General features: G+C 44.7%; 2 protein-coding genes and 1 pseudogene across 5 annotated transcripts in view; 1 reads left to right on the top strand and 2 right to left on the bottom strand.

Moving 5' to 3' along the window:
* The window catches only part of LOC115463707 (zinc finger protein 2-like), a 255,895-nt gene extending 227,735 nt beyond the window's left edge, over positions 1-28,160 (top strand). For 2 of the 4 annotated variants that reach the window (XM_030194425.1, XM_030194424.1), the window contains exons 2-7: positions 6,779-6,905; positions 8,748-8,861; positions 9,015-9,128; positions 23,605-23,706; positions 26,181-26,288; positions 26,602-28,160. In XM_030194425.1, the coding sequence (XP_030050285.1) occupies positions 6,779-6,905; positions 8,748-8,861; positions 9,015-9,128; positions 23,605-23,706; positions 26,181-26,288; positions 26,602-28,088 (2,052 nt within the window). In that variant the 3' untranslated portion in view covers positions 28,089-28,160. The remainder of the gene's footprint in view (positions 1-6,778; positions 6,906-8,747; positions 8,862-9,014; positions 9,129-23,604; positions 23,707-26,180; positions 26,289-26,601) is intronic. The other 2 variants (XM_030194426.1, XM_030194427.1) reach the window with 2 other exon arrangements.
* A 43,461-nt stretch (positions 28,161-71,621) lies between these two features.
* On the bottom strand, positions 71,622-270,749 carry LOC115462068 (annotated as a pseudogene).
* LOC115463712 (zinc finger protein 398-like) lies at positions 76,368-125,321 on the bottom strand. The gene is made up of 8 exons (XM_030194433.1): positions 125,100-125,321; positions 120,378-120,504; positions 104,919-105,032; positions 104,652-104,765; positions 88,289-88,417; positions 87,110-87,217; positions 81,622-81,649; positions 76,368-76,427 (listed from the first exon to the last, which is right to left on the bottom strand). Exons 1-8 carry the CDS (start codon positions 125,121-125,123, stop codon positions 76,424-76,426), a joined length of 648 nt encoding a protein of 215 aa, XP_030050293.1. The 5' UTR covers positions 125,124-125,321; the 3' UTR covers positions 76,368-76,423.
* Positions 270,750-288,358: the final 17,609 nt, after the last annotated feature.

The following is a 288,358-nucleotide window of genomic DNA, read 5'->3' as shown; positions in this document are numbered from 1 at the left end:
AAAAGATTTAGGCGGATTAGTGTAGAAGGTAGACATTCATAACTGGGGTGGGCTGGCAAGGAGATTTAGTAAGGCTATAGGTTCTCTTTGTAGGCCTTGTTGAAGAGATATGTCTTCAGAGATTTACGAAAGTTGGTTATTTCGTCAATAGTTTTCAGAGCAGTAGGTAATGCATTCCACAACTGCATGCTTATGTAAGAGAAGGTTGTTGCATGTATCAGCTTGTATTTTAGTCCTTTACAGCTGGGGAAGTGTAGATTAAGAAATTTGCGAGATGATCTTTTGGCATTTCTGGGAGGCAGGTCCACGAGGTTTAGCATGTAGGTTGGGGCATCTGTGTGGATGATTTTGTGTACTATCGTGCAGATCTTGAACGCGATGCGTTCCTTAAGTGGGAGCCAGTAAAGTTTCTCTCTTAGGGGTTTTGCACTTTCATATTTAGTTTTTCCAAATATGAGTCTGGCGGCGGTATTCTGGGCTGTTTGGAGTTTTTTGATATTCTGTTCTTTGCAGCCAGCACAAAGTGCGTTGCAGTAGTCCAGGTGACTTAGTACCATTGACTGTACCAGGGTCCGGAAGATGTATCTCGGGAAGAAAGGTTTTACTCTTGAGTTTCCACATGGAGTGGAACATCTTTTTTGTCGTATTCTTCACGTGGGTATCGAGTGTGAGGTTTCGATCAATGATAACTCCAAGAATTTTCAGATTTTGTGAGACGGGAAGAGAACAGTATGGTGTGGGTGTGGTGGTGAAGTTGTTTGTGTTATGTTGTGAGGTGAGTACAAGACGTGTTTTTTCTGCGTTGAGTTTTAGCTGGAATGCATCCACCCAGGAGTGCATGATTTGGAGGCTTTGGTTGATCTCGTTGGCAATTTTGTTTAGATCATGTTTAAATGGGATATAAATCGTGACATTGTCTGCAAATATGTAAGGGTTGAGGTTTTGATTGGCTAGTAATTTGGCTAACGGTATCATCATTAGGTTAAAGAGGGTTGGTGAGAGGGGGGATCCTTGGGGGACTCCACATTCAGGTATCCATGGGTCTTCAAATCTTTGCTCAAAGCCCACCTCTTCAATGTTGCTTTTGGCACCTAACCTTTATACCTTTCAGGAAATCTAGACTGCCCCAATTTGACTGCCCCTATTTGACTGACTGTACATTTGTCCTTTAGATTGTAAGCTCCTTGAGCAGGGACTGTCCTTCTATGTTAAATTGTACAGCGCTGCGTAACCCTAGTAGCGCTTTAGAAATGTCAAGTAGTAGTAGTAGTAGTAGTCTGATGTGTCCGCGTTCGTTGTTACTTGGTATGATCTTGTGGTCAGGAATCCTCTGAACCATTTGAGAACTGGACCTCCTACTCCGAAGTATTCTAGTATATGTAATAGTATTCCATGATTGATCATATTGAAGGCACTGGACATGTCAAATTGTAGGAGGCAGTGGCGTAGCCAGACTGCTGATTTTGGGTGGGCCTGAACCCAAAGTGGGTGGGCACAAAATTTTCTCTCTACCCCCCTCCCCCAGCAAAATTTAGTCACATTTTCAGTGAGCTTTCAGAGGCCAAAACCTCCTGCCTCAGGTCAGTATAATGCTGTTATGGTATCCTCTCCTGACCTAAGGAAGGAAGTATTGGTCTCTGAAACTTTATTAACACAGGTACCATATTACTTTATCCTAAATTAAAAATAAAATTATTTTCTTTACCTTTGTTGTATGGCCATTTACTTTTTCTCATTGTGTTGCTCCCAGTCTCTAGATTCTGCTTTCCTTCATTTTCGCTGAACTCTTCTGCCAGGGTTTCCTGGCTATTTGTCATTTTTCTCTTTTTCTTTGCTTTCTTCAATATTTTTCTGCCTCTCTCTCTCTCTGTCCAGATTTAATTCATTCTTACTATCCATTCTTTAATTTCCTTCATCTACTTATGGCTTTTCATCTTTTTATCACCCTTGTTCTCCCCATGCCCCTTCCTCTTATTCTCCAGTCTTTCACTACTCTCCTTTTCCATGCAGCAGCTCTCCTCTTTCTCTCCCCATCCTTCCAGTGTCTCCCCTCTCTTTCCCCATCCTTCCAGTGGTCTCCCCTCTTTCTTTCTGCACCCTTCCATCCAGCGTCTTCCCTCTTTCTCTCCCCATCTTTCCACCCATCTACCCTCTCTCCTGATCCTTCCATCTAATGTCTCTCTCTCCCTCCTTCTAACCAGTGTCTCTCTATCTCTCTACCCTTTTCTGTTCAGTGTCCCTTCTCTCTCCACATCCTTCCAGTCTCTCCCCTTTCTCTCTGCATCCTTTCATCTATCTCCCCTCTTTCTCCCCATTCTTCCATCTTTTCCCACTTTCTCTGCCATCATCCCATCTGTTTTCCCTCTTTCTCTCCCCATCGTTCCATCTGTTTTCCCTCTTTCTCCCCATCCTTCCATCCGTTTTCCCTCTTTCTCTGCCATCCTTCCATCTGTTTTCCCTCTTTCTCTGCCATCCTTCCATCTGTTTTCCCTCTTTCTCCCCATCCTTCCATCCGTTTTCCCTCTTTCTCTGCCATCCTTCCGTTTTCCCTCTTTCTCCCCATCCTTCCATCTGTTTTCCCTCTCCCAATTCAGGCCTGCCAGCCCCAGCTCCCATTGCCGGCCACTGCTGCTTTTCCAGTTGAGCAGCAGGGCCAGCGCTACAAAAAGAAGAAGCGCTCAGCTGATTGAGCTGAGCGCCAACGCTAACGAGAAAAAATGTTTTAAAAAAAAAGCGCTGCACCAGGTCCACAGGCAGCCTTGAGGCATTGGCTGCTGGCTCTGCAGGCTCCTCCCTTCTCTTACGTCACTGCCCCTGGAGCGAAACAGGGGCAGTGATGTAGAGAGACGGGAGGAGCCTGCAGAGCCAGCAGCCAATGCCCCAAGGCTGCCTGCGGTGCCGCGCTTTTTTTTTTTTTTACATTTTTTCTCATTAGTGTTGGCACTCAGCTCAGTCAGCTGAGTGCTTCTTCTTTTTGTAGCGCCGGCCCTGCTGCTCAACAGGAAAAGCAGCAGTGGCCGGCAATGGGAGCTGGGGCTGGCGCGGGCCTGGAAGAAAAGTGGGCGGGCGTGTGTGTGCGATTGGGTGGGCGGGCCAGAGGTGAAATTGGGTTTGTCTGGGCCCTCCCAGGCCCACCCGTAGCTACGCCCCTGGAAGGAGGAGTATGTTGTTGCCAGTTGCAATTGCTTGTTTGAATGAGTTTATTGCAGACACTAGAACAGTTTTGGTGCTGTGATTCGACCGAAATCCTGATTGAGGCTCGTGCAGAATTGAGTGTTTATTTAGGTATTCAGTGAGTTGTTTCATCACTATGCCCTCCATGAGTTTGGTTATGAGCGGGATAGATGCTACTGGGCGATAATTGGTTAGGTCCATTGTGCTTTTCTTAGCATCTTTAGGTAGAGGAGTAAGTAAGATGTTTCCTTTATCCGTGGGAAAGAGACCATTTTGAAGCCTGTAGTTTAAGTGTTTCGTGAGGTCTGTTTTGAATTGTTTAGGGGCAGATCCAATTAGGCTAGTAGGGCAGGTGTCTAATTTGCATTGCGACTTGGCGTATCTTCCGAGCGATTGTGAGATGTCGTTGAACGAGAGCGTGTCAAAGTTGGTCCATGATCGATCTGCTGGGTATTCTCCAGGTATTGGGTCTAGTCATTCAAGGAGGTTTGTGTAGTCAATTATATTGGTAGGTATCATGAGTTGGAGCTTTATCATTTTTTCCTTAAGGTAGTTCGCAAGGTTGGTTGCAGATATTATTAGAAGTAAACGGTGTAGTATTTAGTAGTTTGTTTACAAGTAAGAACAGTTTGTGTGTATCCTTGTAGTTTGGTCCTATTTTGGTTTTATAATATGTTCTTTTAGTTTGTCTGATGGTGTATTTGTATGTTCTTTGTAGTTGTTTCCAGTCTTTGAGTGTGGATTCATCTTTTTTCTTGTTCCATGCTCTTTCTAATCTTCTGACTTGTGTTTTTAGTTCTTTCAGTTCTTCGTTAAACCATGGTAATGAGCTTTTTCTATGTGAGGTTTTGGTTTGAAGCGGTGCTATGTTGTCTAGTACGGTTTTGCATCTGTTGTCCCATTCTTGGAGAAATTGGGGTGAGTTTGTAGGTGTTGTCCATTTGTCGATATAGAATTGTTGCCAGAATGTTAGTGGGTCTATTTTGCCTCTCGTAGTGCCCCCGCAGGCCACTTTATTCTGCCCCGAGCCACTCCCAAAGGCCTCCTTGCCTTAATTCTTCTCCCATGGGCTGTTGATCCTTCTTCTGCCCTGATCTGCTCCCAAAGGCATCTGTGCCTTGAGCAGTACTCTCAAGAGCTTCAGCTTGTTTTCAAGAGAGCCTCTAAGGGTATTCCTCTTGCTGGGGTTCAGGGTTTCCAGCTCTTAATAAGACTGTAACCACCAGTAGCAGGATTTCCCCACTAGAGGGCTGTCTCCCATCTTATCCAGAACCATCAGAGATAGTTCAGCACGAGACAAACTCCCTTCCAGGACTTGTTTTCTCTCAGTGAATTCCCACCATGCCACCAATCTCCCTGTCCCCTGAACTCATGGGGAACAGGTTTTCCAGTTCTTTCATTCTGATCTAGCTCTCTGTTCAGTGCTTGTGCATCATTTTTTTTATTCCCTTCAGTGAATTAATCCACTCATAATAATATTTTACATAGTAACATAGTAAATGACGGCAGATAAAGATCTCAACGGTCCATCCAGTCTGCCCAACAAGATAAACTCATTTTACATGGTATGTGATACTTTATATGTATACCCGAGTTTGATTTGTCCTTGCCATTCTCAGGGCACAGACCATAGAAGTCTGCCCAGCACTGTTCTTATACTAAAAGTTCTGAAGCTAACATCGAAGCCCCTTAAAATTTACACTCCAACCCATCTATATCTATTTAGTTACGATCAGGGTGTAGACTGTAGAGGTCTGCCCAGCACTGGTTTTGCTTCCCAATTACCAGCGTTGCAACCAATCTCTGCTAAGATTCCGTAGATTCATTCCTTCTAAACAGGATTCCTTTGAGTTTATCCCATGCATATTTGAATTCCATTACTGTTTTCATCTCCACCACCTCCCGCGTATCTACCACCCTTTCTGTGAAAAAATACTTCCAGACATTACTCCTGAGTCTGCCCCCCTTCAATCTCAATTCGGTTAGGGTGGTGGACTTTGGTCCTGGGGAACTGAGGAACTGAGTTCGATTCCCGGCACAGGCAGCTCTCCTTGTGAACTCTGGGCAAGTCACTTAACCCTCCATTGCCTGCCACATAGAGCCTGCCATGAGTGGGAAAGTGCGGGGTACAAATGTAACAAAAATAAAAAATAAATAAATTCATGTCCTCCAGTTCTACCACCTTCCCGTCTCCGGAAAAGTCTTGTTTGTGGATTAATACCTTTCAAATTTTTGAACGTCTGTATCATTTCACCCCTGTTTCTCCTTTCCTCCAAGGTATACATGTTCAGGTCAGCAAGTCTTTCCTCTTACGGTTTGCAATGCAAATCCCATACCATTTTTGTAGCTTTTCTTTGCACCACTTCCAGTCTTTTTACATCTTTAACAAGATATGGCCTCCAGAACTGAACACAATACTCCAAGTGGAGCCTCACCAATTACTTGTAGAGGGGCATCAACACCTCCTTTCTTCTGCTGGTTATACCCCTCTCTATGCAGCCTAGCATCCTTCTGTTCACGGTGATCGCCTTGTCACATTGTTTCTTCATCTTCATATCCTCTGACACCAACACCCCAAGGTCTCTCTCCTGAGTTCAGCTTACTAATCTCTCCCCTTCTGTTTGGTATCTCTCTTTTGGGTTTCTGCACCCTAAGTGCATCACTCTGCACTTCTTGGCACTGCATTTTGGAAGGAAAGGTTTGCCTTTTTGCGGATGACATGAAGATAGCCAATAGAGTGGATACCCTGGAGGGAGTAGAAACAATGAGAAGGGATCTCCAACTGCTGAATATATGAACTGTCATTCTTGCCATATTTGAAGAGTAAACCTTTTTATTGAACCATTCTGTACTGGTCTAATTGGAACTTTTCGTGATGGCTTCCACTCTTCTTTGGGTTCTCGTTTTTTGTGGAAGGTTTGTTTTCCTTTTTCTTTCCATTAATATTTTGTTGGCATTTATAGTATGGATTTTTTTGGGGGGGTTCCCATAATTATTATATTGAGTAGTTCCCTCTTTTTTGTGGTGTTTATATTATTTTTGACATAAAGAACTACATGTTTATCCACTCCTAGCCTAGTTGAGATAACGTTTAATCACCTCTCTGACCTCTTGTGCAACTTTCTTTAAATTAGTTCCCTTATTTTCTAACTCCTCTTACTCTTTTACCTGTCTGTGTGTTCCATCTTTGCTTATATTGGAATGTTTTGTTATGTAATGTGTTGATGTAAGCAGTATACTATGACATACTTTGTATTGATATTTGTATATTTGTATTGCTGTAATTGTCTAGTGTTTATGTTTGATTTATTCTTGCTGTACACTGCCTTGACTGAATTTCTTCAAAAAGGCGATAAATAACTACTCTTCTGCCACTCCTTTTCAGGTCCACACGTGCTCCTCCTTCCAACGGCTGAATTAGCCAATGTGTGAGATTTCTTCTGTATCACTAAAAACTAGGAAACCTATCCAAAACAGTAGATAGTGGGAGAACAGAGCTCTCTTCCTACTATAATCTATAGGAGATCTCATCTCACGGATAGAGGTCTATTACTCAAACATGATTATGAAAAATGACTGAGGGTGTCCTGTTTTGCTGTTCCAGGCATCAATCATATTTAGGGATGTTGCTGCTTATTTCTTGGACGTGGAGTGGAACATTTTAGGAGAATGGCAGAAGGAGCTTTACAAGAAGGTCATCAAGGAGATTCATGATATCCTCATGTCACGAGGTAAATATGTGTTTTTTATCATCTACCACACAGGCACATTACGCAATCAGTGTTGGAAAAATCATAGGTACTAGATGCCAGGGGCAGACTGACAATGGTTGGGGCCCCTGGGCAGTAAAGGTCATTGAGGCCGCTGCACTGCCACCCTCACCGGTCCTCTCTTGAAGGGCCTGGTGGTCTAGTAGCTTCTGCTCTTTCTTACCTGCTATCGCTACTGTGCCCTGTGGTAGCACCGCTGTGTTTTTCAAAATGGCTTCCTAGACTGCGGAAGTCCTGGCAGCCATTTTTAAAACATGCCGGCGCTGCCATGCAGAGTAGCGGCAGCAGGCAGGAAAGAGTGGAATTCGTTCCTGCCTCCACAGAGGCCACTAGACCACCAGGCCTTTCAAGTTAGGACTGGGGAGGGCTGCAATGTGTTGCTGTGGTGGGCAACTGGGCAGAGGCTCTGGACCATCCTATATACAACAAAAGCCAGTGAAAGACACCACTGCTACACGATCTGCAAAAGGTGTTGCTTTGTGCTGTAAGATAAAATGTATACCTTAAACTAGGCTTCATATAAGACTAGCTGTCTCCTTTTTCTGTATATGGAGGGGCATTTTTGATATAACATCTAAGTCCGACTAATCCAAATAGCAAATATACCCATTTTCAAAAAAGCCAAACGTCTATCTTTTTCTCTTTTTTAACAAAAATTGTCCAAGTGAAAAACAGAGAAAATCAAGTTATTGGGATGTAGGAGAGGCCAGCATTTTTAGTAGCCTGGTCCCTCAGGCAACCAGGGAGAGCAGTGGGACACCCTAGGTGGCACGGCAGTGGACTTCATATAAATGCTCCTAGGTACAAATCTCACTGTGGCTCCCTTACCTTGTCTGCTGAGCCCTCCAAAACCCACTCCTCCCAACTGTACACACCTACAATAGCTCTTATGTGTGAAGGGGTTACCTATAACTACTACTACTACTATAAATCATTTCTATAGCGCTACCAGTCGTACGCAGCGCTTCACAATTGAACATGAAGAAAAGACAGTCTCTACTCAAAAGAGCTTACAATCTAAATCCTAAGTGGGTACAGTGGGTTTCTGGTGAGTTTTTTGAAGAGCTAATAGTTTCCACCACAAGTGGGGGGGGGGGGGGGGGAGTTATGGGCCTCGAACCACCTGTCTATACTGCACTGCACCATCCCCTAGGCTATTTCAGAGACCTGCATGCAGCCCTAATAGACCTGGCTATAACATCTGAGGTTGTTGTAGAGGCTGGCAAGTAATATTTTAATTCACATTTTGGGGGGATGGGAGGGGTCAGTGACTACTGGGGGAGTAAGGGAATTCATCCCTGATTCTCTCCAATGGTCACCTTTTTGTGCCTTATTCATTCTAAAAACAGGTCTAGAGCAAAACGTTTAGATTTTTGCCCTGGACGTTTTTGTTTAGTTCCATTATAGCTGTAAAACATCCAAGTGTTAGGCACACCCTGAACCCATCCTAAGCCCACCTTTGAAATGCCCCTGACACACCCCTTTGTGATCTGGATGCATTGCTGACGAATTGCATAGATAGGCATTTGGAAAACAGGTTTCGAAAATACCGATTTGGATGTTTTGAGAAGAAAATGGTGGTTTATGACACTTTATAGACATTTTTTTTGCTTTTGAAAATAAGCCCCAAAATAATTTGGCAGGGAAGAGCAGAGAAAGGATTTACCTCTCAGACTTCTTGCTGAGGACTTCTGTGTAAGGACATGACATGTCATCTGTGCTCTAGTCGACTGTACTGTGCAATGTGTAATCAGATGTCAGAGAAGATTATAGTTTAAATGTCATTTTCCTATTTATTAACAGGTTATTCAATTGTTAATCCTGATGTTATATTCAAGGTTAAAAAGGAAGATGAGAAATATTTCACTCAACATTTTGAGTGTGAAGGCAACAAAAACCCAAATGACCCCACAAAGAGTAAGTAAATGTTTTGGATTTATAGAGCTCTGCATTTTCAGTTCACAGGAGATGGGTCATTCACATCAAACATTCGGAGACTTAAAATACATTTCCTAATTTACTATTATCTGCTGCTTGGTAAAACCTTCTTGACATGTTTTCTAATAACAGGCCTTCCGATTGTAGCATCTGTATTCTCACTGAATGTTAAACAAGAGGATGATCTCCCCTTCTTGGATCAAGCTGAATCAGCGATGTCTGAACAGACTCACCCTTCTGTAACAAGTAAGTATAAAATTCCTACTGCACATCTTTAGTAAGGTCAGCCAGGACCATTTAAGGAAATCAGTACTGGTGGGGTAAAAGACTGTCAATCCCCCTCTCTTTCTCCTACTGTCTGTTTCCTAACTTTGAATGGATTAGGCTGCCTGTGGAGATGGAAGGCACGTGATGAAGGTGGGTGTTTGGGGGAGGACTTAGGCCTCCAAAATCCTTGATCACAGTGTGTCATGGGGGTTGAGAAATCTATATTGTTGAAAAGACTGGTGGGAATGGAAATGCTTCCTCATAGTGGCAGGGGAACAAGGCTGATGATAGTGATAAAGTTTGACTTAGCCATGGAGTTTTTATATTTCTGTTCGGTTATTGCATCTCTCCCTCCCCTCCCAGACCTCTCAAAGGCCCCCCCCCTTCCCCACCCGGTGTATATTTTGAAAAGCAAGCAAGCCTTTGGCCTAGCAGTGCTCAAAGGCTGCCTGTGGCCTGCACCGGTCCTTTCCCTGACTTGTCCCGCCCTTCTAAAAACAGGAAATTGTGTCAGAAGGGGCAGGACAGGAAATGGTGCGATTCAGGCCACAGGCAGCTTTTGAGTACAGCTGCTGTTGGTGCTGTAGTGCCAAAGACTTGCTTGCTTTTCAAAAGGTATACCGGGTCTGGGGTGGGGGAACTTGAGAGAGAGCCGTGGGAGGTCCAGGAGGGGGAGGGAAAGATGACGAACCAAGCGGGCAGGAGGGAGGGAGAAGGCAGGGGCAGCACACAATTCATAATCGTGGAAATTTTAACAGCAGTGACTTCCTAGCTGCAGTTGATCTGACTGATGATGGTAATGTTACCACCCCTCTCGGCTGGACTGTAGTGATGTGCTCCCAGATACCTGATTGTTGTAGTCGTGGCGAATATCCAGGGAACACACACTCACAGCTGAGGGAATGGAACAAATAAACTAACCTCGTCCTTTACTCTCAAAGAATAAAAGAGGAAAAGAAGCTAAAGGATTTGTTCCTGAACTGGAAGAACCGCACCTTCAGATTTGCAAATTATCTTTTTCTTTATTGAATACAAATGCAAGCAAATTTTCATTCAAATAAACTTAAATTCACAATTAGTGTGTGGCTTAATAGAACTGCAATAACAGTAAACCAACCAATTCTAGCATATAAGAAGGAGCATTGTCATATAAAATATTAAAAGTCATAATGCACAATTTATGCGAGCTTCCACCGGGAGCAAATGCAATGTTTGCAAGATGGGTGTAATTCTCTTATTTTTCTGAGCCCATAAGCTTGATTAAGCTGCCATATTCTGAATACAGTACAGTCTCGATTATCCAACCTTTACCAACCATCCAGCATATCTGACAGACCCCTCAATGATGTCACGCAGCTTCCTTTCCATTTTCTGAACCTGGGACCCTACTTTTACCACCATTATGAGCCGAGTATGCTGCTTTTACTGCCTTTGTTTCTGCATTCTTTGAGTGGTTACCATTGTTTTCCATATTATCTGACTTTTCATTTATCCAACAATTGGTTGGTCCTGTTTAGGTCAGATAATCGAGACTTTATTGTACTTTGGACTTTTTTCAATAAAAATTTAGAGCAGCCTAAATATATACTGTTAGAATAATCCAAGTGACCTAGAATAAAACTCTGCATAACAATTCTAAAAGCTATTGGATCTAAACAGCTTCTAAACCTCCTCAATTTTCTCATCATAAAAAAGTCACCAAAGCATTTATCTACTGCTCTGGTCTTAAAGTGCTTGACAAAATTACTCCCAGTATTTTCAGACTAGTCTCGTATCTAAAATCTGGATTGACTAACCTAAGCATGTTATCTGTCCCGTTCCGGGCCCTTACCTGGCGGTCCGCGGGCCGAAGCGCGAGGCTGGGGCGCCCGTGGGATGCGGGGCAGCGGGGGAAGGCTGCCACGGGGATCGCCGCGACTGCAGGCTGCTCCGAGGCCGGCGATCCAGAAGAGCAAGCGCCGGCCTCGGAGAAGGAGATCCGCCGGCCAAGATGGCGGCGCCGGCGTCGTCGTCCTCCTCGCTACAGCGGGACCAGCGAGGAGGCTCCGCCCACTTGCGCCGGATTGGCGCATCCGCGTAGGAACTCCGCCCATCGGACGGGAGGACCAATCCGGGCCTCCGCTGCCGGCCTGGGCGAAGAGGATTGTTCCAGCGGTTCCCCAGCCAGGACGAGCGGGGGATTTAAACGGGAACACGGAAGGGGTCCAGTGCTTCCGTTTTGTTGTTTGAAGCCACATTCCAAGTCTGTGTTTGTTCCTCGTGCCAGCTAGCCGTCCTGCTAGCTATTTCCAGTAAAGACTGTGTTTGTTCCTCGTGCCAGCTAGCCGTCCTGCTAGCTATTTCCAGTGATGACTGTGTTTGTTCCTCGTGCCAGCTAGCCGTCCTGCTAGCTATTTCCAGTGATGACTGTGTTTGTTCCTCGTGCCAGCTAGCCGTCCTGCTAGCTATTTCCAGTGAAGACTGTGTTTGTTCCTCGTGTCAACTAGCCGTCCTGCTAGCTATTTCCAGTGACGACTGTGTTAGTTCCTCGTGCCAGCTAGCCATCCTGCTGGCTATTGCCAATAAAGACTGTGTCCGTTCCCCGTGCTCAGCTAGCCGCCCGGCTAAGCCACGCTCACCAAGGACTCTGTACCCACATCCAGCCAGGCCAGCCGCCACCCCGCGGTTCCAGCAGTCTTGCTGGCCGCCCGCAGCTGAGGGCTCAACCCTCGGTGAACGGCGGTCGCCGCGGGTGAAGATTCGGGGTGCTCGGTGATTTCCTGGCCCTAGTGGGGCTCGGGAAGACTCGAGAGCTCACCAATACCGGAGTGACATCAGAGCCGCGACAGAAAACGGAAGCCATGAGCTCGCCGACGCAACCTGATCTACGGGACCTGGCCAAGGTTCTCCAGCAGCAACAGGAACAGCTCAATGCCCTGTCTGGGGCGCTCCAGAATGTATGTTCTCAGCTTTCCACGCTTCAGGTACAGAACCAGGCCGCTGCGGTCCAAGGGGTCGCAGCGGCTCCCCGTATGGGAGGGTTCCGCGTGGGACCTCGGTTCCCTGAACCAGCACGATACGATGGGACCCCGGGAGGTTGTCGGGGGTTCCTCAACCAGTGTAACCTGGCCTTCCGGATGCAACCGGAGGTCTTTGCTTCGGACCAAAGTAAGGTGGGCTACATTATGGGCCTTTGTGAAGGAAAAGCCCAGGACTGGGTGGCCCCCCTGAACGAACAACATGACCCCATTTTGGATGATTATAGCGAATTTCAGCGCCGGTTCCGGATGGTGTTCGACCTTCCGGGAAGACCTTCCTCCGTGGCATCGGAACTGCTCCGGATTCATCAGGGAGAAGGTACGGTGGCCGATTATGCCATCCGGTTCCGTACCTTAGCCACGGAGCTGCGTTGGAATCCGGAGTCCTTGATGGCCATTTTTATGGAGGGATTACAAGAACGAATCAAGGATGAATTGGCGGGACGGGAGATTCCCGGACAATTGGATGCCCTCATATCACTCTGTATACGGGTGGACACCCGATTCCAGGAGCGAGCCAGAGCCCGGGCGGAGCGGCAGAAGTGGGCACGAGGGACCTCCCGGACGAGCAAAGGGCCGTCCTCTCGCCAGGGGAACCGGGACACTACGGAGCCCGGGGAGGAGCCGATGGTGATGGGCCGGCAACGGTTGACTCCCGCCGAAAGACAGCAACGACAGTCAAACGGACTGTGCTTCTATTGTGGGAAGGCTGGGCATTTCCTCCGGACTTGTTCCATCCGGCCGGGAAATGCGCTCCCCAAGGCACCCTGAGGGGAGGGTTCTTGGGGCACTCCGCTCCCCTACCAGACACCCTGATCATCCTACCGGTGACCTTACGGTGGCAGGAAGCCACGGTTCAGACCCGAGCCCTGGTGGACTCGGGGTCAGGGGGCAATTTTATTGGGCTCGAACTGCTGCAGCAAATGGGCTGGCCCACGCTCCCCCGGAGGCCGATGCTGCGGATAACCTCCATCCAAGGAACTACCCTTCCCCAGCCGGTCACTGAGATTACTCCAATGTTGGGACTGCAAGTGGGGGAGAACCATCGGGAGGAAGCCGAATTCTTAGTATTGTCCCGGACCATCCACCCTGTGGTTCTGGGACTGCCATGGTTACGATACCACAACCCGGTTATCGACTGGGCCGGGGGAAGAATTCAAGCGTGGGGTAATTCCTGTCAAGAGACCTGTTGTAAGGGTCGGGCTGGCAGCTGTCCGGCCTTAAATACGTTGCCCGAGGAGGGACCGGGTGAACTGGGCTCCTTGCCTATGGATTATAGAGACTTTGCAGATGTGTTTAATCCCAAGGAGGCGGAGGTACTACCGCCGCATAGGTCTTTTGACTGTGCTATCAATTTGAAGACGGATACGGTACCCCCACGGGGCCGACTGTACAAACTGTCCCGAGGAGAGTTCAAGGCAATGCGAGAATACATCCATGAGAACCTACGGAAAGGGTTCATTCAGCCGTCTACATCCCCAGCCGGGGCAGGGTTCTTTTTCGTTACCAAGAAGGATGGGTCGCTGAGACCTTGCATTGACTATCGGGGATTAAATGCCATCACCGTGAAGGATCGGTTCCCGCTGCCGCTCATTCCCGAGCTCTTGGAAAGACTGCAAGGAGCTCAGATCTTCACGAAGTTAGATTTGCGGGGGGCCTACAATCTAGTACGAATCCGGTCCGGGGACGAATGGAAAACGGCTTTCAACACCCACGAGGGACATTTTGAATATCGGGTGATGCCGTTCGGTCTCTGCAATGCCCCTGCGGTGTTTCAACGCCTTATCAATTGTGTACTAGAGGATTTGCTAAATTCCACGGTGATTGTATATCTGGACGACATCCTAGTTTACTCTAAGGACCCCCTGGAGCATCCGGGCCATGTTCGTGCTGTACTGCACCGCCTACGTCAAGCCCATCTATTTGCTAAGCTGAGTAAGTGCGCTTTCCATCAGCGATCCTTACCCTTTTTAGGGCATATCCTGCTTCCAGGGGGGTTACAGATGGAGCCAGACAAGCTCCAAGCCATTCGAGAGTGGCCTCAACCGAAGGGCCTGAAGGCCTTACAACGATTCCTGGGCTTCGCCAATTACTATCGCCAATTTATTCCCCAGTACTCCCGGTTGACAACCCCGTTGACGGCACTCACCCACAAGAACGCGAGGGTCAGGGATTGGCCGCCAGAGGCGCAAGCGGCTTTTCATCGGGTAAAAGAGGCTTTTGAGTCCGCGTCCATTCTGTTGACCCCCGACCCTGAGAAACCTTTCATTGTAGAGGTGGACGCGTCCGCCCTAGGGGCCAGGGCGGTCATTTCTCAAATCAACCCCGAAGGCCGGCGCCAACCGTGCTCCTTCTTTTCACGTAAATTCTCCCCAGCCGAGCGGAATTATACGGTAGGGGATAGAGAACTCTTGGCTTTGAAACTAGCACTGCAGGAGTGGAGACACTTGCTGGAAGGAGCGGAACACCGGTTCACGGTCATCACTGATCATAAGAACCTCCTATACCTCCAAGAGGCTCAACGGTTGAATCCCCGACAGGCTCGGTGGTCATTATTCTTTGCCAGGTTTCATTTTCAATTAGTGTTCCGGGCGGCCTCCCAGAATACCCCGGCAGATGCGCTCTCCCGGGCCTTCGAGGTACCAGAGGAGACTAAGGAGACTCATCCGATGTTAGACCCCACTTGTCTCAGTGCGGCCACAGGGGAGGTTGCACCGATCCAGAAATTCGTGGCGGCCGCCGATCGGAAAGAGGTTCTGCAATGGGGGCACTCGTCTAGATGGGCAGGGCACTTCGGGTACCAAAAGACACTCCGATTCATCACACGACATTATCGATGGCCACAGATGAGACGAGACATCCTCCAGTTTGTTACCTCGTGCCCGGTATGTGCCCGAACCAAGCCAGTAGGAGGACCCCCCGTGGGAGACCTACAGCCACTGCCCGTGCCGACCAGTCCCTGGTCGGAGATATCCATGGACTTTATCACTGACTTACCTCGCTCCCAGGGTCATACCGTGATCTGGGTTGTGATAGATCGGTTCTCTAAAATGGCTCACTTTGTTCCATTCGCGAACCTCCCGTCGGCCGCCTCTCTAGCTCAAGCCTTCATTCACCACATTTTTCGACTACATGGACTACCCACTCGGATCATCAGTGACCGAGGACCCCAATTTACCTCCCGCTTCTGGAGAACTTTGTGCACGGCCTTGGGGGTGGAGAACCATTTCTCATCCGCCTACCATCCTCAAACCAATGGCATGGTTGAGAGGATTAATCAAACCTTGAAAGGATTCTTACGAGCTTTTGTCAACCAACGACAAGATAACTGGGTTTCTCTACTTCCCTGGGCCGAGTTCGCCTATAACCAAAGTGACCACTCGTCCTCAGGGCAGTCCCCGTTCTTCCTGGTATATGGACGACATCCTCGGCTGCCAGGGCCGTTCCCGGCTACCGCCATAACCCCGGCGGGGGACCAAGTCGTGGCCGACCTACAAAAGGTCTGGAAGATGGCTAGGGAACAATTACAGAAGACCGCGACCAAGGACAAGATCTTTGCTGACCGCCATCGGCGGCCCGCTCCCGTGCTCCAACCAGGACAGAAGGTGTGGTTAAGCACGAAACATCTGAGATTCCGAGGTTCTTCCCGAAGATTGGGACCTCGATATGCGGGACCATATGCAATCCAAGAACGAATTGGGCCAGTAACGTATCGGTTGCGGTTACCCGGCACCCTACGAGTGCATAACGCCTTCCATATCTCGTTATTGAAGCGGTTCCGGGGGTCCGGGTGGCACCCGCCCCCGGCCCAAGAAGAAGATCTCCAGGTGGCCCCGGACCCGGAGTACGAGGTAGGAGAAATTCTCGACTCAAAGTGGCGGCGGGGAAGACTGCATTATTTGTTATCATGGAAATCTTTTGGCCCCGAAGACAATTCCTGGGAACCCGTGGCTAATGTTCATGCCCCAGAATTGGTCAAAGCCTTCCACGCCCGATATCCGTCCAAACCCGGGCCCCGGGAGAAGGGGTCATCCGGGGAAGATACTGTCCCGTTCCGGGCCCTTACCTGGCGGTCCGCGGGCCGAAGCGCGAGGCTGGGGCGCCCGTGGGATGCGGGGCAGCGGGGGAAGGCTGCCACGGGGATCGCCGCGACTGCAGGCTGCTCCGAGGCCGGCGATCCAGAAGAGCAAGCGCCAGCCTCGGAGAAGGAGATCCGCTGGCCAAGATGGCGGCGCCGGCGTCGTCGTCCTCCTCGCTACAGCGGGACCAGCGAGGAGGCTCCGCCCACGTGCGCCGGATTGGCGCATCCGCGTAGCAACTCCGCCCATCGGACGGGAGAACCAATCCGGGCCCCCGCTGCCGGCCTGGGCGAAGAGGATTGGTTCCAGCGGTTCCCCAGCCAGGACGAGCGGGGGATTTAAACGGGAACACGGAAGGGGTCCAGTGCTTCCGTTTTGTTGTTTGAAGCCACATTCCAAGCCTGTGTTTGTTCCTCGTGCCAGCTAGCCGTCCTGCTAGCTATTTCCAGTAAAGACTGTGTTTGTTCCTCGTGCCAGCTAGCCGTCCTGCTAGCTATTTCCAGTGATGACTGTGTTTGTTCCTCGTGCCAGCTAGCCGTCCTGCTAGCTATTTCCAGTGAAGACTGTGTTTGTTCCTCGTGTCAACTAGCAGTCCTGCTAGCTATTTCCAGTGACGACTGTGTTAGTTCCTCGTGCCAGCTAGCCATCCTGCTGGCTATTGCCAATAAAGACTGTGTCCGTTCCCCGTGCTCAGCTAGCCGCCCGGCTAAGCCACGCTCACCAAGGACTCTGTACCCACATCCAGCCAGGCCAGCCGCCACCCCGCGGTTCCAGCAGTCCTGCTGGCCGCCCGCAGCTGAGGGCTCAACCCTCGGTGAACGGCGGTCGCCGCGGGTGAAGATTCGGGGTGCTCGGTGATTTCCTGGCCCTAGTGGGGCTCGGGAAGACTCGAGAGCTCACCAATACCGGAGTGACATCAGAGCCGCGACATTATCGTTCCAGATGTCTGTTGTTTGTCCTATCGTAAGAAACGTAGGGGCCTTTTTATGAAGGCTACTGTGTGGGTAGCGTATGCCAAAATAGACCTACCATCGGGCACTGCCAGACACCCAACAGTATTTCTGAATTTGGTGCACTCCACTCCCATGGTAGATAATAATTTTCTATTTTCTACCGTGGGGGGCATTTCCAGTAGTAATCGGCAATGCGTCCACATTGGCGGTAAGAGTTCATGCGATAAATGACCAGGTGCTAATTTGGAACTTAGCTCGTGGCCCATTATTACCATAAATACAAAGTCGTCATTTTTGTAGATGTGCTAAGAGCTGGCCGGAGCATGCAGGAAACACGCGCTACTGCTACCACCAGCCACCTTTTAGTGCACCTTTGTAAAAGGGCCCCTTAGAGGGGCATAATCGAATGGGGATGACCATCTCTAAGGGCGCCCATCTGTAAGGATGTCCCGGCGAAGGGGCGGGGAAACCCGTATTATCGAAACAAGATTTTTCCATTATCGGCCGAGGACATCCATCTCCTAATCACGCCCCAGTCCCACCTTCGCTACGGTGCCGACAAGCTCCCGTGAACTTTGGTCGTCCCCACGACGGGAAGCAGTTGAGGACGCCCAAAATTGGCTTTCGATTATGCCGATTTAGGCAACCCTGAGAGAAGGACGCCCATCTCCCGATTTGTGTCGGAAGATGGGCACCCTTCTCTTCCGAAAATAAGCCTGTTAGTCTTATTTTTATTTAATTTCAATAAAATGGGATTTAGAGGCAGATGCACTAAAGCTAAATGAGCCTTTAATGACTCTCCAACGAGGAAAATTTGATCCGTTGCATGCATCAAAGGGCTTTTACCGAGGAAGCCAGCAGCTAACGAAAACGGAATGGAGATGAGCAATTAGTGTGAAAACCCCATTGAAACGACATGCACTAACCTTTTCCGATTGCCTTTACGCAGGAAAAAGGCAGGAAAACTAACGAGAGGTCTGGACCACTCGTTAGGTCAGCTCTGTGGCAGGAAAAATCATTAAGAGAAAAAATAAACAAACTTTGAGCCAATCCCAGCGCATTAGCAGAGCTAAAAGCGCTGTGATTGGTCCAAAGGACGTCAGAAAAACAAAAATAAATAAAAATAAAAAAAGGATCGGGAGGGGGCAAGGGCGCTCATCAGGAGCGTCCTGTACGGACGGCCTTGCCCCCCCCCCCCCGCTGCTCGCCACTTTCCGCCGCTCCCCCACCCCGAAAAAGCAAAATTCGAGCAGCCCCTGCCCCCCTCCCTTCCTCACTACTCTCTCACCTCAGCTCCGCCTCCCGACATCCTCCGTCCTGTGCCCCGCCCCCTTTTGGGGTCGTCGCCGCCATTCCCCTCTTCCATCGGGCCCCCCTCCCTCTTACCGGGCCCGTGCAGCGCCTCTCTCCTCTGTCCGAAGGCGCTGCACGGGCAAGAAGAAAGCTGATGGCTGCCTTCGCCCAGCTTCGATGGCGCGTCTTTCTCCTGCTGGGCCCGCCCCTGTCTGACGTCAGTAACGCTACGGTTACTGACGTCAGACAGGGGCGGGCCCAGCAGGAGAAAGACGCGCCATCGAAGCTGGGCGAAGGCAGCCATCAGCTTTCTTCTTGCCCGTGCAGCGCCTTCGGACAGAGGAGAGAGGCGCTGCACGGGCCCGGTAAGAGGGAGGGGGGCCCGATGGAAGAGGGGAATGGCGGCGACGACCCCAAAAGGGGGCGGGGCACAGGACGGAGGATGTCGGGAGGCGGAGCTGAGGTGAGAGAGTAGTGAGGAAGGGAGGGGGGCAGGGGCTGCTCGAATTTTGCTTTTTCGGGGTGGGGGGAGCGGTGGAAAGTGGCGAGCAGCGAGGGGGGGGCAAGGCCGTCCGTACAGGACGCTCCTGATGAGCGCCCTTGCCCCCTCCCGACCCTTTTTTTTTATTTTTGTTTTGATTTGATTTGGGAGCCATGTGCTTGTGATTTGACTGTGTTTTGACTGTTTGTGGCATGCGCAGAGCAGCTAACATAACGCTTGGCTGCTCTGCGCATGATTTGGGGGCCGATTAACGATGTGTATTGTGATTCTTTGGTACATTGTACGTTTCAATACCGATCTCAGCATGTGTGACTTTTTTTTTTGGTGCATTTTTCGTTATTTTAAAATCGTTAGGGACTTTAACGATTTAGATTTTTTTTACGTTTGGTTGCTGCATCGGCCTCTTAATCCAACTTTACAGCAGTTTAATTCTTTACCAGTTTTGCCTTCTTTGAGGGGGGGCATCAACCACTGTGGTATTGAGGGAATGGCTTCCCCTAGTGGAACACTGCTCAATAGGAGCTGTTTTTTGAAGCCTAGATGTCCCGAGTACCAGATGTAAATCCTAATGTTGATATTTTTTCCTCTTCTAAAATTTGGGAATAGACATTTATTTTTTAGGCCTGCCTTAGTCCTACCACACCCCTTGCCAGATGCACATTTTTCAGTGTTAGCCATGTATATCCCAGCTTTGTAAAACTGGGATGTTGGCCTAATAAGGTGATTAGCTAATAATTTCTCTGCTAGAGTTTGTGGTTATTATTGTCTGTTTGGAGTATGATTTTGCCCTAAAGTGGTCCCAAAACAAAGAAGATTTTGCTGGCAATATAAGAGAATGGAGCACTTTGGAAATATAAAACCAATAATTGTAATATATATAGATGGATAGATATAGATCATATAGAAGGAAAGATATATTAGTGTGGCAAAGCAATAAGGAAAACTTAGTAGCAAGACATGGTAGAACAGTAAGATAACAGTATCAGTGCAACTAATAATTATTCCTGAGACATCTACCGGTTTTAACCTAAGACCACATGCCAAGAGGTTCTGAGTCTCTTGGAACATGGCAATGTTTTCTATCTCACCCTGACTATAGGAAGGATAACTGATCTCACCCTATAGGCTGCCTGGAAAAGTGCTTCGGCTTTTTCTGTGTTGCAGGTCTCTCCTTTCCCTCTCGGACTCCAAGCTGAAGTTTTGCAGCCGGCTCCTGAACAAGGCCATGTAGATAGACTGACTGCTCCACTGTGTCTTCAGTCTGTGTTGGTTGTGGAAGGCCATCAGCTCTGAAGCTGGAATGCACACGGCTCTTATCTGGAACTATCTTAGTTGAAGCTAAGATCCTACCCAGTACTGGTTCTTATTCAGTACGGCACATATTCTTAGTTCAGTTCCTTTATGAGCACGGAGGGCTTTAATTCCTCAGCATTACTCAGAGAGACTGCATATTGGGTAGTAAAATAACACTCATCACAGAAAGGTGTCTGCCTCTCAGTGTAACAGGCTAACTACCTGTGCAGCTCTTGTTCATCTCCTTCAGTAGACTCCCTTGCGTGCATGATACAGAGGACATTGTGTGACGTGTAGAACAGTTCTCTGATTGATTGAGTTGGGCAGATAAAGACTGCATGCATAAGGTGTGCACGTGGACAGTATGGCAAAGCTTTGGTCCACTAGGATCACTGAGCTAATCAGATGGTAATTGTCATAAGATGGGCATAAGAAAGCCTGTGCAGATAATATGAAGTCCTGGCCTTAGTGATGATCCTCCTTATCAGAGCTGGTACTGCTGGTGCCTTACAAGAAATGGTCAGCAAAGATTACCACATACCAGTGTCAGTGAAAATCACATTCCTGCAGCTTCACACCAGAGAGAGGAAACACAGGTGTCCCTTGGAATGTCAGTGTCCAGTGCTACAGGAAGTCTTGTAACAACCATGACAGTATTGTCCTAAAAAGATGGTTCCTGGCAGTGGTGTGCTGGTAAATGTTTAACAACAGACTCTCTCCCCGGACCACCTCTGCGCCCCCCCCCCCCCCCCGTCCACCTCTGCGTCCCTCACCCCAAATTGCAGAGCTGGTTATAGCCGGAGAGTGAGCCTGGGGGGGGGGGGGGGGCAATGCATTACTCCAGGGAAAAAAAATTAAAATGATCCCAGGTTCCAATCTAATTCATGTTTAAAGTGGGATAAAATACCATAAAGAAGTAAATAAATATAAACTTTCAATGTTGAGCACCTGATTCTCAAAGTGGACATATTCCAAACACTATAATGAAAATAAAATGATTTTTTTCTACCTTTGTTGTCTGGTGACTTTGTTTTTCTGATCATGCTGACAACGTATCCGATTCTGCTGCTATCTGTCCTCTTAACTCCGTTTCTAGGGCTTCCTTTCCATTTATTTCTTTACTTTCCGCCTTCTTCATTTCATGCCCTACATCCGTAAGTAAAAGCTGGGTCCTCCGCAGACTTGACTGTCCAGTGGATCCAGCTTCTGCCTATTTTCTTCATCCATGTCCAGCATTTCTTCTCTCTTCCTTCCCTCTCCTCCATCCATGTCCAGCAACCCTCCTCTCCCCTGCCTTCCCCTCCATCCACCCACCCATGTCTAGCAACCCTCCTCTCCCCCAGCACTCCCCTCCATCCACCCATGTCCAGCAACCCTCCTCTCCCCCCTGCCCTCCCCTCCATCCACCCACCCATGTCCCTCCTCTCCCCCTGCACTTCCCTCCATCCACCCATGTCCAGCAACCCTCCTCTTCCCCCTGCCTTCCCCTCCATCCACCCATGTCCAGCAATCCTCCTCTCCCCTCACCTCTCCATCCACCCATGTCCAGCAACCCTCCTCTCCCCTCCCCTCCATCCACCCATGCCCAGCAACCCTCCTCTCCCCCCTGCCCTCCCCTCCATCCACGTCCAGCAACCCTCCTCTCCCCCCTGCCATCCCCTCCATCCACCCATGTCCAGGAACCCTCTTCTCCCCCCTGCCCGCCCCTCTATCCACCCATGTTAACCATCTCCTAACCATCATAGAAAAGAATAACATCAACTTACATAAGAACATAAGAATAGCCATACTGGGTCAGACCAGTGGTGCATCTAGCCCAGTATCCTGTTTTCCAAACAGTGGCCAAGCCCAGTCACAAGTACCTGGCAGAAACCCAAATCGTGGCAACATTCTGTTCCATTTACTGCTCAAAACAGAATTCCACACACTTCCAGCAAATGAACACCAGGGACATGATCTGTCATTGCTCCTCAGTGCTCCAGGGCTGCAAACATCACCCATGGTGTCCACCATGAGGCTCCCCCACTGATGGAGGGGCAGGTAAGCCTGGCTTAGCACTTCTCTAGCCTCCAATTCACATCTACCCGTTCCACTTCACTCATATTTCATATCGTATCTCCCATCAGCCGTCTCTTCTTAAAGCTGAATAGCCCTAACTTCTTTAACCTTTCCTCCTAGGGAAATCATTCCATCCCCTTTTATCATTTTGGTTGCCCTTCTCTGTCCCATTTCTAATTCAGCTATATCTTTTCCTGGGTGGTGACTCCTAAGGTTGCATCATGTAGTTATAGTTTGGATTTCTCTTTCCTATGTGTGTCACTTTGCAAGTGCTCACATTAAATTTTAGATGACATACAAGATTATATTTCAGCAGTTTTGAGATCTTTACACTTATTACATTCAAGGCGTTGTGCATAGTTTATAGGGCTCTGTATGATTGGGCTACGTGTTAGTTGGTAGTACATCTGAAGTCATATCTTCCATGTACATCGTTACATTCAGCTCACCAGTCTTTCAGTTGATTTCCTCGCATTTATGCTTGCTGTATACTCATCATCAAGCATTTGCCTTCGTCAGGCTTCATTTGGGGAAATTATTTGAAATTTTGTAAAAGGGCACCTGTCGATATTCATACCAGTGTCTGGTTGAATTTAGTATTTTGCTGTCCTAAATGTATGCGGTTACTTAGCCAGTTAGTAAACTGAAAATTGCTGCTAACTGGCTATGTAAGTGCCCTGCCCCCGGTCTGCCCCTAATCTAACCAGTTAGGAAATGGCCGGTTAGCAGTGATATTTAACCTGTTAAGTGCCACTGAATGTCATGTGCCGGGTCACACAGTGGGGTTTATCCAGGCTGGAAACCCTTTTCAATATCGGGGGTTTATTTTCAGTGCCCTCCAGTGTAGGCTGAAGATCTCTCTCCTTCTCATAGAATCAATATGATTTACCAGATTTCCAGTTGGTGGTGTCAGACAGAATCTGACTTCTGATCTATAGCAACTAGATGAAGAACAGTCTGTATAAAAAATTAAAAAACAAAACTCCTGATAGCAGAGATTTCCATTATGTTTATGAAGTAGCAGTATCCACAACAGAGCTTTTTGTAGCTGTTGAGAAAAGGAGTTGTCCAGCTCAATATTAAAATAATCAGGGTATTGTTAGAATACATTTCTGATGATGATCAGTACTGCAGTACCCCTCTCTGTTTTTTAGTTCTGTAGCAGTGGAGGTGCTTATGAAAACAGCATAATTCTAAGCACTTAGAGGCCCAGTGGTAACTTTTTCTAAAGCATATTTTATTATCTTTTTCCTATAACAGGTTCCCACAATGTCAAACCTGACATTTTATTCCAATTTGGACAGGAGGGTTTGGGTTCTGAGCCTCAGGAATCTAAGGAAAGAGGAAATCTTACCACCACAGGTACATGTGAGAAACTGCATAAAACAGGTGATATAGCTTGAATTAAAGTTAGAAATGAAATGATCCAAACATATCCTACAAGAAAGACAGCTCCTCTGGACCAAGCACAGAGAGAATGAGGTGTTTTACTGCTTCTAACCTTTGTCGTGTGGATGTGTTTATTCTGTTTTCCTTATTTCTACTTTTCTCCTTCTGTTATCTGATTTGCTTTTCTTTCCTCTCGTTCGCTTATTCTCCCTCACCATTTTACCATATCTGTCTGGTCCTTGCCTACATTTTCTTTCAATTTCTATTGCCTCTCATCCTTTATCAGTGTTAGGTTCTCAGGTTCAAACATGCAGGCACGGACTCTGGATCAATCGTGAGCACTTGGGCTGCTGACGAGGAGCGGCAGCAGCAGGCAAAATCCACCAACCAACACTGGGCTAGCACACCGGCAAAGGCAAGGACTGCAGATGCAGACAAGTGAGCCGGAACACACGGACTGGAACCCACTGGACTGGAACGCACTGGACTGGAACACCAGACTGGTATGCACCGGACAGAAACCCACAGGAGTGGAACACCCTTGACTGGAACACACCGGACTGGAATACACCGGACTGGTACGCTCCGGACTGGAACTCACTGGACTGGAATGCACCAGACTGGTATGCACTGAACTGGAACACACTGGACAGGAACACACCGGACTAGAATCAAGCTTCACCTACACTTAGCTGCCGTTCCCCAGGAGTTGAGCCCCTGGGTGCATGCAGCCGGCAGGACTTGGAGGGAAACTGGTACTGGAACTAGCAGGCTGGAATACCAGGAATCAGGATTCAGAAGTGCCCACAGGCACCTAGACAAAAGCAGGGCTGCAGTGCTAACTGCACAAGGGGTTCAGAAGTGCCCGCAGGCACCTAGACAAAAGCAGGGCTGCAGTGCTAACTGCACAAGGGGTTCAGGGTTCTCAGACAGGAAGGAAAGGGAACCAACAGAACTAGGAACATATAAAGCAAGGCTTAGCAAGACAACGCAGAAGTGCAAACTGCACCAACACTAACCTGGACCTTTGGCGTTTGCAAAGGCCCCTTGAGATGAACACCACTTCCTTATCAAGGCCCTGACTGATGATGTCACATCTACAGGACATAGGCAGAAAGCATACTGAAGCACAGAGAGGCTTAACACACACAGGTGCAGTATAGTGGAGTAATTAGAGCCATGTTGGAAGCAGCCAGCACAGAGAGACAGAGCTAACTCAGGCAACACACACAGGTGCAGTATAGTGGAGTAATTAGAGCCACGCTGGAAGCAGCCAGCACACAGAGACAGAGCTGACTCAGGAAGAACAGACAGAAGCCAGCTAAGAAGCTGACCACCAGAAATAAGGTACGTTTGAGAGGGGTCACGACCACAATCGTAACAATCAGTTTTTGTAATCCTTCTTGTATCTCTCACTATTTCTGGCCTCTTTCAGGGCTGCTCCAAGATATTAAACCTTCCTCCCACCTATTTTTTATTACATTTGTACCCTGCGCTTTCCTACACAATGCAGGCTCAATGCGGCTTACATAGTAATTTGAAATACAAAGTCATATAAAAGAAATTTCAAAACATTATAAGTTGAACTTAATAGGAGTGTGATAAGTTGATCTTGATAATGTATGATTAGTATAAGAGAGGGTAGACAGGATAGGATTGTATAATTTGGGAGAAAAGGGGAAAGGAGGGATAAAATAAAGGGGAGATGGAGAAGAGAAGGATGGGATGAGTAGAGGGGGAATGGGGAGGTGAGGTAAGAAAAAACAATGATGGGGTCGTTATCTAATTCAGAACAGAATTCAGCAGCTTGTGTGTTTTGTTCTCTGTGAGCTGCACAGTGCTGCCAGTATGAAAGAGACAGGCAGGATGGTCTTACTGTAAGAGGCTGGAGAAAAGACGACTGGGATCAACAGGAAGAATGAGGAAAGATGGCCAAATTGGTGACTTCATAAAGAAAGAATGTAGGAAGGACCACAGTGATAGCAGTAGAATGTGTGAATGAGACAGAATGATTCAATATGGCATTAGTGGAATGGATGCAGGCAGGATGTGATTGAAAATGGGTTGGGGGGGGGGAGAGGTAGGAAAAAGGATTGAGGTAGGCCCCGAAAAAAAGCAGCAGGGGGAGGAAAGAAAGGTTGACCACTAGTATCCATGTTAGGAGTCAGGAAGTTTTGGAGAAGGGAGAGAGGAAGACTCACATTAAGGTTGAAGAGAGGTGGGATTCTATAATAAAGGGCATATTATGCACCACTTTTCATTAACTTAGTATTGTAGGACATGGTTCGTTTTCAAAACTTCTCAGGATCCTTAACTCCTTCCACCGGGATACTTACATTTTCAGTGATCATAAAATTCCCATCATCTCCATTTTAGCCTTGTTTTATTTTTCTTATGTATTAAGGTTTTCTATAAAACCTGAAGTTATTTTTCCATTCTTCTTACAGGAAGCCAATGTTATACTGCTGAGCCCACAATAAAGATCCTGAAAATGGAAGAGGCTCTTATCTGTGACCAGCTGGAGAGAGGAGAGGAGGATACGGATACCAGGAGTAGTGAGCCAACACTTCCTTTATAATAAAATCCTTGCTATGTGCTGTGAAGTATTTCAAAATTTTCACGTAGAGCTTTTGGTTAGTGAATGTAATCAGAGTGAAGGGAATCACTGCAGAGACTGGAGGGGAGGATGAGATGCCCAGAAGCAGAGGATGAGATCAGAATGGTCTATTTATGTCTTTTCATGTGCCATTGCTCACTTATACCTGTCTACAAACAAATGTCTTTAGACTCCTCTGAGGATATTTGCCTATATATGTCTTACTCAATAACTCTATAATTTATATACATACTTTCATTTTTATCCAACAGATGATGGATTTGGCAATAAGAGAATGAGCGTGTGTGATGGGCAGCTGAGGGAGGAATGGAAACACAAAGACCCCTTCAGAGACAGCCCAGATCCTTCAGCTGATACTGTGGGAGGTATCAGTAGTGTAAGACCATGTAGCACGATAGAAAATACCCTAAAAGGAGAGAAATCAAATGTATGTACTGAAGAAGAGAGAAATTCCACCAACTACCCAAATCTGAAACAAAATCAGAGAGTCAACAGAGAGCGATTTTGTCAAAGCACTACATGTAAGGAAATGCTCACTGGAAAGTCAAACCTGACAGAACAAAACAAATATCGAAGTCGAGACAAGCCATTCCAGTGTACGGAGTGTGAAAAATCATTTGCATATAAATCACAACTTAGAATTCATCAAAAAGTTCCCAAAGAAAGAGAACCATCAAAATATTCAGTACATGATGATAAATTCAGACACATATGTGACCTGAAAAGACATGAATTAATTGGACCAACGCTATTTCAGTGTTTAGTATGTGATAAAAACTTCACTCAAGAAAATAACCTCAGAATTCATGAAAGAATCCATACTGGAAGCAAACCATATAAATGTGAGTGTGGTAAAAGCTTCAATCAAAAATATCAGTTCAGAATTCATAAAAGAATCCACACTGGAGAAAACCTATATAAGTGTTCTGAATGTGATAAAAGCTTCAGTCAAAAAGGTAACCTCAGAATTCATGAAAGAATCCACACTGGAGAAAAACCATTTCAGTGCTCTGAGTGTGGTAAAACCTTTAATCAAAAAGGTTACCTCAGAATTCACGAAAGAATCCACACTGGAGAAAAACCATATAAATGTTCAGAGTGTGGTAAAAGCTTCAATCGAAAAGATAACCTCAGAATTCATGAAAGAAGCCACCCTGGAGAAAAACCATATAAGTGTTCTGAATGTGGTAAAAGTTTCAATCAAAAATATAAGTTCAGGATTCATAAAAGAATCCACACTGGAGAAAATCTACATAAATGTTCTGAATGTGGTAAAAGCTTCAATCAAAGAAGTATCCTTAGAACTCATGAAAGAATCCACACTGGAGAAAAACCATATAAATGTTCTGAATGTGGTAAAAGTTTCAATCAAAAAGGTATTCTCAGAACTCATGAAAGAATCCACACTGGAGAAAAACCATATAAATGTACTGAATGTGGTAAAAGCTTCAATCAAGGAAGTGTCCTCAGAACTCATGAAAGAATCCACACAGGAGAAAAACCGTATAAATGTATTGAATGTGATAAATATTTCTACTGCAAATCTAATCTAAAAAAGCATGAAAGAATGCACACTGGAGAAAAACCATATAAATGTACTGAATGTGGTAAAAGCTTCACTCAAGGAAGTGTCCTCAGAACTCATGAAAGAATCCACACAGGAGAAAAACCATATAAATCTAATCTAAAAAAGCATGAAAGAATGCACACTGGAGAAAAATGTGAACAAACATGCTAAAGTTACCCTCCTTAGGGGAAAGATTGGCAAAACTGAAAACATCTCTCCGATTCATGACTGTTTGTGACAAAACAGTGGGTTTTAAGCCTGTAAACTGTATTGATTATTTTTTGAAGTGTATTTCTCTAGTTTGGCCAGCAGATGGTGCATGTTTATGTTTAAAGCTGTTACAGACTGTTCCTTCTTTAGTTAAAACAGGTAAGAGGTAACTTGCAGTGGGGTGGCCAGCTACTTTTAAAACTACTTGTTCTGGGCTCTGATTTGCCTAGGAGCTCAATTCATCTAGGATGTACTGGTTTTTTCTCCAGTCTTAGCCAGGGAGAAAAGAGAAAAAGATCTCTTTTCTGAGGCCCTGTGAACAGTTATATTTGATAACCAGTGAGCAACTATATGTCCTGATCTCCCCAGGTCCTATTTAGGTAGTAAACAAATGTTTAGATAGTGTTATAATTGATCCATATTTCAGTTACCTGTTATTGTTTTGCTGATTGCACCTTTTTTGTTCATCGTTCTAGTTTTTCATGACAATAAACATTTTTTTAGTTCAAATATGTTTATTACATTTTCAAAAAGTATAATCAGGTAAACAACCCAACAACAAACAATCATAGACATCTACTGTAATAAAACTCACCCTCAACGTTCTGAGGACACTGACGTCAGTGAAGCCAAACCCTGACTTCCTTCAAAAAGGTTCGAAGGTTCGTGGTGGTGAAGCCACCAAAATCGCTCCGGGCCCCGCCCTCGAGGGCAGAGCAATGGCAGAAAAACGAAGGGGTTTGGCAGGGAGGGAGGCAGGGAGGGTGGGAAATCGCTCCGGGCCCTGCCCTCGCGTCAAACGTCATGACATTGGGGGCGGAGCAATGGCAGAACAGTGAAGGGGTTGGCCGAGGGGGGGGGGGTGTTGCCGACAAAAACCTTGCTAGCGCCCGTTTCATTTGCTCTGAAACGGGCCTCTTCTACTAGTGATATATAGATATTCCATACATTGCAGTGTCACTGTGAAAATCCGTGCAACTTCAGATAGATAAAAAGAATAATACAAAGGTTCACTTGAAAGAAAGTCATACAAAAGGAGAAGTCACAACGTAAATCATACATCAATGTCATATTCTTAATGTTGACAAAATTTAGTTACCGGGTCCCATGTTTTATGAAACAAATGCATAGAGTTGTTACGTTCAGCTAGGATTTTTTTATATTTGAGAATTGTTTTCACATTAGCCCACCAGAAACAAAAAGAGACTAGTTTGTGGTTTTTCCAGTTATTAATAATAGTAGAAAGTGCTACAGCCAATAATGTGTCAAATAATTTATAAATACATTTAAGAGCTATTTGTTTTAACCCTGCAGAATGAAAAATTTTAAGGTGAAATGAGAGAGGACCCCTGAAGAATAGTACACATTCTTTCCCAAACTGCTGACCAAAATGATTGGAGGTCAGGACAAGTGAAACGCATATGTTCTAGGGTATCTATACCACTATTACAGGACCAGCACAGATTTGATAAGGAAGAATCTATTTTACGTTGTTTAACTGGGGACCATAATGCTTTATGAACTAGTAGAAAAAGGGATTGTAATGTGGGGGCCGAAGCAATAGGCTTTATGGATTTAGTCCAAAATCATTTACATTATTTATCAGACATGACGTGTTCAGTGTCCATTAACCAAATATTTTGAAGAGCCACAATTTTTGAGTGGTTAGGTGGTAAAAATACAGAATAAAATTGTGAGGCTATTGTCAGGCTTTCAAAGCAGAACCTGGGTTCATGAGCCCTTGGGTCACTGCCGAGGAGTGGCAGCGGCAGGCAAAACCACCCCACACCAGAGACAAGGCAGAACTCTGGCAGGGACAGCTAGACTTCACCTGCACTTGACCACCATTCCCCAGGGGTTGAGCCCCCAGGTGCAGGTGGCCGGCAGGACTTACCGGACAGGGCAGGAACTAGAAACCAACTAGGTTGAACAGGGTAGGACCAAGGGTCAGAGGAGAAAGGAATATACATGGGCAGCAAGGCAGGAAACTGGGCTAGGACTCACAGACAGACAATACTACACTAGGCAGGAAATGGACAGGCTTAAGGGTCAGGACTGAAAGCTGCAAAGCAGCCACTAAGAAAGGAAATACAGACAGGTAAGAGACAGAACTGAAAGCTGCCAGGCAGCCACTAAACAAGAAACACAGACAACCAAGAACTAAACAGAGAAATACAAACAAGAAACAAGACTGGGAACAAGCAATACAGTACAAGATAAACTACACAAAGACTAGACTAGAATCAGGCAAGAATCTCAGACAATAAACTGGATTAGGCAGAAGTGTACAGAGCACACCAGCATACCAGGGACCTTAGGCGATGCAAAGGCAAACACAGAAGTTTCTAGGTGATTAATAAAGCCCATCAGCACCTGAGGCTCAGCTGCAGCAATCTCAAGGCAACTACAGGTGCTGTTCAGGCACAAACAAGAAAGACAAGTCTGGCAGCCTGGAAGATCCAGACTGGACTGGGCTGAAGCCTGGAACGGGTAGGGACAGCAAGACAGTCTATGGCAGCCACCGGTTCTGGTCACCAGAGGGCGAGGGGAGCACAAACTAAGAAGCAGGCAGAAAGCATACTGAAGCATAGAGAGGCTCAACACACCCAGGTGCAGTATAGTGGAGTAATTAGAGCCATGCTGGAAGCAGCCAGCACACAGAGACAGAGGCAGAGCTAACTCAGGCAATACACATAGGTGCAGTATAGTGGAGTAATTAGAGCCATGCTGGAAGCAGCCAGCATACAGAGACAGAACTAACTCAGAAAGGACAGACAGAAGCCAGCTCAGAAGCTGACCCCCAGAAATAAGGTAAGTCTGAGAGGGGTCACGACCACAGACGTGACAGCTATTCCCTTTGTTTTAGAAATAGAATCAAATATATGGAGACTATCTGAAATTTGATGTGTGGCATATTGTTTATTCAACCACTTGGTGAGTGCAGATTTTAATTATAAATATTTAAAATATTGATTGCTAGGAAGATGAAATTTATTAACTAGATCTTCGAAGGGGAGGATAGCATTCGAAGAGCATATATCTGTTAAACAATAAATACCACAAGATACCCAATCCTTCCAAATAAAAGGAGAAGAACCAATCTTTATATGAGAATGACTCCAAATTGAGGCTTGTCTAGAAAAAGATATTTATTTATTTATTGCATTTGTATCCCACCTTTTCCCACCTATTTGTAAGCTCAAAGTGGTTTACAGAGTGTGGTTATGACATAATCATTTCGTGATAACAGGTACAGTTCTTATAGTTTGAATGTTGGTAAGAAGATAAGCATAGTCGTTTCATGATAACAAGTACAATTGTTACTGTTTAAAGATTGGGTAAGGGAGGATAGACGGGAAGTGTTAGGTAAGTTAGAGGTGAGCTGTGGTGATTGTGTGATTTGTTGAAGTAGTTTGTAGGTTATGTATTTTCCTTGTAGGCTTTTTGGAAGAGATGAGTTTTCAGAAATTTGCGGAAGTTAGTTAATTTGTCAACGGCTTTCAGGTCTGTAGGTAGAGCATTCTACAGCTGCGTGCTCAAGTAGGAGAAGGTGGAGGCGTGTGTCAGTTTGTATTTCAGTCCTTTGCAGCTGGGGAAGTGCAGATTGAGATATTTGCGGGATGATCTTACAGTGTTTCTGGGAGGCAAGTCCACAAGGTTTAGCATGTAGATTGGGGCATCTGCGTGTATAATTTTGTGTACTATCGTGCAGATCTTGAACTCAACACGTTCTTTCAGTGGGAGCCAGTGGAGTTTCTCTCTTAGGGGTTTAGCACTTTCATATTTATTTTTTCCAAATATGAGTCTGGCGGCTGTATTGTGGGCTGTTTGGAGTTTTTTGATAGTTTGTTCTTTGCAGCCGGCGTATAGTGCATTACAGTAGTCCAGGTGACTTATTACCATTGACTGTACCAGGGTGCGGAAGATATGTCTCGGGAAGAAAGGTTTTACTCTTTTGAGTTTCCACATTGAGTGGAACATTCTCTTCGTTGTATTCTTCACATCGAGTGTGAGGTTTCCGTCGATAGTAACTCCAAGAATTTTTAGGTTTTGCATGACGGGAAGAGAACAGTATGGTGTGGTTATTTTGGAGTAGGTGTTTTTGTTGTGTTGTGAGGTTAGTACAAGACATTGTGTTTTCTCTGCGTTGAGTTTCAGTTTGAACGCATTAGCCCAGGAGTGCATGGTTTGGAGGCTTTGATTGATCTCGTTGGTGATTTTGTTTAGATCCTGCTTGAATGGGATGTAGATCGTGACATCATCTGCATATATATAGGGATTGAAGTTTTGATTGGCTAGGAGTTTGGCTAGTGGTATCATCATTAGGTTGAAGAGAGTTGGTGATAGGGGGATCCTTGGGGAACTCCGCATTCAAGTGTCCATGGGGATGATGTGTCTGCGTTGATTGTGACTTGGTATGATCTTGTGGTCAGGAATCCTTTGAACCATTTGAGAACTGTGCCTCCTACTCCGAAGTATTCTAGTATATGTAATAGTATTTCATGGTTGCCCATGTCAAGGGCGCTGGACATGTCGAATTGTAGGAGGAGTATGTTGTTGCCGGTTGCAATTGCTTGTTTGAAAGCGTTCATTGCCGACACTAGTACCGTTTCGGTACTGTGATTTGTCCGGAATCCTGACTGTGATTCGTGCAGAATTTAATGTTCGGTTAGGTAATCAGAGAGTTGTTTCGTCACTATGCCCTCCATGAGTTTAGTTATGAGTGGGATAGATGCTATTGGGCGATAGTTAGTTAGGTCCATTGTGCTTTTCTTCGCATCTTTTGGCAGTGGGGTGAGTAGGATGTTTCCTTTCTCCGTGGGAAAGAGGCCACTTTGAAGCCTGTAGTTTATGTGCTTCGTAAGGTCTTTTTTGAATTGTTTGGGGGCTGATTTTGTTAAGCTATTGGGGCAAACGTCCAATTTGCATTGTGACTTAGCATATTTTCCGAGCCATTTTGAGAATTCATCAGAAGATATCGTGTCAAACTTGGTCCATGATCGATCTCCTGGGCATTCCCCTAGTTTTGAGTCTAGGCATTCAAGGATGCTTGTGTACTCAGTTTTATTAGTAGGTATCATGAATTGTAGCTTTGTGATTTTTTCGTTGAAGTACTTTGCAAGATTAGTTGCAGATGGGGTGTCTGTGTTGTTAGAGGTGACCGGTGTGGTGTTTAGGAGTTTGTTTATAAGTGTGAAGAGTTTGTGTGTGTCCTTGTAATTTGGTCCTATAGTGGTTTTGTAGTATGTTCTTTTAGTTTGTCTGATAGTGTATTTGTATTTCCTTTGTAGTTTTTTCCAGCCATTGAGTGTATGTTCGTCTTTTTTCTTGATCCATGCTCATTCTAGTCTTCTGACTTGTGTTTTTAGTTCTTTCAATTCTTCATTGAACCATGGTATGGAATTTATTCTATGTGCGGTTCTGGTTTGTATTGGTGCTATGCTATCTAGTATTGTTTTGCATCTGTTGTCCCATTCTTGGAGAAATTGGGGGGAGTCTGTGGGAGTTGTCCATTCGTCTGTAAAGAATTGTTGCCAGAATGATTGCGGGTCAATTTTACCTCTCCTACTATATGTTTTTGTTGTGTCTTTTTTGTTTTCCAACGTAAGGAGAGGTTTGCTTTGTAGTGATCAGTCCATGGCGTGGCTGTCCATTTTGTATCTGGAAGTGTGAGGCTGGATTCTGATGGGAATTTGTAGGTGATAATATCTAAGGTGTGTCCTTTTTTGTGGGTGGGTTGCATGTCTGGCCAGTGGAGTTCCCATAGTTGGAGGAATTCCTTGCATTCCATTACATTACTTGAGTTGGTATCCTCCAGATGGAGATTGATGTCTCCTGCTATAAGAAGGTGCTGGGTGGAAAAGCAAATGTTCGAAATGAAGTCCATAAAGTGCATTTGTGAGTCTTGCCATTTGCCCGGGGGTCTGTAGAATAGGATTAGGTTTAGGTGATCGCGTAGTTTGGGGTGATTAATTCTGACTGAGGCTATTTCGAGGTGGGGTAGCATGGATTCTGCTGTTGTTGTAACTATGAATTGAGATTTGTAAATTATTGCTATGCCTCCCCCTCTTTTTCCTTCTCTTGTCCAATGGGTTATTTTGTAGCCTGGAGGACAGAGCTCTAGGATTATTGGATCTTTAGAGTCATGGATCTATGTCTCCGTAATAAGTAAGAAATCGAGGTGTTCATCCGTAATCCAGTCGGTTATGGTTGTGGTTTTATTTACTACCGATCTGGCATTGATGTAGCCTATTTGTATTAGTTGGTGATGCTCGTTTCGTCGGTCAGTGGGAGAGACCAAGCTCGCGGTGTCCTGGTCAGAATGTATTCCCAATCTCGCTCCCGTGGTTAATCGCTTCACTAGGGCCGCTCTGGCTCGGGATTAAGGGCCTCTCTGGTTTGGGATCAAGGGCGCTCGATTCCGGCTTGCTTTTTCACGCGTTTATTCTTCAGTCCGGTCCCCACCCTCTCGTGGTTCGCTCCAGCCGAGGGTTACTCGGTTTTCACAGTCGCCACCATTCGGTCCAAGAGGTTGGGTAGTACACGTGGGCGCTCCAGGCTGGGTCGGACGAGTCACTCCAGGCCTCGCGTTACACCCCGGGCCCCTTCCGGGCCATTCTCCTCTCAGGCAATGCGCGTCTTTGGTGTTCCTCTAGTGACAATTAGGGTGGCTGGGGACTTCAGAACGTGGCTCTCGGACGATTCGCGGTCTCGGCGGTCTCCACACGGCTCCGGGCTTTCTGGATCTCTATCACCAATCCCCGATCGTCGCTCTCCAGGGGCTACAATCCGTTTAGAGGAGGTATTCCACCTCCTCTTGAGTAATGGGGCAGCTCTGTTCACGATCCTCGATAGGTTGCTTAGATCGTGATCTCTGGCAGAACTCCCATCTCGGCGTCCGATCAGGTCGCCATCTTGGAGTCTAAAATAAAAACAGTTTTGAGAGTATCATATATAATTGGCCAGGTAGTAGTTATTGCCGGTGATGTCAATAAAGGCAATTTGTCTAAAGGAAAAGGGTGAGCCATAATTTTTTCAATAAAGATCCATGTGGGAACAGCTATGCTAAGGCAATTTAACCAAGTCATTGCTCCTCTTAACAAAAATGCTTGTTTATAAAGAAAAAAATCCGGTAATTTCAGACCACCTGAATGTCTGGGCAGTCGTAATTTAGCTAGCGAAATTCTGGTAGGCTTGCTTTCCATAAAAAGGAGGAAATAATAGTATCCAAATCTCAAAAAAAAGTTTAGGAAATTGAAAAGGTAACATAAGTACATAAGTAATGCCATACTGGGAAAAGACCAAGGGCCCATCGAGCCCAGCATCCTGTCCACGACAGCGGCCAATCCAGGCCAAGGGCACCTGGCAAGCTTCCCAAACGTACAAACATTCTATACATGTTATTCCTGGAATTTTGGATTTTTCCAAGTCCGTTTAGTAGCGGTTTATGGACTTGTCCTTTAGGAAACCGTCCAACCCCTTTTTAAACTCTGCTAAGCTAACCGCCTTCACCACTTTCTCCGGCAACGAATTCCAGAGTTTAATTACACGTTGGGTGAAGAAAAATTTTCTCCGATTTGTTTTAAATTTACTACACTGTAGTTTCATCGCATGCCCCCTAGTCCTAGTATTTTTGGAAAGCGTGAACAGAAGCTTCACATCCACCTGTTCCACTCCACTCATTATTTTATATACCTCTATCATGTCTCCCCTCAGCCGTCTCTTCTCCAAGCTGTATAGCCCTAGCCTCCTTAGTCTTTCTTCATAGGGAAGTCGTCCCATCCCCGCTATCATTTTAGTCGCCCTTCGCTGCACCTTTTCCAATTCTACTATTATCTTTCTTGAGATGCGGCGACCAGAATTGAACACAATACTCAAGGTGCGGTCGCACCATGGAGCGATACAACGGCATTATAACATCCTCACACCTGTTTTCCATACCTTTCCTAATAATACCCAGCATTCTATTCGCTTTCTTAGCCGCAGCAGCACACTGAGCAGAAGGTTTCAGTGTGTTATCGACGACGACACCCAGATCCCTTTCTTGGTCCGTAACTCCTAACGTGGAACCTTGCATGACGTAGCTATAATTCGGGTTCTTTTTTCCCACATGCATCACCTTGCACTTGCTCACATTAAACGTCATCTGCCACTTATGGGGCAATAATCTTTTTAATAGTTTCAATTCTCCCCCACAACTAAGATGTAAGGGGGACCAAGAATTACATGTGTCTCGAGTGTTTTTCAGGAGTAAATCAGTATTAATTTTAATTATATCTTCCCATGAAGTCCCAAAATAAATGCCAAGATATTTAATTTGTGTTGGACACTATCTTATAGGGAATGATATTATTTGTGATTTGTTACAATGAACATTTAAAGGCATTAATTCAGTTTTTGATCAATTAATTTTATAAATGTAACAGAAACCTTCAAAACTAATTTAAACAAAACTTGTCACTCTCATTATTCATATATGTATAATGTTTTTCTGGAATAAAATCCAATAAATTATAAAAAAATTTTTTATATATGTATTGTGCTCAGTTTTTGGTGTATTGCTGTGGACTGATAATCCAAGTTTAGCAGGAACACCACCCTTACATCATAGCACATCCTACCTCCATCCTATTACTATTATTCAATAGATGGGTAAAATTCAAAAAAATAGTAAACTTGATGTTCAAAAAGTGTATAAATAGCAGTTACTTAGCTTAAGTAGAGATGTGCTGAAAAAATCTTCTTCCTGCCAAGTTCTTGTCCACTGCAATGTTTTTTACAAAAAATCCCTCCGTGCAAAATATAAGACCATAATGGTCACAGTTCAGTGATTTCAATTCCCTACATGGGCCATGTTTCGCCAAACTAATGGCGTCTTCAGGGGAACTGATCTGAAATACAGGTTAAAGATTTTATCAAACCTAGCATTTTATCTCATATCTAAAATAGGTGCAAAACAATCTTACATAACCTAAAACTTAAAGTATATTCCTTTATAATGGAGAATCCAAAATATAACTCACTGTTCAGCAGTACCAGGGAGGAGCCCCACCCTGTCCGGTTCACTAGCCTGCTCGAGAACGCCCACACATGCGCAGTATATATATTTCTCAGGCATCAGCTGTTTTCAAACGGCGGGAAAAGAATTAAATGAGAGCTTGCCATTCTATTTCTTTATTCAGGCCACTAGGGGTCACTGTTCGCCAACGAAAAATAAATTCTTGCTCTTTTTGAAGCAACAGACGAGAGGCATCTCCACCCAGAGGTAAATCAATCTGGAAAAGTACTACAAATTTCAAATCTTTGATATCATGGTGTGCCTGTAGCCAATGATCTACAAGAGGAGCTTCATGTTTGCTGTTTCTTAAATTACTCAGATGTTCCCCAATCCTTTGTTTAATCCGTCTTGTAGTGTGTCCTATGTACCATTTAGTGCATGGGCACACTATCCCATAGACCACTTGTGACGAATTACAATCCGTAGATTTATTCAGAAAAAATGGTTTGTTCGTCCAGGGATTGGTAACTTTCATAGTTTGCCAGACATGCTGGCAATAAACACATCTGCCACAGCTTTTATGACCTTTTATCTCTTGGACAGGGACAGTCCACAATCCTGGATTAACAGATGCTAATACCTCACCTAAATTGTGATCACGCATATACTTTCCACAATGTGATTTTCCGGATTTAATTTGTGATGTGCTATCTCTCACTGTTACCAATAACCTACCCTTCAATTATGGGCTGCTCATGTCTTTGTCAGTGGGCAAACTTACAAAATCAGCAAGGGATCAAATACTTATTTCCACCACTGTATAAGGAGAGGTTCTAATACAAGAATTATTCTATATTGAAACCATCACTTCCAGGAGATTTTCTGGGTTTCAGTGAAGAAATTGCTTTCTTAATCTCAGGTAGGCAAATGTCAGCATCCAAATGTGAAAGGAGCTATGAATCCACACTTGGACATTGCAGAGATTTCAAAAAAGAGATCATTTGATCAGGAGATGCATTATGACGAGAAGAGTATATATCTTTATAAAAGTCCAAAAAATGCTTAAGAATATCTTTTTGCTTAGTCAATACAGTACCTTGTTGGTTAATAGCATGAATTATAGTCTTTTTCTTTGCTCCCTTTAAATAATTGGCAAGAATTCTGCCAATTCTATTCATTCCAGAATAATATACTGCAGATTGAGCAGAAAGTTGAATGCCAGCCTTTAAGCTTAGTATTTTGTTATAGTTGAATTTCAGTTTCTGGAGATTAGTGAGGTCTTCAGCCATACCAATTAACATATATCTGTGTTCAAGCATACAAATTTCTTTTTCAAGTTGGACTAGATCTTGTTTACGTTGTTTATGAATATACGCTGAATGAACAATCATGATTGCAGAAACTCTTCATATATCAACTCATGTAGAAGTATGAATAATAATTTGCTCCTGTTCAGAGATATATTTTTCCAGTGCAGCAGGATTGGTATATGTTTTTGTGGCATCAAGGTGAGTCACTTTCATATGAGCAGGCTTTAGTAGACCAAACGAGCACTTAAGACCCTCAGATGAGGTTGGAGACTGAGAAATTTCTTGCGAATATCTACAGTATTTTTGGTAAAGTTTGGGAGGAAATTAAGCTGGTGACCATTCCGTTTGACGATGTGCTGAGATTTAGAAGATTGCAGAATTTCCAGAACTTGAGGAAATCTCAGAATTTTCATAATAATAGGCCGCAGCATTTTCCCGCCAGAGAAGGTCCCCGATGGAACTCTATAGGCCCGTTGTATTTCAAAAGAATATTGAAATGAGAGCGTCAAAAGTTTAGGAATAAATTCTTCAAGAAATTTAATGGGGTTTTCTCCCTCTGATTGTTCTGGGAGACCAAGAGGGGCATAATCGAATGGGGCGCTCAAGGTTTTCTGAGGACGTCCTTGCAGGACGTCCCCCGCGAAGGGGCAGGGAAACTCGTATTATCGAAACAAGATGGGCGTCCATCTTTCGTTTCGATAATACGGTCGGGGACGCCCAAATCTCAACATTTAGGTCGACCTTAGAGATGGTTGTCCCCGATTTTCGGCGATAATGGAAACCGAGGACGCCCATCTCAGAAACGATCAAATCCATGCCATTTGGTTGTGGGAGGAGCCAGCATTCATAGTGCACTGATCCCCCTTACATGCCAGGACACCAACCGGACACCCTAGAGGGCACTGCAGTGGACTTCAGAAAAAGCTCCCAGGTGCATAACTCCCTTACCTTGTGTGCTGTGCCCCCCAAAACCCACTCCCCACAACTGTACACCACTACCATAGCCCTTAGGGATGAAGGGGGGGCACCTAGATGTTGGTACGCTGGGTTTGTGGCGGGTTTTGGAGGGCTCATATTTACCACCACAAGTGTAACAGGTAGGGGGGATGGGCCTGGGTCTGCCTGCCTGACGTGCACTGCAGTACCCCCTAAAACTGGTCCTGGGACCTGCATACTGCTGTCATGAAGCTGGGTATGATATTTGAGGCTGGCATAGAGGCTAGAGGAAATATTTAAATTTTTTGTTTTAGGGTGGGAGGGGGTTAGTGACCACTGGGAGAGTAAGGAGAGGTCATCCCCAATTCCCTCCGGTGGTCATCTTGTCAGTTCACTCACCTTTTTGAGGCTTGGTCATAAGAAAAAATGGACCAAGTAAAGTCGCCCAAGTGCTCGTCAGGGACGCCCTTATTTTTTCCATTATCGGTCGAGGACGCCCATGAGTTAGACACGCTCCCATCCCGCCTTCACTATGCTTCCAACACCCCCCCGTGAACTTTGGTTGTCCCCGTGACGGAAAGCAGTTGAGGACGCCCAAAATCGGCTTTCGAGTATGCCGATTTGGGCGACCCTGGTAGAAGGACGCCCATCTCCCGATTTGTGTCGAAAGATGGGCGCCCTTCTCTTTTGAAAATAAGCCTGCAAGTAAACGAATATTGTTCCGATGTTGCTGATTCCCCGCATCAACTATGAAGAGTTGAATGTCTTGCACCATTTTAGAAGTGCGCTGAAAAACAAGGGTCTGGTCTTCCATATGTCTGACTTGCTGCTCCAACTGCTCAATTCTTCCTTCAAACATTTCGAGATGAGCATTAATACGTGCCACCTCCGATTTTATACATTTTACATCAGAATAATTCTCAGAAAGCATACCAGATATGGAGATTAATTGTTCCGTGATCGATGCAAGTGAGGCAGCGTTATCAGGTTTGACTCTCAAAGTTTTGTCTGGTGATGGTGGGTCTGGCATCGATCTTTTGGAGCTAAAACCCATTGCAAATGTCGTTTCAATTTTGGAATGTTTGCTAGTAGCCATCAAATGTAAAGCCAAGAAATGGATTATGTAAGTGTTCCTTGCAAATTAAAAGGTTAAATAATGTTGTTAGTTCAGGGAGTTTAGGAGCTCCTTAATCATGCTGCCATTCTGCAGCCGCTCTCTAGTGCCCCCTTCGACAATAAACATTTTAATTTATTGCCTCTGCTTGTCTGAACTGACTAAGAATCCTGGTGGTTTGTGTGCTGGGTCTGTGAGTGCTCTCTAGGAACTGTGGGACCACTGGGAGTGTGGCCCCAGTAACTTAGAAATAATTTCACAGCTGGAGACTTGCCCAGAGGTAGTTGGGACCCAGTTGGTGGAAGGAGGGTGCTAATGTTGAGCAGAAGCTGCAGGTCCAGGTGGACTAGAAAGCACTCACAGATCCAACACACAAACCAGCAGGATTCTTAGTCCAGACAAGCAGAGGCAATAAACTAAAAATGTTTATTGTCATTAAAAATTAGAACAATGAACAGAAAAGATGCAATCAGCAAAACAAATAATGGATCTATTATACCACTATCTAAAAATTTGTTTACTATCTAAATAGTACCTGGGGAGATCAGGACATATAGTTGCTCACAGGTTATCAAATATAACTGTTCACAGGGCCTCAGCAAAGAGATCTTTCTCTTTTTTTTCCTCCCTGGCTAAGAGTGGAGAAAAAAACAGTACATCCTAGATGTATTGAGCTCCTGGGCCAATCAGATCCCAGAACAACAAGTTTTAAAAGTAGCTGACCACGTCACTGCAGGTTACCTCTAAAGAAGGAACAGTCAGTTCTCTGTAACAGCTTTAAACATAAACAAACACCACCTGCTGGCCAAATTAGAGAAATACACTTCAAAAAATAATCAAGACAGTTTACAGGCTTAAAACCCACTGTTTTGTCACACTGTGAAATAAAGGAACTTGAACAGGAAGATATGTATAAATATCTAGAAGTAGAGGAAGGAACAACTATCAGACAGGAATCGCTGAGAAGAAAAAATCAGTAAAGAATGTTATAGGAGACTATAATTAGATTGTAATGTTATAGGAGACTATAATTAGATTGTAAGCTCCTTTGAGCAGGGACTGTCCTTCTTTGTTAATTGTATAGCGCTGCACAACCCTGGTAGCGCTTTAGAAATGATAAATAGTAGTAGTAGTAATATTGAAGAGTGAATTAACATCATGGAATAAGGTACTGGTTATTTATCAACTGGCACTTCCTGCACTCTCATATCGCTTCGGTATTATACATTAGCTTCCTTGAAAAACTAGATGTAGAAATGAGAACTCCTTCATGCCCACAAGGTCATCTATAACTGTATGCCTAGCTTGTGATTCCTAGAATTAAAGAAGGAATGGGTCTCATAGAAATAGATTATATCTGTTGAGCTACTATCATAGGTCTCCAGGCTCTTCAGATCCCAATCCACAAAAGAAACTCCAGAATCCAGTTCCATTATTACTTGGACAAGCATTCCAACAAGTAGAAAGAATGGTTGAAAAACCCATTGGTACCAAAAGGGAAAGAAGCAACAATTTGCAAGGAAGAGAAAAAACTCTTTAAGGATTTGGATCAGCAGGGGCAAAGCAACAAATGACAACTGCATAAGTACAGCTGGAAGTGTAATTCTAGAAACTGTTTGTTGATCAAAAGCAGATACATGAATGGTTAAGGAGAGATGAATTGAAAACTAAGGATGAGCTATTGATAGCTGCAGCCCAGGACAGCGGATTACAGACGAGATGGCTTAGAGCAAGCACTGAAAAATCTAGTGCAACACATATCTGTAGATTATGTAAGAAAGAGCTAGAAACAGTTACTCATCTTTTGGCTGGCAGCAAAGTGCTGATGGTGGGAAATTTTTAAATAGAAAGGCACGACAAGGTGGCATATCTCATTCTTTGGAAACTCTGTAAGCATTACATTATCAATGTACCAGAAAATCATTGGGATCACAACCCTAAAAGAATTGTGGTGTTGGTCCCAAGTGATTACTCGGTAAATTTGAGAGACTCTCTGAGATCATACTCCATATGCCCCGGCTTAGGAGAGATGTTCATTCCTGTCATGATGTGTGTAAAACTAACCCATTTAGAGAAATTGCCCCCTGAGAAAAACCATATCAATGTTCTGAATGTGGTAAAAGTGTCAAAAAGGTAATCTTGGAATTCATGAAAAAATCCACACTGGGAGGAGGAAGTGACAACACAGAGCCGAATGGAGACTTCAGCCCATGGCTGCTCAACAACCTGGGATAATCTAGCTCCGTCAACCTCGAATTGCAGTTTTTAGTTGAGAATTTATGCTTCTGAGTGCTCTGTTTGGCTGTGACATTAGATAAGATGATCAAAACTAAGCCCGCAGATCTGCAGGACTTTGCATAACAGGGTGGCAGTGAGAATCAAATAACATGGTGGTGCCTGCATCACAAGTGAGTTTCAGAGCGCTGCCCAAAGTGACATCTTTACAGCAATTTGATGTGTTGTTTCACATAGCAGAAATAAAAGGCTGGCTGGTAGAAATAAAATCTGAGGTAGCAGCTACCTAAGCTGATTTAGCAGTCTTAGGCTCTGATCTACGAGCTGATATGGCAGAGCTGGGGCATCACTTGGAGGAAGTGAAGCATGGGACAGAAGAGCAAGTAGAATGGCTTTTTGAATTTAGAGTGTCAGAATTCAGTGTTACTGAAAAGCCTGGGGGAGCTCCTTGAAAGAATAGAAGATCTTGAGAATCTGAGCAGAAGGAACAACCTCCAGTTTCAAGGGCTCCCTGGGGGACCTGAATATCAAGATTGCAAGGAAGTGGTTTAAAAGCTTTTGGTACACTTGTTTTCTAAAATTGGTATAGCTCTCCCTCGGGAAAAGATTAAAATTGAGTGAGCACATAGAGCTGGGTGGAGTGCAAGGTCTATTCTTCCCAAAGCCATTTTTCTTATTACTATGATAACTCTGTGAAAGAATCCATGCTTTTGGCAGCCTGGAAGGAAGATAAGATATCCTCGGAATCTTATACAGTTAGTTAAGCCATTTATAGCCCACTAATACCATACTGAATAGTTCATAGCGGGTTACAGTAAGATAATAGGACACAATTCACCTAGGATGTCACAATTTGGCCACAAACGATCAGATCATGCTGAAAGTTAATAATTATATAAAATTATTTGTTGATCATATTAAATAATAAATTTTTAAGGTTCTTTTTAAACAGGCTATAACTAGGTAACAATCTTAAACTTGATGGTAAGAATTCCCAGAATCTAATCGCTTGATGTGCAAAAAGACCTGATAAAAGTTTCTTGGAAGTTATACCTAGGGGACTCGGAAAAGCAAATAGAAACTGCTTGTGAGTATTATAACATTGTCCTGTTCAAGAGTATTGCACCAAAGAAATAACACACATGTAACGCATGGAAACAAGTGCAAAGAAAATACAAAATATGCAATAAGACAAACCAAAAGGTCATACTACAAAACCAAAATTGGGCCAGACTACAAAGACACGCATAAGCTTTTCCAACTTGTGAACAAACTACTAGACACCATACCGGTTACCACAACCAACACAGACACCCCATCAGCAGACAACCTTGCTAAATATTTAAACGAGAAAATTATAAAGCTACGAATCACGTTACCACCTAACACCGACCATGAAAAATTCTTTGAATGCCTGGATCCAATCCCCGATGAATACCCAGCATATCGAATTTGGACAAACTTCGCTCTACTTACCGATGAAACCGTTGCCCAAGAGATCAACAGGTTCGCCAAATTCCACTGCAAACTGGACATATGTCCAACAACCTAACAAAATCCACCCCTCAACACTTCATAGCAGATCTCACGTCACACCTAAACTACATGTTACAACATGGACTATTCCCTAAGGATAAAGGAAACATACTATTCACCGCAATACCTAAAGACTCAAAGAAAAAAGCAGATAACATCACCAACCACTGCCCGGTAGCATCCATCCCTAATGGAAAGCATGGTAATCAATTCACAATACTACATGAATCACAATCAGGATTCCAATCCAACCATAGCACCGAAACAGTACTAATCACTCTCTTAACAAAATTCAAACAAGCAACTGCAACTGGCAATAATATACTCCTCCTAAAATTCGACATGTCTAGCGCGTTCGACATGGTAAACCACAAAATACTACTGAACATCCTAGAATACTTTGGGATTGGTGGAAGCTTACTTAGCTGGATCAAGGGCTTCCTAACCGCAAGAACATACCAAGTGATTTCAAACTCGAACACATCACCATGGAAACCAGAATGTGGAGTACCCCAAGGATCGCCGCTGTCACCAACCCTTTTCAACTTAATGATGACACCTCTAGCCAAATTGCTATCCAACCAAGACCTTAATCCTTACATCTACTCAGACGATGTCACAATCTACACCCCATTCAAACATGATCTAACAGAAATCACAAATGAAATCAAACACAGCCTCCAAATCATGAATTCATGGGCAGATGCATTTCAACTATAACTCAATGCAGAAAAAACACAATGTCTCATCCACTCATCACAATACAATACGAACAAACCCACCACCATAAACACCCCAGAGTACACCCTTCCTGTCTCAGACAGCCTGAAAATTCTCGGAGTTACAATTGACCGAAATCTCACACTAGAAAACCAAGCGAAAAATACAACAAAGAAAATGTTCCATTTAATGTGAAAACTCAAAAGAGTAAAACCTTTCTTCCCAAGAGAAACATTCCACAACCTGGTACAATCAATGGTACTAAGCCACCTAGATTACTGCAATGCAATCAATGCCGGATGCAAAGAACAAATCATTAAGAAACTCCAAACTGCTCAAAACACAGCAGCCAGACTCATATTTGGAAAAACGAAATACGAAAGAGCCAAACCCCTAAGAGAAAAACTACACTGGCTCCCACTTAAAGAACATATTGTGTTCAAAGTCTGCGCCCTGGTTCATAAAATTATCTACGGTGAAGCCCCGATCTACATGACAGACCTCATAGACTTACCAACCAGGAACACAAAAAGGTCAGCATGAACATTCCTGAACCTCCACTACCCTGGCTCCAAAGGACTAAAATATAAATCAACTTATGCATCCAGCTTCTCTTACATAAGCACGCAATTATGGAATGCACTACCAAAAATCATAAAAACAATGCACGACCTAACAAACTTCTGAAAATCACTAAAACCCAACCTGTACAAAAAGGCATACCACAAGGATCCATTCCAAATACCAGACAACGAAACCTATATCAGAAATAGACAAAACTTAACTCTCAATACTTAACTGCTTCACCTACTCTGTCAATAACTGAACTTTAACACAATACCACTTGATTTCTCATTCCGGAAATGAACCTTTAATACCTGACTGCTTCATTTACTCTGTCACATACAAACTTTAATGCAATACCTCTGTATTTCTCAATCCGGAAATGGCGATCGCCATTACAGCATAATGTAAGCCACATTGAGCCTGCAAATAGGTGGGCAAATGTGGGATACAAATGCAACAAATAAATAAAAATATATTATAGTACAATACCCTGGGTTATCTTCCATAAAAGACATCCCAATTTAAAAATGATCTTCCCCTCAAGCCAATGAAGCTTAATAAAATAATCCGTAACTCTATCTGATATCTTAAGTGAAAAGATTAAGCGAACAGCAATGTTCTGAATAGTCTGGATTTTTTTAGCAAATATTTTGGCAACCCCAAATAAACAATGTTGCAATAATCCAGTTTACTAAGAATCAGAGACTGTACCACCAATCGAAATAATTCTACTGGGAGATATTTACGAATAGCTCATAGCTTTCTCATAGTATAAAACGAACTTTTGATTAGTGACTTTATCTGTGATTCCATGGAAACTTTGTTGTCCAGAGTGATACCTAAAATTTTAATAGATTGATCTAAAATGAAACATTCACCATCTATTATCAGATTTGATATTGAATCTTGATTATGTTTAGTTCCCGTAAAAAGAAATTTAGTTTTATCTGTATTTAGTTTCAAATTATGAGAGTTCATCCAGTTTGTAATTATAGAAAGACAATGGGAAACATCATTATGCAAAGCCTGTAGGCTAATAGTATCTGGAAATACAATTGTAATATTATCTGCATAGATGAAACTTTTAAATCCTGCCTTTTTCAATTGATGACCCAAAGAAGACATAAGAACATTAAATAATATTGGGGAAAGTGGCGATCCTTGAGGCACACCAGAAGGAGGGGACCAACATTCAGAGATTTGATCTTTGAATTCAACCAATAAGTTCGTAAGGTTAGAAATCTTCTAAACCATGATAATACGTTATCAGATATGCCATATTTATCCAAGATCTTTAACAATACATTACTGTCTGTTAGATCAAAAGCACTGGAAAGATCCAGTTGCATAATAAGGGCACTGTTTCCTTTACTCATTGAGGGCTCCTTTTACTAAGCTGCATAGGTGCCTGCGTACACTGAACGCTCGCCAAATTGGAGTTACTGCATGGCCCTTGCGGTAATTTCAATTTTGGCGTGCGTCTGCTACGTGCGTTTGAAAAATAATTTTTATTTTCTGGCATGCGTAATAGACCTGCGTCAAGTGCGATTTGATGTGCGTAGGTCATTACCACCAGGTCTATGGCTGGTGGTAAGGTCTCAGACCCAAAATGGGCATGTGGCAATTCTGATTTTGGTGCACATCCATTTTCGGCAAAAAAAGGAGGCCTTTTTTACAGGCACGCTAAAAAATGGATTGGCAATCGCCCAAAACCTGCACCTACACTACCGCAAGGCATTTTTCAGCGCACCTTTGTAAAAGGACCCCTAAATTTCTCACATAATCTACCAATGTAATTAGAGTTTCTGTACTATGATTGGCACAAAATCCTAACTGAGATATATGTAACAAATGAAACTGATCCAGATATGTCAAGAGTTGTTTTGTTACCAGAGCCTCCATAATTTTAACAAAATAGGGAATGGATTTCTTTTTTCCTAGTACTTGGATCATAGAATTGTGGACAAAGTTTATAGAGAATTTTATTTCCTTTAAAAAGTTTCTTTTCTTTTCTTGTGATTTTCTGAACATTTCCATTTACATTTGTATTGTGAAATAGAATGTAAAAGAATAAATAAAGAATTAAAAAAAAAAAAATAGGGAATGGATACAATAGGTCTGTAGTTAGCAATATCTCCTTTAGAGGCTAAACAATTTTTTACTATAGGTGTAAGAATAATTTTATCAAAACATTTAGGGAAAAGCCCAAATTATAAATAATCCAATTTAGTAATACTTCTTTGAAAGCTCTAGTCATTAGTTTCATTAGGCATTTATCCAAATGGCAATGAGATTTTATTATTTATTTAGATTTTGCTCACACCTTTTTCACTAGTAGCTCAAGGTGAGTTACATTCAGATACTTTGGATATTTCTCTGTCCCAGGAAGGTTCACAATCTAAGTTTGTACCTGAGGCAATGGAGAGTTAAGTGACTTGCCCAAGATCACAAGGAGCAGCAATGGGATTTAAACCGGCCACCTCTGGATTGCAAGACCGGTGCTCTAATCACTAGGCCACTCCTCCACTCTTAGGCAAATCTTAGGCACAGCAGGTCCAAGTCAGACATAGAAATCTTATTAAAAGTGTTCCACATAGAGTCTACTAAATATCCTTCATTTGGATTTGTTCCTGTAAAGATTTTCCATAAGCTTTCAGTTGACTTCTGCAATAATTCAAAAATAGAAAAACCTTTGTCTGAATATAAAGGGCCAACTCAACTGGTCAATTTTTTTTATTAAGCAAGGATTTAACTTTCTTCCATTATGATATTGAAATCTGGTGATTTAGCCCCCACTACACTATGGAAGTGCAGAGAACTACGGGATGTCCTGGATTAAATTCAGGTCGAGCAGGTCTGCTACAGGTGGGCTTACCTTTTCGGAATATCTTTCACTGTGAAGGGGAAAGCTTATTAAACTATGTTGAGGAAAGCAGCCTTACAGGTTACGCTCTTACTGAGCTAGTGGGACCAAAAAGATCTCCTGACTGCTACTTCTTTTGGCACAGCAACACCACCACCTAAATGGCAAAGGGTCCCGTCCAGCAGAGGCAGGCTACGGAGTCATCAGCGCCTTGACTTCAAGGATCATCACAGACTTGTGAGCTTTTGGCAACTTATACAGGGTTTTCTTAGAGCAAATATTACCTTTTCCTTATGGGACATTGGTTTATCCTTTAAACCTACAGCAGGATGTATAGATGCCTCACAGGTGGGGGTGCAGACTTACTTGTTCAGTGAGTCACTAATAGCTTTATGCTAATCAAACTATCTTGATATTAATCTAATGTTTTGCTCATGTTTGCATGCAGTGAAATCTTATTATCCCGGGTTTGCTGGTACTTCCTTCTCTTCCTCTCCATTTGGCTAGTCAAATGGGGGATGTTGTGAGATTTGTAGGATGGGGGAAGGGGTATTATGGGGGGGATTGGACAATTAGGTACAGTATATTCCTGAGATTTGAATGAAATTTTGATCCATAAAAAAATGATAGGTGGTTAACAAAGTGTAAAACTAATGGGCTCCTCAAAAGTTAAGATTGTAACTATGAATGTTAAAAGCGTAAATACTCCTTATAAGAGACAATGTTTATGTTAAGAAGCATCTAGGATAGAGACAAATATTTGTTTAGTTCAAGAGATGCGTATTAAGAGGTATGGTGAGTGGCTCTTAAACAATCAGCCATTTCCAACCTGTAAACTTGCTTCACATCCTAATAACGGAGTGGAGGAGTAGCCTAGTGGTTAGAGCACCAGTCTTGAAATCCAGGTGGCTGGTTCAAATTCCACTGCTACTCCTTGTGATGCTGGGCAACTCACTTAACCCTCCATTATTTCAGGTACAAAACTAGATTGTGAGCCTCCAGGCACAGAGAAATACCCAGTGTACTTGAATGTAACTCATGTTGAGCTACTACTGAAAAAGATGTGAGCAAAATCCAACTAAATAAATAATTATAAAAAAATCAATGGAGTGAGAATTCTATTTTCAAGGGGATTTCAGGCTGCTATTTTGGGACAATTTTCTGACCTTCTGGGATGATTTTTGGCTCTTCATGTTGATATTCAGGGTTCTTTGTATAACATTGTTTCAGTTTATGTTCCTAATGAGCATCAAAAAGAATTTTATGCTAAGAGACAGTACGAGTGTGAACAGTGAATTCGAGACATACTTAGGACTTCTCCTGAAGAAGCAGACATGAAATGGGTCCCCATTGGGATAGTCCAGCACTAAAATCAGTCTCCTTCAGCTTCTCTCACGCTCACTCATTAGATTGGGGACAAGAGGAAAGAGTGAAGAGATTTGTGTACTCCTTCTTTTTTGTTTATTTTTTGAAGATGACCTACCTGGATATCAATGTCAACCTCACTAGCTAGCCTGTTTTGGGATGATATTTAGCATTTTGATGTATCAAAATGACAATTCAGCAATTAAAACTCAAAATAAAACAAAAGAGAAAAAGAATAAACTTTTGTTCATCGCTTTACATTCAAATGCGAAGCTAAATACGGAGGATTTTTTAGGAGAGCCAATGATCGAATAGTAACATAGTAGATGACGGCAGAAAAAGACCTGCACGGTCCATCTAGTCTGCCCAACAAGATAATTTCACGTGTGCTACTTTTTGTGTATACCTTACCTTGATTTGTATCTGCCATTGTCAGGGCACAGACCGTATAAGTCTGCCCAGCACTAGCCCCGTCTCCCAACCACCAGCCCCGTCTCCCAACCACTGGCTCTGCCTCCCAATCTCTCAATCTCCCAATCTCGGCTAATAGTCGTATGTAGCTGATTGTTAAGATTGCATTGCATGATATCAGCCATGGCATCAACTGAGGCCCCTTTTTCCTCCTTTGAAAAAGTGTAGAGCAATGTTTTTTCATACCCTACAGTCTAACTGGTTTGTTTTTTGATCACTTTTTTGTGGACATATTGAGGGGCATAATCGAACTGCGCCGGCGAAATAGATTGCCGGCGATCTATTTTGGCGGCGCCACAAACAGCTGGCTGAACCGTATTATCGAAAAAGATGGCCGGCCATCTTTTCTTTCGATAATACGGTTTGGCCCGGCCAAATGCCAGAGTTCGCCGAGTTTGAGATGGCCAGTTTTGTTTTTCTGCGATAATGGAAAAAAATGCCGGCGATTTCAAACCCGGCGAAATCCAAGGCATTTGGTCGTGGGAGGAGCCAGCATTTGTAGTGCACTGGTCCCCCTGACATGCCAGGACACCAACTGGGCACCCTAGGGGGCACTTTTAAAATTTTTTTAAAAATATACAAATACCTCCCAGGTGCATAGCTCCCTTACCTTGGGTGCTGAGCCCCCCAAATCCCCCCAAAACCCACTCCCCACAACTCTACACTATTACCATAGCCCTTATGGGTGAAGGGGGGCACCTACATGTGGGTACAGTGGGTTTTGGGGGGGTTTGGAGGGCTCAACACTTACCACCACAACTGTAATAGGTAGGGGGGAATGGGCCTGGGTCCACCTGCCCGAAGTCCACTGCAACCACCAATAACTGTTCCAGGGACCTGCATACTGCTGTCAGGGAGCTGGGTATGACATTTGAGGCTGGCATACAGACTGGCAAAAAAGGTTTTTATTTTTATTTTTTTTTTAGTGTGGGAGGGGGTTGGTGACCACTGGGGGAGTACGGGGAGGTCATCCCCCATTCCCTCTGGTGGTCATCTGGTGAGTTGGGGCACCTTTTTGAGGCTTGGTCATGAAAATAAAAGGACCAAGTAAACCTGGCGAAATACTGATTAACGCCGCTATTTTTTTCCATTATCCCCGAAAGCCAGCCATCTGGTAGCCACGCCCAAACCCGCACATGTCCCGTCTTCGCTACACCACCAACACGCCCCCTTGAACTTTCGCCGGCTCGGTGATGGGAAAGTGGCAAAGGTGTCAAAAAAGCACCTTTCGATTATACCGATTTCACCGCTTTTGAGAGATCGCCGGCTATCTCCCAATTTATGTCGGAAAATGGCCGGCGATCACTTTCGAAAATAAGCCTGTTAGTGTGAGCTACTAGCAAGTGGTCTTTTTCTTCATTATTCTGTTTGATAATGCTAGAAGTGGGGCATTAGATCATAGGTGGGGACTTTAATATCATTCTTTTCCCTCTGCTGGATAATACTACTAGAGTACAATATTATAAAGCTGACAGATTAACTCAAGTCCTTCCTGTCCAATATGGGTTTCTTAGATTGCTGGAGATTTTTGAATCCTCAGACTATCCGGTATTCCTTTATTTATTTATTTATTTATTTGTTTTAAAAATTTTAACAAGAGTACACTTGTTATTAGAAATACAGCCATAGTATATCTTAAACAGAAAAAAAATAACAATATCTCATATAACCAGCATTTTCATAAATTCAAACAAGAACAAAATTATTTTTTATGCTTTTTAACCACGTTTACATTTTGGAGAGAGAGCGATAAGAGTTTATGAAAGCATCATATTAAGTCTAAGGTAAGAAGAAACAAAATGGCGTATTATTCCAGCCTTTATCTTAACTTTACTTTACTTCAGCTGTTTCCAGTCCAGAAATGATTTTAACTGATCAGGTGAATAAAATGTATATTTTACCTCACCCAACTTAACATTACACTTACAGGGATAAGCTAAAAAAAAAAAAGTCCCTCCTATATCTATTGTCCTTGATTTCAGTGCCAGAAAAGCTTTCCTTCTTTGTTGGGTTGATTTTGTTACATCAAGAAAAATCTGTACCTTAATACCACCAAAGCAAGTCTTTAAATTTTTAAAGTAGAGTTTAATTATATTATTTAAATCTTGTTCAAATATTAAAGATACAAGCAAAGTGGATCTTTCCGTTGTTTCATCCAAGGATTGTTCCAGTAAAGCTGAGATATCATTAAAGTTGTTCCCACATTCTTGTTTTCCCCCCGCATCTCCTTTTAATGCATTTGTAACATAATATATTTTATTTGTAGGTGGAATTGCTTGAAGAGGCATTTTTAACACTTCATTTAAGTATCTTTTAAATATATCATGCGGGTTTATCCCAAAAATTTTAGGGAAGTTCAGCAAGCGTAAATTTAATCTTCTATTGAAGTGTTTAATCTGTTCAACTTTTCTTCGAATATCTATACTATCCTTCACCACAGTTTGTTTAAATTCTTGTAGACAATCTACATTCTTCTGAATATTTTGGACTTTTTCAGCAAGTTCATCTTTTATTAGGTCCACTTTTGAACTTAACTCTTTAAATTTATTATTAAAAGTAGAGACTTCACCTGATGTTTGCTGTAGAGTTGTATCCATTTTATTCAGCTTTCTCCAGATCATTTCTAGGCTTATCTCCTTCTGCATTTTCTCTGAGGCTCCTGCCTCAGTCCTCAGCATCTTTCATGGCGATTCCAAATCCTCACTAGGATCCTTACCCGAAACACTTCCGGTAGGGCAAAGTTCACCAATTGAGATCGACGCCGATGCCGGAGGTTTCAGTATTGGAGGTGGAGAGAGAGATATTTCCTCTCCCAGCAGGGCCTCTGCTTCCCCTGAGGTCCCCGCAATGGGATCCGTATCTCTTGCAGCCTGGGAAAGCGGCACTAAGAAGCGCTCGAGGCCCGTTTGGATCGGGGAGGAGGTCGAGGTAGGTGGGGGAACTAGTATCGTCGTCCCCTTGCGTTTAGTGTGGGGCATTTTGAAGAAGAAAATTCTTTTTCCAAGCGGGCTTCCAGGAGCATCTCTCAGCACGTCTTAACACGCCACCATATTGATTCGCTCTCCCATCCGGTATTCCTTTAATTCTTCATCACATGACTCATATCCAAGGATTGGCTATATATTTGCAGACCAGTCTCTTACTTCTTCCCTTCAGAAGTCAGAAATGGAGGCTATTGTCTGGTCCAATCATGCACCATTGTGGGTGACCCTTTTTCTAGGGTCTAGTGACTGATCCCTCTTGTAAACTTGGAGACTTTTAGATGATGATGAGGAAGTATTTGCTGACCCTCATAAATTAATCCCATTATATTTTGGGCATAATACCGCTCAAGACACAACTATAGACACTTTTTGGGATGGATTTAAAGCATATGTCAGGGGTCATTTAATGAAGTGGGCATCTAAACTGAAACGTTTGGAACAACAGAAAGATACCCAACTGCGGCAAGAAATAGATCACTGTGAGTAGCTGTTCTAAACTGAGCTCACAGCTCACCGGTTTAAGGGCACAACTACGTAATCTACGGGCAGATAGGGTTGGTTATGAACTGAATATCACACGTAGGACCCTCTTCAAGTAACTAGAGATCCCACACAAGTGAGGCATAGTTTCCTTCAAGTTTATCAGGCCCTCTATTTTTCAGAGGGTCACCTCGAACAGGAGCAAGTTGATACCTATTTAGAGGCGGCTGACTTGTCCAAATTAGATAGTGTGCAGGTGGCACTACTTGAGAGACAGATTCAAGTTCAGGAAATTAAAGGATGATATTGCTAGTTTGAAGTCTGGCAAGTCACTGGGACTAGATGGTTTTTCATCTAAATTCTATAGTTCAGTGGTTATCTTGCCCCTGTGTAAACGCAGATTTTTAATTCCATCCTTCGAGAACAGTAACTCCCGTCTATGATGGAAGAGGGAATTATAGTGCTACCCAAACATGGGAAAGACTCTACCTCTTGTGGATCTTATAGGACAATCTCCCTCTTAAATCAAGATGTTAAAGTCCTCACTAAAGTGCTGCTAGCAGGTTGAATGGGGTTTTTCATTACTTCCCAAGGATCAGTCCAGACAAATGGGTTGTCACCTAATGCCAGCAGATGGAGATAGTGAACTCTAATGAGTTGTGCCTCATAACTTCTGCGCTTAGTAGCCAAGCCAGTATTCTCTATCTCCAGCAGGCGGGATAGCAGCACCTGTGTGCTGTGGTGACTTCTGTGTGGCCTCCTGTCCTGTTTGCAGGTTGAGAATATCAGGTGTAAACCTAGTGGTCTAGGTCCCTTCCTGCTCCCTCATTGCCACTTTCTACCTCTTTATTTTCTCTTTTTTCTCCTGCCTCTATCTAAAAAAAGAAAAAGCATCCACTGTGGTTCTTTTTGAGAGCGCTTGTGCTGTGGGAATATTGTGGGACTTCAGTGCCTTGGAGGTCACAAGACTGGCTGTTTTCTGTAAGTATATTTATTATTCTCTATGTCTGAGCCTATTAAGTCAGAGGCAAACCGGGGGTGATGATCCTACTGTAGCTAGGCTAGTTTTGAGAGTGGAATTGCCTCTGTTGATCACAAAATCTATGGAGGCTTTAAACATTTCTTCCCCTGCTTCTTAGTCCTCTGGTCATGCTCCATCTATTCTGTCAGGTACTAAGACACCTGTATCTTTCCATATTCATAAGGCTATGCAGGAGCTTATTGCAGCTCAGTGGGAGACCCCGGATTCTAACCTCCGGGTGGCTTGTGCTATGTCCAGATTATATCCCCTGCTGCTATCTGATTTAGAGCAGTTTTCTCTGCCTAAGGTGGATGCCCTTATTACGGTGGGTACTAAACGTACCACTATCGCTGTTGAAGGTGGCACTGCATTAAAGGATATACATGACTGTAAGCTTGAGGTTTCCTTGAAGCTTGACTTTTAACTAGTTGCGTTAAATTCTCAGGCAGCGATTTCTTCTTCTTTTGTAGCCAACACTGGCCAATCCAGGTTCTTAACTACCTGGCAAGATCCCAAAACAATATAATACATTTTAAGATGCTTATCCTAGAAATACCTTCAATTTGTACAAGCCACAATGCTGAACTATCGTCAAAAAGTAATCACTTGAAAACCAATGATAGTCAGAAGTTCACATCCATGTGTTGCAATACTAACTCACATTTAGTCTGAGGGGAAAACAAGTCTCATATATTGCTCATGGGCTTTCACACAGCTTTTTATCCCTTATATTAGGGTATTTGCCCAGTGATGTCTTTTTGTAGATCAGCAACTAAGGATAGTTTTTTCCCGCATGAGAAACCTCAAAGAAATTTTGAGTCCTGCCGCATTGCCAATGGAGCACAAACCACAGGATGACAGCTTACCAGTAGGACACTTCAAATCAGGGCTTTTTTTGAGGGGGTACTTGGGGGTACTGAGTACCGGCACCTTTTCCATTGTGTGCTGAAATTGGCCCATGGTCCCCAAGTTTTAATGAAAGAGCTCAGGCTCTACACACCAATTCTGCCTTGTCATAGATTCTGTGACTGGTTGCAGGGGTCCTGGCTATTGTGGGGTGAGTCCCTCAGTGATCACCTCATCCCTGAAGGGTGGCCTGACATTTGAGTACCGGCACCTTTTTTGCTAGAAGAAACACACTGCTTCAAATGCAACAAACGTAACTGCAGTACGTGTCCAATAACCATTCAGGCAGACAATTTCAGGAACGGGGTAGATAATAAGGTATATAAATTAAAACACTACACAAATTGCCTAACTCCTAGAGTGATATATCTCATTAAATGTCCATGTAACAAACTATACATAGGCAAGACTATAAGATCAGTACATGCACGTATGGTGGAGCACTGCTCCCGCATTATGCAACTACCGATTGGAGCCCCGCTGGTACAACACTGCGTTTCTCTGTATGACTATTGACCATCTTACTCTTTCCCAATGGGGAGTTGACATTAACAGGACACTACTGCAGAAAGAATTGTTTTGGATTTACCATCTGAATACCATGGAACCCCTGGGTTTCAACACACACATGCACTGGGGATGTTACATGTGATTGGGTAGATTCTGTTGACATAACTCAGCTGATTCTAGGTTCTGGTTATTTCATTTATTATTTCCAGTTTGTTGATCTTTAAAAAAGATGCCGCCACCATTTTTCTAAATAGTTGGTGGCTCGCGTGTTGCAATGACCTGCACCTAGTAAGTTACACACTGGTTTTGGGGAGTTTTATAAGTTCACTTAGTTGTGTGGGTTCTTATTATTACTCTCTCTCTCTTTTAGGATAGCACCAGTTTGACAGACAGGACCAGATGTGACCCCTTGACAAAGCGTTCTGTGAAACAGGTGCCTGTCGGGGCCCCATTGGCGGATAAATAGCCTGGAATTATAGATAAATCTGGCTGATTTTCAGAATGCTTTAATTTCATTTGCCACCATAAGTTATATTTTGCAGAGGAGGGTTTTGAAACAAACAATGGAAATTTAAAAATTTGAAAATTTAAAAAAAAATGAAAGAATTGAAAATACGATATTTGGTAGGAGGGGGATTAGTCAATGATTACAAAAAGACATCACTGGGCAAATACCCTTATATAGGGGATATAAAACTGTGTGAAAGCCCGTGAGCAATATATGAGACTTATTTTCCCCTCAGACTAAATGTGAGTTAGTATTGCAACACATGGATGTGAACTTCTATCATTGGTTTTCAAGTATCCTAGAAATAAGCAGTGGGTTTTCCTCAAGTCCATCTTAATAATGGCTTATGGACTTTTCTTTTAGGAAGTTATCCAAACCTTTTTTAAAGCCCACTAAGCTAACTGCTTTTACTACATTCTCTGGCAACAAATTCCAGAGTTTAATTACACGTTGAGTGAAGAAATATTTTCTCTGACTCATTTTAAATTTACTACTTTGTAGCTTCATTGAATGTCCCCTAGTCCTAGTATTTTTGGAAAGAGTAAACAGACGCTTCACGTCTACCCTTTCCACTCCGCTCAGTATTTTATAGAGCTCTATCATATCTCCCCTAAACCGTCTTTTCTCCAAGCTGAAGAGCCCTAGCTGCTTTAGCCTTTCCTCATAGGGAAGTCGTCTCATCCCCTTTATCATTTTTGTCGCCCTTCTCTATACCTTTTCTAATTCTACTATATCTTTTTTGAGATGAGGTGACCAGAATTGCACACAGTATTTGAGGTGCGGTTGCACCATGGAGTGATACAAAGGCATTATAATGTCCTCATTTTTGTTTTCATTCCGTTCCTAATAATACCTAACATTCTATTTGCTTTGTGATGTGTCGGTCAACTGGCACCACAGAAAACTTTCAAAATTAATGGCAGTAGAAGCCTACCACGTTATTTAAGTACATAAGTATTGCCACACTGGAACAGTCCAAAGATCCATTAAGCCCAGCATCCTATTTCTAACAGTGGCCAATCCAGGTCACAAATACCTGGCAAGATCCTGAAAAAGTTCAATACATTTTATGCTTCTTATCTCAGAAATAAGCAGTGGATTTTCCCTAAGTCATTTTAATAATGGTCTATAGACATTTCCTTTAGGAAGCCGTCCAGACCTTTTTTAAGCCCCACTAAGCTAACCGCCTTTACCACATTCTCTGGCAACAAATTCCAGAATTTAATTACCCGTTGATTGAAGAAAAATTATCACCAATTTGTATTAAATTTACTGCTTTGTAGCTTCATCGTATGCCCCCTGGTTACCAGCTGCTCCATAAAGCAGTCTTTGAGTTTGTCAAGGAATTTTACCTCCCTAGCATGTCCTGATGTTACATTTACCCAGTCAATATTGGGGTAATGGAAATCATTACCCGAATATTGAATGGAAAGCTTTCCTTTGACCTGCATTGAGATTGATTGAATGATTAGGAAGTGACGTCAGACGCTGAGTATATAGTCACTTCGCTTGCAAAAAGAAGCCGTCCGCCATTTTTGTCCCAGGGAGATTCGGAGACAGAGGGTGATAAGATATGCTTGGATTAAAATTATTATGTATTCCCCTGAAGCAGCTATAGATTACCGAAACAGGGCTTCCCTGTCGGGATCAGATGAAATTTGGAATTTGAAGAGTTGCAAAGAGTACAATACATGAGGTTGGACCGGACTATGAGATTGAAGATATCAACATTTGAGTTAAGTACTCTTTCCAAGTTTTGATAAATGAGAGTTTTGTGTCTCCAATACAAGTGTTTGTGGTGGCATATGACTGTGCTTTTATGAAAGATTTATGAGTGGAGTTTTTTTTGTGAAGACATATGATTGCTACAGTTCCCTCATTATACCAAAGGCGTGGCCTTTAAGGACAAGGTGTATCCGAATTTTCTGAAGTCTTTTTTTTCTCCAATACTTTTTATGATTGGCCTGCCATATTCACCCCCAAACAAATTGTATGTAAGGTAGAATTTTTTCGAAGTTTGTTGGTAATGGAAATCACCCATTATTATTGTGTTGCCCAGTTTGTTTGCGTCCCTAATTTCTGATAACATTTATACATCTGTCTGTTCATCCTGGCCAGGCGGGCGGTAGTACACTCCTATCACTATCCTTTTCCCCTTTACATATGGAATTTCAATCCATAGGGATTCCAAGATATGTTTTGTTTCCTGCAGAATTTTCAATCTATTTGATTCAAGGACTTCCTTAACATACAATGCTACCCCTCCACCAATTTGATCCACCCTATCACTATGATATAATTTGTACCCCGGTGTCCCACTGGTTATCCTCCTTCCACCAGGTCTCAGAGATGCTTATTATATCTACTTTTTCATTTAGTGCAATATGTTCTAACTCTCTCATCTTATTTCTTAGGCTTCTGGCATTCGCATATAGACATTTCAAACTATGTTTGTTGTTCCTATTTACATCATGCTCAGTACTCGACAGTATTAATTTGCAATCTTTTGTCTGATTTTTATTTTTATTTAAGGACACCTATGGTCTCTTTTGCAACCTCACTATCGGGATGCCCTATCTTCCTTGTTTTAGTGATATCTTTGAAAGATACCTTATTCCAAACCATGCGCTTTTGAGTGAGTCAGCCTTCACCCAGTTCCTAGTTTGAAAGCTTCTCTATCTCCTTTTTAAATGCCAATGCCAGCAGCCTGGTCCCACCCTGGTTAAAGTGGAGCCCATCCTTTCGGAATAGGCTCCCCCTTCCCTAGAATGTTGTCTAGTTCCTAACAAATCTTAAACCCTCCTCCCTGCACCATCGTCTCATCCATGCATTGAGATTCCAGCGCTCTGTCTGTCTCTTGGGATCTGTGCATGGAATGGGTAGCACTTCAGAAAATGCTACCCTAGAGGTTCTGGATTTGAGCTTTCTACCTAAGAGCTTAAATTTGACTTCCAGAACCTCTCTCCCACATTTTCCTATGTCATTGGTACCCACATGTACCAAGACAGCCAGCTCCTCCTCAGCACTATCTAAAATCCTATCTAGGGGCGTGCCAAGATGGCGTCGTGAGCGGTCGCGTTTGAAGTGAGCTTCCTCCAAACAAATAATTCCTAGCTCTAAATGCCGCATACAAAGTGTAAAGGGACGCTCCGAGGGGTTCCCTTATCTTCCGGAGCGTCCACTCCGGTAGGACAGGGTCTTGAGCGCTTCTTCCCTGCTCTTTCTCGTGAAGCGCCCCCCCCCCCCCCCCGCTGGAAGCAGAGACATCACTTTCCCCGCCAAGCTCAACGCCTCCTCCATGCCCTGCAACAAACGCCAGCCACGTGGGGTCTACTCTGGAGTCCGGAAGGGGCAAATCGGAGAGGCCCATAAGGGAACCCGGCAGTGCTGGGACAGCTGAGATTGCAGGACGAGTAGTGGAGGTGAATCTGGACAGGATTTGGCTGAAGCTGTTAGACATAGAGAAAACCCTGGGACGCTCCTCGGAAGAGGTAAAATCTTTAAATTTACATGTGAAAGAAGTGAAGGACTCCCTGAACATGGTTAAACAAGATTTTTCTACAAGAACTGAGGCCTTGCAGAGAGAGACTAAGCAGACAGAAGATTTCTAAGTGGCTGTGATTAAAGATAATTTAAACACACAACCCACCCATAACAAAGGACATACACTAGATATCATTACCCACAAATTCTCATCAGAACCAAATCTCACACTATTAGACACAAAATGGACAGCCAGGCCATGGTCCGATCACTACAGTGTAAACCTCTCCCTCCACTGGAGAACAAAAAAGACACAACAATACCATGGTTCAATGAAGAATTGAAAGAACTAAAAACACAGGTAAGAAGACTAGAAAGAGCATGGAACAAGAAAAAAGACGAAAGCACACACAAAGACTGGAAACAACTACAAAGAAAATACAAATATAATATCAGACAAACTATAAGGATGTATTACAAAACTAAAATAGGACCAAACTACAAGGATACACACAAACTCTTCTCACTCGTAAACAATCTCCTAAATACTACTACGGCTACCTCCAACAACACAGATACCCCATCAGCAACCAATCTTGCAAGCTATTTCAAGGAAAAAATCAGAAAGCTCAGACTCATGATACCTATCTATATAACGGACTACACAAACATACTAGAATGTCTAGACCCAAAACCCGGAGAATACCCAGCAGATCGATCATGGACCAACTTTGATACGCTCTCATCAAATGAAATCTCACATTGACTCGGAAAATACGCCAAATCGCAATGCAAATTAGACATCTGCCCTAATAGTCTAATAAGAGCTGCACCCAAACAATACAAAACAGACCTCACAAACCACATAAATTACAGGCTTCAAAATGGGTTCTTTCCTACGGATAAAGGAAACATCCTACTTACCCCGCTATCGAAAGATGCTAAGAAAAGCACAATGGACCTAACCAACTATCGCCCAGTAGCATCTATCCCACTTATAACCAAACTCATGGAAGGCAAAGTGACGAAACAACTCACTGAATACCTAAACAAGCATTCAATTCTGCACGAATCTCAATCAGGATTTCGATCAAATCATAGCACCGAAACTGTTCTAGTGTCGGCAATGAACTCTTTCAAACAAGCAATTGCAACTGGCAACAACATACTCCTCCTACAATTCGACATGTCCAGTGCCTTTGGCATGGTTAATCATGAAATACTATTACATATACTAGAATACTTCAGAGTAGGAGGCACAGTTCTCAAATGGTTCAAAGGATTCCTGACCACAAGATCATACCAAGTAACAACGAATGCGGACAGATCACCCCCATGGATACCTGAATGTGGAGTCCCCCAAGGATCCCCCCTCTCACCAACCTTATTCAACCTAATGATGATACCTTTAGCCAAACCTCTAGCCAACCAAAACCTCAATCCCTACATATATGCAGATGACATCACAATCTACATCCCGGTCAAACATGATCTAAATGAAATCACCAACGAGATCAACCAAAGCCTCCAAACAATGCACACATGGGCAGATGCATTCCAACTGAAGCTCAACGCAAAAAAAAACACAATGTCTTGTACTCACCTCACAACATAACACAAAAAAATTTCTCCACCATAATCACACCATACTGTTCTCTTCCTGTCTCACAAAACTTGAAAATTCTTGGAGTCACCATTGATCGAAACCTCACTCTTGATACCCACGTGAAAAACATGACGAAAAAGATGTTCTACTCCATGTGGAAACTCAAAAGAGTAAAACCGTTCTTCCCGAGACACATCTTCCGTACCTTGGTACAGTCAATGGTAATAAGTCATCTGGACTACTGCAACGCACTGTACGCTGGCTGTAAAGAACAGACTATCAAAAAACTCCAAACTGCCCAGAACACTGCCGCTAGACTCATATTTGGAAAAACCAAATATGAAAGTGCAAAACTCTTAAGAGAGAAACTCCACTGGCTCCCACTCAAGGAACGAATTGCATTCAAGATCTGCACGATTGTACACAAAATCATTCACGCAGACGCCCCAATATACATGCTAAACCTCGTGGACCTACCTCCCAGAAACACCACAAGATCATCCCGCAAATTTCTCAACCTACGCCCCCCCAGCTGTAAAGGACTAAAATACAAGCTGGTGCATGCCACTACCTTCTCTTACATGGGCACACAGCTATGGAATGCATTACCTACAGACCTGAAAACAATCAATGAAATAACCACCTTCCGCAAATTTCTGAAGACACACTTCTTCAACAAAACCTACAATGAGAACCGATAACTTCACTAAACCACCCCACCAACCTACTCAGTTATGAAAGCCCACCTTCTATAACTACCCTAATCAATCCCTTCTTTCCTCTCTCTTCCCTACTTAATCTTTACACAATACTTACTGTATCTGATATCCTGAAATGACAATGTTACTAAAACTATGTAAGCCACATTGAGCCTGCAAATAGGTGGGAAAATGTGGGATACAAATGCAATAAAATAAAATATTAGAAGGAAGATAGAACAAATGGAGAACTTCAATAGGAGATTGAATTTACATGCATTGAATTTTCCTAGATTGATGGGTGTATCCCCAAACGACATGTTTGTAAGATTTTTGAAAGAAAATTTGAATTTTCCACAGGAAGTTGTTCCTCCATTAAATAAGATTTATTACATACCTAGTACAATGAAAAAAGCAGAAGGAGAGAAATCAAATGATTTACAAAATATCACAGCTATTTTGGAGCAATCTATGGATGATGGAATTGAAAGAGGGACATTGATGGTGTAATTTGTTTTTCAACAGGACTTGAATGCAATAATGAGACTATATTTTAAATCAACTAACTGCATTTTTGCAGGTAAAAAAATTTGGCTTTACTCCGATGTGACAAAATCAACTCAAGAAAAAAGAAGAACGTTTCTCTCTATGAGGTCAAAAGTAGTAGATATAGGGGGAACCTTCCTTCTGGCTTACCCGTGTAAATGTCTCATAAGGTTAAATCAGATAAAATATGTTTTTTATATTCCTGATCAGCTTAAATCCTTCCTAGAAGCAGAACAAAGTCAGAGTTAAAAGAAAAGTTGAGAATAACGACACCATAATTTTTGCAGAAATTAATTAATATTTTGAATTTTGTAAAACTTCACTAATTTCTGCCCTCCCTTTTCCTTTATTATGTTTTGAGGTCTAAGGAAGCCAAATTGAATTGGAGTATATGTTTGAAATAACTATTTCTGTATGAATTTTATGGCTGTGTTTAACTTGGCAGTATGTTGTATCTGTTAAAGTATATATAAACAATAATAAAAATTATTAATTACTAAAATTCTATCTAGGTGTTGTGTTGCGTGAGGTCTGCTACCTTCGCACCATTGATTTCCATACCAAGAAATTTCTCTGTACTATGGATCCATTACCTTTGTTTCGTAGTGTTAAGCAGCTGGAGACATGTCATTGTATGTTTTTTTCTTCCAGCTATAGAAATACCCACTGCAGCACAGCCATAAAGTACAGCTTGATCTTGACTGTAAAAAAGCCAGCTAAAATGGATACATTTGTAATTTGGATCACAACAGAAAAAGAAATGGAACAGAATACACCCCCAGCATATGGAGTTAATCAAAATTCTACAAAACAAACTACTGAAGAGTTGGATGGATGAAGATGAACGACCCAACACCACTATCAGTGGTGCAAAATCCAATAAAGGATGCTCATTTCAAGAAAAGTGGATGTCCAGTTTCAGTTGGCTCGTGAACTGCAAGATAAAAAGGCATTTTGCAAGACTTGCCAAGATGCAAAAGGTAGAGGTTTAATATAGTTTGCTACAAAATCTGAGTCTTCATTCATTGATGATGGATTTGACACATGGCATCATGCATTGGAAAGATTCCATAAACATGAAAAATCAGAGTGCCACTGGGACGCAACAAGCAAATTTACGAGTACACAAAATGTATTTGCCATTATGAGTAAAGCCAAGAAAAATGACATGTTGATTGCACGCCTGGTGCTGACAAAAGCCTTCACGTCACTGAGATATCTTGCTCAGCAAGGCCAGGCTATATGTGATCATACAGATGAGAGATGCAATTTTTTGAATTTGCTAAAGTTAAGGGTGAAGATGTTCCTACAGAATGACACGGGGAGAGGGACCCGCAGTAACCACGGGGATGGGGCAGGGACAGATCCCACAGGGACAGGGTGGGGATGGGGACAGAGCTCGTGAGGACAGGGACAAACTTTATTCCGATGTCACTTTCTACTTTGAAGCCTGTTAATGAACTGGACTGTAATTTATGTTTGATTGATGCAGACAATAATATTTTTATTTTTTGCAAAAACAAGCAAACATACTGGCCACAGCTAGCAAAATTTGCATGGGGGATCCTGTACATCCTGCTACCAGCACATCTTCTAAGAAGACATCTTCTATTGCAGGAGGGACTGTGCAAGACAGGAGAGCTAAACTGAATCCCGAGATTATTGATGATTTCTTATTCATCCACAGATTAAAAAATCATAACAGTACTACAAAGGCATATTTCTCCCCTCTAGGTTAAACAGAACGGGTTGTATTTTGTACCCCTGGACATTTTAACAGGGTGGATTAGGATTCCTTGGGGTATTAGAAGTCAACTATTGTTGCGGTTGGAGTAGAGGGTGGTGGTGGTGGGAGGGTTTATTATAGCTGCTCATTGTTATCATTGTTTTCTATTTGTAATTTATACACAACAGTTGCACAGCATATTGTTCTTTTTTTCATCTGTACTATAATAAAAGGCACCTTCAACGTTCTGAAGCTGACTCCATGGCTTCAAGTGAAGGGTTCGTAAGGATCGTTAGGTTCGTTGCTCTGTAACCATCTCTCTCGGCCCCGCCCTCGCGCCTCTGATAGGTCTGCCGCCCTCGACGTCATAACATTTTGACGTCCTCGACGTCACGTTTCGACGTCGAGGGCGGCGGACCTATCAGAGGTGTGAGGGCGGGGCCGACAGCGATGGTTACAGAGCGATAAACCTGACGAAAATTACGAACCCTTCACTTCAATGAAGCCACGAAGTCAGCTTCACAACGTTTTCGTGTGGCTGGCTGGAGGGGAAGGGAGGAAAAGAGAGGGGGCAACGATCCTGGAACTGGGTGGGAGGGTGGGCGGCCCCTGCAACTTGGAGGGTGGGCGGCCAGACACTGGAACTTGGAGGGGAGCCAGGGGCACCCAGAAACTGGAATGGATGGAGGAAGGGGGGTGACACTGAAACTGGGAGGGAGGGGGAGAGACCCAGAAACTGGGAGGGAGGGGGAGAGGGGGGAGAAAAGACCCTGGAACTGGGTGGGTGGGAGGCAGAGCGGAACTTGGAACTTGGAGGGGGACCGCACCCTGAAACTGGGAGAGAGGGGGCGCAGGCGGACCCTGAAACTGGGTGGGAGGGGGCACCTGGCACACACTCTCATTCTCACACACACACACACTCTTGCACACAGTCTCACTCTCTCTGTCACACACACTCACTCTCGCTCTGTCACACACACTCACTCTCGCTCTGTCACACACACTCACACATTCACTCTTTCTGTATCACACACACTCTGTAAAACACACACACTCCGAGGAAAGCCTGGCTAGCACCCATTTCATTTGTGTCAGAAATGGGCCTTTTTCCTAGTACTTTAATAAAAAGATTTAAATATAAAATCATAAGTGTTCGAGGCTTCTGCAGATGAGAACAGAGCCCATAGGGATGGGGCGGGAACGGGGACAGAACCTGTGGGGACAGAGATGGGGTCTGCGGGGACGGGACAGGGATAGAGACGGAGACAGAATCCACAGGGATGGGGCGGGGACGGAGATAAATTTTATCCCCGTGTCATTCTCTAGATGTTCCTGAAATAAACCAATGGCTACAACGAACTAACTACAAATGGTTGTGACATGATGTAACCAATGAAATGCTTATGATCATGTATCAGGATGTGTTGAGAAAAGTGCGTGTGAGTTTTTTTTAATCATGACTGATGAAAACAGCTGATGTAAGTGTGCAGCAACAATTTTCAGTTTGCATTCACTGGGTTGGTGATGGTTTAGAGGTTCATGAAGACTTCACCGGGTTTTATGAAGCAGGTAAAACAACAGCAGAAAACCTTTTCAATATTGCTAAAGATGTCTTAAAAGGTGTGGTTTGTATTTTAAAACGTGCAGGGGACAGAGAATGGTGCTAGTAATATCTCAGGAATAAGAAATGGTGTGCAAGCTAAAGTTTGGGAAATGAAGCCTCGTGCTATCTTTATTCACTGTTTGGCAGAGTCCCTCAGGGGCCCTTTTACTAAGGCCCATAGGCACCTACACGTGTACCGCGTGCCCTGGGTGGTAATTCTAATTTTTACATGCATCCGATACGCCCAGCAGAAAATAGTTTTTATTTTCTACCATGTGGTGCTAGCCAGGTGATAATCGGCAGTGTGCGTTGATGATTACCGACCTTTAACGCGTGAGAACTTACTGCTAAGTCAATGGGTGGTGGTAAGGCCTCAGGCCCAAAATGGATACGCACCAATTTTTATTTTGCTGCATGTCCATTTGTGGCAAAAAAGGCCTTTTTTTGCAGGCGCGCTGAAAAATGGACCTGCATGTGTCCCATACACATGCCTACACCAGCACAGGCCATTTTTTTCGTGCCTTAGTAAAAGTGCCCCCATTTGGTTCTTTAGGGCTGTGTAGCAAATGTATTAGACTGTAGGAATGTGCTCAATGAAATCAGGGAACAGGTTAATTTTGTGAGTGCGTCTCCTAAATGAGTACGAAAATGTAAAAATCTGAAGCATTCATCTGATGCACATAACCTGTGACCATTTGCACCCATCGGATGGACACTTTGAGCAGCTAGTTAATCATAAGTACATAAGTAATGCCATACTGGGAAAAGACCAAGGGTCCATCGAGCCCAGCATCCTGTCCTCGACAGCGGCCAATCCAGGCCAAGGGCACCTGGCAAGCTTCCCAAACGTACAAACATTCTATACATGTTATTCCTGGAATTGTGGATTTTTCCCAAGTCCATTTAGTAGCGGTTTATGGACTTGTCCTTTAGGAAACGGTCCAACCCCTTTTTAAACTCTGCTAAGCTAACCGCCTTCACCACTTTCTCCGGCAACGAATTCCAGAGTTTAATTATACGTTGGGTGAAGAAAAAGTTTCTCCGATTTGTTTTAAATTTACTACAATGTAGTTTCATCGCATGCCCCCTAGTCCTAGTATTTTTGGAAAGCGTGAACAGACGCTTCACATCCACCTGTTCCACTCCACTCATTATTTTATATACCTCTATCATGTCTCCCCTCAGCTGTCTCTTCTCCAAGCTGAATAGCCCTAGCCTCCTTAATCTTTCTTCATAGGGAAGTCGTCCCATCCCCGCTATCATTTTAGTCGCCCTTCGTTGCACCTTTTCAAATTCTACTATATCTTTCTTGAGATGCGGCGACCAGAATTGAACACAATACTCAAGGTGCAGTCGCACCATGGAGCGATACAACGGCATTATAACATCCTCACACCTGTTTTCCATACCTTTCCTAATAATACCCAACATTCTACTCACTTTCCTAGCCGCAGCAGCACACTGAGCAGAAGGTTATTGACAGTTATTGACAGTTACAGTGAGCTGCTTAAATTTTTCCACATGACAGCTGAGGAAGATCGCACTGAAGCTGGGGCCAAAGTGAATGGATTTTGTTGCAGACTACAGCCATTTTCTGTGTACTTCATGCTACACCTACTTCTGAAGTTATTCTCTCATATTGACGCAGGGGCGTAGCCACGGGTGGGCCTGGGCCCACCCACTTTGGGCTCGGACCCACCCAGCAATGGTGCAACTCAGCCAATGAAAAAGCGTGAGTTCAGCTTTCCCTCCTCCCAACCACCCACCGGCGCACCGCAGATTTTGTTCCCTCCCGGCCTGCTCCCTCCCGTCATTCCCGTCTGGCAGTGGTGTTAGCTCCATTGAACCGCGCGGTGCCGGGGCCATCCGCACGCTGCTATGAGTGCTTCCCCTGCGCTGGCCCTGCCTCTTCAGAAAGAGTATTGGAAAAGGTGAGGCTGGCCGGAAGGAAGCAGTCGTTTAGCGGCAGCGTGCAGCTCCGCTGCAGACGTCCGGCGGGGATGGAAGGGGAGGGAGGGCCTGCGGCACGCCGGCGGGTGCTTGGAGGTGGGAGAGAACAACGATGATGGAGAAAAGGTGCAGCTGCAGTATGTCAGCGGGTGGCGGGGGGGGGGGGAGAGGGGAAAAAGGTACAGCATGCTGGCAGGTGGCTTGAGGGGCCATGGAGAGAGGGAGAGACAGGAGCACTGTTGGGATGAGGGAGACAGGGTAGTGCTAGGTGGGGTGGAGGAATGGAGAGATGCTGCAAGGGGAAAGAGAGGGAGAATTGTTGGATATGGGTGGGATGGGATGAGGAGAGGAAGGGAAAGGATGCATAGGAGTGGTAAAGGACCAGAGAGAAAAAAAATGTTGAACATGGAAGTGGAAGGAAAGGAGGGAGAGATGAGAGGGGAAATGTTGAAAACGGCATTGAGGTGAGGGGAAGGAAGGATGGAGAGATGCTGTGTGTGTGTGGGGGGGGGGGGGGGGCGGGGGGATGTTAGACCAGGGGCTCAAGGCAGGGAGAGGGAGAAAGGTTGGACATGAAGGTGGAGGAGAGGAAAGATGTACAAGCAGGGGAGGGGAGAAAGAGGGAAGATGGATCCAGGGAGAGAAGATGGACAATGGATGGTAGGGAAGAGAAAGGGGAAAATGCTGAACAATGGGGGAGGAGAGAGAGATGGGAATAGGAAGACGCTGGTGGTGGGAGGTAAAAGGGATAGGGAGATATCAGGCTAGAGGGTGAGGATGGGAGAAAGAGGGAACAGATGCTGGGCTGGACGGGTGGAGGGAGGGAGACACTGGGAATGGTGGAAAGCATGAGGAAGAGGCCCAAGGAGTGGAGATGACAAGGAAGTAAATGAGAGAACAGTGATTACAGGGGTAGAAATATGGTAATGGTGTGTACATTGAAGATGGAAAGGAATGATAGGCTGGGAAGGAGAGAAATGGGGAATGGGAGAGCTAGTGGGTGAAAGGAAATGGAAATGTGATAGATATCTGAAAAGTAAAAAGAAGGAAAAGATTTAGAAAGAGGATGAAATTTGAGTGTACAGAGGCAGAAAAGAAAGTAAAGAGCTAAAATGGAAAGATCAATATTTCAGAGGCAGGTGTAGTGAGGAAATGAAATGGCAGAAGAAAAAAGACAAATGGACAGCCGCTTGAAGAATTAGCAGAAGACAGGATCAAGCGGGGAAAGAGAAATTGGAACCAACATGATGGAAAAATAAAATGTCCAGACAATAAAGGTAGAAAATCATTTTATTTTGAATGTTTTAAATGGAATATGTTAGCTTTGGGAAATGTGCATAGGGAGAGGGAATTGGGGGAGGGGCTTCTTTATTCTCTGCCCTGGTCACCAGCATGGTTAACAGCAGCCCTGAACCTTGCTGTGGCTAGTGGGGATCCCCAAGCCTTGCCAGCTGGGGATCTCTTCCGGGGCTGGCTGGAGCTGCCTTCCGCCGAGCTTGGCAGATGGGGGCAGCATCCTGGAGCCACTGACAACTAAGCATGTATGGGGTGCTGGCATCAGTGGCTCGAGTTGTTACTGCCTGCTGGGCTTGGCGGGGAGGAGTTCTGGCCATCTCTGGTGGAGGTTCCCAGTTGATGGAGATTGGGGATCCTCATCAGCTAAAGTATTTATATTTTGAGTTGGGAAGTGCTGGGGGAGAGAGAAAATTTTGTGCCCACCCACTTTGTGCTCAGGCCCACCCAAAATTGGTTGTCTGGTTATGCCACTGTATTGACGTAGCAAACACAGCATCACAAGCCAGTACTCTCTGCATCCAGTAAGCATCATCTGTTATTGAAAATTTGAAAACCACTCTTCAGTATCTAAGAAATCATTTTGATATATTCTGGTCAGAAACAAAACGAGAGGTAAACAGTGGTTGGATTCAGGAGTCAGTGAGCAACATACATGTTTCACAGTGCTTTGAAGTTTTTGATAATGCACTGACTGCTTTGAATGACAGATTTGACAAAGGAAGCTTGCAATTACTTATACAAGTTGAGAAATTTGTGATCGGGGAAGATTCAGGAGAAAGTGTTTTTCAGTTCTATGGAAGTGATATTGACAGTAACTTCACAATGCGATATGATGCAGGATATAATACGAGCTAGATAATCCCTCAGCAGCATGAAAAATATACAGGACGCTGTGATATTTTTCAAGTGTGATCCAACATTTCCCATTATGTTTCCTGAAATGTTTAAGCTTGCTCGACTAATTCTAACAATCCCAGTTACAACCTGCTCCAGTGAGCGATCTTCCTCTGCGCTACACCGTCTAAAAACATTTCCCTGGTCAAGAAGACTGAACAGCACTGCTGTACTCCAGATTCACAAAGAGTCGGATTTTGTTGACATTTAGGCAGTGAAATGGGTCTCACTGGGATTATGAGGAGCTATAAATCCAGCACAATTTTGAGGAACTGAATTCCTAGTGAACAGCCTCAGGATTGCAAGGAACTACTGTATGAAGGAACACATTCTCCCTGACAACATAAAAATACCAATTCCTTCATCGTTTGAGGATTTGTTTTCAATAACATTTTGTCTCGGATGTTGGTTAAGTCCTTGTACCTTCTTCAAAAGGAAAATCCATATAGCGTTTTGCTGTGAAATGTTGGTTGTTTACATACTATACATACTGTTGTCATCTATATTGCATATATTGTATGTACTCTATGTGTATGTTGCCAATCTAAGCAATGACCTTTTGAGGAAATAGTGTTATGATTTACTTGAGGAAAGCAGACCCAAAAAATCTTGAGTTAGATTTCTCCATTTTATGGGCTACGACTCACCTGCTTACTCTCCAGAATGCGTTGTTTTACCCAGCAATAGTCTTACTGATGTCTCTTCCTTTCCCATCTTCATTAACCATTTATTACTGTAAACTGCCTTGCCACATTGTGTAATTGTAAGGTGGTATATACAGCTAACTAAACTGAATTTAGCTTCTAGGGAAGGTGTCATAGAACGCCTAGCCACCCACCTGGGGCTACCCACTGTCACTTAGAGGGTCTATCCCCAGCACAGCTCAGGTCCACCTGCACCTGCCATTTGTGCTCTATACTAGCACCCTTCCCCCACTGACTGGGTCCCAACCGCCTCTGGGCAAGTCTCCCCCTCTCAAATTATCCCCAGTGATTTCTAGGTTAGTGGGGCCACAGTTCCTGGAAAGCACTCACAGACCCAACACACAAACCACCAGGATTCTTAGTCCAGACAAGCAGAGGCAATAAACTAAAATGGTTTATTTTCATGAAAAACATTGAACAGTGAACCATAAAAACAGATGGAACAAAAACAGCACATAATAACAGGTAACTGAACATGGATCAAATCTAAACATTTGTTCACCACCTCAATAGTGATTGGGAAGTACAGGAAATGTAGCTGCTCAGATTATAGAATATAACTGCTTACAGGATCTCAGTATAGAGGTTTTTGTCTCTCTAATTCCAACCTGAGACTAGAGAAAAAGCCAGTACATCCTAGATTAATTTTGCGCTCCTGGTCCAATCAGAGCCCAGAACAACAAGTTTTAAAAAAATAGCTGGCCACATCACTGCAGGTCTGATCTGTGTTAACTAAAGTTGGACTAGTCAGTTCTCTGTAGCAGCTTTAAATATAAAATGCAGCACCTGCTGGCCAAACTAGAATAATTAATGCAGTTTTACAGGCTTAAACTGTTTTGTCACAGATGGGGTTTTGGATTTAGCTGCCACTTTTTCTGTGGCAGTTCAATGCAAGTTACTAACAGGTATTTTCCTGTCCCCAGAGGGCTTACAATCTAAGCTTGTACCTGAGATAATGGAGGGTAAATGACTTGTCTGAAATCACAATGAGCTGTGGTGGAATTAGAACAGTGGGGTTAGAACCAGGAAGCCAGGTTCAAACCATTAAGCTACTCTTCCCCTCTTAATAATTCACCAAGCTTATTGAGGACTCATAACAGCTCCAGAAAACTTAGACACAGAAATTATTATTTTTTTTATTCCATTTCATCATCCAGTAAGTTTATATTTTTCATTTTCTGCAACTTGTACATAAAAAGTTGTGTAATATAGTAGCATAGTAACATGGAGTGGAATTTTGATTTGATGTCTAAGGGCGTTGTTTACAAAGGCACGCTAGCGTTTTTAGCATGCGCTAAAAATTAGTATGTGCTAACCATGTAGACACCTATAGGAATATTAAGGACATTAAAAGCCTGATACGGCCATGTTTCGCCTTCTCAAATGGCTGCATCAGGAGCATGAAACAGAATCCAGTGGTGTTGACAAAACGCTTCACCTACTCGTTTTAAACTACTCTCTCCTCAGAAGCAGCAATGACTGAATTGCACAAGGAAGCTAAAGTTATATGGTATCTGTTACTGATACACAGATTTAAAAATTTTTTTTGTACATATTCTTTTAAATGTATATGTTTTATTAAAATATTTTTTATGTAAGTACAGACCCCCTGACGCAGGCATTTAGCCGATAAATGGACTTTGTGCTCCCTCCAGTCTGAAGCTCCGCCTCTCGATTCCCATCTGTAAAATAACCTAGTGAAAACAACTAAATGCAGAAGAGGTCCTGTGCAGGAAGGATGATGTGTGCCATGATGAGAGGGGAGTCCAACTCCATGTGCAAAATGCCATGTCCAATGCACGTGGAAGAGCGTCCTTCACAGAGAAAAATGTCAGTGAGGAGAAAACCTAACTTCTCACCATAGGAGAGCCAATTGTTGGTTTTGCTGTGCTTGCATGAAGCTTTTTAAAGGGCACCACAGGCTGACCCCACACAATGTGGCTATGAGAGTCTGGCATCTGATCAGAAGGACCACTGAAAATAATTGTCAGGCAGTGCTGCCATGAGCACAGCATCAGCCATATGCATGCATTCCCAGGGTCACATGCTGATAGTGAGTTTGTAGGAAGGCCATCAAGCCCCCTACCCTGTCCCCATGGGCCACATTTGCAGGAAAGGCCAGAACATGTCCCCATGCCCCTCACCCCCAGCATGCAAGGCTGAAATGAGGGGCTGTATATCTCAGAGACTCCCCTAACTAAGCTCAGGCCTGCTGTTCCACACTTACTTGGATATATGCCGGTGACAGCAGCCCACAAATGCAGACCCTGTAGCTACCCTAAGTCCCACTGTGCATCACCACCTCCTTGCCAAAGTACAGAAGTCACCAAGCAGTGCTCCAAGCCAGCCACAATCCCCATGACTGTGCCCAAGGTGAGTAACAACAACATAGCAGTTCCATAACAGCCATATTTACTTATTTATTTTATTTATGCATTCTTGTATCACACTGTTATCCAAAAACAAGTTTCAGTTCAAAGTGGCTTACAATTTACAATTTGGTGAGATTGCAATCGTATTTTACAGTTAGGAAGGTGAGAGGTTATCGTTAGCTTATGTAGTTATATCCTGGAGCAATGTCTGAGTATGCAATAACCCTCAATATAGCGTGGCCAGAACCCCCATATCTCCAATAATGTGTTGCACCCGACACCAAACCATTCAGATGTCACTGGAAAGGCAGTGGAGGTGGGGGAGGGGAAGGATTCTGGCCCCAAACCCTTGTGTGGACCAAAATCAAAGCGCTCAGAATGTTGCATACAGCTACACAGCACATTGCAGCAACCATGATGGGGAAAAGAACCAGCATTCCTATGGAACTGCAGTGGGAATCAAACCTTGTTTCTCTGTATACAGAGCCCATAGCCCCAACCACTACACCACTCCTCACACATACCTGACAAGGTAGCATTCAGGAAGGACACCACAGAGACCACAGAAGGTATTCAGAGCACAAGGTACCATCCAAAGAGCAGGCCTCTTGGAGTTGTTCTGCCAGATGTTGATTGCTGGAATTGTAGAGCTTCTAGTCATCTACAAACAGCAGGCCTGATGTAAACTCTGTAGTCCACCAAATCTAACATGGAAGATAAAACAAGAAGGCATCCAGGAACAGGAGGATTGCTTGCTTCATTTTTTTCTGTTGTACCAGCCAAGGTGAAGTCTGTAGTTTTACACCGGCTGGTAATCTTGCCCCTGACACAGCCAGTATTTCAGGTGAAGCATGGCCATGTTGCGGACAGGTGACTGAATTCCTGGGAGCCTTTTGGTAACAAATAAAGACTACGTGTTTTCTACAAGGTCTGCATCCTTGTTTTATCTTCCACCTTTGCATCTTTGCCAGTTCTAGGATTAACCCAAAGAGTGAAAAAGTGTACTCCAAGGATTAAACACCATAGAAAACAACAGTAGTGTGAAAGTCTCCCTGAAATATTCATTGCTGGATCTTGAGAACAGGAATGACATACTGTTCTCACAATGTAGTTTGCTATAATTTCATGCTAGTTAATGTGCTTGATCAATTTAGCATTTCATTTTGTATATTTTAATGCAATTTATTATAACTAACCCAAGTTACACTGAGCTATCTACTTTTCTGAGACCTAGCCATCATGGATTCTGAGACCTAGCCATCATGGATTCAAGTCAGTGTGGATTCTTTCATGAGTTCTGAGGTGACCTTTTTGAATAAAGCATTTACCACATTCAGCGCATTTATATGTTTTTTCTCCAGTGTGGATTCTTTCATGAACTCTAAGGCTACCTGTATGATTAAAGCTTTTATCACATTCAGAACATTTATATAGTTTTTCTCCTGTGTGGATTCTTTCATGAACTCTAAAGCTACTTTTATGATTGAAGCTTTTTTCACATTCAGAACATTTATCTGGTTTTTCTCCAGTGTGAATTTGCTCATGAGTTCTAAGGGTACTTTTTTTTACTAAAGCTTTTATCACATTGAGAACATTTATATGGTTTTTCTCCAGTGTGGTTTCTTTCATCAATTCTGAGTTTATATTTTTCATTGAAGCTTTTATCACATTGAGAACATTGATATGGTTTATCTCCAGTGTGGATTTGCTCATGAGTTCTAAGGGTACTTTTTTTACTAAAGCTTTTATCACATTGAGAACATTTATATGGTTTTTCTCCAGTGTGAATTTGCTCATGAGTTCTAAGGGTACTTTTTTTACTAAAGCTTTTATCACACTGAGAACATTTATATGGTTTTTCTCCTGTGTGGATTCTTTCATGAACTCTAAGAATACTTGTTTGATTGAAGCTTTTATCACATTTAGAACATTTATATGGTTTTTCTCCAGTGTGGATTCTTTCATGAATTCTGAGTTTACATTTTTCATTGAAGCTTTTATCACATTGAGAACATTTATATGGTTTTTCTCCTGTGTGGATTCTTTCATGATTTCTGAGTTTACTTTTTCGATTGAAGCTTTTATCACATTGAGAACATTTATATGGCTTTTCTCCTGTGTGGATTCTTTCATGAACTCTAAGAATACTTGTTTGATTGAAGCTTTTATCACATTGAGAACATTTATATGGTTTTTCTCCAGTGTGGATTCTTTCATGATTTCTGAGTTTATATTTTTGATTGAAGCTTTTATCACATTGAGAACATTTATATGGTTTTTCTCCAGTGTGGATTCTTTCATGAATTCTGACACTACTTGTTTGATTGAAGCTTTTATCACATACTGAACATTTAAATAGCTTTGCATCCTGGAGGTTCATTTCATGCACTTGTCTCTTTCTAGTGTTGGTTAAATCATGTCTTTTCAGTTGAAATGTTGGACTGAAGCTCTCATCACGTACAGAACATTTTGATGGTTTTCGCCCTTTGTGAACTTTCTGATGAATTATATGCTGTGATTTATATGTAAAGCATCTTTCACATTCAGTACATTGGAAAGACTTGTGTCTGCGATTTTTTTTTTCTCCTGTCAGGTTTGAATTTTCAGAGAACCTTTCCTCACATGCAATGCTGTGAAATAGTGTCTCTCCATTGAGCCCCTGATCTTGTGCAAGATTTGAGAAATGGTTATAATTCCTTTCTTGTTCAGTACATGCATTGGGCCTGTCTCCATTCTGACGTTCTTCTTTCATGCTGGCTGGTGTAACTTTACTCATACCTCCCACACAATCAGCTAAAGGATCTGTGCTGTCTCTGGAGGGGTCTTCATGTTTCAGTTCCTCCATCTGCTGCCCACTGCACTCTTTCATTCTCTTACTGTTGTTCCGAAATCCATCATCTGTTGGATAAAAATGAGAGTGCGTACATAAATTATACAGCTATTGAGTAAGATATCTACTGGCAAATATCTCCATAGGAATCTTTAAAGACATCTGCTTTGCCAAGTCTCCATGGGGTTTATTTCAAAGCACTTAGACTTACAAAGTTCCATATGTTAACATGGGGCTCTTTTTCAAAAGAAAAAAAAACGTTCAAAAAGTGGCATAAATCTGCATTTGGATGATTTTCTCACAAAAATATCCAAATTGGTATTTTCAAAACAAATATTTTGACATTTTCCCATTATGTCCGTCAGAACTGCGTTCAAATCACAAGGGGGAATGTCAAGGGCGTGTTAAGGGCTGAATCTGGGCGTTCCTGACACTTGGATATTTTTCAGCTATAATGGAGCAAAACTGTCCAGGACTAAAGCTAAGACATTTTGAGCTAGACCTGTTTTTATAACGAATAAGGCATAAAAAGGTGCCCAAAATGACCACTGCTGGGAACCAGGCATGAACTCCTCTTACTCCCCCAGTGGAAACTAACCCCCCCTCCCCAAAATGTGACTAAAAACATTACTTACCATCCTCTATGCCAGCCTCAGATGTAATATCCAAGTCCATTAGAGCAGCATGCAGATCCATGAAGTAGTCTAGTGAAGGGTGCAGTGCACTGCAGAAAGGTGCACCCAGGCCCATACCTCCCCCTACCTGTTACACTTGTGGTGGAAACTGTCAGTCCTCTAAAACTCACCAGAAACCCACTGTACCCACAGTCAGGTGCCCCCTTCACCCATAAATGCTACTGTAGTGGTATACAGTTGGGGGTAGTAGGTTTTGGGGGGATCAAAAGACAAGATAAGGGAGCAACAGTGAGATGTGTACCTGGGAGCATTTATTTGAAGTCCACTGCAGTGCCCCCTAAGGTGCTCCAGTGCTCTGCTTGGATGTCTGTGTGGCCAGTCTACTAAGAATGCTGGCTCCTCCTACATCCCAATAGCTTGATTTTTTGTGCTTTTCACTTGGACTTTTTTTTTTTTTTTAAAATAGCCCAAAAAGATAAACGCTTAGAGCACAAAAACATCTAGCAAATAGCCATTTTGGGGGAATAAAATAGACGTTTTTTCAGTTTTGAAAATGGCTATATTCCCCACTTGAATTTTTTTAGGTGTCATATCGAAAACGCCCTTTCACATCACTTTGTAAGTCTAAGTGCTTTGAAAATACACTCCCATATGCCATATAAATAGGAGGCTGTGGGCAACATGACTCATGGCCGAAAGTAACCTGGCTGATATTCAGACTACAGGAGACAGCCCAGCTAATTCCCGTGGTTGGCAGTGAGACTGAATATTCAATAACAGGCCATTTCTGATGATCGGAATTGAATATCTGGTTTCTTTTTGGCCAGTGTAAACTTAACCAACCAAGCCGATATTCAGCATTGGCTGGTTAAGTTTAAACCGGCCAAAGATAGGCCTGCTATTTCAGCGGCCCGAATTGGCTGCCAAACTTAGCTGCTGATGCACTGAATATTAGAGGATAGCCAGTTATATTATGCAATATAACCAGTTAGCCGCTAAGCGCTAAGAATATTTAGTAGCCATCTCCTGCTGAATAGTCCTGGATAGCTGGTTAAGTGCTATTTAACCGGCCAGGAGGTATTCCTGGCCGGTTAAATAGCGCTGAATATTGGGGGATGGTGGCACGGTCACGGTCCTCCTCTTCTTGTCTGGGCCAGCCACCATTTCTGAAGGCTTGAGGAGGCCTCCCCAAAATGATGTCAGCAACTTAGGCTGACTGGGTTGGCAGCCACCTGGCTTTAGAGGAGGAGCTTAGTCACCAGCAAAATTCTTTTAAGTTTTATTTTTGAGCTTATTAAGAAAAAACATAACAAAGATTGTTCAATCACAATATATCACACAATCATGAATCTTCACAGACTCAATCCCACCCTTCCAACTCCCCTTTCTGGAAACAGGTGCCCCCCTCCCCCATGCAAACAAAAACCTGATTGCTTGGATTACTCAGGACTTCGAAATGGGTCCCAGCACCCCAGATGTCCACCAATGGTGACAGGTGTCCCAAGTCTTATGAAAAGAAAGCACTTGATCGGGCTGGATAGCAGCAAGTTTAATCATCTGGTAAATGTAATCCATGTTTCAAAGGACCTTGTCCACAGAAGGTGCTGGTGGTTGTTTACAAGCTGCCACTAAAATAAGTTTATTAGCTGTAAAAAGACTAGTAGCAAATTTATGTTGCTCTTTCTTCACTCCAACAAGCTTTAAATAGAGCAATACTCCGCCTGGATAGGCCACTTGAAGAATCTGTTGTAGAGTGTGCACTGTGGTAGTCCAGAAGGGCTGTATTACTCAGCAAGTCCACCAGATATGATACATGTCCCCTCGCTGACCACAAAATCTCCAACACATCCTGTGCCCATTTTACATACCTGGGTGAGATGACAGGGGGTATAATACGATCGATATAAAATTTTATAACTATTTCCCACCAAACTACTGGCAATTGAGACCTTGTCCAAATGCTTAAAAAGCAATTTCCCATTGCCTCCCCCAAATCCGCTTCCCATTTATGTAAATAATGCTATATGTAAATAGGTGAAACTGAGCAAGGCCTTATATATTCGCTTTATGCTATCCTGTGATGGGGTCTACAGAACTTTGCCCCTCTCCCTTAAGGGACTGCCTCTGCCTTAATGACTGTCGGCTTTCTCCCAGTTTCTAGTTTAAAAGCTCTTTATCTACTTTTTAAATGCTGATGCCAGCAGCCTAGTCCCACACTGGTTAAGGTAACTTAGTAACATAGTAGATGACGGCAAAAAAAGACCTGCACGGTCCATCCAGTCTGCCCAACAAGACAACTCATATGTGCTACTTTTTGTGTATACCCTACTTTGATTTGTACCTGTGCTCTTCAGGGCACAGACCGTATAAGTCTGCCCAGCACTATCCCCGCCTCCCAACCACCAGCCCCGCCTCCCAACCACCGGTTCTGGCACAGTCCGTATAAGTCTGCCCAGCACTATCCCTGCCTCCCAACCACCAGCCCTGCCTCCCACCACCGGTCCTGGCACAGACCATATAAATCTGTCAAGCACTATCCCTGCCTCCCACCACCGGCTCTGGTGTAACCAGTATAAATATTATTATTTTTTTTATTTACCAGGCCCTGGGAGCTGCAGGGAAGCTCCGGGAGGTTTTTGGGTCTGGGGGGGCGTGTCCGAGTTGGGATCGCAGTTTTGCCATGATTCGAGGTGCCCTGGAGCGATCCAGGATAAAGGAGAGGTGGTCCAGACCTGTTGAGAAAAGTGGGTTTCCTAGGGACGTAGGAAACCACGAGAAATCGGATCTGCACCGTGCGGATGCACGATGACATCATGAATGATGTCAATTACGTAGGGGTGATGCTCCGGTGGTTATTAATGGCCCTGTTTGTAAATCAGAGCAAAGGGAAACAATCAGCCACCTATGTTTTAATGAAAATATCGTGGGAAGTTTGTTATAATCCTTAGAAGGGTTAGATATAAAAATTAAGTTGGCGACTGAAATTGGAGGCTGGACATAATCGCGCATGTGCGAAGAGTGTGCATGTAATGAATTTATAATTACATTTACCCTAGGGACTCCTGGGAAGTACAGGGGGAGCTCTAGGGGCGTCTTTAGTTGCCATAGTAACTGGGAAACGGCGCGAATTAGGACGCATGCGCAGTAGTGTTAATGGAGACCTGAACCGACACTTGCAAGTTTAAAAGTACTGGAAATGCATTTTAAAATTGTTTGCACAGGTTTTAATGGTGGGAATTAGGTGCCAGATACTGATACTTGATTGCTATGAGGTTACTGTAGCTTCGTTGGCATATAAATTAGTCCGTTTTTGGAATGTTCCAGTTTGGTTATTTGAGGCTCGATATTCATGGAAAGTTTTATAGAGTAAACATTAGGGCATTGCTATGACCTATACTGTGAAGTTTGAATCCAAAACAATGGTTTTATAAATGGTTTTTATCCTAAAATGCCTAGTGGAATCTCTGTATGGAAATCTGATCTCGAATAGAGCTTTCTGATTGGCTGCACTGCTCTTGTTAGAGTTAGGGGAGAGCAACGGAAGATCCTGAAGAAAGAAGACCTGTTTCTAAGTGTGTCTGTGTGTATGAAGTCTGTGAGAGAGAAATGGATGCTAAATATTGAAAGTAATAATAAAAGACTGATTGAGAATACCTTGATTGAGGTTTGTACTGTATATTAAGCAGTTCTGATTTCTTTCCTGAAAGGGAAAACCTGCTGCTTCATAGGTTTTAGTTGGGATATAATGATATTATTTAGGGTGAAAGAGAGTTGAAACCATATTTAAGGATCTTTTATTCTGAAAGGTGCTGGAAAGAAATAAAGGTTTATGTTCCTTCAATAGGCTGAAGTGGGGATAATAGAAATTGATATGATATACTTTCTAAAGGGTATCTTCTGAACTAGCAAAAGATTTTAGAAAGAAATTATTAGAAACCAATAGTTTGGGATTTGAAGTCTGTGCTAAACAGACAAGAAAATTTTCTGATGTTAGAAGGGTAAAAGTAAAGATTTAACTGAAATAGAACCTCTTAGAGCTCAGTGAATTCAGTATGATTGTGTGTGAATGCTATGGTCAGTGATGTACTGCAAGAATTCAGCAATTGCTCTCTTCACAGTCAGGGAAAAAAAATCTAGTTAAGAAATCAGACTTAGAGATTTTATTTTATTTTGCTTATATTAGAATCCAGTTCAGGTTCCAGTGACAGGCAGGCTTATATTAAAGTACACAATGCAGGGAGGCAGACTCTCGCCTTTTATTTCTTAAAGTATAGGTTTAGGAAGAAGACAAAGTAAAGACAACCAAGAAAGAAGAATTGATCCCAAGGTCAAGAAAGCATCCAGCTAAGTACTGCATGAAAATAAGGATAACTGAGAGAGGGACACTTTGCATTGGCACTGCATATACATACTTACCTTAAGGAACTGAGAATCTGAGGAAAGAAAAATCTAAAGTAGTTAAATTATTTCTTGACTATAAGTTTAGTCTGAAATAATATTAGTTGATACTTACCTTTAAAGTAATTCCTATAAAAAATAAATAAGGAGGAAAAAAATTGTAATTGTTCAAGGGAAAAAAATATAGGAAAATTTAAGCAAGACATGTTAGCTGTTGCATAATACTTACTTGTGATTGTGAGTGATTCTGTTGATTCCTATAGAAAGGGAAAAAATATTTTAGAGTGTGATAACTGGATCCAGTAGGGACTTTAAACATTGATAACATTTTTATTATTCAAGCTTTAAACCACTTTTACTATTGGTCATAAATTACTAAGTGCAATATAATCATTAATTTGCACTAAAATAAGTATTTATTTTTACCAGAGTTTGTGGTTTTGAACTGATGTAAATCAAATTGATTCTGTTTACAGAAACCCATACTTATCTTTAATGTATTCATTCGGCAACACCTTTCTCAGGATGATGTTTTCTCTATGTTCACCATGCCTGTGAGCTGAACACAGTTTAAATCTCGGATTACAGGACTACAAACAAGAGGGAAAATTATACTGTGTGAAGGCTCCACAGACAGGCTGGTGACATATGCATTGAGACTCCAGAGTTCTGCCTGTCTCTTGGGCCCTGTGCATGGAACAAGGAGCATTTCTGAAAATGCTACCCTAGAGCTTCTGGATTTAAGCTTTCTACCTAAGAGCCTAAATTTGGCTTCCAAACCTCCCTCCCACATTTTCCTATGTCATTGGTACCCATATGTACCATGACAGCCGGCGACTCACCAGTAATATCTAAAATCCTAATGCCTGAGATCCACCACCTTCGCACCAGGCAGGCAAGTGGCCAGGTTATCCTCAAGTTGAGAAGGATGGAGGCGCCTCCAGATGTCCACTAAATCCAGTGGTGTGCTGGTAAATGTTTAACAACAGGCTCTCTCTCAGGTCCCCCTCTGCGACCCCCCCCCCTCCCCCTCTGCCCCCCTCCAAATTGCAGAGCTGGCTATAGCCGGGGAGAGATCCTGGGGGGTGGGGTGGCAATGCATTACTCCAGAAAAAAAAAAATTTTATGATCCCAGGTTCCAATCTAATTCATGTTTAATGTGCGATAAAATGCCATAAATAAGTAAATAAATACAAACTTTTAATGTTGAGCACCTGATTCTCAAAGTGAACATATTCCAAACACTATAATGAAAATAAAATGATTTTTTTTCTACCTTAGTTGTCTGCTGACTGTTTTTCTGATCATGCTGGCCCAGTATCCGATTCTGCTGCTATCTGTCCTCTTAACTCCGTTTCCAGGGCTTCCTTTCCATTTATTTCTTTCCTTTCTTCTTCATTTCTGGTCCTCAGCTTCTGCCTATTTTCTTCATCCATGTGCAGTTTTTCTCTTCCTTTTCCCTCATCTCATCTCCTTCCTCACTCTTCCCTCCCCTCCATCCATGTCCAGCATTTCTTCTCTCTCCCCTCCTCTCCTCTGCCCTCCATCCATCCATGTCCAGCGACCCTTCTCTCCCCCTGCCCTCCATCCACCCGTGTCCAGTGACCCTCCTCTCCCCTGCCCTGCCCTGCAGGCACCCATACCCAGCAACCCTCCTCTCCCCTGCCCTGCATGCACCCATACCCAGTGACCCTCCTTTCCCCTGCCCTGCCCTCCGTCCACCCACGTCCAGCAGTGACCCTCGTCTCCCCTGCCCTGCATGCACCCATACCCAGTGACCCTTCTCTCCCCTGCCCTGCATGCACCCATACCCAGTGACCCTCCTTTTCCCTGCCCTCCATCCACCCATGTCCAGCAGTGACCCTCCTCTCCCCTGCCCTGTATGCACCCATACCCAGCGACCCTTCGCTCCCCTGCCCTGCATGCACCCATCCCCAGTGACCCTCCTTTCCCCTGCCCTCCATCCACCCATGTCCAGCAGTGACCCTCCTCTCCCCTGCCCTGCATGCACCCATACCCAGTGACCCTCCTTTCCCCTGCCCTCCATCCACCCATGTCCAGCAGTGACCCTCCTCTCCACTGCCCTGCATGCACCCATACCCAGCAACCCTCTTCTCCCCTGCCCTGCATACACCCATACCCAGTGACCCTCCTTTCCCCTGCCCTCCAACCCATGTCCAGCAGTGACCCTCCTCTCCCCTGCCGTGCATGCATCCATACCCAGCGACTCTTCTCTCCCCTCCATCCACAAATGCCCAGCGACTCCCTTCTCGCCCCTGCCACCCCCTCCCGAGTTGTTCGGCGAATTCTCCTCCCTCCCTCCAGATCCGGTCCCTCACGTCACCGATCTGACTTTGAATTCTTCGGGGCAGGCAGTCTTGCCTGCCCACTGCCAGCTCTGACTCTCCCCCACTGGCGCTGCCGGTTCGCGCTTCAAAATGGCCACCGAGACTTACAAGGGCGGCCTCCAAGACTTCAGCAGAAGTCTCGCAAGGCCGCCTCTGGAAGTCTCAGCGGCCATTTTTAAAGCGCGAACTGGCAGCGCCAGCGAGGGAGAGTCAGCGCTGGCAGCGGGCAGGCAAAATTGCCTGCCCCGAATAATTCGAAGAGTCAGGTCGGTGATGTGAGGGACCGGATCCGGAGGGAGGGAGGAGAGCCGGCTCGCAAGAGCCGAGCAAAGTTAACAACCGGCTCTTGCAAGCCGGTGCGAGCCGGCTCCAGCCCACCATTAACTAAATCCCACCAGGCAAAAAAAACCCCTTAAAATATGCTCTTCCACGATGGGCATATCACAAAATAACATAGTAGATGACGGCAGAGAAAGACCTGTATGGTCCCATCCAGTCTGCCCAACAAGATAAACTCATATGTGGTACTTTATGTGTATACCTGACTGATTTGTATCTGCCATTTTCAGATCATAGACCATAGAAGTCTGCCCAGCACTAGCCCCGCCTCCCAACCACTAGACCCACCTCCCCCACCGGCTCTGCCACCCAATCTCTGCTAAGCTTCTGAGGATCCATTCCTTCTGAAAATAATCCCCATCCACCCTCACAGAGTTATCCATACTAGGTACCAGGGTTATATTAAAGACAGCTCCCATTAAGAGATCCCTCTCAGAATGATTCAGTAAAAGCACTGTAAAATCATCCCAAAAGGCCTGTGGAGACTCATTGGGTGCACATACATTCACAACTGTAAAACAACTGACCCCCAACCATAGTATAATAAAAAGGTATCTACCACTTTTGTCCCAAATAACTTTTTTAAATATCCCAGTTGTGTGAGGACAAGAGAGCCACCAGAACTCCAACTGTCTTACTACAAAGTGCATTAGAAGAAAATTATATCTTGGAATATTTTTTTGAGACACAAAGGTGCTCATGGTGTGACAGCAAGTGAATCTCCTGTATCACAGCCACATCTGCCCTCAGGCGCACCAATTGTTTAAAAAGGAGTCATCCACAAAATTCTGAATAAAAGAGCAGAATAGATCACGCTGCTGCCTGTGTTCTCTGCGCTCTCGGTTGCTTTTCTTCTCTCCCTCCCTCCCAAGGATGTTCAATTCTTCTATTTCAGCATTTGTTTACATCTGTTAGTGAAACAGTACATGCTTGTTCATTTTAAGTGTCTTAATGTAAGGATGCAGCTATACCTTTTATTGTGTGACTCATTTCAAAAGCACTTAGACTTACAAAGTTCCATAAGTTGCTATGGAAGTTTGAAAGTTTAAATGCTTTGAAAATACGCCTCACTATCTGTTACTATCTGTATGTTACCGTCCCTTCTCATTTTCTGTTACATAAGCAGTATATGCTTATGTAACAGAGTGGTGGATGCTTGGAATGCTCTCCCGCGGGAGGTGGTGGAGAGGAAAACGGTAACGGAATTCAAACATGCGTGGGATAAACAAAGAAATCCTGTTCCGAGGGAATGGATCCTCAGAAGCTTAGCTGAGATTAGGTGGCAGAGCCGGTGGTGGGAGGCGGGGCTAGTGGTTGGGAGGCGAGGATATTGCTGGACAGACTTATACGGTCTGTCCCAGAGCCGGTGGTTGGAAGGCAGAGATAAGGCTGGGCAGACTTATACGGTCTGTGCCCTGAAAATGACAGATACAAATCAAGGTAAGGTATACACAAAAAGTAGCACATACGAGTTTATCTTGTTGGGCAGACTGGATGGACCATGCAGGTCTTTTTCTGCCGACATCTACTATGTTAGGTTTTTTTTGTTATTTTGATTTTCTTATGGTGTGTACTTTATTAGACCCTTCTTATTGCATCTATTGGATAAACAGAGTATACTCCTAATCTCGTTTACCGTCTACATGAATCTTGCTGTACCTTTCTTATTGTATCTGTTAAACAGGATTCTTGCTAATTCTGATTATCTCATTGCACATATGTTACTGTATCTCCCTTACTGTACCTGTTAGATACATGCTTGTTAATGTTGTCTAGCCTTTTGTTCATATCTTACTGTATCTTCCATACTGTATCTGTTCTCCAATCAAGACATGCTTGATAAATTGTATCATCTTATTACACGTATGGTACTCTATATTCTTTATTATATTTGTTAGATGAACAGTAGATGCTTGTTAATTTCATCTTATGGCATATACAGTACGCTATGTTTCTTATTGAATGATCAATGCTTGATGTTTCATCTTTCTGTAAGTATAATACTTATCTTCCTTATTGCATTCATTAGATAAACACTATATGCATTTTAATTTTGATCATCTTAAGGCAAATATGTTACTATATTGTCCTGATTGTCGCAGCTGTGGGAACACCGGAACCAAAGAAATATCCATGAAGCGGTCTGTGTAAAAGGCAGCATTACATTCCACTTGACTCAAGGACTTTGGCCTAGGACAAGTGCCAGGATAGTATAGAAACTTCTAGCTGGAGGAGAAGGTGGGCATGAAAGTAAGCTGTCCTATAGAGATGAAAAGTTTGAAATCAAAGTGGGCATGAATTGCAGCTGCCCCGCCACACAAAAAAAAACCCAAGCCTTGTTATCAAGCTAGGTCATGTGACAACAATGCGGGTCAGAGTACATCTGGAAAAACAAAGCGGGCATGGAATAGAGCTGCCCTGCATTTAAAAGTGAAACTTTCCACATGACCTAGCTAGATAATGACAAGGCGGATCAGTATACATCTTCAGAAGGCACAACCACCCAACTGGAAAGGAATAGCAGGTGGAGAATACAGCAATGTCAGAAGGATGTGACTCGGATGCTTCCTGAATCATGAGTATCAATAGAGAATAATAAAAGCTGCGAACAAAAAGTCCCCATAACTCTTGTGTCAAGTCTGGTCATTTGCTGAATATGTACAGTTATAAGGTGACATGCTGGGTGGGTGTGCTGCCTGCCTATACTACAGAAAATAGTGTTGCATACAGAAAGAAACACAGACCATCCAGATCTCGTTCACCGGTTCTGGACATTTTATCCACAATTCCAATCTCTGCAGTGATTCCCTTCACTCATCAAAAACTCTGAACACCCAGCTGGAGACCTGGGATTCATTCAGAACCTGGTCCCTGAACCTCGCACCTGGAGCTTAAGAAAACTGAATTCTAATTACTCAGAAATAAAAATGTAACTGAAAATCACTAGTAACATTTACCATCTATGTGAAAATTTAGCAATACTCCACAGCACATAGCAAGGAATTTATTATAAAGGCATTTTTGCCTCACCACTGTTGGTATCAGTATCCTCCTCTCCTCCCTGCAGCCGGTCGCCGACAGGAACCTCTTCTATTTTCAGGATCTCTACTTTGGGCTCAGCAGTGAGACTTTTGCTGCCTGTAAGAAGGAAAAATAGCTTCAGGTTTTAAGCTTAAGCCCTAAGAAAGGCAACACATGGCTACAGGACCAGCTTAAGGCATGAGACAGATGAGGCACTGGCTCAGGGGGACAAACTTCAAGGGCACCAAAAGTCTGCCTCACTGGCTCACCTTCCACAGCAGTGAGAGGGTATCCTTTGATCTCACAAGTTGGTTCAAGGTATCACAATCCCTTGAGCTGGCCCTGCTTGGCTGAAACTGAGATGAAGGGAATTTTATGATTTCTGAAAACATAAATATCCTGGTGAACGGAGACAAGGACCCTGTGTCGCCCTGAAAATGAACCATGACATTGAACACAAACACATTCCAACACTGAGGTAATGAAAAATGCTGTATAATATGCCCTTTGCTACAGAATCCCACCTCTCTTCAATCTGGTGCTTCCAGTGTTGGTTTTCCTCTCTCCCTTCCCCATGCTACTGCTGGTGGGAGGGTTACTCAACCTTTCTCTCTCACAATATGGATTATAATGGTCATCCTCTTTTCCCCCCTTTTGCTACTTCCATTATGGGAGCCTGCCTGTCTCCACATTTGCTTCCATTGAGGGGGAAGAGTCACTTTGCTTCCCCCTCTTCTATCCCTCCCTGCCCCCATCCTGCTGACGCCATGTTGAATCATTCTGCTTTACTCTCTCCTCTTCCTGCTTTCTTCTATTCTGGTGCTCTTTCTTCTTGCTGATCCCAGTCAGGGGCCCCCTTTCCTCCAGCCTCTTCCGATAAGACTATCCTGCCTACTTATCTCCAACTGGCAGCACTGATGGACTCTAAAAGAACAAAAACTACAAGCTGCTGGAGGTAGGGAGGGAGATTTAACATCTTGGAGCAGCTCTAAGAAAGGTCAGAGAAAGTGACAGAGACAAGGAAGATTACAAAAACAGATAAAAGATGAGAGACAGTAAGTGTAGAAAGAAGATGAAGGGAATGGACAGAGAGACAGGAAAATGCTGGGGAGAGCAAGAGAAGGAAGGAATGGAAGATAGAAAATGTTTGCATTACCCTATTTCTAGCTTTAATCCAAGCTAAATCACCTGCTTCATCCAGTTCTTCACATGTGCCTGTAGTGGTCATATTTCCTCTTTCCTCAGATTCCTGAGGCTCGGTTTTCAATCTCTCTTGCTCAAATCGGATTACAATGCCAGGCTTGACATTATGGGAGCCTGTTATAGGAAAAAGATAGTACAATTATATGTTTAGAATTTACCCCAGCCTATACTGTAAGTGCTCAGAATTCCATCAAAAAGAGAAGGTGCTGATTTTTTTTTTTATTTCTACCCCGCGCTTTCCCACTCATGGCAGGCTCAATGCGGCTTAGGTACTTATTTGTACCCGGGGCAATGGAGGGTTAAGTGACTTGCCCAGAGTAATACTCTGATCATTTTAATACAGAGGTGGGAACTCCTTTTCTCAAGCGATACAAACAGTTCTGTTGTGGATACTGTTACTGCATAAACATGATGGAAATTTCTGTTATCAAGACACTTTTTTTTTTAACACAATTTGATCTACTTGCTACATATCAGAAATCAGAATCTTCCTGATGCCTCCAAGTGGAAATTTGCTAAATCATTATTCCCCCAATACTCAGCTGGTGATGGTCATCATTTTTGTAAACGCTGACTATTGCTGGTTAAATTAGCACTGAATATTCAGTGCCAGGTCATGTGTGAACTGCCATGAGAGGTCACAGCAGCCATTTTGAAGTGGAGCCACAAGGAGGAGGGGCTTGGAGTACTGCAGCCGGGGCAGGAAGGAGTAGGAGGGAGGTGAGCCGTTTCAGAGGCCAGGAGAGGGATCGGGAGGGCTTTAAAGAGTAAAAATAGCAATGCGGCTGCTGACCTGATATTCAGTATCGGCACCTGCATAGCTAAGTGGCCTAATTTAGTCCCTGCTGCACACAAGCAGTAAGGTGCCAATGGCTTATGAGGCAGCCACAAGCACAATGATTTGCACAAAAGAGAATAGATCCAAAACCAATGTTGAAAATTAAGACTTTTTTTTGTAATAAAAATACCTGACGTGGTACACATTTTGCTCATTTTGCCCATGTATGGGCTGCATCAAGGGTTACAATACTAAAATGACCAAACAAAAAAGAAATTTAAAATGCAAAGACATCCATGCTGAACATTTCCACCTAATAAATTTAAAATAAAACAAACACTTATTCTACCTTTCTTGTCTGGGCATTTTATTTTTTTGAAGCATGTTGGTCCCAGTTTCTCTTTTCTGCTTTCCTGTCTTCTGCTCTTTTTCCAGTAGGTGCTGTCCATCTGTCCTTTCTCTACTTTTCTCCTATCTTCTTCTTTTCCCTCAATACATCTATCTCTGACATATTTCGTCTCTCTATCTTTTCTGTCTGCCTACTCAGATTTCACCCTCTCACTCTTCAGTCCTCTAGCTATATTTCACTTACCTATCAACTTTCCGTCTCCTTCTTTCATCCCCCAGCTCTCCTGTCTCACTCCTTTTCTAGCCTCCTATTCCCTTCTCTTTCACCCACTCCCCAATACTATACCTCGGTACTCTCCATGGGGAAAGCAACTGCTTGTACCTGGGATCAGTAGCATAAATTCTGCCAGGTACTCGTGAGCTGAATTGGCCACTTTTGGAAGCAAGTTATTGGGTTAGATGGACCATTAGTCTGACCCAGTATGGCTATTCTTATGTTCCCCAGCTCACCCTATGGTCCAGCAACTCCGTTTTCCCTCTCTATCCCATTCCCCCTTACTCCCCCCCCCCCCCCCCCCCCAAAAAAAAAGCACAGCTTTAATGTTCAATAAGGCTGTAGCATGGAGGAGAGAGTGACAGCAGGAAACCCATGCTAGCAGCAGGATATTCAGCAACACAAATCCTGATGCTGTGTATGTGGCAAACCATGAAACTAAATGCAGTTTACCACCTACACAACCAAGGAAGGAACACAGCATCAGGGTTTGTGTAGCTGCATCTCCTGTGGGTCTAAAGTCTCTTTCTCTCTTCCCTCCATTCCAGGAGCTCTCTCTTGCCCCATTAAACCATATTTGTCTACGTGTTCTGTAATTTTATTCTTTATAATAATTTCCACTATTTTACCTGGCACCGATGTTAGGCTTACCTGCCTATAATTTCCCGGATCATCCCTAGAACCCTTTTAAAAAATCGCCGTCACATTGGCCACCCTCCAATCTTCAGGTACTATGGACAATTGTAATGACAGGTTACATATTTACTAACAGCAGAGCAGCAATTTCATGCTTGAGTTCTTTAAGTACCCTTGGAAGTATGCCATCCGGTCCAGGTGATTTACTACTCTTTAATTTGTCAATCTGGCTCAGTACATCTTCCAGATTCACTGAGATTTCTTTCAGTTCCTCCGCATCATCACCCTTGAAAACCATTTCCGGTACAGGCAGATCTCTTACATCTTCTTCCATAAAGACAGAAGGGAAAATTAGGTTCTTACCTTGATAATTTTCTTTCCTTTAGTCACAGCAGCTGAATCCATTAACTGATGGGTTGTATCCGCCTACCAGCAGGTGGAGATAGAGAACACTGAAAGCACATGTTGTTCCTGGACTCCCTCTGCCTTCAGTATATGAAATTTCCAAAGCACAGTGAATAAAAAAGGCAATATAACATAAACTTTCCTCACAGAGAACAAACGCCCCAGAACCGGGGCAATAACCAAACAAAGGAGGGACGTTTTCAACCTCCTGCAATAAAAACAGCATGTAGAAACTCTGATAGCTTGTCTTCAAGTACTCCTGATGAGGCACAATGTCTGTATGCAACATCAGTCAGGGAGGGATCATGGATTCATCTGCTGTGACTAAAGGAAAGAAAATTATCAAGGTAAGAACCTAATTTTCCCTTCCTTGTCATCAACAGCAAATGAGTCCATTAACTGATGGGCTGTACCAAAGCACTCCCTAAGTAGGGTGGGAACAGGCAACTCCATGAGCAAGCACTTGCGCTCCAAAATGTGCATCCTGCCGCACTGCCACATCCAGCCTGTAATGCCACACGAAAGAGAGCTGAGAAGCCCAGGTAGCTGCACGACAGATCTCCTGAAGAGAAAAAACACCCGTTTCAGCCCATGAAGAGGACACTGCCCTCGTAGAGTGCGCTTTGAAAGCTTCAGGCGGCGACCGCCCTGAAAGCAGATAAGCCGAAAAAATGAGTTCCTTAAGCCATCGGGCTATAGTGGCCTTAGATGCCGGAAACCCCCGTCGGGGACCTGCCAACAGAACAAATAAATGATCAGAATTCCTAAACTCATTTGACATCCGCAGATACTGCCACAGAGCCCTGCGGACATCCAAAAGGCGCAATTGCCCAAAGGAGTCCGGAAACTCCTCCTTAGAGAAGGAAGGAAGAAAGATGGGTTGGTTGAGGTGAAAAGCTGAAACCACCTTAGGCAGAAAAGAAGGCACCGTACAAACAGTTACCCCAGATTCCGAGAACTGCAGAAAAGGATCCCGACAGGAAAGAGCCTGAAGCTCAGACACTCTTCTAGCCAGGGCCGGTCTTAGGCAGAGGCGACCGAGGCGGCCGCATAGGGCCCCGCGCAGCGCGCCTCAACTCTGCCTCTCTGACCGACCCCCGCTTGGACTGCACCGCCGCATCATGATTTGATCCCACTTCTACCTCCGATCCGGTGCCCTGCCCACTCACCGCTGAGCCCGCTGTCAGCTCCCGCCTCTCCCCGGACCCGACAGACAATTGCAGGCTTGCAGCGACGCCCCGAACCCCGACAGTCAGAGTTGCAGGCAGCTATGGCTCACCCACCCAGCTTCCCTTCCCGCCCAATGTCCCACCTTCCTTCTGATGACGTATTTCCTGAGCGGGAAGGGAAAAGAGGTGAGCCTGATGCGAGTGAGTCGACTTCAAATAAAGTGATCAGCTGGAGCAAGTTTGTGCGCCTCCTGCACTGCCATTCAAAGGCAAGCCAGCCAGGTATTTATGATTATTAGCTTTTCTTCCAGCTCTGGAGCACAGCAGTCTCTTCCCCCTCCCCCCTCCAGGGCAATTAAACTGTAGATCACGATCACCGTGTGGCAGAAGAACATTGTCCACTGAAAAATGCCTGTTGAAGAATTAAAAACAAAAAGACCCCCCCCCCCCCCCCAGCATATTTACATCAACATAACTGTACATTTATTTATTCACCTTTTCAGTTAAGGCATCATTGCTGTTAAGGAATATGTTAATCCTTCTTCTCGGTCAGGTGGATTTGTGACCGCAAGCAATTAAAGTAAAAGGCGGGACTGAAAGTGTCCGGGGGGGGGGGGGGGGGGGGGGGGGGGGGGAGGGGGGGAACTGACAGGAGTTCATTAAACAAAAGAGATTCTTTGGCAGAGGTGTTTTTGATCCACAACTACTTGATTTTCACTGACTTTGCATGCACAAAGCAGGCAGGATGGCCTGCCTAAACTGTTTGATCTTTAACTCCAGGCGGCCTTTTTGAAAGACTAATTTAATAGAACCTCCTAACAATGAACTACAGATAATAGAGAAAGGGGAAGCCCTGATGACACCCCCCAGTGTGGTCAGTGCAGTGCACACAGAGCTACACAGGACATGCACTTGAAATTATGAGTGCTAAGTTAGCAGAAGTCCTTCACACTGTTCTTTTTAGCTGCACTTGGTTCACTGAAACAAAACTGGCTAGTGCTGTGTAATTACCACTGATCCTATGCCCACCAGTCATACCATAGTTATAATTTGCTGTTAGCCTATTGACATTTCTGTTTCTTCAAATGTTTTGATTTGCAATTTTTTGGTGTTGCTTTCTTTTTCCTTTTTTTCATTAGTGGACTCTTGAAAGTTAAAAAAAATTAGACTTTCAGACTGGTGGAATATACACTTTTAGAAATCTAGAATAAATGAGATGCTTAAATTTGGCTTTTTTTTTTTAACCTACAGTGTGACAAACTGCCTTGTTACTGGGCATTTTTTTTTCAGGAAGGTGCATAGGCTTGAGAAGGTATAGTTATGTTTGCACCTTTTGCTCCTAGATGCCCTTATGAGATTGGGGGACTGGGCATCCAAATGGCAGATGACATTTAATGTGAGCAAGTGCAAAGTGATGCATGTGGGAAAGAGGAACCGAAACCATAGTTATGTGATGCAAGGTTCCACACTAGGAGTCACCGCCCAGGAAAAGCATCTACTACTACTACTTACCATTTCTATAGCACTATTATATGTACGCAGCGCTGTACACTGGACATGAAGAGATAGTCCCTGCTCGACAAAGCTTACAATGTAATTAGGACAGACAAATAAGGGAATTACTAAGGTGGGAATGATAAAACATGGGTACTGAACAAGTGAGTAAGGGTTAGGAGTTAAAAACAGCAGCATCAAAAATGTGGGCTTTTAGCCTAGATTTGAAGGCGGCCAGAGATGGAGCTTGAAGTACCGGCTTAGGAAGTCTATTCCAAGCATATGGCACAGCAAAATAAAAGGAACGGAGTCTGGAGTTAGCAGTGGAGGAGAAGGGTGCAGATAAGAGAGATTTACCCAGTGAACAGAATTCCAGGTAGGAGTGTAGGGAGAGATAGGAGTGGAAAGATACTGAGGAGCTGCAGATTGAATGCACTTGTAAGTCAATAAGAAGAGTTTTAACTGTATGCAGAAATGGATAGGGAGCCAATGAAGTGACTTGAGAAGAGGGCTAATATGAGCATAGCAAGCAACACTGGAGGAATATAAGTCATGCAGCAGAATTTTGAACAGATTGAAGGGGAGAGAGATGGCTTAGTGGAAGACTTGTGAGAAGCAAGTTGCAATAGTCTACATGAGAGGTGATAAGAGTGTGGATAAGAGTTCTTGTAGTGTGCTCAGAAAAGAAAGTATGAATTTTGTTGATATTATAGAGAAAGAAACAACAGATTTTATTAGTCTGCTGAATATGTGCAGAGAAGGAGATTGTGTGTCCGCATCTCTGACCCCCTGGGGTTATGAGAATTGGAACTACTAATTGTAGTGGACTTGAACTGAATAATTTCTGGGGGGGGGGGGGGGGGTTCATGATAGCATTGTGCTTATTATTTCAATCAGTTTTTCTGTACAAGTTTAGCTTCATTTGTCTTAATGTGAAATTTCATAAAAAATTTTCTAAAAATTGAATAATCTTATCAATGGGGTGGAGCTGGGGTGGGGGCCCCACCAAATTGGTCTGCACAGGGCCCCGCACTTGCTAAGACCGGCCCTGCTTCTAGCCGATGTCACTGCCACTAAAAAAAAAACTGTCTTGAGAGTCACATCCTTCTCAGAAGCGCGTTTAAGAGGCTCAAACGGAGATTGCTGGAGCGCCTTCAACACAAGCCCCAGGTTCCCTGCCGGACAAGGCGACCGCAAAGGAGGACAAAGATGAAGCGCCCCTCTGAGAAAACGGAGAATATCCGGATGAGCAGCAAGGGACAATCCGGAGACTTTCCCCCAGAAGCAGGCCAATGCTGCCACTTGAACTTGAAGGGAATTGTAGGCCAGGCCCTTTTGCAGCCCGTCCTGCAAAAAGTCCAACAAGAGTGAGACTGTCGCCAGAGTCGGTGAGATAAACTTTGGCATACACCACGCCTCAAAAGTGCGCCAGATCCGAGCATATGTCGCAGAGGTAGACCGCGTGCGAGCCTGCAACAGCGTGGCAATAACCTTATTAGAATAGCCCTTGTCCCTCAGTTGCGCCCTCTCAAGAGCCAGGCCGTAAGACCAAAGCGGCAAGGATCTTCCATAGTCACCGGACCCTGAACTAACAGGTTCGGAACCAGAGGCAAAGGAAGAGGCGCGTCCACCAGCATCCGCCGGAGATCCGCGTACCATGGACGCCTTGGCTAATCCGGGGCGATGAGAATCACCAATCCTCGGTGCAGACGAATCCGAAGTGGAACTCGCCCTATCAAGGGCCAAGGAGGGAACACATACAAGAGGCCCGAGGGCCAAGGTTGAGCCAGAGCATCCAACCCCGCCGAGCGAGGATCTCTCCTTCTACTGAAAAAGCGAGGGACTTTGGCGTTTATGCTTGACGCCATGAGATCCAAGCCTGGAGTCCCCCATTTGGCACAAATCTGAAGAAAAACTTTGTCTGCCAGTTCCCATTCCGCGGGTCGATTTGATGTCTGCTGAGGAAATCGGCTTGCACATTGCTCTGACCGGCTATGTGAGCCGCGAACAGCAGCTCTAGGTGGCGCTCGGCCCAGTCGCAGATCTGAGACGCCTCCGCAGCCAGGGCCCTGCACTGAGTGCCGCCCTGGCGATTGATGTAGACCACTGTTGTCGTGTTGTCCGACAGAACTCGGACAGGAAGACCCTTCAGCGTCCTGAGGAAGGCCAGAAGAGCCTGAAATATCACTCTCAGTTCCAAGCGATTGATGGACCATCCCGCTTCCGTGGTGGACCATAGACCCTGAGCATAGCGTCCCTGGCAATGAGCTCCCCAGCCCGAAAGGCTGGCATCCGTTATCACCAGACACCAAAAAGGAAGAGACAGTGGCATCCCCTGCCACAGCCTGCTGTTGGAAAGCCACCAATCCATACTGCGCTGGGCCGCAGGAAGCCACCTTAGTCTGCGTTGGTATTCCTGGGAAATCGGAGACCATGCTGAAGCAGAGCAAGCTACAGCAGTCTCGTTTGAGCTCTCGCCCAGGGAACCACCTCTATGGTGGCCGTCATCGATCCCAGGAGCTGAACAAAGTCCCAAGCTCGAGGGCGAGGCATCCGCAGGAGCAGGTGGACCTGATTCTGAAGCTTGAGTCGCCTGCTGTCGGGAAGAAAAACTAACCCCGAAGCAGTGTCGAACCGGACCCCCAAATACTCGAGAGACTGAGAGGGGGTCAGGTGACTTTTGGGCATATTGACTACCCAGCCCAGAGTCTGAAGAACTGTAACAACTCTGGCTGTGGCAAGTCGACTCTCGTCTGCCGAATCCGCTCTGATGAGCCAGTCGTCGAGATAAGGGTGAACTCTGATACCCTCTTGCCTAAGAAAGGCAGCCACTACCACCATGACCTTGGAAAAAGTCCGAGGGGCAGTCGCCAGGCCGAAACGCAAGGCGCGAAACTGGAAATGTTGGCTCAATACCACAAACCGGAGAAACAGCTGATGCAGCAGCCAGATGGGAATATACAAGTACGCTTCCTTCAGGTCCAGAGACGTGAGAAACTCTCCTGGCTGTACCGCCGCAATGATGGAGTGCAGGGTTTCCATGCGGAAGTGTCGCACTCCTAAGGCCTCATTGACTGTGCATAAGTCGAGGATAGGTCTGAACCTTTCGAGGCACCACAAAATAGATGGAGTAGCGACCGCAGCTGCGTTCGGCGGGAGGAACCGGAAACACCGCTCCGAGCTTCAGCAACGTCTCGTATACTGCTGCCCGCTTGACGGCAGTGTTGCATCAGGACTCCAAAAACGCGTCTCCTACTGGGACGGCAAAATCTAGCCGGTAACCTTCTCTGATCAGGTCTAGGACCCACTGATCCGAAGTAATCATGGTCCTCTCCTCGAAAAAGAGGGAGAGACGACCCCCTACTGTGGGAACCGACGAGTGGACCGGCACCTCATCATTGTGGAGGATGCCCCTGAACTCCTGGACGTTGCCCGGATGCCGCTACGCGTTTGTCCGAACAAAAGGAGTTCCTCTGCTGGAAACGGGTGCGTTGACCAAAACCCACAGAGTGCCCCGGGAGATACCTGTGAGCTTCACGAAAACGTGGCATGGAAGAGGAGGGAAAAGAAGGACTTTTGGAAGAAGGCCTCGGCCTATCCTCAGGCAACCATTGGGACATAGAGTCCCCTAGGTCCTTAACAATCTTCTCTAAATCCTCCCCAAATAAAAGAAGGCCCCGAAAGGGTAACCTCACCAGCCTTTTAGAGGCCATGTCAGCCGCCCAATGTCGGAGCCAAAGAAGGTGGCGGGCAGCAACCGCCACAGACATCTGCTTAGCCGAAGCTCTGACCAGATCATAAAGGGCATCAGCCAAAAAAGACTGGGCAGACTCCATATGCGGGCCAACCTCAGCGAGGGAACCCGCTCCATCAGCGGGCTGCTCAACCGCCTGCTGCAACCAGGAAAGGCAGGCCCAGGCTGCATAGGAACTGCAAATAGCTGCCAGTAAGGAAAGGCCCGAGATATCAAAGGACCGCTTCAGCGCGGATTCCAGCCGCCGGTCCTGCATATCTTTCAAAGCGACCCCTCCCTCCACCGGGAGAGTAGTCTTTTTAATCACAGCCTTCACTAAAGCATCCACTTTAGGCACCCCAAAGAGGGTCAACTGACTTTCCCTCAGGGGGTAAAGGTGACACATAGCCCTGGCCACCTTCAAGGGACCCTCAGGGTTAGACCATTGAGCTGAAATAAGCTCTTGGATGGAAGCATGCACGGGAAAAGCCCGAGAAGGCTTCTTAGTGCTAGCCATCCTAGGATTAATAGAAGAGGCAGCGCCCTCATCAGGATCTTCAATAGAAAGAGCCTGTAAGGCATCAGAAATGAGAGCTGGCAGCTCGTCGTGGTGGAAAATCTGAACCGCTTTAGGGTCATCCAACTCCTGTGGCAAGCAGCCACCCTCATCTGGATCATCAGTCCGTGAGGGCCTGCCAGACCCCTCAGACTCCCCGAAACTAGACCACAGGGGAGAACAAAGTGAAGAGTCCCCCTCAGACAGCGTATTCACTCATCTACGCTTAGCGTCAGCCAAAAGCTCAGGGGAAGAAATAAAGTCTCCAGCAGACGCTGGGCTATCAAGAACCGGAGGCAACCCAGACCGACAAGAATTGTCAGGAGCCTCAGGCAGTGCTCTTTTTAACATAAAAGCCTTATGCATCAGTAGCACAAATTCAGGGGAGAAAGCTCACCCTGTACATCTGCCCCCACATTGGGGAAAGCGGAGGCAAAAGCTCCTCTAGAAACCTCGAAACGAGGTGTCCCCCTACACTGAGACCCCTCCGCAATCGCGAGGGTCGAGTCACGCGGCACCTCCAAGATGGCGGCTGCTGCCAACTCTGGCGGGCGGGAAGAATCACCGCCCGACATGCTCGTGCCAGCATTAACATCAAGGCAGCATGTGCTGCACAGCCCTGCTGCTGATCTGCATTTCCCACAGTGGGAGCAGCGCTTAACCCCTTCAGCAGCCATCAAATACAGAAAACAAAATAGTGCCTTCATGCCAAAACTTACCCTGCACAGAGCGCTGTCAGCGGGAACCTCCCCAGAGGTGCTGGGCACCACTCTCACCTTAGGAGACCGAGTCAAACGAGCTGTGGTCAAGCTGCACCAAACCAGGAGCTCAGGAGAAAGCCTCTCTCTGTGAGGAAAGTTAGAGGCAGGCAGCCACAGAGGAACTCCGGGAGGAGGGGGAATGGGGTAAGGCAGGGACAGGGAAAACCAAGTATGCCTTTAAAGTGGGCACCACCAGCCACAGCACCCCCCTGCTCTACTGGCAAAGCACAGGAGCCACCCCAGGCAGAAATCCAGGAGCTGAGAAGCGACGTCCACACCTGCTGGGAGATAGAGATATACTGAAGGCAGAGGGAGTTGGGCGCCTAGGAACAACATGTGCTTTCAGTGTTCTCTATCCCCACCTGCTGGTAGGCGGATACAATCCATCAGTTAATGGATTCATCTGCTGTTGATGACAAGGAAGCAAAGAATTCATTCAGTTTCTCCGCTATGGCATCCTCCCTGAGCGCCCCTTTTGCTCATTCATGATCTAACAGTCCCACAGATTCCATTGCAGGCTTTCTGCTTCTGATGTACCTTAAAAAATTGTTACTGTGAGTTTAGCCTCGGAGGCAAGTTACTCTTCATATTCTCATTTAGCCTTCTTTATTAATGCTTTGCATCTGACTTACCAGTGCTTATGTTGCTTTTCTTCATTTGGGTCCCTTTTTCCATTCTTCGAAGAACAACCTTTTGGCTGTAATGGCCTCTTTTACTTCACCTTTTAACCATGTTGGCTGACGTTTTCTCTTCTTTCCACCTTTGCAAATACGTGCAATGCATCTGGACTGAGCTTCCAAGATGGTATTTTTGAATAATGTCCACGCCTGATTGAGTGTCCTAACCTTTGCAGCCAATCCTTTTGGTTTCTTTTTAACCATTTTCCTCATTTTATTATAGTCTCCCTTTCGAAAATTAAATGCAGCTACAGTAGATTTCCTTTGCTGGTTCATCCCAGATAGTAGCTCAAACTTGATCATGTTATGAACACTGTTTCCCAGGGGACCCAACACTGCCACCTCTCGCATTACGCCCTGCATGCCACCAAGGACCAGATCCAAAATGGCTCCCCCTCTTGTCGGTTCCTGGACCAGCTGCTCCAAGAAGCAGTTGTTTATTACATCTAGAAATTTTATCTCCTTAGCCCTCCCTGATGTAACATTTATCCAGTCAATATCAGGGTACTTGAAATCACCCTTTATTACAGCGTCACCCAATTTGCCAGCGTTCCTAATCTCTGTAAACATTTCTTCATCCATCTGTTCGTTCTGTCCTGGCGGACGGTAGTACAGCCGTACAAGAATACTCCTTCCCTTCACACATGGAATTTCAATCCGTAATGGTTCCACGCTGCTATCTGTGTTGTGTGGAATGTTTATTTTATTTGACTCAATTCCCTCTTTAACGTATAGCACAACCCCCCTCCCCCAATTTGATCTTCTCTATCACCGCGATACAATTTGTACCCTGTTAATACAGAGTCCTATTGATTGTCCTCCTTTCACCAGGTCTCTGAGATGCCTATTATATCTACCTCGTCATTTAGTGCTATATATTCTAACTCTTCCATCTTATTTTTTAGGCTTCCAGCATTTGTATACAGGCACTTCATATTTATTTATTGCATTTGTATCCCACATTTTCCCACCTCTTTGCAGGCTCAATGTGGCTACATCATGAATAGTGGAAATGTATAAGAAATAGACATGTAGTATTACAGAAGGATCGTGGGTTACATGGTGATATTAAAACAACATAGTAGTATAACAAGCAGAAATTATAAGACAATTCTGGGTAAATGTGGAAGAGTTCACATTTGTTGGTCTTTGTGGTATACCTTGTTAAAGAGATGGGTTTTCAGTAGTTTGCGGAAGTTAGTTAGTTCATAGATCGTTTTTAAGTTACTACTACTACTTAACATTTCTAAAGTGCTACTAGGGTTACACAGCGCTGTACAGTTTAACATGGAAGGACGGTCCCTGCTCGAAGAGCTTACAATCTAAAAAGACAAATGTACAGTTAATCATATAGGTCAGACAGATTGGGGCAACCTATATGTTCGAACGGTTAGGTTCCGAATGCAGATGGGTAGGGAGGGGGCTTGGCGTAGGGATTCAGGAAGACTGTTCCAGGCATAGGGTGAAGCAAGGGAAAATGAGCGGAGCCTGGAGTTGGCAATGGTGGAGAAGGGTACTGAGAGGAGGGATTTGTCATGTGAGCGGAGGTTACGGGCAGGAACGTAGGGGGAGATGAGGGTAGAGAGGTAGGGTGGGGCAGCAGAGTGAGTGCATTTGTAAGTAAGGAGGAGAAGCTTGAATTGGATACGGTATCTGATCGGAAGCCAGTGAAGCGACTTGAGGAGAGGGGTGATATGAGTATATCGGTTCTGGCGGAATATGAGGCGTGCGGCAGAGTTCTGAATGGATTGAAGGGGGGATAGATGGCTGAGTGGGAGGCCAGTGAGGAGCAAGTTGCAGTAGTCGAGACGAGAGGTGATGAGAGCGTGGACGAGAGTTCGGGTGGTGTGCTCAGAGAGGAAAGGGCGAATTTTGTTGATGTTGAAAAGGAAGAAGCGACAGGTTTTGGCAGTCTGCTGGATATGCGCAGAGAAGGAGAGGGAGGAGTCGAAGATGACCCCGAGGTTGCGGGCAGATGAGACGGGGAGGATGAGGGTGCCATCAACTGAGATAGAGAGTTGGGGAAGTGGGCTTAGGTGGAAAGACGAGGAGCTCGGTCTTGGACATGTTCAGCTTCAGGTGGCGGTTTGACATCCAGGCAGCAATGTCGGATAGGCAGGCCGATACCTTGGCCTGGGTCTCTGCGGTGATGTCTGGTGTGGAGAGATAGAGCTGGGTGTCACGTTCCAGAATTGTGTACTTTGGTAGGAAAAGGTTGACACATGGGTTAGTTTATATTTTAGACCTTTGCAGTTGGGGTAGTGAAGATTAAGGAATGTGCGGGATGATTTTTTAGCATTCCTGGGTGGCAAGTCTATCAGGTCTGACATGTAGGCTGGGGCGTCTCCGTGAATGATTTTTTTTATTTATTTTTTGTTACATTTGTACCCCGCGCTTTCCCACTCATGGCAGGCTCAATGCGGCTTACATGGGGCAATGGAGAGTTAAGTGACTTGCCCAGAGTCACAAGGAGCTGCCTGTGTCTGAAGTGGGAATCGAACTCAGTTCCTCAGTTCCCCAGGACCAAAGTCCACCACCCCAACCACTAGGCCACTTTATGAACTAGGGAACATATTTTGAGCGTAATGCGTTCTTTCAGTGGGAGCCAGTGTAGCTTTTCTCGAAGGGGTGCAGCACTTTCGTATTTTGTTTTACCGAATATGAGTCTAGCTGCGGTGTTCTGGGCTGTCTGAAGTTTCTTGATTATTTGCTCTTTGCAGCCCGCGTAGAGTGCGTTGCAGTACTCTAGATGACTGAGTACCATTGATTGTACCAGGTTACGGAAGACAGACCTAGGGAAGAAAGGTCTTACTCTTTTTAGTTTCCACATTGAGTGGAACATCTTCCTGGTTGTGTTTTTCGCATGATTCTCAAGTGTTAGGTGTCAATCAATGGTAACTCCAAGAATTTTTAGGGTGTCCGAAATTGGAAGATTCAGTTTTGGTGTGTTAATGGTGGTGAATTTGTTCGTGTTATGTTGTGTTTTCCTTTGATCTACAAGCTGCTTAGAAGTTGAAGGGGATAATGTGCATCCTGTATCCTGCTCTCTCATTAAGCACACCTGGTTTACTTTCAGCATTGTTGAAACCTCTCTACTGTGATTCCCTAAATGTCCTGTTTCAATAGTATCCTTCAAGGATACTCCACACCAAACCATGCGCTCCTAGGCGACTGTCAGCTCCCCCCCCCCCCCTCCCATTCCAGTTTAAAAGCTGCTCTATCTCCTTTTTAAAAGTTATCGCCAGCAGCCTGGTTCCATCCCGGTTAAGGTGGAGCCCATCCTTTCGAAACAGTCTCCCCATTTCCCAGAATGTCACCCAGTTCATAACAAACCTAAATCACTCATCCCTGCACGATCATCTCAACCATGCATTGAGACTTCGGAGCTCTGCCTGCCTTTTGGGTCCTGTGCGTGGAACGAGGAGAATCTCTGAAAATGTGACCCTTGAGGATCTGGTCTTCAGCTTTCTACCTAGCAGCCTAAATTTGGCTTCCAGAACTTACATGATATGCCATAAAACTTTCCTCTTTGGAACATTTTTAGGTGTGGATATTGATCTCCCTGCGCAGTCAAATTTTGGTTACTGAATCTTTGTTTTCATTGTTCTGTATTGCTTTTTTCATTTGTTTTTCTACTGCAATGTACTATGTATTATAGTCTAGTGGTATGTTCACTTTGAGGCATATTTTCAAAGCACTTTGGGAGGCTAAGTTCCATAGGTTTCTATGGAACTTTGGGAGGCTAAGTGCTTTGAAAATATGCCTCTCTGTGTTCTGTATGATGAGATAATGTGGGATATAAATGTTATAAATAACACTAAAAATGTGTGCAATTTAATTGAACAAGCTAATTGGCATTTTACAAGCAATTATTAGCATTAACTAGAGTTGACATGTACACACATAATTTTTCATGCAGCACAAAAAAGGGGGCACAAAAATGGGAGGGTCATGGGTGTTTCAGGGATGTGGTTTTGAGTTACACATATAATTAAAGAATATGGAGGCTCCACATGAAAATTTAGGCATGGGCATTTGCACACTTTCATTGGTGTAAGTGGCGGCACCTGAAGTTATGTGCACCCTCTGGGCGTAAGCGCTATTTTATTAATCACATTTAACTTTATGAGTGGTTTACAGAATAGCACTTTTTTTGGCGCCATAGGTAGAATCCCCCCCTAGATGTCTTAAGTTGCATTTAGTTCTTATGATCTGAATTGATTGCATAAAACTGTTTGTAGATGGTATGTTTTTTATGTACATTGTGTGTACACATAAGTTATCACATGGATCCCATACATTTTATATGATGCGTGTTATATATTATTTTGTCCTTGTATGTTTTTAAACTTTATTTTTGTTTGGTCATTTTTACTATTGTAGTCTCTGATGCAGCCCATGCATGGGCAAAATGTAAAGGCCTCATTTCATACACTGGATCTGGATTTGTTCTCTTTTGCATTTGCTCTATTGCAGATCTGTGTGGACTCCTACAAACATGATGGTTTCCATAGCAGGGTTCGTTTCAACAGGGACATTTTACATGCTCATCAATCCATCATGGCAAACACAGAAGGCATCATGGGCCTTATTCTATAAAGGTTATGCTCCTAATTTAGGGCCTATTATGTTCATAGATTTAGCATACATTTAGGAGCATAAATTATGCTCATAAACTTAGGAGCATAACCTTTATAGAATAAGGCCCCATATATGTTACAGTATTTCCATTCTTCTGTTCTACAGTTAATCCCCATTGCTATTCAGACACACATCCCAGCAGTACCTGCTTTATCCTGTATGTTGGAGAAAGCCTGTTCAGTTCAGAATATAATTACAGAAAGGAATTTTTTACTCATTCTTTGCCATGTACAATCATTCCTCAGTCTCATACCTCTTTTGAAATACATCCTCCTTCCCTTTACTTCCCTCACCTTTTACTAGTCCCTGCCCAAATTTCCCTCACGGCTCCATTCAGTCTCGTTTATACCTCTTCTGGTATCTTGAGCTCCTCATACTCTTGAGCACATACTAAAACTCTGTGTCAGTTCTCATTAACTTTAATGCAGAAAAAGTAAATTAACAAAAATACTGATGAGCTGCATTGCACGGAAAATCGTACAAATCAGTCCATTAATATTAACATGTATTACTGTAAACTGCATTATGTACTGTGATTTACACTGATCCATCAGCAATACAAAACCTCAATGTAAATTGCGTCCTGTTCGTCAGTCATGTTCCCTCCATAACAGAGAAATCCCTTCACCAACAACAGTCCTTTTAACAATACAGATTTCTCAGCTCCATGACACTCTAGGTTGAAGGGTTTTGCAGGTCTGATCCCACCTCTATCAGGTTTTCCTCCATCTCCAAATCAGCCTACTCCATCCAAAGTAGGAAAACAAACAATCAGAAGAAGAGAGAGGATGATAACCTTATATCCCTCCGGTATTTAGTTACTGAATGGTCCCGGGTGACCTTAGTAAAGATGTGCAAATGGAGATTTACACTTACTTGTTACAGAAGGATGAATCTGTTCAGATGTCTCTGATTCTGGATAATTCACGAAGGGGAAATCTTCCTCTTGTTTAATACTCAGTGAGAACACAGATGTTACAATAGGAAGACCTGTGATAAGAAAACACATTTACAAGAATTCACCAAAGACCTGAAAATATTAAATTAGGAAATAGATTTTAAGTCTTCAAATATTTGAAGCCAATAACTCATTTCCTGTGATTTGAAAATACAGAACCCTTTAAATCTAAAATGTTTACTTACTCTTGTTGGGGTCATTTGGGTATTCTTTTCCCTCCCACTCAATCTGTTGAGTGAAATATTTCTCATCTTCCTTTTTAATCTTGAATATAACATCAGGACTAACAATTGAATAACCTGTCAATAAGAAGTAGGAAAATTACATTTAAATTGTATATGAAGAACCCCTGGGGAGGTTCCATCTGTTTCTTGATCTGAAGCAGTGCGTGAGTGTGTACATGAAGGTGTGTATATGCATGTATATATATCTTGGAGTGTGTATCTATGTCTGACAAAGCTTGGCGAGTAGAGGCAGCAGCGGCCTGCCACCTGATTAAGCTTGGAGGTTAGCTGATACAGCCAGGGCTCTCCTGGGTTAAGGCACTCTAGCTGCCAATCTTCTGGTTGCTACATGAAGGGGTTACATGCTGTACAATATACTGAGTAAAGTGCAGCTGACATGTCGTGCTCTTACACAGAAGCTGTAGTTCTCAGCACGAAATCTAAGAGGTGAATCCTCTCTCTGGTCTTCTGTGCCAAACTGTTTTATATGGAAAATGGAGACAAGACACAAATTGGTCTTGTATGAAGCCTCTGGTTTAAGGTTTACATTTTCCCCTGGATTCTGAAAACCCAGGAACCCAAATTTGCAACTAGTATGTAAATTTATGCACACAATTTATTGAATAGTCCCAGTTATGCACCTAACTTATTTATCAAACTGGCCTTAAATACCAGTAATAGCTGTTAAGCGGTGTGAATTGGTGCTAATTTGTAGTACTTGCGTATTTGCACTCAGGACTAGATTCTATATATGGTGCCTGAAAAATCCATGCCGCATTTCCGCCTAAGCGTATTCTATATGCCGCACCTAAATTTAGGTGTGGTAAATAGAATATACTTAGTTGCTATTCCAGCGCCTATATCTACGCACACATCCATTACAACAAGGAAAATACTGGTATGTAGATTTAGGCACAGAGGGGCGTATTCTGTAACAGTGTGTGTAAAGTTTTGGAACCCCAGAAAACACCAACTTCCCCGCCTATAGCCAGGCCCCTTTTTATTTATTTGCTACATTTGTACCCCACATTTTCCCACCTATTTGCAGGCTCAATGTGGCTTACATTATATTGCAAAAGATATAGTTATGAACAGAGTAAAAGGTTTTTGGCTCCACACGTTAGAATTTAGGTGCAGTATGTATATAATACGCTTGGATTTCAGCGTGGAACACTAAGCGCGATGTATAGAATCTGGCAGGTAGTGCCTAAATGTCGTAGCGTGCAACCACAAAGGGAGTATTGCACGTGGGGAGATCCAGGTGGGTCTTGAAGTTGCGCACGTAAGTTATAGAATACTATTACTCATGCACACAACTGACAACTTTAATAACATTTACACCAGCCTCTGACATGGCATAAGTACTCGAACCTAAAGTTAAGAGCTCACATGCGAACTTATGCTGGACAAACTTCGATCTCCATAACGCTAAAACAGTCACCCAAGCGATCAACAAAGGCGCCAAGACTCACTGTAAACTGGACACCTGCCCCAGTTACCTAATAAAATCCGCTCCTTTACGTTTCATTGCAGACCTCACATCTCACCTAAACTACATGCTTCAACATGGACACTTCCCTAAGGAAAACGGTAACATTCTACTCACCCCAATTCCAAAAGATACAAAGAAAAAAAACTAATGAAATCACCAACTACTGCCCAGTAGCATCCATCCCAATGGTAGTCAAACTGATGGAGAGCATGGTAACCAAACAGATCACCGATTACATAAACAAATTCTCAATATTACACGAATCACAATCAGGATTTCGCTACAACCACAGAACAGAAACAGTACTAATTTCTCTCCTAACCAAATTTAAACAAGAAATTGCAACCGGCAAAAGCATACTTCTCCAACAATTCGACATGTCTAGCGCGTTCGACATGGTTAACCACAAAAGACTACTAAACATTCTAGAAATGTACTTAATTGGATTAAGGATTTTCTAACCACTAGAACATGTCAAAAGAAATCAAATTCGAACATATCACCACTATGGAAAACAGACTGTGGAGTACCCCAAGGATCACCGCTATCACCCATCCTTTTCAATCTAATGATGACCCCGCTAGCTAAGTCCTTATCCACCCAAGGCCTTAACCCGTACATTTACGCCGACGTCACGATATACATCCCTTACAAACATGATCTAACAGAAATCAACAATGAAATCAAACTTAGCTTGAACATCACGAACTAATGGGCAAATGCATTTCAACTAAAAACTCAATTCAGAAAAAACACACTGTCTCATCCTCTCATCCCAATACAACACGAACAAACCCACCAACATAAGCACCCCAGACTACACCTTTCCTGTTTCAGATAGCCTGAAAATTCTCGGAGTCACAATAGACCGAAACCTCACGCTAAAAAGCCAAGTGAAATCTGTAACAAAGAAAATGTTCCACTCAATGTGGAAACTCAAACGAGTAAAACTTTTCTTCCCAAGGGAAATATTCCACAACTTGGTACAATCAATGGTACTGAGCCACCCAGACTACTGTAATGGAATCTATGCGGGATGCAAAGAAATAATCATAAAGAAACTCCAAACTGCTCAAAACACTGAAGCCAGGCTTATATTTGGCAAAACAAGATTCAAAAGCGCCAAACCCCTACGGGAAAAACTGCATTGGCTCCCAATCATTATCCTTTTTGCTACCTCATATCCATTCCTTTTTTTTTTTATTGAATTTTATACAATTTAACAGAAATATACTGTCAAATGGAATACAGCCTTCAGATTCAGATTACACATTATCACATCAAAGATATAAGAAAAGCAAAAGAAGAAAGAACTTTCTTCATTATAATCATTCAAAAGCAATACAGTGGTGGAAATAAGTATTTGATCCCTTGCTGATTTTGTAAGTTTGCCCACTGACAAAGACATGAGCAGCCCATAATTGAAGGGTAGGTTATTGGTAACAGTGAGAGATAGCACATCACAAATTAAATCCGGAAAATCACATTGTGGAAAGTATATGAATTTATTTGCATTCTGCAGAGGGAAATAAGTATTTAATCCCTCTGGCAAACAAGACCTAATACTTGGTGGCAAAACCCTTGTTGGCAAGCACAGCGGTCAGACGTCTTCTGTAGTTGATGATGAGGTTTGCACACATGTCAGGAGGAATTTTGGTCCACTCCTCTTTGCAGATCATCTCTAAATCATTAAGAGTTCTGGGCTGTCGCTTGGCAACTCGCAGCTTCAGCTCCCTCCATAAGTTTTCAATGGGATTAAGGTCTGGTGACTGGCTAGGCCACTCCATGACCCTAATGTGCTTCTTCCTGAGCCACTCCTTTGTTGCCTTGGCTGTATGTTTTGGGTCATTGTCGTGCTGGAAGACCCAGCCACGACCCATTTTTAAGGCCCTGGCGGAGGGAAGGAGGTTGTCACTCAGAATTGTACGGTACATGGCCCCATCCATTCTCCCATTGATGCGGTGAAGTAGTCCTGTGCCCTTAGCAGAGAAACACCCCCAAAACATAACATTTCCACCTCCATGCTTGACAGTGGGGACGGTGTTCTTTGGGTCATAGGCAGCATTTCTCTTCCTCCAAACACGGCGAGTTGAGTTCATGCCAAAGAGCTCAATTTTTGTCTCATCTGACCACAGCACCTTCTCCCAATCACTCTCGGCATCATCCAGGTGTTCACTGGCAAACTTCAGACGGGCCGTCACATGTGCCTTGCGGAGCAGGGGGACCTTGCGGGCACTGCAGGATTGCAATCCGTTATGTCGTAATGTGTTACCAATGGTTTTCGTGGTGACAGTGGTCCCAGCTGCCTTGAGATCATTGACAAGTTCCCCCCTTGTAGTTGTAGGCTGATTTCTAACCTTCCTCATGATCAAGGATACCCCACGAGGTGAGATTTTGCGTGGAGCCCCAGATCTTTGTCGATTGACAGTCATTTTGTACTTCTTCCATTTTCTTACTATGGCACCAACAGTTGTCTCCTTCTCGCCCAGCGTCTTACTGATGGTTTTGTAGCCCATTCCAGCCTTGTGCAGGTGTATGATCTTGTCCCTGACATCCTTAGACAGCTCCTTGCTCTTGGCCATTTTGTAGAGGTTAGAGTCTGACTGATTCACTGAGTCTGTGGACAGGTGTCTTTCATACAGGTGACCATTGCCGACAGCTGTCTGTCATGCAGGTAACGAGTTGATTTGGAGCATCTACCTGGTCTGTAGGGGCCAGATCTCTTACTGGTTGGTGGGGGATCAAATACTTATTTCCCTCTGCAGAATGCAAATAAATTCATATACTTTCCACAATGTGATTTTCCGGATTTAATTTGTGATGTGCTATCTCTCACTGTTACCAATAACCTACCCTTCAATTATGGGCTGCTCATGTCTTTGTCAGTGGGCAAACTTACAAAATCAGCAAGGGATCAAATACTTATTTCCACCACTGTATATATATGGCTTTCTAAGACCACAATCTAATGGGGGGGGGGGGGGGGGCGATATTAGAGAAGATTATAGAAGCAAAATTTATATTAATTAAAGCGTCATATTCCCCATTTTCTTTACTTTTAATTTGCTTTTGAATCTAGAAAAGATTTCAGTTGTTCAGGCAAATAAAACACATACTTCAACTGCTCCAACCTTACTACACATTTACATGGGTAGGCGAGGAAAAAGGATCCTCCTAAATCCACTGTCCTCTTTTTCAAAGACAAGAATGCTTTCCTTTTCTGTTGTGTTGCTTTCGCAACATCAGGGTAGATCCATATTTTCTCACCACTGAAACAAGAGTTCATATTTTTGAAGTAAAGTCTTAATTGAATTCAGGTCTTGTTCAAAGACCAGAGAAACAATCAGTGTGGCCCTTTCTGTTACATTATCCAATGACTGTTCCAAGATTGCAGAAATATCATTCACGTCAATGTTCTCATTTTTTTTGCTCCTGTTTCTTTTCCATGTGCTCCTTTAGGGTTATTAGGAATATAGGAAATCCTATTAATTGGGGGAATCGCTTCGTGTGGAATTTTTAAGTTCTTAGGTATTGTTTAAATAGATCCAGGAAGCTTAGGGAAAGTCAGCAGACGAAGATTTAACCTTCTATTGTAATTTTCCATTTGTTCAATTTTCCGTCTAATGTCCATGCTGTCCTTAACAACTGTTGTCTTAAATTCTTGAATTTGTGTCATTTCATTTTGCACGGATGTAACTCTCAATGACAAATCTTGTTTAACTGATTCAACTGTAGAATTTAATTCCTCAAATTTAACGTTAAGGGCCTTTACCTCTTCTGGAGATTTCTGTAAGGTGGAGTTCATTTCCAACAGTTTCAACCAAATCCTCTCAAGGTTCACCTCCGGTTTACTCGCCAAGGTCTCAGAAACTTTCTGAGCCTGAGGTCCCAGTGACTCCTGCAGCGCCCTTACTTCCCTGCTGGGGAAACCTCCCGTCACGCTTCCAGTGGCAGTTTGGTTTCCCTCAAGGTTCGCTGTCGACGCTGGACACAGAGGAATCAACGATGATAGTGGAGGGGAGAGGGATGTTTCGTCTCCCGGCAGTGGCTCCGTTTCTCCGGATGCCTCTGCATTGGGCTCCGCTCCCCTCTGTCTCTGGGGAATCTCGGGGAAAAAACATTCCAGACTGGATTGTAGCCGCAAGGAAGTCGAGGTAGGCGGGGGAACTACCCTCAACGTCCCTTTTCGTTTCAAATGGGGCATAGTTAAGAGGAAAAAAAAGAGAATTTTGATCAATCTAGCTGGAGTGTCTTACAAGTCACCCGTTTTCGGCGCCATCTTGACACGCCCCCCTGTTCCTATCCATTCCTTTTTATCTTCCTACACCTACCTCCTATATGCTCAATTCATTCTGCACCCAATCCCTCACGTTTAATTTATTTATCCATTAACCCCATTAATTTTGTGTTCATTACAAACTGTATATTCTTCTTACAAATTTGTAATTCTTTTTCTCCGAGGACAAGCAGGCTGCCTGTTCTCACGAATGAATGGGTGACTTCCAAGGCAGCTCCAAGACTGAAATCTTCCTAGAAAAAAAAGTCTGCTAGAGCCTTCGATCGCGCACAGGCGCCCGCACCGCGCATGCGCGGCCATCAGGTTCCCGCCCGTCGCGAGACAGCCCCATCAGTTTCTTCTCTTTCCGTGGTAGGGAGCGGTTGTTTTGGGCATCTCTCTCTGTGTGCCCCTGAGAAAGTGCCTTCATTCACGAGTTTTTGCGATTTTTTTCTTCATTTCTTTTTCTTATCCTGTATTCAAAAAAAAAAAAAAAGGTTCCCTTATCTCTCTCTTTACTGTTGGGCCCTCGTTAACTTTTCTTTTGCGGCCGTCGCGGCCCCTTTTGGGCTGCGCATTCGCGTTTCTCCTTTTTGGTGCCTTTTTTATTGGCACCATCACAAATTTTGACTTCGCCGCTGCTATTTTTCCGTCCATGACATCAAGGATTCCCAGCGGCTTCAAGAAGTGCGGTCGGTGCAGCCGGGCAATGTCAGGTACCGATCCCCATTCATGGTGTATCCAGTGCCTTGAGCCCGACCATCGCCCAGATGCGTGTAAGTTGTGTCTTAGCCTTAAAAAGCGGACACAAGCGTCGAGACAGGCTCAGTGGGAACGTCTGTTTGGAGCCTTGCCTGGCACTTTGGCGTCGACAGCGGTACCGAGGTTGGCGGCGTCGGCATCAGCACCGGAGAAGGCATCGACATCGGGAGAGCAGGTAATACCTGTCCGGAGACCACCGCACGCTGGGAGCAGTGAGCCGTCGAGTGCGTCTCCACCTGTCTCGAAAGCTCCTGCTGCAAAGGCCCATCGGGACCGACCACTTTCGGATCCGACCCCGAGGAGGAGTGTGGATTCCACGTCCTCCTCGTCGGTACCGAGGAGTACCGATGCCGTGCATCGAGTGAAGGCTAAGAAGTATCGGCATCGATCTCCTTGTACACACGGTACCAGGAGCTCCGGGGCGTCGAGGGACTCGGCACCTGAGAAATGTCGATGCCGGGAGGTCCGCTCACCCTCCTTTCAAGAGGTGTCAATGCGCCGGTCTTCAGACAGTCCGGTACCGCCTCCTTCTTCTGCACAGGTTCTGCCTCCGGCTCCTGCACCGACCCCACAGCCTTTCCCGGCAGACACTCTTGACTAGCGCCTCAGGGCCATTCTTCTAGGTCTCCTGGAAGGGCTGCTGCGCCAGTCTGTTCCGGTACCGGGGGTGCTTGCGCCTTCGGTACCATTGATGGAAGCGGCAGTGAGCTCTGTGCCTGTGGTGTGGTCACCGACGCCACTTGCGGCTTCGGCTGCCACCCAGGTCGACTCCCAGTCGACATCGCTGGAGGGAGCTTCATCGCCACCGGCACAGAAGTCGACTTCTCGACGTTGTCATCGAGGACATGGTTCCTCGGAGTCGAGACGGGCCCGGTTTCGGACTGCAGTTCGTGAACTCTTGTCCAACACTGAGGAGGATGCCTCGTGAGGAGAAGGGAAGGATCCAAGTTATTTCTCTTCTGAGGAGTATTGTGGTCTTCCTTCTGATCCTACTCCTTCGCCTGAAAGGAAGTATTCTCCTCCGGAGAGTCTTTCTTTCTCCTCCTTTGTGCGTGAAATGTCTGTGGCTATTCCCTTCCCGGTGGTATCTGAGGATGAGCCCAGGGCCGAGATGTTCGAGGTCCTGGACTATCCTTCACCACCTAAGGAGTCGTCTACTGTTCCTCTGCATAATGTCCTTAAGTAGACATTGCTGAAGAACTGGACGAAACCACTATCTAAACCCACCATTCCCAAAAAAGTTGAGTCCCAGTATCGAATCCATGGGGAGCCTGAGTTGATGAAGTCGCAGTTACCTCACAACTCTATGGTTGTGGATGCTGCTCTCAAGAGAGCCAAAAGTTCTAGAGATTTTGCCTCGGCGCCCCCGGGGCAGGAATCTAGAACTCTGGACTCTTTTGGGAGGAAGGACTATCAGTCCTCCATGCTCGTGTCCAAGGTTCAGTCATACCAGCTCTACACGAGCATCCACATGCGGAACAATGTAAAGCAACTGGCGGACTTGGTGGACAAGCTCCCTCCAGAGCATGCCAGGCCTTTTCAGCAGGTGGTCAGGCAGCTGAAGGCGTGTCGTAAATTCCTGTCCATGGGTGCTGATGTTGCATCCAGAGCCGCTGCACAAGGTATAGTGATGCACAGACTCTCATGGCTGCGTGCCTCTGACCTGGACAATCGAGTCCAGCAGCGGCTGGCGGATGTCCCTTGCCGGGGAGGGGAGGATAATATTTTTGGCGAGAAAGTGGAGCAAGTGGTTGAACAGCTCAACCAGCGGGAAACCGCTATGGACAATCTCTCCCACTGGGTGTCTTTAGCATCTACCTCATCAGGTAGACGTTTTTTCCGGGGAAGGCAGAATGCTCCCTATGCTTACAATAAGCATAGGTACAATCCACCTTCTCGACAGCCTTCTCAGGCTCAACCCCAGCGTGCTCGTTCTTGTCAACAGCGTGTGCCTAGACAGGCCCCCGCAGCTCCCCAGCAAAAGCAAGGGCCGGGCTTTTGACTGGCTCCAGTTAAGCATAGCCGCTGTAAAAATGTCCATGCCGGACGATCTGCCAGTCGGAGGGAGGTTAAAATTTTTTCACCAAAGGTGGCCTCTCATAACCTCCAATCAGTGGGTTCTCCAAATAGTCCGGCTAGTATACTCCCTCAATTTGATCTCCATACCTCCAAATTGCCCACCGGGAGCTCAGTCCTTCAAGCTTCCAGCACAGGCAGGTACTTGAAGAGGAACTCTCTGCCCTTCTCAACGCCAATGCAGTCGAGCCCGTTCCACCAGGACAAGAAGGGCTGGGATTCTATTCCAGGTACTTTCTTGTGCAAAAGAAAACAGGGGGATGCGTCCCATCCTAGACCTAAGGGCCCTGAACATATATCTGGTCCGAGAAAAGTTCAGGATGCTTTCCCTAGGCACCCTTCTTCCCATGATTCAGAAAAATGACTGGCTATGCTCTCTGGACTTAAAGGATGCTTATACACACATCCCGATACTACCAGCTCACAGGCAGTATCATCGATTCCATCTGGGAACACAGCATTTTCAGTATTGTGTGCTGCCCTTTGGGCTCGCATCTGCGCCCAGGGTGTTTACCAAATGCCTGGCGGTAGTTGCAGCATCGCTACGCAGACTGGGAGTGCATGTGTTCCCCTATCTCGACGATTGGCTGGTGAATAACACCTCAGAGGCAGGAGCTCTGCAGTCCATGCAGGTGACCATTCAACTCCTGGAGCTACTGGGGCTGGTCATAAATTATCCAAAGTCCCATCTTCTTCCAGTTCAGAAACTAGAATTCATAGGAGCGCTGCTGGATTCACGGACGGCTCATGCCTATCTTCTAGAGGCGAGGGCGGACAACCTTCTGTCTCTCATTTCCTTGGCCAGAGCGTCTCAGCAGGTCACAGCTCGGCAGATGTTGACATTACTAGGCCATATGGCCTCCACAGTCCATGTGACTCCCATAGCCTGTTTTCACATACGATCAGCTCAATGGTCCCTAGCTTCCCAGTAGTTTCAGGCCACGAGGGGTCTAGAGGATGCAATCCAGCTACCCATCGAATTTCGCAATTCCCTTCAATTGCGGGCAATTCGATCCAATTTGACCTTGGGACGTCCTTTCCAAATTCCTCAGCTGCAAAAGGTGCTGACCTTGGATGCATCTCTCCTGGGGTGGGGAGCCCATGTAGATGGGCTTCACACTCAAGGAGCTTGGTCCCTCCAGGAATCAGGTCTTCAGATCAACCTCCTGGAGTTGCGAGCGATCTGGAACGCTCTAAAGGTTTTCAGAGATCAGCTGTCCAATCAAATTGTTCAAATTCAGACAGACAATCAGGTTGCCATGTATTACGTCAACAAGCAGGGGGGCACCGGATCTCGCCCCGTGTCAGGAAGCCGTCCAGATGTGGCTTTGGGCTCGCCGTCACGGCATGCTTCTCCAGGCCACGTATCTGGCAGGCGTAAACAACAGTCTGGCCGACAGGTTGAGCAGGCTAATGCAACCTCACGAGTGGTCGCTCAACTCGGGCGTGGTATGCAAGATCTTCCAAGCGTGGGGCACCCCCTCGGTGGATCTTTTTGCCACTCAGACCAATCAGAAGGTCCCTCAGTTCTGTTTCAAACTTCAGGCCCACGGCAGGCTAGCATCGGATGCTTTTTTCCTTCATTGGGGGAGAGGCCTCCAGTATGTATATCCTCCCATACCTCAGGTGGGGAAGACTTTGCTGAAACTCAAGCAAGACCGTGGGACCATGATTCTGATAGCTCCTTTCTGGCCACGTCACATCTGGTTCCCTCTTCTTCTGGAGTTGTCCTCCGAAGAACCATGGAGATTGAAGTGTTTTCCAACCCTCATTACTCAGAACGAGGAAGCGCTTCTGCATCCCAACCTCCAGTCCCTGGCTCTCATGGCCTGGATGTTGAGGGCGTAGAGTTCGCCTCCTTGGGTCTTTCTGAGGGTGTCTCCCGAGTCTTGCTTGCTTCCAGGAAAGATTCCACTAATAGAAGTTACTCTTTCAAATGGAGGAGGTTTGCCGTCTGGTGTGACAGCAAGGCCCTAAATCCTCGCTCTTGTCCTACACAGACCCTGCTTGAATATCTTCTACACTTATCAGAGTCTGGTCTCAAGACCAACTACGTAAAGGTTCACCTTAGTGCAATTGGTGCTTATCATCAACGTGTAGAGGGTAAGCCTCTCTCTGGACAGCCTTTAGTTGTTCGCTTCATGAGAGGTTTGCTTTTGTCAAAGCCCCCTGTCAAACCTCCACCAGTGTCATGGGATCTCAACGTCGTTCTCACCCAGCTGATGAAGCCTCCTTTTGAGCCACTGAATTCCTGCCATCTGAAGTATTTGACCTGAAAGGTCATTTTCTTGGTGGCTGTTACTTCAGCTTGTAGGGTCAGTGAGCTTCAAGCCTTGGTAGCCCATGCTCCTTACACTAAATTTCATCACTGTCACGTCTGTGGCCGTGACCCCTCTCAGACTCACCTTATTTCCTATGGTCAGCTTCTGAGCTGGCTTCTGTCTGTTCTTTGTGAGTTAGTTCTGTCTCTGTCTTTGTGTGCTGGCTGCATTAGATTGTCTGTGTGCTGTCACCCGTTCCAGATTTCAGCCCAGTCCGGTCCAGATCTTCCAGACTGCCAGACCTGCTTGTTTTGTTTGAACCTGCACAGCACCCTTAGTGTCCTGGTGATTGCTGCAGCTGAGTCTCAGCTGCTGCTGGGCTTATTATTCATTTTGAAACCTTTCTGCTTGCCTTTGCATCGTCTAAGGTCCCTGGTATGTTGGTGCTTGTTGCACTTCTGCCTTGCCTGGTTTCTAGCCTGAGATTCTTGTCTGTTTCTTGTTAGTCTGTGTGTAGTTTAGGTTAGGTTCCTTGCTTGTTTCCTAGTCTTGTTTCTTAGTTATATTTTCTGTGTGCGGTTCTTGTCTGTCTGTGTCTTTTGTGGCTGCCTGGCAGCTTTTAGTTCTGTGTTTTGTTTGTCAGTGTTTGTTCCCTGTTTCTGTGGCTGCTTGCAGCTTTCAGTCCTGACCCTTATACCTGTCTATACCCTGCTGCCCCTGTAGGTTCCTTCCCCCTCTGACCCTCTGTCCTGGTTCTGTCTAGTGGGGTTTCCAGTCCTGCCTTGCCCAGTAAGTCCTGCCGGCCACTTGCAGTCAGGAGCTCAACTCCTGGTGAAAGGTGGCCAAGTGCAGGTGAAGTTTTAGTGTGCCTGCTCTGCTTTCCTGCTTCTTTGCCTCTGCTGCTACTCCAGTCTGGGGGTCCAGTCCTGTTCTGCCTAGTCTCCGGTGTGGGGTGGTTTTGCCTGCCACTGCCGCTCCTTGGCAGTGGCCCAAGGGCTCACAAACCCTGTTCCAGCTTTGAAAACGTGACAATCACAACAGAGTAGTCCTCCGCACTCATCCTAAGTTCTTGCCGAAGGTGGTGTCGGAGTTCCATCTGAATCAGTCAATTGTCTTGCCAACATTTTTTCCCAGTCCTCATACCCACCCTGCTGAACGTCAGTTGCATACATTGAACTGCAAGAGAGCATTGACCTTCTATGTGGAGCGGAGAAGTCCCTTCAGACAGTCCGCCCAAATGTTTGTTTCTTTCGACCCCAACAGAAGGGGAGTTGCTGTCGGGAAATGCACCATTTCAAATTGGCTAGCAGATTGCATTTCCTTCACTTACGCCCAAGCTGGGCTGACTCTTGAGGGACATGTCACGGCTCATAGTGTTAGAGCCATGGCAGCGTCAGTGGCCCACTTGAAGTCAGCCACTACAGAAGAGATTTGCAAGGCTGCAACGTGGTCTTCAGTCCACACATTCACATCTCACTACTGCCGTCAGCAGGATACCCGACGCAACAGTCGGTTTGGGTAGTCTGTGCTGCAGAATCTGTTCGGGGTTTAGAATCCAACTCCACCCCCCTAGGCCCGTTTTTGTTCTGTTCCAGGCTGCACTCTCAGTCAGTTGTTTTCTTCATAGGTCTATCCTTGTTATGTCCTCGCCGTTGCGAGGCCCAATTGACCTTTCTTTGTTGTTTTGAGTGAGCCTGGGGGCTAGGGATACCCCATTCGTGAGAACAAGCAGCCTGCTTGTTCTCACATACTCGCCCGCCTCCCCTTTGGAGTTGTCTTTCCTTCTTTGCTTTGTTATCAAACTGACGGGGCTCTTGTGCGACGGACGGGAACCTGATGGCCGCGCATGCGGGCGATCGAAGGCTCTAGCAAACTTTTGTTGCTAGGAAGATTCCGGTCTCGGGGCTGCCGTGGACGTCACCTATTCATTCGTGAGAACAATCAGCCTGCTGTCCTTGGAGAATACCTGCTACAGGTATGTATCTTCATTATATTGTTACTGTGTAAGCCGCATTGAGCCTGCCATGTGTGGGAAAGCGCGGGGTACAAATGTAATAATAATAATAATAACGTATTGTGTTCAAAATCTGCACTCTAGTTTATAAAATCATCTATGGCGAAGCCCCGGGATACATGTTAAACCTCATAGACCTACCAACCAGAAACACAAGATCAACACACTCATTCCTAAACCTTCACCACCCAAGCTGCAAAGGTCTCAAATACAAATCAATCTATGCATTCAGCTTCTCCTATATAAGCACGCAACTCTGGAATGCACTACCAATCGCTGCGAAAACAATGTTTGATCAACCAGACTTTCGGAAATCACTAAAGACTATCTTGTTCAAAAAGGCATACCCTAACGACCCGACTTAAGCACCTGTATCCTGCAACACAACGATACTAATACTCGAACTGGACTTAACATAACGCTTCCTCCTTTCTATTCCCTTATGTGTATGTCACACATGCAGGGCTGTGCCAACACAGTAAGCGGGGTAAGCACCGCAGGGGGGCGCCGACCTCTGGAGGGTGCCGCCGCGGTGCTTACCCTCGCCGCTTACCTCAGCTCCGCGGCGCCCTGGTGCCTTTAAATCTTTTACCTCCGATGGTCGCAGCAACTGAGCAGCGTCAGTGAAAGCGCTGCTGACGTCTCCAGCCTTCCTTTCGCGCTCGCTCGTTCGTTCCCTCAGTGTCCCGCCCTCGCAAGGAAATGACATCAGAAGAAGGCGGGACACTGAGGGAACGAACAAGCGAGCGCAAAGGGAAGGCTGGAGACGTCAGCAGCGCTTTCACTGACACTGCTCAGCTGCTGCAACCGTCGGAGGTAAAAGATTTAAAGCCCCCAGGGCGGCGCGGAGCTAAGGGAAGGGCAGAGAGGGACATGGATGGGAGGGCAGGGCCCAGGGAGAGGAGAAATTGCTGGAAATGGAGGGGAGGGGAGAGAGAAGAATTGCTGGATATGGATGGAGGAGGGAAGGGCAGAGAGGGACATGGATGAACATGGATGAGAGGGCAGGGCCCAGGGAGAGAAGAAATTGCTGGAAATGGAGGAGAGGGGAGCGAGGAGAATTGCTGGATATGGATGGAGGAGGGAAGGGCAGAGAGGGACAAGGATGGACATGGATGGGAGGGCAGGGCCCAGGGAGAGAGGAGAATTGCTGGAAATGGAGGGGAGGGAAGAGAGGAGAATTGCTGGATATGGATGGAGGAGGGACGGGCAGAGAGGAACAAGGTTGGACATGGATGGACATGGATGGGAGGACAGGGCCCAGGGAGAGAGGAGAAATTGCTGGACATGGAGGGGAGGGGAGAGAGGAGAATTGCTGGATATGGATGGAGGAGGAAAGGGCAGAGAGGGACAAGGATGGACATGGATGGACATGTATGGGAGGGCAGGGCCCAGGGAGAGAGGAGAAATTGCTGGACTTGGAGGGGAGGGGAGAGAGGAGAATTGTTGGAAATGGATGGAGGGGAGGGAAGACAGAGGAAGGAGATGCACATGGATGGAGGGGAAGGGAGAGAGAAGAAATGCTGGGCATGAATGGAGGGGAGGGAAGAGAGAGGAAGGAGATGAGATGAGGGAAAAGGAAGAGAGGAGAAAAACTGCACATGGATAGAGAAAATAGGCAGAAGCTGGATCCACTGGACAGTCAAGTCTGCGGAGGACCCAGCTTTTACTTATGGATATAGAGCAAGAAATGAAGAAGAAAGGAGGAAAGTAAAGAAATAAATGGAAAGGAAGCCCTGGAAACAGAGTTAAGAGGACAGATAGCAGCAGAATCAGATACTGGGCCAGCAATCATTTTCACGGTTAAAAATCATAAAAAATTATTTGTGATCAAGTATTTTGCAAGAAAGGCTTGTAAGCCTTGCCATGATTGCTATTGAGAATGATATATGTGCCCAGTTAGATATCAAAGATTTAATTACTAATTTCGTGAACATGAAAGCACGAAAAGCTAAGTGGTTGTAAATCCTCTATTTGTTCAGCAATCCCACAAAGATGCACTCCATCTTTCAGCTCCTATTTCCTTTGCATCTTGTGCCACACGGGGGGGGGGGGGGGGGGGGGGGGGGGCAACTGATAGTCTGCAGGGGGGCACCAGAGACCCTAGGAACGGCCCTGCACACATGCACTCTATTATACCATAATATCACTCTGTATTTGTCATACCGGAAAGGCGATCGCCTCACGGTACTATGTAAGCCACATTGAGCCTGCAAATAGGTGGGAAAATGTGGGATACAAATGCAACAAACAAATAAATGCTATATTCCACAACTGAAATCTGGCACACAATTGCCTTTACAGAATTGGGGTTTAGTGCACAAATTTTTGGTGTTACTTTTGGGTGCCATTTCATGAATTTAACCCTTTATTTTACAGCACAGAGCAGCATCTTCTTTCACTGGCTCCTGTTGGATATGGGTTGGCATCAGAAGCTAGGTTCTACATTTCACAAGTCCATGTGAGCTGCTACCTGTGTCTTTTCAACCACTGATTCCATAATGTACCAGTATAATAAATGATAGAGAAACATATTTACCTCGGGAAATGAGAATGCCATGAATCTCCTTGATAACCATCTTGTACAGCTCCTTCTGCCATTCTCCCAAAATGTTCCACTCCACTTCCAAGAAATAAGCAGCAACATCCTTGAATATGACTGATACCTGCAACAGAAAAGAGGGTGTCTATCCTAAGTCATATCCATTATAATAATTGTTATATGACCTCTACCAGTGAAATCAGATCTGCAGTAGATTAGTTTGAAGAGATCTCCATTACCTTAACTAACAAATAATAAGATGGCCGACGGACAGGAGATTAAGTGAGAAGCTCCCGAGCCAAAAGTGCTCCCGGGCTGAACTGGCCCTCGGAGCTGCCACTCGGCGAGCGACCTGAGCGTCCAATGACGGGAAAACGATAGGGGTGAGCCGTAGCTATATTTCAGCGGCTTTGGGCGGCCACTCCAGCGACAAAGCCGACATCTGGGCACAGCCATTGGCGATCTTACCTGACCACGTGACTACGCAGCGCGGACCGGTCGAGACGAGGTGACTTGCCGTAAGCAAGCAGCGAATCCCCCTCAATACAGAAAGCTTGACACCGCATTGCTGAGGCCGTTTAAATACACCCTAAATGAAATCACCAACGAGATCAACCAAAGCCTCCAAATCATGCACTCCTGAGCGGATGCATTCCAGCTAAAACTCAACGCAGAAAAAACACAATCAGGCATATTTTCAAAGCACTTAGCCTTCCAAAATTGCATAGAAACCTATGGAACTTTGGAAGGCTAAGTGCTTTGAAAATGAGCCCCATTTAATGTCTTGTACTCACATCACAATATAACACAAACAACTTCACCACCATAACCACACCATACTGCTGCCTTCCCATCTCACAAAATTTGAAAATTCTCGGAGTTACCATTGATCGTAACCTCACACTCGATGCCCACGTGAAGAATACGACGAAAAAGACGTTCCAATCCATGTGGAAACTCAAAAGAGTAAAACTTTTCTTCCCAAGCTACATCTTCCGTTCCCTGGTACAATCGATGGTATTGAGTCACCTGGACTACTGCAATGCACTGTACGCTGGATGCAAAGAACAGAACATCAAAAAACTCCAAACAGCCCAAAATACCGCCGCCAGACTCATATTTGGAAAAACTAAATATGAAAGTGCAAAACCCTTAAGAGAGAAACTTCACTGGCTCCCACTTAAGGAACGCATCACGTTCAAGATCTGCACGATTGTTCACAAAATCATCCACGCAGACGCCCCAACCTATATGCTAAACCTTGTAGATTTGCCTCCCAGAAATGCCAAAAGATCATCGCGTAAATTCCTGAATCTACACTTCCCCAGCTGCAAAGGACTAAAATACAAGCAGATGCATGCAACCACCTTCTCTTACATGAGTACACAACTGTGGAATGCATTACCTACTACTTTGAAAACCATTGAAGAAATAACCAACTTTCAAAAATCTCTGAAGACACACCTCTTCAACAAAGCTTACAAAGAGAACCCATAACCTTACTAAATCACCCCGCCAACTAGCCCAGCTACGACAGTCTAATCTCTTTACCTATCCACCTAATCCTTTTCTTCTCTCCCTATCTAACATTTTTACATCACTAATCATATCTATTATCCTGGAATGGCAAAACCATAACAGAACTCTGTAAGCCACATTAAGCCTGCAAATAGGTGGGAAAATGTGGGATACAAATGCAATAAATAAAAATAAATTCTGGATAGATTGTCTGGTTCCCAGTGATACAGAGGAAACATCTGCTAATTCAGCAGCTGGATGAAAGAGCAATAGAAATCTACACATGTGGACCAAAGACTTTGGTCTGTGTGGGGTGGATAAAAGAGGAGGGCAGCAGCAGTAACAGAAGAGGTGGGAGGGATAGAAGCTGGTGGATTTGCATCTATAAGCAGAAAAACAAACGGCCTTTAAAAACACAGGGAACACAATTCTTTCATATTAAAAAAAACCTTTAATAATGGAATTTGATTGGAGGAAGACCCGACCCGGGCCGTATTTCAGTGCTACCGCACCTGTGTCAGGGTCACACCAATGCCTAAAAAAACCTTCAACAGGCTAGTTTCAACTGTCTGATGTTTTCCAGAGTTTTCCCTCCAAACAACATGCAGTGAAGGACTCACGCACACTAATGGTGTGCGTCGCAATGAGATAAATTGCGACTCACACTAATGGTGTGCGTCGCAATGAGATAAATTGCGACTCACACTAATGGTGTGTGTGAGTCCTTCACTGCATGTTGTTTGGAGGGAAAACTCTGGAAAACATCAGACAGTTGAAACTAGTCTGTTGAAGGTTTTTTTAGTCATTGGTGTGACCCCTGCCGCAGGTGCGGTAGCACCGAAACATGGCCCGTGTCGGGTCTTCCTCCAATCAAATTCCCTTATTAAAGGATTTTTTATATGAAAGAATTGTGTTCCCTGTGTTTTTAAAGGCCCTTTGTGCTGTTTTTCTGCTTGGACCTTTTTTTGTACTTAGCTCCCTCTCTTTGTTACATCGGATTTGTATCTATAGACAGGAAAGTGGAGAGAGCTAGGGTCAAGCCTAGGGAGAGAAGAGAGAGTGTATATGTGCATGAAAGACATTGAGAGTCTAAGAGCTGCATTTGTATCTGTATATTGTTCATATGATTAGGCTTTAATCTATTTACAAAGGATACAGATGGCAGACAAAGGGGAGAAATTTGTCATCTTAAGGTATTTTCACAGCAAATGATTTGCCCTAATCCGCAATTAATTTGCAATTCAGTGAGAAGCAAACACACAACAGCATAAAATATACCAAATAATCTTAAGGCTTAATTGTGCATTAAGGGCTTAACACCCTTTAGTTAAAGGTCCCGAAATGAAGAGAGGCATCTCAGAGACATGATGGTAGCAGCATAGCCAACAGGACATTGATATCAGGGCAGACATTATATCATAATTATAGGCTGGATCAAATTGGAGGGGGTGGTGCCATATGTTAACAAAAAAAAGTCACACAGAATAAAAAATCAGCAAAAAACAGACTGCAACATGAAATCCTTATTGATAGAAATACCACGTGTGAAGAGTTAAGAAAATAAAGCATCTGTATCATCAGAATGAACAGAAATCAGGGAAGCTAACAAATTTAGTAACACTATAATAATGATGATTTCAATTACCAAACCAAAAGAAAAAAACTACTGATGAAACAACTCTTACACACAGGAAGTGAATCCAAACTACTGAAAAAAAAACGAGGAAAAAAGTAGAGTAATGGCCAGATTCCCTAAGAATCTATTGATTAAGCAGACAGAATATTGTAACCCATGTCTCATTTTCGAAACAGAAAAATGTCCAAAAAGCGACAGATGGATGGAGTTTTTTTGCCAAAACGTCCAAATCACTATTTTTGAAACATATTTTTAAGATGGTTTTCTATGCAGTTCATATGTAGTGCGTCCAAATCACAAGGGGGCATGTTACGGGGCGGGATTTGAGCGTTCCCAAAACTTGGACACTTCTCTGCCATAATGGAACAAAGTGAAAATGTCCAGAGCTAAAAGTTAGACATTTTGGTCTAGCCCTGTTTTAATCGCGACTAAGTCATAAAAAGGTGCCCTAAATGACCAGATGACCACTGGAGGGCTTAGGCATGAACTCCTTACTCCCCCAGTGGTCACTGACCCCCCCTCAAAATGAAAGAAACAGTACATACCAGCCTCAGATGTTATGACCAGCAAGCAAGTCCCTGGAGTAGCCTAATAGTCATCAGTTCAGTGCACTGTAGAGAAGGGGACCCAGGCCCATATCCCACTCTAACCTGTACACTTGTGCTGGAAAGTGTGAGCCCTCTAAAACCCACCAAACGCCTAATTACCTACATATGAGTGACACTTGCAGGCATTAGGGCTATTGTAGTGATGTACAGTTGGGTACAGTAGGTTTTTGGTGGGTTTTGGAGGGCTCCCCATACAATATAAGGGGGTAGCATTGACTTGTGCATCTGGGACCTTTTATGTGAAGTCCACTGCAGTGCCCCCTGGAGTGTCCCACTGCTCTGCTGGGATATCTTTGTGTCCATTCTACTGCTGGCCCCACATATATCCCAATGGCTTGTTTTTGTGCCTTGTTTTTTTTTCAAACTTGGTCCTAAAAGATAGACGTATTGAGTACAAAATTTGAAACAAAAAGTTGGACATTCTTCTGGTTTGAAAATGGTCATGTTCCCTTCAGGATTTTTGGACACTTTCCACAAAAAGTTCAAAATCTGATTTAGGCGTCATATCGAAAATGCCCCTCCACGTTTCCAATCCCCCACCCCTCACACCTTTCTTACCTCAGATGCCTGTCCACTTTCTCCCTCTGAGTCAGAGATCTATAGGTGGCCCACAGCACTTTCTCCATTCCCCATGCCCACTACATTTCAGTCACTTCCATATTATTTTTGACAGGCATTCATGCTATGCAAGTTAGTAAATTCTGCTAGAATTTTTCTGAGATAAAAATGCAAAAACCTGCTATTTTACCACAACTTAATAAACACTCCTATAAAGTGAGTTGCCCAAGGTCACATGTAGTGGGAACTGAATCCTGCTTTCCTTGATGCACTGATCACTAAGTTACTTCTCCACTCCAGGGAATAAGGAGGGAACGTTGGAACAGCAGCAAAGGAAACGTTTTCCTTTTAGTGCTGGCACCCTGTGTACAAGAAAAAAGAGAGAGAGGAATTTCTTACCTGATCAGAATCCAGGGCAGACATTTCCCTTCTGAATTATGCAACTGCTGGGATGGATTCAGGCTGGAGATTTCTCTGTTCCAGAAAAGAAGAACAAAACAACTAGAAGGAAACTGAGCTGATTTCACAGATAAAGTCCTTCCCCTCCGCTCCCCTTATCTGGGGCTGAAGATGCTGAAAACGTCTGCTGTTCCTCAGTCTTTTCTGCTTTTTTTCAGTCTATAGAAACAAGAGAAAGTAGCTGAGCATGCGCAAAGCTCCCCAGCCGAGGTCATGCTCTGGGATCCGCCTCCTAAAGGTGGATTTGTGGAGATACAGTAAAGATCGAGGCTGGCAGGGTATCCAAGTTAGGATGGAAAAGTCATGCTGCATTTGTGGACTCTAACTCTCCTATTTTTAAGAAGTCTATTTAGAATAATAAATCAGTGGTTGCAATTGGGGCAAAACAGTTCAGTAATTATGTTATTTGTTTTTGTGTATCTTGTCTCTCACAATTGTCTAACAGGGCCGCCCAGAGACACAGCCAGGCCCGGGGGCAGGACCACCAACTAGTGTTACCATATGACTCCAGATTGAGCCAGTCTGGGTTTTACTTCCATTGCTTTCATGGAAGCAAAACCCAAACTGGATCAATGTGTCCTCCTTTTTCTGGAGCCATATGGTAACCCTACCGGCAACAGGCCCACCGACTGCCCCCAACCCCCACCTAGGCCACCGTGCTGCCCCCTACCCCACTCAGGCTGCTCCCCACATTTGGGTTGCCATCCCCTCACCTTCCTCTGTTTGACTGCTCCATCTTTGGTCTGTCTTCTGCTCCTGTGTGCCAGGACCTTGATGATTGCATTAACACCAGGGGCGTAGCCAGACACCCAATTTTGGGTGGGCCTGGGCCCAAGATGGGTGGGCAGAAGAACCCCACCCCATCCCATAGGTGATTTGGTCTCTCCTCTCACCTGCATGCCATATGGTCTCTCAAATATCCCTCCTCTCCTGCACACCTTTTAAATTTCAGACTAGCCGTTAAGCCCGTTAAAACGGGCGCGTATTGGAATGTTTTTTTTTCCCAAGGCCCCCCTCCCGTTGCAGCTGCAAGGCCCCCTGCCATCCTCCTTCCCTGCCAGCTCCAAGGCCCCCTCTGTCCCTCCCTCCCAGCTCCAAGGCTCCAGTCCTCCCCCCTTCCCAGCTGCAAGGCCCCCTGCCCGCCTTCCCTCCCTCCCAGTTCCAAGGCCCTCCCCCCCAGCTCCCAAGGCCCCCTTCCCTCCCTCCCAGTTCCAAGGCCCCCTGCTCTCCCTCACAACTGTAAGGGCCCCATTCCCTCACAACTGTAAGGGGCCCCCTGCCCTCCCTCCCAGTTCCAAGGCCTCCCCCCCCCGTGCCTTCTTCCCAGCCAGCTGGAAGGCCCCCTTCAGTCCAGCCCTCCCAGCTCCAAGGCCCCCCCTCCTTCTGAGACCTCCCATGTCCCCTCCCCCTCCCCCCCAAGGTAGCCGCTACCGCCCCCCCCCACCCCGGAGTCGCCCCCGCCCCCCCCCTTCACCCGGCCCGGGCCCTCTCTTCGTTATTCAACTTACAGCAGCGCCAAAACAGCAGCAAGCAGCAGCTCCCGTTGGCCTTCCTTCACTGCCTGTGCCTCGCCCTCGTGTGACGTCACGTCGGCGAGGGCGGGGCACAGGCAGGGAAGGAAGGCCGACGGGAGCTGAAGCTGAGCTGCTTGCTGCTGTTTCGGTGCTGCTGTAAGTTGAATAACGAAGAGAGGGCCCGGGCCGGGTGAAGGGGGGGGGGGGGGGTGGCGACTCCGGGGGGGGGGGGGGCGGTAGCGGCTACCTTGGGGGGGGAGCGGTAGCGACGTCAGCGGTTCCCTCCCTCCCCTTCCACGCAGTTTCCCTCTCTGTCCCACCCCCCTCCCCCCGTCATCACATCTTGATGCGGGGGCGGGACAGAGAGGGAAGTCTCTACTGCGCATTTGCAGGTGAGTCGGTCACTTGCCATTTATAGGTTTGATTTTCAGTGAGGAGCACCAATACACACTATTCATGTAGGCCCCATGTCCTTCCCACTGATGCAGCTTCCTGTTTCCGCATAGGCGGGAATACGTCAGAGGGAAGGCTGTGGGGCCGGTATAAGCAGTATGTATCAGTCGCTGCTTCCTGTAGGCAAAGATCTGCTATTTATAAGGTATGCAGGAGGGACAGTTGTTGAGAGTTTTCAGCTTGGGAATCTCTGCCGGCCACATCATAGGTGTGCTGCTACTGGTGGGCCTGAGCTCAAAGTGGGTGGGCCTGGGCCCACCCAAGCCCACCCTTGGCTACGCCACTGATTAACACAATAACCCAGGTCACTTGGGTTATTGTGTTAATACAATCATCCGGATCCTGGCACACAGGACAGAAGCAGGCAGGCAGAAAGAAGCTTGCCGGCACCACTGCCCCTCCCTCCCTAGTCTCTCAGCAGCTCTGTTGTCTAATTATCAAGACTGCCAAGTTACCCAGTGCTAGGAGGGAGACATTTTGGCCAGTCCAGGTTTTGTACTCACATCTCAAAGCAGTGTGGGATTTGTTGTCCCTGATTCTACCCATTGACATCAGTGCTGCATGTTCCATAATGCATCAAGATTAGTTTGGAAAGAATTTAGGACTGGCTTAAAATCTCCATCCTGAAACTAGCTAACTTGGAAGCTCTGAATTATGTGAAATGGGACCAGAGCTGGGACCTGCTGTTTCTGCACCCAAGGCAGATATTCAGATTTACATGCTCTCCCTCTACCCTGCATTTTAGAATTTGAGCTCACTTTAATTGTAAGGGTAGGGAGTAATATGGAGAAGAATCACTGGTTCTCCTACGGATTTGCTAGGGCTGGATAATCAGTAAAGCTGAGGATTAATTTATTTTATTGCATTTGTATTGTGACCCCCACCTCTGGATACAATTGCTCACCCTACAGTTACCCTGGGAATACCTCAGGTGAACTTTTGTAGAACTGACAGAGGTGAGGTGCAATTATTTTCACTAACCTTGCTTACTTGTTTCTAAAACAAGAAGGGAATTAAATCTAAAGTAAATAATTTAGTTACGCAGATGTTATACTTTTAAAATTAATTAATTTATTCAACACTGTTTAATTAAACAACCAATTTTGACTATATTTGACAGTGCCTTTGTTTCTTTTCACAGATAATCAATTTTTTTCCTCAATACTTGACACAACAGTAACAGTATTCATTTGACTAAAGCACAAATTTATCATAAACATGCATGTAACCCCAAAAACGTATTCTAAGATTTCTTTAGCTTGTAGGAATGGATTCTTTGTGTGTTTTTTTCTTTCCAGGTTCTTCTTCCAGTCAGTGTGCAAGGTAAGTATAAAGTTTAAGGTTTTATTTTCCTCTCTATAATAGACTTCGTGTCTCCTTTTCAAATGTTTGTGAAGAAAGGTTAAAGGATACTTTGAACTCTTTTCCAGCTTTCTTGTATTTCTTCTATCTTCTTCTTTCTTTCATTGTTGGGTACCATGTAATGTAGCGATGACCTCTGGCCAGGAATCAAGAATTCGGGCACTTACTACACTATTCTTTAACAAACTGAAAAAACCCTAAATGCTAACTATGTGAACAGATCAAGTAATTATGCATAAAGGCTATTTTAACCTTTCCTGTCTAACTTCCCCAGTAAAATAAAGCATAATTTGTAATCCCTATATTCCCTCCCACAATTAATTTAAGGAGTATTGGAGGTAGATTCCTTCAAAACTACTGGAAACATGAAATTCTCTGGGATTTAAATAACTCTCAGCTGTTCTGCATATACACTGCCACCTAAGTTCAGTGTAATTAGTATTTTCCTTTTAAGAAACATTTATTTAAAACTTCAGTGCAGCATTTCACTTTTCAAACTCTTTCTAAAATCCATTTAGTTTAATAGAATTTTAAAGTACACTTCAACCAGCACTTTTGTGGAAAACATTAACTATTACACCTTATTAGTCGAACCAGTCTTCCTAGCTCATCAAAACATTAATATCCTGGTAGGATTTATTGTGTTATTTTGTTTATAACACCACAGCCTTTCAAGCAGCTATCAGTCACCTCTCTAAAAGCCCCTAAAATCGCGACAGGCTTTTCAAGTTAAGTAATTTAGTCTAGATCACCCTCTCCACACTCAACAACAACTTTAAAAGATCCCCAAAATCCATTCTTTAAACAGATTTTCTATTTCAGCTGTTCACAGACCCCTAACATACGTCTGTACAGCTTCTCTCTTACCTCCCAACTGCCAGCCTGAGCTGGTTATCACTCTCCTGAGAGTTCCATCAGCATGCCGAACACTCAGCGCATGCACACAGACTACTCAGTTTCACTGCACTGCTGCTCACTGTCTCTACACCAGATCTAGAAGGAGCCAGGTAATCTTTTAAAATTTAACCCAAAGGGTATCTCACATTTCCCCACCTATTTGCAAGTTCAATGTAGCTTACAAGGTTCCAGAGATATTGGAGCATATTCTGGAGTAAATGGATACAGTGAGCATAATGAAGTTGAGTAAAGCATTTGAGGTATAACCCCATACCAATTGCACACGGTTTGGATAGGGTGGTAGAAAATGTGTACTTTTGTCTATTATCATGATTAATTAAATCGTGATTAAGGTGGTATAGGTGATTAAGTTGGTTCTGTGGGGTTGGAATTCCTGAAAAGGTGGATCTTCAAATTTTTCTGGAAGTTTATGTAATTGTCTATGAATTTCAGGTCTTTTGGCAATGTGTTCCATAGCTGGGTACATATATAGGAGAAGCTGGAGGCGTATATTGATGTGTATTTCAGACCTTTTAGAATTTGGGAAGTGAAGGGTGAGGTACAATCTCGCTGCTTTAATTGTGTTTCTAATAGGTAGATCAATCAGATTGGTCACGTAGCCTGGGGCTAGGCCGTGGATTATCCTTTGTGTCAAAGTACAGATCTTGAAAGCAATACGTGCTTTAATAGGTAGCCCACCATGTTTATAAATAAGTGTAGGCACTCCACACCTCCTATTAGTGTAGGAAGAAAATGCACATTGGCCTACCCAGTCCCTCTGCAGCTTTTGGTGTTTCATGTCTGACAAATGGATTTTCTGCCAGAATAGTATATCTTCTTTGAGTATGTGACCCATAACATTAAACTGAACCATTTAAACAAAATACTACAACACATATATAAGCAGTATTATGCAACTCTATAAAAACCCACCAGGTGTCCCCCAGCCTAAACACCTAGAGCATAGCTATAAATGCTCCTAGGAACCCTACAAAATACTTCCAAACCCCATCAATCAACCTATAGTTTATTAACCCTCTCATAAAGCCCGTTCCTAGCTTCCCCTCCCTGACCATAGCCCTCCTTCCCTTCCTACTCACACCCCTCCCCCATACCTCTTTCTGTTCCCCACAACATACATTACAGCCTTGCACATCGCTAACTTACTACCCCCCAAAAAACGAAAATGCAGGGAGAGATGGATGATCCTTGAGGAGTGGCCTGTGGGGTACCTCAAGGCTCCCTGTTGTCCCCAACATTATTTAATATCTTGATGCAGACTTTAGCAGAATCTTTAAAGAATTCTGATATATTCATTCATATATTATGTGGATGACATTACTATATTGGTACCTTTTAGTGTGGGTAATGCTCAGCATGAATATAACTTTACTAGATTTTGGATTTGGTGGACTTATGGGTTTCCTCTTACAAATTAAAGTTAAAGAAAAACAAAATTTATATGGGTGGATTCCCCTGAAGTGTCTAGTGGTAACATGATTCAGGTTACTAATTAGATAGTAAAATTAGAGGGTTCTTCAGAAATTTGGGGAGTACAGGTAAATAGTGAGCTATTCTTAAGCGATGTGGAGAGGCATTTTTGATACGATGTCTAAGTCCAACTTTGGGTGTTTTGCTAAAAACATCCAAAATTCAAGTGAGGAATACAGCCATTTTCAAAACAGAAACACATCCTTTTTTTTTTTTTCTTTGAATGGCTATTTTCTAGATGTTTTTGTGCTCTGTGCATTTATCTTTTTGGTCCATTAAAAAAAAAGTCTCAAGTGAAAAACACACACAATCAAGAAATTGGGATGTAGGAGGAGCCATAATTCTTAGTAGACTGGCCACACAGACATCCAAGCACAGCAGCGGGGCTCCCTAGGGGGCACTGCAGTGGACTTCAAATAAAAGCTCCCAGGTACACATCTCACCATTGCTCCCTTATCTTGTCTGCTGAGCCCCCCCAAAAAAACCTATTACCCCCAACTGTATACCACTACAGTAGCCTTTATGGGTGAAGGGGGCACCTGACTGTGGGTGCAGTGGTTTCTGGTGAATTTTGGAGGGCTCACAGTTTCCACCACAAGTATAACAGGTAAGGAGAGGTATGGGCCTGGGTCCACTAGACTACTCCAGGAACCTGCATATTACTCTAATGGACCTGCACATTACATCTGAGGCTGACATAAAGGCAGATGTCATGTTTTTAACCACATTTTTTGGGGGTGGGAGGGGGTCAGTGACCACTGGGGAAGAGGAGGTCATCAACGATTCCCTCCCATGGTCATCTGGTCATTTAGGGAAACATTTTGTGCCTTATTCATTATAAAAACAGGTCTATCTCAAAATGTCTTAGTTTTAGTCCTGGATGGTTTTGTTTTGTTCCATTATGGCTGAAAAACATCCCAAGTGTTAGGAACGCCCAGATCCCACACTTAACACACCCCTGATATTCCTCATGTGATTTGAACACACTTCTGACAAACTTCATAGAAAAAGATCTGTTTTGAAAAAATACCAATTTAGACGTTTTTGTGAGAAAAAAGACCAAATGTAGAATTATGCCACTTTTTGGACATTTTTCTCTTTTGAAAATGAGCCCCCAGGTAAACAAAGTAGTAAAACATTCTTTTATGTTGCTTAAGAAGTTGCAAATTAATCGTAAATGTTTTGACGTGTTGGTATTTTGGTTAGTCCAGACTTTGATACTTTCCCAATTGGACTTTTGCAACTCTGTTTATAGTAGTTGCTCTAAGATGTTGACATCCAAGCAGTGCTTTTTTTGTAGAAAAAAAGGTGCCGGTACTCATTATGGGCGGGGGTCACCACATATGGCTCCACCCCTATGATAGCCACACCCCTTATACCAGCCATGGCACATATAAACATTGAAAACAGCACCACGGGCCTTTAAAATTGGAACACAGTTCTTTAATGAATGAGCCTTGACAAAAAGACCCGACACGGGCCGTGTTTCGGTGACTAGCACCTGCGTCAGGGGTCACAGTGATGACGTGGAAAACTTGGGGAATAACTCGAATATATTCCTCTACAATATATTATTCCTTACCCCACGTCTCATGTAGTAAAAGCTACAAAGCACCAAGGCACTTTCACTTTCACATTTTGATACAGAAAGTGAAAGTGCCTTGGTGCTTTGTAGCTTTTACTACATGAGACGTGGGGTAAGGAATAATATATTGTAGAGGAATATATTCGAGTTATTCCCCAAGTTTTCCACGTCATCACTGTGACCCCTGACGCAGGTGCTAGTCACCGAAACACGGCCCGTGTCGGGTCTTTTTGTCAAGGCTCATTCATTAAAGAACTGTGTTCCATTTTTAAAGGCCCGTGGTGCTGTTTTTTTTTTTTTTTTTTTTGTTTGGACTTTAGTTTGTACTTTGTTCCCTCTCTTTTGTTATATACATATAAACATTGAACATATTGAAAATATTATACTAATATAGGAAAAAAAATAACGTGATTTTTTTTCATTATAAATAATTTCTGTAAGCTGTTAACAGCTCCAGTATACCCAGTGCAAAATAAGACAGCAGATGTAAATTCTCAAATTGGACATATTCCAAACACTAAAATGAAAATAAAATGATTTTTTCTACCTTTGTTGTCTGGTGACTTTGTTTTTCTATCCATATTGGTCCCAGTCTCTGATTCTGCTGCTCTCTATCTGTTCTCTTAACTCCGTTTCCAGGGCTTCCTTTCCATTTATTTCTTTACTTTCCTCCTTTCTTCTTCATTTATTGTCATACATCCATAAGTAAAAGCTGGGTGCTCCTCCATGAATTGACTGGAGGAGGTATAACGTGGATCCAGCTTTTGCCTATTTTCTCCATCATTATATTTCTAATAAAATGTTTACAATTTCTGCATACTCTTTATCTTTTAAAAAATACTATAAATAAAAATCACAAAAAAGAAAGATTAAAACAAAAAAAACATAGATAAAACAATCCGTATCTCATACCCCTGGAGCATATTACTCATTATACACCCTTCCCAATTATTATCATGACAGAACATTTCTCCTAACGGTTCCCATAAAAACATAATCACCATTACATGATAACCTTGCTAGCACTCATTTCATTTGTGTGAGAAACGGGCCTTTTTTACTAGTATCATATAAACAGGAGGCTGTGGGCCGCAAGGCTCATGGCCAAAAGTAACATGGGGGCCTATATTCAGAGGCAGCTTGACTAACTACCGCAGTCGGCAGTGAGACTGGATATTCAATGCCAGACCGTTTACAGTGACCAGCATTGAATATCTGGTTTATTTTTGCAGGTTTAAACTTAAGTGGCAAAAGCCAATATTTAGCACTGGCTGGTTGTTTAAACAGGCTAATGATAGACCTATTTCGGTGGCCCAATCTGGCTGCCAAACTTAGCAGGTGATGCACTGAATATTAGTGGATAACCAGTTATACTGTGCAATATAACTGGTTATCCGCTGACTGAGAATATTCAGCAGCTATCTCCCGCTGAATGTTCCCGGATAGTCGGATAAGTGCTATTTAACCAGCCAGGAGCCATTTCTGGTCAGTTAAATAGCACTGAATATGGGGAGGGATGATGGCATTGTCACGGTCCTCCTCTTCTTGTCTGAGCCGGTCACCATTTCTGAAGACTTGAGGCCTCCCCAAAATGATGTCAGCGACTTGGGCTGCTGGGTTTGCGGCCAGTCGGTTTTGGGAGAGGAGCTTAGTCATCTAGAAAAAAATGTTTGTTTTTTCATTTTTGAGCCTTATTTAAAAAAAACATTAAAGATTGTGTGATATGTAATGGTTGAACAATCATGAATCTTCACAGACTCAATCTCATCCTACACCAAACCTTCCCCACCCCACTACAACCAAGTCCAGAACTCCCATTTCCAGAAACAAGTATTCATGCATCGGGACAGGTGTCCCCCTTCCCCCATTCAAACAAAAACTCAGGACCTTGAAATATGTTTAGTAGCCGTAAAAAGACTAGTAGCTAATTTATACTGCTCCTTTTTCATTCCCATGATAACAATGAGCACTAAAGAAAAATGTAGAAGTAATATTCAAAACAAAGCATACCCACATCATTACATTCCAGCCCACATAAAGGAAAAACCTTACAGAATCACCAAAGAATAGAGTAATTAGAGAAAGAATCATTCAAGAATTAGAAGACCTGAAGACATAAATCTTAATCCCAAGTACAGTACTGCAAGTTGTTTTTTTAACAAAGGCAGAATATCAGTTTTAGAAATAAAGGAATTTTAAGGTATTTTAAGACGTTTTGTCACATAATGTTGATGTAAATGATTCCTTCTCCCCATCGAGGAGATCTGCACTGCGATTTGCGTCAGATTGAACACAAATGAATTTATAAATTAAACACTGTGAATCTAGTGAGACTGAATGTGGCGAATGAATGGAGAGCTTTTTTCCTAACTTTTAAGCTAGTTGAGAAGCTCAATTCTATTGACTGAGAGATTTGTCAGTGGGGAAGGGCTTGCGATGATTGGTTATTTCTAAGTAGGATGAGAGCGATCATTTTGGAAACGTTCATTGGAAACTGTGGGATTCTGTTCTGCAGATGTAATAATGAAGGCTTTTGGTGTTTATATAGAATATTCATCCAGTGGTGTGACTATCCCCTGAAGCAGCTTTTTAAGCGAAACAGGGCTACTGTTGGGTTAAAGAAAGGGCTCCTGGAGAGACAAGTTGTGGACATTGCTACACTCCTCAGACAGATATATTGCTGAGCAATCTGAAGCTATTGCTCGTCTTGAACTGGTTTCTGAGTTCTTTGGTGGCTCTTACCTGCTTAAATATTTTGAAGAATATAAATTAAAACATAACTACAGATTTTTGACCAGGACCGAGAAGATACATGAGAATTGTGAGGCTATATCATTATTTTGGATGTTCTGATTAAGTATAGCAGATATTCCATTTTTTGTGTTATTTATCAGTAATTGAAATCACCCATTATAATACTGTTGCCCAATTTTCCAGCTTTCCTAATTTCTGTAAACACTTCTTCATCAGTCTGTTCGTTCTGCCCTGGCAGACAGTAGTACAGCCCTACTAGAATACTCCTTCTCTTCATACACACAATTTCTATCCATAAGGATTCCACACTTCTATCTGTTTCATTTAGAATGTCTATTTTGTTTGACTCAATTCCCTCTTTACCATAGAGCAACCGCACCTCAAATATGATCCACTCTATCATTGTGATATACTTTGTACCCTGTTAACACAGTGTCACATTGATTGACCTCCTTCCACCAGGTCTCTGAGATGCCTATTATATCTACCTCTTCATTTAGTGCTGTATACTCTAATGCTCCCATTTATTTTTTTAGGCTTCTAGCATTTGTATACAGACACTTCAAATTGTGTTTTTTCCTTGTATCTACAAGATGCTTAGAACTTGATGGCGATAAGGTGCACCCTTTACTCTGCTATCTGATTAAACACTCCTGGCTTTCTTTCGCCATTGTTGAAAACTCTTTATTGGAATTCCCTAAATGATCTATAGATGGGAATAACTAGTGAGCTAATTAAATTTACTGATAACACAAATTTATTTGAAGTTGTTAATTCACAAAAGGAGTGTGAAAAATTACAAGAGTACCTTACCAGACTGGGAGACTAGGCATCTAAATGGCAGATGACGTTTAACGTGAGCAACTGCAAAGTAATGCAGGCGGGAAAGAGGAACCCAAACTATACCTATGTGATGCAAGGTTCCACATTAGGAGTCACCGCACAGGAAGAGGATCTAGGTGTCATTAATGATGATATGTTGAAACCCTCTGCTCATTGTGCAGAGGCAGTTAAGAAAACAAATGGAATGTTAGGAATTATTAAGAAAGGAATGGAAAACAAAAATGACAATGTTATAATGCCTTTGTATCACTCTATGATGTGACTGCAATTCTGGTCACCACATCTCAAAAAAGATATAACGGAATTAGAAAAGGTACAGAGAAGGGCGGCAAAAATGATAAAGGGGATGGGATAACTTCCCCGTGAGGAAAGACTATAGCAGCTAGGGCTCTTCAGCTTGGAGAAGAGATGGCTGAGGGGAGATATGATAGAGATCTATAAAATAATGAGTGGAGTGGAATGGGTAGATATCTATCACTTGTTTACTCTTTCCAAAAATACTAGGACTAGGGGGCATGCAATGAAGCTATTAAGTAGTAAATTTTAAACAAACCGGCGAAAATATTTCTTCACTCTCCATGTGAACACTCCGGAATTCATTGCCAGAGAATGTGGTAAAAGCAGATAGTGGTAGGTTTAAAACGAATCGGAGAAAGTTTTTCTTTACTCAGCGCATAGTTAGACTCTGGAACTCATTGCCGGAGAAGGTAGTGACCGCAGCTGGCCTTGCTGAGTTTAAAGGGGGTCTGGATAGATTCCTGAAGGAAAAGTCCATTGATTGTTATTAAATTTTGGGTTTTTGCCAGATTCTTGGGGCCTGGATTGGCCGCTGTTGGAGACGGAGTGCTGGGCTTGATGGACCTTGGGTCTTTTCCCAGCGTGGCGGTGCTTATGTGCTTAGCAGGGTTTAAAAAAAAGGTTTACATAACTTCTAATAGAAAAGTCCTTAAGCCATTATTAAGATGGACTTTGGAAATCCACTGCTTATTTCTAGGATAAGCAGCATAAAATCTGTTTTACTGTTTTGGGATTTTGCCAGGTACTTGTGCCCTGGATTGGCCACTGTTAGAAACGGGATACTGGGCTTGATGGACCTTCGGTCTGTCCCAGTATGGCAGTGCTTTGTTCTTATTGTATTGTATGATGGTAGTTCTATATGTATAATCTATTTCTATGAGACCCATTCCCCCTCCTGCTCTAGGAATGTACAGTCTCGACATACACTTATTCTTACACACCACTACATGAGAGATGAGGAGTTTTATTGTTCATATATCCAACTTTTCAAGGTATTTAAGAGGCCAGTCCACAATTCCAAAGCTATACAATAGTACAGGGATCACAAACTGGTTGATGGCTTGTACACTATTCTTTGATGTTAGAGCACTTTTCAGTATCAATTTTAGTCTCCTATAATATTCTTTGCTGGTTTTTTTCTCTCAGTACTTTATACTGGATTCCTCGATATTCCTCAACTCCTAGATACTTGTAAGTCTCTTCCTGTTCAAGCTCCTTGATGGCACAATCATCAGAGAGATGTTTTCAGTTTTACTTAATTTGCCTCCTAGGAAAATTGCCTTAGCACATTCATCCAAGCCAAAAGCCATGCTGATGATATCTGAAAAGCTTTTCACTAAATGGAGTTGTTCTGAAAGATGTTGATTGCTGGAACTGTAGAACATCAAATCATCTACAAACAGCAGGTCTGATGTAACCTCTGCATCTTTGAGTGAGAAAACAATAAGGCAAGCAGTCCACCAAATCCAACATGGAAGATAAGACAAGGAGGCATCAAGGAACAGGAGCATTGTTGCTTCATTTTTATCTGTTGGACCAACTAAGGTGAAGTCTGCAGTTTTACACCAGCTGCTAATCTTGTTCATGATGCAGCCGGTATTTCAGGTGAAACATGAGCATGTTGGGCAGATGATTGAATACCTGGGAGCCTTTACTGAACAAATAAAGACTGTGTTTTCTACAAGGTATGACTCCTTGTTTTATCTCCAGTGTGGATTCTTTCATGAACTCTGAGGTTACTTGCATGATTGAAGTTTTTATCACATTGAGAACATTTATATGGTTTTTCTCCAGTGTGGATTCTTTCATGAACTCTGAGGTTACTTGTACGATTGAAGCTTTTATCACATTCAGAACATTTATATAGTTTTCCTGCAGTGTGGATTCTTTCATAAGGTCTGAGGGCATTTTTTTTATTAAAGCTGTTATCACATTCAGAATATGTATATGGTTTCTCTCTAGTGTGGATTCTTTCATGAATTCTGAGATTATATTTTTGATTGAAGCTTTTATCACATTGAGAACATTTATATGGTTTTTCTCCAGTGTGGATTCTTTCATGAACTCTGAGGTTACTTGTACGATTGAAGCTTTTATCACATTGAGAACATTTGAATGGTTTTTCTCCAGTGTGAATTCTTTCATGATTTCTGAGGCTACTTGTATAATAAAATCTTTTATCACATTCAGAACATTTATATAGTTTTCTTCCAGTGCGGATTCTTTCATAAGGTCTGAGGGCACTTTTTTTATTAAAGCTGTTATCACATTCAGAATATGTATATGGTTTCTCTCTAGTGTGGATTCTTTCATGAATTCTGAGGTTACAGTTTTGAGTGAAGCTTTTATCACATACTGAACATTTAAATAGCTTCGCTTCCTGGATGTTCATTTCATGCACTTGTCTCTTTCTAGTGTTGGTTAATTCACGTCTTGTCAGTTGAAATATTTGACTGAAGCTTTCATCACGTACAGAACATTTTGATGGTTTTCGCCCTTTGTGAACTTTCTGATGAATTATAAGCTGTGATTTATATGCAAAGTATTTTTCACATTCAGAACACTGGAATGACTTGTGTCTGTGATTTCTTTTTTCTCCTGTCAAGTTTGAATTCTCAGAGAACCTTTCCTCACATGCAGTACTCTGAAACAATCTCTCTCCATTGAGTCTCTGATCTTGTGTACGATTTGAGAAATGGTTGGAATTTCTCTCTTGTTCATTACATGCATTGGGTCTGTTTCCATTCTGAAGGTTTTCTTTCATGCTGGGTGGTGTAACTTTACTCATAGCTCCCACACAATCAGCTAAAGGATCTGTGCTGTCTCTGGAGGGGTCTTTAATTTTCCATTCTTCCATCTGCTGCCCACTGCACTCTCTCATTCTCTTACTGTTGTTCCCAAATCCATCATCTGTTGGATAAAAATGAGTATGTACATAAATTATACAGCTATCGAGTAAGATACATATTGGCAAATAAGTCCAGAGGAATCTTTAAAGACATCTGCTTTGCCAAGTCTCCATGGTGATCACTTCAAAGTAACCTATGGAACTTTGAAAGTCTAAGTGGTTTGAAAATACGCCCCCATATGTCATTTCCTTGTCATCTATACCAGACCAGTCCAGACTAATGGGTTGTGTCCATCTACCAGCGGAAGGAGACAGAGAAAATAGTTCCAAGTGAACCGCCCCTTAAGGGTATCGTGCAGCCTGGAATGTTTAGTATTTTCTCTGTCTCCTAGCGGATGGTGGACGGATGGTGCAGCTGCTCTGGATTGCTGGCTGCTAGCTCCTGTCCCAGATTCTTCTGGTGACAGTGGAGCCAGGGTGTGCTGGTAGCCGTGTTGGGGCTAGTTTTAGATGATTCACAGTGGTCCTGAGTTCCTCATCTGCCAGCTAGGGTGATATCCAGTGACCCTGGTTCCCTCCCCTCGCCTACCTCCCCTGGCTGTCTTTATAGCAGAGTGATGGTTGATTGTGGAATGGAGTAACTTGTCTCCCCTGTGGGGTTCTTCTCTTCTGTGGTGGTAGGTATATCTGAATTTCTGCCTCTGAGGTAAGCCTTTATTTATTCCTGTCACTAGTGAAAAAGGTTGTTTAAAAAAAAAAGGAAACTTTGTTTTTCCCTCCTTTTCTGCCTCTGAGGTAAACCTTTATTTATTCCTGTCACTAGTAAAGAAGGTTGTTTACAAAAAAAAAAAAAAAAAAGGAAACTTTGTTTTTCTTTCTTCCTCTTGCCTGTTACCTGATTTATTTTCCCGCCTTTGGCAATGTATTCTAGGGGGCTGCTTGCGAAGTTTCTTTGAATTTCGCTGGCTGGCGTCTGATTCTGCTCTTGGACCCTTCCGAGCTGGTACCAGTTGCTTTGATTCTTGTTTTGGCAGCAGTTTTTCCTTCCTTAGGGAGGTTCTGGTTCTCTCATCCCCGTGGATCCCTCCTGTCTGCTATGGTTTGTCTGCAGTGGCGGGGGTCCGAGTTGTCCTTGGTGTGCAACTGCTAGCTCATATCCCTCGGGAGCGCCAGCCATTCTTGCTAGCCTTTTGCTTGGACTCAGTTCAGTGTCTGTTTAAGGGAATGTTGCCACAGCTGTTCCTTGCTTTCCCTTGCTTTCGGGCTGGAATTTTAGCCTGGCACAGGCGGATTTTGCCTTTTCTATTTTCAGGCGCCTCTCTCCCGGCACATTTGGCACTCCTTCCTTTTTCTGTAAGGGACGCAGTTCTTTCCTGCTGAGCAGATCTATTGCTGTGCATCTGGATTATCGCCTCTTAGCTCTGCGCTTTTCTCTACTTTTGACTCTCCCTTAGCTGGTTTTTCCTCGGTTTGGTGTTAGTGACCAGCTTCCTATTTGTTCCTGGTGAGAGTTGTTTCTTGCTCACTGCCTTACGGCTGCATTTTGCTCCCTATAGTCTCAGGATTCCAGACCAGTGGTGCTTACCTCCCTCTTGGCGGGAGTTCTTTCTCTACGTTGACTGCTACTCCATCTCAGTTACCCAGGAGGGTGGTCATTGTGGCTCAGAGACCACTTGGGGATTGAGAGTGTCTCTTGGGGCATGGGGCCTTCTCTTCTTGTAGTTTTAGTCTCTCTGGGCCAGGAGAATGCAGCGCCAGGTCTGCATTTCCACTTGTGCTCCTTCCTTATTGGCCTCCTGGCAGCACCTTCTTCTCTGGCTGTTCCCTGGGGCTCCATCTGTGCATTTTGCTTGTTGAGCACAGCTCCATCGCTCCATGTTGAGCACCGCTCCATCGCTGCATTTGAGCACAGCTTAATCGCTGCATTTGAGTGCAGCTCCATCGCTGCATGTTGAGTGCAGCTCCATCGCTGCATGTTGAGCGCAGCTCCATCGCTGCATGTTGAGCGCTGCTCCACAGTTTCAGGTTGGCTTTAGCTCCATTGCTGTATGTCGAAGACAGCTCTATCATGGCATGTTGAGTGAAGTTCCTTCGCTGTATATTCTGCAACCTTTCATCTCTGCATGTTGAATGCAGCTCCATTGTCGCATGTTGAGTGTAGTTCTTTCTCTGCAGGTCTCAGTGTGGGGCGCAGTCCTGTGTTTGCGTGTAGAACACGGCTCTGTGTCTGCCTGTGGTATGCAGCTCCTTGTCTGTGTGTGGCATGCAGCTCTCTCTCTATGCGTATGGAACACAGCTCCCTGTCTGCGTGCAGTGCGCAGCTCCACCCCCTGTTGAGTGTAGCTCCGTGTGTTTAGCAGAACTCTTTTCTGCAGATTGGGCGCAGTTCCAGGGCGGTATGTTGAGCACAGCTATGTGACTGCAGGTGCTGCACAGCTTCATGTCTGCGTAGGAAGCATAGCTCCTTGCCGGTGTCTGGAGCGCAGCTCCTTGTCTGCGTTTTATACACGGTTCCATCGCTAGCACAGCTTCAATTCTGCAGGTACCTCTAACATTCAGCTCTTTCAGTGGGGCACTGCTCATCCTCTGTCTGTTACTCTCAGCTTCTTCTCTGCTTGTTCGGTGCATTTCTATCTTTCCCAGAGGTGTGCAACTCCTTCTTTGCCCGCGGTGTGTGGCTCAGTTTGTGTGCTTTGAGTGCAAATCCGTTTGTTCTCATTGAGCATGGATCCTACTTTGCCTGATGAGCTCAGCTTTGTTTCTGTCCCTTGAGTACAGTTCAGTCTCTGACTGTGGAGCGTATTTTCCTTTGCCTGTTGGGCACTGTTTCACCTTGTCGGTCAACCCCAGCTCTTTTCTGCGGGTTGGATATAATAACTTCTCGGCAGCTGTGGCTTACCGCAGTTAGATTGCTAGACAAGCCTGCCTTGTCTCCTGTTAGCTACCATTCCTGTGGCATCTTTTCTTGCCTTAGCCTTTTGATGGCTGGCGAGAAGCTACTCCATTGCTGGAGTCTGAATTCGTCTCTGTTCCTTTTGTGTCTTCTTGGCACCTTGGGATCTTTTCTCCGCAGTGTGACTCTCGACTCTTTTTCTTTTTGTCTCCTTTTGTTCTCTTGGCTCTGTTCTGTCATCCCTAAGTCCAGAGCGAGCAGGTTTAGGAGTACTCTCTTTCTACAGTTGTACCTTGGTATGCTGCTGCCCTTTTCTTCATGGTTCTCCTGGACAGACTAGCACTCCACTTAGTTGGTTCTCTGGAGTCTCTTCTTCTTCTGTGGAGTTTGATTCTCTCACTAGGCGCAGATCTGGGTGGTTCCTGGGCCTTGCTTCCTTTCTTCAATGAAGTGTGGCACACTGTTTGGGGTTGCGTACTCCTAGTACTTGTTAGGTTCGCTTCCTCCGACAATCTTGTACTCAAGGCAGACTGGCAGGTTTGGGAGTTAGCCTTTGTCCTGCCAGGGTTCAGAGAAGTGGATCCTGGTCTAGGAGAGAGAGTTCTTCTCCTTTTTGCTCAGATACGACTGTTGCCTCCCTTCCAAGGGGAGTCCTTTGGCATGAGTATCTTTGCTGCTTCTTTTGCTAATCTCAGGGTACGTAGTTTTTCTTTTGCTCAGGACGTTTGTTTTATGTCCTACAGCTTCAGTTCCTTTTCTAGTGTCTAACTCTGTTCCATTTTGGTAGCCTGGTGGTTCGGATATTCAAATCCTTCTCTGTTTTTGCTGTGTGTATAGCTTTGTTGATTTTTCAACCTTCTGCATTCTTCTTTTCTCCCCCCCCCCCCCCCCTTTGGGAAACTGCTTTGCTACATCCCATTAGTCTGGACTGGTCTGGTTCTGGTATAGATGACAAGGAAGGAAAAATTATGTTCTTACCTGATAATTTTCTTTCCTTTAATCATACCAGACCAGTCCAGATGCCCTCCCTGGCTAATGTCTGTCAAGAGTGTTGTTTCATTTAGGTATCTCTGGCTGTTCCATGACGCTTCAATACGGTGGGATGTCCTACAGCACTGCCTACTTCATCTTCTCTGTATGACTCCAGTTACTTGGGATCACGGAGTTCTTTCCCCGGATTCAGGGGTAGATCTCTATGTGCATGGGCAAGCTCGGTATGGACCATTCCCTCCCGCTTACTTTACTGTGAGGGGAGGTTGCAGTTGCCTTCGGCCAAGCAGGAACAGTGAGGTTCTGCATATTGGCTCCAAGAGTTTGCCTGTTTGTATTAACTGTGTTTTCTTCTAGACTTCAGAGCACCAATGCTTGGCTATTTGAAATACTGAACATTCCAGGCTGCACGATACCCTTAAGGGGCGGTTCACTTGGAACTATTTTCTCTGTCTCCTTCCGCTGGTAGATGGACACAACACACAACCCATTAGTCTGGACTGGTCTGGTATGATTAAAGGAAAGAAAATTATTAGGTAAGAACATAATTTTTCCACAAATAGGAGGCTGTGAGCCACATAGCTCGTAGTCAAAAGTAACATGGGTCCGATATTCAGACCACAGGAGGCAGCTCCGCTAACTCCGGCGGTAAGCAGTGAGACTGGATATTCAATCCTGGGCTATTTACAGTAGCTGGCAATTAATATCCAGTTTATTTTTGGCCAGTAAACTTAACTGGCTAAGCTGATATTCAGCACTGGTCGGTTAAGTTTAAAGATTTGGCTGCCAAACTTAGATGGTGATGTACTGAATATTAGTGGATAGCCAGTTATATTGTGAAATATAACTGAACAGTTGCTAAGTGCTGATCAAAAATATTCAGTGGCTATCTCCTGCTGAATATTTCCGGGTAGCTGGTTAAGCACTATTTAACAGGCTAGGAGTTATCCCTGGACAGTTAAACAGAAGTGAATATCGGGGGAATGATGGCATGGTCACGGTCCTCCCCTTCTTGTCTGGGTTGGCAACTGTTTCTGAAGGCTTGAGGAGGCCTCCCCAAAATGTCAGTAACTTGGGCTGACTGGGTTGGCGGCCCGCTGGTTTTGAGGGCGAAGCTTAGTCATCCGCAAAATTCTTTTTTTTTTTTTTAAAATTTTGAGCTTTATGAAGAAAAAGCATAAAGATTGTTCAACCACAATATATCACACAATCATGGATCTTCACAGACCCAATCCTACCTTACCCCCAACCAGGGGTGTGCTGGTAAATTTTTAACAACAGGCTCTTTCTCCTGATGTAGCCAGCTCTGCAGTTGGAAGGGCCAGGGGTGGCCGGGTGGGGGGGGGAGCAACACTTGCCTCTCTCTCCTCCCTCCCTTCGTGCAGGCACGCTAGGTATACCTTTGCTGGCAACCAATAAATGAACTGCCACCACTCCCAATGTCTTGCTCTGAGCAGCATGCTGTAACTTCTCACACATGCTGGAGAAGTCCCAGCCTGCTGCTCAGAGCTGGAAACAAGGAGCTGGGAGCAGCAGCAGTCTATTTACTTGGCTGGCAGGGCTCAGCTTCCCCACCAGCAAAGCAAAAGAGAATTCAGCAGGGGGCCCAAGCCCACATTTTGGGAGCCAGTTGTTAAAGTAGCCATGGAGGGCCCTACTTTAACAACCGGCTCCCAAAATTCTTAAAAACTTAACAACCGGCTCTTGCGAGCCTGTGAGAACCTGCTCCAGCACACCACAACCCTCCACACCCCACTACAGCCAAGGCCATAACTCCCCTTTCTGGAAACAGCATCGGTGCCCCCCTTCCCCCATTCAAAGACCTAATCTCCTGGATCACTCAGGACCACAAAATGGGTCCCAGCATCCCAACAGTGATAGGTGTCCCAAGTCTTATGAAAAGAAAGCACTTGACTATGCTGGATAGCAGCAAGTTTAGTCATCTGGTAAAAAATCCATTTTTCGAAGGACCTTGTCCACAGGACATGATGGTAGTTGCCAAGCAGCTGCTAAACTAAGTTTAATGGCCATAAAAAGACAAGTAGCTAATTTATGCTGCTCCAACAGGCTTGAAATAGAGCAAACAATACTCCACCTGTACTGGATAGGCCACTTGAACAATCTGCTGTAGAGTGGGCACTGTGATACTCCACAAGGGCTTTATTACTGAGCAAGTCTACCAGATATGATACATGTTCCCTCACTGACCACAATTTCTCCAAAACATCCTGGTGCCTGTTTTAAATATCCGGTTGAGACAAAACAGGGTATAGTACCATTGATATAAAATGTTATAACTATTTTTCAACAAACTACTGGCAATTGAGACCTTGACCAAACGCTTAAAAGTAATTTTCCATTGCCGAGATTCCCATTGCTGCCCATTTATGTAAATAATGCTGTATGGAAATGGGCAAAAGGAGCAAGGCCTTATATATTCATGTTATACTACCCCTAGTGCCCCTCCCCCTTAGTGCCACTCCAGAAGAGTCTCTACCAACCCCAGTTCTCCATGGGCCCTGCGGACGACTGCCAATATCAAAAATTTATGAACATCCAAGAGTCCATATTCTTCCTGTAACTCTGAAAAAGAGATAAAGTCCCCCCCTGCCAAAACTGGCCCAAGGTGCGGAGTCCCTGGCACTCCCACTTCTTACATGTTAAGTCTAGGTGTCCAGGAAAGAAGCCTAGAACGTGGCAAATCACCATCTGTACGAAATACTTCCGCCCATGGAAAAAACGGTTCTGTATTCCATACCTCATAAGAAGAGGAAAACAGAGGCCTATCGGGATTATTTTTAGTAAAGCTGCAAGATCTTTTCTTGGAAGCCAAATTACCTCCCAAAGCGGAGTATCCCCATCCAAGACTGCTCAAGGCGCACCCAGACCTTAGAAGAATAGGAAAGCCACTCTGACAAGATGCAGAATTGAGCAGCCTGGAAATACAACTTAAAGTTGGGAACTCCCATGCCCCCATGAACTTTAGGCTGATATAAAATGGACCTGCGGACCCTCGGAGGATGCATCCTCCAAATAAGTGAAAGCTCATTTATGCAATTTAGTAAAGAACGCCCCAGGAATAGGGAGGGAGAGAGGCATAAATAAATACAGTAACTTTAGCAAAAACATCTTCTGATAGCGTGGATCTGTCCGATCCAAGAGAGGTTTAACCCCTCCCAGCAAGCCATATCTGCAAATAATTCACACAATTTGAAGAGAAAATTAGGTTTGTATAATTATTTAACAGTCAAGGTGCTGTTAATACCCAAGTAACGGATCCACCTAGCAACCCACCGAAACGGAAATTGGTGCTGTAAAACGGCAGCCACTGCCCTATCTATTAATGTTAAGAATCTCAGAATTATGCATATTAATTTTAAAGACAGAGACTGTAGCACTTCTACCAGAGAATCCAAAGATTCCCCATGGTTAGTCAGTGTGAGCAAAATATCACCCACGAGTAGCAAGACCTTACGTTCCCTTGGTCCCTAAGCAACCCCTCTAATCCTCAGATGCTCCCATATCAAGTCTGCCAGCGGCTCTACAAAACCAAGGCAAAAAGTAAGGGCAAAAGGGCACAGTCTTGTCTAGTGCCCCTAAGAAGAGCAAATACAGCTGTACAAGTCCCATTGATCTTAAGGCTACCCAGCAGATTCGTACAGATAAGCTGCAACCATTGTAGATATTGTTCCCTCAGCCCCAGATGACGCAACACCTGAAACAGAAAAGTCTAATGAACACAATAAAAGGCCTTCCCTGCATCAAGAGAAAGCAAGAGCATCAGAGTATGTTCCAGCTGAGCTTGATGTATTAAGTGAAGCATTGTAAGTATGTTGTCAAAAGTCTGGCAACCCTGAATGAATCCAGGCCTGATCCTCATGCAAGAGTCTGGGGAGATATCTCTGAAGGCGATTGGCCAAGATTTTCATAAAGAGTTTGCAATAAGTGTTTAAAAGAGATATAAGCCAATAACAAGTGGCAATAATGGCTCTCTCCCTGGATTAGCTAACACCGAGATCAAGGCTAATTGCCAACAATACAGGAGCTCAGTCAGGTTCACCAGATGATTAAACACCCGAAGCAACACCGAGACAAGAATTTTACCAAACATTTGTAAAATCTATTAGAAAACCCATCACAGCCCAGGGTTTTACCCAACGCGAGGTCCTTGATGGCCCTTGAAGCTCTGTCAAAGTAACTGGAGCAGACAAGGATTACACCTCAGCCAAAGAAAATCTAGGCAACAGTGTCCTTGCAAGAGAATGTCTGACATCTGATTCCATAGGATGTATTTCAGGAGCATTGACTACTACTATTACTACTACTAATCATTTCTATATTGCTACTAGACGTACGTAGAGCTGTACACTTGAACATGAAGAGACAGTCCCTGCTCGACAGAGCTTACAATCTAATTAGGACAGACAAACAGGGCAAATAAGGGATAAGGGAATTAGTAAGGTGGGAATGAATAAACATGGGTATTGAACAAGTGAATAGGGGTTAAGCGTTAAAAGCAGAATCAAAAAGGTGAGTTTTTAGCCTAGATTTGAAGACGGCCAGAGATGGATCTTGACGGACTAAAAGGAACAGAGTCTGGAGTTAGCAGTGGAGGAGAAGGGTACAGATAAGAGAGATTTACCCAATGAATGGAATTCCCAGAGAGGAGTTTAGGGAGAGATAAGAGCAGAGAGGTACTGAGGAGCTGAAGGCACTTGTAAGTCAATAAGAGAAGTTTGAACTGTATGCAGAAACAGATAGGGAGCCAATGAAATGACTTGAAGAGAGGGCTAATATGAGCATAGCGACACTGGCAGAATATAAAAGTCATGCAGCAGAATTTTGAACAGATTGAAGGGGAGAGAGATGGCTTAGTGGGAGACTTGTGAGAAGCAAGTTGCAAAAGTGAGAGGTGATAAGAGTGTGGATAAGGATTTTGGTAGTGTGCTCAGAAAGGAAAGGATAAATTTCTGTGATATTATAGAGAAAGGAACAACAGGTTTTAGCAGTCTGTTGAATATGTGCAGAGAAAAAGAGAGAGGAATTACGAGCTGATGAGACAGGGAGGTTCAGAGTGTTACCACAGAGAATGGGGGAAGAGGAGAGGTTGGTTTAGGGGGAAAGATAAGAAGCTCAGTCTTGGTCATGTTTAGTTTGAGATGGCGGTGAGACATCCAGGCAGCAATGTCAGACAGGCAGGCTGATACTTGTGCCTGGATTCCTGCTGAAATTTCTGGTGTGGAAAGGTAGATCTGGGAGTTATCAGCATAAAGGTGATACTGAAAACCATGGGATGAGATCAGAAAAAGTATAGCTGGAGAAAAGAAGAGGTCCCAAGACAAAGCCCTGATGTACACCAACTGATAGTGGGATAGAAGTGGAGGATCCACCAGAGTATACACTAAAAGTGCGATGGGAGAGATAAGAAGAAAACCAGGAAAGAACAGAGCCCTGAAATCCAAGTGAGGACAGCTTATCAAGGAGTAGGCAGTGATCAACAGTGTCAAAAGCAGCAGATAGATCAAGAAGGATAAGGACAGAATAGAGACCTTTGGATCTGGAAAGGAACAGGTCATTGGAAACTTTAGCAAGCACTGGTTCAGTTGAATGAAGAGGGTGAAAGCCAGATTGAAGCAGATCAAAAAAAGCTTGAGATGAAATAAAATCAAGACAACGGCAGTGAACAGCACATTCAAGTAATTTGGATAAGAAAGGGAGGAGGGAGAAGGGGCAATAGTTGGAAGGGCAGTTAGGGTCCAATGAAGGCTTTTTGAGGAGTGGTGTAACTACGGCATGTTTGAAGGCATCAGGAACAGTCGCAGTGGAAAGTGAGATTGAGGATATGACAGATAGAAGTGATGACAGTAGGAGAGATAGTGGTAAGTAGATGGGTAGGAATAGGATCAGAGGAACAGGTAGTTAATTTCGAGGAGGAAAGAAAATGTGCAGATTCCTCTTCAGTGATTTCAAAAAAGGAAGAAAAGGAGGCAGGGGTTGAAAGAATGGACAGAGGGAAGAAGTGGAGGTGACTTGGTTGAGAATTCAAGAGTAATCTTATGAACCTTATCATGAAAGTACTCAGCCAGAGTTTAGGGAGAAAGTGAAAGGGGAGTTGGCGGTGAAGGCACTTTGAGGAGAGAGTTCAGTGTGGCAAAGTGATGTTGAGGGTTTGAGCCAAGAGAGTTTGTCAACTGGATGTAGTAGTCCTGTTTGGCAAATGGAAGCGCAGACTGGAAGGAGGTCAGCAAGAATTTGAAATGTATGAAGTCAGCATGAGCACGGGATTTCAGCCAAAGGTGTTCTGCAGATCGGGTGCAGGAATGTAGGTAGTGGATTTTAGAGATCAGCCAAGGCTGGAGTTTAGTACACCTTACAGAACGGGGAATGGGAGGAACAAGAATATCCAGATCAGAGGAGAGAATAGTATTACAGGAAGAGACAGCCTCACTGACAGACCTGAATAACATAGTGGTTGATAAGAGATTTGGAGGACAGAGTAGAAGAGTCAATAGCCTGAAGATTCCTAAATGTATTGGTGGAGATTGGACAGGACTGGGGGAGAGGATGTTAAAGTGTGAAAGTTATCAGATGATGGTCAGAGAGGGGAAGAGCTGGTACACAGAAACTGGAGAGTGAGCATTTGGAGAAGAAGATAAGATAAGACAGTAGCCATTCTGGTGAGTAGGGGTAGTGGAGCACAGTTCAAGACTGAAAGATGATGTTAAAGCAAGAAACTGAGAAGCACAAGAGTCAGAGGGATCATTAGCATGAATGTTAAATTCCCCAAGAACGAGAGAAGGAGATGAAGGTTCATAAGTACATCAGTACATAAGTGTTGCCAAAGGTCCATCAAGCCCAGTATCCCTATTTCCAACAATGGCCAATCCAGGTCACAAGTACCTGGCAAGATCCCAAAACAGTACAATACATTTTAAGCTGCTTATCCTAGAAATAAGCAGTGGATTTTACCAAGTCCATTTTAATAATGGCTTATGGACTTCTTTTTTAGGAAGATACCCAAGCCTTTTTTAAACCCCACTAAGCTAACTGCTTTTACCACATTCTCTGGCAATGAATTCCAGAGTTTAATTACATGTTAAGTGATGAAATATTTTCTCCAATTCATTTTAAATTTACTACTTTTGTAGCTTCATTGCATGCTCCCTAGTCCTAGTATTTTTGGAAAGAGTAAACAAGCGATTCACATCTACCCATTCCACTCCACTCATTATTATATATACCTCTATTATATGTCCCCTCAACCGTCTTTTCTCCAAGTTGAAAAGCCCTAGCCATTTCAGCTTTTCCTCAAAGGGAAGTCGTCCCATCCCCTTTATCATTTTTGTCGCCCTTATCTGTACCTTTTCTAATCTACTATATCTTTTTTGAGATGCAGTGACCAGAATTGCACAAAGTGTTCAAGGTTCAAGAAAGATGGAAAGCCAGGAGTCAAAATCAGTGAGTAAGAAAGAAAGGGACTTATCAGGGGGTTGATAAATGACTGCTACTCAGAGAGGCAGAGGAGTGAATACACGGATGGAGAGGACTTAAAAGGAAGAAAAGCAGTGAGACTGAGGTAGAAGAAGAGGTTGAAATCTACAAGAGTAGTAGCCTGACACCCAACCGGGCAAGGAGTACGAGAGAAAAGGTAACCTCCATGACACAAGGCCGCAGCTGAAGCAGAGTCTTCAGGGCAAAGCCAAGTCTCAGTTAGGGCAAGCAGATGGAGAGTATAAGAGATAAAGAGGTCGTGGATATATGACAGTTTGTTGCAGACAGAGCGGGCATTCCACAGAACATATGAGAAAAGCAGAGAAGAAGGAGAGAACAGAGGATCAGAAATTAGATTGGCGACATCACAATGTGACCTGCATGAATAGGATGAGAACTGATGTGGAAGACCAGGATTGGGATTGATATCCCCAGCGGAGAGCAGGAGAAGGAACAAAACAGTACAGAGTAGGAGAGGTATGACGACAGCGACAAAGGCGAGATGTACTCATACAGAATGGAGATGGTTGAATGAAAGGAAGGAAATGTTGAAGGTTGAGAGCTGAAAAGGAAGGGAGAAGACAAAAGAGATGGTGAAATGATGAAAGCAGAAGGTACTCCACAGCACCCAGAAGGCAGCTGGTAGAAGAATACAGCACCTGGAGCAAAGGTCCTGACTGGATCGGGGGGGGGGGGGGGGGGGGGGGGGGACCTGGGAGTCACCCAGGAGAAGGCTTTGAGGATATGCAGATAGGCTGCAAGTCCTCCTCAGCACCTGGAAGGCAGCTGGTGGAACTGCATGGCACCTGGAGTGAAAGCCCTGAGTGGATCAGGGAGGACCTGGGCGTCACCCCGGAGAAGGCTGTGAGGATGTAGATGGGTTGCAAGTAATCTACAGAGCTGGGAATAGAATCGTAAAACACTGCATGAATAGATGCATCCTCCGTATGTAATATTCTGGTCTCATCTTGTATAGTAGGAATAAAATGTCTAATCTTTTGATGTTACAGTTTAGAAGCCAATAAAACATCTGGCTCTATTCCCAGACTCAAAATGTGACTGACACACTCTTTGGAGATTTTCTGCTATTTTTGCCAAGCACAGCTCCTGGAGCTCCAGTTGCAGCTTATGTATGGAATCCTGCTAATTTGGGGCAGACCCCCGTTGCTTAGCTCGTTGTTCCAACCCAGCTAAACGAATGAGGAAGTCAGACTCCTTTTGCTTTGTAGTCTTATTAATATGAGACTGTACTGTGATGAGTTGACCCCTAAAGACAGTTTTCATACCCTCCCATAATATATCTGGGGTCACCTCACCCGTATCATTAGAACTGTAAATATTCCACTATCTTTTTCTCTACTTGCAGTACATTCTCTGGATTTCTAAGGTTGGCATCATTAAGTTGCCAATAAGTTAGTCCCAGTTTTACTGGAGCCACTTCTAAACTGATTAACAAAGGGATATGGTCAGACCAAGTATATTAAAGGCACATAGGCGTAGACTGGGGGGGGCGAGGGGGGGCAATGCCCCCCCAAACGATGAGGACGTGGACTGGCGCTACAATGAAAAAAAAAAAACAAGCAGGCACGCGCTCGTCTCCGTCCGCTTCGCTGCTTCCCTGCCCTCTTTGTCTGCATCCCGCCTTCCTCTGATGTCATTTCCTTTCGGGCGGGACGCAGACAGAGAGGGCAGGGAAGCAGCGAAGCGGACGGAGACGAGCGTGTCTATCTACCCCCTCTCTTCCTACCCTCCGGCGCAGGCAGCACCAATCTTCTCTAAGCCTTTCTTGTTCCTGGCAGCGGTAGCGACGTACACGCTGCCTTCAGCTCTGCCCCGAAGCCTTCTCTTCAAGTTCCTGTTCCCGCATAGGTGGGAACAGGAACTTGAAGAGAAGGCTTCCGGGGCAGACCGAAGGCAGCGTGTACGTCGCTACCGCTGCCAGGAACACAGAAAGGTTGAAGAAGACTGCTGCCTGCACGGACGGAGGGAGGAAGAGAGGGGGTAAACAGAGTCACGATCCTGGACCTCGCGGGGGGGGGGGGGGGGGGGGGGGCAGCAGCAGAGGGAAGATGAATGGGACTGGGAGGGTGGAGAGCAGAGGGAAGGAGTAAGAGATGGATGGGACTGGGAGGTGTGGGTGGGGAGCAGAGGGAAGGACCAGGAATTGGATTGGACTGGATTGAGAAAGGAGGTCAGAGGGAAGGAGCAGGAGATGGATGGGACTGGGAGGGGTGGTGAGCAGAGGGAAGGAGCAGGAGATGGATGGGACTGGGAGGGGTGGGAAGCAGAGGGAAGGAGCAGGAGATGGATGGGACTGGGAGGGGTGGGTGGGGAGCAGAGGGAAGGAGCAGGAGATGGATGGGACTGGGAGGGTGGGAAGCAGAGTGAAGGAGCAGGAGATGGATGGGACTGGGAGGGTGGGAAGCAGTGGGAAGGAGCAGGAGATGGATGGGACTGGGAGGGGTGGGTGGGGAGCAGAGGGAAGGACCAGGAATTGGATTGGACTGGGAAAGGAGGTGAGCAGAGGGAAGGAGCAGAAGATGGATGGGACGGAGGGATGGTGAGCAGAGGGAAGGAACAGAAGATGGATGGGACTGGGAGGGGTGGGGAGCAGAGGGAAGGAGCAAGAGATGGATGGGACTGGGAGGGTGGGGAGCAGAGGGAAGCCTACTGGAAAGAAGACACTGCATAAAACAGAAGACACTGGGATCAAAGCGAATAGAAAAACTACATGATCAGACAACAAAGGTAAATAAAAGTTTATTTTATTCATAATTTATTAATTGAAATGTGTCAGCTTTTTGAAATGTGCATCTGTGATATTTTGCCTGTAAATTTCATTTCCTTCCTCCATATTAGCATATTCATTTGCATATGTATATATGCAAATGATATGCTAATATGCTCCACCCATTTTTTTTTTGCCCCCCCAAATGAAACAGTCAAACTACGCCTATGTAAAGGCAGCTCCTGTTTAGAATTCCCCCTCAGAATGATTCAGTAAAAGCACTGTAAGATCATCTCAAAATGCCTGTGGAGACTCAATGGGTCCAGACCTTTATGTGGAGGGGGCCCAGAGCCCAAAGTGGGGGAGAGGGCACATTTTGGACTGCCCCGCCCCCCAATATGTTGTACTTGGTGATTCGATCATTAGGCATATAGATAGCTGGGTGGCTGGTGGACGTGAGGATCGCCTGGTGACTTGCCTGCCTGGTGCGAAGGTGGCGGACCTCACGCGTCACCTAGATAGGATTTTATATAGTGCTGGGGAGGAGACGGCTGTCTTGGTACATGTGGGTACTAATGACATAGGAAAATGTGGGAGAGAGGTTCTGGAAGCAAAATTTAGGCTCTTAGGTAGAAAGCTGAAATCCAGATCCTCCAGGGTAGCATTTTCTGAAATGCTACCTGTGCCACGCGCAGGGCCCAAGAGACAGGCAGAGCTCCAGAGTCTCAATGCGTGGATGAGACGATGGTGCAGGGAGGAGGGCTTTAGATTTGTTAGGAACTGGGCAACATTCTGGGGAAGGGGGAGCCTATTCCGAAAGGATGGGCTCCATCTTAACCAGAGTGGGACCAGGCTGCTGGCATCGGCGTTTAAGAAGGAGATAGAGCAGCTTTTAAACTAGAAATGGGGGGAAGGCCGACAGTCTCTCAAAAGAGCATGGTTCGGGATAAGGTATCTTTCAAAGATATCACCATAACAGGGAAGATAGAGTATCCTGATAGTGAGGTTGCAAAAGAGATTGTAGTAGATCGGGTATCCTTAAATAACAATAAAAATCAGACAAAAGATTGCCAATTAATACTGTCAAGTACTAAGCATGATGTACTTAGGAACAACAAACATAGTTTGAAATGTCTATATGCGAATGCCAGGAGCCTAAGAAATAAGATGGGGGAGTTGGAATATATTGCACTAAATGAAAAATTAGATATAATAGGCATCTCTGAGACCTGGTGGAAGGAGGATAACCAGTGGGACACTGTCATACCGGGGTACAAATTATATCGTAGTGATAGGGTGAATCGGATTGGTGGAGGGGTAGCATTGTATATTAACGAGAGCCTTGAATCAAATAGATTGAAAATTCTGCAGGAAACAAAACACTCCTTGGAATCACTGTGGATTGAAATTCCATGTGCAAAGGGGAAAAGGATAGTGATAGGAGTGTACTACCGTCCGCCTGGCCAGGACGAACAGACGGATGCGGAAATGTTAAAGGAAATCAGGGACGCAAACAAACTGGGCAACACAATAATAATGGGGGATTTCAATTACCCGCATATAGACTGGGTTAATGTAACATCTGTACACGCAAGGGACATAGGATTTCTTGATGAAATCAAGGACAGCTTCATGGAACAGCTAGTTCAGGAGCCGACAAGAGAAGGAAAAATACTAGACTTAGTCCTTAGTGGTGCTCATGATCTAGTGCAGGGGGTAACGATACGAGGGCCGCTTGATAACAGTGATCATAATATGATCGGTTTTGATATTGGCATTGAAGGAAGTGAAACTAGGAAATCAAGTACGCTAGCGTTTAACTATAGAAAAGGTGATTACGACAAAATGAGAAAAATGGTGAAAAAAAGACTGAAAGGAGCAGCTCGCAGAGTAAAAAACTTGCATCAGGCGTGGATGCTGTTTAAAAACACCATCCTGGAGGTTCAGGACAAATATATTCCACGTATTAGAAAAAAGGGAAAAAAGACTAAACGTCAGCCGGCGTGGCTAAACAGTAAGATAAAGGAAATCATTAGAGCCAAAAAACAATCCTTCAGAAAGTGGAGAAGAGAACCAACTGAAAGTAACAGGATAGATCATAAGGAATGCCAAGCCAAATGCAAAGCGGAGATAAGGAGGGCAAAAAAGGACTTTGAGAAGAAATTAGTGTTGGAAGCAAAAATACATAGTAAAAATTTTTTTAGATACATTAAAAGCAGGAAACCGGCCAAAGAGTCGGTTGGGCCGCTGGACGAAAATGGTGTTAAAGGGGCGATCAAGGAGGACAAAGCCGTAGCGGAGAAATTAAATGAATTCTTTGCTTCGGTCTTCACCGAGGAGGATTTGGGGGGGACACCGGTGCCGGAAAGAATATTTGAAGCGGGGGAGTCGGAGAAACTAAACAAATTCTCTGTAACCTTGGAGGATGTAATGGGTCAGTTCAGCAAGCTGAAGAGTAGTAAATCACCGGGACCTGATGGTATTCATCCCAGAGTATTAATAGAACTAAAAAATGAACTTGCGGAGCTACTGTTAGAAATATGCAATCTGTCCCTAAAATCGAGTGTAGTACCGGAAGACTGGAGGGTAGCCAATGTTACTCCGATTTTTAAGAAGGGTTCCAGAGGAGATCCGGGAAATTATAGACCGGTGAGTCTGACGTCGGTGCCGGGCAAGATGGTGGAGGCTATTATTAAGAATAAAATTGCAGAGCATATACAAAAACATGGACTGATGAGACAAAGTCAGCACGGATTTAGTGAAGGGAAGTCTTGCCTCACCAATCTAATGCATTTTTTTGAGGGGGTAAGCAAACATGTGGACAATGGGGAGCCGGTTGATATTGTATATCTGGATTTTCAGAAGGCGTTTGACAAAGTGCTGCACGAAAGACTCCTGAAGAAATTGCAGAGTCATGGAATCGGAGGTAGGGTATTATTATGGATTAAGAACTGGTTGAAAGATAGGAAGCAGAGAGTAGGATTGCGTGGCCAGTATTCTCAGTGGAGGAGGGTAGTTAGTGGGGTCCCGCAGGGGTCTGTGCTGGGTCCGTTGCTTTTTAATGTATTTATAAATGACCTAGAGATGGGAATAACTAGTGAGGTAATTAAATTCGCCGATGACACAAAATTATTCAGGGTCGTCAAGTCGCAGGAGGAATGTGAACGATTACAGGAGGACCTTGCGAGACTGGGAGAATGGGCGTGCAAGTGGCAGATGAAGTTCAATGTTGACAAGTGCAAAGTGATGCATGTGGGTAAGAGGAACCCGAATTATAGCTACGTCTTGCAAGGTTCCGCGTTAGGAGTTACGGATCAAGAAAGGGATCTGGGTGTCGTCGTCGATGATACGCTGAAACCTTCTGCTCAGTGTGCTGCTGCGGCTAGGAAAGCGAATAGAATGTTGGGTGTTATTAGGAAGGGTATGGAGTCCAGGTGTGCGGATGTTATAATGCCGTTGTATCGCTCCATGGTGCGACCGCACCTGGAGTATTGTGTTCAGTACTGGTCTCCGTATCTCAAAAAAGATATAGTAGAATTGGAAAAGGTACAGCGAAGGGCGACGAAAATGATAGTGGGGATGGGACGACTTTCCTATGAAGAGAGGCTGAGAAGGCTAGGGCTTTTCAGCTTGGAGAAGAGACGGTTGAGGGGAGATATGATAGAAGTGTATAAAATAATGAGTGGAATGGATCGGGTGGATGTGAAGCGACTGTTCACGCTATCCAAAAATACTAGGACTAGAGGGCATGAGTTGAAGCTACAGTGTGGTAAATTTAAAACGAATCGGAGAAAATTTTTCTTCACCCAACGTGTAATTAGACTCTGGAATTCGTTGCCGGAGAACGTGGTACGGGCGGTTAGCTTGACGGAGTTTAAAAAGGGGTTAGATAGATTCCTAAAGGACAAGTCCATAGACCGCTATTAAATGGACTTGGAAAAATTCCGCATTTTTAGGTATAACTTGTCTGGAATGTTTTTACGTTTGGGGAGCGTGCCAGGTGCCCTTGACCTGGATTGGCCACTGTCGGTGACAGGATGCTGGGCTAGATGGACCTTTGGTCTTTCCCAGTATGGCACTACTTATGTACTTATGTACGTTGGCAGGCAGGGGTCCCCAATCCCTGTCACCTGAAGCATTTCTCCAGCGTTGGTCTCCAGTGCATTGCCTGCCCTGCTCTTCCCCTCACATCGCATGCACGATTGTTTTTGAGGGCCAAAATTCAAGGGCACCAAAAGCTTGCGTCACTGGCCCACAGCAGTGAGAGGGTGTCCTTTGGTCTCAAACAAGTTGGTTCAGGGTGCCACAGCCCCTTGAGCTGGCCCTGCTTGGCTGAAACCAAGATGATGGGAATTTTATGAGTTCTGAAAACATAAATATCCCGGAGGAAGAAAATAAGGACTGACTGTCACCCTGAAAATAAACCATGAAAAATGCTGTCTAATACGGTATGCCCTTTGCTATAGAATCTCACCTCTCTTCAATCTGGTGCTTCCAGTTTTTGTCTTCCTGCCTCCCTTCCCCATGCTACTGCCGGTTTGACAGTTACTCAACCTTCATCTCTCACAATATGGATACCAACAGTCATCCTTCTTTTCCCCCTTTTGCTACTTCTATTAGGGGAGCCTGTCTGTCTCCACATTTGCTTCCATTGAGAGGGAAGAATCGCTTTGCTTCCCCCTCTTCTATCCTTCCCTGCCCCCATCCTGCTGATGCCATGTTGAATCATTCTGCTTCACTCTCTCCTCTTCCTGCTTCCTTCTATTCTGGTGCTCATTCTTCATGCTTATCCCAGCGGGGGCCGCCTTTCCTCCAGCCTATTCCAAGACTATCCTGCCTACTTATCTCCAACTGGCAGCACGGTGTGGCTCGCAAAGAACAAAAACTACAAGCTGCTGGTGGTAGGGAGGTTTAGCATTTTGGAGCAGCTCTGAGAAAGATCAGAGAAAGTGACAGATACAAGGAAGATTACATGATAAAAGATGACAGATGTTAAGATGATGAAGGGAAGGGACAGAAATGCATAGGAAAATATTGGGGAAAGAACAAGAGAAAGAGAGGGAAAGAAAGGTAAAAAAAAAAGGCAGAGATGTTAATGAAAAGCGAAAAGTAGAAATAAGGGAAATAGAGTAAACATATTATCCTTATAATAAAGGTTAGAAGCAGGGGCTGTGATTATAACACCTCATTCTAACAGTGCCTGGTCCAGAGGAGGTGTCTTTCTTGAAGAAAATGTTTGCATTAATCCAAGCTACATCACCTGCTTCATCCAGTTCCTCACATGTGCCTGTGGTGGTCAGATTTCCTCTTTCCTCAAATTCCTGAGGCTCAGTCTTGAATCTCTCTTCCTCAAATCGGATTACAATGCCAGGCTTGACATTATGGGAGCCTGTTACAGTAAAAAGATAGTATAATGAGTGGAGGAGTGGCCTAGTGGTTAGGGTGGTGGACTTTGGTCCTGGGGAACTGAGGAACTGAGTTTGATTCCCACTTCAGGCACAGGCAGCTCCTTGTGACTCTGGGCAAGTCACTTAACCCTCCATTGCCCCATGTAAGCCGCATTGAGCCTGCCATGAGTGGGAAAGCGCGGGGTACAAATGTAACAAAAATAAATAAAAATAAAATAATATGTTTAGAAAAGTTACCCCAGCCTCCACTGTAAGTGCTCAGAACTATGCGGTTTTCCTAGGATCTGCCACCATTACAGAGCCAAAGAGAGAGGGTGCTACGGTACTGACAGAAATCTAATCTAGAAATACTCTGATCATTTTAATATGGAGGCAGCAACTTCTTTCCTCAAGTGCTACAAACAGTTCTGTTGTGGATACTGTTACTGCATAATCATAGTAGATGACGGCAGAAAAAGACCTGCACGGTCCATCCAGTCTGCCCAACAAGATAACTCATATGTGCTAATTTTTGTGTATACCCTACTTTGATTTGTACCTGTGTTCTTCAGGGCACAGACCGTATAAGTCTGCTCTATCCCTGCCTCCCACCACCGGCTCTGGCACAGACAGTATAAGTCTGCCCAGCACTATCCCCGCCCCCCAACCACCAGCCCCCATAGCCTAGAATGGCTGGCAGAGCCGGTGGTTGGGAGGCGGGGCTAGTGCTGGGCAGACTTATACGGTCTGTGCCAGGGCTGGTGGGTGGGAGGCGGGGATAGTGCTGGGCAGACTTATATGGTCTGTGCCAGAGCCGGTGGTGGGAGGCGGGGCTGGTGGTTGGGAGGCGGGGATAGTGCTGGGCGGACTTACATGGTCTGTGCCCTGGAGGGGACAGGTACGGGTCAGGGTAGGGTATACACAGGGCACATGTGGGTTTGTCTTGTTGGGCAGACTGGATGGACCGTGCAGGTCTTTTTCTGTCGTCATCTACTATGTTACTATCCAGCTTATAATCGAAAGTGATCGCCGGCCATCTTCCGACACAAATTGGGAGATGGCCGCAGATTTCTTAAAAGCGGCAAAATCGATATAATCGAAAGCGGCATTTTTGACAGCATCGCCGCTTTCCCGTTGCTTTGCCGGCGAAAGTTCAAGGGGCGTGTCGGTAGATTAGCGAAGGCGGGACATGGGCGGGCATGGGCGTGGCTACCAGATGGCCGGCTTTCGCCGATAATGAAAAAAAAGAAGTGGCGTTAAGCAGTATTTCGCCGGCTTTACTTGGTCCTTTTATTTTCACGACCAAGCCTAAAAAAGGTGCCCCAACTGACCAGATGACCACTGGAGGGAATGGGGGATGACCTCCCCATACTCCCCCAGTGGTCACCAATCCCCTTCCAAACTAAAAAAATAAAACTAAAAACCTTTTTTGCCAGCCTGTATGCCAGCCTCAAATGCCGTACCCACCTCCATGACAGCAGAATGTGTTGTATCCTCCGACAGCCTTTCCCTGGTTGTGATGTGGCTCTCGGGTGAGTGTGACACCTTTTCTGTTAGCCTCCCCAAGCCTCTTATACCGGGCGCCTATGATTTTACGATGTAACAAAGTATTGCCCTTTATCAGCTGTACTGAAGTTTCTTTCGTTTTATTCACTTCTATATTCACAGAGTCTATTTTTTCATTAACTTCAGTTTTCATCATTGCAAATGCTGTGAACAAGTTTTGAACAGTACTCACAAGCGTTTCTAATTGGCCTGTGGAGTTCGTCACGGTCCGATCCAGGTGCAGGAGTTTATCCCAAATAGACTCCAGTGTTACCGCCACATTTACAGCCTTAGTGTTACCACCACATTTACGGCCTTAGCTGTTTCTGGTCCCGTCGAGAGAACCAAAGTTCTCCGAACCTCAGCCGGATCATCGACCTTGGGCCCCCGACGCAGTATACCTCCGTCCTCTTCATAAGCAGAAGTTCCACCCCGCTGGTCGAGTTCGGCTGGATGCAGCGATGGGAACAACATCGGAGGGGACAATGTTGTGTCCAGTCCCAGGGTCTCAGCTTCTCCTTGAGACAGAAACACAGCGGGAGTCTCTCCGACTTGAGGTACGGTGGAATGCCTCGTTGTGAACCTTTCTATGCTTTGCTGCGTGGGCGATGGAGTTCTGGTCGACGGAGTACCGACCTTCACGGAGCCTTTCCTTTTCATATGGGGCATAGTTTTTTGAGGAAAAAAAGGAAGAATATTCACTGGATACGCAGCAAGCTTAGACAGAATGTTCACGAGGAGCTCAGAGTGCCGCCATCTTGGTTCGCCCCCCGCCACCCCTTCCGTTTATAATTTTTATTTTATAGGTTGCAGAAGAGTGTATGTGTATGTGTCTCTCTCCCCTCCATCAGGCCCCCCCATCCCCCATTTTTCTGGGCTAAGAAGACTGCCCATTGATTGTATTGTTGCCCCCCCCCCCCCCGGGACCTGGGCTCCCCCCTGTTTTCCTGCTGCATGGGCTAGGAAGACTGTCCATCTGCCTTCTGTACCCCCCCCCCCCCCCGAGATATTTTAGCCAAAACAGCCAGTGCTGCGGAGGTGGAACCCTTCCAATTTCCATCCCCGGCCCACACACAGAGTCAGCCAGCACAGACAGAGCACAGCGCGGTCTCTTACCCCACCGCAGTCAGAGAAGAAGAGCTAAGCTCACACAGCCAAAGCCGAGGTCGAGGCTCCAAGCGCTGAACAGCTGGGCTGCAGACACCGCGGGCCATGCCTGAGAAGGACCCCTGGCCCTGGCCCTGGCCCCGCCCCCACAGTGCTGCTTGGAGAAGTGGAGATGAGAATTTCGTCAAGAAAGCTCTCTGAGTACGGGTTGTCCATGCACACAGCAGCAGCCAGTTAGTCAGCCAGCTCCTTTCCTTGTGGTAAGATCGTTTGTTTGGTGTGCGGGTGGCTCAGAAGTCAGGCTTATCGTTTCTTCAGTTATCAGCACTGCAGCAGTCTGTTCTCAGTCTCGGTGGTGTTAGTGTTAAGGCAGATGTTCAACTGGCAGGCAACGACAACGATCTGGTGCATCCTGTTGTGGCACCGCGTGCAAGTGGGAAGGCAACAGTACATGCGCATAGGCGCCTTTTTTTTGAAAAATCCATTTGGAGGAGCGACCGCTCCCCCTGCGCCCGCCCCCAGCTAAGCCACTTCATAAGGCCTTCCTGGCCTTTCAGCTGGGGATACTGGCTGTGGGCCCCAATTTAATGCTTAAGTTTCCTTGCATTAGGCACCTGGTATAAGAGGCTTGGGGAGGCTAAGCCTCCCCAGCCAATCCGCCCTTTTACTAAAACACGTTAAGCTTCTACCGACCACCGCAGTTCCAATGAATAACCCTCACAGTCACGATGTTCAAAGCTCCTTCCTTGGACACAAAACAGCTACCTCCTACAGGAAATGACTTCTTGACTGACAGACGCGGGCTCACTCGTCCCCCCCCCCCTTCCAGACCTCTGTGAGCAGTGCACAAGCGTTCCAGTATCAAGTCCTGCATCTACTGGGCTCAGGGCTTGCGTCGGTTCTGAGTGTGTTTTTGCACAAATTTGTGCATAGTGTTTTGCAGTTGAGCGATTGTGATTAGTATATGCTTTGAGCAACCACTTTATTCTTTGACATATGATACATAGCTAATATCTAAATTTAATAAAAGGTATTTATTTATTTTTCTGTGTGTTATCAGACAATTATGGATTTAAGCTCCACCCCTGGCCCCACCCCTAACCCCGCCCCCTTTAGCCTCCCCAAACAGTTGGGCCACCAACCTCCTATGCGTAAAATGGAACAATTTGAGAACTATAACCGAAGGTTAAATCTCCGACTATTGAATTTTCCTCGAACGTCTCCTCTGGAGATATTCAAACGATACCTAATTGAGAATTTAAAGTTTTCCCCAGAAACTATACCACCTTTAAATAAGATATATTATTTGCCTAATAAGAGAGATAAAGAGGATTTACAGAATTTAACACAAGCTCAAGGAGAACTGAATATTTCAGATATTTTCAAAACATCTTTAACATCAGTAACCGAGAGACAAATTTACTTGTTTCATTTATTTTTGAACAAGACCAAGAAGCTGTGAGAAGACTGGCTTTAAAAAACCTACAAACATTATTTTATGGAGGAAAAATATAGGTTTTCCCTGATGTTACTAAGCCAATGCTGGAGAGAAGAAAAGCTTTCCTAGCGTTAAGAACTGAGACAATTTCCTTAGGAGCATCATTTAATTTAAATTACCCCTGTAAATGTAATATTAAATATTTGGGAACAAAATATGTTTTCTTTTTACCAGAGCATTTAAGACAGTTTATTGATCAAAAAAAAAACGATGAGACTTGCGGGACTCACACGATCATGATCTATGGTTAGAGGAATATTAAGAATATAATGGTGGATAAAAGTGTTAGGCCTTTTCTTTATGTTTATAAATATTTCTATTTAAATCTCACCTACTGAGTTAATAATGGGATCCTCCCCCTATTATCTGTGGTCTAATACAAGATGAAAAATTATTACTTTGACCTGATTTCCTAAAATTATGCTTGTCTGATATTTCCTGTTCAAGTTGTAATGCTTGTAAAGAATATAAATTCATAAATTAAAAAAAAACAAAAAACGGAAGGGGTGGGGATGCACACACAAAGCCTTCTTTTGCAGCCCATAAAATAAAAAAGGAGGCGGGGTGGACTGGAGAGAGAAGCACACACACACTCACAGTCTTCTTTTTTCCTGCCATAAATTAAAAAAATAAAATAAAGGGGAGAGGGAGTGGGGAGGTACACAGCCTTTTTTTTTCAGCCTATTAAAAAAAAAAAGAAAGGGGAGGGTTTGGGGAGGCACACACACATAACTCTTTTTTTTCAGCTCATAAAATACATTAAAAAGGGGCACATGCTGGAAATAAAATACACTGTGTGGTTAGGGGTGGGGGCAGAGCAAGATGGCCAAGACAAGAGAGGTCATCAAGGGAAGCAAGAGTGAGATTTCAGAGGGGGGAGGGAAGCAAGGGAGACCCAGAGAGGGGGCGGCAGGGAAGCAAGGGGAGATGTCGGACAAGGAGGCTGAAGAAAACAGGAGATGGGGTGTTCCTATCTAATCCATTATACAGACTTTAGCTCACCCAATACAATAGCAAATGCTAAAGCAATAGCAAAAGTTTATTAAAAATAAATGCGTAGTCTAAAGCTGTTCTAGTTGGATAGCAGTGCCTTAAAAGATGGAGGACAAAAGATTTTGTTTTCTTATTTGATAGCTTTTTAATTTATGTTGAAAGCTTCCCTTATCTAGTCTAGATATAAATATCATGAAATAAAAATTGAACATCACTAAAACAGGTTAAAAATTATTATAGCTGGTAGAAACAGCAGTTATAATCTCTGTATTTTGTGCTCATTTTTCTACACTGTTCTATACAATACAGATGGCAAACTGTCAGTGAGAATATCCTGTTTCTTGATCTTAACTGTTCATCTTCTGGTGCTGTGATCTGCCTTTGGGAAACCTGGTGTTATAAAGGGGAAAGGGAAGGGAAATGGGACTTGATATATCACCTTTCTGAGGTTTTTGCAACTACATTCAAAGCGGTTTACATATATTCAGGTACATATTTTGTACCAGGGGCAATGGAGGGTTAAGTGACTTGCCCAGAGTCACAAGGAGATGCAGTGGGAATCAAACTCAGTTCCCCAGGATCAAAGTCCACTGCACTAACCACTAGGCTCCTCATGGAAGTAAAATTAAACTCTTCTTTTCGTTGGGGCACATGGAATCACATCTGCATCTGATGTCTGTTCTGGTGGCCCTTTACTAGGTGAAAACATTTCTGCATGAATATCAGGGGGTGAGGGAGGGGGAGTCCCTATAGCCAACCCCTCCAAATGACACAATGATTTAAAATGTAGAACAAATTAGTACTCTAACCAATGAAACCAATACTTCCTCTGTGTACATCCATATGCTACACAAGCAAGCATGTTTAATATAAGTGAGATTAAATAAAAATGCTACCAACAATAAAGAACAACAAGGATGTAGTAGCTCATAGGTTTGCTTGCTTTATTTTGAGTGTACTAGATGACGGCTGTGCAGGGAAGGAGGCAACATAGACTAACTTAATTGGTTTCAACTTTTTTGATGTCATCCTGCTTCCTGTTTTATTCAACCTTCTTGATGCTTCACACAGTATCTAATCAATATAATGAAAAAATCCCGACAGGAGAGACAAAACAATGTCCAAGTTATAGGTGGCTTGAAACAAGAGAGTATCACATGATGTATAGAGCTGAAAAGTGAGCTGTTTTACAGCGGCAAGACTCACTGAAAATATGCTTGGCTGTGTATACAGCCTATACTGAACTCACTTCAAGCAACACACATAATGGGGAAAAGGAAATGGGACTTGATATACCGCCTTTCTGTGGTATTTTGCAACTACATTCAAAGTGGTTTACATATATACAGGTACTTATTTTTGTACCTGGGGCAATGGAGGGTTAAGTGACTTGCCCACAGTCACAAGCAGCTGCAGTGGGAATCGACCCTAGTTCCCCAGGATCAAAGTCCGCTGCACTAACCACTAGGCTACCTATTTATGTTCTACCCTCCAGCTAGTAGTCTGGTGGAGATATTAGTTCCAACACATCCGATTTTTGTTGTGTTTATGACTACTTTTGAACTCACACAGTATCTGGCAGTGGAGGGAATTTTGTGTTGCTGTTATTGAGGGAAAGGATATCCATGCATTCTATCACAATTGTACCAAGGATAGTGAAAAGAAAACTAGGCAAAAGGAAAAATGGGAGGTGAGAGCAAGGCAATCAAAATACTCACAGATGGGCATAACTCTCAGTAAAGAGCATACATCCTTTGAATATTTAGCTCATAATTGGTACTTTATGCTGGGTTTTCTGCATTTATTTGAGTTCAACTTTGTTTATTCAACTTCAGTTTTTCTCTCTGTTTTTTTTTAGGAGGCATAATACAAAACTTGTAAGTTGATTTAAAGTGTCTTGTTTCAGTAAAAAGATTTCAACTTACATATATTTGCTTTGTATTTATTAACCTGTATTTCTGTGCATTCAAATTCAGTACTGTACCAGCACTGTCACTAAATTCACCTCAGCATTTTTTCTGCCTGTAGTATGAAATTCCACTTCACAGTACACAAATGCCAACATCTTGCCATGCTAATATAGGCTGCAAGTGTAAAAAAAAAAATGTCTATGTTTGTATTTGTGTTTGCACTTGGCTGCCACTTGGCAGTACAGTGTAAAAGGTCAGAGAAGTTCCTGTTTGGTTGTTTCCTTTATAGGAGAGTGAGAGCCTAGGTACATTCCCCTTGGCAGATGTGCTAATCCCAATGAGATGCAGCCACCAGTGTCCCCTAGGCTTGGGGTGCATTAGCGGTGCCTTGTTTTTTCCAAGAACATCTAGTGTACCTTCTCTGCTGTGGGATGCTATTGCCTGCCTATCTTCTGGCGCCTATTTTACAAAAGTCTGCTCCCCCAGATGTCAGAACCTAGCTATGCCTCTAGCTTTATGTCTTATCTGTGTCTCTCTTGAAAGATCAGGAAATACTCAAACTTTTGAACCCAAAAACTGTGTGTCCAAAGGAGAAATTAGATCTTACCTGCTAATTTGCTTTCCTTTAGTCCCTCCGGACCTGGTAGGTGAGCACAACCCATCAGTCCAATCCTGGTCCGGTCCGGAGGGACGCTAAGGAATATCTAATAGAAAGTTTCAGAACTGCACTGCGATCCGGCTCCAGAGCAAAGGATACCACCATAGCAGTTCTCTGTGTAATTACTTTCAATGAGGATTCCAAAAGGAATGTAAGATGAAATTATGCCCATCTTGACCTCAAGGGGCCTCACCAACAGATCTCCCCAAGACCAGTATATACTGGGCTCGTGTGATAGGGGGCAATGAATCACCAAATATCCCTAGAACCTCGATTAAATATTTCTTAACCATATCTAAGGAGCAATAAGAGGAGACCTGGGAAAATTGAGCAGTCTCAAGTTATGTCTCCTAATTTGGTTTTCTAGGTATTCCAATTGACAATGAGTAAAATTCTTATCTTTAACTGAGGCTAAACCCAAAGATTCCAGGGTTGGAACTCTTTGTAGATGGTATGTTTTTATGTACACTGTTTGTAAAGTTACACATAGATCCCATACATTTTGTGTGATGTGTTTTATATAATATTTTATCCTTGTACGTTTTTAAATTTCTTTTTTGTTTGGTCATTTTTAGTATTGTAATTCCTGATGCAGCCCATGCATGGGAGAAACATGGACCACGTCGGGTATCTATAAATATAAAAGGCAACCCCAACGTTCTATGAAGCCTCCAGCCGGAAGTGTGAAGCGCCAGAGATATCCGGTTTCCCCATGAGTGAAGGAAAACAGCACAGCACGAAATCCCTCTCTCTGTAACAGTGAAGGACTCAGAGGGGGGAGGGGAGAGAGACGCCCTCACTCTCTCGGTAATACAAACACAGCACAGCAGGAAACGTAACACTGAAGGACTGGACTCGGAGGGGGGGAGGGGGAGGGAGAGAGGGCAGAGGGCAGGGACACTCCCACATGCACACTCTGAAGAAAACCTTGCTAGCCCCCCCGTTTCATTTGCATCAGAAACGGGGCTTTTTTACTAGTTTTTAAATAAAGGCCTCATTTCATACGTTGGGTTCAGTCTGTCAGCATTCTTGTACATTGGATAATAAACATGTTTTGATCACTTTGAAGACTGTGTTTAGCTACTTCCACGCATAGTAGCAAAACATGTTCAAACTACCGTGGACATCTGCTTATTGAGATTTAAATCTGAGTCCAAAAAGATGCTCAAACTTTGTACAAACGTAATCACCTTCAAAGAGATGTCCATTATTGTAAATTTATTCTATGGAACTTCAGCCCTTCATGAAAACCAAATCCATTAAAAAGGTAATTGTATAAACTGGTGCTTAGACCTACACACCACCTGGAGTAGCCTAGTGGTTAGTGCAGTGGACTTTGATCCTGGGGAACTGTGTTCGATTTCCACTGCAGCTCCTTGTTTCTCTGGGCAAATCACTTCACTCTCCATTGCCCCAGGTACAAATAAGTACCTGTATATACTATGTAAACCGCTTTGAATGAAGTTGCAACCCTCCCCCCCCCCCCCCCCCCCCCCCCCACAGAAAGGCAGTATATCAGGTCCCATTCCAATTCCCCATTCCCATGTACATCAGAGGTGCTATTCTATAAGACATAACTGAAAGAGGGTGTATGCTTGGGAATGGCATGGGTGGGCCATGGGTATCAACAAGTAACATTCATAACTTACAGAAATACTATCAGTTACATGCATCACTTGGCGCACTCAGGCTCAGCCATTTCCCTCTGTCACTGACATGGTATAAGCAGTAGCACCTAAAATAAGGCACGTCGAGGCCAACTTATAATGTTCTATTACAGAATCTTGGCATCCAAATGCTGTTATAGAATTGGAGCTCAGCTTGCAGTATTGTGGTGCCTATAAATCGGTTCCTCATTTAAGAATTGCCCCTTCTTTTCAGTATTTAATCTGAATTTGTTATTATTCAACCCCTCTATACACTCACTGATGTCTCAAAATTTATCCTACAAACCAGGGTCAGTGTGTATCAAATTCTGGATATCATCAGCATACAAGTGACACCCAAATCCAATTTCTGTATAAACAACACTTAGAAAATCATTAAATAACAGAAGGGAAACCACTGATCCCTGAGCGAGATGACATTTCAGTGGAGATGGAGTGGGGAAAAGGACCATTAATTCAGTCTCTGACTGTCTTACACTTGCTGACAATGTCACTTCACACTGCTCATAACTGCTTTTAGCTCCTAAGAAATATAATCCTTGATAATTTGGGATTAGCGTTTGGATGCTATATAATTGTTGAATAATTGCTTACCTGCATAAAATAATAGTTGAAAAAACTATTTTGCCTGCACAGAAAAATTTGCTTAAAAAACTGAATTAAAGAACAATATGAAGTTCATTGGACAGGAAGGAAGTTTTTGACCTGTGATTGAATTGTCGCTGAAGACCATTTTTTCCTTAACCCGATACTAACAGGGTTGGTATAAGATTCTTGTGAAGTCTGAAGTCTTTTCCTCCAAGATAATATAAGGTATGGATCTGTCACGTCTGCTTTGAGTTGTACGGATATTTTATACAACATCCTTCCTCAGTCTTATGCCTCTTTTGAAACAGATCCTCCTTCCTTTGAGTTCCCTCACCTTTTACTAGTCCCTGCCCAAATATACCTCATGGCTGTATTCAGTCTTGTTTGTTTTTTTTACCTCTTCTTGTACATGGGCAGTTGATCATTTCTTATTATCGAGGATAACATTGGGACGTTCCCTTTAATAATTTCATTTTATAATCTTTTTTAAGTGGTATCTTGAGCTCCTCATACTCTTGAACACATACTAAAAGTCTGTGTAAGTTCTTATTAACTTTAATGCAGACTTAAAGTAAATTAACAAACAAACATATTAATGAGCTGCACTGCATGGAAAATCGTACAAATCAGTCTATTAATACTGCTAAGTATCCTACTGAACATATTATATGAGACTTCATGGCTTTGGGTCAGAGTGAAGCACCTAGGTGCAGGTGCACAGGCGGTGTTCTCATCTATCCTCCCTGTCGAAGGTAAAGGCCAAATGAGAGAAGCTCGCATCCTGGAGATAAATGCGTGGCTGTGTGGATGGTGCTGACGAGAGTGCTTTGGTTTCGTAGCCCATGAGTTGATTTTCCAAGAGCTACTGAGAAGTGATGGTGTCCATCTGACAAGGAAGGGATGGAGTGTCTTCAGCAACAGACTGGCTAAAGTACTAAAGAGGGCTTTAAACTAAAACTGATGGGGATGGGTAAAAAAGGCCAAAAAGCCATAAATAACCCCAAGGAAGGTAGGACATCAAATGCCCCTATAGAAGAGGGGAAAAAAAAGAGTACGATCTGGAGAGCCTTGTATACTAATGTCCGTAGTATGGGAAACAAACTTCTAGATCAGTGATGGCGAACCTATGGCACGTGTGCCAGAGAGGGCAAACAGAGCCCTCTCTGTTGGCACGCGCGCCGTCACTTCAGCCAGTTCCAGCCCCCCTCCGAATAAAAGTCATACCTGGTCGGAGTTAAGGCGATGTCGGCAGCGGCAGTGAAAAGCGCTGGCTCGACGCGCCTTCAGCCTTCCCTTCTGTCTCTTGAGCTCTGGTCCCGCCCTCATTTCCTGTTTCCGCAAGGGCAGGACCAAAGCTTGAGAGACAGAAGGGAAGGCTGAAGGCATGCCGAGCCAGTACGCTTTTCACTGTCGCTGCCGACGCCGCCTTAACTCCGACCAGGTATGACTTTTATTCGGAGGGGGGCCCTGGTGCTCGGAGGGAGGGCGGGCGACCTGGTGCTCGGGCGGCCTGGTGCTGGGTGGGAGGGAGGGAGTGATGCCTGATGCCGGGAGGGAGGGACGGATGCCTGGTGCTGGGTGGGAGGAATGCCTGATGCTGGAAGGGAGGGAGGGAGGTATGGATGCCTTGTGCTGGGTGGGATGCCTGCTGCTGGGTGGGTGGGAGGCCTGGTGCTGGGTGGGAGGCCTGGTGCTTGGTGCTGGGTGGGAGGGAGTGATGCCTGATGCTGGGAGGGAGGAATGCCTGATGCTTGGTGGGATGCCTGGTGCTGGATGGGTGGGAGGCCTGGTGCTTGGTGGTGGGAGGCCTGCCTGGTGCTGGGAGGGAGGGGAGAGGAGGGTGGCTGGACATGGGTGGATGGAGGGGAGGGCAGGGGGGAGAGGAGGGCAAGAAATGAAGAAGAAAGGAGAAAAGTAAAGAAATAAATGGAAAAGAAGCCCTGGAAATGGAGTTAAGAGAACAGAGAGAGAGCAGCAGAATCAGAGACTAGGACCAATATGGATAGAAAAACAAAATCACCAGACAACAAAGGTAGAAAAAATCATTTTATTTTCATTTTAGTGTTTGGAATATGTCCAATTTGAGAATTTACATCTGCTGTCTTATTTTGCACTGGGTATACTGGAGCTGTAACAGCTTACAGAAATGATTTATAATGAAAAAAAATCATGTTATTTTTTTCTCCTATACTAGTATAATAGTTTCAATGATGTCTGTTTATATGCGCCATGGCTGGTGTAAGGGGTGTGGCTATCATAGGGGTGGAGTCATATGTGGTGACCCCGCCCATAATGAGTACCGGCACCTGGGATAAATAATTAGATTTTGGGTTGCTGTTTGGGCACTCGGTCTCTGAAAGCTTCGCCATCACTGTTCTAGATCTAGAGGCTACAATGATGGAAGCAGACTTGGATTTAGTGGCAGTCACGGAGACGTAGTTCACAGAGAACCATGACTGGGATATTGCTATACCTGGCTATAATCTATTCAGGAAGGACAGGGTAGGAAAAAAGGGTGGAGGAGTGGCATTATATGCTAAGAATGATATTAAAGTGACAGAACTGCAGGACACGTGGGGTACGGAAGAAGCGCTGTGGGTTAAACTGGAAAGAGGGAAGGGGAAATGTATCTATATCAGAGTAATATACAGGTCACCTTCACAGTCAGAAGAAATGGACAGAGACTTAATTGAAGACATCCACAAGATAGCTAGGAAAGGGGAAGTACTACTGATAGGTGACTTCAATATGCCAGATGTTGACTTGAGTGTCCCTGCTGCGGGGTCATCTAGAAGCAAAGAGATATTGGATTCCCTATAGGAAGAATTGTTTCAGCAGTGGGTAAAGGAATCGACAAGGGATGGAGCTATTCTGGATCTGGTACTTGCGAATGAAGAGAATGTTTCTGACATCAAGGTGGGAGACCATCTGGCATCTAGTGATCATCAAATGGTGTGGTTCAATATTAAAAGAGGGGAGACAGCTCATTCGAGATCGAAGGTCCTGGATTTCAAAAGAACTATTTTTGCTGAGATGGGGGAATTTCTCAACGAACAGTTAGTAGGATGGGAACAGCTAAAGGATGTAGAACAGCAATGGACAAGACTGAAAGGAGCTATATTAAAGGCAACTAACCTTTTATGTTAGAAAATTACATAAAAGAGGAAAAGAAGGCCGCTCTGGTATTCGAACGTAGTAGCTGAAAAGATAAGGGTAAGGAGGTTAGTCTTACATTTTATAAGACGACTCAGAAAGAAGGAGATAGGCGAGAATATCTGTATAGGCGAAGAGAAGCTGGAAAAGCTGTCAGGAAAGCAAAGAGGCAAACGGAAGAAAAGATAGCTAATACAGTAAAATTGGGGGATAAGACCTTTTTCAGATATGTAAGTGACAGGAGGAAGTGCCATAATAGCATTGTGAGGCTCAAAGCTGAGGGACAGAAATATGTGGAAGATGATAAGGATATAAGTACATAAGTAATGCCATACTGGGAAAAGACCAAGGGTCCATCGAGCCCAGCATCCTGTCCACAACAGCGGCCAATCCAGGCCAAGGGCACCTGGCAAGCTTCCCAAATGTACAACATTCTATACATGTTATTCCTGGGATTTTGGATTTTTCCGTTTAGTAGCAGTTTATGGACTTGTCCTTTAGGAAACCGTCCAACCCCTTTTTAAACTCTGCTAAGCTAACCGCCTTCATCACATTTTCCGGCAATGAATTCCAGAGTTTAATTACACGTTGGGTGAAGAAAAATTTTCTCCGATTTGTTTTAAATTTACTACACTGTAGTTTAATCGCATGCCCCCTAGTCCTAGTATTTTTGGAAAGCGTGAACAGACGCTTCACATCCACCTGTTCCACTCCACTCATTATTTTATATACCTCTATCATGTCTCCCCTCAGCCGTCTCTTCTCCAAGCTGAATAGCCCTAGCCTCCTTAGTCTTTCTTCATAGGGAAGTCGTCCCATCCCCGCTATCATTTTAGTCGCCCTTCGCTGCACCTTTTCCAATTCTACTATATCTTTCTTGAGATGCGGCGACCAGAATTGAACACAATACTCAAGGTGCGGTCGCACCATGGAGCGATACAACGGCATTATAACATCCTCACACCTGTTTTCCATACCTTTCCTAATAATACCCAACATTCTATTCGCTTTCCTAGCCGCAGCAGCACACTGAGCAGAAGGTTTCAGTGTGTTATCGACGACGACACCCAGATCCCTTTCTTGGTCCGTAACTCCTAACGTGGAACCTTGCATGACGTAGCTATAATTTGGGTTCTTTTTTCCCACATGCATTACCTTGCACTTGCTGAACTGCTTAACAATTATTTCTGCTCTGTATTCATGGATGAAAGGCCAGGGGTGGGACTGCAGAAAACAAATGCTAAAGGGGGTGGATGTATGGTAGACCAAGACCCGTTTATAGAGGACTGTGTTCGTGAGGAGCTAGCTAAATTAAAAGTAGACAGAGCGACTGGGCCTGATGGGATACACCCGAGGATGCTCAAGGAACTCTGAGAGATTCTGGTGGCTCCGCTGACTGACCTCTTCAATGCTTTCTTAGAGACTGGTATGGTCCTGGAGGACTGGAGACGAATGTGGTTCCTTTGCACAAGAGTCGAAGTAAGGAGGAGGTTGGGAATTACAGACCTGTCAGTCTGACCTTGGTGGTGAGTAAGCTAATGGAAATGCTACTAAAGCGGAGTATTGCGAGATTTCTGAAACTGAATGGAATGCAGGACCCGAGGCAGGATGGCTTCACTAGTGGCAGATCGTGTCAGATGAATCTGACTGACTTCTTCGACTGGGTGACCAAACAGTTGGACATGGGAGGGGCTCTAGATGTGGTATTCTTAGATTTCAGCAAAGCCCTTGACACAGTTCTGCACAGGCGACTAATAAATAAATAGAGTAACTGATTGGGTTAAAAATTGGTTGAATGGAAGGAGACAGAGGGTAGTGGTAAATGGAACTTGCTCTGAAGAAAGGGATGTTGTCAGTGGAGTACCGCAGGGATCGGTCCTTGGGCCGGCTCTTTTTAACGTTTTTGTGAGCAATGTTGCGGAAGGGCTGTCTGGTAAGGTTTGTCTCTTTGCGGATGATACTCTGCAACAAAGTGGACACCCTGGAAGGTGTGAATGACATGAGGAAGGACCTAGCGAAGCTGGAGGAACAGACCGATATTTGGCAACTAAGATTTAATGCTAAAAAATACAGGGTCATGCACTTGGATCACAAGAATCCGAGGGAACAGTAATGTATTATTTATCTATTTATTACATTTGTACCCCGCGCTTTCCCACATACAGCAGGCTCAATGCGGCTTACATAGTAAAAAAAAAAAAAGCATTACAAAGAACATGTAAGAGGAATATTATAAACTGTGATAAGCATAGCTGCTTACATAGTAAAAAGCATTACAAAGGGCATGTAGGAAGAATATTATAAACTGTGATAAACACAGAGCAACAATGCCCAAGAATATATGAATTGGAATAGGGAAGCTATACAAGGATAGGATAGGAAAGGTAAAATGGAAGGAGATTGGGAGGGATATGGTAAAAAGGATGGAGAGGAAAAGATTGGAGATTGAGTATAAGGGAATTTGAAAATAAGGTGAGAGGTATAATTGGTGTCAGAGTCAGTGTCATCGTCAGAGCAGGAGTATTTTAGGTGGGCTGGTAGAATTAAGTTGGTCCATTAGGGTAAGCTTGCTTGAAAAAATGGGTCTTTAACATTTTCCTGAATGGTAAATAGTTGTTAATTGCTTGGATGGGTCTTGGTAGAGCATTCCAAAGTTGACTACCCAAAAAGGAGAAACTTGATGCATAGTAGGTTTTGTATTTGATACCTTTGCAATTGGGAAGGTGTAAATTGAGATATGTTCGTGATGACATTGATCTGTTTCTGATAGGAAGGTCTATCAAGTTGTTCATATAGTTAGGGGATTCTCCTGATATGATCTTATGGATCATTGTATGGACCTTGAAGTATATTCTCTCTTTGATGGGGAGCCAGTGAAGCTTCTCTCGGAGGGGTGATGTGCTTTCAAATCTTGACTTGCCAAAGATAAGTCTGGCTGCTGTGTTCTGGGCAGACTGAAGACTTTTCAGGACTTGGGTTTTACAACCTAGGAAAACAATGGTTGATCATAACATTCTTGCCAAGCTTTTGGACAAACTTGGAATTGGCGGCAATATTATCAATTGGTTAAAAGACTTCATCACCACTAGGTCTTATCAAGTTAAAGGAACCACAAATATATCATCCCCATGGTCATCAGAATGCGGGGTGCCGCAGGGATCTCCTCTTTCCCTGATACTCTTCAACCTCATGATGATCCCCTTGGCCAGGTTATTAGCCAAACATGGCCTTAATCCCTTTATATACGCTGATGATGTCACCATATTTATCCCCTTTAAAAAAATTTATCTGAAATTTCTGATAAAATCAATACTGGCATGTCCACCATAACCTCCTGGGCTAATGCCTTCAAGATGAAATTAAATAAAGAAAAAACTCAATGCCTAGTCCTTTCATCTCAATACTCCCCACTTCTCCCGGCTACTCTCAATACCCCAGATTTAACTCTCCCCATCTCCAATAGCCTAAAGACCCTTGGAGTTACGATAGATAGCCACTTATCCTTCGATAACCACACTAAGCTCACCACGAAAAAATGTTCAATATGATGTGGATTCTGAAGCGAGTAAAATCTTATCTTCCCTTGAACACTTTCCAGAACCTGGTTCAATCCACAGTCATTACCCATGTATAGGGGGTGAAGTGCTTCAGTGTACGAAGGAAGAGTGGGACTTAGGGGTGATTGTGTCTGATGACCTTAAAGCTTCCAAACAGGTAGAAAAAGTGACTGTCAAAGCCAGAAGGATGCTTGGGTGCATAAGAAGAGGGATGACCAGCAGGAAAAAGGAGGTGATAGTGCCCTTGTATAAGTCTCTGGTGAGGCCCCATTTATAGTACTGTGTGCAGTTCTGGAGACCGTACCTACGAAAAGATATAAACAGGATGGAGTCGGTCCAGAGGAAGCTACAAAATTAGTAAGCGGTCTTGAACACAAAAAAATATAGGGACAGGCTTATGAACCTTAACATGTATACACTGGAAGAGAGGAGGGAGAGAGGAGATATGATAGAGACCTTAAAATATCTCAAGGACATTAATGTACAGGAAGTGAGCCTTTTTCAACTGAAGGAAAGCTCTGGAACTAGGGGGCATACAATGAACTTAAGAGGGAAAAGACTTAAGACTTAAGAATAATCTAAGAAAGTATTATTTCACAGAAAGGGTGGTGGAAACATGGAACGGCCTCCCAGTGGAGGTTGTGGAGTCAAGGACAGAATTTAAAAAGGCATGGGATAAGCACGTGGGATCGCTTAGGAAAAGGAAGAGTTTGGGGTTACAGAGGATGGGCTGGATGGGCCATTTGGCCTTTATCTGCCGTCATGTTTCTATCTAACATGTATTACTGTAAACTGCATTATGTACTGTGATTTACACTGATCCATCAGCATTACAAAAGTCCATTCAAACTGCATCCTATTCTTACTCATGTTCTCTCCATAACAGAGAAACCTCTTCACCACCAACAGTCTTTTAACAATACAGATTTCTCACCCCCATGACATTCTAGGTTGAAGGGTTTTACAGGTCTGATCCCACCTCTATCAGGTTTTCCTCCATCTCCAGATCAGCCTACTCCATGCAAAGTAGGAAAACAAACAATCGGAAGAAGAGAGAATGATAACCTTATATCCCTCCCTCCAGTATTTAGTTACTGAAAGGTCCCGATTGACCTTAGTAAAGATGTGCAAATGGAGATTTACACTTACTTGTTACAGAAGGATGAATCTGTTCAGATGTCTCCGATTCAGGATAATTCACGAAGGGGAGATCTTCCTCTTGCTTAATACTCAGTGAGAATACAGATGTTACAACAGGAAGACCTGTAATAAGAAAACACATTTACAAGAATTCACCAAAGATCTGATCATTTATTTATTTATATTTTGCTCACACCTTTTTCAGTAGTTGCTCAAGGTGAGTTACATTCAGATACTCTGGATATTTCTCTGTCCCCAGGAGGGCTCACAATCTAAGTTTGTACCTGAGGCAATGGAGGGTTAAGTGACTTGCCCAAGATCACAAGGAGCAGCAGTGGGATTTGAACCGGCCACCTCTGGATTGCAAGACCGGTGCTCTGGCCACTCCTCCACTCCACTATTAAATTAGGAAATAGATTTTAAGTCTTCAAACATTTGAAGCCAATAACTCATTTCCTGTGATCTGAAAATGCAGAGTCCTTTATATCCAAGATGTTTACTTACTCTTGGTGGGGTCATTTGGGTTTTCTTTTCCCTCCCACTCAAAGTGTTGAGTGAAATATTTCTCATCTTCCTTTTGAATCTTGAATATAACATCAGGATTTACAATTGAATAACCTGTTAATAAGAAGTTGGAAAATGACATTTAAATTGTATATGTAGAACTCCTGAGGAAGTTCTATTTGTTTCTTGATCTGAAGAAGCAGTGCATAAGTGTGTACATGAAGGTGTGTATATTATTATTATTTGTTACACTTCTATCCCACATTTTCCCACACATTTGCAGGCTCAATGTGGCTTACATAATACCGAAAAGGCATTCGCCAAATCCGGTATAGGATAGGTACAATATGTTGTATTGGGATACGGAAGATAAGATTCAATCAAGTTGGGTTGAGGTAAAAGAGTTCATTTATATATATATATATATATATATATATCTTGGAGTGTATCTCTGTCTGACAAAGCTTGGAGAGTAGAGGCAGCAGCGGCTTGCCACCTGATTAAGCTTGGAGGTTAGCTGATACAGCCAGGGCTCTCCTAGGTTAAGGCACTGTAGCTGCCAATCTTCTGGTTGCTACATGAAGGGGTTACATACTGTACAATATACTGAGTAAAGTGCAGCTGACATGTCGTGCTCTTACACAGAAGCTGTAGTTCTCAGCATGAAACCTGAGAGATGAATCCTCTCTCTGGGCTTCTGTGCCAAACTGTTTTTTATGGAAAAGTGAGACAGACACACGCTGGTCTTGTATGAAGCCTCTGGTTTAAGGTTTACATTTTCCCTTGGATTCTGTAAACCCAAGAACCCAAATTTGCAACTAGTATGTAAATGTATGCACACAATTTATTGAATAGTCCCAGTTACACACCTAACTTACTTATCAAACTGGCCTTAAATACCAGTAATAGCTGTTAAGCGGTGTGAATTGGTGCTAATTCGTAGTACTTGGTATCTGCATTTAGGCGCTAATCTAGAAACTTAGGACAAGATTCTAAATAATAGTGCCTGAAAAATCCACACCAAATAAATCTCCGCTTAATTTCCATTCCAGCTCCTAAATCTATGTGCATCCATTTACACCAAGATAAATGTGGTGTGAATATTGTATAACAGTACACGTACATTTTTGGAATTCCCAGTTCCCTGCCCATAACCATGCCCCTTTTTGGCTTAGCGAGTTTTCCACATAGATTCTAATTACTGTCAATTAGTGCTCATAATTGCTTGATAAGTGCAGGTATCAATGTTGATTGGCTTTTTAAATTACATGTATTGTTATAGTGTAAGCTAGGATTTTGGTGCAGAACACTAGTTGTGACATATAGAATCCAGCAGTTAGCGCCTAAATGTCAAAGTGTGGAACTACAAAGGCAGTGTTACACATGGGTGTGTCTTGAAGTTGCACACGTAAGTTATAGAATACTATTACTCATGAACACAACTGTCAACTTTATGAGGAACATTTACACCAGCCTGTGACATGGCATAAGTTCTTGCACTTAAAGTTAAGTGCTCACATGCCATTATATAATTGGGTTTTAGTGCACAAATTTGTGGTGCTAATTTTGGATGCCATTTCATGAATTTTCCCCTGTATCTTACAGCACAGAGCAGCATCTTCTTTCACTGGCTCCTGTTGAATAAGGGTTGGCATCAGGTTCTACATTTCACATGTCCATGTGAGCTGCTACCTGCCTTTTCAACCACTGATTCCATAATGTGCCTGTATAATAAAAGATAGAGAAACATATTTACCTCGGGACATGAGAATGCCATGAATCTCCTTGATAACCATCTTGTACAGCTCCTTCTGCCATTCTCCCAAAATGTTCCACTCCACTTCCAAGAAATAAGCAGCAACATCCTTGAATATGACTGATACCTGGAACAGCAAAGAGGGTGTCTACCCTAAGTCAAATCCATTATAATAATTGTTGTACGACCTCTACCAGTGAAATCAGATCTGCAGTAGATTAGCTACAAGATATCTCTGTTCCTTTAACTATCTAGAATTCTGGATAGACTGTCTAGTTCCCAGTGATACAGTGGAAATCTCACATGCTGTCTAATTCAGCAGCTGGAAGGAGGAGCCATCAAAATCTGCACCTGTATACCAAAAATTTGGGCCTGTGTGGGGTGGATAAAAGAGGAGAGCAGTAGCAGCAGCAATAGAAGAGGTGGGAGGGACAGAAGCTGCTGGATATGTATCTACTGACAGAAAAGAGGAGATTGCTGGGGTCAAGCCTGGGGAGAGAAACTGACAGTCTAAGAGCTGCATGTATCTGTATATTGTTCCTATGATTAGGCTTTAATCTATTTACAAAGGATACAGATGGCAGAAAAAAGGGGAGAAATTTGTCATCTCAAGGTATTTTCACAGCAAGTGATTTGCCCTAATCTACAATTAATTTGCAATTCAATCAGAAGCAAACACAAAATAAAAGCATAAAATATAAAAATAATAATCTTAAGGCCCTTTTTATTAGTTTAGGTATCCCTACTCCATTAGCAACTTTAAATAACTAAACAACTCAGCAATAGTAAGATGCAAACAGCAGTCCAGCAGCAAGATTGGCGCTATCCAATCTTTTGCATTCAGTGCCTCATGAATCATCATCTCTCAGGTGGGTGTGGATGGCATGAGGAAGGATCTAGCAAAGCTTAAAGAATGGTCCGATAACTGGCAACCAAGGTTTGATGCTAAGAAATGCAGGGTCATGCACTTGGGTTGCAAGAATCCAGGGGAGTGGTACAATATAGCGGGAGTATATGAAAGAAGAGTGGGACTTGATTGTGTCTGATGACCTTAAGGTCTCCAAACAAGTAAAAAAAGCAACGGTCAAAGCCAGAAGGATGCTTGGCTGCATACGGAGAGGGATGACCTGCAGGGAAAAAAAAGAGGTGATAGTGCCCTTATATAAGTCTCTGGTGAGGCCCCATTTAGAGTACTGTATGCAATTCTGGAGACAGCACCTACAGAAGGATATAAACAGGATGGGGTCAGTACAGAGAGCGGCTACAAAACTGATAAATGGTTTCAGTCATAAAACATATAGGGACAGGCTTAGGAACCTCAATACGTATACGCTGGAAGAGAGGGGATATGATAGAAACGTTTAAATACCTCAGTGGCAATAATGTACAGGAGGTGAGCCTTTTTCAAATGAAGGAGAACTCTGGAATGAGTGGACATACGATAAAGTTAATAAGAAATAGGCTTAGGAAGAATCTAAGAAAATATTCTTTCACAGAAAGTGTGGTGGATGCCAGGAATGGCCTCCCGGTGGAGGTCGTGGAGCCAAGGACTGTGTCAGAATTTAAGAAAGCATGTGATAGGTATGTGGGATCCCTTAGGAAAGGAAGAGTTAGTGGTTACTGAGGATGGGCAGGCCACTTTGCCCTTATCTGCATCATGACTCTATGGCGAGAGGTCATACCTGTGCACTTCATGTAACGAGTACCTGATTCTCAGAGAATGTCTGATCTCTAGCTTTATGAGTAGCAGAATCACTGAGGCCAACAGAGAGGTCTACAGAGGAGACGAGCAGAGACATAGTAGAGAAGTCCCACCTCCAATTTGGCAGCCTCTCTGCTGCCTTGGAGGAAAGAGGTCAATTGACAGGAAAGCATCACCTTGGTAAGGCAGGAAGTGATCCTACAATCAGGACCTGCCCTTCAGAGGATGCAATATCCTCTCACACTGAGGAAGATCTCAAGTGGCCTCTGCCCAGGAAGAATGGGTTAGAAATGGCCATTTTAGTTGGAAATTCATTAAGCTTTAAGATAGCTTCGCACCTGGAGGAGACAGCTGTGTTCAAAAGTGACCCTACTGTTCTTTTACTGCTGACACAGATGTCACCACCCCAAGGATTTTAACTTTGCCCATCATGTCCCATCCTACCCTAGCCCCTTCCCCTTTAGCCACCCCACACATTTGGGTCACAGTTTTCTGGATATCCACAGTGAATACACATGAGATGTTTGCATGCATTGCCTTTGTTATATGCAAACTTCTATGCATTCATGACGGATATCTTGAAAATCAGAATGTCCAGGTATATCCTTGGGACTGAGTTCAGAAACACGTTTACATTATTGAACTGTATTTGAATCTAAGGCAGGGGCAGGACAGGTGGGAGGTGGAGATATGGCAGGGGGCATCAAAACAAAAGCTGGTCTAGGGTGCCACAACCTCTTGAGCTGGCCCTGGACGTCATTGAAAATGCACCTCCACATCTGCATGCCAACAGGCCTCCCTATCCCACTACAGAGGACCCGACACCCCTCTGGTGGTCTAACACCTCCAACACCCCCTGCCCCCCCCCCCCACAGAAGCAAGCCTGACCACCACCCAGATAGGGAGGGCTCAAGGACTGGAGATCCAGTGGACCTCCAGCCCCCCCCCCCCCCCTCTCTTTTAGGGTATGGAAGCCCTTCCCAGCGCACCCAGGATGCAGTGGCCAGGCCAGGTTGGGAGAAACATCACTGCTGAACGTTGTTTAAAAGCTAAGTAGCTAACTAGTATTAAATATTAATTGTATACAAAAATATGGGATTGTTACCTTATGAAGAAGAATTTAAATATCTTTAAATTGAATACAAAAAAAGAAGAAAAAATTGAAAAGAAAATTAAGACCATACACGGGTTGATCAATGAGGACTGGGTGGTCACCAATGTAATACTGGGGGTTGCCCCAGACGGAGAAGGTGATTAAAGAAATCTGAAGATCCCCGTTTAAGACATAATATGCAGCTACCAAGAGATGTGTCGTTTGCTGTGATTGATATCATCTATAAATATAGGAAATTGAATAGTGTTTGAGATATGTTTTAGAGACCATTTTGGAGGCAGCACTAGAAAGGAGAGTGTGGAATAATACTCCCTCCTCTGTCATTTCGAGGTGCATGGGGAAGGTTCACATTCCTGGCCGGGTCACTCGCACCAATTCAGATGCGAAGTAAAAAGCTGGAGCTGCCGTCTCAACAAAGACTTAAGGCTGTGAGGTTTAGATCCGCAGGGTTCACAGGATCCACGTTTTACCTGAACCCATCTACTGGAGTCTCCAGCCCCTTGAGTCCAGGGTGGGATGGGGGGCTCTAGCCCTGACAGGTTCAGACTTTTTCTTTGACAGCCTGTACCTGCCAAACATTTTCTGTAAGAGGTTTGTGCCTTGGGCGCATTCCCAGGCATAATCCTCCAGCAGGATGGTCAAAACTAATAGTGTACATATGAGCCCTTTTAATAAGGTGTGCCGAAAAATGACCTGTGCTAGTGTAGGCGCGTGTATTAGATGCGCGCAGGCCCATTTTTCAGCACACCTGCAAAAAAGGCCCTCTTTTGGGGAGGCTGAAAATGGACATGCGGCAAAATAAAAATCAGCGCACATCCATTTTGGGCCTGCGACCTTACCGCCACCCATTGATTTAGCTGTAAGGTCTCACACGGTAACCGACTACCGCCCGGTTAGCGCCACGGGGTAGAAAATAGAAATTATTTTCTGCCATGCATCCAGTCAAAATTAGAATTACTGCCTGGGGCAGCGGTAGCCAGGTGGCAGTTCTAATTTGACATGCACATGCGCCTAAGCGTGTTAGTAAAAGGGCCCCATAAATTTGCATGCTATTAGTTTTGACCATGAGGGCTTTAATTCCCAGCAATACAGAACAGGGAATTTGATCATCGGGACCTAGAGTACTGCTCCACTCCAAAACAAACAGGGAAAAAGGCTGAAAGAGCAGCAAAGGAAATTTTTCCTTTTAGTGCTGGCACTCTGTGTACAAGATGAAAGAGAGGAATTTCTTACTGGATCAGAAACTGGGGCAGTCATTTTCCTCTGTATTATGCAGCTGGCTGGGATGGATTCAAGCAGATTTCTCTGTTCCAGAAAAGATGGGGGGAAAAACAACAACTACAAAGAAACGGAATTTCTCAGGGTCTCGGATAAAGTTCCTTCCTCCCCTTATCTGGGGCTGGAGCTTGTACAGATATCCAGATCTGAGGATGCAGAAAACCTTTGCAGTTTCTTCAGCATTTTTCAGTCCTATACAGTCTGGATGGAAGAAGAGAAAGCAGCTGAGCATGCGCAAAGTTCCCCAGCTGAGGTCATGATATGAGAGCCACCTCCTTAAGGTGGATTTCTGATGATACAGAAGCGACCGAGGCAGGGTGTCCAAGATGGAATGGAAAAGTCATGCACCTGGTTTAGCTCTGCATTTGTGGACTGCTAACTTTCCTATTTTTAACAAGGCCGTGTAGAATAACAAATAAATGGTTGCAAACGGGGCAAAACAATTCAGTAATTATGTTATTTGCTTCTGTGTGTCTTGTCTCTGGCAATTGTCTAATTATCGGATGCAAAGCGAAGGCAGGACTTGGGCGTGCCTAACACTTGGACATCTTTGACCCATAATTGAAAAAACCAAGGATGTCCCTGATGAACACTTGGACGCTTTCACCCGGTCATGTTTTTCTTACGAACAAGGCACAAAAAGGTGCCTAAAATGACCAGATGACCACCGGAGAGAATTGGAGATGACCTCCCGTTACTCCCCCCAGTGGTCACTAACCTCCTCCCACCATCAAAAAACATCTTTCAAAATATGTTGTGCCAGCCTCAGATGTCATACTCAGGTCCATGACAGTGCATGTAGGTCCCTGGAGCAGTTTTAGTGGGTACTGCAGTGCACTTCAGACAGTCAGACCCAGGCCCATACCCCCCCCCCCCCCCGTTACATTTGTGGAGGGAACAGCGAGCTCTCCAAAATCCACCACAAACCCACTGTACCTATATAGGTGCCCTCCTTCACCCCTTAGGGCTATGGTAGTGGTATACAATTGTGGGTAGTGGGGTTGGGGGGCTCAGTACACAAGGTAAGGGAGCTATGTTCCTGGGAGCAATTTATGAGGTCCACTGCAGTGCCCCCTAGGGTGCCCGATTGGTCTCCTGGCATGTCAGGGGGTCCAGTGCACTACAGATGCTGGCTCCTCCCACACCCAAATGGCTTGCATTTGGACATTTTTGACATGGACGTCCTTGATTTCGAAAATCACTGAAAGTCAGAAACGTCCATGTCTCGGGACGTCCAAATTTAAGGATTTTTACATCCCTGATGGTATTTTCAAAACTAAAGATGGACGTCCATCTTGTTTCGAAAATACGGGTTTCCCTGCCCCTGGATTGGATCGTTTTGCAAGGGCATCCAAATTGCAACTTGGACGTCCCTTTCAAAAATGCCCCTCCGTGTCTGCTCAAGAGGACATACGGAGAGAGAGTTGTCAGCCCCCAAGACAGTAAAGCGAGGTAAACAAAACTGAGATTAACACTGGCTGTGTTTGAACATTTTTGTGACTTATCACTTTGTTTTCATGAGGAGAAATATCCTGATAAGCAGTACTGGAGTCATGGTCTGGATTAGGATAAGGAGTGACGTATTTTCTTTGTGGGTTTGCTGGCACTGTAATTCAGCAGAATTCTCGAGGAAGCCAGGAAAAGCTTTAATAAGGCTGCATCAGGACAACACGACCAAGGCAAGGAGCCAGTTACATTCTAAAGGATCACCGTGGCCATATTGGAGATTGGAAACTGTGGGATTCTGTTCTGCTCTGCAATAATGAGAACTGTTGGTGCTTATATAGAATACTAGTAAAAAAGGCCCGTTTCTGTTAGAAATGAAACGGGTGCTAGCAAGGATTTCCTTGGAGTGTATGTTTCAGAAAGAGCGTGTGTGAGAGATGGAGCGTGTGTGTCAGAGAGAGAATGTGAGAGAGAGAGAGAGAGAGACAGAGTGTATGTGTTTGTGCGAGAGAGAGAGTGTGTGAGAGACAGTGTTTGTGTTTCTATGTGACACTGTGTGTGAGTGAGAGTGTGAAAGAGAGGGACAAAGACAGTGAGTGTGTGAGTGAGAGTGTATGTGGCAGACAGAGAATGAGTGACTGCGTGTGTGGTGTGAGGAACCCCCTCCCTCTCCCCTGCCCCCTTGCAGCCAGGCATGTGCAGCGACCTTCCTCTCCCCGTGTTCCCCCTGCAGCCACCCATGTCCAGCATCCCCCTGCAGCCACCCATGCCCATCAACCCTCCTCTCCCCCTGCTGCGTCCTTCCTGTCTCTCCTGCTCCCCCTGCAGCCACCCATGTGGTCTCAGGCCCCCCCCCCTCAGCATCCCTCCTGTCCCCCTGCAGGCACGCATGTGCAGTGTCCCTCCTTTCTCCCCTGTCCCCCCTGCAGCCAGCCATGTCCAGCGACCCTTCTGTCCCCCTGCCCCCCCTGCAGCTACCCATGTCCAGCGACCCTCCTCTCCTGTGCAGGCACCCATGTCTGAGGACACTCCTCTCCTTTTTCCCTGTTCCTCCCCTGTGGCCAGCCATGTCCATTGACCCACCTGTCCCCCCTGATGACCACCAACCCTTCTGTCCCCCCTGCCCGCCCTGCAGTGTCTGTCCTGTATCCCCTGTCCCCCTTGCAGGCACCCATGTGGTGTGTGGAGCCCCATCCCTATCTCCCTGTTCCCTGCCCCCCCTGCAGTCACCCATGTGCAGCGACCCTCCCCTCCCCTCCCCCTGCTTCCTTCCAGCCACCCATGTCCAGCGAGACCCCCCTCCCCCCCAGCCGGCACAGCACCCAAAGAAAGCCCCTTGTCCCCCCTTTGCGCATCACCCGACCCCCCCCACCGTGGCACATCACCAAGCCCCTCCCCCCCTCATCAACCCCCTAGCCACCCGCAACCGCTAATACAAACTGTGTCCGGCGGCTGCTGCTTCTGCTATTCAGCAGCAGCAGCCCGTACATAAAGAAAACAAACAAAAAAAATCCTCCTAAAACGCACCTCCGTTGAGAACCATCTCACATTGGCTGAAGTCTCAGCATGCGCTCCTCCTCTCCCCTCTGACGTCTTGGCGTTTCTCCGGGGTCTTCCGGCAGGGGCACTGACGTTGAGGGGAGAGGAGGAGCAGCTGCAGAGACGTCAGCCAATGTGAGATGCTTCTCAACGGAGGTGCGTTTTAGGAGGTTGTTTTTTTGTTTGTTTTCTTTATGTACGGGCTGCTGCTGCTGAATAGAAGCAGCAGCAGCCGCCGGACAGAGTTTGTATTAGCGGTCGCGGATGGCGAGGCGGTCTGTGGGGGGGAGGAGTTTGGTAAAGCGGCGAGGAGGAAAGGGGGTAGGGGCTTTCTGATGCCCTGTTGCACGGGTTGTTGTGGCAATGCGGCGGGGAGGGGGCACTTAGAGGTGCACCGTCGAGGCTGTTTGTATGTGTTTGTGTGTGTGTGTGTGTTTGTATGTGTGTGTTTGTTTGTGTGTTTGTTTGTGTTTGTGTGTTTGTTTGTGTTTGTTTGTGTGTTTGTGTTTCTGTGTTTGTTTGTGTTTCTGTGTGTGTGTGTTTGTGTGTGTGTTTGTGTGTTTGTATGTTTGTTTGTGTTTCTGTGTGTGTGTGCTTGTGTGTGTTTGTGTGTTTGTTTGTGTGTGTGTTTCTGTGTGTGTTTGTTTGTGTGTTTGTGTGTGTGCTTGTGTGTGTGATTTTTGTGTGTGTGTTTGTGTGTGTGTGTTTGTGTGGGTGTTTGTGTGTGTGCATTTGTGTGTGTGCATTTGTGTGTGTGTGTTTGCGTATGTTTGCATGTGTGTGTTTGTTTGCGCGTGTGTTTCTGTGTGTGTGTGTGTGTTTGCGTGTGTGTGTGTTTATGTGTGTGCGTGTTTGTGTATGTGTGTTTGTGTGTATGTGTGTGTTTGTTTGTGTTTGTGTGCATTTGTGTGTGTGCGTTTGCGTGTGTGTGTTTATGTGTGTTTGTGTGTGTTTACATTTGTGTGTGTGCATTTGTTTGTGTGTGTTTATGTGTGTATGTGTTTGCGTGTGTGTTTATGTGTGTGTGTGTGTGTTTGTGTGTGTGTGTTTGCGTGTGTGTGTGTTTGTGTGTGTGTTTGCGTGTGTGTGTGTTTATGTGTGTGTGTGTTTATGTGTTTGCGTGTTTGTGTATGTGTGTTTGTGTGTATTTGTGTGTGTGTGTTTGTGTGTATGTTTATGTGTGTGTGTGTGTGTTTGCGTTTGTGTGTGTGTATGTGTTTGTGTGTGTGTGTTTGTGTGTGTTTGTGTGTGTGTGTTTATGTGTGTGTTTATGTGTGTGTGTTTATGTGTTTGTGTGTGTGTTTGCGTTTGTGTTTATGTGTGTGTGTTTATGTGTGTGTGTTTGTGTGTTTGTGGTTGTGTGTGTGCATTTGTGTGTGTGCGTTTGTGTGTGTGTGTGTTTGTGTGTGTGTGTTTATGTGTGTGTGTGTGTGTTTGTGTGTGTGCATTTGTGTGTGTGTTTATGTGTGTTTATTTGTGTTTGTGTGTTTATGTGTGTGTGTGTGTGTGTGTTTGCGTGTGTGTGTAAGTTTATGTGTGTGTGTTTGCGTGTGTGTGTGTTTATGTGTGTTTGCGTGTGTGTGTGTGTTTATGTGTGTGTGTATGTGTGTGTGTTTGTGTGTGTGTTTGCGTGTGTGTTTATGTGTGTGTATGTTTGTGTGTTTGTGTGTGTGCGTTTGTGTGTGTGTTTATGTGTGTGTATGTTTATGTGTTTGTGTGTGTGCATTTGTGTGTGTGCGTTTGTGTGTGTGTTTATGTGTGTGTGTGCATTTGTTTGTGTGTTTGTTTGTGTGTTTATGTGTGTGTGTTTGCATGTGTCTGTGTGTTCGTGTATGTGTTTGTGTGTGTGTTTATGTTTGTGTGTGTTTGTGTGTGTATGTGTTTGTGTGTGTGTGTGTTTGCGTGTGTGTGTTTGTGTGTTTTTGTGTGTGTGTTTGCGTTTGTTTGTGTGTTTGCGTGTGTGTTTGTGTGTATGTTTGCATGTGTGTTTATGTGTGTGTTTGCATGTGTTTGTGTGTTTGTGTGTGTATGTGTTTGTGTGTGTGTTTGCGTGTGTGTTTATGTGTGTATATGTTTGTGTGTGTGTGTTTCTGTTTGTGTGTGTTTGTGTATGTGTTTCTGTGTGTGTGTTTATGTGTGTGTGTTTATGTGTATGTGTTTGTGTGTGTGTGTGGGGGGGGGGGGTTTGGGGGTGGCTTTTGTGGTCGTGTGGTTGGGGAGTTTGCCAGCAGTCTGTAGCGATTCCTAGGCAGGGGGAGGAGTACGGAAACACTCCCTCTGCCTGGGTCGTTGTTTGTTGGAGGGGGTTGCCAGTTGGTAGGGCAGGGCATAGAGACATGGTGAGTTGGATGGCTTCACCACCATGAACCCATGAACTGTTTAGGGATTTTGCAGATGGCTTCAGCAGGTTGTCTTCAGAATGTTGAGGTAGCGTTTTATGTACAGATGGGGCGTGGCTGAGGGTGGGTCTGTGAGTGAGGGTGACTGGTCCTAGCCTATGAAGACTACAGGATTTTTGTGCTTCTCTGCCTTGGAGTGAGCTTCAGAACGTTCAAGGTGGGATTTATTAATATAGATTCTTCCAGAGGTGTGACTATCTCCTGATGCAGCTTTTTAAGCGAAACAGGGCCACTGCTGGGTTAAAGTGCCTCTGGAAAGACAGTTGTGAACATTGCTACAATCCAACAGATAAGTTGCTGGGCAGTTTGAAGCTATTGTTCCTGTTGAACTGGTTTCTGAATTCTTTGGTGGCTCTTATCTGCTTTAATATTTTGAAGAATATAAATGACAGCATGGAGTTTTTTTTTTTTTTTTTATCAATGAATGAAGTACACAGTTACAAGCAGCAGAATGTTGACCTGTAGCATGATATGAGTTAATATGAGTTAATTGTCAGAATTATTGATTTTGCTGGATCAAATACAATATACATACAGTATATATATATATATATATATATATGAATAAAAGATGCAGCTGCAAAGATTTTACTTTCCATCCCCCCTGGAAAACTACTGAGAACAGAAATAAGCTGGGTGGTTACCTAGAGCCATCAACACATCTACTACCCTTAACAAAAGACTATTCATAAGTACATAAGTAATGCCATACTGGTCCATCGAGCCCAGCATCTTGTCCACGACAGCGGCCAATCCAGGCCAAGGGCACCTGGCAAGCTTCCCAAATGTACAAACATTCTATACATGTTATTCCTGGGATTTGGGATTTTTCCAAGTCCGTTTAGTAGCGGTTTATGGACTTGTCCTTTAGGAAACCGTCCAACCCCTTTTAAAACTCTGCTAAGCTAACCACCTTCACCACATTTTCCGGCAATGAATTCCAGAGTTTAATTACACGTTGGGTGAAGAAATATTTTCTCCGATTTGTTTTAAATTTACTACACTGTAGTTTAATTGCATGCCCCCTAGTCCTAGTATTTTTGGAAAGCGTGAACAGACGCTTCACATCCACCTGTTCCACTCCACTCATTATTTTATATACCTCTATCATGTCTCCCCTCAGCCGTCTCTTCTCCAAGCTGAATAGCCCTAGCCTCCTTAGTCTTTCTTCATAGGGAAGTCGTCCCATCCCCGCTATCATTTTAGTCGCCCTTCGCTGCACCTTTTCCAGAAACAAACAAGTCTGATTTCCTCTTTTCCTCCCACCTGTAAGACCGAACAAAAGCTTGGCTGGGTGTGAATATCAACATAATAAAAGCTCAAAGATGGAACTGCAGACACAGAGACTGGGGGTTTGTGAAGCTCCACCTACCACAAATGCAATAAAGCCATTTGCTAGCAGAAAGCCATTTGAGTCTGCAAAGAGGGAGGAAAATGTGGGATACAAATGCAATAAATAAATTTGCCATCAGGAAGCCATTTGCCAGCAGAAGTCCAGAAAACATGTGACCATGCTCTGCAAACTACATTACCCAGAATTCAGTTGCCCCTACGTTTTTCATAGGAACATTATAAAAACCAGGAACACACGCAGTTCGGGGGACACTCTGCTCTTCTCTTCCCCACCCCCACCACTGGCTGCTGTAAGGATCTCTGGACTCCGGTTACCTGCCTCATGTTCTGCAACAAAGACTTTGTAAGTTAACTTATGATTCAGATCTGTTATCTTGTCACAAATTTCTCCTGTACAAGATTCATAAAGCTACCTCTCGCTTGTAACATTATTACATTTCCTGTATTGTAAATAAACCTTTTTAAATTTGAATATATGGCCTTTTATGTTCTGAGCGCATGTTCTTAAACCTTGCAGTGCAGGTTAATGTAATTTCACAAATATAATATTTAATTCCCCTTTATTCTTACAAATGCAAATCTTATTACCTTATAGGTAATTGGTGGAGAATAGAATATAGAATCAAAATATATATCTTTCAACACAAGTAACATTTAAGGTAACAGACCTATATGTGATCTAGTTCTGAAGTCTTTTTTCTCCACTTCTATTATTATTATCAGTGAATGTTCAAGCAGAGAAGGCATAATAGAATTATTGTTATTTATCTATAATTGAAGATGGCTCCGAATTGGAACAGTAGATTTGGTTTTCAGATAGTCAATGTTTAGAAATCTTGCCAGCCTCTTCTGTATTAGCCATGGAGGGAACTGAACTTGAGCACATGGAATGGGTTGAATTATTGAAGTTAATGAAAATTTTGGTGAAATTAGAATTGTACAATAACATATATAGTAAGTGACAGCAGATAAAGACCTGAACGGTCCATCTAGTCCGCCTAACAGTCTCATTCATCTTCTATAAAATAATGAGTGGACTGGAATGGGTAGGCGTGAATCACTTGTTTACTCTTTCCAAATATACTAGGACAAGGGGGCATGCAATGAAGCTACAAAGTAGTAAATTTAAAATGGAGAAAATATTTCTTCACTCAATGTGTAATTAAACTCTGGAATTCATTTACAGAGAATGTAGTAAAAGCAGTTAGCTTAGCAGGGTTTAAAAAAGGTTTTGGCTGGCTTCCTAAAGGAAACGTCCATAGACCATTATTAAAATGGACTTGGGGAAAATCCACTGCTTATTTCTATTATAAACAGCAGAAAATGGATTGTACTGTTTTGAGATCTTAACTGGTACTTGTAACCTGGTTTGGCCACTGTTGGAAATAGAATGCTGGGCTTGATGAACCTTCGGTCTGTCCCAGTATGGTAATACTTATGTAATACTAGATTGATTCAACAATGAACGTGTATTATATACGCGATCATGGTCTTCCTTTGTTGTTTCAGGAACTTGGACCATAGAAGGCTGCCCGGTTCTATCTTTATATTGCAACTACAGGAGTTGCCATCAAAGCCTATTCGAATCCATCTTGTCATTTGTGGGACAAAGACCATAAAAGTCTACCTGGCACTGTCCTTATGTTCTAAATTACTGGAGTTTCTGTCAAAGTTCTCTACAGCCCATCCTATGCTGGATTGCTATATGCTGGACTCAGACCTTAGAAGCCAGCACAGCACCTGCCTTAGGTGATGTGCCAAGTTGCCATCTAAACACCACGACATGCCAACACATATGCAAACCTTTAAGCTTTCTTTTTTAAACCATTAATTTTCTAATTAGAGATCCTCTGTGTTCATCCCATGCCACCTCCTCCCTCGGAAGGGCATTCCAGGCATCAACCACCCTCTCCGTAAAAAAGGATTTTCTGACATTACTCCTAAGTCTACCATCCCGCAACCTCAAATCATGTCCTCTAGTTATACCATTTCCCTTCTCTGGCAAATATTTGTTTCTATATTAATATTTAATACAGTAGCATTCCTAGGGGCGCTGACACCCGGGGCGGATCGCCGATGCGCCCTGCCCCCCGGGTGCAGCGTCCCCCCGGAACAGCGCGACCCCCCCATGCGAAATAACCCCCCGGGTGCAGCGTGACCCCCCCGGCGAAAGAACCCCCCCGGGTGCATGCCGCTGGGGGGGGGGGTGCCGCGCGCCTGTCGGCTCTTCGTTTCTATGCTCCTTCTGCCCCGGAACAGGAAGTAACCTGTTCCGGGGCAGAGGGAGCATGAAAATGAAGAGCCGACAGGCTCGCGGCACCCCCCCCCAGCGGCGTGCACCCGGGGCGGACCGCCCCCACTGCCCCCCCCCCTTGGTACGCCACTGATTTAATACCTTTCAAGTATTTAAACATCTGTATCATATCTCCCCTGTCCCTCCTCTCCTCTAGGGTATACATATTCAAATCTTCCGGTCTCTTCTCATACATCTTTTGGCGCAATCCCCATATCATTTTTGTCGTCTTCCTGTGGACTGCTTGATAGAATATTGCAAAACAGGAATAATACCTATTACTCCGAGGATGTTTATTGATGAGCCAAGTTTTGAAGATAAATGGAACAGCACTTTAAATCGTTGCTCTCATCTTATGCTTTTCGGTAAATATAAAGAGCAATTAAATAAGATACAACAATTGATAAATTTAAAAAGGAGACTAGCCAGCTCATTTTGGAAGTCATCACTGGCCATCTTCAAATCGGGAGATGGCCGGCATTGTCCTGAGCCCGGCCAAATCGGTATAATCGAAAGCCGATTTTGGCCGGGTTCAACTGCTTTCTGTTGCGGAGCTGGTGAAACATCAAGGGGGCATGTTGGTAGGGTAGTGAAGGCGGGATGGGGCGTGGTCACGAGATGGCCGGCTTTGCCCAATAATGAAAAAAAAAAGCCAGGCTTGTAGAGCATTTCACCGGCTGTACTGGTCCCTTTTTTTTCACGACCAAGCTTCAAAAAGGAGTCCCAACTCACCAAATGACCACCGGAGGGAAGTGGGGATGACCTCCCCTTACTCCCCCAGTGGTCACCAACCCCCTCCCACCCCCCCAAAAAATTTAAAAACATTTTTTCGCCAGCCTGAAATGTCAGCCAGCAGTATGCAGGTCTCTGGAGCACTTTTTAGTGCGTGCAGTGCACTTCAGACAGGTAGACCCAGGCCCATCCCCCCTACCTGTTACACTTGTGGTGGTAAATGGGAGCCCTCCAAAAAACCCCCAAACCCACTGTACCCACATGTAGGTGCCCTCTTCACCCATAAGGGCTATGGTAATGGTGTAGAGTTGTGGGGAGTGGGTTTTGGGGGGGATTTGGGGGGCTCAGCACCCAAGGTAAGGGAGCTATGCACCTGGGAGCTATTTTTTTTTTTTAATTTTTAGAAGTGCCCCCTAGGTTGGTGTCCTGGTATGTGAGGGGGACCAGTGCACTACAAATGCTGGCTCCTCCCACGACCAAATGCCTTGGATTTCGCCGGGTTTGAGATGGCCGGCATCATTTTCCATTATGGCCAAAAACCGATGCCGGCCATCTCAAACCCGGCAAAATCTGACATTTGGCCGGGCCCAACTGTATTAGCAAAGAAAAAGATGGCCAGCCATCTTTTTCGAAAATACAGTTGGCTCTGCCCACTTACGGCGCCAGCCCCGAAGATGGCCGGCCAGCTATTTCACTGGCGCCGTTCAATTATGCCGCTCTAGCTCTCAAAAATTAAACAAAATTTCCAGGGATCATAAGATTACATCAAGAGATTTGTGTATTCATGGATGAAGACCACTGTTGAAGAGTCTAAAGCAGAGGTTCCCAAACCTGGTCCTGGAGGTACCCCAGCCAGTCAGGTTTTCAGGATATTCACAATGAATATTCAAGAGAGAGATTTGCATGCACTGCCTCCAATGCAAGCAAATTTCTCTATAAAATATTAATTGTGGATATACTGAAAACCTGACTGGCTAGGGTACCTCCAGGACCAGGTTTGGGAACAACTGGTCTAAAGGACATAAAGTAGGTTTCCAATTAACCTCAAGTAGTTCTGTAAGCAGTGATGAAGCACTGGATACTTTATGAGGATCCAACACAGGAGCAGCATCCGAGGTGCAAGGGCTCGTGGAGACCCAGAGGCCAATAAAATCAAGGGAACAATGCAATAGACTCAATACTCGTCCCTGCGGGTGCAAGAATCAGTAGTGATAATCTATCTAAGGAACAGTTATCTGAGGTGGATATTGCTCTTCTGACTAAAGGTTTTATCTTTCGTGTCAATGCGTCCTCATGATGCTTTTCAATTTCGACTGGACCTAGAGAAATTTGTGCAGAAACATCCAATTACATTTATACTTTTTAGGGGAGAGACCAGATCCAAAGTGAAGGAAGCATCTTTCTGGTCCCCCCTGAGGCCTTTAGATCCGATATTACATACCTTTAAAATGTTATCTTATTTCTTTTTCCTTTAAAGCTGGGAAAATCATGCGTTAACTCAGCTCATAGCTTCAGAGCTTCTGAAGGTGGAGAAGTTTGAACCAAAAGGTACATATATAATGGCTCACTGCCGTTTAAGATCTTAAACAAGAGAGAGTACAATTTTTTTTTAAATAATTCTAGCCTCAACTGGTAACCAATGGAGATGGGTTAAGTAGGGAGTAATTCTGTCCACTTTAGACAGAGAAAATATCGATCGTAAAACAGTATTTTGAATAGTTTGCAATCTTTTCAACACTGCTTTTGGACAATCCAAATAGGTGACTGTGGTGAAACAGTAGACTTATGACTGTGATTTCGTATGTGCTTTATGACACCTATTTTCCCCTCAATGCATTTCCCTTAATTGGCCAGCAGGTAGTGCCTGTTCTATGCTTTATGGCTGCAGTTGTTTTCCTTTCAGCTTAAGCCCTGAGGGAAAGTAACCTGTAGTGCCATTGGTCAGATACATTCAACGTTAATGCCCTGGGCTCTGATTGGCCTAGAGTTCAAAATCCAGCCAGGAGGTACTGGATTTTCCCCAGTTTCAGAGTGGGAGTGCAGAGGGGAAACATCTCTACACTGAGACCCTGTTCCAGTGGCGTAGCTACAGGTGGGCCGGGGCCCACCCAACAGTAGCACATGTTTAGCAGTAGCTAGTGGGGATCCCAATCTCCACCAGCTGAAAACTTCCCCCTGATGGTAACAAAAACGCTGCTCTCCACAATACTGGCACCTGCTCATGCTGTTTTCAGCACATGCCTGCTGCAGACTGCCAAATTGGAGAGAAGCATTTTCCCACCAGCTGAGATATTTTTTTGGTGGGAGGGGGAGAACGCTTGGTGCCCACCCACGTCTTGCCTAGGCCCACCCAAAATCTGCTGTCTGACTACGCCCCTGCCCTGTTCAGAACCTGTGAGCAGTTATTTTCCTGAAACTCCCCAAGTACTACTGAGGTAGTAGCAAAGTGTTTAGTTTAATGTTGATCCTTGTTTCAGTTACCTGTTACTGTTTGCTGATTTCATATTTTCTCATCATTCACTGTTCCACTTTTCTGATAATAAACCTATTAATTTATTAGCTCTGTTGTCCTAGACTGACTAAGAATTCTGGTGGTTTGTGTTTTGGGTCTGTGGATATTCTCTAGGAACTGTGGGACCCCTGGGATTGTGGCCTCAGTGTCCTAAGGAAACACCAGGGAACTAACTTGGGAGTGGGAGACTTGCCCAGAGGCAAGCGGGACCCAGTCGGTGGGAGAAGAGTGCTAGTGTAGAGCACATGCCCATGTGCAGGTGGGCCTGAGCAGTGCTGGAAACAGACCCTTCAGGTGGCCTAGCTAGGTGCTAGGCATTTTGAGACAAGGACATTACAGTAATCAATTTTGGATAACATCAGTGCTTGAACCAAAAGTCGAAAATCATGTTTCCTGAAATATTTATGGTCTAAGTTTCCTCATTAGATGGAATGCTTTCTTAGTAAATAGATTAACCTGAGAGTGTAATTTAAGTGTGTCATTAAACATTATACCTAAAATTTTAAGTGAGGAAACAAATATATATTCAATATTTGTAATAGAGAGAGAACTATCTAACCTACTATCTCTAATTTTGCCCACTAGCATGAATTTCATTTTTTCCCTATTCAATTTTAACTGATGCTGACTCGTCCACAACTCAATCAGGTCTACACAATATTCTATTCTGGCTGTAACTCCAAGGAGCTGAAATTAAGAATGAGAACTGCTATATCATACACATACATGAAGGTATGAAAATTGGCTTTTTCCAATAATTGCCCCAGTGAATGGAGGAAAGTATTGAAAAATATAGGAGAGTTTCCATCCATTCGACAGTTCACTATTCTTACTGACCGCATAGGATATTTTAAGAAAGCCCCTGAACTAAAGCAACTGATCAAAATACCTTGTTATATTAGTCTAGTAGGCAACCTGTACATTCCAAAACCAGCCTCCCTTTCTCTCAATTCTTGCATTATCAGCGAATATGTGATTCTACTGATGATTATGTTCATCCTACAAAAATCTTGAGTACTAAATTTAATTGCAAGGGACTATCCAGGCTCTATAATGAAGAAAGCTAGGAAGTGTGCATTATGTAATCCATGTGAGTGTTTCTCAGTGTACATCAGACAGACTGTAATGACCTTTGTGCATGCATTTTGAAATATAATAAAACATTTAAAACTGTTACCCATCTTTTAGAGATTTTGAATGTGTTTTCTAGTTTTCTAGGAATGCAAACTTAAAAGACATTTTAAGTTACTCTGTTTGGTTGGGAGATAATATGAAAGACATTCAGGGCAGACATATCCAATATGGTCAATGTTCAGTATGCAAATTGATGGTGAACTCTTCAGAATTTATCCATCCTAAAACAAAACAGAGATCTGCTCTACTTGCCTGCACTACTTGTCAGTCTAAGAATACTGTGTATGTATTGCAGTGTCCTTGTTCTTTATTATACGTGAGATAGACTTCTCAGGTATTGAAGATGAGATTGATTGAGCACAGACATTCAGGCTTATTTTCGAAAGAGAAAGACGCCCATATTTCGACCCAAATCGGGAGATGGGCGCCTTTCTCCCATGGGCGCCCAAATCGGTATAATCAAAAGCGGATTTTGGGCGTCTCCAACTGCAGTCTGTCGTGGGAACAGACAAAGTTGACGGGGGCGTGTCAGAGGCGTGGTGAAGGTGGGACTGGGGCGTGTTTATAGGCCGAGGAGAGATGGACGCGCTCGGCCGATAATCGAAAAAAGAAGGGCGTCAAAAGCCAGAATTTGGGTCACTTTTTCTGGACCCTTTTTTTTCACGAACAAGTCCCCACAAAGTGCCCCAACTGCCCAGATGACCACCGGAGGGAATCGGGGATGACCTCCCCTGACTCCCCCAGTGGTCACTAACTCCCTCCCACCAAAAAAAAAGAAATTTAAAAACTTTTTTGCCAGCCTCAAATATCATACCCAGCTCCATCACAGCAGTATGCATGTCCCTGGAACAGTTGTTAGTGGGTGCAGTGGACTTCAGGCAGGTGGACCCAGGCCCATCCCCCCCTACCTGTTACACTTGTGCTGGTAAATGGGAGCACTCCAAACCGCCCCCAAAACCCACTGTACCAACATCTAGGTGCCCCCCTTCAGCCATAAGTGCTATGTTAATGGTGTAGAGTTGTGGGTAGTGGGTTTTGGGGGGGATTTGGGGGGCTCAGCACCCAAGGTAAGGGAGCTATGGACTTGGGAGGTATTTTAATTTTTTTTAAAATTGTTATAAGTGCCCCCTAGGGTGCCCGGTTGGTGTCCTGGCATGTGAGGGGGACCAGTACACTACGAATCCTGGCCCCTCCCATGACCAAATGCCTTGGATTTGTTCGTTTTTGAGCTGGACGCCTTCGGTTTCCATTATCGCTGAAAACCGATATCACCCAGCTCAAATCTGCCCAAATCCGATGCATTTGCCCGGCACAAACCGTATTATCGAAACAAAAGATGGACGCCCATCTTTTTCGAAAATACGGTCTGGCCCGCCCCTTCACGGACCCGTCTATGGAGATAGACGCCCATGGAGATGGGCGTTCGATTATGCCCCTCATAGGATATCATCTGAGAAACTAATGGAGCCATTGGAAGCACTTGGTTTGGAATTAACCCATAATTTTAAGATGCTTTGATGCCCAGTATTGGAGTAAATGATTCCTTCTCCCCGTCGAGGAGATCTCCACCGCTATTTGCGTCAGATTGAACAGAAATGGATTTATTGGAGGAAGTGACATCAGCTGAAGAGATGGCTGCTTGATCAGCGAGCTCCGCAGTCTTTAGAGCAAAAGTGAGACGTCCCCCCGCATCACATCGCGAAATAGACTCCCTACCGCAAGAGAACTTGCTTCCGAAATATGGCAGCAAAGAAAAAGCTGGTGAAATTTAAATACACGTCGGATGCACCGAGTGTTGGCAAAGGAGCCGGTCTCCGGCCTTGTGGGACCAAGATGGCGGCCGAAGAAAGTGAGTCGGACCCAGACCCCGAGGAACAGATTGAAAGTGAAGCAGAGATCAGCAAGAGAGACTTTGCCAGGTGGTTTAAGGAGCTGAAAAACGAGATGTGACGACGCGACGCAGTATTTAAACTGTGGTTGCGGAGCTACGCTAGGAAGTTAAGGAAATTGGAAACAGAATGGCGGACAATGAAGAGAAAATGGAGGCAGTAACGCTGGAAGTGAGTGAACTCCGGGGCTCCCTGAAATCCGAACAGCAAGCAAGGGCAGATATGGAATTAGCGATGGAGGACTTAGAAAACCGCACCAGAAGGTGCAATTTGAGATTTCGAGGCATTCTTGAGGAGGACCAGTATAAGGACTCAGAGAAAGTGGTGCAAGAAATCTGTGCTTTTCTGCTAAATCAGGACTCAAGCGATGGAGCAAGTCTGGGGCTAGAACCTGTTGAACTAGAAAGAGCACACAGAAGCCTGGGATCACCAAAGAATGGACTCCCTCGAGACATTGTGGCCTGTTTCCATAGGTTCCTAGTCAAAGAAAAGGTATGGAAAAGAGGAAGAGAACTAGGAGATATAACCTGGAAATCAATCAAGCTCCGGATATACCAGGACTTGGCTAGGAAAACGCTACAGCGCAGAAGGGATTTTAAGGAAGTCACTAATTACTTGCAAAAATCTGGACTGCGTTATCGATGGCTGTTTCCCTTTGGGCTACAAGTATCGGTGGGAAACAACTCTCGCCGGCTCCAGTCTCCGCAGGGAGCGTGGACAATTCTAAAGCAGATGGAATGTACTGATGTCCCGAGAATGGAAGACCCAGCGCAATATTCTCAATGCAACCCCGGGAGGAAGGAACAGACAGGCTGGCAGAGGGTCGAGGGAAAGAAGAATCGTCCTCCCTCGCGGGTTGCGAGGGACAAAATGGCGAAGGAAGATGGCACCTGAATTTGAAACAGACTGTGAACGGGTATAAGTCTCCCAATATGGGAAGTGGTTGCAACAGTTTAACTAGTTGAGGGGTTAACTATGAGATTTGAGGTAGGGGGCAATGTTTGTAATAGCTGTTATAAGAGAGGGGATGTTTGTAAGGCTGATAGATTGGATAGTCATGCTCTGAAGAGGGCGTGCTTCCTAGAGGGGATAACTGGCACAAAATGGAGGATGCCAGTGGAAAGGGGGGGTTAGGGAGGGGGAACGTAGGGAGGGTGGGGGGGATAGGGGGATAGGGGAGGGAAGGGGGAGGAAGGTTACGCATTGTGTCACAGAATGTTAATGGACTAAATAGTCCGGGTAAAAGAAGTATAATTTTCAGAGAGCTGCGCAGATTAAATTGTGATATAATAATGTTACAGGAAACACATATCAGGAAGAAGGATGAATCGTTAATTATGAATAAAGGGTTGGGGGAGGGGTTTGCATTGGCTGATTCTAGGGGGAACAAGACGGGAGGTCTAGTGATTTATGTGAAAGAGCATTTGCAGTTTGTCAAAGAGGCAGTATATAAAGATACAGAGGGACGCTGCCTAGCAATCAAAGGGAAGGTGAATAATAGTAGTATTACCCTAATAAACCTATATGAACCAAATAAGGGCCAAGGGAGGTACTTTGAAACTATCAGGGCAGAACTGATTCCCTTTGTAGGGGGGGTGGTACTGATGGGGGGAGACTTTAATCATTCGGTGGAGACCCTTGATCACTCTGACAGACGGGATGAGGGGAGAGGCTATAATGGGCGCCAACTTCTTAGGCTAATGCGTGAGTTAGACCTGGTAGACATATGGAGACTGAAACACCCAGGGCAACGGCAGTACACACATTATGCTCATGTACAGGGGACATATGCTAGAATTGATGCCATTTGGGGCAGCAGGATTGTATGGGGGGACACAAAAGATGCAGAAATTGAGAGCATACATGCCTCCGACCATGCAGCAGTATAGGTGACCCTAGCAGGGCTGGGCAGGCAAGTAGCAGGTCATATCTGGAGACTCAACGAATCTTTATTAGATGGGGAAACAGATTGTCAGGAAATCAAAAGAACTATCAAAGACTATCTGGAAATAAATGACACTGGAGAAGTATCTGAGGGGATAGTTTGGGATGCACTAAAAGCAGTAATGAGGGGGGTACTAATCAAGAAAGGGACACATAAGAAGCTGAGGGTAGAGAGGGAGCTGGAAGTTAAGAAACAATTGGCCAGATGGGAAGCACTACATCAAAGGGAGGGTGGTCTCCAGCATGTGGAAGAGCTAAAAAAATGGAGAGCGGAGTTGCAAAAAAGTCAGATGAGAACCATGGAATTTCATAGGCAATTAATGCAACAGAAGTTCTTTGAGTTTAGCAACAAAGCAGGGAAACTACTAGCTAAAGGCCCGTGGGATAGAAGAATTCGGAACACGATCACCAAAATTAAAGGTCCAAAAGATATGCTGTTTTATAAAGATGAGGAAATTAGAGATCAATTTATGCAGTTCTATAAAACCCTCTACAAAACAGAGTCAATAGCAACCATAGCAGATATTACTACTACTACTATTTAACATTTCTAGAGCGCTACAAAGTGTACGCAGCGCTGTACAAACACAGAAGAAAGACAGTCCCTGCTCAAAGAGCTTACAATCTAATAGACAAAAAGTAAAGCATTTAAATTTAAAATATAAAATTTAAGATATTAGGGGCTATATACAGAGACTAGGTCTCCAGAAAGTGACAGCTCTGCAGAGAGAGGCGATGCAGGCTGAAATTACGCTGAAAGAAGTATTAGGGGTAATCAGAGGCCTAAAGGGGGGGAAGTCTCCGGGGCTAGATGGATTCACTGCCAAATACTATAAGCTCTTTCAACAGGAGTTGGGGCCTCTTCTAGTGCGAATGGGGAATGCATGCTTTGTAGGAAAGGAGTTCCCGGTCAGTATGCAAGAAACAGGGATATCGGTGTTATTGAAACCTGGGAGAGATCCCATGTTGTGCGGGTCCTATAGACAGATATCCCTGTTAAACATAGATGTCAAGATTCTAGCCAAAGTAATGGCCGACAGGCTGAATCGAATCTTACCGTCTCTGATACATGAAGATCAATCTGGTTTCATTCGCCATCGGCAGGTAGCAGATAATATTAGACGAACCCTAAATTTGATGTGGGGGGGGCACAGAGGAGAGGGAATTCTATGACATTACTAACAGTAGACGCTGAAAAGGCGTTTGACAGAGTGGAGTGGACATATTTATGGGAGGTGATGTTGGAAATGGGACTGGGGACCCCATTTGTAGGCTGGGTGAAAAGATTGTATGAACATCCGATGGCAAGGATCAAGGTCAATGGAGGATGGTCGAGCCCCTTTAATATACACCGGGGGACCAGACAGGGGTGCCCCTTGTCTCCACTGCTGTTCGCCACTTCCATTGAACCTCTGGCCCAACGAGTAAGGATGTTGAAGGAAATAAAAGGGGTACGCATGGAGGGGACAGAGCATAAATTAGTGCTTTTCGCTGATGATTTACTGTTTTACATAGGATCACCACTAGAAACACTACCGATACTTATAGAGGAATTGAACTCATTTGGGAAGCTGTCTGGATTCAAAGTAAATTTTGATAAATCTGAACTTATGGGGATAACAGTTACGGACCAGGAAACAGAACAAATAGGCCGCAGGCACGGATTCTGCTGGACGGGCAGAAGTTTCCATTACTTAGGCATACACATACCTCGGGACCTTAACATTTTATATCAATTGAATTACACACCGCTTATTTCCGCCATTCGAAGAGATTTAAATAAATGGAACGAGGGTTGGCTCTCCTGGTGGGGCCAAATAGCGGCGGTCAAGATGAATTTACTTCCCAGGCTGTTATTTTTATTTCAAACGTTACCGATTACAGTCCCTAAAGGGGAATTGCAGAAAATTCAGGTGGAATTAGGGGGATTCAAACCATGACCTTGAACCCCTTCATTTCGGAGTGGAGGAGTGGCCTAGTGGTTAGGGTGGTGGACTTTGGTCCTGAGGAACTGAGTTTGATTCCCACTTCAGGCACAGGCAGCTCCTTGTGACTCTGGGCAAGTCACTTAACCCTCCATTGCCCCATGTAAGCCGCGTTGAGCCTGCCATGAGTGGGAAAGCGCGGGGTACAAATGTAACAAAAAAAAAAAATTCCCATTTATTTGTGCTCTGGGGTAGGCTAAAGCATAAATTAAGGGGGACGCAAAATAGATCCACTTATGCGTGGCTAACGCAGGAGCCGGGGGTTCCCAGGGGGCCAAGAGAATAAAATAATGGCCTCATGGTTTGACAAAGGTTTAATCAGATTTCGAGAGTTCACGAAAGATGGCAACCTAAAGAGTTTTGAAGAGCTTCAAAGGGAATATGATCTCCCAGAGACAGATCTTTATGCTTACCTTCAAGTAAAAAACTATATGGTAGCAGCAAAATGGCATAAGGGTAATTGGTTAGAGAGTGAACAGTTTGAAAACCTGTGGGGGACCCTAACTGGGGGAGGAAAAGGGATTTCTAAATTATATGATCACATTAGAGGAACAACCTTAGAGAAGCTATCTTACATGAAAGCCTGGGAGCAAGATTTAAAGCAGGAATTCAGCAGGGGAGAGTGGAAAAAGATGTGTATGGAGGTGAAAAAGGCATCAATATGCGTGTTGGTCAAGGAGAATGTGTATAAAGTTATGAGCCGCTGGTATTATACACCAGATAGAATAAAGCTAATGTATTCGAGTGCCTCAGATACTTGCTGGAGGTGTGAGGAAGAGAAAGGGACATATTTTCACATTTGGTGGGAGTGCTCGCTTATACAAGAGTTCTGGAAATCCGTCACTGGATTCATCACACAAGTGACAGGGATCCAATTTCCCTACGATCCTAAATGCTGTCTATTAGGTTATGGGAACAAGGGAGGGAAGGCATGGCAAACTAGATTAAAACGTATGTGTTTAGCAGCAGCTAAAACAACTATATCATTGAAATGGAAACAAAAAACAGGCCCCTCGGCACGTGACTGGAAAGACAAACTGCATTTATTAATGGAAATGGAAAAAATGACAGATAAACGTAAGGAAAAATATAAGCCTAATGCAGAGGAATGGCTACATTTGGAGGGGACCTTGCAAAGGGTAGAGGGAGAGTGAGGAATTCAGGTACTAGCATGGGTGAAGAGGAGGGGCGGGGGAGAAAGGGTGGGAGGGAGGGTAGAACGGGTTTGGGGGAGGGGGGAGGAAGAGGGAGTAGGGAGGGATGGTGGAATAAAAGGAAGGGGAAAAATGATTGTTGTCAAGGCCTGAGTGGTGTTGTCTTTGAATAATATAGGCGAATTGATCTCCATGGTTTTGTACTGTTGAAGATTCAATAAAAAGTTTTGCAAATAAAAAAAAAAGAAATGGAATGTGAATCCAGCGAGACTGAACGTGGCGATTGAGAGCTTTTTCTCTAAGCTAGTTGAGAAGCTTGATTCTATGACTGAGAGATATGTCAGTGAGGAAGGGCCTGCAATGATTGGTTATTTCAACGTAGACATTCTGAAGGATGAGCGCGATCATTTTGGAGACGGTTATTGGAAACTGTGGGATTCTGTTCTGCTCTGAAATAACAAAGGCTGTTGGTGTTTCTCCGATTTCTTTTAAATTTACTACACTGTAGTTTCATCGCATGCCCCCTAGTCCTGGTATTTTTGGAAAGCGTGAACAGATGCTTCACATCCACCTGTTCCACTCCACTCATTATTTTATATACATCTATCATGTCTCCCCTCAGCTGTCTCTTCTCCAAGCTGAAAAGTCTTTCTTCATAGGGAAGTCGTCCCATCCCCGCTATCATTTTAGTTGCCCTTCGCTGCACCTTTTCCAATTCTACTATATCTTTCTTGAGATGCGGCGACCAGAATTGAACACAATACTCAAGGTGTTTTCCATACCTTTCCTAATAATACCCAACATTCTATTCGCTTTCCTAGCTGCAGCAGCACACTGAGCAGAAGGTTTCAGTGTATTATCGACGATGACACCCAGATCCCTTTCTTGGTCCGTAACTCCTAACGTGGAACCTTGCATGACGTAGCTATAATTCGGGTTCTTTTTTCCTACATGCATCACCTTGCACTTGCTCACATTAAACGTCATCTGCCATTTAGCTGCCCAGTCTCCCAGTCTCGTAAGGTCCTTCTGTAATTTTTCCAATCCTGTCGCGAGTTAACGACTTTGAATAACTTTGTGTCATCAGCAAATTTAATTACCTCGATAGTTACTCCCATCTCTAAATCATTTATAAATATATTAAAAAGCAGAGGTCCTAGCACAGACCCCTGAGGAACCCCACTAACTACCCTTCTCCATTGTGAATACTGCCCATTTAACCCCACTCTCTGTTTCCTATCCTTCAACCAGTTTTTAATCCACAATAGGACATTTCCTCCTATCCTCCAATTTCCTCTGTAGCCTTTCATGAGGTACCTTGTCAAACGCCTTTTGAAAATCCAGATACACAATATCAACCGGCTCCCCTTTGTCCACATGTTTGTTTACTCCTTCAAAGAAAGAATTGAAGTAAATTGGTCAGGCAAGATTTCCCCACACAAAAGCCGTGCTGACATGGTCTCAGTAATCCATGTCTTTGGATGTGCTCTGTAATTTTGTTTTTGATAATAGCCTCTACCATTTTCCCCGGCACCGACATCAGACTCACTGGTCTATAATTTCCCAGATCTCCCCTGGAACCTTTTTAAAAAATCGTCGTTACATTGGGCACCCTCCAATCTTCCGGTACCATGCTCGATTTTAAGGATAAATTGCATATCACTAACAGTAGCTCTGCAGGTTCATTTTTCAGTTCTATCAGTACTCTAGGATGAATACCATCCAGTCCAGGAGATTTGCTACTCTTCAGTGTGCTGAACTGCCCCATTACGTCCTCCAGTTTTACCGTGAAGTCAGTTTCTCCGACTCGCCCGCTTGAAAGATTTAAAGAAAAAATTAAACGGCACAAGCAACTATCGACCAGTAGCATCAATTCCCCTGATAGTCAAATTAATGGAAAGCATGGTAACCAAACAACTTACCAACTACCTAACCAAATTCAATATATTACATGATTCACAGTCAAGATTTCGATCCAACCACAGCACTGAAACAGTTATAACCACTCTCATAACCAAATTTAAACAATTAATTGCAACTGGAAACAATGTGCTTCTACTAACATTTGACACGTCCAGTGCGTTCGACATGGTCAGCCACAAAATACTCTCGAATATCCTGGACTACTTTGGGATTTGAGGAAACGTACTTAGATGGTTCGAAGGTTTCCTAACAGCAAGAACCTATCAAGTGATATCAAACTCAAAAACATCAACACCATGGAAACCCGAATGTGGAGTACCACAAGGATCACCGCTTTCACCAACTCTTTTTAACTTAATGATAATACCATTAGCCAAATCGCTATCCAACCAAGGACTCAACCCGTACATCTATGCAGACGATGTCACGATATATATCCCGTTCAAACACGATCTAATAGAAATCACAAATGAAATTAAACACACCCTCCAAATAATGAATTCATGGGCGGATGCATTCCAACTAAAGCTAAATGCAGAAAAAACACAATGCCTTATTCTGTCCTCACAATATAACACAAACAAACCAAGCACCATAAATACCCCAGATTACACCCTTCCGGTCTCAGTCTGAAAATTCTGGGAGTCATAATCGACCGAAATCTAACACTCGAAGACCATGCGAAAAATACTGCAAAGAAAATGTTCTACTCAATGTGGAAACTTAAAAGGATCAAACCTTTCTTCCCAAGGGAAATATTCCATAGCCTGGTACAATCGATGGTGCTAAGTCATCTAAATTATTGCAATGCTATCTATGCCGGATGCAAAGAACAAGTCATTAAGAAGCTTCAGACAGCTCAAAACACAGCAGCCAGACTCATATTTGGGAAAGCGAAATACGAAAGCGCCAAACCCCTAAGAGAAAAGCTACACTGGCTCCCTTTAAAAGAACGAATTGCGTTCAAAGTTTGCACCATGGTCCACAAAATCGTTCACGGGGAAGCTCCGACCTATATGTCAGACCTCGTAGACTTGCCTACAAGGAATGCAAAAAGATCATCTCGAACATTCCTCAATCTCCACTACCCCAGTTGCAAAGGACTGAAATATAAATCCACATATGCATCCAGCTTCTCCAACGTATGCACACAGCTATGGAACGCATTACCGAAGGCCATAAAATCAATACATGATCTAACAATCTTCCGTAGACTACTGAAAACGAACCTGTTCAAGAAGACTTACCATAATGTTCCATCTTAAATACAAAATAAATAGACTTTTACATGAACTAGACAAAACCGAACTCTTGTCACTTGACTGTTTAACCTCACTGCTATTAAAGAAAGCTAAACAATATGCACTACCAATCTATTTCATAAATTGAAGATGACATCTCTATAGTCGACGACCTAACTTATGCTACAACTCATTTTATCACTTAGAAACCTCTATGCAATGCCGTAATGCATTCCTCTGTACCATGTATGTATGCAACTTGATGCAAAATCATTTGTATGCAATACCACAATGTATTCCTCTTTACCATGTATGTATACAACTAAATGTATTACCATTTGAAATTCTGTACCCGGAAATGGCGATCGCCGTCACAGCATAATGTAAACCACATTGAGCCTGCAAATAGGTGGGAAAATGTGGGATACAAATGCTACAAATAAATAAATAAATAAAAATACCATTTTCAACACCGGTATCCTACCCAAATCTTCCTCGGTGAAGACCGAAGCAAAGAATTCATTCAATCTCTCCACTACGTCTTTATCTTCCTTGATCGCCCCTTTTACCCCTTGGTCATCCAGCGGCCCAACCGATTCTTTTGCCGGCTTCCTGCTTTTAATATACCGAAAGAAATTTTTGCTATGTTTTTTTTGCCTCTAATGCTATCTTTTTTTCGTAATCCCTCTTGGCCTTCCTTATCTGCGCCTTGCATTTGCTTTGACACTCCTTATGCTGCTTCTTGTTATTTTCAGCCCTACTAGAATACTCCTTCCCTTCATACACACAATTTCTATCCATAAGGATTCCACACTACTATCTGTTTCACATAGAATGTTTATTTTGTTTGACTCAATTCCTTCTTTAACATATAGTGCAAATCCACCTCTAATTTGATCCACCCTATCATTGTGATATACTTTGTACCCTGTTAACACAGTGTCACATTGATTGTCCTCCTTCCACCAGGTCTCTGAGATGCCTATTATATCTACCTCTTCATTTAGTGCTGTATACTCTAATGCTCCCATTTATTTTTTAGGCTTCTAGCATTTGTATACAGACACTTCAAATTGTGTTTTTTCCTTGTATCTACAAGATGCTTAGAACTTGATGGCGATAAGGTGCACCCTTTACTCTGCTATCTGATTAAACACTACTGGCTTTCTTTCGCCATTGTTGAAAACTCTCTATTGGAATTCCATAAATGATCTACAGATGGGAGTAACTAGTGAGGTAATAAAATTTACTGATTACATAAACTTATTCGAATTTGTTAAATCGCAAAAGGATTGTGAAAAATTGCAAAAGGACCTTACAAGACTGGGAGACTAGGCATCCAAATGGCAGACGACATTTAAAGTAAGCAAGTGAAAAGTAATGCAGGCAGGAAAGAGGAACTCAAACTATACCAAATGTGATGCAAGATTCCACATTAGGAGTCACCACACGGGAAGAGGATCTAGGTGTCATCATTGATGATACATTGAAATCCTCTGCTCAGTGTGCAGCATTGGATAAGGAAATAAATAGGAATTATTAGGAAAGGAATGGAAAACAAAAAAGAGAATTTTATAAAGCCTCTGATTCACTCCATGGTCCGACTGCACCTGGAATACTGTGTGCAATTCTGGAGACCACATCTCAAAAAAGATATAACAGAATTAGAAAAAGTAAAAAGAAGGGCAACAAAAATGATAAAGGGAACGGGATGACTTCACCATGAGGAAAGGCTAAAGCAACTAGGGCTCTTCAGTTTGGAGAACAGATGGCTGAGAGATATGATAGAGGTCTATAAAATACTGAGTAGAGTGGAATGGGTAGATGTGAATCTCTTGTTTACTCTTTCCAAAAATACTTGGACTAGGGGGCACGTAATGAAGCTACTAGGTAGTAAATTTAAAACAAAAAGGAGAAAATATTTCTTCAATCAACACACAATTACACTCCAGAATTCGTTGTCAGAGAATGTGGTAAAAGCAGTTATCTTAGCAGGGTTTAAAAAAGGGTTGGATAATTTTCTAAAAGAAAAGTCCATAAGCCATTATTAAGGGACTTGGGAAATCCACTACTTATTTCTAGAATACGCAGCATAAAATCTGCCTTACTGTTTTGGTATCTTGCCAGTTACTTGTGTCCTGGATTGGCCACTGTTAGAAACAGGATACTGGGCTTGATGGACCTTTGGTCTGTCCCAGTACGGTGGTGCTTATGTTCTTATTGAATTATATGATGGTAGTTCTATATGTATAATCTATTTCTACGAGATCCATTCCCCCTCCTGCTCTAGGAATGTACAGTCTCAGCATGCACTAATTCTTACACACAACCTCATGAGAGCTAAGGAGTTTTACTATTCATACATCCATCTTTTCAAGGTATTTAAGAGGCCAGTCCACAATTCCAAAGCTATACAAAAGTATAGGGATCACAAACTGGTTGATGGCTTGTACATTATTCTTTGATGTTAGAGCACTTTTCAGTATCAATTTTAATCTCCTATAATATTCTTTGCTGGTCTTTTCTCTCAGTAATTTATACTGGATTCTTCGATATTCCTCGACTCCTGGATATTTGTAAGTCTCTTCCTGTTCAAGCTCCTTGACAGCACAATCATCAGAGAGATGTTTTCAGTTTTACTTAATTTTCCTCCTAGGAAAATTGCCTTAGCACATTCATCCAAGCCAAAAGCCATGCTGATGATATCTGAAAAGCTTTTCACTAAATGGAGTTGTTCTGACAGATGTTGATTATTGGAACTGTAGAACATCAAATCATCTACAAACAGCAGGTCTGATGTAACCTCTGCATCTTTGAGTGAGAAAACAATAGGGCAAGCAGTCCACAAATCCAAAGTGGAAGATAAAACGAGGCACCCAGAAACAGGATGCTTGCTTCATTTTTATCTGTTGAACCAGCCAAGGTGAAGTCCGTAGTTTTACATCAGCTGCTAATCTTGTCCCTGACACAGCTGGTATTTCAGGTGAAACATGGGCATGTCGGGCACAGATGATTTATTACCTGGGAGGCTTTAGTTAACAAATAAAGACTGTGTGCTTTCTACAAGGTCTCCCTCCTTATTTTATCTCCAGTGTGAATTCTTTCATGAACTCTGAGGTTACTTGCACGATTGAAGCTTTTATCACATTCAGAACATTTATATGGTTTTTCTCCAGTGTGGATTCTTTCATGAACTCTGAGGTTACTTGCACGATTGAAGCTTTTATCACATTCAGAACATTTATATGGTTTTTCTCCAGTGTGGATTCTTTCATGATTTCTGAGGCTACTTGTATAATAGAACCTTTTATCACATTCAAAACATTTATATAGTTTTCCTCCATTGTGAATTCTGTCATAAGTTCTGATGGCACTTTGATTATTAAAGCTGTTATCACGTTCAGAATATGTATATGGTTTCTCTCCAGTGTGGATTGTTTCATGAATTCTGAGATTACTTTTTTGATTGAAGCTTTTATCACATACTGAATATTTAAACAGCTTCGCTTCTTGGAGGTTCATTTCATGCTCTTGTCTCTTTCTTGTGTTGGTTAATTCATGTCTTTTCAGTTGAAATGTTTGACTGAAGCTTTCATCATGTGCAGAACATTTTGGTGGTTTTTTCCCTTTGTGAACTTCATGATGAATTATAAGCTGTGATTTATATGTAAAACATTTTTCATATTCAGTACACTGGAATGACTTGTGTCTGTGAACCTTTTTTTCTCCTGTCAGGTTTAAATTCTCAGACAACCTTTCCTCACATGCAATGCCCTGAAACAGTCTCTCTCCATCGAGTCTCTGAACTTGTGCAAGATTTGAGAAATGATTGGAATTTCTCTCTTGTTCATTACATGCGTTGGGTCTGTCTCCTTTCTGAAGTTTTTCTTTCATGCTGGGTGGAGTAACTTTACTCATACCTCCCACACAATCAGCTAAAGGGTCTGTGCTGTCTCTGGAGGGGTCTTTATGTTTCAATTCCTCCATCTGCTGCCCATTGCACTCTCTCATTCTCTTACTGTTGCTCCCAAATCCATCATCTGTTGGATAAAAATGAGAGTATGTACGTAAATTATACAGCCATTGAGTAAGATATATATTGGTAAATATGCTCACAGGATTCTTTATGATTCAACATTTTTTATTGATGACAATTCAAAGGAAACACATTCCACAATCTAATTATACAGGAGCTCAAATATGAAAATGTACTCAGTAAGATCCAATTACTACAGTCCGTCATCAAACGTTTAACATTTTATCCCCACCCCACCCCTCTATTTTATGTTCAATGTTTATGTTTATATTTTTATATTGATGATGCATCCCATAAAACGACTACCACTTCTAATATGCCATACACCAATACTTGGAACAACCCCATCCATATGCAAGTCATCAAAAGTTGGATCATCAAATGTTTCCAAGCATTGACCCCCCCTCCTTCCCCCCTCACAACTATGCATGAACAGTTTTTAACAGCGTTTAACAATATTTATTATTGCGTGACTGTTATCTTAGGCCTCCTATCCCATGTAACTCCCTCCTCAGACAAAACAACTCCCTGAACAATCTCATGGTCCTCTGAGGCCTCCCTATCCCTCGATTATTCCCCTTTATTCCATATTATTCCTTTCCCGCTTTTGCTATCCCCCCAAGAAAAGAAATAATAAAAAAAGGAGGGGGTAAACAAGTAAGAGGGGAGGTCCACCAGCCAACTTTCCGAATCATGATCCCTGCCTAATTCCCCCCTTTAACTGCCGCGGAGCATCCCCACCCTGCCCCTTCAACCGGAGTTCAGCAACAAACTCCTAGCCCTATGCGAGAGGGATTCAACATACATGCCCCACACCGCTTAGAAATTGCTTTAACCTTTTCGGTTTATGTCTAGCATATTGACACTCCTCACAGGAATCTTTAAAGAATCTGCTTCATCAAGTCTCCATGGGGCTCACTTTCAAAGCACTTAGAGGGGCATAATCGAATGCGAACGCCCATCTCCATGGGCGTCTATGTCCGAGAACGGGTACGTGAAGGGGTGGGACAGACCGTATTTTCGAAAAAAATGGCCGCCCATCTTTTTTTTCCGATAATACGGTTTGTGCCCGGCAAATGCATCGGAGTTGTGCGGATTTGAGCTGGGCGATTTCGTTTTTCAGCGATAATGGAAACCGAAGGCGTCCAGCGCAAAAACGAACAAATCCAAAGCATTTGGTTGTGAGAGGGGCCAGGATTCGTAGTGCACTGGTCTCCCTCACATGCCAGGACACCAACCGGGCACCCTAGGGGGCACTTGTAACAATTAAAAAAAAAAAGTCAAATACCTCCCAAGTCCATAGCTCCCTTCCTTTGGGTGCTGAGCCCCTCCAATCCCCCCCAAAACCCACTGCCCACAACTCTACACCATTACCATAGCCCTTATGGCTGAAGGGGGGCACCTACATGTGGGTACAGTGGGTTTTGGGGGCGGTTTGGAGGGCTCCCATTTACCACCACAAGTGTAATAGGTAGGGGGAGGATGGGCCTGGGTCCACCTGCCTGAAGTCCACTGCACCCACTAACAACTGCTCCAAGGACCTGCATACTGCTGTGATGGAGCTGGGTACGGCATTTGAGGGTGGCATACAGGCTGGAAAACAAAGTTGTTAAAGTTGTTTTTCTTTTGGTGGGAGGGGGTTAGTGACCACTGGTGGAGTCAGGGGTGGTCATCCCCGATTCCCTCCGGTGGTCATCTGGCATTTAGGACACTTTTTTGGGACTTGTTCATGAAAAAAAAGGGTTCAAAAAAAGTGACCTAAATTCGCGCTAAAAACGCCTTTCTTTTTTCGATTATCAGCCGAAGGCGCCCATCTCTCCTCAGCCGATAAACACACCCCAGTCCCACCTTCACCACGCCTCCCATACGCCCCCGTCAACTTTGTTCATTCCCGTGACGGAGTGCAGTTGAAGACGCCCAAAATCGGCTTTCAATTATACCGATTTGGGCGCCTTTGCGAGATGGGCGCCTATCTCCCGATTTGGGTCGAAATCTGGAGGCCCATCACTTTCGAAAATAAGGCTGTTAGTAACCTATGGAACTTTGTAAGTCTAAGTGCTTTGAAAATACGCCCCCATATGTCATATAAATAGGAGACTGTGGGCCGCATGACTTGTGGCCGAAAGTAACAAAGGGGCTGATATTCAGACCATAGGAGGCAGCTCAGCTAATTACCGCAGTCAGCAGTGAGACTAGATATTCAATCCTGGGCCATTTCCATTGACTGGCATTGAATATCCGGTTTATTTTTGGCTAGTTTAAACTAACTGGCTAAGCTGATATTCAACACTGGTCGGCGGCCCAAAGATAGGCCTGCTATTTCGGCAGTAGGATTTGGCTGCCAAACTTAGCTGCTGATGCACTGAATATTAGCGGAGAGCCAATCACATTGTGCAATATAACTGGTTACCCACTAAGTGCTGACAGAGAAGATTCAGTGGCTATCTCCTGCTGAATATTTCCGGATAGCCGGTTAAGCGCTATTTAACCGGCCAGGAGCCATTTCTGGCCAGTTAAATATCACTGCATATCAGAGGAATGATGGCATGGTGACGGTCCTCCCCTTCTTGTCTGGGCTGGCTGCCATTTCTGAAGGCTTGAGGAGATCTCCTCAAAATGATGTCAGCGACTTGGGCTGACTGGGTTGGTGGCCAGTTGGTTTGGGGGGAGAAGCTTAGCTGTCCGTAAAATTCTTTTTTTTTTTTTTTTTTAATTTTGAGCTTTATTAAGAAAAAGAATAACAAAGATTGTTCAACCACAATATATCACACAATTATGAATCTTCACTGACCCAATCCCACCCTACCCCCAACCATTCCCATCCCACTACAGCCAAGTCCAGAACTCCCATTCTGGAAACAGTATTGGTGCCCTCTGTCCCCCATTCAAAGAAAAACCTGATCTCCTGGATCACTCAGGACCTTGAAATGGGTCCCAGCACTCCAGATGTCCACCAATGGTGATAGGTGTCCCAAGTCATATGAAAAGAAAGCATCTGACCATGCTGGATAGCAGCAAGTTTAGTCATCTGGTAAACGTAATCCATTTTTCAAAGGACCTTGTCCACAGAAGGTGCCAGTGGTTGTTTACAAGCGGCTGCTAAAACAAATTTACTAGCCATAAAAAGAATAGTAGCTAATTTATGCTGCTCCTTTTTCATTCCAACAGACTTGAAATAGAGCAAACAATACTCCGCCTGGACTGAAATAAAGGCCACTTGAAGATTTTGTTGTAGAGTGTGCATTATGGTACTCTAGAAGGGCTGTATTACTGAGCAAATCCACCAAATATGATACATATCCCCTCGCTGACCACAATTTCTCCAAAACATCCTGATGCCCGTTTTAAATATCCGGTCAAGACGAAAGGGGGTATAGTACCATCAATACAAAATTGTATAATTATTTTCCACCAAACTACTGGCAATTGAGACCTTGACCAAATGCTTAAAAGCAATTTCCCATTGCTGAGGTTCCCATTGCTTCCCCAAATCCACTTCCTATTTATGAAAACAATGCTGTATGGAAATGGGCGAAAGGAGCAAGGCCTTATATATTTGTGTTTTACTACCCCTAGCGTGTTCCCTCTCTTACTGCCTGCTCCAGAAGAGTCTCTACCAACTCCAGTTCTCCATGGGCCCTGTGGACAATAAAATCACACAACTGCCAATATTGAAAATTTATGAACATCAAAGAGCCCATATTCTTCCTGTAATTCTGAAAACAAGATAAAGCCCCCCCTCCCAAAACTGGCCCAAGATGCGGAGTCCCTGGCGCTCCCACTTCTTACATGTTAAGTCTAGGTGTCCAGGAAAGAAGCCTGGAACATGGCAAATCACCATCTATAAGAAATACTTATGCTTGAGGAAAAAACGGTCCCCTATTCCACAACACGTACAAAGCGGAAAACAGAGGCCTATCGGGATTGTTTTCAGTAAAGCTGCAAGATCTTTTCTTGGAAGCCAAATTACCTCCCAAAGCGGAGTATCCCCATCCAAGACTGCTCAAGGCTCACCCAGACCTTAGAAGAATAGGAAAGCCACTCTGACAAGATGCAGAGTTGAGCAGCCTGGAAATACAACTTAAAGTTAGGAATTCCCATGCCCCCATGAACTTTAGGCTGATATAAAATGGATCTGTGGACCCTCGGAATACGTGAAAGCTCATTTAAGCAGTTTAGTAAAGAATGCCCCAGGTGTAGGGAGGGGGAAAGGCATGAATAAGTACAGTAACTTTGGCAAAAGCATCTTCTGATAGCGTGGATCCGCCCAATCCATGAGAGGTTTAACCCCTCCCAGCAATCCATACTGCAAATAATTCACACAATTTGAAGGGAAAATTAGCTTTGTATAATTATTTAATGGTCGAGGTGATGTTAGCAACCCACTGAAACGGAACAGCAGCCACTACCGCATCTACTAATGTCAAAAATCTCAGATTTCAAAGATTCCCCTGGGCTAGTCAGTGTGAGCAAAATTTCATCCATGAATAGTAAAACCGTATGTTCTCCTGGTCCCTGAGCAGCTACACTGGCTACCAGTACTGTGCAAGGCTAAATTTTAAACTCTGTATTTGATTTTCAAGGCCCTCAGACAAAATGGGCCAAGAGTACTTAAAAAATAAGTTAACCCTTTATACACCTTTAAGAGCTCTAAGGTCCTCTGAAGGATCATCACTATCTGTACCTTCGTCAAAAGAAATTGTACGATGTGATACCTGCCAGCGAGCCTTCTCAGGAGTAGTCCCCACGCTCTGGAATTTACTCCCAGAGGGGCTAAGTATAACTTGAAACTATCTCTATTTCAGGAAGCAGGTGAAAGCCTGGCTCTGCTCCCAAGCCTTTAATACGTAGAGTGACTGACTATACACCCATTCTGCACCTGGACTAGCTTGCTACACATACTGTAACTTAGCTCAGTTCCTTATCTCTTGCCAAACTATACAAAGAACGTGCCTTGATTTTAGCTAACCATCAAATTATCCCAACTGACTCTGTACTACTCATCTTGTTCCCATCATATATCTGCTCTTGGTCCCTCAGCTATATGGTAAGTCGTATTTTAGAAACTATTTGGCATCATATCTGTTAGTTGAATGTTCTAATGCATGCTTATTAGGTGTATCATTAGTATTATGCTTAACATCCTATATAATAATTTGCACCTCCAACATTCTACGTCTGGATGCCTGGATTCGTAACATCCATTCCCACTCATTGCCCCGCCCTCGCATTAAAACGTATTGACATCAGAGGGCGGAACAATGAGGGGGAAGGGAACACTGGAGGCAAGATGATGTCAGGAGGAGAGAATTGCGGACATCGAGGGGAGGAAGGGAAGGGGAGGGCAGGGCAGAGGAGAATTGATGGACATGGATGGGATGGGAGAACAGTCATAGGCGCCCCATATAAAAGGCTGTGACCTTCCCCTGGCTGCTGCCCCCCCAAACGCGCAGCCAGGCAGCTCTCAGACGGTCCCTCCGCTCCTTCCCGCCCTCAGCTCCCGACTGACAGCCCTCCTCTCCGTTCCTCCTCCCCATGTGCGTGTTTAACCCTTTTAGTTTCAGGTGCAGCGACAGCAGTGAAGAAGACAACACAGCGGGCTCGCCTCTGGCTTCTCCCTTCCCTCACACAGTGTCCCGCCTTCTGCAATGATGCATTTCCTGTTTCTGTGAGGGCGGGACACTGTGTGAGGGAAGGAAGAAGCTGTGTTGTCTTCTTCACTGCCATCGTTGCGCCTGAAAGTAAAAGGGTTAAACGTGCGGGGGGGGGGGGGGGGGGAAGGAACGGAGAGGAGGGCTATCAGGGAGCTGAGGGAGGGCGGGGAGAATCGCTGGACATGGATGGGAGGGCAGGGGGAGAGAAGAGATGACTGGAATTGGAGAGGAGGTCATGGGGAGAAGAGATCGCTGGACAGGAGAGGAGGGGAGAGCAGGGAGAGAGAAGAGATCAATGGACAGGAGGGGAGGGCAGGGGAGACAGGAGAATTGCTTGACATGCATGGATGGAGGGGGCAAGGGAGAGAGCAAATTTGCTGGATATGGGTGGATGGAGGAGAGGGCAGGGGAGAATGGAGATTTCCTGGACATGGATGGAGGGGAAGGGAGGGCAGGGGAGAGAGGAGAATTGCTGAACATGGATGGATGAATGGAGGGGGCAGGGGAGAGAGGAAATTTGCTGGATATGGGTGGATGGAGAGGGCAGGGGAAAATGGAGAGTTGCTAGACATGGATGGATGGAGGGGAGGGAAGTCAGGAAGGAGATGCACATGGATGGAGGGGAGGGAAGAGAGGAGAGGAGAAATGCTGGACATGGATGGAGTCTTTTAAAAAAATACCATAAAAATCACAAAAAAAGAAAGATTAAAACAAAAAAAAACATAGATAAAACAATCCGTATCTCATACCCCTGGAGCATATTACTCATTATACACCCTTCCCAATTACTTATCTTGACAGAACATTTCTCCTAACGGTTCCCTTAAAAAACATAATCGCCATTACAAGATAACTTTGCTAGCGCCCGTTTCATTTGTGTGAGAAACGGGCCTTTTTTACTAGTTGTATTATATCTCTGGTATTTGAATTCCAGTGCTGTAAAATGTGTATATTTTTGATACTGTTTCACGGTAGTTCCATTATTAGTTTTCAATTTACTATTTTCAAGTTTATCTCATTTATTGTATTTATGTTTATTCTTGGTTATTTGACTATTATTATGCTGTTAACAAAATTGTAAGTTTTATAATAAACTGTGCCTGCTGTACACTGCCTTGAGTGAATCTCTTCATAAAGACGGTTAATAAATCCTCCCCCCCCCCCCCCCCAAAAAAAAATAATCCTCAGATGTTCCGGTATCAAGTCTGCCAGCGATTCTATGACCAAGGCAAAAAGTAAGGGCGATAGGGCACAACCCTGTCTAGTTCCCCAAAGAGCAAATACAGTTGTACAAGTCCCATTGATCTTAAGGCTACCCAGCAGATTCGTATAGATAAGCTGCAACCATTGTAGATATTGTCCCCTCAGCCCCAGATAATGCAACACCTGAAACAGAAAAGTCCAATGAACATGGTAACAGGTCTTCTCTGCATCGAGAGAAAGCAAGAGCATCAGAGTATGGACCAGCTGAGCTTGATGTAAAAGTGAAGCATTCCACGAATGTCGTCAAAAGTCTGGCAACCTTGAATGAATCCAGCCTGATCCTCATACAGGAGCCTGGGGAGATATCTCTGAAGGCGACTGGCCAAGATTTTCATAAAGAGTTTGCAATAAGTGTTTAAAAGAGATATAAGCCAATAACAAGTGCTCAATAATGGCTCTCTCTCTGGATTAGCTAACACTGAAATCAAGGCTAATTGTCAACAATACAGGAGCTCAGACAGGTTCACCAGATGATTAAACACCCGAAGCAACACCTAGACAAGAATTTTACCAAACATTTGTAAAATCTATTAGAAAACCCATCACAACCCGGGTCTTAACCAAAGTGAGGTCCTTGATGGCCCCTGAAGCTCTGCCAAAGTAACTGGAGCAGACAAGGATTACACCTCAGCCAAAGAAAATCTAGGCAGCGGTGTCCTAGCAAGATAATGTCTGATATCTGATTCTGTAGGATGTATGTCATGCGTATAGATTACTACTACTACTACTAATGATTTCTATAGCACTACTAGACGTACACAGCACTGTACACTTGAACATGAAGAGACAATCCCTGCTTGAGAGAGCTTACAATCTAATTAGGACAAACAGGACAAATAAGAGATAAGGGGATTAATAGGATGAGAATGAAAAAAAAACATGGGTACTGAACAAGTGAACAGGGGTTAGGAGTTAAAGCAGCATCAAAAAGGTGGGATTTTAGCCTAGATTTGAAGTCAGCCAGAGATGGAGCTTGACATACCGGCTCAGGAAGTCTATTCTAAGCATATGGTACAGCAAGATAAAAGGAATGGAGTCTGGAGTTAGCAGTGGAGGAGAAGGGTACAGGTAAGAGAGATTTACCCAATGAACGGAGTTCCTGAAGAGCAATGTAGGGAGAGAGAAGAGTGGAGAGGTACTGAGGTGCGGCAGAGTGAATGCACTTGTAAGTCAATAAGACAAGTTTGAACTGTATGTGGAAATGGATAGGGAGCCAATGAAGTGACTTGAGGAGAGGGCTAATATGAGCATAGTAACACTGGCGGAATATAATTCATGCAGCAGAATTTTGAACAGATTGAAGAAAGAGATGGCTTAATGTGAGACCTGTGAGAAAGAAGTTGCAATAGGCTAAGCAAGAGGTGATAAGAGTGTGGGCAGTGGTGTAGCAAGGGCAGGGCGGTGGGGGCGGTCCGCCCTGGGTGTCAGCGGGTGGGGGGTGCTCCGTCGTCTCCTGCCACCACTTTTCCTGTTTTAAAAAAAATCCATGCAGCGATGCAGGCAGCGCTTCGCGTTTGCCCTGTGTGTGCTGTAAAAGCTGAAAATCGCCTCGCTGGCGTCGGGCCTTCCCTCATGATGTCCCGTCCTCTTCTGAGGTAACTTCCTATTTCCTCGAGGGCGGGACATCGTGAGGGAAGGCCCGACGCCAGCGAGGCGATTTTCAGCTTTTACAGCACACACAGGGCAGACGCGAAGCGCTGCCTGCATCGCTGCATGGATTTTTTTAAAAACAGGCAGGGTGGTGGCAGGAGAAGAGGGCCCTGTCAGCCTGGACGGAGGGGAGACGGGGAGCCCAGAGGGGAGAAGGGGATTGGGGAGGGGGAGCGGGGCATGGGTGGGGGAGGGGAGAAGGGTCTGAAGCTGGAACTGGGGTCTGACAAGGGGGCATGAGGGAAAATGGGTCCATGCCTGGGGCAGGTGGGAGAATGTGTCTGGGGCTGAAAAGGGGGGATGCAAGGCATGTGGTGGATGAAGGGGGCTTAAAAGGAGGGTAGTTGGGATAAGGGGGCTAGTACTGGAACTGGGGGCTGAAAAGGGGCAGGGGCTGGAACTGTGGGGACTGGGGGCTTTAAAGGGGACAGGGAGAATTGGCTGGGGCTGAAGCTCGGGACTGGTGAGAGAAAAGGGCTGGGGTTGAAACTAGGGGCTGAAAAGGGGACAGTGAGAAGTGGCTGGGGGCTGAAGCTTGGGTCTGATGGGAGAAAAGGGCTGGGGACTGGTGGGATAGTGGGGCTGAAAAGGGGGGCATGTGGGAGATGTGGGCTGGGGCTGGAACTAGGGACAGGTGGAATAAGGGGGCTGAAAAGAGGGGGCAGAGAGAGAGGGGACAGACCCTGGATGGAAGGGGGAGTGTGAGGGAGGGCAGACCCTGAATGGATGGGAGAGGGAGGGCAGACGGATTGAAGGGGCAGAGAGAAAGGGTAGATGGTGGGTGGAAGGGGGAGAGAGAAAGAGGGCAGACTGGGGCAAATGGTGGATGGAAGGGGCAGAGATAGAGGGCAGATGTGGATGGAAGGGAGAGAGGGCAGACAGTGGATGGAAGGGGCAGAGAGAGAGGGCAGACAGTGGATGGCAGAGAGAGAGCGAAGACAGATGCTGGATGGAAGGAAGACAGTGAAAAGAAGATGAGGAAAGCAGAAACCAGAGACAACAAACTGTAAATAAAATATATATTTTTATTTTTTTGCTTTAGGATATAGTATTGTAGCTGTGTTAATAAATGTTTATAAATAGAACATGTAAATAAGGTAATCTTTTTATTGGACTAATTTTAATACATTTTGACTTAACTTTCAGAGAACAAAACCCCCTTCCTCAGGTCAGGATAGGATACTGTAACAGCACTATACTATACCCGAGGAAGGAGATTTTGGCCTCTGGAAGCTAAATGTATTAGTCCAATAAAATGGTATTATTTTATTTTCTGTATTTCTTTTATTTCTATTTGTTAATTTGTAAAGTGGTGATTGGTATTTGTTAGTTTTTTCAAATTTATATCTGCTGTCTTTATATTTTGCACAGTACTAGGGGACATTTTCTGTTTCTGTGGTGTTGCATTGTATGCAGAGTCTGGCATCGGGGGTTCAGTTTAATTTTTGTCTAAATAGAAAGTTTGTGATTACTTATTCTATAGTGGATTAGGGTGTATCTGTGTTTGTGAAAAAGACGTGGCTTTCGGTTGGCATTGACTGTGCAGGATCGACGATCTGTACTAATCTGTCTGTTTTCGTTTTACAATAGGTGAATTGATGTTCTAGTGTTCACTGTAGTGTTTAAGATGCTTTCCTTTTCCTTGTGTGACTCGTACAAATTACTGCTTATGGTATGGTAGAATTGCTCTATAGGACCTGAGTGTTTTGTATTCTCGGTATGCCTAGTACTGGATTTGGGGGGGGGGGGGGGGGTGTAAAAAATGACCGGCCCCGGGTGTCAACTACCCTAGCTACGCCACTGAGTGTGGGTAAGGGTTTTGGTGGGCTCAGAAAGGAAAGGACAAATTTTGGTGATATTATAGAGAATGAAACGATAGGTTTTAGCAGTCTGTTGAATATGTGGAGAGAAAGAGAGACAGGAGTCAAAGATGACCCCAAGGTTACAAGGTGATGAGACAGGAAGAATGGGGGAAGAGGAGAGGATAGTTTAGGGGGAAAGATAAGAAGCTCAGTCTTGGTCATGTTTAGTTTCAGATGGCAATAAGACATCCAGGCAGCAATGTCAGACAGGCAGGTTGATACTTGGGCATGGATTTCTGCAGAAATTTCTGGTGTAGAGAGGCAGATCTGGGAGTCATCAGCGTAAAGGCGATACTGAAAACCACAGGATGAGATCAGAGTACCAAGGAAAGAAGTATAGATGGAGAAAAGAAAAGGTCCGACAACAGAGCCCTCAGTACACCAACTGATAGTGGGATAGAAGTGGAGGAGGATCCACCATAGTAACATGGAGGGGCATAATCGAACGGGGCTGGCCATCTATAAGGGTGGCCATCTCTAATGACAGCTTCGTAAAGCGGCATACCCGACCGTATTATTGAAACAAGATGGCCGGCCATCTTTCGTTTCGATAATACGGTCGGGGCCGTCCAAATCTCAACATTTGGGCCGGCCTTAGAGATCACCGGTGTTAGAGATCGCCGCCATTGGTTTTCGTCGATAATGGAAACTAATGGCGGCCATCTCAAACCTGTCCAAGCCATTTGGTCATGAGAGGAGCCAGCATTTGTAGTGCACTGGTCCCCCTGACATGCCAGGACACCAACCGGGCACCCTAGGAGGCACTGCAGTGGACTTCACAAATTGATCCCAGGTGCATAGCTCCCTTACCTTGGGTGCTGAGCCCCCTAAACCCCGACTCCCCACAACTGTACACCACTACCATAGCCCTTAGGGATGAAGGGGGGCACCTAGATGTGGGTACAGTGGGTTTCGGGTGGGTTTTGGAGGGCTCACAATTACCACCACAAGTGTAACAGGTAGGGGGGGATGGGCCTGGGTCCACCTGCCTGAAGTGCACTGCAGTACCCATTAAAACTGTAACAGGTAGGGGGGGATGGGCCTCAGTCCTCCGGTGGTCATCTGGTCAGTTCGGGCACCTTTTCAAGGCTTGATCATGAACAAAAAAGGACCAAGTAAAGTTGGCCAAATGCTCGTCAGAGCCGGCCTTCTTTTTTCCATTATCGGCCAAGGCCAGCCATCTCTTAACCACGCCCCCGTCCCGCCTTCAGTACACTGCCGACATGCCACCTTGAACTTTGGCCGGCCCTGTGATGGAAAGCAGTTGATGCCAGCCAAAATCGGCTTTCGATTATACCGATTTGGCCGGGCTTAGGAGAAGGCCGGCCACCTCCCGATTTGTGTCGGAAGATGGCCGCCCTTCTCTTTTGAAAATAAGCAGGATAGTAACATAGTAGATGACGGCAGAGAAAGACCTGTATGGTCCATCCAGTCTGCCAAACAAGATAAACTCATATGTGCTACTTTATGTGTATACCTGACCTTGATTTGCATCTGCCATTTTCAGGGCACAGACCGTAAAAGTCTGCCCAGCACTATCCCCGCCTCCCAACCACTAGCCCCACCTCCCACCACCGGCTCTGCCACCCAATCTCCGCTAAGCTTCTGAGGATCCATTCCTTCTGAACAGGATTCCTTTATGTTTATCCCATGCATTTTTGAATTCCGTTACCGTTTTCATCTCCACCACCTCCCGCGGGAGGGCATTAAAAGTATCTACCACTCTCTCCATGAAAAATTACTTCCTGACATTTTTCTTGAGTCTGCCCCCCTTCAATCTCATTTCATGTCCTCTAGTTCTACCGCCTTCCCATCTACGGAAAAGGTTCGTTTGCGGATTAATACCTTTCAAATATTTGAACGTCTGTATCATATCACCCCTGTTCAGGTCAGCAAGTCTCTCCTCAAACGTCTTGTAACGCAAATCCCATACCATTTTTGTAGCTTTTCTTTGCACCGCTTCAATTCTTTTTACATCCTTTGCAAGATATGGCCTCCAAAACTGAACACAATACTCCAGGTGGGGCCTCACCAACGACTTATACAGGGGCATCAACACCTCCTTTCTTCTGCTGGTCACACCTCTCTATACAGCCTAGCAACCTTCTAGCTCCGGCCACCGCCTTGTCACACTGTTTTGTCGCATTCAGATCCTCAGATACTATCACCCCAAGATCCCTCTCCCCGTCTGTACATATCAAACTCTCACTGCCTATCACATACATCTCCCGTGGATTTCTACTCCCTAAGTGCATCACTTTGCATTTCTTCGCACTGAATTTTAATTGCCAAACCATTCTTCTAGCTCCTGCAGGTCCTTTTTCATGTTTTCCACTCCCTCCTGGGTGTCCACTCTGTTACAAATCTTAGTATCATCCACGAAAAGGCAAACTTTACCTTCTAACCCTTCAGCAATGTCACTCACAAATATATTGAACATCCCCAGTCCACTTTGTCAAAAGCCTTTTCGGTATCGAAGCTGATTAACATTGCTGACATGCCATCCATCTGCACCTTTTCTAACGCTACCAGTATCCTCCTCATGTTCTTTGCTATCTTCCTCCCCCTAACAAATCCCACTTGAGATTTCTCTATCAAAGAGGGAAGATATCTGGTTAATCGATTTGCCAATATCTTAGCTAAGAATTTTGTTTCTGAATTCAATAATGATATAGGGCGATACGCAGTGGCATAGCCAAGGGTGGGCCTGGGTGGGCCTAGGCCCACCCAGTAGCAGCACCCTATGATGTGGCTGGCAGGGATTCCCAAGCCCCACCAGCTGAAAACTCCCAACAACTGTCTCTCCTGCATACCTTGTAAATAGCAGACCTTTGCCTGCAGCAAGCAGCGGCTGATACATACTGCTCGCACCGGCCCCACAGCCTTCCCTCAGACATATTCCCACCTATAAGGAAATAGGAAGTTGCATCAGTGGGAAGGCTGTGGGGCCAACATGATCAGTGTATATTAGTTGCTGCTTGCTGCCGGTGAAAATCTGCTATTTAAAAGGTATGCGGGAGAGGGGGGATGTTTGAGAGACCATATGGCAGGCAGGTGAGAGAGGGAGAGTCCAAATCACCTGTGGGACAGGGCGAGGTTCTTTTGCCCACCCATCTTGGGCCCAGGCCCACCCAAAATTGGATGTCTGGCTACGCTCCTGGCGATACGATTCTGGGTGCTGTGCCGTTTTACCCGGTTTCAACAGGACCAATATATGGGCTTGGTTTAAATGGGTCGGCATACATCCACGCTGGATGATGAGATTGAAAACCTCAGCCAACACCGGACTGACTTCGGCCTGCAACAACTTATAAAACTCATTACTCAGGCCGTCAGGTCCCAGAGTCTTTCCCAGGGGGCTCTGTTTAAGCACCCAAGTCACCTCATCTACAGTGATATTTGCATTCAGCACCCGTACTTCATCAGCTGACAACTTAGGGAAATTTACACTTGAAAGGTATGCCTCACTAGGTGTTGTGATCCCCACTTGTGGTGTATATAATTTTTCGAAAATTGTTTTTAAAATTTGGGAGATTCCACGATCATTGTGTATTAATGCCCCTTGTTTATCTGCTAAGGTAAGTACTTTGTGGGAACCTATCCTCCTATTTATTAACCTTGCCAAAAACCTCCCTCCCTTATTGGCAAACTTATATAATTGATACTTATAGTGTGCTAAGGATGTCTAGACTTTTTGATGTAACAACTCATTAAGAGCCTGTTGCGACTCTAGTAGCTGGATCCGAATGCTCTGCAAATGCTCACGGCTGTATTGCCGCCTCAGAAGCGTCACTCACTTCTCCAGCCGAAGTATTTCCTTGTGCCTCGCCTTTCTTTTAAAACTGGCATACACTATGATTTCTCCTCTGAGTACAGCTTTTGCAGTCTCCCAAAAAAGCACCGGATCCGCCCTATGAGTCTCATTATGGCCCCTATATTCCTTCCAACTATTTATTAGGTGAGGCAAAAATTGGCCATCTCGATACAGCCAGACTGGGAAGCGCCACGAATAATCTCCCCTAGGTCCCCCCTCCAGACTCAACCTCACCGCCACCCAGGCATGGTCTGATACCACTAAAGGGCCTATTCTAGTATGTTCCACCTGAGTAAGCAGTTCTCTAGTTAGTAATACAGTGGGGGAAATAAGTATTTGATCCCTTGCTGATTTTGTAAGTTTGCCCACTGACAAAGACATGAGCAGCCCATAATTGAAGGGTAGGTTATTGGTAACAGTGAGAGATAGCACATCACAAATTAAATCCGGAAAATCACATTGTGGAAAGTATATGAATTTATTTGCATTCTGCAGAGGGAAATAAGTATTTGATCCCCCACCAACCAGTAAGAGATCTGGCCCCTACAGACCAGGTAGATGCTCCAAATCAACTCGTTACCTGCATGACAGACAGCTGTCGGCAATGGTCACCTGTATGAAAGACACCTGTCCACAGACTCAGTGAATCAGTCAGACTCTAACCTCTACAAAATGGCCAAGAGCAAGGAGCTGTCTAAGGATGTCAGGGACAAGATCATACACCTGCACAAGGCTGGAATGGGCTACAAAACCATCAGTAAGACGCTGGGCGAGAAGGAGACAACTGTTGGTGCCATAGTAAGAAAATGGAAGAAGTACAAAATGACTGTCAACCGACAAAGATCTGGGGCTCCACGCAAAATCTCACCTCGTGGGGTATCCTTGATCATGAGGAAGGTTAGAAATCAGCCTACAACTACAAGGGGGGAACTTGTCAATGATCTCAAGGCAGCTGGGACCACTGTCACCACGAAAACCATTGGTAACACATTACGACATAACGGATTGCAATCCTGCAGTGCCCGCAAGGTCCCCCTGCTCCGGAAGGCACATGTGACGGCCCGTCTGAAGTTTGCCAGTGAACACCTGGATGATGCCGAGAGTGATTGGGAGAAGGTGCTGTGGTCAGATGAGACAAAAATTGAGCTCTTTGGCATGAACTCAACTCGCCTTGTTTGGAGGAAGAGAAATGCTGCCTATGACCCAAAGAACACCGTCCCCACTGTCAAGCATGGAGGTGGAAATGTTATGTTTTGGGGGTGTTTCTCTGCTAAGGGCACAGGACTACTTCACCGCATCAATGGGAGAATGGATGGGGCCATGTACCGTACAATTCTGAGTGACAACCTCCTTCCCTCCGCCAGGGCCTTAAAAATGGGTCGTGGCTGGGTCTTCCAGCACGACAATGACCCAAAACATACAGCCAAGGCAACAAAGGAGTGGCTCAGGAAGAAGCACATTAGGGTCATGGAGTGGCCTAGCCAGTCACCAGACCTTAATCCCATTGAAAACTTATGGAGGGAGCTGAAGCTGCGAGTTGCCAAGCGACAGCCCAGAACTCTTAATGATTTAGAGATGATCTGCAAAGAGGAGTGGACCAAAATTCCTCCTGACATGTGTGCAAACCTCATCATCAACTACAGAAGACGTCTGACCGCTGTGCTTGCCAACAAGGGTTTTGCCACCAAGTATTAGGTCTTGTTTGCCAGAGGGATTAAATACTTATTTCCCTCTGCAGAATGCAAATAAATTCATATACTTTCCACAATGTGATTTTCCGGATTTAATTTGTGGTGTGCTATCTCTCACTGTTACCAATAACCTACCCTTCAATTATGGGCTGCTCATGTCTTTGTCAGTGGGCAAACTTACAAAATCAGCAAGGGATCAAATACTTATTTCCCCCACTGTATGTAATCAATGCGAGACAATGTGGAGTGGGCCCTCAAAACATGCGTGTACTGTAATCCCTCTCCAGTGGATTAAGAGTTCTCCACAAATCCACAACGTCCAGGGCCTCCTCCAGAGCTACAATTCCACTCCTTGTCCTAGACAGCTCCCTCCCCGTCGGCCTAGATCTATCCAGAGCCAGGTCTGCTACCTCATTCAGGTCACCCCCCAGTACAATTTTTTTTTATTACATTTGTACCCCGTGCTTTCCCGCTCACGGCAGGCTCAATGCGGCTTACATATTATATACAGGTACTTATTTGTACCTGGGGCAATGGAGGTTTAAGTGACTTGTATCTCTCCCAGGCCCTGTATCCTACGAATAACCTGGGTAAAAAACTGCTTCTCATATGTATTTGGGGCATATATGTTACCTAACACCATAGGCTTTCTGTCCAACACCACTGACGCCCAAGACATACCTCCCCTTAAGGTCCCCTACTACTTTCTTTACTTCCACATGTATTCCTTTCCAGATCAAAATTATCACTCCTCCTTTCCCACCCATTGGCGGGGATTCAAAAATCTCTCCCACCCACCAACGTTTCAAATTTGCGTGCTCTGTTTGTGTTAAATGAGTCTCCTGCAAAAATGCAATTGATGCTTTCTGATCATTAAGGACTTTTAATATTTTCTGCCTCTTAATTGGTGAATGTATGCCCCCCACATTCCAGGTTACAATTTGCAATGTTGTCATACCTCCCTTATTCGGCCATCACTTCTCTCCTGCAACATACATTCATTCAGACCCGAGGCATGTTCCAGCAATCCCCCCCCCCCCCCCCCCCCAGTACTTCTGTCAATACATCCAGCTCTTGTTTTCCATCTCCTTTAGCACTCGGAGCTCCACAACACTCGCACAGTCCCTGCTCACAAACTCTCAGCCCCTTTCTCCCTCCCCCCTCCTGCCCAACCTCCTTCCCCTCCCTCCCCCTCCCCCACCCACATACATTACCCCTCTCATGCCATTTGGCATTGAACCCCCACGATCAGGTGTAATATTGAGGGATCAAACCCTCTCACTGTCCCTCCGAAGCGAATGTTCTTGATCCTTGCTCTTGGGCCCCATTCTTGGCACTCCAGTTCCTTTGCTATCAACACAACAAACTCCTCCAAGGGTGACATAAGATTCCATATTATTTCCTCAGTCTCCCTATTTCTGGTTCCCCTTTCAGATCTATGCAAGTTTTTCTCAAATTTCCAGTGGGCTAGTTCTTTTCACCAAAAGTCCACTATCTTGTCTTCACTCCCTGCTGGGTGCTCTCATTAATTTATCCACATAAGCCTTGGCCTCCTGAACTTTTTCAAAAAAGAGGGTTTGTCCATTATTGATCACCTTCAGCCGCGCAAGGTACAGAAGACTAAATTTGTACTTCATTCCAAACAGTTTAGAACACAGCGGTGCAAAGTCTTTTCTTGCTGCTGAAACTTTTGACGAATAGTCTTGAAAACATTTTAGCGCCCTGGTACTCCAAGGTTTTCCCTGCTCTCAAAGACTGTAGAATTTCCATCTTATGAGCGTAGTTTAAAACCTTTACGATTACCACTCTAGGTCGCTCTGCGTTTTCTCTTCTGGGTCCCATCCGGTAAGCCCTCTTTATTTTCAGCCCCTCCGCTAGGCTTGTATTCAACAGCGCCCCTGCCAGCCATTGTTCCAGAAATTTACAGAGATTTCTTTCCGGCAAGTTCTCAGGAAGACCCACCAGTCTAAGATTATTTCTCCTAGAGCGGTTCTCTAGGTCTTCCACCTTCGTTTCTAATTCCATCAGCCGGGCAGCCATTTTAGGTTGTTCTTCCGCCACCTTCCGAATATCTTCCTCTGCCTTCCCCAGCCGCTGCTGTGCCTCATGAAGATCTGTCACCAGAGCCGCTTGCCTCTCCTCTATGCCATCTAGTTTATCCAATATCAGTTGTAGTTTCTTCCCCACCGCTTGCTCCACCGCTGCTTTGACTTCTTCCGTTATTTCGGCAGCCCACAGCGAGCTGGGCGTGTCCGCCATCTTGGACTCTCCTACCCGCGCTTTATCTTTTACCTCCTTCCGAGCGGATTTTGACGCCATCAGCCGCTTTGCGTATCACTCTTTACGAGCCTGCGGAGTGGGTGTCTGTATGCTTCTTTTTATTCCCTGCTCTTGTCGGGAGGGATGCTGATATCGAATGCAAGCGTTTCGGGTGTACCGGAGCAGCTACTTCATACGACCTCGCTACTCCATTCCCCAACCGGAAGTCATGCTTGTTTGTTTTAAGAGTCTTATTGTAAAGAGATGGCTATATCTTATTTCTTCTCATTTTTGCTATGTCATAAGCAGTATATGCTTGTTGTTTTGATTTCTTTATGGTGTGCACTTTACTATACCCTTCTTATTTTATTTACTGGATAATCAGAGTATTATTTATTTATTTATTTGTAATTATTTGTTTATTTGTACTTGGTATTTAAGGTAAAATTATGTATCATACCTGATAATTTTCTTTCCATTAATCATAGCTGATCAATCCATAGACTGGTGGGTTGTGTCCATCTACCAGCAGGTGGAGATAGAGAGCAATCCTTTTGCCTCCCTATATGTGGTCATGTGCTGCCGGAAACTCCTCAGTATGTCGATATCCAAGCTCCATCCGCAGGACTCAGCACTTAGAGAATTACACCCATAAAGGGACACTCTGCCCAGCTCACCACCGCCGAAACGGGGGAGGGGAATCAATCCAGCTCATCCCCACACAAGTGGGGGAGGGGAATCCGTCCAGCTCATCCCCGCGGAGCGGGGGAGGGACACCACACCCGCCGATGCGGGGGGATCTGGCTTATCCTGCAACCGCAACCGCGGAAGGAGCTGACTGACCCTAACACCGCCGAAGCGGGAGGGGTACAAAGCTGCCCTACTGCCGCACGAAGCGGGAGGGAGCGCCGGCAGAATTTAAGTCTCAATCTAGCCCCGAAAAACGGAGGGGAGAGGAATGCAGCAGCTCACTGTAACACAAATTCGTCTCAACTCTTGAAGAATCCATTGAAAAACTTGAACACGAAGTCCTCCTGAACAGGAACTGAAGACTAAACTTGAACCTGAAATGCAACCAGAATATAACCAATACAGATATCTGGGAGGGACTATGGATTGATCAGCTATGATTAATGGAAAGAAAATTATCAGGTATGATACATAATTTTACCTTCCATATCATCATGCTGATCAATCCATAGACTGGTGGGATGTACCGAAGCAGTACTCACCCAGGGCGGGACATTGAAATCCCTGACCGCAACACTGAAGCTCCAAACCGGGCCTCCGCCCGAGCAGCCACAGTCAAGCGGTAATGCCTGGAGAAGGTATGGGCCGAAGCCCAAGTTGCCGCCTTGCAAATCTCTTCCAAGGAGATGGACCCGGCCTCTGCCATCGAGGCCGCCTGAGCTCTAGTGAAGTGAGCCTTCAGCTGGATAGGCGGCACCTTCCCCGCGGCCACATAAGCCGCTGCAATGGCTTCCTTGACCCATCTTGCCACTGTAGGCTTAGCAGCCTGCAGACCCTTACGAGGACCTGCAAACAGGACAAACAGATGATCCGATTTCCGGAAATCAATGGTCACTTCCAAGTATCTGATGATGACACGTCTCACATCCAGATATTTGAGAGCAGAGTATTCCTCTGGGTAGTCCTCCCTACGAAAGGAAGGGAGACAGAGCTGCTGATTCACATGGAAGCGAGAAACAATCTTGGGCAGGAAGGAAGGCACTGTGCGAATAGTCACTCCTGCCTCAGTGAACTGCAGAAAAGGCTCTCGACATGAGAGTGCCTGGAGCTCGGAAACTCTTCTGGCTGAAGTGATAGCCACCAAAAAGACTGCTTTCAACGTCAGGTCTTTCAGAGATGCCCTCGACAAGGGTTCAAAAGGCGGCTTCTGCAATGCTCTTAGCACCAGGTTGAGATTCCACGCAGGCACCACTGAGTGCAGAGGAGGGCACAGGTGATTAACTCCCTTGAGAAAGCGCACCACATCTGGCTGCGAAGCCAGGGAAACACCCTTCAGGCGGCCCCTGAAGCAAGCCAGAGCCACTACCTGGACTTTAAGGGAACTGAGCGACAGGCCTTTTTCCAGACCTTCTTGCAGGAACGCCAACACTGAAGAAATTGGAGCAGTGAAGGGAGAAAGTGAGCCTGCTTCACACCACGCTGCAAAGATACGCCAAACCCTGGCGTAAGCAGTAGAAGTAGAGTGCTTCCTCGCTCTCAGCATAGTGGCGATGACCTTGTCTGAGAAGCCCTTCTTTCTCAGACGCTGCCGCTCAATAGCCAGGCCGTAAGACCAAAGGGGGAGGGATCCTCCATCACCACGGGACCCTGATGTAACAGGCCCTGCTCCACTGGCAGCCGCAGAGGATCGTCGACTGAGAGCCTGATCAAGTCCGCATACCAGGGACGTCTGGGCCAGTCCGGACCCACCAGGATTATCCGGCCCGGATGCTTTGCCACCCGGTCTAGCACCCTGCCCAACATGGGCCAGGGCGGGAACACATAGAGAAGCTCTTGTGTCGGCCACTGTTGGAGAAGAGCATCTACTCCCAGGGATCAAGGGTCCCGTCCTCTGCTGAAAAAGCGCGGCACTTGGCAATTGGCCGATGACGCCATCAGATCTAGGCTCGGCTGGCCCCAGCGCTTCGTGATGTCCAAGAACGCCTGAGCAGATAGCTGCCACTCTCCGGGCTCCAAGGTACGGCGACTGAGAAAGTCCGCCTTGACATTCATGACTCCGGCAATGTGGGCCGCTGACAGCTGTTCCAGGTTCGCTTCCGCCCACTGGCATAGATTCATGGCCTCCTTGGCTAGAGGGGCGCTCTTGGTACCTCCCTGGCGGTTGACATAGGCCACAGCCGTGGCATTGTCCGACAGTACCCGTACTGGCTTCAACGCCAGTACCGGGATGAACTCCAAAAGCGCCAACCGAATGGCTCTGAGTTCCAGGAGGTTGATAGACCACTGTGCCTCTGCAGGAGACCAGAGCCCCTGCGCTGTCCTTCCCAAGCAGTGGGCTCCCCAGCCCGACAAAGAGGCGTCCGTCGTGACGACAATCCACTCCGGGGTCACCAGAGGCATTCCTGCAGACAACTTGTCTGTCTGCATCCACCAGCTCAGCGCCTTGCGCACTGCTGGGTCCAAGGGAAGGCGCACAGCATAATCCTCCGACATCGGAGTCCAGCGCTGCAGCAGAGAGTGTTGTAGTGGTCTCATATGAGCCCTGGCCCAGGGCACTACTTCCATCGTGGCCGTCATAGAGCCCAACAGCTGCACATAGTCCCAAGCCCGAAGAGGAGAGGCTACTAGGAACTGGTCCACCTGAGCCTGAAGCTTGACAATCCGATTGTCTGGCAGGAACACTCTGCCCACTTGGGTGTCGAATCGAACTCCCAGATACTCCAGGGACTGAGTCGGGCGCAGCTGGCTTTTCTCCCAGTTGATGATCCACCCCAGGGAGCTCAAAAGAGCAACTACCCGGTCCACAGCTTTGCCGCACTCTGCATAAGAGGAGGCTCGGATCAACCAGTCGTCCAGATAAGGATGGACTTGTACTCCTTCCTTTCGTAGGAAGGCCGCGATGACCACCATTACTTTGGAGAAGGTCCGCGGAGCAGTAGCCAACCCGAAAGGGAGGGCTCTGAACTGGAAGTGTCGTCCCAGGACTGCAAAACGCAGAAAGCGTTGATGAGGAGGCCAGATGGAAATATGCAGGTACGCTTCCTTGATGTCCAAGGAAGCCAAGAACTCTCCTGCCTTCACTGCCACTATAACAGAGCGGAGAGTCTCCATGCGAAAGTGCCGCACTTTCAAGACCCGATTGACCTCTTTGAGGTCGAGGATAGGCCGGACAGAACCTCCTTTCTTTGGTACCACAAAGTAAATGGAGTAACGCCCCTTGCCAGTCTGATTTTCTGGCACCGGAACGACCGCACCCAGGCGGATCAGGTTGTCCAAGGTCTGCTGCACTGCCACAGCTTTGACCAGAGACTTGCAGGGAGAGAGTACAAACCCGTCTCTTAAGGGTCGGCAGAACTCTAATTTGTAGCCGTCTCTGATGACTTCCAGCACCCAAGCGTCTGAAGTTACTTTGGTCCACTCGCCCAGAAACGAGGACAGGCGTCCTCCAATCTGCACTGGGCCATGGACCAAGACCCCGTCATTGGGTACGAGACCCTGGGGGAGGACCGGAGGACGTACCTCCGGGACGGCGGTCTCTGCGAAAGGAATGCTGCTTGGGGGAGAAGTTCCTTTTGAAGGAAAAGGGGACAGAGGAGCCCGACTTGCCCGGGCGGTACCGACGGGCTTCTTGAAACCGTCCTCTGGAGATACCGGGGCGAGCACTGGCCCGAGCCCTGACCTCTGGTAACCTCTTGCCCTTAGACGTGCCGAGATCGGTCACGATTTTGTCCAGCTCGACCCCAAAGAGCAGCTTGCCTTTAAAAGGCAACTTAGCCAGGCGGGACTTAGAGGCGTGGTCCGCAGACCAATGTTTCAGCCAAAGCCAGCGCCGCACAGAGTCTGTCTGAGCCATGCCTTTAGCCGAGGCTCTCAAGACATCATACAGTAAGTCTGCCAAATAAGCCAAGCCCGATTCCAGGGCCGGCCAGTCAGCCCTCAAGGAAGGATCCGAGGGGGAAGCCCGCTGCACCAACGTCAGGCACGCCCTGGCCACATAGGAGCCGCAAACTGAGGCCTGCAAACTTAAGGCAGCTGCCTCGAAGGACGACCTTAAAGCCGCTTCCAATCTTCTGTCTTGGGCGTCATTTAGTGCCGTGCCACCTTCCACTGGCAACGCCGTTTTCTTAGTCACCGCAGTGATTAAAGAATCCACGGTAGGCCAAACAAAGGCCTCACGCTCACTTTCAGGCAAAGGATAGAGGCGGGACATAGCCCTAGCCACTTTGAGGCTCGCTTCCGGGACATCCCATTGAGCCGAAATTAAGGTGTGCATGGCATCATGCACGTGGAAGGTTCTAGGCGGGCGCTTCGTCCCCAGCATAATGGCGGAGCCAACAGGGGCTGAGGGAGAGACGTCCTCCGGAGAGGAAATCTTCAAAATGCTCATGGCCTGCATTAACAGGTTGGGCAAATCCTCTGAGCGAAAAATCCGTGCTGCAGAGGGGTCATCCGCTCCATCCAAGCGGGAATCCGTCTCTTCCAAGGAATCCCCAAAGGACCGTTGGGAGAACTCAGATACGCTGCCCTCATCTACATCAGAGGAAACAGCGTCCTCTAAGGCCTGGGCATCCACCCGAGGGCATTTACTTCCGGGGGCCTCAACCCCTTTATCGGACAAGGGAGAAGGGGCAGCGTTCTGCATAAGGAAGGCCTGATGCAGCAGCAAAATAAACTCGGGGGAGAAACCCCCCAAACTGTGCAATTCAGCAGCCTGGGCCACAGCCCTAGACGCACCCTCAACCGGCGCTCGCAAGAGCGGGGGAGAACCATGCTGCGCATCCAAGATGGCGTCCGGCGCGACACTCCGCGAAGGAGCCGCGCGGGAAGAACGGCGCTTAACTTTAGCCGCTTTTTTGCCGTCGCCCAAATCAAGGGCGGCCATGGCATGAACGTCTCCGAGCTCAAGGGCGGCCCAAGAAGAAGCCGTCCGAGCAGAGTGGCCGGCCAAGATGGCGGAGGCGAGCAGCGGGGGATGGGCGTTTATGGCGGGAAAAACCGCCGCGCCGGAGGAAGACCCGGGACACTGACCGGCCTCCAAACTGACACCCAACAAGGGCGAATCAGACTTTAAAACCCCCGCATCCCCGCTAGAAGCACACACGCGGTCCGGGGAGCGATTCTTCGCGCCCTCGCCCTCCGACGCCATAGGCCACGTGGAGATCAATCGGGGAACCCCCTGCCCGCTATAAAAAGGTAAAAATTACCTGCTTCTCGCTCCGAGCTGTAACGACCTGGTGTCCCAGTGAATAGCTGCAATAAACGTTTAAATAAACGTCGAAATAAACGCCCTTAAGGACGTTCAAAAATTTTTTTTTTTTTTTTTTTAACGGAGCCAGCGGGAGGGGGGAGAAAAGGAGGGACCTGGCGCCACCAGGTTTGCACTTGCTCAAGAAGAGCCCTCAACCCCAGGCACTCAACAAAACCTAAAAATTAGGCTTGGAGGCCTAGCCAGAGCTGCTGCTGTGTGTGACCACCACCTGCTGAGATAGAGAACATACTGAGGAGTTTCCGGCAGCACATGACCACATATAGGGAGGCAAAAGTTTGCTCTCTATCTCCACCTGCTGGTAGATGGACACAACCCACCAGTCTATGGATTGATCAGCATGATGATATGGAACGTATATTTTGTTTCTATTCTGTAAACCGCTTCGATTTAGGTGATATAGAAATTAGAAAATAAATAAATACTTGAAATCTCATTTACCGTCTACATGAATCTTGCTATGCCTTTCATACTGTATCTGTTAGATAAACACAGTATGCTTGCTAATTCTGATTATCTCATTGCACATATGTTACTATGGGGCTCATTTTCAAAAGAGAAAAACATCCAAAAAGTGGCACAAATATGCATTTGGATATTTTTCTCACAAAAACGTCCAAACTGGTATTTTCAAAACCAATTTTTAGATGTTTTTCTATGAAGTCCATAAGAAGTGCGCTCATATCACAAGGAGGTGTGTCGGGGCATGGTAAAGGTGGGAGCTGGGCATTCCTAACACCTGGACGTTTTTCAGCCATAATGGAACAAAACAAGATATTTTGGTCTAGACCTGTTTTCAAAATGAACAAGGCACAAAAAGATGCCCTAAATGACCAGTGACCCCCCCCCCCCTCAATAACCCCCCCCCCCCCCCAGTGGTCACTGACCACCCCTCTCACCCCCCAAAAAATGTGAATAAAAATGTGACTTACCAGCCTCTCTGACAGCCTCAGATGTTAAACTTAGGTCTTTTAGAGCAACATGCAACTCCCTGGAGTAGTGTAGTGGTCAGTATAGTGCACAGTGGGGGACCCAGGTCCCTATCGCCATCTACCTGCCACACTTGTGGTGGAAACTGTGACCCCTCCCAAAGTCACCAAAACCCTACTGTACCCACAGATAGGTGTCCCCTTCACCCATAAGGGCTACTGTAGTGGTGTACAATGGGGGACATTGTGTTCTGGGTGGGTTTTGGAGGGTTCAGGGGACAAGATAAGGGAGCAAAGGTGAGATGTGCACCTGGGAGCATTTTCATGAAATGCACAGAAGTGCCCTGTAGGGTGCCCTATTGCTCTCCTGGGATGTCTAGGGGACCAGTCTACTAAAATTGCTGGCTCCTCCTATATCCCAATGGCATGAAACACTACATTTTACACTTACTCGTTTTTTGTTTTTTTTCAAAAACGGACCAAAAAACAAAAAGTCTAAAGCACAAAGCCTTGTTCGAAACAGTATTTTTGAAAAAAAAAAAAAAAAAAAAAAAAGATAGACTTTCTTTTTCAAAAATGACCTTCTTTCCTATTTGAATTTTGGACATTTTGTGCAAAACATCCAAAGTTGGACTTAGACATCATATCAAAAAGGCTCCTCCACATCTCCCTTACTGTACCTGTTACATATAGGCTTCTTAATGTTGTCTAGCTTATTGCACAAATCTTACTATATCTTCCGTATTGTATCTGTTCTCCGAACACGACATGCTTGATAAATTTTATCATCTTATTGAACGTATGGTACTTTCTTCCTTATTGTATGTTAGGAACAATATATGCTTGTTAATTTCATCTTATTGCATATACAGTACTCTATGTTTCTTAGTGAATGAGCAATTCTTGTTAAGTTTCATCTTTCTGCAAGTATAATACTTATCTTCCTTATTGTATTCTTTAGATAAACAGTATATACTCATTAATTTTGATCATCTTAAGGCACGCATTACTGTAATCACCTGATTGTCATTGCTGCTGCGGGTACACTGGTACTAAAGAAATATCCATAAGAACATAAGAATAGCCATACTGGGTCAGACCAATGGTCCATGTAGCCCAGTATCCTGTTTCCAAACAGTGACCAAGACAGGTCACAAGTACCTTGCAGACTCCCAAATAGTAGCAACATTCCATGTTACCAATCCTAGAGAAAACAGTGGCTTCCCCATGTCAGTCTCCATAGCAGACTTTGGACTTTTCCTCCAGGAACTTGTCCAAACATTTTTAAAACCCAGATGCACTAACCACTGTTAACCACATCCTCCTGCCTTTGTATCGGTCCATGGTGCAACCACACCTTGAATATTGCGTTAATTCTGGTCGCCACATCTCAAAAAAGATATAGTGGTATTACAAAAGGTACAGAAAAGGGCGACGAAAATGATAAAGGGGATGGGACGACTTCCCTATGTGGAAAGACTGAAGCGGCTAGGGCTCTTCAGCTTGGAGAAAAGACAGCTAAGGGGAGATATGACTGAGGTCTATAAAATAATGAGTGGAGTGGAACGGGTAGACGTGAATCGTTTGTTTGCGCTTTCCAAAAATACTAGGACTAGGGGCATGCGATGAAGCTACAAAGTAGTACATTTAAAACAAATTGGAGAAAAGCTTTCTTCACTCAACGTGTAATTAAACTGTGGAATTCGTTGCCAGAGAATGTGGTAAAGGCGGTTAGCTTAGCAGGGTTTAAAAAAGGTTTGGACAGTTTCCTAAAGGAAAAGTCCATAGACCATTATTAAAATGACTTGGGGAAAATCCACTGCTTATTTCTGAGATAAGCAGCATAAAATGTATTGAATGTTTTTAGGATCTTGCTAGGTATTTGTGACCTTGATTGGCCACTGTTGGAAACAGGATACTGGGCTTGATGGACCTTTGGTATGTCCCAGTGTGGCAATACTTATGTTCTTATAAGAACATAAGAGTAGCCATACTGGGTCAGACCAATGGTCCATCTAGCCCAGTATCCTGTTTCGAACAGTGGCCAAGCCAGGTCACAAGTACCTGGTAGAAACCCAAATCGTGGCAAAATTCTATGCTACACATCCCAGGGCAAGAAGTTGCTTCCGCATGTCTGTCTCAATAGCAGACTATGGACTTTTCCTCCATGAACTTTCCTCCATGAAACAGTCTGTGTGAAAGGCAGCATTACATTCTACTTGACACAAGGACTTTAGGCCTAGAATAGGTGCCCTGATACTATAGAAACGCACAGCTGGAGGGGAAGGTGGGCGTGAAACTAAGCTGTCCTATAGAGAAGCAAAGCTCGAAATTAAAGTGGGTATGAATTGGAGCTGCTCCACTGCAAAAAAGCCAAACCTTGTTATCAAGTTAGGTCACGTGACAACAAGGTGGGTCAGAGTACATCTGGAATTACAAAGAGGGCATGGAATACAGCTCTCTGCCATTAACAGTGAAACTTGCCACATGACCCAGCTGAATAATGACAACACGAGTGAGTATACATCTTCAGAAGGAACAACCACCCAACTGGAAAAGAACAGGTGGAGTATACAGCAATGTCAACTGGATGTGGCTTGGATGCTTCCTAAATTATGAGTATTGATGCATAATAATAAAAGCTGCGACCAATAAGTCCCCATAACACTTGTGTCAAGTCTGGTCATTTGCTGAATATGTACAGTAATAAGGTGACATGCTGGGTGGATGTGCCGCCTGCCTATGTTACAGAAAATAGCAGTGGCGTACCAATGGGGGGGGGGGGGGGTGGGGGCGGTCTGCCCCAGGTGCACGCCGCTGGGGGGGGGTGCCGCGCGCCGGTCAGCTTCGTTCGTTTCCATGCTCCCTCTGCCCCGGAACAGGAAGTAACCTGTTCCGGGGCAGAGGGAGCATGGAAACGAACGAAGCTGACTGGCGCGTGGCACCCCCCCCCAGCGGTGTGCACCCGGGGTGGAGGGGGGTTCATCGGCGATCCACCCCGGGTATCATCCCCCCTAGGAACGCCACTGGAAAATAGTGTTGCATGTAGATAAGGTATACAGTGGACAATGAAACATGAAAAGAAACACAGACCATCCAGATCTCATTCACTGGTTCTGTACATTTCATCCTCAATTCCAATCTGTGCAACGATTCCCTTCACTCACCAAAAACTGTTAACACCTGGCTAGAGACCTGAGATTCATTCAGGACATGGTCCCTGAACCTCAAACCTGATAGCTTAAGAAAACTGAATTCTAATTACTCAGAAATAAAAACGTAACTGAAAATCACTAGTAACACTGACCATCTATGTGAAAATTTAGCAATACTCCACAGCTCATAGCAAGGAATTTATTATAAAGGAATTCTTGGCTCACCGCTCTTGGTATCAGTATCCTCCTCTCCTCTGTCCACCTGGTCACCAACAGGAACCGCTTCCATTTTCAGAATCTCTACTATGGGCTCAGCAGTGAGACTTTCACTGCCTGTAAGAAGTAAGGAAAAATAGCTTCAGGATTTAAAGGAAAACGTAAGCCCTAAGAAAAGTAACACTTGGCTACAGGACCAGCTTAAGGCATGAGACAGGTGAGGCACTGGCTCAGGGGGACAAACTTCAAGGGCACCAAAAGTCTGTCTCACTAGCTCACCTTCCACAGCAGTGAGAGGGTGTCCTTTGATCTCACAAGTTGGTTCAGGGTGCCACACCCCCTTGAGCTGGCCCTGCTTGGCTGAAACTGAGATGATGGGAATTTTATGAGTTCTGAAAACGTAAATATCCCAATGGAAGGAGATAAGGACCCTCTGTCGCCCTGAAAATGAACCATGATATTGAACACAAATTCCTACACTCAGATAAGTACATAAGTACATAAGTAGTGCCATACTGGGAAAGACCAAAGGTCCATCTAGCCCAGCATCCTGTCACCGACAGTGGCCAATCCAGGTCAAGGGCACCTGGCACGCTCCCCAAACGTAAAAACATTCCAGACAAGTTGTACCTAAAAATGAGGAATTTTTCCAGTCCATTTAATAGCGGTCTATGGACTTGTCCTTTAGGAATCTATCTAACCCCTTTTTAAACTCCGTCAAGCTAACCGCCCGTACCACGTTCTCCGGCAATGAATTCCAGAGTCTAATTACACGTTGGGTGAAGAAAAATTTTCTCCGATTCGTTTTAAATTTACCACACTGTAGCTTCAACTCATGCCCTCTAGTCCTAGTATTTTTGGATAGCGTGAACAGTCGCTTCACATCCACCCGATCCATTCCACTCATTATTTTATACACTTCTATCATATCTCCAGATATCTCTAGATAACGGTGCTTTCAGTGCTTTTCCTGTCTCCTTTCCCCATTCTACTGCCGGTGGAAGGGTTACACAACCTTCCTCTCTCTTAATATGGATTATAATGGTCATCCTCCTTTCCCCCCTTTTGCTACTTCCATTATGGGAGCCTGCCTGTCTCCACATTTGCTTCCATTGAGGGGGAAGAGTCATCTTCCTTCCTCCTCTTCTATCCCTCCCTGCCTCCATCCTGATGCCATGTTGAATCATTCTGCTTCACTCTCTCCTCTTCCTGCTTCCTTCTATTCTGGTGCTCTTTCTTCCTGCTGATCCCAGTGGGGGCCACCTTTCCTCCAGCCTCTTCCAATAAGACTATCCTGCCTGTTCCAACAACACTATCCTGCCTGCATCTCTCCCACTGGCTGCACTGAGTGGCTCAGAAAGAACAAAAACTACAAGCTGCTGGAGGTAGGGAGGGAGATTTAGCATCTTGGAGCAGCTCTGAGAAAGTGACAGATACAAGGAAGATTACAAAAACTGATGCATTGTTAACACACACAGTGTTAACAATGCATCAATACATTTTCCTCTGTACTATTATCCCCCGTAACTTTAACACATTTAGATCTCATTTTACAGGTAAAAATATATTAAGCCAGAACGTTCTACTGCTAATGTTCTGTTGCCCTATCAGTATCAGTTGTTCTTCTATTGTTAGTCGTTCTTCCCCACTGTTTCATTCCCCTTAACGATACCTGGACCTTGTTTTAACTTAACTCCTCACAATGTAACCATAATTGTGATGTAACAAATTGTACTTCCATCATTACAATGTATTGTAAGCCACACTGAGCCCGCAAATAGGTGGGAAAATGTGGGATACAAATGCAATAAAATAAAATAAATAAATAAAAGATGAGAGACAGATAGAAGATGAAGGGAAGGGACAGAGAGACAGGAAAATGCTGGGGGAGAACAAGAGAAAGAGAAGGAATGAATGGCAAAAAAAGGCAGAGATGAATGATAATGAAAAGAGAAAAGTAAACGTAAAAGAGATAGAGCAACATATTATCCTCATAACAGGTTAGAATCAGGGGCCATGATTATAACACCTCATTCTAACAGTGCCTGGTCCACAGGAGGTGTCTTTCTTGAAGAAAATGTTTGCATTACCCCATTTCTCACTTTAATCCAAACTACATTACCTGCTTCATCCAGTTCCTCACATGTGCCTGTAGTGGTCATATTTCCTCTTTCCTCAGATTCCTGAGGCTCGGTTTTGAATCTCTCTTGCTCAAATCGGATTACAATGCCAGGCTTGACATTATGGGAGCCTGTTATAGGAAAAAGATAGTACAATATGTCTAGAAAAATTACCCTAGCTTACACGGTAAGTGCTCAGAATTATGCAGTTTTCCTAGGTTCTTCCACCAATACAGAGCCAAAAAGAGAGGGTGCTGTGGTACTGATTGCCATCAGAAATCTATTCTAGTAATACTCGGATAATTTTAATACGGAGGTGGCAACTCCTTTCCTCAAGCGATACAAACAGTTCTATTGTGGATGCTGTTACTGCATAAACATAATACAATTTCTGTTATCGAGAGGTTTTTTTTCTTTAACATGGACTCAACTCATCAGAAATCATATCAGAAATCAGAATCTTCCTGATGCCACCAAGTGGAAATCTGCTAAATCATTATCCCCCCGATATTCAGCTGGTGATGGTCAGCGTTTTTTAAAATGCTGTCACTGGCTAGATTAGCTCTGGATATTCAGTGCCGGGCCACATGCGAGCTGCCATGAGAAGTCACAGCTGCCATTTTGAAATGGAGTCACTAGGGGTAGGAGTGAGGAGGCTGAGCTCCTGCCCTCAACGAAACCCCACTGGACCACCAGGGAGACAGGTATGCCTACCTAGACACTGGAAGTCTGTCAGGGGGGTGGGGGGAAGGAGGTGCTAGGAGTATGGCGGCTTGGGCTGCAGCATCTCACCTTCTTCTGCCCTCAGTCCCTCCCCATAGATTTCAGCATCTCCCCCACTTCTGCCTTCTGCCCTGAACCCTCCCCCCCCCCATTGTGACTCTGGCACCTCACCCTCTGTTGCCCTCAGCCCCTCCCCCTGTGATTCCAGCACCTCTCTCAATCCCTCCCCTGGGACTTCAGCAGTTCCCCCACTTCTGCCCTGAACATTCTTCCCCACCATGACTCCAGCACCTCACCCTCTTCTTCCCTCAGCCCCCCCTCATGACTCCAGCAGTTCACCTTCTTCTACCTTGAGTCCCTCATGTCTCCAGCACCTCACCCTCTTCTACCCTGAGGCCCCCCCATGACTCCAGTGCCTCAGTTCCCCCCTCCCCATGGATACAGAGCCTCATCTTCTTCTGACCTCAGCTCGTCCTCCCACGCCACACGTGAATCCACTACCACTCCTTCACCAGCCCCCTCCAGCGCTCAAACCTCACTTCTTCATCGGCAGTAGCAGTCATAACAAATTGCCTAGGCCGATCAGGATCCTTTCCCTCTGCAGAGGAAAGGATTTGGGTCAGTCCAGGTAGTTTATTATGACTACCACTGCCAGCAAAGAGGTAAGCTTTGACCGCTGGAGGAGCAGGCTGGCGAAGCAGGGGAGCTGGAGTAGCGGGGGGGGGGGGGGGGATCTGGACGTTTGGCTGGAGGGAAGGGGAAGGAAATGGAAAAGAAAAAGAGTGATGCCAAAGAAAACAAAACAACAAAAAAGCTGTTTAGGGTATTGGTCCTGGCCTGCAGCATACCTTCCGGGTGCTCACGACACACCAGTTGAGAACTGTGGCTTACAGGGCACACTGCTGGTGAGGAGTAGTTTTCTTTTGTTTTTTTACTGCTTTTAAGAGATGGTTTGTGATTATGACTTTTGTTGTTAAGTTACATATCTAACAGGGAAAGGATCTTAGTAAGTAAAATGCTCAGCTTCAAAATATATTTTCCAGAAACTGTGTGAACAGTGATTAATAAATGCATTGTCACAGCTGTGAAGAAGATAGTTTGTGTTCTATTGTGTTTTTAGTTGGGGTTTTTTTTTTTTTAATTCTGAATAGTTTTCATGCTTTTCTTACTCAATAGTTTTTAATGATGAACTTGTATAGTACAATGATTTACAAACCTGTATGGCTTTGACCTTATGTTTTATACAACTGTTGGTTTTAAATTGATTGTCTTGGCTTATATTTAAATGTCCTGAGTGGTAATTCTTGCTGCATAGTAGCATCATTTTCAAGGAAAGTTTTAAACGATGAAGGTGCTAAGCAACTCCTTTAACATCAGTATGGTTAAATGTATAACTCTGTGAGTAATTTTATTAACTATTGGTTATGATTTATTACTTAATTTGTTTTGATATGAGAGGTTGTAAAACCTTTGGTTAAAGCCTTGACATAATAATTTTTCTGTTGATCTTTTATTGTTGTGCTGAGCACTAACACTTTTAGGGTTCCTTTTTACTAAGCCGCGCTAAAAAGTGGCTGAGGTAAAATGACCCCATTTCTTTTTCCCTTAATGGCCAACTGCGAATTTCCCCATTAGTGCATGGCAGCCCTTACCATCATCTATTTTGTAGGCGCTAGGGGCTCTCGCACTAATCTGGCATGCGGCAATGCCCTCACACTAACCAATTAGCACGAGGAACCCCTACTCTCCCCCTAAAAACATGCCCCCACCCTAAAGAATAAAACCTATTTTGTAGCATCGGATTGGCATACAACAATTGGCGCACTACTGCGGGATGCCTCAGCACGTCCCGCAGCAGTGCTTTTTGGCACATGGTAGACATGCACAATTGCCTACCACCACTTAGACTGGGAATGTGTATCCCAGGCCCTCCTCCCTGGTGGTATGTACATATAAATATCTGAGCTCCTTTTTAAAATAATTTTATGCACACGTTGCATGCATTATACACTCCAGCAGTACTTTAGAATAAAAATTTAGGCTCATATAGAGCACACCACTCAGAACGCTTGAGTTATTTATACATCTAACGTGGATGGGCATAATCAAACGGGGCCGGCCATCTATATGGGCGACCCCGAAAAGCGGCATACCCGACCGTATTATCAAAACAAGATGGCCGGCCATCTTTCGTTTCGATAATACAGTTGGGGCCGGCCAAATTTCAACATTTGAGCCAGCCTTAGAAATCGCTGGCATTAGAGATGGCCGCCATTGGTTTTTGCTAATAATGGAAACTAATGGCGGCCATCTCAAACCCGGCCAAATCCAATGCATTTGGTCGTGGGAGGAGCCAGCATTTATAGTGTAGTGATCCCCCTGACATGCCAGGACACCAACCGGGCACCCTAGGAGGCACTGCGGTGGACTTCACAAATTGATCCCAGGTGCATAGCTCCCTTACCTTGAGTGCTGAGCCCCCCAAACCCCCCCAAACTCCACTCCCCACAACTGTACACCACTACCATAGCCCTTACGGGTGAAGGGGGGCACCTAGATGTGGGTACAGTGGGTTTGTGGTGGGTTTTGGAGGGCTCACATTTACCACCACAAGTGTAACAGGTAGGGGGGATGGGCCTCGGTCCGCCTGCCTGAAGTGCACTGCAGTACTCACTAAAAACTGCTCCAGGAACCTGCATAGTGCTGGCATGGAGTTGGGTATGACATTTGAGGCTGGCATAGAAGCTGGCACAAAAATGTAAAAAAAAAAATTGGGGTGGGGGGGGGGGTTGGTGACCACTGGGGGAGTAAGGGGAGGTGATCCCCGATTCCCTCTGAGGGTCATCTGGTCAGTTGGGGCACTTTTTTGAGGCTTGGTCCTAAAAATAAATGGACCAAGTGAAGCCAGCCAAGTGCTCGTCAGAGCCGGTCTTCTTTTTTCCATTATTGGCCGAAGCCGGCCATCTCGTATCCACGCCCCCATCCCGCCTTCCGTACCCTGCCGAAATGCCCCCTTTAACTTTGGCTGGCCCTGCGACAGAAAGCAGTTGAAGCTGGCCAAAATCGGCTTTCGATTATACCGATTTGACCGGCTATAGGAGAAGGCCGGCTATCTCCCGATTTGTGTCAGAAGATGGCCGGCCTTCTCCTTCGAAAATAAGCAGGATAGTAACATAGTACGTGACGGCAGAAAAAGACCTTTACGGTCCATCCAGGCTGCCCAACAAGATAAACTCATATGTGCTACTTTATACGTATACCTGACCTTGATTTGTATCTGCCATTTTCAGGGCACAGACCGTAGAAGTCTGCCCAGCACTAGCCCCACCTTCCAACCACTAGCCCCGCCTCCCACCACCGGTGCTGCCACCCAATCTCTGCTAAGCTTCTAAGGATCCATTCCTTCTGAACAGGATTCCTTTATGTTTATCCCACACATTTTTGAATTCTGTTACCGTTTCATCTCCACCACATCCCGCGGGAGGGCATTCCAAGTATCCACCACTCTCCGTGAAAAAATACTTCCTGACATTTTTCTTGAGTCTGCCCCCCTTCAACCTCATTTGATGTCCTCTAGTTCTACCGCCTTCCCGTCTCTATTTGATATTATTTACTTAATCAGTTTTCTAATATATTTTAAACAACACCTTTCTATCCATTAGCCCCCTAATTCCATAACCACTCCCCCTGGCTGATTTGATGGATTTCATGTCCAAGTAGGACGATCTATGCAGGTCTATCCTTGATGACAGAGCCCCGTTAAAGTTCAAGGTTAGACCAATGCGTAGGCTGTCACCTTGGTTTAATCAACATATTCATCAATTGAAGCGGAAATGCAGGAGACTTGAGAGGAAATGGTCTAATGTTTGCTCAGATAAGAGTACATTACTGTGGAGAAGAGCACTCAAGAGACTATAAAATGCTATAAAGGAAGCTAAAACTAACTACTATAACAAATTTGTGGGTGGCTGACTTCTTGAACACTAGAAAGCTTTTTAATCTGATTGGTACTCTTTTCAATACCAAAGATCTATCAGCTGTTAATGAAGTAGTTCTTTCTGCAGATCAGCTTACCACTTACTTCGAGCAGAAAATCTTGAAGATCAGATGTGGTGTATCGACTCTCAAGAATAATTGTGAGGAACACTTCAGAGAACCTTCCACCTTGCACAGGGATGCAAACGTTGATACGATTTGGTCACTGCTAAGCTTTTTTTATTAAAATACTAGCCATTAAGCCCATTAAAACGGGCGAGATTTCCAGCTACCCTCCTCGCCGCCGCTCCCTCCCCCCTCCATGCCGGGCCCCCTGCACTGACTTGACAGCGCCTCTCACCTCCGTGTGAAAGCGCTACAGGCAGCAGCAGAAACGAAAGAGATTGCGATCATTTATCACAAGACCAGTCTTCTTGATCTTAACCCAATCTCTTGTTCTAACAAAAATCGACTACTGTAATTCTATCTACGCTGGAATTAAATGCGGCCTTCTTAAAAAAACTACAAACTGTTGAAAACATGGCTGCCCATCTAATTTGTAAATCACCGCGCTTTGCTAAAGCTACTCCACTCCTTCATAATCTACAATGGTTACCTATAAAGAGCAGAATTTCATTCAAGCTATGTGCATTGCTCCATCAAACTTTATTTGGTATGTCACTGTCCTGTATGAATGAACTCATTGATTTACCTCCACGCAATGCTTCCGTGTCATCCAGAGAATATCTCATTTTACATTTCCCTAGTTGCAGAAATGTATCTTACAAAACAATCCACAATGCTAACTTTTCTTATCAATGCACCAAAATCAGGATTCTCCTCTGTCTCCCATTTTATTTAACGTCATGATAGCACCTTTAGGTAGGCTATTGGAGGCTCAAGGGTTCCATTCTTTTATTTATGTGGATGATGTCACAATTTACATCCCTTTTACACAAGACTTTCAAGAAATTCAGTTAGTGGTTAAATCAGGTTAAGACCTAACAGCATCTGATTTTAAATTAAAATTGAATAGGGACAAAACACAATCCCCTGTATTCACTAATCCTTTTGATCATACACCTTTAGACAGTTTACGATCGACCACACTGCTTATCTGTTGGAGTCTACACTAAGAGTACTGGAGTGGTTGTTGATCGTCACCTAACTTTTGAGCCAAAAGTATCCAATGCTGTGTCCAAATCCTTTAAAACCTTACAGAAACTGAGGATCCTTCTTCCCTACTGTGACCTTCAGACTCTTAGTGTAGATGCTTGTTTTGTCACAATTAGACTTCTGCAATGCAGTCTATGCTGGTTGCAAGGAACTGTAATTACCAAAACTCCAAATTGGCCAAAACACCGAAGCTCGGCTAGTCTGTAATGTTTTGTGTTTTGAGAGGGCATCTCCACTGCTATCTAAGCTGCTCTGGATCCCAGTAAAAGCAAGGGTCACTTTTAAACTCTGTGCACGTATCTACCAAATATTGTATGGTATGTCTCCTGGCAATATATGCTATCTCTTCTTGATCTTCCACAACATAATGCTGTTCTTGGGTCAAGAGATTATCTAGCGCTTCATTATCCAAGTTGTAAGAAAACTGTTTACAGATCAGTTCTTGCAGAGGGATTTACTTATCAGGGCACGAAATGTTGGAACTCTCTGCCGAAGTCAATTAGGGGTCAGTGTGATTACATGATATTTCGTAAAATGTTAAAAACTTTCCTCTTTGGAAATTTTTAGGTGTGGATACTGATCTCCCTGCCCAGTCAATTTTTGGTTACTGAATCTTTGTTTTCATTGTTTTTTTTTTTTTTACTTTCTCTTTCTTTTGCAATGTACTATGTATTATAGTCTAGTAGTATGTTCACTTTGTGTTCTGTGTGATGTGATGTCACTGCATTGTTAGCCACATTGAACTCAGGTTGTTGGATAATGTGGGATATAAATGTCATAAATATATAGCGCTAAAAATTGCATGCACAATTTAATTGAATAACAAGCTAATCAGTGCCAATAATTAGAATTTTAACAAGCAATTCCTGGCACTAATTTTTCATGAGGCCCAAAAAAGGAGGCACATAAATGGGAGCGTCATGGGTGTTTCAGAAGCGTGGTTTTGAGTTACGGACATAATTATAGAATATGGGGACTCTGCATGCAAATTTAGGTGTGGACATTTACACATTTTCTTTGGTGCAAATGGAGACACCTGAATTCATGCACGAGCTATTCTATTTATCATATCTAATTTTAAGCACGGTTTATAGAATAGCACTTTTTTGGTGCCATATGTAGAATTCTCCCCTAGATGTCTTAAGTTGTATTTAGTTCTTATGATTTGAACTGATTGCATGGAAGTCTTTGTAGATGGTACGTTTTTTATGTACATTGTTTGTACACATAAGTTATCACATGGATCCCATATATTTTATGTGATGTGTGTTATATATTATTTTATTCTTGTATGTTTTTACATTTTTTTTTGTTTGGTCATTTTTAGTATTGTAACCCCTGATGCAGCCCATGCATGGGTAGAACGTGGACCACGTCAGGTATTTTTAAATAAAGGCCTCATTTCATACATTGGGTTCAGTCTGTCTGCCTTGTTATACATTGGATAATAAACACGTTTGGATCACTTTGAAGACTGTGGTTAGCTACTTCCACACATAGTAGCAAAACATGGTCAAACTACCATAGACATCTGCTTAATGAGATTTAAATCTGAGTCCAAACAGATGCTCAATCTTTGTACAAAAGTAATCACCCTCAAAGAGACGTCCATTACTGTAAATTTATTCTCTGGAACCTCAGCCCTTCATGACAACCAAATCCATTAAAAAGGTAATTGTATAAACTGGTGCTTAGAATTACACCACTTATGCACAACAGAGACGCCAATAATTGGCAGTTATGCATGTAAATGCACTGGTGCTATTCTATAAGGCAGTACCTAAGTGATATAGCACAAAACTGAAGGAGGGCGTATGCATGGGAAGGGCATGGATGGGCCATGGGCGTGTCTGCTATTGAGACAGACATGGGGAAGCAACTGCTTGCCCCAGGATTGGACTCAGGCTCAGTCATTTACCTCTGCCACTGACATGGCATAAACAGTAGCACCTAAAATAAGGCACGTCGAGGCCGATTTATAATCTACTATAATAAAACTCACCCTCAACGTTCTGAGGACACTGACGTCAGTGAAGCCAAGCCCTGACTTCCTTCAAAAAGGTTCGAAGGTTCGTGGTGGTGAAGCCACCAAAATCACTCCAGGCCCCGCCCTCGGGGGCGGAGCAATGGCAGAACAACGAAGGGGTTGGCAGGGAGGGAGGCGGGGAGGGGGTGGGAAATCGCTCCGGGCCCCGCCCTCGCATCAAACGTCATGAAGTTGGGGGCGGAGCAATGGCAGAACAACGAAGGGGTTGGCCAGGGAGGGAGGGGGTGTTGGCGACGAAAACCTTGCTAGCACCCGTTTCATTTGCTCTGAAACGGGCCTCTTTTACTAGTGTTCTATAACAGAATCTTGGTGCCCAAATGCTGTTATAGAACTGGAGCTCAGCTTGCGATATTGTGGCGCCTATAAATCAGTTCCTCGTTTTAGAATTGCCTCTTATTTTCAGTATTTAATCTGAATGTGTTATTATCCAACCCCTCTAGACACTCACTGATGTCTCAAAATTTATCCTACAAACCAGGTCAGTGTGTATCAGACTCGATACCATCAGCATACAGGCGACACCCAAATCCAAACTGTTCAATTTCTGTATAAACAACACTTAGAAAATCATTAAATAACAGAAGGGAAAACACTGATCCCTGAGAGAGATGACATTTCAATGGAGATGGAGTGAAAAAAGGACCATTAATTCAGTCTCTGCATTATGTACTGTGATTTACACTAATCCACCAGCAATACAAAAGTCCATTCAAACTGCATCCTGTTCTTACTCATGTTCCCTTCATAACAGAGAAACCTCTTCACCACCAATGGTCCTTTTAACAATACAGATTTCTCACCCCCATGACACTCTAGGATGAAGGGTTTTGCAGGTCTGATCCCACCTCTATCAGGTTTTCCTCCATCTCCAGATCAGCCTACTCCATCGAAAGTAGGAAAATAAACAATGGGAAGAAGAGAGAGGATGATAACCTTATATCCCTCCCTCCAGTATTTAGTTACTGAAAGGTCCCGATTGACCTTAGTAAAGATATGCAGGAGGAGATTTACACTTACTTGTTAAAGAAGGATGAATCTGTTCACATGTCTCTGATTCAGGATAATTCACGAAAGGGAGATCTTCCTCTTGTTTAATACTCAGTGAGAACACAGATGTCACAATAGGAAGACCTGTGATAAGAAAACACATTTACAAAAATTCACCAAAGATCTGATAATATTAAATTAGGAAATAGATTTTAAGTCTTCAAATATTTGAAGCCAATAACTCATTTCCTGTGATCTGAAAATGCAGAGCCCTTTAAATCCAAAATATTTACTTACTCTTGGTGGGGTCATTTGGGTTTTCTTTTCCCTTCCACTCAAAGTGCTGAGTGAAATATTTCTCATCTTCCTTTTGAATCTTGAATATAACATCAGGATTTACAATTGAATAACCTGTCAATAAAAAGTAGGAAAATGACATTTAAATTGATACTAGGACTAGGGGGGCATGCAATGACGCTACAAAGTAGTAAATTTAAAACAAATTGGAGAAAATTTTTCTTCAGTCAACGTGTAGTTCAACTCTGGAATTTGTTGCCAGAAAATGTGGTAAAGGTGGTTAGCTTAGCAGAGTTTAAAAAAGATTTGGGCGGCTTCCTAAAGAAAAAGTCCATAGACCATTATTAAATTGGACTTAGGGAAAATCCACTATTTCTGAGATAAGCAGCATAAAATGTTTTGTACTTTTTTTGCCATGTATTTGTGACCTGGATTGGTCACTGTTGGAAACAGGATGCTGGGCTTGATGGAGCTTTGGTCTGTCCCAGTATGGCAATACTTATGTACTTATGTAAATTGTATACGTAGAACCCATGGGGAGGTTCTATTTGTTTCTTGATCTGAAGAAGCAGTGTGTGAGTGTGTACACGAAGGTGTGTATTTGGAGTGTGTATCTATGTCTGACAAAGCTTGGAGAGTAGAAGCAGCAGCAGCTTGCCACCTGATTAACCTTGGAGGTTAGCTGATACAGTCAGGGCTCTCCTAGGTGAAGGCATTGTAGCTGCCAATCTTCTGGTTGCTACATGAAGGGGTAACATGCTGTACAATATACTGAGTAAAATGCAGCCAACATGTCATACTCTTACACAGAAGCTGTAGTTCTCAGCACGAAATCTGAAATGTGAATCCTCACTCTGGTACTCTGTGCTAAACTGTTTTGAGTGGAAAAGGGAGACAAGACACAAGCTGGTCTTGAATGAAGCCTCTGGTTTAAGGTTTACATTTCCCCTGGATTCTGTAAACCCAGGAACCCAAATTTGCAACTAGTATGTAAATTTATGCACACAATTTATAGGCATGGTATATAGAATACGCTTAGTTACTATTCCAGCGCCTAAATCTACGGGTATCCATTTATGCCAAGGTACACGTGGCATAAATATTGTATAACAGTGTGCATAAATTTCTGGAATGCCCAGTTCCCCACCCATAACCATGCCCCTTTTTTGGCTCCGCACATTAGAATTTAGGCGCTTAGCGAGTTTTGCACGTAGATTCTAATTATTGCCAATTAGTGCTCATAATTGCTTGTTAAGTGCTGTTATTAACACTGATTGGGTTTTTAAGTTACATGCATTGTTATAGAGTACGCTTGGAGTTTGGTGTGGAACGCTAGACACGATATATAGAACCTGGCTGTTAGCACCTAAATGTCATAGTGTGGAACTAAGTAGCGTTATACATGGGTGTGTCTTGAAGTTGCACATGTACGTTATAGAATACTATTACTCATGCACACAACTGCCAGATTTAGGCAGGAACATTTACACCAGCCTCTGACATGGTATAAGTTCTTGTACTTAAAGTTATGTGCTTACATGCCATTAGAGAATTGGGGTTTAGTGAACAAATTTTTGGTGCTAATTTTGGATGCCATTTCATGAATATGCCCCTGTATCTTACAGCACAGTGGAGCAGCTTCTTTCACTGGCTCCTGTTGGATAAGGGTTGGCATCAGGTTCTACATTTCACATGTCCATGTGAGCTGCTACCTGTGTCTTTTCAACCACTGATTCCATAATGTGCCTGTATAATAAAAGATAGAGAAAAATTTACCTCGGGACATGAGAATGCCATGAATCTCCTTGATAATCATCTTGTACAGCTCCTTCTGCCATTCTCCCAAAATGTTCCACTCCACTTCCAAGAAATAAGCAGCAACATCCTTGAATATGACTGATACCTGGAACAGCAAAGAGGGTGTCTACCCTAAGTCAAATCCATTATAATAATTGTTGTACGACCTCTAACAGTGAAATCGGATCTGCAGCAGATTAGTTAGAAGAGATCTCTGTTCCTTTAACTATCTAGAATTCTGGATAGATTATCTGGTTCCCAGTTATACAGTTGAAATCTCACATGTTGGCTAATTCAGCTGCTGGAAGAAAGAGCAATAGAAATCTGCACATGTGGACCAAAGACTTTGGTCTGTGTGGGGTGGATAAAAGAGGAGGGCAGCAGCAGTAACAGAAGAGGTGGGAGGGATAGAAGCTGGTGGATTTGTATCTATAGACAGCAAAGAGGAGAGCTGGGGTCAAGCCTGGGGAGAGACACTGAGGGCCAGATTCACTAAAGTTAACGAGCCAGCAACGTGGGTTTTAAACTGGTTCTATCCAGTTCAACGTGCAGTTAGTAAACCGTGACCTGCACAAAAGGGTTCTCTGAGCCATTTTCCTGTCACGGTAGCAGCTAACAAAAACGGAATGCAGATGAGCAAATTAGTATTATAATGTGTATAATTCCTATTTTAATAAGATGCACTACCGTTTTCCGATCCCCTTACCGTGGAAAACCTAACGTGAGGTCTGCACCTCTCGTTGGGGCTGCTGTGAGGGAAATAGAAGGGAAAAAAAATCTTGCAGAGCTCTATAGTAAGCTTCAAAAACGTCTAGGACGACAATCTGGAAAAAAAAAGTGCTCGTCAGGGACGTCCTTCTAAAGTGCCAAATTTCGACGTCCTTCACTCACAAAAACAAAAAAGGACGTCTCTGACGAGCATTTGGACGTTTGCAGCTTTCAGTGAAAGGCTACTGCTCTGCCTTCTCTCAACACTCACAGGGAAGCAGCAATCAGACGGGGCTACGAGGATGCTCTCTTCCTGCGCTGCAAGACCCACTATCCAGAGACTTGTTTCCTCGATTCAGACCATGAGATTTACTCCTAACCCTGACACATTTTCCTGTCGGGATGTCCTTCTAAAGTGCCTAACCTTGACGTCCTTCACTCACAAAAACAAAAAAGGACGTCTCTGACGAGCATTTGGACGTTTGCAGCTTTCAGTGAAGGGCTACTGCTCTGCCTTCTCCCAACACTCACGGGAAGCACCTCTCGTTGCAAGAAAATAAACATGGAAATCCCAGCACCAAGGAAAATAGCATTATCAACTGTGCACTCTTGGCTATCCCGAGGCCCCCCCCCACAGCCTCTCAGCCAATCACAGCGCGTTTAGCTGACACCAGTGACAGCTAAACGTGCTGTGATTGGCCGAGAGAGACCTGGAAGAGGGAGCTGTGCCTTCTTCTTGGCATCAGGTCCTTGGCCGTAGAAACTCACAGGAAAAATAAAAACCCAAGCTCAGCCTCCTGCCTCCTCCTTCTGCCTGCCAAAATATTAACACACTAGTAAAAAAGGCCCGTTTCCAAAACAAATGAAACGGGCGCTAGCATGTGTTTTTTTGTTTTTGTTTTCTTTTTCTGTTTGATATTAAGGGATATATTTTTTTTTTAAAAGGAAAAGAGTTTTTTTTTTTAAGTTGTAAAGTCTGTATGAGTGTTTGTGGTTTTGAGGGGGGGTTGTGGGGGGTCTATGGGTGTATGCTATTTTTTTTGGGGGGGGAGGGGTGTTTGTGGGGTAGGGTAGCATTGTTCTGTATGAGTGTTTGTGGTTTTGAGGGGGGGTTGTGGGGGTCTATGGGTGTATGCTATTTTTTTTGGGGGGAGGGGTGTTTGTGGGGTAGGGTAGCGTTGTTCTGTATGAGTGTTTGTAGTTTTGAGGGAGGTTGTGGGTGTCTGTGGGTGTGTGTGCCATTTTGTGGGGGGGGTGTTTGTAGGGGGGTGTTTGTGGGGTAGGGTTGTTCTGTATGAGTGTTTGTGTTTTTTTTTGGGGGGGGGATTATGGGATTCTGTGGGTGTTTGTAAGAGAGAGATGTAGGTTTTTACTGTTTCAGTTTTGTATTAAGGGGGTTGGGGGAGGGAGTGTGTGTGTATGAGTGTGAAAGCAAGATGTTGTCTGTTCATGGCAGTGTGTGGCATTTTGGGTGGTGGGCAGTTTGGTTGTATGTATGTGTGTTAGTGAGTGATGCTGATTGTCCATATTAGATGTGGGGGTTTTTTGTGGCTGGTAGGGGGTGATTCTCTGCGTGTGAGTGTGATACAGTAATCTTAATTCAGCAGGGCACTCTGATGTGGTATTTGTAGGCACTTGTATTTTTGTTGAAACCAGAGGGATCCGTTGCAGGCAGGCAGTAGGAGTAGATATGGGTTTTTTTCGAGTGTGGAATGTGGGTGGTGTTCTGTAGGGGGGGACGGGGCTGAGGGCGCATGTGTCTGGAGGTCTCCTTGTAGGCACTGATTTCAGCTGGGCACTCAGGTGGGCTATTATCCGTTTTTTTTAGGGGGGGGTTGGGCACCGGAGGTTTCCGTTTGGGTGGGTTTTTTTTGGGGGGGGGGGTTGGTTTGGTTTTAGTGTGGAATGTGGGTGGCGTTCTGTAGGGGGGGCGGGGCTGAGGGCGCATGTGTTTGGAAGTCTCTGTTGTAGGCACTGAACGCCGGCTTTGAGACTCACCACATGAACAGCTTGCAGAGTAAGGTCCGCGATGTAGTGGTTGTTTAGTGGCGTTCTTCGTCCGCGCTTTCCTCGCGGTTGGTCCCCGTGCTGGTAGCTACCCCCTCCTCAGGAAGGGGCGGGACTCGTGTGTGTTTGTTTTTTTTTTCCTGAACGCCGCTGCATTTTCTTCGCTGTCCCACTCCTGCTCCTCTGCAGCACCGGTCCCATTCAAAGGCTTGGTGGTTTCTAAGTCCATGTGAGTGTTTGGGAGGTGGAACCGTACTTTGTGTGCATCACCTGAGGCACAGCCAATCAGCAGCGCGTGGGCGGGGCAAACACTGATGTTCAAAAAGTGGTCTCTGCCGCCTCACTTTAGAACGTTGGGAAAGTGAGGCTTCATTAGAATGTTGGAGGTGTGTTTTATATAGAGAGATAGGGAGAGCATATTAGCTTTAGCTGTTTGTCTGCAACGATTATGGGGACGACTTGTTTTTTTGAGTGAAGGACGTCCATAAAGGACGTCATTGGCATGTGCAGAGCAGCCAGCATAACGCTTGGCTGCTCTGCACATGCTCACATGGCCAACTGGCTTGGAAGGAAATCCCATGCAAATGAGCTAGCAGCGACCAGCTCATTTGCATGCGATTTCCTTGATGCATGCCCGTTGCTTACCGATTCGCTAAGGAATCGGTTAGGGAAGGGTAACAATTTTTTTACTGCATCTACCCCTGAGAGTCTAAGAGCTGCATGTGTCTGTGTATTGTTCCTATGAGTAGGCTTTAATCTATTTACAAAGTATACAGATGGCAGAAAAGGGGGACAAATTTGTCATCTCAGTGATTTGCCCTAATCTACAATTAATTTGCAATGCAGTGAGAAGCAAACACAAAAGAAAAGCATAAAATATACAAATAATAAATTTAAGACCCTTTTTATTAGTTTAGGTATCCCTACTTCATTAGCAACTTTAAATAACTAAGGGTTTCTTTTACAAAGCCACGCTAGTGATTTCCACATGTCAAATGAGAGGAAGCCCATAGGAAGCCCTAAACAACTCACCAATAGTAAGATTCAAACAGCAGTCCAGCAGCAAGATCAGTGCTATCCAATCTTTTGCATTCAGTGCCACATGTATGACCATCTCTCAGCTGGGTGTGGAAGGCATGAGGAAGGATCTAGCAAAGCTTAAAGAACAGTCCAATAATTGGCAACTAAGATTTAATACTAAGAAATGCAAGGTCATGCACTTGGGTTGCAAGAATCCAGGAGAGCGGTACAATATAGCGGGTGAAGTGCTTCTGTGTATGAAAGAAGAGCGGGACTTGGGGGTGACTGTGTCTGATGACCTTAAGGTCTCAATACAGGTAGAAAAGGCGACGGTCAAAGCCAGAAGAATGTTTGGGTACATAAGGAGAGGGATGACCAGCAGGAACAAAGAGGTGCCCTTGTATAATTCTCTGGTGAGGTTCCATTTAGAGTAAGGTGTGCAATTCTGGAGACAGCACCAACAGACGGATATAAACAGGATGGGTTCAGTACAGAAGGTGGCTACAAAATTGGTAAGTGGTCTCGATCATAAAACATATAGGGACAGGCTTAGGAACCTCAACATGTATACGCTGGCAGAGAGGCGGGATATGATAGAGACGTTTAAATACCTCAGTGGCATCAATGTACAGGAGATGAACCTTTGAAGGAATCTAAGAAAATACTCTTTCATGGAAAGGGTGGTGGATGTGAGAAACGGCCTCCCGGTGGAGATCGTGGAGATGAGGACTGTGTCAGAATTTAAGAAAGCTTGGAACAGACATGTGGGATTCCTTAGGAAAAGGAAGAGTTAGTGATTACTGAGGATGGGCAGACTGGATGGGCCACTTGGCCCTTATCTGCCGTCATGTTTGTATGGTGAGAGCTCATACCAGTGCACTTCATGTAAAGAGCACCTGATTCTCAGAGAAGAGATCCTGGATTGCTGGGGTGGGGGAAGGGGGAGAGAGAGGAGATGCTATGTGGAAAGCGGAGAAAGAGACAGGGTATTCCGGATTGGGGGGGGGGGGGGGGGGGGAGAGGATATGCTGCATGACTGGAGAGAGGGAAGAGAAACACACAGAATATGCTGCATGGATGACAGAAAAGAGAGAGCTCAGACAGGAGATGCTGTATGCTGAGGAGGAGAGAGAAACACAGAAAGAAGGTGCTGTATGGATAGGGGGAAACAGAAAGAAACAGACAGGAGGTGCTGTATGGATGGGGAGAGAGAGAGAGAAACATGGAGAAAGAGAGAGAAGAGTTTGTGAAAGACTGCAAAATAAGAGAAGAAGAATGGGAGGGCCTGAGTGAGAGAAAGAGATGGAAAGCAGTAAAAATATTCTGAAGATTGGATACTATGGGCCCTGTTTACTACGGTGCGTTAGTGTTTTTAGCGTGCCTACACTTAGCGCGCATGCTAACCATGTAGGCGCCTTTAGGGATATTGTAGGCATGTACACAGTTAACGCGCATTAAAAATGTTAGCGTGCTTATAACACTGCTTAGTAGACAGGGCCCTAAGAATGAATGCTATCTGAGAGGAAACAGAGTCAGTAAAACAGAAGAAAGCAGCATGGGAAATATCAATGTTGGAAATGGATGTAGTGGAAGACATGAAGAAGACAAGACGAGAGAGAAAAATGGATATGAGAACCTGGAAAGCGTTAGAGAAGATAGGAAAATAGTAACCAGAGACTGAGGCCTACACAATTAGAAAAATTAAATGGCCACACAACAAAGCTAGAAAAAAATACATTTTATTTTTAATTTAGGGTGAAATAATATGGAAGCTGTTTTACTCCACATTAACAGAAAATAAAGAGACAACTTTTTTATTGGTCTAAATACATTTCTGACTAGATTTTGGAGGCCAAAATCTCCTTCCTCAGATCAGTAAACCATCCTGACCTGAGGAAGGAGGCTTTGGCCTCCAAATGCTGGTCTAAAAATTTATTAAAATTAAACCAATATTTATTTTCTAATTTGGCTGCATTTTTATATATTAATGTTACATCTAATTTCTATTCTTTGTGTTTACTTTTTCCGTTCTTAGTGAGAGTCTGCCTGTGTTCTGCAATTATGAAAGAGGCCAGTTAGTCTGATACCATTAAATGTCTGTATGGGATCAATCTGTACTAATTCAGTTTGTCTAGTAGGTATATTAATGTTCCAGTGCCCACTGATATGTTTCCTATGTAGGTCCTTGTTGTGTGACTCCTGGAAATAAGTGCTATTATGGTATGGTAGATTTGCTTTATAGGTCTTCTCTGATTTTAAGGTTTAGTATTATTTCACAACTAGTAAAAAAGGCCCGTTTCTGTTTTAAAGGAAACGGGCGCTAGCAAGGTTTTCTTCTGAGTGTGTATGTTTGAGAGAGTATGAATGTGCGAGTGTGTGTGTGTGTGTGTGTGTGACAGAGAGAGAGTGAGACTGTGTGCAATTGTGTGTGTGAGAAATGAGAGTATGTGCCAGGGTCCCCCCCTCTCTCCCAGTTCCAGGGTCGTCCCCCCCCCCCCGGTATGTCTCCCATTTGCAGGGGTGTCCCCCCTCCCTTCCTTCCTTCCTCGCAGTTGCAGGGTCCCCCCTCCTCCCATTTTCCCAATTACAGGGTCCCTCCCTCCACCCCTTCCTCCTTTTTTCCCAGTTGCAGGGTTCCCCCTCCCTTTTTCCCAGTTGCAGGGTCCCCCCTCCCCGTTGCAGGGTCTGTGTGTCTCCCCCCCTCCTTTTGTCCAGTGGAAACAGCTGTAAAAACAATGAGAAGCAGCTCCTAGGTTTCCTTTTTTTTTTTTTTTTTGAGTGTATAGGATTGACGGCTGCTTTGGGGAGTGGAAACAGAGATTAACCAATGGGCTTCCTTGCTTACCATAGACTTGCTTTGTTCACTTCCACTCCTGTCTATTGAACGTCCTGCAGCATGTCATAGGTTTGCTTGCTTTCTTTTGAGTGAACGGGGATGACGGCCGTGCTGGAATCGGACCTGCTGCGCTTTCCCTCCCCCCTCCTCTGACTCGCCACTACTGGACCCCGACCCTCGCCCTCACCCACCTCCTCCGCTCGCCGCCCTCCCTCTTCGTCTTCTCCGACGCTCATTCGCCATGTCGCCGCCCTCCGTGCTCTCCGATTGAGGGTGGTTAGCTCTGTAGGTTGGTAGGCAGTCTGCAGCGATTCCTAGGCAGGGGGAGGAGTAGGGAAACACGCGCCGCGTGTTTCCCTACTCCTCCCCCTACCTGTGTCGCTGTTTGCTGCTGGCTGGGTCGCCGTTTGCTTGGATCGCTATTTCGTGCTGGCTGGGTCGCGTTTTGTTGCTGGGCGTCGGGCTGGAGGCAAGGCCAATCAGTGGCACTTCAGAAATGACGTCACTTTTCTCTACTCCACTTTCCTGAGCATCTCTGGCCGGAAACCACGGTTCCAGGCAGCCTCAGAATGTTGGAGATGAGAATTATTATATAGGATATTCTTAAAACTAGATTTGGATTTAGCTTGCCATTTTCATTCAGATACACTAGGTATTTTCCTGGAGGGCTTACTATCAAAGTTTGTACCTGAGGCAATGGAGGATTAAGTGACTCAGGGGCCCTTTTACTAAGATGTGGTATGGCTAATGCGCTGGTAGTGCGGGCGCCAAATTGACGTTACTCCCAGGCTAGCACAGGCGCCCAGCGGTAATTTTAAATTTGGTGCATGCCATTTCCCATTGTACAAAATATTTTTCTATTTTCTACTGCAGGGGCAGGCGTTCCTGGTGCTTAATTGTTGGTAGCATTTTTATGTAATCTCACTTATATTTCCAAACTGAGGAACTGAGTTCGATTCCCACTTCAGGCACAGGCAGCTCCTTGTGACTCTAGGCAAGTCACTTAACCCTCCATTGCCCCATGTAAGCCGCATTGAGCCTGCCATGAGTGGGAAAGCGTGGGGTACAAATGTAACAAAAAAAAAAAAACATGCCAGCCAGCTTGTGCAGCATACAGATGTACATAGAGAAAGTATTACTTTTTATAGGTATAGTAGTAATTTGTTATAAATCGTAATCAGTGTGTAATTTGGAGGGGATGGTTATAGAGACACCCTAGCACGTGTTATATGTATTCGTACAGAGATTTTTTTCTCTCCTGGTAAAAGGCCACTAAAACAAGACATCATGTTATGAGAATATTTACAGCATTTATATCCCACATTAAACACGATTTAGGTTGAACCCTGGGAGAAGTAAAATCTCTTTTCTGTGCCTAGATCAAAAGGTTCGTGGTGGGAACTTTTGTTTTGTGGGTGGATGGATGAATGGCTTATGAATTTGTGCTAATTATAATTATGGTGCTGATTGTGCTAATTATGCTAATGCTGATGACTCTGATGATTCTGATTATGCCGCTGCTGATTCTGTTTTTGATTATGATTACCTCATTACTATTCATACTGACCTTATTAATATTTATATTGTGCTATATTTGTGCTGGAAAAGTTTTCGCCATCTGGCGACAGCACTGGTAGGAAGGGGGGAATATTACTCCCTCTTCTGTCATTTCAAGGTACATGGGGAGGGGGTTCGGGGGGCTGGAGGTCCAGACCTGGAGCCCTCTCTGTCCGGGGGGGGGGGGGGGGGGTTGTGTTTGCTTCTGTTGGGGAGTTGAGGGATGCTAAAGGTTCAGTGGACCCTCCAGCCCCTGGTGTCCAGGGTGGGATGGAGGGGGCTCCAGCCCTGTTTGACAGGTTCAGGCTTTTTCGTTGACAGCCTGAACCTGTTAAACATTTCCTGCAAGAAGTTTGTGCCTTGGACGCGTTTCCAGGCAAAATCCTCCAGCAGGATGATCAAAACTAATAGCACACATAAATTTACTTGCTATTAGTTTCACCATGTCAAGGAGGGCTTTAATTCCCCGTGCTGTTCCGGCGTTAATTCTTCATCGCTCTTCAGAACAGCGCGGGGAATTTGATCATAGGAACACAGACGGGCAAGCTGAAAGAGCAGCAAAGGACATTTTTCCTTTTAGTGCTGACGCCCTGTGTGCAAGATGAGAGAGAGGAATTTCTTACCGGATCAGAAACCAGGGCAGTCATTTTGCTCTGAATTATGCAGCTGCTGGGATGAATTCAAGCTGGAGATTTCTCTGTTCCAGAAAAGATGGGGAAAAAATACAATATATAAACGGGAGCTGATTTCTCAGGGTCTCAGATAAAGTACCTTCCTCTCCTTATCTGGGGCTGGAGCTTGCAGGGATTTCCAGTTCTGAGGATGCAGAAAACGTCTCCTTTTTGCTTCTGCTTTTATCAGTCCTAATACACATTGATCTATATGAACAACACAAAGCAACTGAGCATGCGCAAAGCTCCCCGGCTGAGGTGATGCTATGGGATCCGCCTCCTTAAGGCGGATTCGTGATGATACAGTACAGATTGAGGCAGGGTGTCCAAGATAGAATGGAAAAGTCATGCACCTGGTTTAACTCTTCATTTGTGGACATATAACTTTTTTATTTTTAACAAGTCCATGTAGAATAAGAAATTAGTGGTTCAAAGGGAGCAAAACAATGCAGTAATTATTTTATTTGCCTCTGTGTGTCTTCTCTGGCAATTGACTAATTACATAGGCGTAGACTGGGGGGGGCGAGGGGGGGCAGTGCGCCCCCAAACGACGCGAGGCGCTGCCGCGCCATTAGTTAAAAAAAAAAAAAAAAAAGTTAAAAAAAAAAAAAAAAAAAACACATGCAGGCACGCGCTCCTCTCCGTCCGATTGGCTTCCCTGCCCTCTCTATCTGCGTCCCGCCTTCCTCTGACGTCATTTCCTTTCGGGCGGGACGCAGACAGAGAGGGCAGGGAAGCCAAGCGGACGGAGAGGAGCGTCTCCGTCTACTCCTCTCTCTTCCTCCCTCCCTCCGGCGCAGGCAGCAGTCTTTTCCAGCGTTCCTGGCAGCGGTAGCGTTGTACACGCTGCCTTTGGCTCTGCCCCGAAGCCTTCTCTTCAAGTTCCTGTTCCCGCATAGGTGGGAACAGGAACTTGAAGAGAAGGCTTCCGGGGCAGACCGAAGGCAGCGTGTATATCGCTACAGCTGCCAGGAACGCTGGAAAAGACTGCTGCCTGCGCCGGAGGGAGGGAGGGAGGAAGAGAGGGGGTAAACGGAGTCACCATCTTGGACCTCGCGCGGGGGGGAGGGGTGGGGAGATGGATAGTACTGGGAGGGGTGGGGAGCAGAGGGAAGGAGCAAGAGATGGATGGGACTGGGAGGGTGGGAAGCAGTGGGAAGGAGCAGGAGATGGATGGGACTGGGAGGGTGGGAAGCAGTGGGAAGGAGCAGGAGATGGATGGGACTGGGAGGGGTGGGAAGGAGCAAGAGATGGATGGGACTGGGAGGGGTGGGTGGGGAGCAGAGGGAAGGACCAGGAATTGGATTGGACTGGGAAAGGAGGTGAGCAGAGGGAAGGAGCAGGAGATGGATGGGACTGGGAGGGGTGGGGAGCAGCGGGAAGGAGCAAGAGATGGTTGGGACTGGGAGGGGTGGGGAGCAGAGGGAAGGAGCAAGAGATGGATGGGACTGCGAGGGGTGGGGAGCAGAGGGATGGATGGGATTTGGAGAGGTCAGGCACAGCAGAGGGAAGGAGCAAGAGATGGATGGGACGGAGGGATGGTGAGCAGAGGGAAGGAACAGAAGATGGATGGGACTGGGAAGGGTGGGGAGCAGAGGGAAGGAGCAAGAGATGGATGGGACTGGGAGGGTGGGGAGCAGAGGGAAGCCTACTGGAAAGAAGACACTGCATAAAACAGAAGACACTGGGATCAAAGCGAATAGAAAAACTACATGATCAGACAACAAAGGTAAATAATAGTTTATTTTATTCATAATTTATTAATTGAAATGTCAGCTTTTTGAAATGTGCATCTGTGATATTTTGCCTGTAAATTTCATTTCCTTCCTCCATATTAGCATATTCATTTGCATATGTATATATGCAAATGATATGCTAATATGCTCCGCCCATTTTTTTGCCCCCCCAAATGAAACAGTCAAACTACGCCTATGACTAATTATCAGGGCTCCTCCCTTTCTGCGTCGCCTCACCCCATGCTTGGAATAAACTCCCTGAGCCCATACACCAGGCCCCCTCCCTACCCATCTTCAAATCCTTGCTCAAAGCCCACCTCTTCAATGTCGCCTTCGGCACCTAACCACTACACCTCTAGTCAGGAAATCTTGACTGCCCCAACTTGACATTTCGTCCTTTAGATTGTAAGCTCCTTCGAGCAGGGACTGTCCTTCTTTGTTAAACTGTACAGTGCGGGCCGGCGTAACCGTAGTAGTGCTCTAGAAATGTTAAGTAGTAGTAGTAGTAGTAGGGTTATCATACGTTCCCTAAGGAAAAAGAAGACACGTTCTCCATCCCCTGTCGCACTCCACCCCGTCACACACTGCCTCGCCCCTATTACACCCTGCCCTGCCCCCTGTCACACCCACCCTGCCCCTGTCACACCCCACCCTGCCCCCTGTTACTTTGACCCTGCCAAAGAAAGCCAGACTCCTCCTCTCTCCCCCATGTATACCCCCTCCCCAATTTTCCAGCCTCCCTCCACCCACATGACTCCATTCATTACCCCTCCCCTCTTGGCAGCCATTTTGAAGCGGCGCCGGGAGCAACGCAGTCTGCAGCCAGCTGGGCAGGAAAGAGGGGGCTCTTCCCTGCCTCAAAGAGGTCACTAGACCACCAGGGCACCACACTATGGTAAAGGGGAGGATAGGACACCCTAAGGCCTGTTTGCCCGCCAGCCTGTCCATAGGTCTGAAAATCCGGACAAATGGGGATGCTGGCAAAACCCGCCCAGATGCCCAGCCATTTCCTCAAAAGAGTGCATGTCCAGGTAAAACCAGACATATGGTAACCCTATCAGGGCTGCCAAGTTACCCAGTTCTAGGAGGGAGACTTTTTGGCAGGGATTTGTAGTCTCTGATTCTACCCATTGAAATCAGTGCTGCATGTTCCATAATGCATCAAGATTAGTTTGGAAAGAATCTAGGACTGGCTTAAAATCTCCCTCCTGAAACTAGCTAACTTGGAAGTTCCGAATTATGTGAATTGTGACCAGAGCTGGGACCAGTGGCGTAGCCAAGGGTGGGCCTGGGTGGGCCCAGGCCCACCCACGTTGGGCTCAGGCCCACCCAGTAGCCGCACACCTAAGATATGGCTGGCAGGGAGTCCCAAGCCCCACCAGCTGAAAACTCCCAACAACTGTTCCTCCTGCATAGCATGTAAACAGCAGATCTTCACCTGCAGCAAGCAGTGACTGATATATACTGCTCGCACCAACCCCACAGCCTTCCCTCTGACATATTCCTGCGTATGCGGAACCAGGAAGTTGCATCAGTGGGAAGGCTGTGGGGCCAACATGAGCGGTGTGTATTAGTTGCTGCTCGCTGCCAGTGAAAATATGCTATTTAAAAGGTATGCGGGAGAGGGGGGATGTTTGAGAGACCATACGGCATGCAGGTGATCGAAGAAGAGACAAAATCACCTGTGGGACGGGGCGGGGTTCTTCTGCCCACCCATCTTGGACACAGGCCCACCCAAAATTGGGTGTCTGGCTACGCCCCTGGCTGGGACCTGCTGTTTCTGCATCCAAGGCAGATATTCAGATTTAATTTACATGCTCTCCCTCTACCCTGCTTTTTATATTTGAGTTTACTTTAGTTTTAAGGGTAGGGAGTTATATGAAGAAGTATATGATGAAGAAGCACTGGTTCTCCTTAAAATTTACTAGGGCTGGACAATCTGTCAGTCAAGCTGGGGATGAAGGGGACAGTAGGCTTTTCTATCAAACACAGCACCGCTATCTTGATGTCTATTCCAGAGGCATAGCCAGAAAACAGATTTTGGGTGGTCCTAGGCAAGAAGTGGGTGGGCACCAAGTGTTCTCCCCCCACCACCACCACCAGCACCACCAAATAATATCTCAGCTGGCAGGAAAACACTTCTTTCCACCTTGCGCTGAAAACTTAGCATGTGCAGGTGCCGGTATCACGGAGAATAGCGTTTTTGTTACCATGAGGGGGAAGTCTTCAGCGGGCAGAGCTTGGGATCCCCACCAGCTACCCCTAAATGTGTGCTACTGATGGGTGGGACTGAGTCCTAAGTGGGTGGGCCCCGGCCCACCGAGGCCCACCTGTGGCTACGCCACTGGTCTATTCCTCAAAGTCTCTGTTAATCACAAGGCTTGACTATTGCAACATTGTCAACCTTGGTTGCCTCGCTTCCGGTTAAAAAAGCTACAATCACTGCAAAATACAGCTATAGGTTTCCTCTCCAATGCTCATTGTTCTGATTGTTCCTCACCTTTGCTAAAAAGTCATCATTGGCTTCCAGTCGAACAAAGAATTCAATTCAAATTCCTCACCAGTGGTGTACCAAGGGCGGGGTGGTGGGGGCGGTATGCCCCGGGTGCATGCTGCAAGGGGGTGCAGACAGCAGCCAAGCGTTACTTCCTGTTCCAGGGCAGGGAACCGGCAGGGCAGGGAACCGACGGAGCTGGCGGCCATGCAACTGCTCCCTTCACCCCCAGGAGGTGATGCACTAGGGAGCGTGATGAGCCAGGGGGGTGAGCAACGGCAATCTGCCCCAGGTGGCAGCTTACATAGGAATGCCAATGCTCCTCACACTTACCTTTAGGGCTTTCCAGTTTCGTCTTCCCGGCTATCTCTCAACGCATACCATTCCCTACTCTCTTGCACGTACCCTGCATTCAATAAATTACCATTGACTGTTTCTACCCAGTCCAGAAAAGGGCAATATGGAATCCACATGTTGCTGTGCCTTCTTTTTTTTTGCAGCCCCTTCTAATTGGAATTTGCTTCTGAAGGAGATTCGGGGTAAACTATCCTTTGAGAAATTTAAAGCAACTCTAAAAACCTGGCTCTTCACAATAGCTTTCAGTCCCAATTAATGGGTGTCTTCTGGACCTTCCAGATTTCAGGACTACCTTATTCCCCCAGATGTCCAACAGGTTCACTCCCTTACCATCATCCCTCCATTTTACATCTTTTAAGGGACTGCAATCCATTTGCTTATCAGCCACTAAATTAAAGTACATATAAGTACATAAGTATTGCCATACTGGGAAAGACCAAAGGTCCATCAAGCCTAGCATCCTGCTTCCAACAGTGGCCAATCCAGGTCACAAATATCTGCAAGATCCCAAAAAAGTACAAAACATTTTATACTGCTTATCTCCAAAATAGTAAATTTTCCCCTAGTCCATTTAATAACTTCATCCTAGTCCATCGCTAACTCCAGACTCTGCTCCTTCTATCTCGCCGCACCGTATGCCTGGAATAGGCTTCCTGAGCCATTACGCCTAGCTCCATCCCTGGCTGCCTTCAAATCCAGGCTAAAGGCCTACCTGTTTGATGCTGCTTTCGACTCCTGACTTGTAACTTTTGCTTTATCCTTATCTGTCCTTCTGTCTGTCCTTCCCTTATCCTTTTTGGTTCTGTCTGTTTGTCCTGATTTAGATTGCAAGCTCTTTTGAGCAGGGACTGTCTTTCTTCTTCATGTTCAATTGTAAAGCGCTGCGTACGACTGGTAGCGCTATAGAAGTGATTTATAGTAGTAGTAGTATGGACTTATCCTTTAGGAAGCCATCCAAACCTTTTTTACACTCTGCTAAGCTAACCACCTTTACCACATTCTCTAGCAACGAATTCCAGATTTTTATTACACGTTGAGTGAAGAAACATTTTCTCCGATTCATTTTAAATTAACTACATTGTAGCTTCATCACATGCCCCCTAGTCCTAGTATTTTTGGAAAGCGTAAACATACGCTTCACATCTACCTGTTCAACTTCACTCATTATTTTATAGACCTCTATCATATCTCCCCTCAGCCACCTTTTCTCCAAGCTGAAGAGCCCTAGCCGTTTTAGCCTTTCCTCATAGAGAAGTCGTCCCATCCCCTTTATCATTTTGGTCGCCCTTCTCTTAAAGTCGCCCTCTAAAATAAACTGATAAATAGGGAAATTTGAGCATTGTAGAAATCAGGTTGAATGAACCCTTCTGAATAATTGGGAGCATATTCATTTCCAAATGTATCTTCTTCCCATACATCTTCCCCACTAGGAAAAGAAAACATCCTTCCTCATCTCCCACCTTAGCTGCTAATTTGAACGGCTCTTGTTTATGAATACGGGTGGCCACCCCACACCTCCTCTATTAGTGTAGGAAGAAAATGCACATTGGCCTACCCAGTCCCTCTGCAGCTTTTGGTGTTTTATGTCTGACAAATGGGTTTCCTGCTAGAATAGTATATCTACTTTGAGTCTGCAAGTCATAACATTAAACTGAACCATTTAAACAAAATATAACATAAATAAGCAGTATTGTTCAATTATATAAAAACCCACCAGGTGTCCCCCAGCCTAAACACCCAGAGCATAGCTATAAATGCACCTTGGAACCCTACAAAATACTTCCAAATCCCATCATTCAACCCATAGTTTATTAACCCCCTCATAAACCCCATTCTTAGCTTCCTTTCCCTGAAAAACATCCAAATGTTAGGAACGCCCAGATCCTGCCCTTAACACATCCCTGACATGTCACCTTGCAATTTGAACACACTTCTGATGGACTTCATAGAAAAACATCTAAAAATTGGTGTTGAAAATACCAATTTGGAAAGTTTTGTTAGAAAAATGTCCAAATGCAGATTTTTGCCACCTTTTGGACAATTTTCTCTTTTGAAAATGAGCTTCCCTGGTAAACAAAATAGTAAAAAATTCTTTTGCGTTGCTTAAGAACTTGCAAATTAATCATACATTTTTTGATGTGTTGGTATTTTGGTTGCTAGTTCAGACTTTGGTACTCTCCTAATTGGCCTATTGTAATTCTGTTTACAGTAGTTGCTCTAAGATATTGACGTCCAGGTTACAATGGGTTCAGAATGCTTTCTTGAAAAGGTGCACCATGTATATCCATTTTCCCATGTGTGAAGTGTTTTTTTAGGGTGCTTTTATCCCTCCCAACATGGTGGTCCCAGGGGCGTAGCCAGACTGTAGATTTTGGGTGGGCCTAGGCAAGAAGTGGGTGGGCACCACGCGTTCTCCCCCTCCCACCAAAAAAATATCTCAGCTGGTGGGAAAATGCTTCTCTCCACTTTGGCAATCTGCAGCAGGCATGTGCTGAAAACTGAGCATGCGCAGGTGCCAGTATCATGGAGAGCAGTGTTTTTTGTTACCATCGGGGGGGGGGGGGGGAAGTTTTCAGTTGGCAGAGCTTGGGATCACAACTAGCTACTGCTAAACATGTGCTACTGTTGGGTGGGCCTGAGCCCTAAGTGGGTGGGCCCCAGCCCACCTAGGCCCACCTGTAGCTACGCCACTGGGTGGTCCACCCACCAATACTTAGGAAGAAATAAATCACCTAAGGCTGCATCAGTTTGCTCTTTATTAGATACCTTATTTCTTACCAAGTATTTGTACAATTAGCAGATCAGTGGTATTCACTGAGAGTACAGAACATTGCTACACAAGATTATTTCTATATCTGAGACTCCAAAGAATATAGAAGCAACATGTACAATCAATTGCTTATGGGAATACAGTACCACAGCTACACATAGGTGTTCTCTGGGTCTGAGTCTCTAATGTTTTATTTTACCAGCCAAAGCCATTTAGTGGATATAAAAGACTCAAGGCTACTTAGGAGAAAGCAATTGGATTACTTGCCAATTCAGATACAATTGATTGGTTTCTCATGGGAGGGCAGCCCGGCTTGTACAAAGGTTCTAGCTGTGGCTGTCTCTCTCCATTGAAGCAGGAAGTACAATCATTTTTATATGTAGATTCAGGATACAGGTAAATCGACGTATTTACACCTTATTGGATATATGTTTATTACCTCAGTGACCATATATGGTAACATTTACCGTACATGCTTGTTTTTTTCAGCATTGATCAGAAAGCTTGGTCATCTTCTTGCGAGACCACTCAGCTGACCATATCTTTCCTGGGTGTAACTGATTTTGCCCTGTTGGTAAACCGCATCATCCTGTTTATGAGGTTTTTTTTGTACCCTAGCTCCTTCCTTATTTTGCGGCATGGTGTGTCCCAACAGCTCAGGAGCTTACTGGAACTTCAGAGTTCAAATTACAGTTAAAGGCCTGTACTTTTTCTTGTCATTTTTAGATCCTGAACTAAAGCCAGGCTTTGAACCAAGGCTCAGCTATAATAATAATATACAGAAGCTAAACAGCAGGAAACAATTACAGCTTTCTATGACCTTTCTAATTTCCCCTCTGTGCTTTGTGCCATTGATGTAGCTCTCAGGCCACCTGCTCATAGTGAGGCTGAATATCGCAAAAGACAGGCATACCATTCCATGAACATGCAGGTTATCTGCAACACAGGACTGGAAATTATAGGTGTCTATGCCAACTATTCTGGGTGTTGCCAGGATTCTTATGTGCTGGCACGCTTGGACATCCAAGAGGCCTTCCAGAGTGGGGAAATCAGAGGTAGGTACCTAGTAGATGAAAAGCATCCTAACACCCTTCTACTAATTGCTCACATCTCTGTTCCCCAGGTGTGTGGCCAGTAATCTTGAGGATGACACTTGTGGTGGCCTGCTGCCATACAAGCAAAGGTGTGTGTACCAGGGCCGTAGCCAGGCCTCGCGGTGGGAGGGGGCCAGAGCCAGAGGTGGGGGGGGGTCGCATTTTAGTTTGCCACCCGCCGCCTCAGCCCCCCTCCGCCTCGCCCTCCCTCACCTCCTCGCCACTTCCCCATCGTTTCCCCTGCAAAAGCAAATACCTTTGCTAGTGGGGGTCCCCAACCCCCGCCAGCCAAAGTCTTTAGCGCCAGTCTCTGGTGCAGCCGCATTCACTGCCCTGCTCTTTCTTCTTACTGACGTCCTCCTGTGTACGCTCCTTTATGTGAAAGTGAGCAGGCTCAGTTTCACTTAAAGGAATGTGCAGGATGTCAGGACTCCTGCATGCTCAGTTTCACGTAAAGTAACGTGCACAGGACGTCAGCAACAAGAAAAAACAGGGCAGCGAATGCGGCTGCACTGGAGACCAACGATGAAGAAGGCTTCGGCTGGTGGGGGTTGGGGACCCTGCCAGCAAAACCAGGGGCCCGGATGAAATTTGCAGGGGTCCAGGCTCCTGTGGCCCCACCTAGCTAAGCCCCTGGTGTGTACTGTAGCGTGTACTGTAGCTAACCTCATCTCCCTTCTCAATACAAGTAACCATGGTTATCCTCTAAAATGGGTCAGGACTCCGTTTGTCAACCCCCGGAGTCCAGAGGAGGTTTGCTACAATAGGGCCCAAAGTGCTACCAGGGCAATCAATGAGCGTTGGTCTCCTGAAGAACAATAGAAAGCCTAGCAAGTGAGAGAATCTCCTGCAGACATTTAATGTGAAAAAAGGTGAGAATATATAGGATATACAAGTGACAAATGGTGATGAGCTGTGATCCCAGCCTCTCCCCCCTCCAGTGCTATCCTTGTTGCCAAATACTTTGTGTGACCTTAGTCTTCCTCTCCCCCCACCCTCCCTCCTCCAGTGCTATACATGGTAGAAAATCCCAAATGTGACCCCAGTCTGAATTTTGCTCTTATGTCTTCCTGGTCAGGGTAAGCATCACGAGGAACACCACCTGGGGGATCTGCTGCTTCCCTGGGCATGCCTGAGAGGCCAGAAAGTTAGAGGTTCTCCTGCAGACGTGTTGTGAAAAAGGTGGGTGTATTGGGAATATACAGGTGAAAAATGTTGAGGAAATGTGACCCCAGCCTTCCCTCCTCCCCACACTGCTGTCCATGGTGTCAGATACCTTGTGTGATCACAGCTTTGTTTCACCACCCCCCTCCAGAGTTATACATGGTTGAAGATTCCAAATGTGACCCCAGTCTGGATCTTCTTGTGTTTCCTCATGCTCAGGGTGTCCAGGATCTTCTGGCTGATGTGCACCAGCATCATATGCCTCATGTTCCATCTCTTCTTCCTCTACCTTCTTGTCCTCCTCTGCTTCAGCACTGAACATTTATGTGGTAAGCTTTCACCAATGGAAAGCTGTCTTGTTGGAGTACACCATTGTCTGGGGGAAAATGAATTGCAGGTGGAGGTTACTAGAGGGACCCAGCCCCCCCCCCCCCCCCCACCCCTCCTCCCACTACTATCTCCTTTTAGTGGCTTTCAGCTGACTGTGTGTCGGTGGCAGAAGGGGGTGTTTACTGGCTGTAGCTATTTGTACCACATGTTCTCAGGTGTTGGTGCACAAAAGTTGGAATTTTGGAAACAGGCTTACAATTGTGGAGGGAGAGAGGGGGAGTAGGTATGGGAGCAGAGAGGCTGTTAAAGTTTGAGGTGAGTGCACAGGTCAGTGTCCTGGGTGCATCATGGGTCTTAATTCAAGCAGAATTCAGTGTTTGTTTCCCAGTTAGCTCCTATTGTAAACTGCCTCAAACCATTTGCTGAGTTGCATTGGCTGTCTTATATCAATGTATGTAGTATTTAATGTGAAAGTGGAAGGCTGAAAGAATGGGCTCCACCATAGGCGCCAACTCTGTGGGTACTCGAGCACCCCCAATATTTGACCCGCCAGAAGTTCCCAGCCAGCCTGACCTGCCCGCCCTCTTCTCCCTCAACAGTCCTCCACCCTCGCCTTCCTGCGTGCTGCCCAGAATTTAAAAGTCATCTTACCTCGGGGTCCCGGCAGCAGCAGTGAAAGGCGAGCAGGCTTGGCGCTTCAGCCTTCCCTTCTCTCTCAGCTCTGGTCCCACCCTTGCGGAAACAGGAAATGAGGGCGGGACCAGAGCTGAGGGAGAAGAGAAGGCTGAAGTGCAGAGCCTGCTCGCCTTTCACTGCTGCTGCCGGGACCCTGAGGTAAGATGACTTTTAAATTCTGGGCAGCACGCAGGAAGACGAGGGCAGAGGACTGTTGTGGGAGAAGAGGTCGGGCTGGGGTCGGACTGGCACTTGGAGGAGAGGGGGGCCTGGAACTCGGAGGAGAGGGAGGGATGCAGGAACTCAGAGGAGAGGGAGGGGGCCTGGAACTCGGAGGAGAGGAGGGGGGAGAGGAGGAGGAGGGGGGAATGCACCACCTGTTAAAAAAAATTTTCAGCACCCCCAATCATTTTGAAAAGTTGGCTCCTATGGACTCCACCTTAACCAGGGTGGGACCAGGCTGCTGGCATCAGCATATAAAAAGGAGATAGAGCAACTTTTAAACTAGGAACTGGAGGAAGGCCGACAGTCATTCAAAAGCACATGGTTTGGAATAAGGTATCTTTCAAAGATATCACCAAAACGGGGAAGATAGGGCATCCCAATAGTGAGGTTGCAATAGAGAGAATAGTAGACCAGGTGTCTTTAAATAAAAAGCAGACAGATTTTCAAGATTGCACAGTATACTGTCAACTGCTGAGCAAGATGTAAATAGGAACAACAAACATAGTTTGAAATGTCTATATGCGAATGCCAGAAGCCTAAGAAATAAAATGGGAGAGTTAGAATATATTGCACTAAATGAAAAAATAGATATAATAGGAATCTTTGAGACCTTGTGGAAGGAGGATAACCAGTGGGACACTGTCATACCAGGGCAGAAATTATATCGCAGTGATAGGGTTCATCGAATTGGTGGAGGGGTAGTGTTGTATGTTAAGGAGGGCCTTGAATCGAATAGACTAAAAATTCTACAGGACATGAAACAAATCTTGGAATCCCTATGGATTGAAATTCCATGTGTAAAGGGGAAAAGGATAGTGACTGGAGTGTACTACCTTCCACCTGGCCAGGATGAAGAGACAGATGTAGAAATGTTATCATAAATTAGGGAGGCTAACAAACCAGGGAACATGATAATAATGGGTGATTTCAATTACCCCGATGTTGACTTGATAAATGTAACATCAGTGCATGCTAGAAAGGTGAAATTCCTTGATGGAATCAAAAACTGCTTTATGGAGCAGCTGGTTGAGGAGCCAACAAGAAAAGGAACAATTCTAGACATAGTCCATAGTGGAAAGAATGATCTGGTGCAGGAAGTAATGGTGCTGGAGCCTCTTGATAACAGTGATCATAACATGATCAGATTTGATATAGGCTCTGGAGTAAGTATACAGAGAGGAAATCCAATATGTTAGCATTTAACTTTCAAAAGGAGACTATGATAAAATGAGAAGAATAGTAAAAAAGAAACTTAAGGAGCGGCTGCGAAGGTCAAAAATTTACATCAGGCATGGATCCTGTTCAAAAATACCATCCTGGAAGCCCAGACCAAATATATTTTGTCTATTAAAAAAAGGAGGAATGAAAACCAAACAACAGCTGGTATGGTTAAAAAGTGAGGTGAAGGAAGCCATTAGAGCTAAAAGCAGGGCTTTTTTTGAGGGGGTACTTGGGGGTACTGAGTACTGGCACCTTTTCCATTGTCTGCTAAAATTGACCCATGGTCTCCAAGTTTTAATGAAAGAGCTCAGGCTCTACACACCAATTCTGCCTTGTCATTGATTCTGTGACTGGTTGCAGGGGGCCTTGCTATTGTAGGGTGGGTCCCTCAGTGATCATCCCACCCCTGAAGGGTGGCTTGGCATTTGAATACCGGCACCTTTTTTGCTAGAAAAAATGCACTGGCTAAAAGACAATCCTTCAGATTCAGAAAATGGAAGAAGGATCCATCTGAAAATAATAGGAAACTACATAAAGCATGACAAGTCAAATGCAAAGCACTAATAAGGGAGGCAAAGAGAGACTTTGAAAAGAAGATTGCGTTGGAGGCAAAAACGCATAGTAAAAACTTTTTTAGGTATATTAAAAGCAAGAAGCTGGCAAAAGAATCAGTTGGACTGCTAAATGACCAATGGGTAAAAGGGGTACTCAGGGAAGACAAGGCCATAGTGGAGAGATTAAATGATTTCTTTGCTTCAGTCCTCACCAACGCAGATGTGGGAAAGATACGGGTGCCAGAAATGGTATTCCAGGCTGACAAGTCAGAGAAACTGATTCAAATCTCTGTAATCCTAGAAGATGTAATGAGCAATTTGACAAATTGAAGAGTAGCAAATCACCAGGACTGGATGGTATACATCCCAGAGTATTGATAGAACTAAAAAAGGAACTTGTAGAACTATTGTTAGTAATATGTAATTTATCTTTAAAATCAAGCATTATACTAGAAGACTGGAGTGTGGCCAATGTAATGCCGATTCTTAAAAATGGTTCCAGAGGTGATCCGGGAAATTACAGACCAGTGAGCCTGATGTTGGTGCCGGGCAAATGGTAGAGACTATTATAAAAGCAAAATTACAGAGCATATTCAAAAGCATGGATTAATGAGACAAAGCCAACATGGATTTAGTAAAAGGAAATCTTGCCTCGCCAATCTACTGCATTTCTTTGAAAGGGTGAACAAACATGTGGATAAAGGTGAGCCAGTCAACATTGTGTAGTATCTGGATTTTCAAAAGGTGTTTGACAAAGTACCTCATGAAAGACTCCAGAGGAAATTGGAAAGTCATGGGATAGGAGGTAGCATTATTTTGTGGATTAAAAATTGGTTAAAGGATAGCAAACAGAGAGTAGGGTTAAATGGTCAGTATTCTCAATGGAGAAGGGTAGATAGTGGGATTCCCCAGGGGCCTGTGTTGGGACCACTGCATTTTAACATATTTATAAATGATCTAGATATGGGAATAACTAGTGAGGTATTTAAATTTGCTGACAACACAAAGTTATTCAAAGTTGTTAAATTGCAAGAGGATTGTGAAAAATAGCAAGACGACCTTACAAGACTGGGAGACTGGGCATCCAAATGGCAGATGATGTTTAACGTCAGCAAGTGAAAAGTGATGCATGTGGGAAACAGGAACACAAACTATAGCTACATAATGCAAGGTTCCACGTTAGGAGTCATCATTGACGATACTTTGAAACTGTCTGCTCAGCAAATAGAATGTTAGGTATTATTAGGAAAGGAATGGAAAATAAAAACGAGGATGTTATAATGCCTTTGAATCATTCCATGGTACGACAACACCTTGAATACTCTGCAATTCTGGTCACCACTCAAAAAAGATATACTTGGAATTAGAAAAGCTACAAAGAAGGGCAACAAAAATGATAAAGGGGATAGGATGACTTCCCTGTGAGGAAAGGCTGAAATGGCTTGGGCTCTTCAGCTTGGAGAAAAGACAGCTGACGGAAGATACAATAGAGGTATATAAAATACTGCGAAGAGTGGAACGGGTAGACGTGAATCACTTGTTTACTCTTTCCAAAAATACTAGGTCTAAGGGGCATGCAATGAAGCAACAAAGTAGTAAATATAAAACGAATTGGAGAAAATATTTCTTCACTCAACATGTAATTAAACTCTGGAATCATTGCCGGAGAATATGGTAAAAGCAGTTAGTTTAGTGGGGTTTGAAAAAGATTTGGATAGCTTCCTAAAGAAAAGTCCATAAGCCATTATTAAAATGGACTTGGGGAAAATCCATTGCTTATTTCTGGGATAAGCAGCATAACATGTATTGTACTGTTTTGGGATCTTGCCAGGTACTTGAGACCTGGATTGGCTACTGTTGGAATCAGGATACTGGGCTTGATGGACCTTCGGTCTGTCCCAGTATGGCAACAATTATGTACTTATACACTTATGGCCTCATCACCCTGTTCCTCATTCTATCATTCCATGGTACTAAGCTCGCAGCAGGTGTGAGGCCATACTCTTCCCAGCAGCCTGATATCAGATAAAGCAGCCATGCAGCATTCCCCCCCTCTCCTGTCTCCCACCCATTGTACAGTCTAGGCAAGGACGTGCTTCAATTGGTGTTCAATGATCTGTCTTCTCAGTCTTCTAACATTCTTTCCCTCTTCTTTGTTCCTGTTCAGGGTGGGCCAGAACTTCAGTATGGACTTTTGAGAGCATTATCTTCATTCTGTTTTTCTGAGGTTGCCTCCTTCTCTCAAGCATGTACCATACTGTCATCATCTGCCTCCAGCAGCAGCAGGATCTTGCCATCTTATGTTGCTGCTTCAATGGACAATGGGGCTGGGGTGCATACTGTGCACAGTTTGGTGGTGGGAATATACACTTTAGTGTTACAAATGTGAGATATTGTGGGCCTTATGAAGTGGCCTATGAGGCAGGGGTAATGGGTTTCATTCCCACCATTTTCACTGCTCACCTACTCACTGAACACTGTATAGCTTGAGTGCTTGCTAGACATGGATAGCATGTACCAGGGACAGAGAGATGTTGAGTGTTTCTTCAAGCTAAACTAGAAGTTAGGGTCCTTCTTCTGCTTGTGTCCTGTGGGGTCAAGAGGTGTGGGGTTTATGAGGGGGCCAAGTGAAGGCTGGGCTCACATGTAATCATAATTTGTCAACTATTTATAATAAATTTTCCATCTTTTCCCCCCAAATGTTTGGATGAGGTTCTCTGTCACTTGCTGCCCTGTCTGGTGTGCTCGGTGAGGCATCTGGTCCTCCAGGTGCAGTCCCTCCACTTTCCTTTGACTCTCTTCCTCCCTGGCTTATTGTCTGGCTTGTAGCACTACATAGTAACATAGTAGATGACGGCAGAAAAAGACCTGCATGGTCCATCCAGTCTGCCCAACAAGATAAACTCATATGTGCTACTTTTTGTGTATACCTTACCTTGATTTGTATCTGTCATTTTCAGGGTACAGACCGTATAAGTCTGCCCAGCACTATCCCTGCCTCCCAACCACCAGCTCTGGGACAGACCGTATAAGTCTGCCCAGCACTATCCTTGCCTTCCAACCACCAGCCCCGCCTCCCACCACCAGCTCTGCCACCTAATCTTAGCTAAGCTTCTGAGGATCCATTCCCTCGGAACAGGATTCCTTTATATTTATCCCACGCATGTTTGAATTCCGTTACCGTTTTCCTCTCCACCACCTCCCGCAGGAGAGCATTCCAAGCATCCACCACTCTCTCCGTGAAAAAATACTTCCTGACATTTTTCTTGAGTCTGCCCCCCTTCAATCTCGTATTGTGCCCTCTACTTCTACCGCCTTCCCATCTATGGAAAAGGTTTGTTTGCGGATTAATACCTTTCAGATATTTGAATGTCTGTATCATATCACCCCTGTTTCTCCTTTCCTCCAGGGTATACATGTTCAGGTCTGCAAGTCTCTCCTCATACGTCTTGTAACGCAAATCCCGTACCATTCTCGTAGCTTTTCTTTGCACCGCTTCAATTCTTTTTACATCCTTAGCAAGATACGGCCTCCAGAACTTATACAGGGGCATTAAACCCTCTTTTCTTCTGCTGGTCACTCCCCTTTTTATACAGCCTAGAAACCTTCTACTTACGGCCACCGCCTTGTCACACTGTTTCGTCACCTTCAGATCCTCAGATACTATCACCCCAAGATCCCTCTCCCCGTCGGTACCTATCAGACTCTCCCGTGGATTTCTACTCCCTAAGTGCAGCACTTTGCATTTCTTCGCATTGAATTTTAATTGCCAAACCTTAGACCATTCTTCTAGCTTCAGCAGATCCTTTTTCATGTTTTCCACTCCCTCCCGGATGTCCACTCTGTTACAAATCTTAGTATCATCCGCAAAAAGGCAAACTTTACCTTCTAACCCTTCAGCAATGTCACTCACAAATATATTGAACAGAATCGGTCCTAGCACTGATCCCTGAGGCACTCCACTACTCACCTTTCCCTCCTCCGAGCGAATTCCATTTACCACCACCCTCTGGCGTCTGTCCGTCAACCAGTTCCTAATCCAGTTCACCACTTCGGGTCCTATCTTCAGCCCATCCAGTTTGTTCAAGAGCCACCTGTGGGGAACCGTGTCAAAAGCCTTGCTGAAATCTAGGTAGATTACGTCTATATCACATCCCTGATTTAATTCTCCAGTCACCCAATCAAAGAATTCAATGAGATTCGTTTGGCATGATTTCCCTTTGATAAAACCATGTTGTCTCAGATCTTGCAACTTATTGGCTTCCAGGAAATTCACTATCCTTTCCTTCAGCATCGCTTCCATTACTTTTCCAATAATCAAAGTGAGGCTTACCGGCCTGTAGTTTCCAGCTTCTTCCCTATCACCACTTTTGTGAAGAGGGACCACATCCGCCGTTCTCCAATCCCACTGAACCTCTCCCGTTTCCAATGATTTATTAAACAAATCTTTAAGAGGACCCGCCAGAACCTCTCTGAGCTCCTTTAATAGCTCTGGAATCCATCTTCTTATTGCCAGCTTATGAAGCATGCAGTAGACTGTGAGAATATCACATACATACATTGGTGGGACTGTGTAAGAGATTGCTGCCAGAGAAGTCAAGACAGCAGGCCAAATGTAGGCAAGCAAACTTTACTAGCTAGTCTCCATACCCTCTCCCCATAGTTTTAAAACTTGAAGTTTCTGCCACAGCATTAGCAGTCTCTAGAAGACACAGAAGGGCCCATTTCAGTCCTCATTCTCACCCACCCCTAGCTCAACTCTTAATTTATAGTCAATTATTCTAATTAAGACAACAAGAGGGGAATTTTCAATTTTCATTAAAGTTTTAATTACATTTAATTAGTTTCTAAGAAGCAAACCTTAAATAAATTACAAATTAGACCAGTCAAAAGGATCATTATATTCATCTGATATCCCTAGTACCTTAAGAAGTTTTAATTAAACAACTCTATAATATTAAGATGCAGACAGCAGTCCAGCAGCGAGAGGGATGCTATCAAGTCTTTCACATTGAGTGTCACATGTATGATTATCTCCCATTTGGTGAGATGTCATATGTGTGTACTCGAAGCAAAGAGCTCCTAGCTCTCAGAGAACGAGTTTGTTCTCATGAGGCTAGAGTAGCAGACTTGGAGGAGCTGAAGCAGACAGAGCGGTACACAGAGGAGACCTACAGGGACGTTGTAGAGAAGTCCCACCTCCAAGCTGGCAGCCCCTGTGCTGCCTTGGAGGAAGGAGGCCTTCTAAAAGGACAGCATCATCCTGGGGCAGCTGGAAGTAATCCTGTAGACAGGACCAGCACACCAGGAAATGCAATATCCTCTCGCACAGAGGATGTGTCTCCAGGAGCTACTGCCCAGGTGGGAAGGATAAGGATGGCTGTTGTAGTTGGTGATTCAATTATTAGACATATAGATAGCTGGGTGGCTGGTGGACGTGAGGATCACCTGGTCACTTGCCTGCCTGGCGCGAAGGTGGCAGACCTCACTTGTCACCTAGATAGGATTTTAGATAGTGCTGGGGAGCAGCCGGCTGTCTTGGTACATGTGGGTACCAATGACATAGAAAAATGTGGGAAAGAGGCTCTGGAAGCCAAATTTAGGCTCTTGGGTAGAAAGCTCAAATCCAGAACCTCTAGGGTAGCATTTTCTGAAGTGCTACCCATTCCACGCACAGGGCTCAAGAGACAGGCAGATCTCTGTAGTCTCAATGCGTGGATGAGACGATAGTGCAGGGAGGAGGGGTTTAGATTTGTTAGGAACTGGGCAACATTCTGGGGAAGGGAGAGCATTCTGGGCTCCACCTTAACCAGGGTGGGACCAGAATGCTGGCATCGGCATTTAAAAAGGAGATAGAGCTTTTAAAGTAGAAACTGGGGGAAGGCTGACAGTCACTCAAAGTGCATGGTTCGGAATAAGGTATCTTTCAAAGATGTCACCAAAATAGGGAAGATAGGGACCAAAACAGGGAAGACAGGGTATCCCAATAGTGAGGTTGAAAAAGAGACCACAGTAAATCACGTGTCCTTAAATAAAAATAAAAATCAGACAAAAGATTGCAAATTAATACTGTCAAGTACTGAGCATGATATAAATGGGAACAACAAAAATTGTTTGAACTGTATATATGCGAATGCCAGGTGCCTAAGAAATAAGATGGGAGAGTTAGAATATATTGCACTAAATGAAAAATTAGATATAATAGGCATCTCTGAGACCTAGTGGAAGGAGGATAGCCAGTGGGACACTGTCATACCAGGGTACAAATTTTATCATAGTGATAGGGTGGATCGAATTGGTGGAGGGGTAGCATTGTACATTAAGGAGGGCCTTGAATCAAATAGATTGAAAATTCTGCAGGAAACAAAATACATCTTGGAACGCCTATGGATTGAAATTCCATGTGTAAAAGGGAAAAGGATAGTAATAGGAGTGTATTACTGTCCGCCTAGCCAGATTGAACAGACGGATATAGAAATGTTATCGGAAATTAGGGAGGCTAACAAACTGGGCAACACAATAATAATGGGTGATTTCAATTATCCCAATATTGACTGGGTAAATGTAACATCAGGGCATGCTAGGGAGGTAAAATTCCTTGACAAAATCAAGGATTGCTTTATGGAGCAGCTGGTACAGGAGCCGACTGATGTGAGCCGCTAGGCAACCGCCTATACTGTGAGCTCTGCGGGCAACTAACCCACAGCCTCTACAGCCTGCCAGCTGGACAGTTTCTACTACAAGCTCTCAGCTACAGCCTATCCTGCCTTCCCAATCTGGGTCATGAGGCAGCCTGCTGTAAGCTCTTTACTGCTTTTATTTACTTACTATAGTTCCATGTATCTCACAGGATCAAGGTGAGCAAGTTTCAAGAATACAGCATACAAGTCAGAAGCCAGTAACAAACAGAAGCAGCATCCAAAATTCTTCCTGTCTTAGGAGCTCTGCCAAGCTGTAGAGCTTCTTTTGCATGAAAAAGGCCATTAGTCCCAACAAAGGAGGTGTAAAGGCAGAAAGTCCAGGAGAAAAGGTGGAGGGGAGCAAATGGGCAAAGAGAAAAGGAAAAAGGGCAAAAGTGCTCTCAAGGATATACCTAACACTCTGACCATCCCAGGTTGGCTATCAGCCAATAGGGAAATCTCTGACCATGTAGGGAAGACTGGCTGGAACTCCCTTCCTTATTGGATGGGAAGGAATGTGAGGAATTTGGCCTTTTCTGAGTTTACTCTGACTTAGCTCAGAATGCAGTTTACTAATATTAGCTAGAGGAGTGTGGTAGCCATGTTAGTCCACTCTTAAGGTTATCAATAGAAATCAAACAAAATAAAACATGGAAAAGAAAATAAGATGATACCTTTTTTATTGGACATAACTTAATACATTTCTTGATTAGCTTTCGAAGGTTGCCCTTCTGACGAAGAAGGGCAACCTTCGAAAGCTAATCAAGAAATGTATTAAGTTATGTCCAATAAAAAAGGTATCATCTTATTTTCTTTTCCATGTTTTATTTTGTTTGATTTCTACTAATATTAGCTAAAATAATGTAATATATAGGAATACAATGCCATGCTGAGGCAGCTGCCTGGGCACCAGCTAAACTAAGTTACTGGACTAATAACATTACAAACTAGAATACATGTGTATATCTATATATATAAAGGTCAAAAGTAATTTGGTATTAGGCGATTGCCTAACTTCCACATAGTTTGATTTTTTTGCAGTTCGCATCACCAACAAGAGAAGGAAAAATTCTAGAACTAGTCTTTAGTGGAGCACATGCTCTGGTGCAGGAGGTAATGGTGATGAGGCCACTTGATAACAGTGATCATAATATGATTAGTTTTCATATTAGTTTTGGAGTAAGTATACACAGGAAATCCAATGCGTTAGTGTTTAACTTTCAAAAAGGAGATTATGATAAAATGAGAAGAACGGTGAAAAAAAAACTTAAAGGAGCGGCTGTGAGGGTCAAAAATTTACATCATGCATGGATACTGTTCAAAAATACCATCCTGGAAGCCCAGGCCAAATATATTCTGTGAATTGAAAAAGCAGGGAGGAAGACCAAATGACAGCCAGCATGGTTAAAAAGTGAAGTAAAGGAAGCTATTAGAACTAAAAGAAAACCCTTCAGAAAATGGAAGAAGGAACCGACTGAAAATAATAAGTAACAGCATAAGGAATGTCAAGTCAAATGCAAAGCGCTGATAAGGAAGGCAAAGATTGTGTTGGAGGCAAAAACACATAGCAACATTTTTTTTTTAGGTATATTAAAAGTGTTGTAGGAGGCGGAAGGCCTCCAATTATTTAATATACAGAATTAATTCCTCATATTTGGACAGGGAGAAATGGAGGTTTCTCTCTTTCTAAAACAGGGGAAAGCTTGCTGGAATAGCAATTACACTCTACTCCTCCTCTTGCCCTGATTGCCCACAATCTCTCCCATTGAATATGGTCAGGCCCCATGGAGTTCAGGAGACAGAATTTTCCCATGCCCTTTGAAGTAAGGCTACAATCCAGGAGAGAATAACCTTTTTTACAACTATGAGAGGAAAACCAGGTAACACCTTATTTCCTTCTCTGCCTAGAACAATTCGATCAAACACTATCTCCCAGATCCCTGGAGTCAATAGCAATAGTTCTATTGACAAGAGAAACCTAACACCTCTATAGCAACTCTATAAAGAAGCCTCCTCTTTTTAGAATTAGAATAAAAATAAGAATAAAGGGATATATTAAGATAAATAGATCAAAGGTTCTGAGAAATATATTCTTGTGTGAGAAAAGCTGTAAAGATGAATAGAAGAGATATAATATCCAAAAACATTTGGACAAGAGACCAACTGCATCTTCAAAGGGAATGTAAACAGATGCTATTGACAAGAGATCCTGACTGACTGTAAGATGCTAATTAAGGGGGTGAGAGAAACCCTCCTCCTTCTTGTGCTCCTTTTGTATTGAAAGGGAAAAGAAACACTATATAATATTTCTCTGCCAGATAGGAGGGGGGCAGTGTACATCTCTTTTGGCTCCCAAGCCAGGGAGTTTGAAAGAATGTCCTGTTTCCATTTTCCATTTGTAGTTTCATTTTCTGTAACATGTTCTTCTTTTCTATTCTATACTGTATCTATATTTATTCCTTATTTTTCCTAATCTTGGGAAAATAGAATAAACTTGTGTTTTCCCCCAAAGGAAGCTTCCTGGGTTCTGTTCTTTGTTATTTGTTTTATAGTCCTTAATCCACCTGTCGGAGTTTCTTAAAGATACAGTTGAGAGGGTTTGTCTACGTAGTATTGCTGGCCTGATTGGACTCCGCTGGCCACAAGAACAGGCGCAAACAAAAGCAAGAAGCTGGCAAAAGAATCGGTTGGACCACTAGATGACCAAAAGGGGTAAAAAGGGCAATCAGCGAACACAAAGCCATAGCAGAGGGATTAAATGAATTTTTTGCTTCAGTCTTCAACGAGGACGATTTGAGAGATACCAGTGCCAGAAATGGTATTCAAAGCTCATGAGTCGGAGAAACTGAATGAAATCTCTATAAACCTGGAGGATGCAATGGGGCAACTCGACAAACTGAAGAGTAGCAAATCTCCTGCACTGGATGGTATTCATCTCAGGGTACCGATAGAATTGAAAAATTAACTTGCAGAACTATTGTTAGTAATATGTAATTTATCTTTAAAACCGAGCATGGTACCGGAAGACTGGAGGGCGGCCAATGTAACGCTGATATTTAAAAAAGGTTCCAGAGGAGATCCGAAAAATTATAGACCAGTGAGCCTGACGTCAGTGCTGGGCAAAATGGTAGAGACTGTTATAAAGAACAAAATTACAGAGCATATTCAAAAGCATGGATTAATGAGACAAAGCCAACATGGATTTAGTGAAGGGAAATCTTGCCTCACCAATCTATTACATTTCTTTGAAGGGGTGAACAAACATGTGGATAAAGGTGAGCCAGTTGATACTGTGTATCTGGATTTTCAAAAGGCGTTTGACAAAGTACCTCATGAAAGACTCCAGAGGAAATTGGAGAGTCATGGGATAGGAGGGAGTGTCCTATTGTGGATTAAAAACTGGTTAAAAGATAGGAAACTGACAGTAGGATTAAATGGTCAGTATTCTCAATGGAGAAGGGTACATAGTGGGGTTCCCCAGGGGTCTGTGCTGGGACGGCTGCTTTTTAACATATTTATAAATGATCTAGAGATGGAAGTAACTAGTGCGGTAATTAAATTTGCTGACGACACAAAGTTATTCAAAGTTGTTAAATCGCAAGAGGATTGTGAAAAATTAAAAGAGAAAATTACGAGACTGGGAGACTGAGCATCTAATTGGCAGATGAAGTTTAATGTGAGCAAGTGAAAAGTGATGCATGTGGAAAACAGGAACCTGAATTATAGCTATGTAATGCAAGGTTCACGTTAGGAGTCACCGACCAAGAAAGGGATCTAGGCATTGTTGTTGATAATATGTTGAAACTCTCTGCTCAGTGTGCTGCGGTGGCTAAGAAAGCAAATAGAATGTTGGGTACTATTAGGAAAGGAATGGAAAACAAAAATGAGGATGTCATAATACCTTTGTATCGGTCCATGGTGCGACCGCACCTTGAATATTGTGTTCAATTCTGGTCACCGCATCGCAAAAAAGATGTGGAGGGGTATAATCGTCCCGGCAAAGGGGCGGGGAAACCCATATTATCGATGGGCATCCATCTTTAGTTTCGATAATACGGTCGGGGACACCCAAATCGCAACATTTAGGTCGACCTTAGAGATGGTCGTCCCTGGTTTTCGGCCATAATGGAAACCGAGGACGCCCGTCTCAAAAATGACCAAATACAAGCCCTATGGTCGTGGGATGAGCCAGATTTCTTAGTGCACTAGTCCCCCTGACATGCCAGGACACCAACCGGGCACCCTAGGGGGCACTGCAGTGGACTTCACAAATTGCTCCCAGGTGCATAGCTCCCTTACCTTGGGTGCTGAGCCCCCCAAAACCCACGCCCCACAACTGTACACCACTGCCATAGCCCTAAGGGGTGAAGGGGGGCACCTACATGTGGGTACAGTGGGTTTCGGGTGGGTTTTGGAGGGCTCACATTTACCACCACAAGTGTACTACTACTTATCACTTCTATAGCGCTACAAGGCATACGCAGCGCTGTACATCAAAAGGGGAGGGATGGGCCTGGGTCCGCCTGGCTGAAGTGCACTGCACCCACTAAAACTGCTCCAAGGACCTGCATACTGCTATTATGGAGCTGGGTATGACATTTGAGTCTGGCAAAAAAAAAATGTTTTTAGGGTGGGAGGGGGTTGGTGACCACTGGGGGAGTAAGGGGAGGTCATCTCCAATTCCCTCCGGTGGTCATCTGGTCAGTTCAGGCACCTTTTCACAGCTTGGTCGCAAGAAAAGATGGGCCACGTAAAGTCGGCCAAGTGCTCGTCAGGGACGCCCTTCTTTTTTCCATTATCGGTTGAGGACGCCCATCTCTTAATCACGCCCCAGTTCCGCCTTCGCTACAGTTCTGACACACCCCCGTGAACTTTGGTCGTCCCTGCAACGGGAAGCAGTTGAGGACGCCCAAAATTGGCTTTCGATTATGCCAATTTGGGCGACCCTGAGAGAAGGATGCCCATCTCCCAATTTGTGTCGGAAGATGGGCGCCCTTCTCTTTCGAAAATAAGCCTGATAGTCGAATTAGAAAAGTACAGAGAAGGGCAACGAAAAGATAAAGGGGATGGGACGACTTCCCTATGAGGAAAGGCTGAAGCAGCTAGGGCTCTTCAGCTTGGAGAAAAGAAGGCTGAGGGGGGGATATGATCAAGGTCTATAAAATAATGAGTGGAATGGAACAGGTAGACATCAATCGTTTGTTTACTCTTTCTAAAAATACTAGGACTAGGGGGCATGCAATTAAGCTACAAAGTAGTAAATTTAAAACGAATCAGAGAAAATATTTCTTCACACAACATGTAATTAAACTCTGGAATTTGTTACCAGAGAATGTGGTGAAGGTGGTTAGCTTAGCGGGGTTTAAAAAAGGTTTGGACAGCTTTCTGAAGGAAAAGTCCATAGATCATTAGTAAAATGACTTGGGGAAAATCCACTGCTTGTTTCTGGGATAAGCAGCATAAAATGTATTGAACTTTTTTGGGAATCTTGCCACATATTTGTGACCTGGATTGGCCACTGTTGGAAACAGGACACTGGGCTTAATGGACCTTTGGTCTGTCCCAGTGTGGCAATACTTATGAACTTATGATTTGGATCAGTACGTCTTTCAGGTTCACCAAGATTTCTTTCAGTTCCTCCATATCATCACCCTTAATCAAAGAATTCATTCACTCTCTCCGCTATGGCCTTGTCCTCCCTGAGTGCCCCTTTTGCTCCTTCATGATCTCACGGACTCCCTCACAGGCTTTCTGCTTCTGATGTATCTGAAAAAATTGTTACTGTGAGTTTTTGCCTATGTGGCAAGTTTCTCTTCATATTCTCTTTTAGCCTTCTTTATCAATACTTTGCATCTAACTTGCCAGTGTTTATGTTTCTTCTTATTTTCTTCATTCAGGCCCTTTTTCTATTCTTTGAAGGATGTTCTTTTGGCTCTAATAACCTCATTCACTTCACCCTTTAACCATGCTGGCTATTTGCTCTTCCATCCGCCTTTGTAAATACGTGGAATGCATCTGGTCTGGGCTTCCAAGATGGTATTTTTAAATAACGTCCATGCCTGACTTAAAGTCCTAACCTTTGAAGCCAATACTGTTAGCTTCTTTTTAACCATCTTTCTCCTTTTATCATAGTCGCCCTGGAATTACACCATGAATTCAATATGTTTCAATGTATAGTGTTGGGGAGAGTGATTCCTTCCCCACATCAAGGAGATTTGTGCCGTTATTTGCATCAGATTGAACAGAAATGTATTTATAAATTAAACACTGTGAATCCAACAGGCCTGAATGTGGCGAGTGGAGAGCTTTTTAAGCTCGGTTCTATTGGCTGCTAGATATATCAGTGGGGAGGGGTTTGGCATGATTGGTTATTTCTACATAGTTGTTCTGTAGGATCACCATGACCATATTGGAGATCGTCACTGAAAACTGTGGGATTCTGTTGTGCTCTGCAATAACGAGGACTGTTGATGCTTATATAGAATATTAGTAAAAAAAGGCCCGTTTCTGACCGCAATGAAACGGGCGCTAGCAAGGTTTTCCTCGGAGTGTGTATGTTTGAGAGAGTGTGTGTGAGTGACTGTGTGAGACAGAGAGAGTGAATGTGTGTGTGAGTGTGTGTGTGACAGAGAGAGTGAGAGTGGGAGCGTGTGTGTGAGAACGAGAGTATGTGCCAGGTTCCCCCCCTCCCTCCCAGTGCCAGGGTATTCCCCCCCCTCGGTCTGTGTTGCAGGTTCCCCCCCCCCCTCCCTTTTTCGTTCCCTTCCTATTCCAGTGAATACATTTGTTGTCTGAGCATTTTGTTTTTTTCTATTGGAGTCAGAGAGTGTCAAGTGTAGGTGGAACAGACTCATGTATCCCGCAGCCCTCGGACCCCTGTCCTCCCCCCTCTCGGTGAATCTCAATGTACTCCCCCCCCCCCCCCCGGTCCTGGCCATCCTTCCGTCAGAGTCATACCTGAGCTCCCTCTGCACCGAACCCGGCGCCACCGTTTACCTGCTGTTGCCCGCCCCCAGCTTCTCACAGGGTGCGGAACTCAGGAGGAGGAGGAGTGTGGAAGAATAGCGTCATGAGGGCAGGATCCCGCAGGATGGAATGAAGTGTCATGGGGGGGGGGGGGGGGCGGTGCGCCTAAGAAGGGAAGCATCATGGTGTTGGATTGACGACAGGACGCGGTAAGAGGCCAGTGCCATTGTTCCGCCCTCGACGTCATCACGTTGTGACGCGAAGGCGGGGCAGACACTCATGGCCATACTGGATATCTACACCACCTCAAGTTTCCGGCTTGAGGCTTCATTCGAACGTTGGAGGTGCATTTTATGTCCAGATGGGGCGTGGCTAAGGGGGAGTCTATCAGTAAGGGTCAGTGGTGATGAGACCCTATAGAGATGGTGCGTGGTTGAGGTCGACTGTATGAGTCAGGGTGAGTGGTGCTGAGTGAGCTTCAGAACGTTGGAGGTGGGAATTATTTATATAGATTCTTTCAGTGGTGCGACCATCCTCGAAGCAGCTATTTAATCAAAAGAGGGCCACAGATGGGTTAAGTGTTTCTGGAGAGACAGTTATGGACATTGTTACACTCCTGACAGATTTGCTGGGCAGTTTGAAGCTATTGCTTGTGTTGAACTGGTTTCTGAATTCTTTGGTGGTTCTTATCTGCTTGAATATTTTGAATAAGTGAAAACATAATTGGAGTTTTTTTGTCCAATGAATGACGTAGTCTGGGACATAGTTGCAAGTAGCAGAATGTTGACCTATATGTGCACTAGTTCTGAAGTAACATGGAGGGGCATAATCTATATGGCCGGCCATCATCAGGCCGGCTCTGCAAAGGGGCGGAGCCAACCGTATTATCAAAAAAGATGTCCGGACATAATTTATTTCGCTAATATGGTTGGGGTCGGCTAAATCAAATGTTGAGATCGTTGGGTTTAGAGATGGCTGGCTTCGGTTTTCGGCCATAATGGAAACCGGGCCCAGTCGTGGGAAGAGCCAGCATTTGTAGTGCACTGGTCCCCCTCACATGCCAGGACACCAACCGGGCACCCTAGGGGGCACTGCAATGGACTTCAAAAATAGGTCCCAGGTGCATAGCTCCCTTACCTTGGGTGCTGAGCCCCCCAAATCCCCCCCAAACCCACTACCCACAACTCTACATCACTACCATAGCCCTAAGGGGTGAAGGGGGGGCACCTACATGTGGGTACAGTGGGTTTTTGGGGGGGGGTTGGAGGGCTCCAATTTAC

This window comes from Microcaecilia unicolor, chromosome 2, assembly GCF_901765095.1.
Source record: "Microcaecilia unicolor chromosome 2, aMicUni1.1, whole genome shotgun sequence".
NCBI classification, from domain to species: Eukaryota; Metazoa; Chordata; class Amphibia; order Gymnophiona; family Siphonopidae; genus Microcaecilia; species Microcaecilia unicolor.
The sequence above is the reverse complement of the archived record's forward strand: the minus strand, read 5'-3'. Positions and strand labels throughout refer to the sequence as shown.

What these genes read in the sequence shown, in the direction of transcription:
- LOC115463712 (XM_030194433.1), bottom strand. Translation starts at nt 125,123, where the DNA reads ATGTCTGCCCTGGATTCTGATCAG. An exon ending in TGGCATTCTCATTTCCCGAG is followed by an intron (nt 105,033 to 120,377) that starts GTAAATATGTTT and finishes TCTTATTGACAG; the next exon opens with GTTATTCAATTGTTAGTCCT. An exon ending in GGATACTGATACCAACAGTG is followed by an intron (nt 81,650 to 87,109) that starts GTGAGGCAAAAA and finishes CCCTTTCTATAG; the next exon opens with GAATCAACAGAATCACTCAC.